Source organism: Artemia sp. Qi Xiang Cuo, chromosome 14, assembly GCF_049724085.1.
Source record: "Artemia sp. Qi Xiang Cuo chromosome 14, ASM4972408v1, whole genome shotgun sequence".
NCBI lineage: Eukaryota > Metazoa > Arthropoda > Branchiopoda > Anostraca > Artemiidae > Artemia > Artemia sp. Qi Xiang Cuo.
The window spans coordinates 19,032,166-19,288,313 of NC_142807.1; the positions used below are offsets into that span (position 1 = coordinate 19,032,166).

Here is a 256,148-nt window from a genome sequence, read left to right on the forward strand (position 1 = left end):
CCACTTTGAGGGGCCCACAGAGGTTGCTTAGCCCCCCTTAGTTCAGAATGAAATGACGCCGCTGAATGAAAGAGGATTCATTCTATTGGACGCTTAAAGATATACTGCCCTTTTCTAGTGGCAAAAACAATCCTTCCAAAGAAATCAACATAGAAACAGTTGTCTTCGGTAATTTTGAGGGACTGTCCTTACTCTCGGCTGTTTGATATAACTCTAGAACCTGGAGTAGGTGTGATTGTACTCCTACTTTTTAACAGAGAATGACAGACACACAACGAGTATACAAAGTTGAAGCCCCATTCGTGCCACACATCAGCTGCCAAAAGGATGGGTCTGTTTCCCTAAGGTTTACTTTGAATTAAGAAAAAGCCAACTGCATCATACATTTCGCATATTAATTAGGCTTTATAAAATACTTTTCCGTTAGAACAGGTTTGCTCCTCCACTCAAGGCCGTACCCAGGATATTTTTTAGGAGGGGGTTTTACTCAAAGATTTATATCCATTTTTGTTACGTTTTTACGAGTCAAACAAACATTTAGGGGGGGGTTCATACCCCCACCCCCTCTGGGTACTGCCTTGCCTCCACTGGCTTATTATGTTTTGTCAAAACAATATTATCATATTGTTTGTTTTATTCTTTTGTCATCACATGTTTTAATGAAATACTAACAAAAAAATTTCATATTCAATGAAGGTCATTGACATTAAAAAAGTTCCTATATCCAAAACCTGAAATGTATATCAGACTTATAACCGGCAGGCTAAAGCAGCAGCCTTGAAGTATAATAAGAAAAATACACACTAAAACAAAGAATTATATCAGTCCTACATAGATTAACCATGAAGTTGGTCTTGTTGCTAGCTATCATTGGATTTGCTTGTGCCCGGTAAGAAACCTGGATTTTTTTTTATTTTAGATGAATTGTTCGTTTCCACAGTACCAGTAATTACGCTCTTCTCTAGGGATGGGCAAGGCCGTACCCAGGGGGTTTGACCCCCCCCCCCCCTAAATGTTGCCTGTCTCGTAAAACCTAACAAAAATGGATATAAACAAATTTTTTATGCGTTTTTTTAAGTTTTTTTTTGTGTAAAACCTCCCCAAAAAATCTTTGAGTACCGCCCCCCGCCCGAAAAAATCCTAGGTCCGGCCTTGGGGACGAAGCATTGCAGGCCAAACTGTTCTATAATTTATAGGTTTAGTTTGACATGAGCAGAGGATTTTTGTCATTCCTGCTCGACCAAAAAATCATGTTTCTGTGAACTTCTCAGAGATAAAGCTAAAACATTCCATAGGACAAATAGCCTAATACAAAATTATAATGAGCCCTAAATTTTGAGAAAATGTCTAGAATGATAATTGTGCACCGAGATTCCTTCTATGATGGAAATGAATAAGCAAAATACTCAGCAGCTTTCTAAACTTTGATGATCACTACCTTGACAATTACACCCCCCCCCCTAATGGACCAGATATACAAATGGGTTATGTGCAAAAATTTTGATAAAAAAATTATTAACATAATTCTTTCTTTATGATATACAGATAAGGGTACTTATGTATTATAGCGACCACGCTGTTGTTCCTGATCTGTTGTAAAACCGGTACTCTGTGTGCACTGGAAGATTATTAGCTTAGCCTGAGAGAGATAAACTACTATGCAGGTATGTTTTAATTAAATATTAAATATATAAGTTTGGTCATGTTAGGTATTTAATCTCACTCAGGCTAAGCTAATTATCTCCGAGTGCATATAGAGAAACCGGTTTTACAACATATCAAGAACAACAGTGTTGTTGCTATAATACATAAGTACCCAAGTTCAACAGTTTGTAGTGAATTTAGAAATTTTAATTAAACCTGTGTTTAAAGAAAGGTGAAAATAGTGAGTGGGGTAATTACAGAGGCATTAGCTTGGTTTCTGTTGGAAGTAAGTTACTGAGCATGATGATATCTATTAGACTAAGAAATGCAGGTGTAAATACATTTTTAAGAGAAATACAGTGTGTTTTCAACACTGTATAAAAATATAATTCAGTATGATCAATCCTTATCTGAACCATTATACAAAGCCGGACCAAGATCAGAGGTTTCCAACTTTTAGGTCAATGAATATGTCCCTTGAGCATCCAAAAATGTGTCCTTTTTAGCCAAATTATGTCCATATTTTGTCTATAATATGTCCATAACAGGTCCATCTTGAAATTTCGTTTTTTTGTGACTTGAAAGCTCCTTTCAAAGTGGTCAGTAAACATCGAATATAATGAAAACGAAAAAGATTCATTTAGTACATCCATACAGAATGAACTAGTGTGAAAGCACAAAAGTCATTAAAACATGTAAACAGTAAAAAAAAAAACTAGACGCGGAAGCTTAAGGCTCATCTTCCTACGAAATGAGATACATAAAAAAGTACTTTTTTATGCATCTTCCTACAAGATGCATAAAAAAGTACATTTTAATGGACAAGCTCCTTGGTTCTGTTGAACAATGCCGAAGTGTTGGACGAATATTTTTTAACAATATCGAAAGTATTGAACTTGGTTATCAAACACCTAAATATTTAATTTAGTATTTAATTTAATTTAGACTACTCATCATTTATAAAAAGTAACGCATTATCAAAGTTTTCTGTTTCATGTAAAACATTAAAACTAAGATGAAAACAATCAAATAAAATTTTTTTATTCAATATTTTGAATTCAATTTTAAATGCCAAAAATCAAAATATTTGTAATCTCTCTACTTCATAACTGTAAAAAATTTAGTCTTTTTCAAAATGAAAACTAGATAAATACAATCACCCCTGGAAAAAAATGATAATAAAACACAAAAAAAACGCTTCCGTTCAGGGGGAAAATACAGAAATTCCCAGTAGTCCGTTCACATTTCTGATTATTTCTAATGTTCGATACATTTCTGATTATGGTGGCTTCATATATCAGCTCATGGGTACTCTTGCAATGCAAGCAAAACTTGACGGCATATTTTTTTTTTTTTACCGAAAAAGCCCTTATTAAGTTGTTTTCTATAATTATACAAACTTTCTTGTTTACTAATAACTGCACTAATTACTAATAAACAAATACATATTTAGGATCACCATAAAAAGCTGATTGCTTGATTTAATGTTATAAAAAGTTAGGCTCTTATACTTTCGTTATTGACAAAGATCGTTATTTAATTACTATTCATTGCAATGAAGGGTATGAAGAATTTGATTTTTTTTTTTTTTTTTTTTTTTTTTTTTTTTTTATTGTTGCTTCCATCAAATCATGTAGGAAAATTATGTCTGGAAAACTATAAAGGGGTCACGCAGTCATAAATGAGAACTTATGTTTTCCTTATTAAGGGTTGAAATCGATTGGCAGGCAGCCGAAAATAGGGCAACACATATTTTTTCCATGGTTATTCCCTATTCTTTTCTCTTTCCTTTGGTTTCCTTATAATTACTTTGTAGTTCCAAATTTCCAGGGGCGCTATGGCCCCCCTGTCCCTCTGGTGGCACCCATGCAGGAGTCAAGCGATGTTGCAGAGCGCTAGGTAAGTTGGGTTGCCCTTCAATCAGGGGGGGTGACATCCCCAAAGGCATAGTTACTGGACCTTTCAACAATGCTGAACAAAACAGATGTCTACAAATTTTCATTGGATGCTGGTTTTCGGAAATGATAAGTGCGGGAGGGGGGGGGGGCCCAGATTGTCCTCAAATCACTTTTGACTCTCATGAAAGGCATTAAACTTCTATCAAATGAGCCCCATCTGAAGTTTATACGAACACCCGTGCCATAAAACCTTGTATACCCCAGGGACGTAACTTACAAGCCTTTTACCAGGGGTCTTAGGGTTTGTGTCATCGCTGATGGCATTATTATATGTTCTTTGGACCATTTTTGACAAAATGACTGTCTCAAAATTTCTGCTGTATGCATCTAGGGAAAAGAATAAATGGGTGGAGGGGATAACTGGTTTGCCTCTGGCCACTTCAGACTCATAAAAATGGCACTAGAACTTCTGATTTTCAATCCAGTGAGCCCCCTCCAAAGCTCATAAAACTCTTCCATAGAGCTCTTATATGTTATTAATGGGGAACTAGTATAATTCGTAGCCCTTGCTCTGAAAGTTGTTTTTTTTTTTGGGGGGGGGGAGCGTCATCCATAAAAAACATATGTACTGGACCTTACAAATATGCTGAACAAAATTGCAATCTCAAACTTTGGATGGGACATGTTGGGGAAAATGCTGGGCGGGGGAGGGGGGCTGTTCGCCCTCGAATAAATTATGATTCTTAGAAAAGGCATTGCAGCTTTTAATCTATAATCAAGTCACTTTTGGAGTTTTAACAACAACCCTTTCTACACGATGTGCCTTGGTCAAAAGTAAAAAAATAAATTGTAACCTTATCACTCTTTTATTCATAAAATGAAAAAATTAGTTTTTCTACTTAAAGTAAGGAGCAACATTAAAGCTTAAAACAAAAAGAAATTATTCCTTATACTAGAAGAGCTGTCCCTTCCTCAATTCCCCTCTCTTCACGCTAAAATCTTTTTAAGAACTTTAAAAAAAGGTTTTAATTCAATTACAAGGCGCTTGTGTTTCAAGAATCGTTCTTAAAAAATTACACAAAAGGTGGAACATTAGCGTAGAGAGAGGGGTATTGAGGTGGAAGTAGCCCAAGTCATATACGGAATAATTTCTGTTCGTTTTATGCTTTAATGTCACTCTTTACTTTCGGTAGAAAAGCCTTGTTTTTTTATTTATTTCTGATCATTTTTCAGATAATCCCAAGAAATCCACCCCTCTGTGGAAGATTTCCCCACAAAAAATTCCACTATATAAAGTTCCTCCCATGTAAAATTCTTCAAATAGCGACGAAGACCACACTGCCTTTCCATCATAAACAAATAAGTAGAACAACAGGGAAATTTGTATACAAGACAGTGGAACGCAACTTTAAATGAATATTTCGACCCTATATCCAAGGGCCGTCCTCAGCAAAACAGACGAAGAGAATAAAAACACTATAAAATAAACTTAGATTAAAATTCAATCATTAAAACTATTAAAAAAAAGTTTTAAAAACCCTAATATCATTACTTCAAGGAAGTTCAACCAGGACTGGTACTCCAAACGAAATGGACAGAGAACAGTTCATTCAGATGGAATTAAAATATTTACAGACAAGCTTTTAAAGCTAGTCCGCCTTCTTGGCAGCCAGCCTAGAAGGTCTGTTTTCAATAGGTTGAGTGGAGTTATTGACAGGTTTTTTAATATGATTAGTTAAATACTTTATAAAAAAATTTGTGTAAAGGGCATTAAGTAAAAATTCCCTACAATCACAATTTAAAGAAATATTATGATTTATTTTGATTTTAATTTAAATTGCCTCTTGAACAACCTGTTTTATGCCTAAATCATTTCTAATAAGGCAAGTTTCTTCAAAAAGCATTTTATGGTTAGGTTTATCATATATGTTACTGCTTAAAGCAGAATCAAAGGAAATATTTTTATTATTAGGATTTAAAGCTTTAGTTACGTCATCTTTGTGTTGTTGCAGGCGTTTTTATAAATTTTGATTGGTTCTAACAAAAAAAAAATTTCCACAGTCACATGGTATTTGATAAAACCCTCTCTGGCGAGTAACTGGGGTTATATCTTTACCAGAATTTAAGAAATTCATGATTTTAAAATTATTTGTAAATACGACATAAAAATTATTTTGTGTGCAAACTTTTTTAAACTTGTAGTGAGTATTGGAAAATATGGAAGGTAAATTATATTTGAGGGCTTGGCGGGAATTTCGCATTGTAAAAGACCCTTGATTTTACGGGAGTGTCTTGCCAATCTACGGCTAATTATATTGTTAATAAAGACTATAGGATAATTGTTTCCAAAAAGTATGTCTCTAATAAAACTTAGTTCATCTGTGATGTAAAATTCAGAGCAAATGTTTAGGGCACGGTCAACAAGAGATGTAACAACACCTCTTTTAGTTTGTGGGGGGTAATTGGGTTTAAAATGAAGATATCTGTTATTTTGTGTGGGTTTTCTGTAAATTGTAAAATCCAGCTTATCAATGTTGCGAATAATTAAAATATCCAGAAACTGAAATTTATTTGCATTTTCAATTTCTAAGGTAAATTGTAAATTTCGGTAATATGTATTAAGGTGATATAGAAAGCCCCTAAGTTCATTTTCACCATAATTCCAGAGAGATATTACATCATCCATATAACGCCCCCCAATATACATGTTTTAAAAAATATGAATTTAAGGCCCAATTTTCAAGGTGTTCTACATAAATGTTCGCTAATAACCCGGATAGCGGCACCCTCAAAGGGAGACCATTTTTGTGTTGATAAAAAGAAATACGGAACTGAAAATACATTGAATACTTATTACAAATTTTGACTAGGGACATTAAAACCTCACAATCTATTCCTCTTGTTTAATCTTCAATTAAATGATAGTTTTCTTCTATTTTATTTTTTAGTAACTGCTCAGATATTGCTACATCAATATTTGTGTACATAGAAACTATGTCAAAACTACTTACTATTGTATTTTCTGAAATGCTTGCACTTTTAGGTTTTTCTACTAAATCTACCGAATTACATATGTACGATTTTTGGGAATAAAGTAACGGTTTGAAGGCCGTACATAACCACTTTCCAATATTGGAAGCAGGGGCTTTCGTACATGCTACAATTGGCTTTAAGGGAATACCTTGTTTGTGTAATTTCGGTAAACCGTAAAACTTTGGGCAAAAGCTACCTCGGGAGAGAAATTTATAATACAATTGTAGGGGGATTTTGCCATTTTGTTTTAGATTCTTTGATTTGATTATAATTTTATTCTCAAACTTATCAGTATGGTCTTGAGTCATGGAAGTATATGTATTTGTGTCATTTAAGTGTGAATAAATTTTATTGTCGTAATCTAAGGTATCCATGACTACAAGTGAATTTCCCTTGTCTGCTTTAGTTATTATAATTGAAGAGTCTTTGCGAAGATTAGACAAAATTTTCATGTCGTGCGAAATTTCTGGTGTCAAATTAGTATGAGATGTAACTTTTTTTTGGCTGCCGTAAAATGTATTAATAAAACAAGACCTTACTTCATCTGGGTTAGAAATGGATGTGTAATGTTTGTGCAAAGAAGATTCTAAGAAGGAAACAATATCTGCCACAGGAACTTATTTTGGTGAAAATTAAAATTTTGGACATTTTTCAAGAGTTTGGATTTCCTTAAGTTCAAGGGCTCTAGGGGAGAGATTAACAATAGTAAGCCCTGGAGTAAACCTTGAGGTATAAACACGATGATTCATCGAAGATTCGTACCTCGGACATTCCAATTTCTTATAAAGACGTTCTCTAGACAAACGAAAATCGTGACTAAATAAATTCTTTTCCAATCGTACAACCTGAGAATAATCAACCGTGGACAGATTTTCGCACAATTTTTTTTTTTTTTCAAGAGATTTTCTTTCTGAGGAAATACTAATTCTTCCCGTAGAAAAATTCTTCCCGTAGAAATTCTTCCCGTAGAAAATCAGTCCCCAGAAGATCTCTTTCCCCCCTTAGAAAATGTCTGTATACTTCCCTATAACAAATACTATATTTAAACAATGGCAATTTTTACAACTTGCGGCCCTTCCTCTAGTGGTTCTGTAGGGTTATTTCATCGTCAAAATCATATTTATTATACCTTTCAACTATACTGAACAAATGTCAATCTAAATATTTTGATCAGACGACACTCAGGAAAAAAGGGCGTTGGACGGGGGCTAGTTGTCTTCCAATTTTTGGTTACTTAAAAAGAACACTAGATTTTTAATTTTCGTTTAACGAGCCGTCTTGCGATATTCTGGTACCATTGGTTTTGTACGGTCACCCCTGGAAAAAGTAACAACGACAAATAAACATGAATCCGTGATGCTTCTTCTGGCAAACACCGCAAAGTTTCATATTTTTACATATAGGAGCTTGGAACCTCTACAGTGGGGGTTCTCTGATACGCTGAATCTGATGGCGTGATTTCCGTTCAGATTCTTTGACTTTTAGGGGGTATTTTTCATCTTTTTCTAATATTTAGCAAATTTTTTCAGGGCCGTAGCCTTTGATGGGTAACATTAAACTTAACGAATATTATATATTTGGAATCAGCACAATCAGCTAATTCTTTTGGTACATCTATTGATATCAAAATTAATTCCAGATCATCAAGAATCCAATTTGTTTTCTTTTGTTAACTTTTGATTTTCAGTTAGATCTTATAATTTTTGTTTGAACGAGCCCTCTTACGATGTTCTAGTACCATTGGTTCGATACGATCACCCCTAGAAAAAGTAACAGCAACAAATAAACACGAATCCGTGATGCTTCTTCTGGCAAACACCACAAAATTTCATATTTTTATAGATAGGAGCTTGGAACCTCTACAGTGGGGGTCCTCTGATACGCTGAATCTGATGGCATGATTTTTATTAAGATTCTTTGACTTTTAGAGGGTATTTTTCACCTTTTTGAAAATTTGGCTAATTTCTTCAGGCCCGTGACCTTTGATGGGTAACACTAAACTTAATGAATATTATATATTTGGAATCAGCATAATCAGCTAATTCTTTTGGTACATCTATTGACATCGACATTATTTCAAGATCATCAAGAATCCAATTTGTTTTCTTTTGTTAACTTTTGATTTTCAATTAGTAACACTTGATAAATAGATAGATGTTTTTGCCTGACTATTGGAAGCCGGAAGCGATTGTTAACTAAAAAGTGCCTGCTTGCCTATTATCTTGACTGTAGCGTAAAAGCAAGGAGAAATAAAATCGTTTATAGATGAAAGAATTCAAACTTGTAAAGAATATAAAGAGAATTTGCAGATAGTTGTCTGCGGGAAAGAGCAAGCAACTCCCGAAAATACAGTATAAAACATAAAAAAAAATATTAGAAAGTAAGCTGTTAGGTAAATTTAGTGCTAGATAAGTATTTTTAGAACTAATTTGGTGAAAAATGACATTTTTATTACAGAAATATGTATTCAACAGGGAAATATTCTATTTTATGTCATAAATTTGCAAAATATGTCTCTTTTGCGTCCCAAATTTCTAAAATATGTCCCTTTTTTGCCCTAATATGTCATTGTGTCCCGGCACATAGGAATATATCCTTTGGACATCAAATATGTCCAGTTGGCAACCCTGACCGAGATGCAAGTGCTCCGGAGAATTTATAAACATAAGTGACATTAGATTTTTTCACGGGTAGACAAGTCAGATTTCTCTTGAACGTGAAACTTGGCTTCATCTTTGTAACACTAGATTTTAAAGTATCTAATTTTAAATTAATTTATTCCAATACATATATAAAAATCGGTAATTAGTAGTGCAATGTTATTATTAGATGTTTTAGGAATTAATTAAAAAAACTTTTTCCATAAAATAAGTTTTTCAAAGAAAAGTAAAGAACTCCATTAAACAAAAAATTAGCAAAAATAAAATAAAATAATCTACCAAGCGTGAAACTATTACAAATCAGCATCAATAAATAAATGAAATCCAAAACGAACGGAAATTACAATAAATAACTGAGTCAAACTCAAAATGAGCAGAAATTAACATAAGCTGGGCTCAAAACCCCTATGCCTTCCCAAGGCCAGAACATAATTTGCACTTTACTGAAAAAATATAAATGTTTTAACTTTTACAACTTTAATAAATCAAATAATATTAATATTTCGATTACTAAATATCAGTATATGTATATTAAATTGACAGTGCACATTCATTTGTATTTTTTTCAGTAAAGTGCAAATTATGTTCTGGCCTTGGGAAGGCAAAGGGGTTTTTGAGCCCAGCTTATGTTAAATTCTGCTCGTTTTGAGTTTGACTCGGTTATTTATTGTAATTTCTGTTCGTTTTGGGTTTCATTTATTTATCGATGCTAATTTGTGCTTGTATCACTCTTGGTAGATTATTTGATTTTATTTTTGCTCATTTTTTGTTTAATGGAGGAGTTCTTTACTTTTCTTTGAAAAAATTATTTTGTGGAATAAGTTTTTTTTTAATTAATTTCTGTTCGTTTTATATTGACATAGTCTTTTCAGATAAGAAGAAAATAGTACTTTAAATATTTTCGTTTTGTTAAGAATTTATAGTTTGACCTGCTATTTGTATGCTGGAGAAAAATTTTCAGCAATTTTTAACAACATACACCCTCTTAAAAATCTGGACACAAATAGTAGTGTTTAATTTAGTTTCCTCCCTCCTCTAGTTGACCTGAAATGGAAAATTTGATAACATTCGCAAAAAAATCTGTTTACTTTCTTTGATAGCTTGGATACACTTACGCTATTATGATTTGGTTAAATTTTAGGAGCAGAAGTAGCCCCGAAAGTTTCAACATAATACCCTCAGTCGTTCTGGGGATACTGCTGAGATGCCTTATAGGGAATTAGCATTAAAACAGTACATTTTGATTTAATCTTATGGCAACATTTAGTTTTTAAAGATTAACTGAAATGGGAGGGTGGGCGTGGGAGGGGAATTAGTTTCCCTCCAATCACTTTCGACTATTAAAAAGGGCATCAGCCCTTTCTATTTTCAATCGAATGAGCCCTTTTTGAAGTTCCTACGACAACTCCATCGATACAAAGTGCCCTGGTCTAAACAACAACAATAACAAAAAATAATACATTATACCCACATCGATCTTTACAAACAAAATGTCAGGCCTTCCAATCACTTTCGACTATTAAAAAGGGCACCAGGCCTTTCGATTTCCAATCAAATGAGCCCTTTTTGAGTTTCTACGACAACACTTCCTATAAACAACTTATATGCCCCCAGGGCATAAATTACAACACTGACCCTCAGGGCTGTGAGGGTGGTTGTCATACTCTAAGACCTAATTTCAAGAAATTTCAAGTACGTTAAACAAAATGGCTATCTCACAATTTTGATTGGATGTGTCTGGGAACATGGTGGGCGTGAGAGGGGCGTTAGTCTTTCTCCAATCATTTTCAACTATTCAAAAAAGGCACTAGCCCTTTCAATTTCCTATGAAAAGAGCCCTTTTGAAGTTTCTACGACAACGCTTTCAATAAAAACCTAATGTGCCCCCAGGGAATTTACATAATTTCCAGAACTTTCAACTACGTTGATCAAAATGGCTATCTCTAAACTTTGATTGAATGTGTTTTGGAAATTGTGGGCGTGAGAGGGGGGTTAATTACTCTCCACTCACTTTCGACTATTAAAAAGGGCAATTTAAATTTCCAATCAAATGAGCCCCTTTTGAAATTTCTACAATATCTTTCTATATAAATCTTATATGCCCCAGGGCATAACCACAGTTTATAGAATTATCCAGTAGGTTTATCGCAGATCATTTCTGGTCTTCATTCTCGGTATGAACAAAAAGCTCCTCCCACTTCTTTCTGCATTAGCGGGTTAGTCTGTTTCCGTCAATCAATGAGAAATGGTTACAAAGTGCATTATTCGTAATAGCGGGTTTCCACTTGTTTCGTGTCCAAGAGAAATCTGACTTGTCTACCTGTGAAAAGATCTAATGCCGCTTATGTTTCTATCTGCAAAAACGTTCTCTGGAGCACTCGCACCTTGGTCCGGGTTTTTATAATGGGTGAGATAGAGTATGATCATACTGCTAATTCTATAAACTGTGGGCATAACTTACAACCCTTGCTCTGAGGGCTCTGATGGGGTTATCATCCTAAAAGAGCTAATTTCCAGAACTTTCGACAACGTTGAACAAAATGGATATCTCAAAATTTTGATTGGATGTGTTTGGGGAAATGGTGGACATGAGAGGGGGGTTAGTTTGCCTTCAACCACTTTCGACTATTAAAAAGGCACTAACCCTTTCAATTTTCAATTGAATGAGCCCTTTTTGATGTTTTTACAACATCGCTTTCTATAAAAACCTTATATACTCCCAGGGCATAACTTACAACCCTTGCCCTGAGAGTTGTGGGGGGGTAAATCCTTAAAAACATAATTTCCAAAACTTTCAACAACGTTGAATAAAATGGCTATCTAAAAACTTTGATTGGATGTGTTTGGGGAAAAGGTGGGCGTGAGAAGGGAGGGGGGGGGGCAGTTGCCCTCAAATTACTTTCGACTATTAAAAAGGGCACTAGCTCTTTGAATTCCAATCGAATGAGCCTTTTTTCAATTTTCTACGACAAATATTTCTATGAAAACCTAACCTGCCCCAAGAATTTAACTTGTAACCCTTGCCCTGAAGACTGTGGGGGGAGTGTCCTTCACAAAGGTATACTTTTCCGGAATATAAACTGTGTGTAACCAAATAGTTGAGTCAATATTTTAATTGGATGGGGTTGTGAAAACGGTGGACGTGGAAGGGGTGTTAGTCGCCTTCCAATCACTTTCGAATATTAAAAAGGTCACTAGCTATTTTAACATCCAATCGAATGAGCCCTTTTTGAAGTTTCTACGACGACGCGTTCTATATAAACCTTATATGCCCCCAGGGCATAACTTACAACCCTTGCCCTGAGGGCTGTGGGAGAGCGTCCTCCTCAAAAACATAATTTCTATCTGGAAATCCAAAACACTGAACAAAATGGCTATTATATACCCCCAGGGCATAACTTATAACCTTTATCCTGAGGGCTGTGGGGGAGTTTCCTCCTCAAAAATATAATTTCTATCTGGAAATCCACAAAACTAAACAAAATGGCTATTTAAAAATTTTGATTGGATGTGTTTGGGGAAAAGGCAGGCGTGATAGGGGGGCTAGTTTCCCTCCAATCCCTTTCGACTATTAAAAAGGGCACTAGCCCTTTGAACTTCCAATCGAATAAGCCTTTTTTGAAGTTTCTACGACAACGCCTTCTATAAAAACCTTATATGCCCCCAGGGCATAACTTACAACCCTTGCCCTGAAGGCTCTGGGGGAGTTTCCTCCTCAAAAAAATAGTTTCTATCAAGAAATCAACTACACTGAACAAAATGGCTATCTCAAAATTTTGATTGGATGTGCTTGGGGGAATGATGGGCCTGGGGGGACTAGTTGCCCTCCATTCTCTTTTGACTATTAAAAAGAGCACTAGCTCTTTGAATTTCCAATAGAATGAGTCTTTTTTGAAGTTTCTACAACAACGCCTTCGGTAAAAACCTTATATGCCCCTAGGGCATAACTTACAACCCTTGCCCTGAAGGCTGTGGGGGGATGTCCTCCTCAAAAACATAATTTCTATCTGGAAATCAACTACGCTGAACAAAATGGCTATCTCAAAATAACTTAAAATCCTTGCCCCGAGGGTTGTGGGGGAGTTGGCACAATGTATCATTCCTCATTTTTTTCTTTTAGAGCAGGGCACTTAGTATCGAAGAAGTTGTATCTTTCCGAAGTTTTTACGACAACTTATTCGATACGAAGTGCCCTGTTCTAAAGGGAAAAAAAAATAATAAATGAAACATTGTGCCAACATCGTTCTAATATGCCCTCAGGGCATAACTTAAAACCCTTGCCCCGAGGGTTGTGGGGGAATGTCCTTCTCAAAAATATATTTTCTATCTGGAAATCAACTACGCAGAACAAAATAGCTATCTCAAAATTTTGATTGGAGTTGTTTGGGGGAATGATGGGCGTGGGGGGCTAGTTGCCCTCCAATCACTTTCGACTATTCAAAAGGGCACTAGCCCTTTGAATTTCCAATCGAATGAGCCTTTTGTGAAGTTTCCACGACAACGCCTTCTATAGAAACCTTATATGCCCCGAGGGCATATTTAACAACCCTTGCCCTGAAGGCTTTGGGGGTGTGCCCTCCTTAAAAACTTAATTTCTATCTGGAAATCAACTACGCTGAAAAAAGTTGCTATCTTAAAACTTTAATTGCGTGTTTTTCGGGACACGATGGGCGTGAAGGGGGTGTTAGTTGCCTTACAATCGTTTTTGACTATTGAAAAGGGCACAAGCCACTCCAATTTCCAATTGAATGAGCCCTTTTCGAAGTTTCGACGATAATTTCTTCGATACGAAGTGCCCTGCTCTAAAGGAAAAAAATAATAAATAATACATTGTGCCAACATCGTTCTTATATGCCCTCAGGGCATAACTTAAAACCCTTGCCCCGAGGGTTGTGGGGGAGTGTCCTCCTCAAAAACATATTTTCTATCTGAAAATTAACTACGCTAAACAAAATGGCTATCTCAAAATTTTGATTGAATATGTTTAGGGGAGTGATGGGCGTGGAGGGGGGCTAGTTGCCCTTCAATCACTTTAGACTATTAAAAAGGGCACTAGCCACTCCAATTTTTAATCGAATGAGCCCTTTTCGAAGTTTCTACGACAACTCCTTCGATACGAAGTGCCCGCGTATGGAGAAAAAAATAAAATAAATAATACATTGTGCCCACATCGTTCTGTACTTAGGCAGCGCTAGGCAGCGCTATCGCGCTGCCTATGATTACAAGTAGGTTTCGAAGTCTCGAGTTAGCTTCAAAGGCATTTTGAGAAAGTTTCTGCGAAAATACGCGTTCCAGGGTAATATACGCTGGACCACTGATGGCAGATTAAATGAGAGGAGCTGTTCGTACGCGCCGAGGACGTAGTAGCCAAAAATCACTCAGCTGTGATCTTACTGTTATATTATTTATATACAGTGGTGCTAAAGAAGGGGAGAGGATGTGTTGACCAAATTTTCACTCTTAAAGTAATTGTGAAACTACAGAGTTGATGATCGAAGTTGTTTTCATTGCTGCTTAGTCGTAGTAATAATTGACAAATACTCGCAGCATCAGACCCCTTCAGTTTTCAGTTCCATAGATTATGAACAGACGTTTTATTCTGCCGAAAGAAAATTTCAGGGAAGGTTCTACACTTGTATGCATACTAGATAAGTACATTAAAGTAATTATCGCTATGATCAAGAACAACATCGTGTGGTAATAGTAGAAATCAAAGTTAGTAGCTGGTTTGGTCTTGAACGAAGAGTTAAGCAGGGATATGTCCTAATGCTTTTTATATGAACCATTTTGATGGAATATGCCCTAACCAGAGGAATTGCATAGGGATAGTTTTTTGTACCCGTTTGACCGACCGTATGTGAAACAACACCCTGTACGAAAGTATGGTTATAATAATCTTTCTAGGATTATTACAAAAGAATGCTTGAGATGGCTAAGAAATGTTTTCAGATGATAATTAATTCGAAAACATTGGCAAATTATTAGATTTTAATTGGCCAATCTGCAAAACAAATTAATTTGCCGATCTTTGGCAAATTAATTGGCAAAGATTGTGCTTTTCGGCCATCCATCTGGAGCCAAACGAAAAGTAAGTCGTTCCCAATTGGGTGGGTAGAGGTCATAAGAAAGGATTAAAGGAAATTGACACTTCATCAGAGGGGGTAAAGGTTGGCAGTTTGGAGAAAAAGCGTAGGTTGGAAAAGAAGCGTGCACAGCTATGTTGGCCTTAGGTGGCTAGATGATAAAGTGAGTTGTTAGTAGTAGTAATTCTAAAATAGTTCTTTGATCAAATTTCAGAATTTTTTCTATTTTAACCCATGTACCTCCAAGTCGTGTTTTTAGTCTAGGGTTTATATCTGGCCCTATTAAGGGGGGGGGGGATTGAGAGTCATAATTGTCATGATAGTGACCATTATATTTGGAAATAGTACTTAATGAGGAGTATGGTGGAACTACTCTTTTGTTATTGTAGTAAGTAAGTAAGAAAGTTTTATTGCACTAAAAGCCCTAGGGCCATGGCAATACAAAACAAAAAGGATTTTTTCTTTTGAATAACAATCATTACATAAACATAACTATCAAATAGCACAAAGAGAATTCTCACATCACAAAAAAAAGAGAAACAAAAATTGCAAAAACCTACTTCTGTGCTCCATTGCCAACCTGAGATATCGTCCCAAATTTTTAATACTTGCAAAACAGTATTCTCTCATTAAATTCACTACCCATTTCTCATAAATCCCAGACTTTCCATATACTTAATCCCTCAACTCACTCAATTCTACAGACTCATACATCACATGACCCCCAATCTCATGCATACTTCCACACATCGGACCATCTATAGTGTTTCTTTTTTTAACAAGGGGTTTATTCTTAAACCAAAACATAACAAAAAATAAAGCAAAGCTTGGAAGCTTCACAAGCGGAACCTTGGCACATATTTATCTTTAGAATTCTGAGTTTACTTTTATGCTCGTGCACGGGTTGACGAGAAGTCTCAAGATCAAATCCAAAAGAACTTGGTGTTCACAGTTGTCTGGGCTTCAGGCGGCTTGGTGGTGTAACGAATTGTTAATAGTGCAAGTATTAGTGTTCAAATCTTAAAAGAGGATGTTAGTTGGTTGTTCGAAGGCTCTTCCTTTCGCAGTCCTTCCTTTTGAAAAAAAGAAACGATGCTCTCACAGTGCCATTCAAACACCTAGTTTATCTAATCTTATTTCATCTAAATCTTATTTTATGTAACTGGTTAGTGTCTATAACACCAACCATTAGAGAAAACCGTTTATTTCTATATATAAAACACCACAAGTGAACAATTTACCCAGAGCTGCGCTAGCTTAGATGGTTAGAGTACCCTACTCCCAATCATACCTGTCTGCGAAGAATTCTCAGAATACAGCTGCGTGACCATATCTCCAGCGCGGATCTACGTCGAATGTGCAATATTCAGAGAGATGTTGCGCTCACTATTAAAGAACGCCGTTTGAAATGGTTGGGCCATGTTTTACGGAAGCCGCAAGAATACTTGCCTCGCCAAATACTTCTAGTCGAGTCTATTAGCTCCTAGAAGAGACGTCAAGGAGGACAGAGGAAAAACTGGTGGAGCCTGGCCAAATCAGACCTTGAACCTATCGGGGGATTCAGAAAGTTCGGACACAGATGGTCAACTCAGTGGCTTGCTTTTGCAGAGCAGCTGGCAGAAGATCGCTCAACATGGTCCAAGAAGGTCTCCAAGATCATCGATGCCGGGCGAGGTGGAAAGGCGTGATTCCCACCACAAGTAACAAGTAAGTAAGTAACTCCCAATCATAGAGTCAAGGGTTCGAGTTCCACAAGTAGCTCCTTTCTCCTTCAGTAAAATGTAAACGCGTATATATATGTACGTAAACGCGTAAACGTGTAAATGTAATACGCGTAAATGTAAACGCGTATATATAACAGTAAATATGGTCTCTTTAAAATAAAAGCTGCATTTGTGAAAAAATATGTGATAGAATGTGATATTTTTCCTATCGGTATGTGAAGAATGTGCTCCATAAACTGATATGTAAATAATGTTTTAAAGCTAGGGATGGGGATCTTTTCTCTTCACAAACGAGTACTTCCAAAGTTTAAGTTCTTTTTAGTTCTACTCTATTTTGTCTCCTGGCTGGGGATCGAATTGAAACTATAAATATATATATATATTTATATATATATATATATATATATATATATATATATATATATATATATATATATATATCTTTCGGCTTGAATTGTTCGTCATAATCAATAAATTTGTAATTAGTATTTGGGAATGTGGTGATACAACACTGTCTCTTCCATCCACTACCAGCCAAGCTTCTTGGGCTTAGTAACCACTTTACGTTTGTAATAGTTTTTTTTTTAGTATTAATAAAATGATTGATTGGTGATTAATTGACTGATCCCTAAAAAGCGAAAATCTTAGAGCAATCAATTGCTGTGCATATAAAAGTATGTAATCCGAACCTAAGAACTGATCAAAATTACGAGCAATGAGAATGTGACAGCGATGTAGTGTTGCAAAAAAAAAATCTGGTAAAAATATAGATTGAAAATAAAATCACAAAGAAAAATAAGTATATAAATGCATGAGCACAACTGTATACCTGGTATAAAATGCAGAAATGCCTGAAGGGCTTGTACAAAGTGAAAAAACAATCATGAAAACAATCCAGCACACTCGTATTAAAGCTTCACAAATCTAAACTTAAGACAGCTTTTGGGCTGAATACTCCAATGTCTGTCATCTAATCTCTTTTTGCGAATTCTCTACCATCTATTTTGTTGAACATTTGAGAGTCTGGCTTCATGATTGTTACTACACAATCACTTCAAAATTTTCACAGCATTAAGCCAGGCAGGACTAACAGTCAGACAGAAGATTCCTTCCCACCCTAGTCTGATTGAAGCTTCTACTTCTGTCGTCACCGAAGAATCCGCAAAGAAATTTAAGGGGGGGGGGGGTAAAACTTTTCCCTTGCTCCTTTCAGGCTATATAATTATTGCAGAGATAGTCTTTAACCATCCTGAGGACACGTATAGTTCTCCTTAGCTGCTGTTTCATAAAGGACACATTGGTTCAAAAAAGCCCTTTGTTCAAAAACTCCCTGCAGCTTCATTTCTAAGATTATCCCTAACGAATTTCTCTTTAAAGATTTATCATATTTTATTTCAAATTTATTATTCATTATTGTGTACCGCATTTGTCTATGCTCGTCACCATCACCTCGAGTGCTCTTAATTTTGACTTGGTTGGGATCCTTTCCATCCCATATAAAATTCTTTCTGATGGTCCAATCTTTAAAAAGACAACAGGTTTAGTATGAATTAATAGATAATTAACTACAAAACCGACAATCTAAAAATATTTTAGAATCAGAAATAATGTGTCTCTTCTGTACTACAACAGTGAGAAATCAGACGAAACTTGCACACCTAAAGAGTGATTTTGACGTTCTCTTTATTTCAGACCAAAACCAGACCCTGTGCCTGAAGATGCTGCAGCAGAGCCAGCATCATTGCAGCAACAGTCAGCTGTTCCAAAAGGGCCAGGAGGAAAACGAAAAATTACCAGCTTCTTGAGACCAGGAGCTGCAGCTACAGCGGTCGGAAAAGCCGAAGAGCCTCACGTGCTCGTTGCAAAACACTTGAAAACTGAAGAGCATCACAACCATGATGTGGATCACGCAACTACTTCCAATGAGGCCGTCAACCAACCAGGTTCAAGTGATGTGATAAACAAAAAGTCTACCAATGTTGAAGAAGCACAAGCAGAACCCGTATCCTTGCAACAACAGCCAGCTGTTTCTAAAGGGCCTGGAGGAAAACGAAAGGTTACTAGCTTTTTGAGACCAGGAGCTGCAGTAAAGGCTGCTGAAAAACCAGAAGAGCCTCACATTCATGACGAAAAACAACCGGAAAATGAAGAGCATCGAACCCATGATGAGAATCAAGCAGCAGCTACCAGTGTTGTTGCGATCCAAGCAGCTTCACGTGATGCAATTGAGAAAAGTTCTGCAAATGCTGAAGAGGCTCAAGCAGAGCCCGCATCACTAGTTCCACAAGCACCAGCAAAAAAAATAGGTGGAAAAAGAAAGATTACTTCGTTTGCAAGGCCATCTACTGCTTGAATCTGTTGTTAAATTTAACTGAATAAAACTATTTTGTTATCTACTTTTTATTAGACAAAATTTGGAGTAAATACAGTAGCTATTTTAGATTTTGTGTAAGGAAATACAAAATTCCCCCCTTTTAACTATTTGGGCTTGTAAAAAGATGCATTAGAAGATGTAAGCTATTTTCCGTACTGCAGCTTTGCAAACTAAATGAGTTTAAGTCACTATTTTATAGAGAATTTTTTTTATTCTTTTCAATTTTTATTACCATCCATAAATTAAGTATGTTTCTCAAATTTGAAAGGGGTTTAACTTTCATGCTTTGAAATTTTTTGAAAAAAAAAGAGAAAAGAATAGTCTCGGAGGTAAATATTACACACTGCAGCTTGTTACTTATATTCAATGTCTTTCCAAGTAAAAAATTTGTATTGAAGCATACAGATTTTGTTTGGCACAAACCTAGTATTTGTTAATTTTTTTCAATTACTTCTTGCCTTCATCTATTGTTCTTGCGGGAAATTTATTTTTTGTACAGAAAAAATGGCCATATTTTTTTCATTGTTTTAATTTAGAATATATTACCATACATCAAGGGCGCCGGCAGAAAATTTTCCAGGGGAGGGGGAGGGGGCAAAAGCCAAAATATCAATGGCGGCCTGGTGACAGGAAATACATTTCAGGATTTTTTTTTTTTACGTAGGAATAGGTTCAATTTTAAATAGTTTTAGGAAAAAACTCTCAAATAAAAAGAGCAATTAAATTGCCTGCAAAATGAAACAAAATACAGTAAATTTTAAACCGCAAGGATTCCTGGCAAAGGGATCAATTTGTTTAATCAATAATATATTTAATTATTATGCATTTAATCTTAAAAAACAATCAAACTCAAACCAAAATTACAGAAAGATTGCTTCCGTAGATTATAACAGATGTGGACTTGTCTTTATGGAATTTCTTACACCTTAAAATAGTTAACAGAAGGAGTAGAAACACTCAAAAATCATCCTGCCTGCATAGATACCATGTTTGTTTGGTATCATAGATGCCACGTTTTATTTTTATGACAGTCATGTAAAATGTACCTGTTTCATAACAGGGCAATTCTCCCCCTCGCACTTAAATCCCTCATATATTAAGAAATTAAAAAAAAATAAAAAAAATAAAAAAAAAATAGAATAGAATAGCGAAAGAAAAACAAAATATTTCAGATTTCATGATCTGTGTTTGGATTTTGATGGGTTCGTGGTAATGATCTATAAGTACGAAACGACCCGGCTCAATAGTAACCGAAACTCTAAAAAACTGAATTTTGATACCAATGGATATATCAAAAGAATTGGCTTATTACACTGATTAATCAAAAAAACTTTTTGCACAAAATAAGTTTTTCAAAAAATAAGTAAAGAACTCCATTAAACCAAAAATGAACAAAAATAGAATCAAATAATCTACGAAGCATTCAACTACCACAAATTGGTATCAATAAATAAATGAAACCCAAAACAAACAGAAATCAAATTAAGGCAAACTCAAAACGAGCAGAAATCAATCTGAGTAGGGTTCTAAACCCTATGCTTTCTAAAAGCAAAATATAATTTGTGCTTTACTAAAAAAAAATTCAAATGAATTTACTGAAAAAATATTCAATGTCAGTTTAATAGGCATATGCTAATATTTATTCCTTAAAATCTTAATTAATTTTTGTTTTCTTAAAGTTATGAGTGAAAAAATTTAAAAGAATTTTTTTCAGTAAAGTACAAATTATAATCTGGTTTTTAGGAAGCATAGGGTTGAGAATCATACTCAGATCAATTTCTGATCGATGGGTATGGGGGGGGGGGCATTCTCCCTTCAATCGTTTTTGACTATTAATAAGGGCACTAGCCCTCTCAATTCCCAATTGAATGAGTTATTTTTTAAGTTTCTACGACAACGCAGGCAAAGACCTAATTTCCAGAACTTTTAACTACGTTGAACAAAATGTCTGTCTAAAAATTGTGATTGGATATGTTTGGGGAAATGGTAGGCTTGAGAGGGGCGTTAGTTGCCCTCCAATCACCTTCGACTATTAAATAGGGCACTAACGCTTTCAATTTCCAATCGAATGAGCCCTTTTAGAAGTTTCTACAAGACTTTCTATAAAAACCTTATATGCCCCCAGGGTATAACTCACCACCCTTGCCCTGAGGGCTCTGAGGGGGGTTGTCATCCCAAAAGACCTAATTTCCAGAACTTTTAACTACGTTGAACAAAATTAATATCTCAAGATTTTTATTAGATGTGTTTGGGGAAATGGTGGGCGTGAGAGGGGGATTAGTTGCCCTCCAATTACTTTCAAATATTAAAAAAGACCACTAGCCATTTCAATTTTCAATAGAATGAGCCTTTTTTGAAATTTTACGACAACGCTTTCTATAAGAGCCTCATATGCCCCCAGGGCATAACTTACAACCCTTGCCCTGAGGGCTGTGGGGTGTTGTCATCCTCAAAGACATAATTTCCAGAACTTACAACTACGTTGAAAAAATGGCTAACTCGAAATTTTGATTTACGTGTTTCGGAAAGTGGTGGGCGTGAGAGGGGGGTTAGTTGCCCTCTAATTACTTTCGACTATTAAAGCGGCACTAGTCATTTCAATTTCCAATGGAATGAGCCCTTTTTGAAGTTTCTCCGACAACGCTTTCCATGAAAACCTTATATGCCCCCAGGGCATAACTTATAAATTATAATTTATAAGCTGGCTGACAAAATCCTCGTTTTTTCACCTTTTTAAATTTTATTTTTCATTTTTTTATTTTCTCTCCTCTCTGAATTTCATTTGTCATAACTTATAACCATTGCCCTGAGGGCTGTGGTGGGGTTGTCATCCTCAAAGACTTAATTTTCAGAACTTTCAACTACGTTGAAAAGATAGCTATCTCAAAATTTTGATTGGATGTCTTTGGGGTAAAGGTGGGCGTGAGAGGGGGGTTAGTTGCCCTCCAATCACTTTTTACTATTAAATAGGGGACTAGACCTTTGAATTTCTAATCTAACGAACCTTTATTGAAGTTGCTATGACAACACCTTCTATAAAATCTTATATTCCCACAGGGCATAACTTACAACTCTTGCCTTGAGGGCTGTGGGGGCGAGTCCTCTTTAAAAATGTAATTTCTCTCTGGAAATCAACTACGCTGAACAAAATGGCTACCTCATACTTTTTATTGGATGTGTTTGGGGAAAGGGTGGGCGTGGAAGAGGTGTTAGTTGCCTTCCAATCACTTTCGACTATTAAAAAGGGCACTATCCACTCCAATTTCCAATCGAATGAGCCCTTTTCAAAGTTTCTACGACAACTCCTTCGATACGAAGTACCCTTGTCTAAGACTAAAAAAATAAATAAATAATACATTGTGCCAACATCGTTCTTGTTCCAAATATATAAGTTCCATTAAGTTTAATTTTACAATCAAAAGCTACGAGCCTGAGGAAATTGGCCTGATTGTCTAAAACAGGGGGGAAAACCCCCTCGAAGTCATAGAATTTTAATGACAAAATCACACCATCAGATTCGGTGTAACAAAGAACCCTACTGTAGAGGTTTCATATCTGCTAAAATGTGGAATTTTGTAATTTTTGACAGAAGAAAGATCACGGATACGTGTTTATTTGTTTTTTCCCTAGGGGTGATCGTATCGACCCAGTGGGCCTTGACCGTCGAGAGAGGGTTCATTCTAATGGGAATGAAAGGTTTAAGTGCCCTCTTTAAGTGACCAAAATAATCGGAGGGCAACTAGGCCCCCTCCCACCCCACCGTTTTCCCAAAATCGTCCGATTACAATTTTAAGATATTTTTTTTCTTCAGCATAGTTAAAAGGCCCAATAACTATGTCTTTAGAGATAAAATGACCCCCTACATCCCCCGGGGAAAAAGATTTTAAGTTATAAAATTAACATATTATTTTATTTGTCACTGGGCGCATGCATACATTTTTTGGGTGGGGAGGAAGAATTTTCTGCTGGGGGGGGGGGGGGATTTTGCATGGAAAAAATTTCCTATGGAGACAGAAGTTTCCAGGGGTGAACTTTTCAGAGGAAATTTTTACACTTGGTGAATTTGCCAGAATTCCTATACAAAATTTCTTTATGTCTTGCTTTTTCTTTACCGATTCAATTTTAGGCGTGGATATGTTAAGGGTAATTGTCTGGGATAAATTTTTGCCAGGATCGAATTTCCCCGAAGATATTTCTGTGGGGAGGTATTACTTATATTTGGATTTTTTTTTTTATGAATTGTTAATTCCTAACCCAGATTTATGCAGTATTGCTTGGCGATATGCAAGTCATCTATTGTAAAAAAAAGCACACATCCACGAAAATTTAAGTTCCTTCAACCATGTTTTGGTTTGAGACATAGCTGTATCCATATCTAGTCACAGGACGAAGGGTGAGGGGAGATATTCTATTTGTTACACATTAATCCAAATGGCTTCCCTTTGAAAGCATACCATAAGGCAACTCATCCTCAGGTGTCGATCACTGGAAGGACGTCGTAGGCAGATACAGATTCTTATATGCAGTTTTAGGGGTATGGACGACGAGAATTATCATAACAACAACGTTAACCTTGCAAAGACGTTCCAACGAATGATAATGATAACACCAAAAACAAGGAAGGTGAGTTTTTCGGCTGAAATTGATTCAATGTTCTTATGGGCCCTTCAGACTAAATTGAAGGGGTCACCAATCCTTTTCCATTAAATATAGGCATATCCCAGAGTTAGCTGGAGCAAATCAGCAGTTTGCATTCTTTTTTCCCCTCGGTTGTGTGTCTACAAGCATGGACAAAAGTTTCTGTTTTAAGCGATAAGGGACTAAGATAAATCCATCCAGGCATATTTTCCCAAGATTTATCAAGAACAAAACATCGCAATCATCACCCTGTTCGCCGTTATAAACACGATAATGGCCATCGCACTCTTCACCAACGACCATCATCAAAGCCATCGCACCATCATGATCATGGTTAACGTCTTCTATGTCTTTTATGTGCTCTTAAATCCCTTTGTTGCGACAATTACCAGGATCGTCATATCCTCCCCTGCAAAGCTTAGAACACCTATTAACCCTCGAATGGGCTCCAGCACTTCCTCCATTATCTCTTATGATGGCTTGTTCCACTACCCTGGAAAACTTTCTGATAACTTCAGGGTGAGCTTAACATTTCCAGAGGCCCTGAGTCGATTTGTGATATCAATGATTTTTATACGTTTCACTGGGTTACACTAATGCCACGATTTATTAAAAATACAGCAATGACGTATTCGTATATGTTGACAAACTTTCTTCCCTATACTTAAAAATTATGTTCAAAAATTATCAAACATATGCCTAAAAGTAACCTTAGACTGAAGAAACATACTGTTATTGACCTCTCCCACAGGAGGCTTTATATGACAAAAACCACATATTTTCGAAACCTTTTTTGTTACAACTAATCATTAGACTTGTAAGAACAAAAATAGTTGGTGAAGAAGAACAAAAACTCAGTTTAAACTGTGCAATAGACTTTATATTGCATTCAAGCACATGACAAAGAACACCAAAACTATTTACACCAACACATTATTTACAGCCTAAAATTTCTTGACAGCTTTCAGTCGCACTAGCATTGTAAAAAAAAAAATACTCATTTTCAATTTCCTCCAAGTCTATTGCCTCTGCCCCAACTTCCTGATCTTTCTTGAGGAGGTCTACTAAACAGCCCAGTGCCCGGAACCCTTCCAGGGAAGTAGTTGTACCTACAAGAGGAGATTACAAATTAATATGAAGAATAATAAGAGGAAGGAAGTGAAGAGAAAGGATAATACAGTACAGCAGCACAGTATATGAAGATATGAAGCTATTAAAAAATAGCTTAAAGACATCTTGCAAGATCCGACTATGATAACAGGCAGTAGTTTCAAAGCTACCTTACCCCGGGTAGCTATGTAATTCCCCACGCGGTTACCTGATATATGGGCATATCGCAAAATTTCATCAAGTAGTCTTTCGTAAGTAGGTTCAAAGTCCCACTGAATAATACAACTTCAAAATATCTCCAGTTTTTATCACAAAGCAGTCAAAAGGAATGACTTAAAACCTTTAGAAAAAAATTAGGCGTTGAATGAAATGCAGTACTATTTTCTTTATGCTAAAATTTGTTTTCGATGCTTTTACTAAAAAATTTGAATATTTTTGCGTACTGCTCTTTCTCATAGTCAATAGAAAAAAAAAAAAAAACTGTCAAAAGCTAAAGTAAAAAGAAAAAATATCTACATACGACTGTCATAAATTTATCATTGTATTTATATTGTAGATGTCAAAATATCAAATGTAGATGTCTACATTGTTGCTTAGTAGTGAGAGCTTCCTGATTTGTTTAAACTATGATCATATTTTGTTTTTAGCCAAATCATAAATGAACCACATGAAGTGTTATGGAGATAAGGTTACGTTGAGAAGTAAAACCTCTGTGTTCATTTAAAATTTCAAAAAAGAAAGAAAACTGAAAATTTGAAGGGGGAGGGGTCAATAACTTAAGAAATTAAAAAAAAAGATTTTTATACGGAAAATACACAATAGATTGTTCCTTCTTCAGATAATAAAACTTTGTTCTACATACGAGTATCCACAAGGCAGCAGCGACAGTTTTTATAATTATTGTGGACGTTAAAGGTTTTTTTTTACTGTAGACTTCCAAATTCTAAATAGAGAGGTCTGTATTTATCGTAAACGCCTATATGCAAATGCCTAAATACAGACATCTATGCTAAATTTAAAGGTATATTTCTCGGATTAGATCTTTGAATTTAGGCGTGTAGCTTCATTTGAGAAGTCTCCATTATAATGGTGAGCAGACGGATAGTATTTTTAGACATTTGATATATCAAATGTCTAAAAATACTACCCGTCTGCTCACCATTTGAGAATTATACTCGTCTGCAAAATCTAGAGAAGAATTTGTTCTTCTTCCTCTGCTTCTGCTACAGCCCGCCTAGCCGGGTAGTTAGCGCTCCAAATTGAAATCCTGAGGTCAGGGGTTCGAGTCATGGTGTCGCTGGTGTGACTCGCAATCACGCATTGCGCTCCCGACCGAAGACATTGGATCAAGATATCGGTATCTGCGCAACGCAGACCATTGGTCTACATGCGAAAAAGTTTTTTTTTTAGTTTAGTTTCTCTGCTTCTGCTACAGCCTATGACGACCATAAGCCTTCTAAGGTTGACAAAAAAAGAAACTGCTCCACTCCAAAAATACTGGTTATAGCTATTGCTGAAATCGATGAGATCTGCAAGGATTTCAAGAATATACACACGAAAAAAAAAGCAATGTCTTTCCCTGTTCAATACAACCGAATGCAGTTTAAGAAACTTCTCTTCAAGGCCGAACCTGATTTCATCATTAATTTTTTAAAAGTTTAACATGAATAATGGTTACCATGCTTGAATCCCTTCTAATAGCGATTATTTAGTACTTTAAAATTTATTTAAAAGAGCGTTTTAATTTCCGGTAACTAGGGGCTGCGGTTCCTCTTTACTCAGCTATTGTTGCAACACCGATGTCGACTATAATTCAACACCATATTTCATCATGCATTTTTGTTTCTGACCTGATGCCCATAAGGAAAAATTCTCTGCGTCCCCCCACCAAAGGTCAGAAATATGCCCAACTGTGTTTAAATACATACTTGTGCACATGAGGACAGGAATCCCTCCTTACTCTGAGACTCAGTTTGCTATAGGCCTAATGTTTGAGGACATGCCCAGGGTTTCGACCCCCAGTGATTATCACTATTTCTGGTGATCTTTTATATTGCCTAAACAAAAAAAGCGCTAAATCAGCACATAAATCACTAGATTAATGACGAAAATCAGAAATCGACAAATAATCACTAGAATCTAGTGATTTTTATTCAGGTGGCAACCCTGGATATGCCTATGAAAAAATTGGTCTAATTTTGTACACATATAATCAGGTCTAAAAAAAATTACATAAATAAAATTTTAACAAGTTGAGCACTTACAGGAATTGTGGAGTTTGCAAAAGAGATGCTCCACCAAAATCTTGAGGGTACTTGAACGCAAGAAAGAAATATAGATGACCAACAAGAATTCCAACAATTTCACTCAAACCACTAGAAAAAAAAATATAGAACAATATCGTAAATCATCACTCAATTTACAGCAGTAAACACCAAAAAAGAAAAATAGACTCAATATAAACATAAATCATTGAGAGATATTTATTAAACCAAAAAAACAACATCAGTATTAACAGCCATTCCAAGAAGTAGAAAAACTTGTCCGAGGGGGTGGCAAAAATACATTAAAAAATAATACAGGACTAAATAAATTAGAAAACAACTAATACAAATCGCACATCCTAATCGGCATCACAAATTTTACAACAAAACAAATTCAACTTTACTGTTAAGATCATACCCAGAGAGCCATAATAAGTTATTTAATTTTTGATTGCATATAATTATTCATTACTGAATATCAAATTATTCTTAATATACATAACATTAGTTCCTATCATTTCATATATACTGATTTTTCCACAAAAATTCCATAATTCGCATGGTATCTACATCTCTGCCAATTAATATTAACAGCTCTCATATAGCCTAGTCGACACGTATTTTAGTTCTACTAGTTCTTCAGGACCTGATACTTTTCTCAAACATAGGTTAATGTTAGTTTGTTTTAGGAGAATTATTTTTCTCTGACCATGTGGCTGTTATGGAGACAGAATTTATAAAATCATTGAAAAACAAAATTAAACCCGAGAGCATTCTCTAATCCTATATATTTAGAGAGGATTCTCTATAAATATATAAGAAAAGAAATGAACATAAAATATTTGCATTAAAAAAAAAAACGAAGTGAGAAAAAGAGATAGAATAGAATTGAAATGTATAATCCAGCTACACATTCCAAATACAGTCACTGTTTAAAAAATAATGCAAACATGCAAACAAAAACATTATGCGAATAGCCTACATAAAAAAGAGACTTAACAGATGCAATTCACTAGAGAAATATAAATGGCACGTCTTCAACCCCATTGGCCGACGGGTGTTCTATTCTCTTTGCTAAACAGGACGTATGCTCCATTTAGGAACAACTTCAGTACACAGCACGGACAATCAATCGTTAACAATCGCCTTTGATGAATAGTGCGTAGAATCCATCTCCAGACCTTGCTGCTCAGCAGCACGGAAGCCTAATCTTGTGGTCCCTTTGTTGATTTACAAAACCGGAAATCAACGGAGATTGTGCAGAACTATACACGCTCCGTCTCCAATGCCCTTCGAGTAAATAGTCTGATCACTCCATTTCCGAGCCCCCTTTAACCAACGTTGCACAAGCTCTGTTTTCTAACCACACTTAGTCAACAGTGCCAGCTCCATTCCCAATAACTTTTGGTAAACGGCACCTTTCCTCTGTCTCCAAACCCCTTCAAGTAAACAGTATTGACCAATGTAGATAAGAGATACAGCGCATGTGCTGTTTCCCAAAGAGTTTTTTTTACAGGGCGCACGCACTATTGACCAAAGGGGCGTCGGAAACAGAGCCCACCCGTATGGTAGACAGTGTATACGCTTTCGCTCGCAAACTTTTTGGTCAACAGTCGATAAGCCCCGTACCGGACTTACTTTGATAAACTGTTCATAAATTCCGTCTCCGACAACCTTTATCAACGGTGGATAATTTTGGTCAGCATGACCAAAATTTCCGTTGCATGACCAAAGCCCATTTTCGTCAGCATGAGTCGGATTTATGATAATTTAATACAAAGGGGTTCAAGTCACGTCTCTTCTCATTTTAAAACAAGATCATTAGATGTCTTAATACAAATCAATTCAATAGCCAGGCAGCATTAATCATCAGAGTAAAGTTCATGTCCAATCCCATCTTTGAATGGTATCTTATTTGTGGTATATTTTTTTCGGTCATTTCCCCCTATAATACGGGCTATTTTAAAATGTTAGTTTTTTCTTCTACACTGACGATGGCTTAGCGGAAGTATTTACATAAATACCTGTTTCGTCTTTTCGTTTTATTCACTGGTTTTAAAATCTCCCTCGCTTGGTTTTGTCTTTTTCTTAATTATTTTTTTGTTCTTCTATTCTTTTTGTTGTCGTACATTTATGTAGTCACTCAGAACGTATTTACAGATATAATTAAACGAAACTCCTGCAGAATCAATATGTAAAAAAAAAATAATTACTTTGTGAGGTTTTCCATCAACCGTAAAAAAAGAAAAAAAAACTTTGTTATACACTACCATTTGTACGAACACTTACTTAATTTCATTTTTATAATAAATTAAAAATTAAAAATAAATTTATTACGCAGCAGATTTCTAATCTACGGTTCTCATCAAGCGTTCAGAAAAAATTTCCGAAAAAAAAGAAGATCGGTTGTTAGAAAATGAATTTTTACAAAAATTTGACATTTTTTATTTTTAGACTGATCAAGATATAGAATCAATGTCATACAGAATAAAAGTCGTTACATGATTCCTGTTCATAAAAACTGAACTGAAATAATGATTTAACCAAAATGCTTTGATTCTGAACTGAATTAGAATTCTGCTCTCTAAACCTGAAATACAATTGAAAAATATAATTTTTTTCTAAAGTTAAGGTAGATGAGTGATGTCTTATTTTCTAAGCCTTTTAAACAGGGGAAGAGTACATGTAGAAGCATGAAAGCATCTTCCTAGGACATGATTTAGGCTCTGAACTCATTCCAGAAAGGTTCATTCTCTGAATACAACCGTTTTCCACAATAGCAAATTGCCGTTATAGAACATTTCAGTTTTAACCAAAACTGAAATATTCACGAATTTCATGGAAGGTAAATCAAAATTTACCATCCGGAAAGATTCACATGAAAAGCCAGTAGAAACCATGGTAAGTACATAGCTCTAAGTGCATGGTAAGTACATTTCATGGAAATCAAGTCAAAACTTGCCCTCCTGAAAAAGAGGAAAGCCGTTGGAACCGATGGTAATTACATGGCTCTAAGTAAATGGTAAGTACATGGCTCTAAGTAAATGGTAAATACATTTCGTAGAAACCAAATCAAAACTTACCCTCCGGAAAGAATCATACGAAAAGCCAGTAGAACCCATGGTAAGTACATGGCCCTAAATTGTGTTCCAAACCAAAAACTAACAATCTGATCTTGATTGAGCATGCACCAAACATAAAGAACACTCAAAATCATTGGATCCATTAAAAACTATAAAAAAAATTACTGTAGAGTAAAAATATAATAGGACTGTATGGAAGGAATAGAAATAAAATATACAAAAGATATACAACAACAATGATGAAATTTTGTCAAAATCCTGGGGGGGGGGGGAAGGAACAAAGTTGCAGTCAATTTTCCCAAATCAAGTGAAAATGGCAGTAAAAACTGAAAAGTTAGCCATATAGTACAATAAAGGTAAAGATATACTAAGGAAAACCGACCCATTTCTCTGGATGCTTGAGTTATGCAGGGTTATGACAGTTTAGTTTTGACAAGATTTTTGAAGAAACTAAATTTCAGCTGGGGGGCCAAATTTGGTCGGGGGGGGGGGGGGTTAAGGTCTATGAGGGGCAGTTGCTCCCCCATGCGTCATACCAAAGTACGCCGCTTCACAGCAAATAAAAATTGTCCCAAATCCCGATAAAAAAAGTGTTTCAAATTTGAAATTTTGAAAACAAGGTACTGACAATATTATTTTAAATTATGAGGTTGGAATTTCAATTTTACAAGAAAATTATGGACCTTCTAAAAAAAAAAAAAAAAGGTCAATATTGGGAATCCGGTTCTATTCCTTACAAGATTATCCGGACGAAAAAATCCCCCTGGGGAGATAAAAACATTGCCTAAAAGCGGCGTTTATGCGGCAAACACTCGGTGACAGACATATAATGAACCTGTTTCTATGATAAAAACCATAGGAAACTTATCATACGGGTTATGCTTTGAGGCAAAGTAACGTGGCCTTAGCTTGCACATTCTGAAGACTTACAAATAAGCAGTAGGGGGACCGAGATTTGGTCGGTGAAAAGAAAGACCGAGTGATTTTTTTTTTTTTAAAGAAAATTCGATACCTTAAAGGATCACACTATTTTGGCGATTATAAACTATTTTAGTTTGTGTGATCAAACTATTAGGAATTAATTGGGCGGCCTTGCCATAACTTGTAGAGTTTGGTTAAGAGATCCGAATATATGACTGTTGGAACCCTCGGTCCCAGTTTGTTCAGATAAATGTCCTTCCCAGATTCCTTTCTTTTGGCCCCTTAATTATTTTCCTTCCCCGAGTAATAATTATTAATTCTCCTTTTATTTTGTGGCGCTATTTTATGTCCTTCTAATTGCGTAGCTGGTTAATAGACCATGAGGTATTAAATTGCGCAGTTAGGGAGGTTTGACCAGTAACTTAGTAAGCCCTCAGATTGGCTGGAAAAATTCATTACAACCCCCGCTACCCCGTCGCAGACACGTGGCTGGCGGAGTGGGCTGGAAGAAAGAGTCCTTTTTTAAATCAGTTCTTTTGTAGCATGTCTTGAATACAGTAAGAATTTTTATACTATATACTCTTTTAACTTTTCATCCTAGGTAAAGTCTAAAGAGATAGTTAGGAGTATGACCGGTAACCCTTGGCCTTAAAAGTGGCCCTGGGACTATTCGATCACGCTAGTAGACACGGAATTGTTGGAGTAACCGCGGAAATCCCAATACTTTGGGCCGACAAGGGGTTCTCCCACTCCAGTAAGTGGCATAGCAACCTCTTTGCGCCATTTTTGCCTCAAAAAGTGGTGACCCTCGTACGTTAGACCTCCAATAAGTGGTGCCAGCGATAAATACACTCCAATAGGTGGTGGCAGCGGGAAAAGGAGCTATCAACAGCACTGATAGTAAAAGAATTTTGCGTTTTCGAAGAGACGGGTTAATTTGGCCTAGAAAGTAGCCTATTGTGAGTACATATAAAAAGACAAAAGTACGCAATCAATTAATAGAATTATGATGGTCTATAATGGGCTGTGTGCCTTGTTAGACAAAAATAAAAAAGATTAACGTGAAACTAATGAGTTGACTACACAGTGCAAAAATATCCGTATTGAAAAATATTACAGCGTTAAAGGTTAGATAAGAAACGTTGAGATTTGGGCTAGTCTTTAAGTAACTTAGCGTACATAGATTTATTCATCAACGACATAGGTTATAGAAGTATTCAGGACGGCACATAAGAAAAATTCTTCCGTTGTGCCTACATTAAAAAAAAAACATGAGAGGTCTTTACTCTATTGAGTATCCTACCCAGAATGAGATTGTACTAAGAGAACAATTATCCAGAGAAGATGTGAACCTAGTAGTGCACGTCAGTTCTAATATTTGAGCTTAGTCTTTCTAATTCACTAGTGGACTAGTCGCATGGTTTTTCTTAGTATTTTCTCGTACAACCCCTGTTAATTCGTTTTTAGGAGATATATTTCACTCGCGTAAAACTGCTTGCTGTAAAAGAAGTCGTTAATCACTAATGAAGTCAAGATATTTCGGTTATTTGAAAATTTGTTGAATATTATTACACGGAGCTGATAATTGACAATAGTTATTGCGTACCATAATTTTTGCGTGACAGTTTTTGAGCTTACCAAGATTGACTAATTGAACAAGAGATAATACAATCGGAGAGAAGTATACGCGGTAAAATGAGGGGTTACGAGATAAACAAGAAAGAGATAATATGTGGAAAAACATGAAAAAGTCACCCCTCAGAGGCTGTGCCAAATGAAGGGAAATTGCGGGATGGAGATAATACAGATATAGAACATATGAACTACGAAAATGAATTCAGAAGAATTAATTATACATGGAGTATTGAAAGAATTTCACAGAGAGATAAGATGAACTCAAGACCGAGAAGGGCGAGTGAAGCCCATAGAAAAAGTAGGAAAATAGAAAGAAAGGCAAATATGGAGGCCTTTGAGAGAGAGCACCAAGAATATAAGGAAAAAATGCAGGCTGAGAAAGATGAAATTAGAAAGAATAGAAAACAGGACGAAAGGGCTAGAGTAGCCTATAAAGAAAGAGACAATACGGATAGAGAACGAACAGATTCAGAAAATGAATTAAGAAGAAATAATGACAGACAGAATCAAAGTAGTCCGAGTAGAAGGAACAGTGTTGAATCGAGATCCAGCAGGAGCTCGCGAAAAAGCACTCAAATAGACATGGCACAACGAATATTAAATTTATTGGAGGAAGGAAGAATAGCTAGAGAAAAAAAGGAAGAGTTTTAAAGAACCATGATAGGCCTAATCGAAGCCCGTTGGGGAATTCAAGAAAGTGAGAATTTATCACATCTAACTCCTAGGCTGTCAAATCGCCATAATAATTTGTCTAAGAATCAATCGCGAGAAAAAGAAAATTACCAGACATTAAACACTTTTACGGGAAAACATGATACTTTGTTGCCTGCGGGGAAAGGTGGACCGGCCCATAAAACAAATTGGGAGGCTGCGCCGCCCTATCGGAAAAAAGAAATGCTTGATAGTCCAAATGATAATAATCTGGTAAACATTGATTTCTCGGAGCCTTTTTCTAAGAATTTCCATAATAAAGAGGAGAAAATAACCTATAAAAGAACAAATTGGGCTATAGCACATAATGAAGGAAACATTGACGAGTTTGTGAAATCAAATAAAATAGAAGGAAAACTAAACGGAAAATTGACCGAAATGGTAATTGATTCAGGGAGTGAGCAAACTTTTGTGCGAATAGACCTAATTAAAAAGACAGAAATATACCATAAAAATAATATTACTACAGTATTTTATTATGGAGACAAGCACCCATGCCCGTCTGCTTGGGTTAGAACAGAAATTGCAAGGAACGACGGTACAATCCAGAGAAAAACGATAAAAGTAGGCTTAGTACCTACTGTAGCAGTGGATCTTTTACTAGGAGGAAACTTTGGAGATATCTTTCCAGAAAATAGAAAACTTGAGAACACTTTTAACGAGTGTGACCGAAAAAAAATTGCCAAAATGAAACACTGATTGTACCAGAGGAAAAGGAGAAGAAATTTATGTATGCGCTATTCCTTGTAAAGTTTGGGAAATTTTAGTACAATATGAGAAAACAAATGTCGGAATTCAGTTTCATTTGTATAACACAATATTTGCTTCTACAGTAAACATAAAGATAACAAAAAGAAAGAAAGGAGATTTGAGAAAGGGCTATAATGAAATAATGCAGTCAAAGGTGGTGGACACTGGAGTGCAAACAAGATTTAAAGATGATATTTTATTTTCGTGAATGACAGATTTAAGAAAAGTAGAGATGAAAAGAGGAGTGTAAAAAAGAGACAAAATTTGGAGATTCAGCCTGCAGTGGCGAAAAATAAAAAAATGTTGGGAAACTAAATTTCAGCTAGGAAGGAGGAGGGGCAAACTGGGGTCTGGAGGGGAAATTGCCCCCTGCCCCATAGCACATTACGCCCCTTTTTCGAACTGTTGACACATTTAAGATCCCCTATTACTTTTTTTTTTACCAAACACCAGAAACTTTTAATGCTTCATTCAAGGCCGTACCCAGGATTTTTTTCGGGGGTGGGGTGGTACAAAAACCTTAAAAAATGGAACGATAATTTGCTTACGTTTATTTTTTTTTACAATTTTCCAAAGCGTAAATAAATTTCTGGGAAAGGGTCAAACCCCTAGCCCCCCTGGATACGGCGTTGGCCTCATTTCTTTCTTTTCTATACAACATTTCGAAAAATTACCACACCTGTGTTACTGAACACGAGACCAGACAAAAAAAAGAACATACAGAAAAATGGGTCAAGATTGTCTCGTTTCCACTTCTGCACAAGAAATTCCTTAAGGAGGCTACTAAACACTAATAAAGGAAACAGAATGATAAAAACAACTATCAATGTAACGTCCCTCCTTTATACGGATCATTTTGATGGACTTTGTCTTAAGGAGCACAGGAAAGACAATGGGAGAGCACGGAATCAAATGAGGAGGAAGAACTTTCCTGGGCTTAGATTATGCTGATGATTCAAGCATCCTAGATAAAATTGTGAGCAAAATGATTTTAGAGGTATTGCGAGTTCAGGGTGCTAGAATAGATTTGAAAGTAAATGCTAATAAGACTAAGTGGCTAAGGTTAGGAATAAGTGAAGATGAAAAGGTGACGTTGGGTAACAAAAATGTTGATCAGGTGGACAGCTACACTTACCTTGGCAGTATCATAGGCTGCGCAATAGCGCTACCTCAGTAAAGAACGATGTTGGTACAATGTATTATTTATCTTGTAGACCAGGGCACTTCGTATCGAATGAGTTGTCGTAGAAACTTCAAAAGGGCTCATTTGATTAGAAATTGTAAGGGCTTGTGCCCTTTTTACTAGTAGAAAATGATTGGAGGGCAACTAACACCTCTTCCACGCCCACCATTTCCCAAAACACATCCAATCAAAATTTTGAGATAGCCATTTTGTTGAATGTTTTTGAAAGGTCTGGAAATTTTGTCTTTGAGGATAACAAATCCCCCAGCCCTCAGGGAAAGGGTTGTAATATATGCCCTGGGGGAATATAAGGTTTTTTATAGAAGGCGTGGTCATATGAACTTCGGAGGGGGATAATTGAATTTCATGGTTTTTATGGAAGGGATGGTTGTTTAACTTTAGAAGAGACTCATTTGGTTGAAATTTGGAAGTTCTAGTTCCTTTTTAAGCGTCAAAAGTGATGGACGGCATTTAGCCCCCCCCCCCTCTTCTACAACCCCCCTTTTCACCAAACGTATCTGCTTGAAATAATTAGATAGTAATTTTTTTCAAAATAGTCCAGAGAACATATAACAAGGTCTCTAGGGATGACACAATCCCCCAGCGCCCCGGGGATAGGGTTGTAAGTTATTTTATGAGGGCATATAAAGTTTTATTGAATGGGCGGTAAAAACATCAGATGGAGCTTATTTAATTTGAAATTGGAAGTTATAGTGCCCTTTTTAAGAGTCAAAGTGATTTGAGAGCAAACAACCCCCCTTCCTCCAAGCTCAGCATTTGCCTTAACACCTTCCAATCAAAATTTGGAGATAACAATTTAATTCATTGCAGTTGAAGGTTTCGGAAATTATGTCTGAGAGTAAGACAACCACCCCTCCCCCCACCCCTACAGCTCTCAGGGAAATGGTTGTAAGTTATGCATATAAGGTTCTTATAAAAAGGGCAGTCTTATATGCTTTAGAGTGGACTTATTGAATTGGTAATCATAAGTTCTAGTGCCCTTTTTAAGAGTCAAAGTGATCAGAGCACACTTGCCCCCCCCCCCCACACACACACACACAAACGTCGTTTTTTTCTTTAGATTATCCAACAGATATTTTGAGACAGTATTTTTATTCAAAATAATCCAAATATCATATAAAAAGGCTTTTGAGGTTGATACAAACAACCAGAGCCCGAGGACGACGGTTGTAAGTCATGCCCCTGGGACATTTAAGGTTATTATGGAAGGGGTAGTTGTATAAACTTTAGAGGTGGCTCATTTGGTTAAAATTGGAAGTTCTAGTTCCCTTTTAAGAGTCAATAGTGATGGAGGTCAGTAGCACCCTCTCCCCCCCCAACTACACCTCTTTTCACCAAATGTATCTGATCGAAATTGTGCGATGGCAAATTTGTTTAAAATAGTCCAAAGAACATACAAAAATGCTTTCAGGCCCCCCAGAGTCCTGGGGCAAGGGACTTAAGTTATGCCCTAGGGACAAATGAGGTTTCTATGGAATGGGTGGTCGTATTAAATTCAGATGGGTCCCATTTGATTTTAGATTGGAAGTTATAGTACTCTTTTTAAGAGTCAAAGTGATTTGGGAGAAACCTCCCCCCCCCCCCATTATTTCCCATAGCATATATCTAAACAAAGTTTTGAGAAATCAATTTTTTCAGCACTGTTGAAAGGTTCTGTATTTATGCGTATCAATAGTTGTAGTAGCAGTAGTAGCATTAAACAAATAGAACCTTTTTTTCAACATCCCCTTCAACACACGATAACTTAATACAATCAACCTGTCCTGAAACATTGCTGATAGGTCCTCTTGAAAACCTATATGGGCATAGTGTGTTTCGATTTATTTCAATAGTTACAATATTGCCCAAATTTTCGCCTTAATACCCTTAGGTTTATTAGTTGTAGTAGTAGCACCAGTAAATATAGTAGTACCAGTAGGAGTACTGTAAATAGGGGTAGTCTTAGCTTTAGTAACAGTAGTAGTATTAGCAGTAATAGTAATAATAGCAGTTGTTGTAGGAGTAGAAGCATTCGTATTGTGATGCAAATACTGTCTTTTGGTTAGTTCAACATCCTCCACAACAAGCGTTGTAAGTTTTAATTTTACGCACGAAATTGTTCCTAAGATATTGCCGATATGCCCTTTTGACAACCTTCATACGGATGACAGGTTGTCATCCCTACAACAGAAATATTCTCTGAAAACTTTACCTTCATAGGTTGTGGACTTTGAGCTAGCCAGAAGAAACTGTGTGTATTCATTTAATGGTGCTTCTACGATTACTGCAACTGACGACACTAATGGCATTAAGTTGAAACTTTTTGGAAACGCTTAGGAGTTTTAATTAAACGAAAAACCTATATGCACGCAGGTATTAAAAGGGCATATAAGCACTACAGGGCACATAAGGACATAGGCAGCGATGTTCTGTCATAGCTAGTAATATCATTAATATTTCAAAGAAGCTAATTTGGTTGAAAATTAAAAGTTCTAGTCCCTCTAAAGAGTCAAAAGTGATTAGAGGGCAATCAGCCCTCCTATTTAGCTCATAATTTTCCAGACACTTCCAATAGCTGAATGGTCTAGTAACTATATCTTTAGGGTTATTGGGTAGTTCAAACCCCCCACTGTTATGTAATTTGATCATTATACTTAAAAACTAAATGTTGCTTTAGAATTAAATCAAAACACACAGTTTTCATTCTGGTTGCCAATAAGACAACTCAGCAATATACCAAACACGACTGAGGGTATTAAGTTCAAATTTCGGGGCTACTTCAATTACTACTACTGCTCTTAAAATTCTACTAAATCAAAAGAGTGTAAGTGTATCCAGGCTGTGAAAAAGAATAAATATGATCTATTGGGAATGGTATTAACTTTTATTTATCAGGTCAACTAGAGGATGTATATGACTAAATTAAACACTACTATTTGCGTCATGATTTTCAAAAGAGTTTATGGTGTTAAAAATTGCTGAAAAAGTTTCTTCAACATATATATAGCAGGCCAAACTATAAATTTTTAAAGGAAAACCGGAAAGATCCAAACTATTATTTTCTTTTTCCCTGAAAAAGACTATCAAACAGTTCGTGGTAACGAAGTGTGACCCGGCTCAATAGTAACCAAAACTCTAAAAAACGGAATTTTGAAGCCAATAGATGCATCAAAAGAATCAGATTTTTATGCTGATTTCAAATATATAAATTTCATCAAGTTTAGTTATACCCATCAAAAGTTACGCGCCTGAAAAAAATTGCTTTATTTTCGAAAAAAAGGGAAAACACCCCCTAAAAGTGGTAGAATTTTAATTAAATTCACACCATAAGATTCGGCGTATCACAGAACCCTACTTTAGTAGTTTCAAGCTCCTATCTGCAAAAATGTGGAATTTTGTTTTTTTTCGCCAGGAGAAAGATCACGGATGCGTCTTTATTTATTTTTTTTTCCAGGGGTGATCGTATCGACCCAGTGCTCCTAGAAAATCGCAGGAGGGCTCAATCGAACGGAAATTAAACGTGCTAGTGCCCTTTTTAAAACAGCGGTGCACACTCTTCACCTACCCCGATCTATTGAAAAAAAGTATCATTATAGGTAACGAAGATTTGACAAAAAACATTTCTTTGAATGAAGAAAGAAAAAATTACGAATTTTGGAAGAGCACCGAATAATATCAGAGCCGACCGATAGAACTTATTTAGCTTCAATGAATGGGGTTCAAAGCTCAGTTCATGGGGTGCAACTATCATGCACCATCTTTTGAACTACCATGGTCGAAATATCCTACTTCAGGTTAGTAAATAAAGTAGAAATTAAGCGGTCAGATAAAGTTGAGTTTTCTTAACAGTTTCTTCATAGACAGAGGAAGAAGAGTAAAAAAAAAGCAAAGAAGAAAAACTTACTGGCATCGACATGAACACACCAAACAGAACACAGGCAAGCCAATTGAATGTCAACATGAATATATAGTCAGCTGGGCGATTGCTGAAAACACCTAGAAACAGACAAGCAATTTTAACAATGGTTTGAAACTAGAGGGCCATTAATTGCACTTTCTCTGAAAATGGGTCACTGTGTTTCCTATGAGTTTTATAATGGTTTTAATCCACTGGTCACAATTGCCGAGCCGCAATTTATTTGAATGATTATTTATTTAAGAAAATGCATGAAAATATAAATGATGGGTAATATAAGAAAATAAAATATTTGTTATTTATATAAAAGAAAGAAATGTATCTTTCCCATAAATGTAGATTACACATTTTATTTTTTGTTAAAGGCCATAATCTATTTAATAAAAAGTAGGAATGACTAGCCAGGAAGTGAACAAAATGTTTCACCTAGTCAAGGGCGTATCTAGGATTTTTGCTAGGGGGGGGGGGGGGGCAAAAAAACGCAACAAAATTTGTCTATATGCATTATATGCGATCGTCATCAGCAGAAATACAAAAGCATTAAAATCAAAACTAACATATTCATACAAAAAAAAAAATAATTACTTCCGGTTCATTCAGTAGATTTGTCTGAGTGAGTTCAATAACTAAGTTCACTGAAGTCTTTAGATTTAGAACTCATTTGAACATTAATTTAAAACGTTGACCCTTTTGCCACAAACGAATATTTTATTAATTTTTTTGTGGATTGGTCCCATTAACCCAAGAACTCAAGGACATGCTTTTCCGCTAATCGAAAAAAATGGGACTATTTTTGGAGGGCCATGCCCTATTCGTTTTTTTGTACATTAGAGTTCCCTTGGCACAGAAGCTTAAGCAGGCAAGTTTTCACAGGGTCTAACAAAATAACTACACACCCTTCTTGGGCTGCTTAAACCTTGGTTAACCAAGATTAGGTTAAACAAAACCGTTGAAAGATAATGGATGAAGCAAAAAACGAAACTGGCTACACCAAACCGATTTCACACATTCGTCAAAACACAAAATAAAATTTCAGCAAAATCATTTGCAAGCTAAGATTTTTATGTGCCATTTTTACAACCAAATGGTATTTGCATTGATCAGGATATCTTTTGTCATATCGGATTGGCTTACATCTTGCAGCTGAAATTTATTTCTGAATATAAACTATCTTTCAAATTTTTAAGCTATGCTTTTTGCGACACGCGTTTCAATAGCTGAGTTGAAAATATATGCGTGCGGTGACCCGTCATACCGAACGAGAGGTCGTCAGATGACGGATGAACTTTTACGGATCATGCAAAAGTAGCCACCAACGGTAGCGACCTCTCCCCTCACGTTAAAAAAAATTAGAGCTCCCCATTGACACAGAAAACGATCATTGAAAGTTGCCAGCCGGTCGAACAGTCAAGAAAATCATATCCCTACTATTTTTCTACTATAAAAACTATCTGTGAACATTCCACAATTTGCATATTATAGGGCCCTTACTTTGAGTGAGTGGGTCATGGTGTCACCGTAGGCATAGCTATTGAATCTTTCTCGGTTGTTTTTTTTTCGATATTTCTCAGGTGAGTCTTTTTCCAATGGTCTTATTTACTTTTCCCAGTTTGAAAATAATAAAAAAACGATAAACAGCAAAAAATAGAACTCAGGTACCATTATCATTCAACTTGTGAGTTGATTGAGTTTCTATCTACTAGTCACATTTACTTCTTTTAATCAACTTAGAAGGAGTTACAGGGTTTGTCCGGAAAGTAATAGAACTAATTTTCTTTCGCCACGACTGTAATTCGGAGTGTGCGCGCTCCGCCTGGATTCGGTATAGGATTTTTCTAGCTAACAAACGAGCTGCTGGTCAGGTGTCTCCGAGCACATGGAGAGTCAGGACAGGCATTTTTGCGTGACGTGTTTTCTGTGAATAGTGCATGCCAGAAATTCAGCGTTCGTTAGGCCAGAAGTACGCGATTAAGTTTTCTGTGAAACTCGGTAGATATGCAATAGAGACTTTCGATTTGATCAAACAGGCTGACTCAGATATTGTTTTAACGAAAAGTGGAGTGTTTTGGTGACACCAGGCCTTTTTGGAGGGCCGGGAAGAGGTTGCCGATGAAGACCGTGCTGGAAGACCTTCGACTTCGACAAAATCCGACAATGTGACTCGTGTGCTCGAAGTTTTGAACTCAGATCGTCAACTAAGTATTCGCTTAATTGCCCAAATGTTGAGTTTACTAAAATCTGTCGTTCATGACATTGTGACGGTACATTTGAGAGCGCGCAAGGTGTGCGCAAAGATGGTCCCAAAGGTGCTCACTGACGACCAGAAATTGCGGCAAATGGAAATGTGCCAAGAAAATTTGAACATGTGTGAAAATGACCCCTAATTTCTGAATAACGTAAACACAGGTGACGAGTACTGGATCTTTGAGTATGATTCCGAGACAAAAAGGCAATCTTCCGAGTGGCCCACGTCAGCGGCTCCTCACCGAAAAAAGGCAAAAATGAGCAAATACAAAGTGAAAACAATGCTCATTGTCTTTTTTGACATCAAAGGCATCGTCCACCATGAATTTGTTCCCCCTGGACAAACTGTCAACGCCAAATTTTATATGGAAGTGTTCAAGAGACTCAAACAAAGGGTCAACTGGGTCTGAAAAGACATCGCAGCCAAATGGAAGTTGCACTACGACAACGCCCCGGCTCACACCACCTTTCTCGTGAAAAGCTACCTGACCAAGACTGGCATCCCAACGCTTCCGCAGCCGCCCTACAGCCCAGATGTGGCCCCCTGGACTTCCTTTTGTTTCCTCGCCTGAAAAGACTGATGAAAGGCAACTATTTTGAGGCGACAGAGGGTATCCAAGCAGCATGCACTACGGCTCTCAAGACTATTCCGGAGAATGCGTACCGTGATGCCTTCAATGCTTGGAAATCGCGGTGGCAGCGCTGCATTGACGCAGAAGGAGCCTATTTTGAAAGTTTTAAAAGAATTGTAACGATTGACTCAATAAATGTTTTTAAATCAACTCAGTCCTATTACTTGTCACCTCTGTAAATATGTGTCCACTTCGAAGAAGCTTTATGAAAATAGCAATGATGGGGACAAAGACGTTTCAGTATTGACAATTCCTTCAAAAAATTTCCCTTAGAATTAAACCTTACACAAACAAATAGACCTTACTACTATTTATCTACTAAAACAAAACCACAGTAGTCCCCGTATGGAAGGGACAAAAACTGGAAGAAAAATACTGCAAGCGAATTACAAAAAAAAAGAAACAGAAAGAACGAAAGAACACAAAGTAGTAAGAAAAATATTGCTAAAGAAAAACCAACAAAAATAAAATAGTAAGAAAATGCTGCTACAGACTTGCGAAAAAAAAAGTAAAACAAGGCAGGTGGACAAATGCTGCTAAAGAATCACAAAAAAAAAGGACAAAAATATCCGCAATATAGTTAATGCACTATATTCCAAATAAAGCAAAATTATAGTTTCAAAACTATGATTTTTATAATCTTTTCATCAAAATTTTCAAAAAAAATGAAGAATTTTAAGATGAGGAAAAAACCCTATTTTTGTCCTTCTGATATGACAAAACGTCAGGTTTGACATTAAAATCCTTGTGATCCACTGGACCAACAAAGTGACGAATACCCAGATAGGGGTAGATACTGACCAACAACCATTCACCAACAAGATCGGAATGAGGAGATGAAGGTACTGTACGAATTTACTCTTGTTGGATTTATGACTTATTTAGGGGATTTAAATTTTGTATTGGTATAACACTGATTTTTGCCATTAATATTTGGTTGAGTTGATTCTTGTTAAAAGGGGTGTCTAACAAACAATGATATAAATGAGAAACGAAAAGGGTTTTAGAAAGGGCGTTGGTATTTTGTTGACAATAGAACTTGGCTCAGATGTGAGTAAAACTAAATTGTTCCTTATCAGGCTGAAATAAAAACAAAATGAAATGAAGTAAAACAAGTGAAATGAAATGAAAACAGGTTGAAACAAAAATTTCAGGTTGAAATGAAGTTAATAGCAACGAAGACCACACTTCCTTTCCATAACAAATAACAAAAGCACGAAGAACAACAGGGAAATCTTTTTGTAAGACAGTGGAGATAATTTGAATGAAAATTTCAGCCCTATGTCCAAGGGCCGTCCTCAGCAAGACAAAAATTTTGATTTTTGGTTTGATTGGTCGCATGTTGTTGTGAGTCTTTTTTCTTTGATATATTTTTGTCTTGCTGAGGATGGCGCTTGGACATGGGGCCGAAATATTCATTCAAATTATCTTTACTGTCTTACAAAAAGATTTCCCCGTTGCTCTTCGTGCTTTTGTTGTTTGAAATGATGTTTTAAATGAAAAACTCATAAGCTTAGACAGCAAGACATTGAGTCTCTGTGTCTCAATTTAAATACTCTGGGAACACTTGATTTTACTCACTTATTAGCAATTAGTTAGTTTGTTCCTAATATCTTCAAATTCTTATTTCAGTAACAAAGAATGAAGCAAATACTGCACTTACGTTTCAAGTTTTAAATGTCTTTCAAATTCCCATCAAAAATAAAAATAATAAAACTAAAACCGTAATTCTTAAACAAAACTTTTTTTCAAAAAAAAAAAAAAAAAACATTTTCCAAACTTTTGTGTTGTATTCATTTTGTCTTTAGTCTAAAAGAATAACATCCCAGCATGTCTCTTAACAAACATAATAAAAGACTGAAGTTTTCACTAAAGAATATTCAAAGAATTGACGTTGAGTAAACACAAACACCTCTTGCGCATAAATAAACGAGTTAAAAGAAGCACTAACCTGTTTCTAACTTCATTGAATAAGTATATAAGAAGAATAGATTCATCAAAAAATGGAATCCAGTATTTGGAGATAAAGGATAGGCAAAAAGTGAGGTAGCTGGACGCCAAATCTGGAAAACAAAACAACAAATTCATGGTTCAAATTAGGTCGTTTCAAATATTTATCCTTTATTTAATGGGGGATGGGGAGAGTTATTGTTATAGTCATCCATGAGAAAAGTTACTAATACACTTTGTACTACATCATTTGTTTGCTAATTCCTTTGCATTTACTTTTGTCTCTCAAATGCTACATTGTTTACACAGACAGATTAAACGAAGGATTTAATATCCCCTTGAAAGTTGGTGTGGAACTACGAATACTGTATATAAATCAATGGAGTGTTGGATGAATCACCTCATTCAAATGAAGATTTTAAATCAATATAAATACTGAAAAATGCTATAGGGACTTCATATATGTTTTGAGACACACTAAAATAAAAAATCCTAAAGTGAATAGTAGAAACCCTAATGAAAAATATCAGCTGCATCTTATCTTTACCTTAGATACTAAAAGATATTATTTTGAACAAATAAACTCTGGAAACAACATAGAAAAAGTAAATTTCGGGTGACATTTTGAGTTTTGGAATAATAATATATACATTGAATATTTACACTCACTGTTGATGATTTTTCTTTCACCTTGTACAGAATTGGGCTACCTAATTCCATTTCCTGAAATATCCACAATACCATAATATATATATATATATATATATATATATATATATATATATATATATATATATATATATATATATATATATATATATATATATATATATATATATATATATATATATATATATATATATATATATATATATATATATATATATATATATAACTTGTTTCTTCACTTTCCTTTTCAATGTTGAATTGGCCTATGCAAAGGCAATATAATAACTAAAGCATTGAAAGAGATCAAGTATCCTAAAGTCTTACTAGAAGCACAAAACATGAAGGAGGTACAAACAGCAGTTGCATATTTTTAACCATCCACTGATAAATAAAGTGGCACTGTTCCTCAAGCAGATGAGATTACTCATGAGGGTTGATATGAGCGTTTTTGTGTTTGGTATCTGTAGGCTTGTGTTTCAAAGGTTACACAATATATTTGTCTTTACTTCAAATTATGGAAGCAATAGCCTGCTGTGTTAGTGGAATGCTTTGCAAAATTTTTTTGGGTTATTTTTTAACTGCCCTTTTTTTGTGTATGTTAACACTCAGGCATAATTGTTTCTTTGAAAGTTGCTATAATTAAAAGTACAAATTTGAACATAAAAGGAAACAATTTCTATAACTTGGGTGATAAAATAAAATCAACACCCTAGACAAATAATCATAACTTTACACCAACCTGCAGACTTTTGAAGACAAGGTCATAGTCTAGGTATACATGCTTGAGAGGAATGATTCCAATCTTTCCCAGTAAGGTAGCACCAATAGTAATTCCAAACCAATGTCTTGTAATGAAGGGTATATTCTGAAACCAGTTACTAATTTCACTCATCTAAAAACAAACATAGCTAGTTATGAAATGAAAAACATGTAAATGGTTAATGAATGTGCTAACTGTATATTCTGCAAAAGCATATATAATATGCATCTAACATCCAACTGACAAAGATGAGGAGCTTCCAGAAGACAGTGATTGTAAAACTGTATACCATTCCAGATATATTTCTGAAATGAATTTTCTTTTTTTTTTCACAGAACATCTCCAGCTTTACAAGAGAAAAAGAGGATCCTAGACTGAACTTTTGTCAATACGGGTAGTCCTATTCCAGGAAGTTCTACTCACCTGGAATATCAAATTCTTGAATTTGCAAGAAGTGACTGTTCTGGAAAAAAAAAGTATACTGACATATGAGATAGTGCTAAAATGCTGAATTTAGGATAGGAATCAATCTTGAAACAATACCTGTGAACAATTTTGCTTTAAAAACTGTTGTATTTTTTCTATTTAGATGCAGTGTTTTTTTTTTCTAGTTAGATAAAGCTTTTGCTTGAGACTCTGCATACTTGATAATCAGACTTGAATGCCATAACACTGCTTAATTAAACCCTTTATTATGAAATAAGTAAATATTAAGGAAATTAATATTATTATTAAAGAATATTGAGGAAAAGATTTGTACTGGTGGATAATACTTTTCTTAAAACATATGATAATTTTTTTACTGGTAGAAGTCACTAGTAGTAGTATTTGATTAGAGTTATTGGGCCAAGCAGGGGAGGGGGGCAGATGCATTCCCTGTCCCTCCAATATGATTTTTGAAAAAAAACATAAGATAAGAAATCAATATAAATTTGGGGCAGTTTACATTACTGACCTACAAATAAGGTAAACATACCACTTGATGCCTTTTTCACAGGCCTTGCAAAATACTAGTCATTTTACTTGAAAATTCAATTTTAAGCCCATTATGGATCCTCAAAGATGATATGTTTTTCTCTTATTTTTGCTATAGTTAAGGATTAAAATAATGGTTAAAAAATTATTATTCCATTTTGCTAAAATTATACAATCTACAGGCATTGATTCATCATGATATAAATGAATAAACAATTTGTAAATCTTTAAAGAATTACTGTGTTTACTTTAAACTGTTAAAATCATTCTTGTTAAAATTGGTTTACCCATAGATTGAATCAACCATGACTAGATTGAGAACCAGAAAACACATGGGAAATATTTAATTTGGGCTATTATTTGCACATGAGGGGGGTGGGGGTAAAGTATAATGAATTTGCAATTGAAATATGTTAACTATAATTATTCTGCACATAATGATGAAGGAATTAATGTTTTTATCCCATTTATATAGCCAAGCCAAAAATAAGAGAAAAAGATATTACCTTTGAGGGCCCATAAAGGGCTTAAAAATAAAATATTAGTATTTTTTTTAGAGTTAATGGGCCAAGCAGGGGAGGGGGAGAGATGTATTCCCTGACCCTCCAATATGATTTTGAAAAAACATAAGATAAGAAATCAAGATAAATTTGGGGGGAGTTTACATTACTGACTTACAAATAAGGTGAACATACCACTTGATGCCTTTTTAACAGTCTTTACAAAACAATAGTCATTTTACTTGGAAGTTCAAATTTAAGCCCTTTATGGACCCTCAAAGATGATACCTCTGTCTCTTATTTTTGCTAAAGTTAAGGATTAAAATAATGGTTAAAAAATTATTATTTGATTGTCATTCCCTTTTTCTAAAATTATACAATCCATAGGCATTGATTCCCATTTATATAGCCAAGCCAAAACTGAGAGAGAAAGGTATTACCTTTGAGGGTCCATAGAGGGCTTAAAATTGAATTTCTAAGAAAAACAAAAACTGTCCTAAATTTACTGAAGTATAATGGTATTATTCTTAAGTAAAATTCTAGCTCAGGAGCTTTTTGCAATCTTGGAATATCTTCCCATTGTATAGGCTATGTTGGGCCTGAAAGGGCCAACATAGCCTATGTCAGTTTTATTCACCAACCTGAACTACTTTCCAAGATAAAAATAAGCCCCAAAACTAGACTCTACTAAATTCTTATTTAATTAAGATGTCCCCATATGAGCAGGCCCTAATCTAGAATAGGCTATTACCAGTAGGCTACTTAGCTCTATGAGTGTTTTAAGATAGTCTGGGCTGTAGCATAAGCCAAACCAATTTGTAAATGGAAACAAGGTGTCAATTCAGTATCTAGTTTGGGATTGAGCTACACATAAATTTGAAAAGGAAGTAATCAATGAATTTGCAAAGAACACAAAAAATGCATCTGGTGCTGTGGTCACCTCCTAGGTCTAGATAAGAAACAGAGAACTGCAAACTTACTAAATTCATTAATATATGCTAGCCTATTTGGATTTGATAAAGTTAGCTAAACCTAGCCTATTTCAAGAATTCTCTAAAGCTACTATTGCACTTAGGCGTATTTCATATGTGGAGTCAAATTTGACAGCTTAACAAAATTTTTAACGTAGAGAAAATTATTAAACATATATTAAATTACTATTGAAAATTGATTGTAGCGGTTTTCACAGCAAAGTTCAAAACTTTTTAAGCTTCCAAATGACACGTCATTAACAAAATCACAGATTTAATATTCAAAATCTCTGCGTTTAGTTTCCGAAAAGAGCGTAATTACTGTTTTCGCCTAAGATTGTCAAACGTCCCCAAAAATAAGCAAGTCGTGCATAGATTTTACGAAAAACGTAGCAAAAAGTCCCAGATGTAATAATAGTTCCGTTTGGATCAAGTCACCAGAAACCAAGACTATGTTTCAATCAATTACATTAGAGATTAGTGGCAAGAAATTTGAAAGGAATGGAGGGTGAGAAACTGGTACAGATATAGACTGGCATGAGTTGATTTTCTTGAAGAACTTAACTTGCATTTGGAGAGCAGAAGATTTCTCAGTGATAAGACAGAGAAAAATTAAAAGAATACTTCGATTAAGCAAAACGCATAGGAGGTGATTGGGAGGCCAATGGCTCAAAGATAACGTCTATGTCTTTATTACCTGCATTTTCAGATACCACTTGGTATGCTTGCTCAGTAAGAGTCAAAACTCCAAACAAAAACGGTAGGTCCTGTGTCTTCTCATCCATAATTTTCGACTTTCAATTCTTGCACCAAATTCATAAACCATGATTAGTCGGTCTCGTAGAATCAGGCTCAAAAAAGAACGCTCCGTGTGAACGGAGAAGCTGGGAAACTAGGCGCAACTACGCCTAATCCCGTGCAAATGGCCAGTCACAGGGAACTTACTGATTGACACGAGACGGGGAATGCACACTATTTTCTCAATAAGAGAGCTAAAAAGTGCCTACTAATGATTTATATTGTGTCACTTGTGTAATTTCTTTCAAATCCAATCTTATCACCTTTTTCCATTCCATTTGGGGCCGCTCATGCTTCTTGTTCAATCCCATTTGGAATATTTTATAGATACTTGTTTGACTGACCGAATATAAAATTATTAGATGTAAGACAATGTGATTTGATCCCATTTGCTCGAGTAATACTGAATAAAGTATTAGGACAAGGCCAAATTTTACGATTTGAAGCAAAATAAAAGCGAATCATTTCTGAATGGGCTGGGAAGAGGGGAGGCTGGGAAGGGAATACACTATCTATTGAGTTTCAAAGGTAAATAGGTTTATAAAATATGGCATGTAAAAGCAATAAGCAATTGTTTTGAAACAATATGGAACTGCATGAGAGATTTACCTTTACTTTATTTTAACGTAATACAGTAAGGGTGTCTACAAGAATTTTTTAGGTAGGTCGGGGAGTGCAATTATGAGCTTTTGTACGTAGATAGATAGATAACGATTTTATTTTCAAACGCCATAAGAACGGCCATGCCGATCAGCGGCAGTTTTTGTCATAATAAGACACTAAACATATAAAAATCACAGCCACAGCCATCGTCATGCAAAAATAAACATTGATTCAAATATCACAAATTCAAACTAAACAGAGTCAAGTTTAAAAATAATAATGAACTAAAGAAAATAAAAATATACAATTATTGACGAGTGGGTGCAGAATTAAAAATCTTGACGAACGAGGGAACAAAACTATTTGCGTACTGCATATGCCACGCTGGTACCGGCTGAATTTTTGGTACCGCTTGAGCTACATTTCGCGGGAGCCTTTGGCGCGCAGGGAGATGCTCAGGGGGGAGGAGTCCACGATGCCGGGGATTTTCCAAAATACTGACACCAAATTTAAAACACAATTCTTCACGGCGTGTCGTTGAGTTTTAAGCGAAAATTGTTTCAAAAGGGAGCAATAGGGGACTTTGGGAGATTTTGACACTACCAGAAATACTCGGTACTGGATACCTTCCAGGTGGTCCTTCCAGTCCGAACTCAGGCCGTAATGCCAAACGGGACAAGCATATTCTACCAGCGGTCTGACAAATGTAAGAAAAATACGCAATAGGCGGGGGGTTGGAACACCTTGACGAGCAAGGAGTTTTAAAGAAAGGATACCCAGGTTTGCCCGTTTGATCATATCCTGCGTCTTTCACTCAGCTCCAGTACGGATAGATCATCAACGAATTTAAAGCGATCCGACTCATCATTTGCCAACTCATTAACCATAACCAAAAAAGTAGAGGGCCTAAAATTGTTCCCTGGGTAACACCACAGTAAATTGGCTGGGGATCAGAATAGGCTGATTTATACTTAGTTTTTTGGCTTCTACCTGAAAGAAAATTTGCAACTATTCTTATCAAATATACATAAACATTAAAATTTCTCAATAGCTTGAGGATAAGCGTTCTGTGGCAAATCAGGTCAATTACTTTCGCAATGAGGTTGACCCAGCGTTCTGGTTCATCTAGATGCTTTAAAATCTTATCAAGCATACTAACTAAGTAATGGCTTGCTGAACTCTTAGAAATATTGCTGAATTACCGAGCGTCAATTTTTTGGAGAATAAAAGTTTTCAGCCACCCAGCGATGAAGATTTTATAAAACTTGCTAAAAGTCGATGTCATCACAATAGGCCGTGCACCAGTAAAATCACAGGGGGCTTCTTTTTTGGGGATAGGGGTTGTGAATCAACTTTTCCAATTTCTCGGATACTGGCCTGACATTGTAATCTTGTTAAATATTAAAGTTAAAGGAGCACTTAAAAATTCAGGAAAAGCCTTAATGAGGTCAACAGGAATATCGAGTGGTGTAATACTGGTCCTCTTCAGTTTTATCAATTTGCGGCGAACTTGAGATTCTGTGATGATTGGGAAATCGACAAGATCTGGAGAAGCAAGAGGAAAATCCTCCAAGTTTAGTGGTGGAAGTGACTGAATAATCGCTGCCAGGTGAGTGTTTAAGCGATATGCAGTTTCTTTGTCCGGCTCATCATAGCCAAAATCCAATCCAGTCTGCGTTTTACCTGTCATTTGTTTTATCCTTTTGTACCACTGTCCAGGCTTAAAATCCAATAAATGAGATACTTCCTTTTCTTAGTACAGTGCTGCTGCCTGGTGAGTCATTCCTCTGATTTTATCCTTCAGGTTAGTAGCTTCTTTATGTTTTTTGTTCCTGAAAAGTTGTCTCATTTTCCTGCTTAGTGCTTTGATTTAAGTAACAATGGGTTTATTTAAAAAAAAAAAATATATATACATCATCGATTCCCTGAAGCAATGCTTGTGCGGGAGAAAACCCACCTAATAAATCAAAAAACCAAGAAACCAAAAAAGAAAAAAAAAAGAAAAAAGAAAAAAAAAGAAATAGAAAAAAAAAAAAAAAAAAAAAATAATTAGAGCTCAACTTACCGGACCCGAAAACCAACGAACCTCCAAACAACACCCAACAAAATTATAATAATTATAATCATATTCAGCTGCAACTAAACCCTCCTCAAAAGGAGGGTTTAGTTCCTCAAAAGGAGGATTTCTTTTGTAACCTATGGACGATCTGCTGAAAAACGTTTGTTAACTTTTTCAGGAAAATAGAAATGGTACTTGCCGAGAAGTTTTTCTTGAAAAGTAGTGGCCATTTCATCAGCATTAGCCGTAGAAAAAATACCGTCCCATTTTTCAGTCGTAAGCCAATTACCGAAACCAAACAATCCGCTGTTTGTGATTGGCCAACTTACAGTTGTTTCTGTAGTGTACGTGACCCGGACTTTGCTTATGGGGTGTAGCTCAAGGGTGAAGTGGTATCTTCCTCCTATTGGGGGGCCTGGGGAGGGTTTCCTGTAGAATTGAGACATGTTAGTAGCTATGCGGTCCAGAGCCGTACCACGTTTTGTTGTTGACCTAATCCTGCTTCCAAAGACTCAAGTCGTAGTTCGTTAGCGTCACCAAGCAGGAACATACCACCCGTGGGGTATTTACCCTGTACGTAGTCAGCGCTTAATTGAAGTTTTTCCCGGAAAGCTTTTTGAGAATTGACATCTTGTCCTGGCGAATAATAAGAAAACACAAACAGCTATACCATTATAATGGGAGGGCATGCGTTTGGACTTTGCAAATACCCAAAGAATCTCATTATAATCATCGAGCACAGGTACCTCTATTTCAAAGCAGGAATTTTCTTATTAATATAAATTGCAAGACCTCGTCCCTTTTTTCCAAGCCAGTGGTCATCCTTGCGTGACTTTATCATTTTATTATAACCGGATAAACTGAGTAGATCCGGATTTTGCCTATGAACCTCTGTTACTGCTACTATTGAGGCTCGAATTACTCGAGCTAAATTCTCTAGCTCAATAATCTTATCCGTATTTAAACTTTCCGCATTACTATACAAAAAACTAGGAAAAAATGTCAGAAGAGTATTCTTTAACCTTTGTTTTCCCCTTAGTCCTTGGGCTAACAGTTTCCTGGTGTTCTAACGATTCTGCAAGATCAATTTCTTCAAATGACGAAAACCTGTTACTAAGTGGGACGGCATGGCCTTTAGTCGACACGCGGGAGGCTGATATTTTAGGAAGGATAGATCTAGGGATTGGGGGGGGGTAGGTGGGGAGGGAGGAAGGTGGAGAGCTCCAAGAGGAACCGGAGAGATATGCTGAGCCCATGTGACCCATGGTGACCGCGAAGAAGGGATCCTGTAACGCGAATGTCGGTATTGAAAAAGGTTGTCGTGGGCGCGATTGGGGGGAGGGGAACCGAAACGACGGGTTTCTTTGGCTCAGCTGTTGGTCCCCTCGTCTCGACAAGTTTTTTGACATCGGCTCGGGTCTAGGATTATTGCTTGAAGAATTGCTTCCATAAACAATCTGGCTATGGCTTGGCATACTATAATCGAATACTGGATCATGGTTAAAACGATTAAAACGAGGCAAACGGTCAAAATACTTGAAAGGCACGGATCGATTAATGTGGCATTTTAAATTACTAACACTATGAGCGAAACTGCACAACTTGTTGCCACAAGCCATCATACGGCAAAGATTAACATGGTCGAAATCGTAATCTGTTGCTTTGCATATTTTCAGTCTGTATTTTCGGCATATATGTAGAAATTTACAATTCTTTTTTTTTTGTTGCAGGAACCTCCTTCGAAATACTCGCACACTTTATTCACACGGGAATTATCTCGTTGATTTGCTGGTTTCTTCTTATCATTAACGTTTTTGCTTTCATGAATAAACGGACACTGTTCACCAAGTTTGCATGCACCAGTTGATATAAAAAAGAAACACTTTTTCTTAGTTTCTCGTCTTTCGGTGATTTCTAGTCGTTCAGCAGTTTTCACGACAACGTCACAACTTTTTTCAAATAGCTGTAAATTCAGAGCGTCGATTTCGGTCTGTTTCATCGATGGGGATCGGGCTTGAGATTCATTTTTTTCTTCATGCTGTGAATCTTTTTTTCAAGTTGCAGTATTAAATTGTCTTTTGAAAGGCAACTCTCACAACTTTTGGGACAATTATGAGGGGATGGGTTCTTCAAAGGCGGGGAAAATATATTCTTGGGGTTAACGACAGCGTATGCAGGAGTATCAGACTCAGGGTGCTCATTTACAACAGCCATAACACATGAGCTGCATTTCCAGTTGGGGTTTTCTTGCAGTAATACTGGTGTGGTTCCAGCACAGGGGGGATGGAACCATAGAAGGCATTTCGATTACTGAATCATCACACCTTTCCCACACGGCCTCTCACATTCAGGGCAAATATAAGTAGCTCTGGTTCGTGTCATATTCGTATTGAATTTTACTGGTAATTCAACTAGTTAATGAGTCCAAAGTCAATTTCCTTTCAAAATAATTGGCTGTCAAATAATTCAAGTTCTGATTCTGAAACTATTTTCAATAAAAAGTCCGTAGGGTAATCATATAACCAAATAATAAATAATCCAAGTTCAAAAATGTTGATTATGATAAGTCTGTAGGGAATCACAATTGAGTCTTACTGTATAATGAGATTATATCCAGACTTGATTATGATAAGTCCGTAGGGAATCACAATTGAGTCTTACTGTATAATGAGATTATATCCAGACTATATCCAACAGAGGTGTTTACAGTATGAACTCCCAAACAAGACTGAACTGTTCTTGCTAATCACTATCCTGGGGATGTTAGGGCATGGCATCCCCGTTTCCATAGTTATAAGACCTTTTGACTATTTTTAACAAAATAGCTTTTCCGAAATTTTGATAAGTGCTTAGGTAAAGGGGAACCTAAAAGGAGAAAGGTAGGGGAACTGATTGCCCTATGATCACTATTCAACACCTCCCTCTACATATCCTGTCAGTTTCAAATTACTACCGTTAGCCGTTCCTTGGATTTTGTTGATGCGCATTTTTGACAATCAACATGCACATAGTGTTTTTGCTAATTTCCCAATAAAAATCATTGCATGTTTACGGTGAGCAGCTAGCATGACTTTTAGACCTTACATCGGGGTCTTTGGGCGCTATGTCTGCCCCGGAGACTTAGTTATTAGATCTTTAAATTGTTTTTGAACATCGTTGCTATTTAAAATTCTATTCAGATGTCTTGGAAGAAAAAGAGCATGGGAGGGTGACTAGTTGCCCTCCGATCACTTTTGACTCTGAACAATCACAATAGATCTTTCAATTTCCAACCGAATGAGCCCACTGCAAACTTTATGCGAACACTCCTTCCATGTGAAGTGCATCTAGGGGAATAAAAAATAATACATCGAAGCTTTACGGTTTTTCCCTATAGGCAATACTAAATCGTTGTCTGACTTGATTATTATGGTGATTTTATTTCACATTTTTCGATATTTTGTTAAATAAAGAATAAACTGTTCAAAGTACGTCTCGGTTTTAATAAAAAATTGATCCACTTAGAACGTTTGGAATGAAGGGGACTAAACCACTTTTATTTGTGAGCACCGATTGTGTTTGGGGCATATTTTTTTCTTTTGTTGTTGTGATTACTAAAAAGCACACTGCCCAAAACCCATAAAGTCCCTGGTAAAGAGTACACGCCCTCTGAACTTCAGAAATTTCAAGGGTGCTAGGTCCACTTTCATTTATTGTAATCTCTGTTGGATTTGATCATGACTTTATTTTCATTTTGATTTCTGTTTGTTTTAGGATTTAATTATTGCTCTATAGCAGTATCTGTTATCTTCATGTTGATAAATAATAACTATTGTTCAATTCGAGTTTGAATTATTACACGACTCTATTTCTGCAGGTTTTAGGTCTTATTATGGATTTTTACTCTTCTTTCCGAAATATGCTTTTAGTGTTATTTTTTAATGAATCTACCACTACACAAGTAGTGTCCTATAGAAGAATGCAATGCGCAAGCCCTATTGAGTTGATTAGTTATTATACCATGTGTTTACACAAAGATGTTGTTTATAGTGTTATATATTGCATACTTATAACGGAGCGTTATTGGTTTGGTGGCATAAGCTGACATTTGCTTAAAAATGAAAAAGATCGCTGATTTTAGCTTGACCATTCATTTCAGATATTAGAAAAACAAAACGGAAAAGATCATTAAACCTATAAGAGAACAACAGAGTAAAGGTCTCCCAGCCCCTTTCACAAGAGTATGGATAACTTGTGAGCAAAACTGTCACAAGAGTTATAAAAGAAAAACAATCAATGGCATCTAGCATCTGGCAACTTTGTTTGACCCGAAATTGCCGCATACTTGTCTTTTTCAGGTACTTTAAAATACAGGGAGTTTTTGCAGGATGTATTTTTTTGCAAAATACATATTTGCAAAGTTGGGCCTCAAACCGGTCTCGAGGGAAAAAAATAAGTAAGGTTACCTGAAATGAGGTTGCTTGCCGGTTCTTACCGTTTTCGAACGGAACGGTAATAAGATATGTATATAAGGGGTTTGTTAACTAAAAATACCCTCTTTCAATTCAATTCATAACCAAAGTTTCAGTAATACTAGTTATATACTGTCTGCGTACAAAGAGGGAAGAAAACAGAACCATTATCCCAAATTTCTAGGTTTGATGTAATCACCCTTGGAAAAAACAAATTAGACTTTCTTTTATTATCCTTCTCAGAAAAAAAACCCAAAAATGTTACATTTTTGTAGATAGAAGCTTGATTACTCTACAATAGGGTTCCCCGGTAAGCTAAATTTGGTGATGTAATTTTCAGCAAGAGCACTTGGCTTTTTGAGGGTGTTGTCCCCTTTTTTCGAAAATTAGATTTCTCAGAAGTAATTTAAGCTTATTGAGTTTTATATATGAAAAAAAAAAAAAAAATCAAAACGGTAAGATGACATTCTATTGCATATTGAAAAATGGTTCTTGTGATTTATATATCGCTCAAATCTAATTATTTCTTCTGTATGAATTTTTAGCCTTATATGTGACAATACCTGGGCAAGTTTTTTCACAAATGAAAATAGTGACAGCGAAAATCATAATTATAGAGCCTGCCGAGTACAATGGACCAAGCTAAGCTCGGCATCCTGCGATCACTTCCCAGGAGAAAACAAATCTAATAAAAAAATATTATTTTGTGAGGGATAAACAGTAAGGAGGAATGGAATTCAAGCCAGATTTTTTTATTCAATTAGAATTGCTGATTTGCCACCATATGAGTTAAAACTAAAGAACAGCACTATAATTATGCTAAAGCATAATTTAGATATTGCACAGGACACGTGCAATGGAAGACACCTGGCTGTTACTGAATTATATAACACAGTAAATGAAGCTAGAACAATTACTGGGCAAAAGCTGAAAAGGAAGATCATATTAATCCACGGTTGGAAGACAAGTGACAGCGAGAATCGCAAGCGTGTCAAGTGTCAGGGAATGAGCAAAGCTTTGTCTTCTGGTATATTTTTTTTGCAAATTCAATATGATTGTCTTGCAACTAAATTCTAGTTTCAAAACGTTTCCTTTCATTTAACGAGTATTTTTCTAATATTGCCGCCTTGTGGTATTGAACTAATCAAGCTTATGAATACTTTTGTTGAGTTTCTAAATCGGATTGAGCTATTATCTCGAAGAATAGCCTCTGTAGTAGAAACCGTAAACGTCTTTGAAAGAGATCAAAACATCTCTGGCACATTATGGTATGTAACTTTTATAGTTCTGAATATTCAAAGGGTTGAAGTAATTCAAAACCAAATAAGTGAAATTTTTTGGATGAGAGCTCGATTCTCTCAAACAATTTGAATTTTTTTCTGGCTCATTTGCTCTTTGGAAGAGCAGATCGCGATTTTAGTAAGAATATTTGCTAGATTACTGCTCTACCGAATAAGGCCACACATCCTTGAAATTTCTTGAATGTTAGGAAACGACTACGTTCTAAACCACTTGGCTAATCAAAGCAGCACTTGAGGGTAGCCACACTATTGGGAAGGATGTAGGTTTATTGCTGTTTATTTTACAACTCTACCCTGATTTGCCAATTATTCCACCAAACATCTTCTGTGATCTATAAGTTTTTTCAATAATGAAAATGCTTTGCACTTGTACCGCTATTCTAAGTGAAGCTGCAATCAGTGAAGTGGGATTCATCCTTGTCGTGCGGTAGGGGGGGGGCGGGGTCATAAGATTAATGTAAGAATTATGTCTGACGTGAAGGTTAATTTCCTTCGATATGATATACATATATATACCTGTGTTATTTGACGTAAAATTCAAAATTCGGCAATAGAACTTAAAAAATTTCCATTCTATTGTATAATGTTTCTTCTATTTGAAATCTGCCTTCATTTGCGAATAACTCCACCCCATCTCTAGATTGGTGTTTAAGTATTTTTTTTTTTGGGGGGGGGATGTCCACAGAGGAATTTTCTGATGGAGGAGAAATACGCTAATAAAATACTATTTACAAACACAGCCTTTTAAATTTGAAAACATGACAGTTCTTTTACACATGGGAAAAATTTCCACGGACGAGTTTCTCACAGGGGGGAAATTCTCCACGGGGGGGGGGGATTTTAAATTTTAACTTTAAACAATACAATCGTTATTAATACGCAGGGAGGAATGTTCCTCGTAGAGGGGTAACTTTTCTTGAATTTTGATTCGTTTGAGAATACTACAAAGTACGAGGGGTAAGCTAATGAAATATGAAGTTCAATCAAAATAAGTATACAATAATGGGAAATGAAACTTTCTAAATATATCGATAAAACTAAAGTTATCAATGTAATTTCAACTATGCTCCAGGAAAAGAATTAAGTGCTTATTGTTTCCGTGTATACAAAGAGTAGCAATGCCTTGAGTGGACTCTGAGGAGCGAAAATATTCACTCCATATGGACTTATCCTTAGAAGCCCTTAGATTTTTGTAAGGGTTTTGTTAGTTTCAACCATGTGAATATGCTCTTTTAATTTCCACCGTTACATTATTTTTTTTTCAAAAACTATTTTATGATTTTAAATTAAGAACTTTAACTTAAGACCTTAAAAAAAACTTAAACATGAAAAATTGAAAAAAAAGAATTCTCAACATTTCTCTATCTTCAACAGCAACTGCGTTATTTTTCTTATCTATGCATGAGAGATAGATGAAGCCTGTTTGCTGTTTAACTAGGAATTTTTGTGTAGATGTGTATTTTCCCACAGATAGCAGCACAGGCTCCTGAAAATAGAGTGATCAAGATTCTTTTTTATGTATATTGTGCTATTAAAATGTATTTTCCTTTATGTGTTTGGTATTTAAGGGTTAAGTGTGTAAAATCAGCAAAAATGGAAATCCGTTAATGCATGTTTTGTTTCCAAACAGACGGCTTTTACAAGACAGCCCCCCCCAAGGGGCGGTTTCTTGCGGATGTGTAAAAGCGGACAAATCTGTCTAGCCTTGGTGCTTACTAATTCAAATAATCAGAGGCGTACTCCTTACGTGCTTGCACGTAAAGGTATTATGCTCTTTACCACTTATCATGCTCATTTTTTTCTTAGCTTTCGGGTGGTTCGTAGGACACAAATCCTATTAGTCGGTGTACAAACGCAAGGCTATAATGTTGGAAAACTTCAATTTCTTGCTTTAAAGCAAGAAATTATACATAATAGGTGAAGATACAGTTTCTTTCAAAATAATTAGTTTTCTAAGACACCAGATTGCCATAAATATTGAGAAAGAAAGGAGAAACCCCACACATGTAGACATTACGAAACTGGGAACGAAAAGGGTATGCACTATATTAGCAAATAATCAGAAAAACAAGTCCCAACTATTTGTTATTTTCGTCCCAGGAGGGCAAACTATTTAGTTACTTCTTATGCAACTCTGGGTTTGAATAACCCATAATAAGCTTCATAGACCTAGAACAAGTTTAAGAGTTCTTTATGATATCTTCATCGTCCCCAAGCTTTAAAGGTTTTCCAATAAAAATTGATTTTGTTTATAATTTTACGCCTGTCTTAGTTTTCAAGGACTGGCCGTTTTAACAAAAGGGCGCTGCTAGAAAATGATATCTGCCAAACGTAAAAATTGCTTTTGCCCATGGCCAAAGTGAAAAGAAAACACCCCAGAAAAAAAGAACGCGCATAAAAAGGAAAAAAAATCCTAAACGTATTGTAGAAAACAAATATATTCGCTTAATAAGCTTTATTGAAGGATGACCTGTAATTTCCAAATCACTGAAAAATCGCTACTGCGGGTACATACAAAAAGGAAAAAAAAAACAACTAAAGAGTCATAAATAAAAGACTTCAATCATAAAGGTCTCCATCTCCGTTGTCTTCGAAGTTGCCCTGTCCGGAGGCACCCGTTGGTTGCCCCGCACCTGCTCCACCACCAGCAGGAAACCTTGAAAATAAAACGCAATGATCATACAGGGAATCAATAGGTATTAAACAGGCCTTAACATTCCAAAAAGAATCCAGGGGAAAGACAAAGAACACTTTGAAATATATGTAAAAAAGTTTAAGTCATGCAGATACCAAACAACAGAGAAAATCCAAGAAGTATGTATCAGAGAAGTATCATAGAAGTATCAGAAAAAAAAAGTCCAGATATATTTGGCGTTTTTTCTCAAATGGATCTTTTTTAAGGTGGCAATTGAATGTTTTCCCTCTAAATTATCCGAGCAAAAAGAGGATATAACTAATTGAATATCTTAGAGGCTTACCTGAAAGCTAAACATTCTAAACATCTGAATTACACACAAAACGATTGTAATACGTGATTCTAACGTTTCCCGTTGAAGACATACATAAAAAAAAAAGAAGCAAATTCAATAATTCGTCAATGGAGGATTCTCTCTACTGTATATCTCTTTGTGTGAAACTCTACTTATCAACACAATCTACTGGTTAGCTTGGAAAACTTCCTAAAAACAAAACGTCTAAACAGTTGAGCAAATTCACAATTTTCCAGTAATTTTGTTCTGAATTTAAACATGGGCACAAACTATGACAGTGTCATGCACATATCAAGTCGTATTATAGGATTATTAAGGTTATACTGAAATCTACACTGTTAAGAGCAGAGGAGTACACGAATCAGATCTTTGGGCAAAAAAAAAAAAAAAAAAAAAAAAAAACTACAGTTCAAATTTATTTCCTTCCAAGGGGGAAGGGGTTCTTCTTAAAATAAAACTACAATAAATGTAAAAATTAGGGATGGATTATTTTTTTAAGTGGTCAACACAATAAATATATTGACAAATTTAATGCTGGCTTGTTGTTTCAACTTGCACCTCTCCGCCGTCCAAAACTTTTGACAAATCACAGAACTTGATTCTCCAGATTTCCAATTTAAAAAAAAAAAACATCTTTCATGATTCACGCTAGTTTCGCCATTAAAAACTACTTTCAATGTTCACATTCAGTTTAAATCTTAAATCCAAGCAGATTACCCCTTCCAAAAAAGAAGACAATTTGAAATAGGTTTACCATGCATGGTTATTCAATCTACTCTATGAATTTCATTATCTACCCGTACAGTCCCGAAGGGAGATTTTATGTGGCGCTATGGGCGGTTTTACAGGTAAATATGCCACCCTACCCCTACCACGATCTATTTCGATACTTCCCTGGGCAACACCAACTTTAGGAAACATCTTGTGGGAGTCCCAAGTTGGGTTTAGGTTGCTTGTTCGCCTGCGGGTCCAAGTGGCATGACGTTGTACCTCCATTTGGGGTACTCTCTAATAGGGTAAATGCTATGAGGGGATAGCGAGTCGAGGAACTAAAAAGATTCAAGTAAACACGAATACCTGAGAAATAAATTTTAAAGAATTAGAATAAATTATAGAATTCACAAACGAACCAAGATATCTTCTCCAGTGTACCATTTAACACTTTTATTGTAGAAATTACAGTTTTTCATTAAAAAAACAATCACATTTTCACAAAGTCGTTTTGTCTAAACTGTTAGCAACAATTTTTTAGACTACTACTAACAACTCACTGCAGCACCAAGCCGCCTGAAGCCAACACAGCTACGCACGGTCCTTTTCCGTCCCAATCCATTCAAAGCCTCCCTCTTTACACTTCCAAGAAGTTCCAATTTCCCTTTTATCTTTCCTTCTCCCACTCCATTCGAAGATGAGTTGCTTTTCGCTTGTCCCTACATGATTGACCAAAAAGGGCCAAAAGTGCGTTCGAGACTTGCATTTACCATTATTTTGGACAAAAGTGAGGACAAGTCCCCTTTTGGCACGAGGACCTTTTGGTGTTATAGGGCCTTTGCTGGGGATAAACACGAGGATAATCACTTTCATCCTCATATACAGCAATGTTGGGGTCTCAGCTATGAAACAACCATTGGTAATTCCCTTATTAGAAAGACTCACAAAAATATCAACCACACCAACATTTCACACAATTTTTTAGCACGCCTGATAACTTACACTTCTTTTTTTTTTAGCTGAAAACAAAAATTTAATGTGGGAAAACTCATTTGATTTCTTATTTTTTAGCATAAAACAAAAAATTAATATGGAGAAAACGGCATTTAATTTCTTCTTTCTTTGCTGAAAACTAAAATTTAGTATAGGGAAAATCATTTAATTTCTTCTTTTTTAGCTGAAAACTAAAATTTAGTAGGAAGAAAATTCAAAGCACGATTCCAACAGCTTTAGTTACATTGAAATGAGGAAACCAATTCGTTGTTACTTAGAAAATAAAACAACGACAAATGAAACTCAGAGAGGAAAGAAAATATCAAAATAAAAAAATAAAATAAAACAAGGTGAAAAAACAAGGATTTTTTCATCCAGTGGCGAATCATGAAGAAGAAGAAATAAGCAAATATTTCGACAAGGACTTCCGCCGAGTCGTCCTCAGTGCTACACAAAAAAGAAAGAAAAGAAAAAGAAACCAACGAAAATCAAACCTTTCGAAGTTTACTTGTCAACGACAGAACAGAAACTCAAGAATGTCTAAGAATGTATTTAAATAAAACAATTGAATATAAAACAGCCCAAAAATACTTGATTGATTCCTTTAGTTCGGAAAAAAACATCAAAATGAATAAAAGCTTACCTGAAGTTAGTTCCTATACCTCGGGATTGTTGTAAAGTTTGACTGAACATTTCATATTTCCGTATGTCAGCATCAGAGACAGAGCGGCGCGCGAACTTCATCGCTTCTTCGAAATGGTGCTTGGTTATTTCTGGCACAGGGTCCTCATCCTCTACCTACAATGAAGATCCGAAATTTAAGTACCAAGGACAGTGAAATGAAATATGATTGTTGAAATAGGTTAAGCAGACTTACACAATACTACAAATTATTAAAAATGCTTCTATAAAATTATGTATAATATATTAAGATGTAAATTGAAATCGTATGAAATACATTAATTTAATTACACAGTTTTCACGTATTGGAAACTGTGTCCAATACGTGGCTAAGCCGCCCTGGCTAAGTGGTTGGCGCACTGGGTTGGGAATCCTTTGTCCGAAGGGCAAGGGTTCGATTCCTGGGATGGCTGGTTATTTGGTATAGGATGGGGGTCAGTGGCGTGACTGTAAGCTCAGACAGAGTCGGCCCAGCTCTAAATGGGTACCTGTAGAAATCTGGGGAAAGTAAGCAGGAAGGGTGTGTAAAAGCACAGGATGGCTGGCCCCCAGCAACCCCATTACACTTCCTGGCTCAAGGGCCACGAAACGCAGATCAGTACCACCGATTTGGACCTTGAGGGTCTAGTTCCGTCATACTTACTTCCTTATTTACACGTATTGGCATTTAGCTGAATATTGATAATGCGATTACCGTTCCATCGGTTCCTATTCTCCACTTATTCATAAAATTTTTTCCGTCTCTTCTGTCTTTTTTTTCAGTGGCTGGATGTTAATATTACTACCAATTCACATTCTTTCCGTCCACAGCTAGTATCCCACTCTAAACACAAGATTAAGATTGGCCACTGAGAGATTGATGGCATTAGACGAAAATATAGCTGTAAAGCTCTGTGACGGTTATTTTTTTGTGATTATTCAATTTTACATCTTTCCAGGTTTTACCCACCTTTGAAAAAGAAAAGATCTTTCTTAAATTCGTATTCAGTATTTCCGTTTCTTAAAATTTTTTACTTTCTCTTCCACCTTGGTACCGTTACGGAAGGATATTATATAAATTTCGAATAGATGGTTTTGAAAAAACTGCTATAGAAAGCAAGACTATTCACTATTAACGTAAGTCAATTACCACCTTTTCATTCTCTTAAATCTATGTTTTTTCGTATTCATTTCTCGGTATCTCCTTTTTTGCCTTCCGCTGTGTAGCTAATTATATGTAAATTCAAATTATGTATAACATATAATTGTATATAAAATTATATAATAGATCATTACAAAACAGCTTTTAACAAAAAGACAGCAGTGACAAAAAGGTAGCAGTGACCATTGAAATATATATATATATATATATATATATATATATATATATATATATATATATATATATATATATATATATATATATATATATATATATATATATATATATATATATATATATATATATATATATATATTGATACAAAAAAGACTGAAAAATCAGTCAACATAAGCTAAGAAATATAGCATCAAACAACAAAAAAAGTTTGGGATTTTCTTTGAAGATTCGATTTTGGTATTATCATATCGTTACTGTTAAAATTTTTGCAGATGAAAAGCGTCATTAATCTTAACTAGTTAGTGTTGCTCATTTACTATCACAGTTCAACGTGCGGTTCACGATCAATAACTTTGAACGACTAAAAAAAAAAAAAAAAAAAAAAAAAAAAAAAAAAAAAAAAAAAAAAAAAAAAAAAAGTGTTAATTCTAAGTCATAGCAAAGATGGAAATTATAGAGTTGAGAAATTACTGCCAAATTAATTTATAAAAAAAATACACAATCTATAAAAAAACCAAATAGAATTAGAGAGTTTGATCTTTAGTGATTTAAATATGATGATTTAGTCTGCGATTTAAGTCAAATTTCAGTCTGCACTAAATGGGCTTAAGTTACAGGGCCGTATCCAGGATTTTTATTTTGGAGGTTTATTCTCCCCCCCCCAGCCATTATCCCCTGGATACGACCTTGTTAGGTTAGCTAGGAAAAATCTTGACAAGTTAAACAGGCTAGTAGACTTTAAGATGATAGGCGTACTAGTGACGGAATTCAGCTCTCTTTTTGCTCCTTTGCATATCAAAAACCTTAAAAGACAAGTATGGAGCATTTAGGATAGGCTAAAAAGTAGACACAGTAGATAGCGTTAAGGACCACTAGTGGACACACGGCACTAGAATGATGGCACCAATGATTTTTATTTTCGACACTTGCGCCAGTTTCCCCAAGCTTACCATGCTCTCTGTGCTTAAATATTAAAGTGAATACTACTATTACTACTAGCAACTTACTGCAGCACCAAGCCGCCTGAGGTCAATACAGCTCCGCACGCTCCTCCTTTATTCCAATATATGCAAAGCCTCCCTCATTACACCCTCCCATGAAGTTCCCATTTCCCTTAAATTTTTCTTTACGAAATCTTCCCGTCCCTAATGGGAACAACCTTCTTTTCGTTTGGCCCCAGATGGTTGGCCGAAAAGGACAATCTTTGGCAACCTGTCATCCTTCATCTGCAGAATGTGACGACACTGATGAAACTGAGGTGCTACCCTAAAACCTTAGAAAAGCATAGTTTTCACTATGAACAAACCTAAAACGAATCCAGGGGTTGCAAAATGTTTTTATTTAGATGTTCTTGATATTAAAAATAAGGATAATTACTGAAAAAATTAATTTATTTTAAAATATACAAGATCTTTTTTAGAAGGGTTATTTTCTTTGGGGGCGGGGCAAACTCGCTGGATTTCATTTGACCGAAAAGGAAAATCTTTGGCAACCTGCCATCCTTCATCCGCAGAATGTAACAACACTGATGAAAATAAGGTGCTACCCTAAAACGTTAGAAAAGCATATTTTTCACTATGAACAAACCTAAAACGAATCCAGGGGGTGCAAAATGTTTTATTTAGATGTTCTTGATATTAAATAAAAGGATAATTACTGAGAAAAATTAATTTATTTAAAAATATACGAGATTTTTTTTTTCGAACGGTTATTTTCTTTGGGGGGGGGGTCAAACTCCCTGGATTTCATTTGGTCGAACAGGAAAATCTTTGGCAACCTGTCATCCTTCATCTGCAGAATGTGACAACACTAATGAAAATGAGGTGCTACCCTAAAACCTTAGAAAAGCATAGTTTTCACTATGAACAAACCTAAAACGAATCCAGGGGGGTGCAAAATGTTTTTATTTAGATGTTCTTGATATTAAAAAAAAGGATAATTACTGAGAAAATTAATTTATTTTAAAATATACAAGATTTTTTTTCGAAGGGTTATTTTCTTTGGGGGGGGGGGGTCAAACTCCCTGAATTTCATTTGGCCGAAAAGGAAAATTCTTTGCAACCTGTCATCCTTCATCCGCAGAATGTAACAACACTGATGAAAATGAGGTGCTACCCTAAAACCTTAGAAAAGCATAGTTTTCACTTATGAACTGACCTAAAACGGATCCTGGGGGTGCAAAATGTTTTATTTAGATGTTCTTGGTATTTTAAGAAAATTCATTGTCATCTTCTTTGTCAACCTGTCATCCTTCATCCACAGAACGTGCCCATCTCGACCTTTCTCTCATTATAGCCCTAGAAAGCAGGATTGAACCACACTTTTCGTACAGCCTACTGTTTGAGATACGGTCAGTCAGTCGGGTACCCAAAAGAATAATCAAATGACACTTTAATACGTAATAATTTAAGTTTCTTTTCCATTTTTTGCTAATTCTAGCAGTTACCATAGGCACACAAATCACCAATTTCCTTTTAACAATATTTGGTTTTAGAAATTCAAAGCTTCTCTTCTCCCAAGGTTCTATTACACATATTCTAGTGGTAACAAAACCCCCCGAGAAACCACCGTTATATTTTAACTGAGATGTAAAACACCTATCTTCTGTGCCTGGTATCCAAAAGGGTTTTTCTTAGACATGTCCGCTTTGAGAAGACCAAATACACACTGGCATCTATAGTCTGGAAGTGGTACTCCAAAGAAACTATGACTCACTCTTCCATTTAAAATCCTCTGTAAGATTGCCCGATGGCTTTGCCCTCCCCCCTCCTTACTCTACGAATATACCAGGTGTAGGTATTACCTAGACAAGTTCACAAAAATTCCCTTCAAGCGAGGGGAGTTTTCTGAAAATGGTGCCCGCGTATAAACTTATTATTTTGTGAACTAGTCTTTTGAAGTCTGCTATTAATGTCAGAAAAATATGAGACATATGAGCCTCTCCAACAGAAAGGAAGAAAGAGATTACCTCCATATCCATATCTGGATTCTCCTCCCTCTCTCTAGTTCTTCTAATATCTGCCTCGATAGATTCGCGAATGGCCATTTTGACAGCTCTTTGACAGATTTCCGTCAAATCAGCACCAGAAAATCCATTAGTACTGCGAGCTAGAAAAACTATGTCAATGTCAGGGGCAACTGGTGATTTCCGAAGGTTTGCCTTTAAGATGGCCTCGCGGGATTTCTCGTCAGGGAGCGGAATATAGATAAGCTGATCGAGACGACCTGGTCGGAGGATAGCAGAGTCTATAATATCGGGTCGGTTCGTCGCACCTAAAAAAGATGAAAATACCGTGTAAAAGCGAACACGAAGTGTAATGGAACATGTGCCAGCTCTACTAGAAGGTCTCTTCAATACCAAATTTTAATGCTTCATACCGATCGAACACATAATGCCGAAAATATCTTAGTATATCATACTAGTGTTCTAACTATACTTCAGTGGAGCAAGTTTGACATAGCTGGCGCTGAACCCTTATATGGCATGTTAAACGGTAAGAATACGAGTACCACGCTTATCTGGACAATAAACGAGACCTATTATAGTTTTATTTCAGCGAGGAAGACTATAATAGATTTACCTGCTACAATAAAAGATAAAAAAGATATAGCTTTACCTCTGATTTTTTTTTTTTTTAATAGAATAGAATTTTATTTTAAAAATTACTATCACAGCATGATCACCAAATTTGAATTTTACATAAAAAAAGCACTATATATATATATATATATATATATATATATATATATATATATATATATATATATATATATATACGTCCCACTTGAAAATATATGGAGACTCGTATATATGTATACATATATATATATATATATATATATATATATATATATATATATATATATATATCATCTTCAGAACGTGACGTTCACGTCAAACATAATTCATTGTAAAAAATACATAAAAAAAAAAAAATACACTTAGGTAAAAAGTCAAAGCTGAAAATAAATAAAAAACAATCAAATTAATGAAAATACATAAAAAATATGATGGGTCAAAATTTAGAAATTTTTGTTGTACATATTTACGAAACTAGGTATAAACTTTTCGCTAACCGCTGATGGGCACAGCGTACCGGCTGAAGTTTCTCAACAGGCACTGCAACCCTTCACGGGAGTAATGTTGGTGTGAATTCAGGAGGGAAAAGGGTTCCGTGAATTGGGTGCAAAGAAAATTGTATTCCAAAATCCATGCAGAGTTTCTCCCTGCTTTTTTTCAGAGTTTGTATTTTAAACTTTTTCAGCAGCTCTTCATACAACATTTCTGCCTGTTTCGATATTAGAACTCTTTTCTGAGCTCTTTCGAACCTGGCGCTTTGCTCAGTCGTCATTCAAAATGCCATACAGGAGCTGCATATTCCAGAATTGGGCGAATAAAAGATGTAAATATTCGGAGGAGGTGATCTGGAGGAGCGCCATGTTTCGACATAAGCTTGAGCTTCTGCAGCCCAGCATTCCCCTTTTTTACTAGACTAGATGTGTTTGCTTCCATTTTAAATCACTGGTAATAATAACTCCCAAGAGTTTAATCTTCTTTACTTTAAGAGAATCAGAGATAGTTGGTAGAAAATTTGGTTCAGAAGAATTTAAAAATGAAATAGATAAGATTGAAGATTTACTATCATTTACTTTCATATTTGAACTGGAAGCTTTAGTCTTCATGTTATCAATTAAAATTTGAGCTTTGCTACATTCATTTGCTTCACAAATTTCTCCAAGGGTAATGTCATCAATATACTTCCAGCAGTCTTCACAATCATTAGCGATATCATTGATCATAACTAGAAAAAGAATAGGACGCAGAATGGTACCTTGAGGTACTACACCACAAAAACTGGCTCAGGTTCAGAGAAGGACTTCTTATATTTTAAAATTTGGAACCTATTTATTAAAAAACTTCACAACAACAACATTCTGTCATTATAAGCAAGAAATTCAGTCTTAGCAGCATTAACATTAAGTCCTAGGAGCTTATAGCCAGAAATCAAAGAATCAAGGTTTGCCTGTAAAGTAGAAAGACTCGAACTGATAAGCAGGACATCATCTGCATGGCAAATCAAACTAAAATCACTAAGGCCCCGATAAATTCTACAATTAATTGTTCTAGTTGCAGTGGTTATAAGAATTTTAAACATAGTAGGACATAGATGATAAGGTTTTCCTGGAGTACAGGAAAACAATAAGAGTTAACTCCAGTTTGTCAAAGAGGAAAAATAACTGTCGCCATCAAGTATTATTCAGCCAACTGGTAAGGTTTAATCATACAAATATGGAAAAAACTTTGATCTATTTTTATTTTTTCATTTGGCTGAAAAAGAACTATTTCTGTCAAAAAGGCACAAAAAATATATTCATTTTTTTCCTAAATAGTCTATGTTTTGCACAGCAGCATATTTCTAGCCATTTTATAGTAAAAAAAAAAAAAAAAAAAAAAAAAAAAAGAAAGTCTGAAGACAAAAGAACATAGATCCAAATAAACTTAAGACTAAGCAAAACTCAAACTTTAATGCTGATTTCATACTACCCCGCAGAACCTTTCACACTCCTGATTTAACCGGCATTTCTGCTAACGACCGGGTAATCGGATAAATTAATACTTTATGCTACGTTATGTAACTCAAGGAGAAAATTTTCTCCACAACGTAGACAGTACCAAGTAGGTACGATCTCTACACAGGAATGTACGTTATATAAGCTTGCGTTATGATATAGAAAAGTCAACATAGTAGTAACAAAATGGAATTTTCGGAAAAGTAATTAATAAATTCTGAAAATAACTTTACCAAGAAATTTGAATCTCTAACTCAATTCCAGATTTTTAGTTTTTAAATAGCTTGCTTATGATGACTATGAGGATTTTAGACGATGGTTAAAATAATATTATGGATTTTTACATTGGCCTTTTGTGAAAGGACTCATTAAAGTGTAAAAGGTTATATTTAAAGTAATATAACTTAACCACAGCATAGAAAATTACGTAGCAGATGTGAAAGCCGCTTAAGAAAATAACATCAAGTCTTGATTTTCTATATTCTGGCTAGGTAACGATGCAGTGTCAAAGGGCATCGATTCGCGAAGAATGAGGGGGAGGGGTTTTATATATTGAGTATAGGAAAAGAGTATTTTTACCGGTAGCACTGGGCACTGACCAGCCCCACCCCCAAAGAATTTTTTTTGTCCAACTCGTATAACCGTAACAAAAATGCACGTAAACAAATTCTTGTTGCGTAAAAAAAAAAAAAAATTATGAAACCCCCTTTCTTCATACACCCTTTCTGAAACCCCTCAAAAATGATGTCGGATCATAGAAAAAAAAAACACCTTAAAATCAACTTTGCTGAAAACCCAATGCAGGAAACTTAGTCCCCTGACTTGAATAACAAAAAAAAATCACCTTTATCTTCCGTGCTAGCGGGGCACTGGACACCATAGATTTTTAGAGGTCATTTCCAAAGAAATTAATACATGTACGTGCTTTTATAAGTACCAAAACATAATTAAAAAAATTAAAATACAATTTTTGGCAAAAAAATGCATCAAAACATGATAAAAACACAGTTCTTTTGACATTTGCTTTACTCTTGCTAAAGGCTTTTTCCACTATGTGATTCAGCAAAACTCCATAACACATTCTTTGCTATCATTAATGCAATAGTACCAAGATTCTGGACATGCTCACCCGAGAGCCTAACCCCGACTTAGGGCTGGGCGTCATAAGCGGTTCCCAATTTGAAGACTTTTTTTTTTAATTCAATGAAAAATTGTGAAAAATAGAAGAGAAAAAAAATCGCAAAAAAAGATTAAGGCTCTTTATAGTAGAGTAAAACTAAAATATAACTTCAAAGCACCATCAATATATCCACTTCAAAATTTTACTAAAAAGAAAAGTGAGATAACCAGTCCTATGTCTACAGACTGTTACCACAACAACTATAATTCCTGAAACGGGTAGAAATTTAAACCAAGAAAGTGCTTATGACGTTAACCGAATTTTTATTACTCGTATTTTTTTTTAATTGTACTGTTTCAAAATTTTCTACATCAGTATTAACATAATAAATTTAATAGCTTCCACCTAACTAAAGAACAATGTATCTGTTTTAGGGTAAATTTTATATCATGTTAACTACATTTTAAACCTTTTTCGTGCATTTTAACCCCCCGCCCCCCTCTCAATTGGCAAATGACGATAATAAGGATCCTTCATTGTTGGGCAATAACGTGAGGAACATAGCGTTAATAACATTTAAATCGAACACCGTTCTATCTTTCTATTCACCTTAGTATTGAACCAATACCCTGTTTAATGCAAAATACCCAAGTTTAGATTTGCAATACTATGTTGCAAATTTCTGATACACGATAGATTTCCAGTTATCGTGTATCAGATAACTATACCATAGGCTATCTTTGGTATATTTACTAGTAATAGCACTAATCAAGGAAAGAAATGTTGAATTCCTTCTAATTGTCGTCTATATCTCTTATTAATACAAAAGGTAATTTTTTATGCTTAGTATGGTGTTGTTCTTTCTAAATACTGATTAGTGAGGTATAAAAAGACCTCCCTGTACATTTCATAGAACACCCATTCTTAAGCCTTGTTTGTTTGTTCTTCAGTTTTTCTTCTTTTTTTTTTTAATTTGTAAATTGGTAAATTGATCAGCGAATTAATGTTTTGAAACAAGAGCGTTCAAGTTCCACTTAATCTTGTTTTAATTCCTGACAACTTGTTTATAAAGTTCCATGCAAACTTAGGATACTATAAACCCTATTGCTTGCTGAGTTCCACTGCGATCGAAACAGGAATTAAAATTCATTGAAAAGTAGAAAGAGTGTGGGACAAGATTATTTAAAAAAAATGAAGATACAGAAAAAGGTTTTCTTCAAAATCAGAGAAAAGGATTATCCTTTCAATAAAATACTAATACAGAGATGTTTTTCATGATATACTCCCTCATTGGCCGAAGGACAAATTTGAACCCTAAAATTTGTCCCACCCCCCTCACTGAAACTCCAACATGAAAGTTTAAGTACTAGACTAACCCTATTCATTTGGTTACTCCCAGTATTGCCATACAAACTAAAAAGATTAGAAAACACAAAACATCCAGACTTCCTCCATAAAATCATAGTACTATTTCTCAAATGATCCTAACAAACATTCTAGAGCAACCCGTGGCAACCCAAATTGCTTGTCGAGTTATAAATGCAAACTACAAACTACAGTTACAAACTACAAATGCAAATCAGAACAATCGCACAAGAGGAATAAAAGGACCCAACCGCTTTCAGGACTCATCTTTTAACTTGGAGTCCAACTTATTAAATGACGTCAATATATCAGTTGCATTAAACATTCGAATAATCTTACGGTAATTGTTAAAAAAAAGGAAAATTTAAGTAGTTGCAACTAGTTGTATTAATAAAGATTATCCTTACCCTACCTTATTTAAATAAAATGGTTATAAAAAAATAAAGGTTATAAAAAGGTTAAATAAAAATTTTATTGGATAAATCGACAAATAGTCTTTACCTTGCTACTCCTTAAAGGATCCGAAAATTGGATAGGCTTTTATACTGACCCCATCTGTAAAATCACAGAAATATTTCTCCAGCAATCCTAAAAAACATTCTAGAGCAACCCATGGCAACCCAAATTGCTTCAACATTAATCAAAGTTTATTAATAGAAATATTAAAATATTTTCTCTTATTAGAATAAGCATTAGAGTCCAATTTTTTTATCTAACTACTCATAACTTATAAGTCCCCTCCCCTTAACAAAACCCAATGCCCTAAAATTGATGAAAACAATGAGTAAAGTAACAGTTCCCTTCAAAGATTGACAAATGCTTCAAAACCCCAAAAGTCTGGGGTATAGTCTCAACCATTCCCTGGGACAACTGATGTACTAGAGAAAAATACTTACCAATAATAAACACGTTCTTCTTTGCGCCCATCCCATCCATCTCTGTAAGGATTTGGTTGATTACTCGATCAGCGGCACCTCCTGCATCGCCCTGAGAGCCGCCTCGAGCTTTTGCAATTGAGTCCAACTCATCAAAGAACAAAACACACGGCGCCGCAGAACGTGCCTAAAAAAATAACGCTGAATGAATTTAACTTAATTTAAAGCTGAAATCACTTGATACAGAACATTTACTGGCTGTAATTTCAACATTGAGGCTAGGTGATGAACAGAACAATGTATAAGAGTAATATCTCCTAACTTACGCCTAGACAAAGGTTGAAACGCAGAATGACAATAAAGCATTGCTAGAGCGCCGTCGGAACACACTTTCATAACACGTTCCCATCTGATACATTTAAAAGAATCTTTCCATTTAATGAGCTACTTAATCACCCGCCTAGGATCGTTCCAAAGAGTCACCCCTTCCCCTAAATTATCACAAATTACTGGCCTAGAAAATGTACTTTTTAAATTATATAAGCAACTTATGAAGAATGTACAGGGTTTTATAAATTAGAAGCTGATTATATAGATAAGTATTAGATCAATAAATATTCCTTCACTTTTAAAGCAATGATATCTCTGTAGAAACATAGTGTCTTATGGACTAGACACCCACCAGAAATTTATATTAATCCCCCTCCCCTCCCACCTACAATATTGAAAACTAATGACCATAAAACTTGCTTTTAGCAACCCTACTACCAGATCTCTGTGCAACACTACAACATTTATAGTCGAATCGCTCAAACTAGATTCACCATCCCTTTTATGGGTATTTCTGTTCTGGTACCTTATCACCACTGAGTTATCTGGTGCTGGGAATTAGTGGATTTATCTGGTGCTTTCGGGCAGCTGCTCTGAAGCTGAAAAATTCACAGAACACAAATTATCCTTCATGTGGTTGCCATATGCGTGTCATACGGATGTCTATATGCTTTACGTGAACGCAAAGCTGACATTATCAATCGTTTCCTCAACCTGTATTTTCAGGCTCAGAACCCCCAAGTACATTCAATATAATACTTTCTGTAATATATACTTTATATCCCCCCCCCCCCAAAGCTCTCAGGACAAGGGTTGTAAGTTATACCCCGAGGACCTATCAGGCTTTTATAGAAAGGGTGGTCGTTATATGCTTCGGAGGGAACTCGTTGGACTCGTAATCGGAAGTTCTAGTACCCTTTTTAAGAGTCAAAGTGATCAGAGCGTAGCTACCCATCTACTAGATTCACCATCCCTTTTAAGGGATATTTTGATATGGTACCTTACCATCACTGAGTTTACCTGGTGCTGGGGTTTAGTGTATTTATATTTATCTGGTGCTTTCCGGCAGCTGCTCTGATGCTGAAAATTTCACAGAACACAAATAATCGTTCATGTGGTTGCCATATGCGTATCGTACGGATGTCAAATGTTCTTTTCGTGGGCGCAAAGCTTTACGTGGACACTGGCAAATCGAATACAGTAATTCAAAGGACGTGATACAACGTAAAAATTACCAGATAAAATAGAACTAAACAATAAATGGTTGAGCAATTTTGACCATTATTAAGGTTTTTTTTTAAATTAAGGGGATATTTCTTAAGCCTTAGAGCACATAGAAAATTTACCAAAAAAACGAGAATTTTTAAATATTTATAATTATGCAGTTATATTTACCTTATCAAAGACATCCCTGACATTGGCTTCGGATTCACCAAACCACATAGTGAGCAATTCTGGGCCTTTGATGCTAATAAAATTAGCCTGACATTCATTAGCAATGGCTTTGGCTAGAAGCGTTTTACCACATCCAGGTGGACCATAGAATAATACACCTTTTGACGGTGACATGCCAAACTTCAAGAACTTCTCAGGATGTTCAACAGGATACTGGAAAATAAATACAAACAAAATTCAACTTCTCTTATTAAGTATAAATTATGGGAACACAGAACAGCGCAACTATCAGGCGGACCTGCGTTGCCTTAATGCCTACATCTAGCCAAACTGGAAGAACGTCGTAGCAGCAGCAAACTTGAGGGATGATGGGAGGCTCTTGCAAGATGCCCTGGGTGCCTCTGACGGCACAGACGAAACTGAGGTAAGGCAAAAAGCAAAACATAAAATAAGAAAATTTCCGCCTCAAAAACCAGAACCACAAAAGATAATAGTATAAAAGAGTAGATATTTCATTCACAGAGGAGAAAGAAAAATGGAACGGGTAATATAATCTAACCCCCCCCCCCAAAAAAAAAGCCAGAACGGCAGAAAAAACCAACTACACAAAGAAAAAACAAGATTAGTTATTATTATATCACAATACAGGTTAATCTCACATAACTGTATCAGCAAACAGATGCATATTTCTTTTTTAACTTGTTTTAAAAATACAATAAAAAATATTTGTTCTATCTTTTCGAGAATCTATGAATATAAGTGAAAACGAGGGCGGGGGGGGGGGGGTCAAAACGATTGAGCTTTACATGATATAGATATCAGACTGATCCAAGTTGTAAATACAAAAATGAAAAAAAGTCAGTAAGTTGAGGATAACGAGTTAAAAGATCTTTGAAGTTTAATATGGTCAGTTGATGGTTGATTATATGTTTCACTACGAACTAGATTTTACTATTTACAGAAAACCCACACAAAATAACAGATATCGTCTTTTCAATTCTATTCTAATTTTCCCTCCCCGTCAAAGAAGGTGTAATAATTTCTCTCGTGGATCGTATCCTAAATATTAGCTCGGATTCCATGTCACAACAGGGTTAAATCTTATCAGAGACATACTTTTTGGAAACAGATCTCCCATTTTGTTGATTAGTAAAACAATTAGCCTTAGGCTAGAAAGGTATTTTCTTAAAATCAAAGAACTTTTATCATGTAAAATTTCTAATAAACTTACAAATGTAACCAATCTTCCATACATACCAAAAAATACTATGAAATTAAAAGCTTGTACACAAAATAATATGTAAGTAGTTTTTACGAGTAATTTAAAAATCACAAATATCCTAAACTCGGGTAAAAATAAGACCCCAATGACTCGCCAAAGAGGAGTGTATCAAATACCATGTGACAGCGACAATTATTATATGGATAAAAATCACCAAAAATTGAGAAAACGCCTGCAACAGCATAAGGATGATATAACCAAAGCTTCAAGTTCTGACAGTATTTAGTTCTTTCAATTCTGTTCTAAGCAGCCATATTTTGGAAAACCCTAGTTATACAATACTTTCTGAAAACACCTCTCTCATTAGTAATTATCTGGGTATTAAACAAGTTGTTCCAGAGGCAATAAATTTGAACCTAAGTTAAGCAACAATACTTCTTTAAACAGAGATTTGGGGAAATATTCATTCTAAGCATTATACACAAATTTAATTAAACATGATTTAACAAATTCCATTAAAACACAAAATACCAATGAAGTTATATTAAAAACACCTTTTAGATTAGCAGCTAAAAAAATAAGAACCGCATGAAAAACATGCCCTTGATTTGTTGCTATCCGAATGAATTGCCTAATTTCCTGTGATTTCTTCAGTTCTGGTTGAACTTCCTTGAAGTAATGTTTCTGGGACTGTGTTAATTTTGAATTTGAGTTTTAATAGTTACACATTCCAAGTCTTTATTTTATATTTATCTGCACTTTACTGAAAACAATCCTTAATTCGAACTACGCGTTTTTATTTCTCAAAGCATTAAAAAAAACAAGATTCCTTAAATAAACAAATGAATGTGGATTGACAGTTTAATATACATACTGATATTAATTCCTGAAAGTCTAAATAATTTTGGAGTTCGTTAAAAAAGAGAAAATATTTCAAATGTATTTGTTTTCAGTAAAATAAAAATTATGTTCCGATCTTTAGCAGGCAAGGGGAGTGTCAGCCCTACTCCTCTTAATTTCTACTCGTTTTGAGTATGACTTGGTTAGTTATTGTAATTTCTGTTCGTTTGGCTTTCATTTATTTATTGATGGTGACGTAGGGTAGTTTTTAAAATCAATTTCTGCTCGTTTTTAATTAGTCTTATTTAATTAATCAATTTCTTAATTATTTAATTAGTATATTTAATTAGTCAATTTCTGCATAGTCTTTTTTACTGGTTAAGAAAAGAATATTTTAAACCTTTTCAGCTTTTCATAGGCAGCGCAATCGCGCTATCTAAGTAAAGAACGATGTTGGCACAATATTTTTTTTTTCCATACCAGGGCACTTCGTATCGATGGATTTGTCGTAGAAACTTTGAAAAGGGCTCATTCGATTGGAAATTGGAATGGCTAGTGCCCTTTTTAATATTCGAAAGTGATTAGAAGGCGACTAACACCCTTTGCACGCCCACCATTTATCCAAACAAATCCAATCAAAATTTTGAGATAGAAATTTTGTTCGACGTAGTTGAAAGTTCTGGAAATTAGGTCAAGGAATTATGTTACAAATGAATGTGCATTGTCAGTTTAATAAACAAATACTGATATTTAGTAATCAAAATGTTAATATTATTTGATTTATTAAAATTATAAAAGTAAAAACATTTAAATTTTTTCAGTAAAGTGCAAATTATATTCACCTTTCCCTGAAAGTTTCAACTTAATACCCAATTTAATTCCAGAGAAATTGCATATATGCCATTTTGACAGCCTAGATGCGCTTACACTTTTTTAATTTAGTTTGATTTATTTATTACTAATTGTAAAAGTAGTAGTATTAGTAGTAACAGTCGTAAAGTAGCTACAATTGCAGTCTTAAGTAGCGGCAGACGCAAGTGGCTGTTGCAGTCAAAGTCACATTTAGCCGCAATCACAGTTCCAACTCGTTATAGTCGCAGTCACAAGCAGCTGGATTAGTAGTCATAAATAGTCAAAATCACAGTCTCGGGTTTTCGCAGTCGTGAATATTCGCAGTAGTAGCATATGTAGTAGTTCTAGTAGTATTAGTTGTAGTAGCCTGAAAGGTACAATTTAATACCCTCTGCCGTTCTTAAAATTTTGAAATAAGCCCTTTTGACACATGCATGCATATACTGGATTCTGATTTGTTCAACATTCACCCCAACGTCCGTTGAAACTTTCACTTTAATACCTTAGGCCATTCCAGATATATTGCAGATACGTCCTATTTACTGTAATTAAGTTATAACAGTAATTTCAGCGCCCAGACTTCAACCATTAGTAGTTAAAACAATTCTTTCCATGGAAGCAGAGGAAGGATAAGGTAGGAAAGGGGAACGAAGACGAAACAATTGTCGAGCAGTATACATTAAATATACAAGCAAAGAGAAAAAAGGAACAATAATACACTTACAAAGGAGATATACAGAGGACGAAGGATTACTGATTGCCAGAAATTCCGTTATTTTGCCATCCTAAAACCTTATGGGAGGAATAAGGTTTTAACTGTTTTAACGGCTTTAACTTTTTTTTAACAGTTTTAACTGTCGTAACCTTTTTAACTGTTTTAACGGTTTTAACTTTTTTAACGGTTTTAACTGTTTTAACGGTTTTTTAAAGGTTTTAACCGTTAAGCGGACAGCAAATCTTTGTACTTTCATTCCCTTGGTACTTTGAATGTTAAATTAAATATTATTAAATTTTTTTATTAAAAATAGTATATTAAATATATAATATTATCAAAATTATCAAAACAATGTAAATATTATCAAAAAATATTATTAAAAATTGAATATTAATATAAGCATCTTAGAGTAAACATTAAATATTTATTTTATATTTCAGGAAGATTCACCTGTGAGCCAATCATTTTTCGAGAATAGGATATATTGGATTAGTCAAGGGAGCAACACTCTTTCCCATGTACCATTATACACTAAAGCAATTGTGAGGCAACCTCTCCCCTTTCATAATTGCATCTGGAAATTTACCATTATTGTACTTGTTAGACCTTACCCACTTTACCATGTTTACAAATTTGTAGACCTTATCGGAGGAATAAAGGTTGAAGCCTTGTATAGATTGGGTGGAAGAAGAGCTTACGCAGCTTTTGTTGTTTACACACTAGAATATTTCGGTTTTAGCCCACATTTTCTTTGTAGTTCAGATATAACTCATCAGTTATTGCCGTTCTTAGGAATTCACCCCCCCCCCGCCCATCCAGAAATAAATTTATGTGTCTGTTCCTAATTAGAGCCCTTATTAAGCTTTCACCTATCGAAGATATCCTTTCTTGACTTTTTTAATCTCTTTAAAAAGATTCAAGATTCGTTTAATAAAAACCATTTTTGTAATTCTGATCTAGGAAGAGGTTACGCAGCTGTGTTGGCCTCAGGCAGCTCGGTGCTGCAGTAAATTGTTGGCAAAATTAGTAGTGAGAAACCAAAGCAAAAGGAGAAGAGAAATGATTGCTTACTTGAACAAGCTCTTGGAGTTCTTTCTTCACGTTTTCTAATCCACCAATATCATTCCATGTAACGTTAGGTACTTCCACAACTGTCTCGCGCAATGCACTTGGAGTAGACTTGCCCATTGCATGCTATAATTAAATAACCATCATAATTAATGGTACGGCTATATCGTCTTCAGGTCGAAACCTGAGCTAGAAATCTTATATGAAATGCACATGTACATGTAATCAAAGTACTCATCTGTAGTTCTGAGGCTACATTTTTCTGCCTGACCATCTTCACCCTGACCAGTCGATAAAAAACAATAGACTTGAAAAGTATAGACCAACCCACAAAATTACACTTCCGATACATTGTTAACAAGGTAAAGAGGTAATTGATAAAATAAGAATGACTTACACATCAGGTCAACCAGTTTATCATACCCTAATACAAGAGGACAATGCACCAAATCCTATTATTAGCATACAAAAAACTATTAGCATTATCTAGAGATGTTTCCTTTTCCACACCAACTTTTTTTTATTTGCCTCTGAACTCACTATTCTCTACATACCTCTAAAAACCCCCCTCTCTCTCTCTAGCTTTCTTACATGCGCAAGTGCGTATAAAGAGTATACGTACTAAAGTATTTCGGCCTTACCTCACTTTTTTTAGTTGATATAACTCACCAGTTATTGCAGTTTTTAGGAATCTAACCCACCCTCCGGAAATAGATTTCTGTGTCTGTCCCGGATTAGAACCCTTTTTAAGCTTACACCTATTGAAGATATACTTTCCTGACTTTTTTAACCTCTTTAAAAAGATTCAAGATTCATTCAATAAAATCAGCCTTTATAATTTATCCATAATATGTTAGGGAGTCTGAATACTCCACCCCCCCCCCCCCGGATTTTGTCCAAATTGCAGAAAAAAAAGAAAATTGCATACACAAATTTTGATTTTTTTTTTGTAAAGCCCCCTGCACAAAAAATACCACCCCTCCCCCAACAAAAATCCTGGATGCGGCCCTGACTGAAACTAAATTATGCTATTTTTTACAACATCAATAAAATGCAAGGTGAACAAATTACGAATGATTAAATGCACCGACACAAAAGGAACAAAAGAGTTCGTAGAATGATTGGTACGGCCTCTCAACGGTTTGATTTTATTTCTGTTTCAATTCGTATCTGCGCTCACGGAGAGAGGACGTTTTTAGCGACTTGATAGGGGATTCATAAGACACATAATTTGCACCGAGTATGATTTTTGCAGCACGTTTCTGCACAGTTTCAATGTCGCAACTAAGATACTCTGGATTATGGGATATGCGTACTTAGGTAATGACCGTACATAACAGAGATATGTCAGTTTGAGTTGCACTGTAGTAAGACCCACAAATTCACTCACAAACAAACTTAAAAGAAACTCAAACTTCTATTACAGCAAATAACTTTTCTTTTAGGCTACAGACATAACCGGATGACACACTATTAAAAGGGGGTCAAATCCATCTTCTTGAATTCTCTAAAAATTTATGCCCCAAAAATTGGTTGTTTGAACGGTCACTTTTGTTTCAAAAGAAAATTACAAAGTTAAGTTTCGTTAATCAATGCAACTTATCCCATAGATTTTTTTTTTAATTTCCAAAAATATGACTTTTTATAATAGTCGTTTTTCCCCGTTGTCTCACTTATCTGCTGATGTAAACGTTCGATAGAAAGTGTTTAAAGAATATTTATTTCAAGACCCTTTAAAGAGACTGATGGTCATACATACGATACCGAGAGCACGTTACTACTTGAGATAAAACGGGAACATCTTATATGCATATCCTTCTTATTGACGTTTCCTCCGTCACACAAAACACGTTACTACTTGTGATAAGACGGGAACATCTTATATGCATATACTTCTTATTGGCGTTTCCTCGATCGCACAAAACACGTTACTACTTGCGATAAGACGGGAACATCTTATATGCATATCCTTCTTATTGGCGTTTCCTCCATCGCACAAAACACGTTACTACTTGCGATAAGACGGGAACACCTTATAAGCATATCCTTCTTATTGGCGTTTCCTCCATCGCACAAAACACGGTTTTTTTTTATCTCCCATGGGTAATCAGTATGTGTAAAAGAACAAGATGCCAAGATCCATGACCAATGACAACCAATATTGTTCAGTGCATTGGGTTTAATTCTTATCTTGACCCACACAGTTCAGCAGGTGCCGAATGGCCTTAAAAAAATATCTGATGCTCTAATAGCAACAGCGAACCAAATCCATTTGACGTTGCTTTGTTTATTTGTCTTCAATTGATTCTATGAGTCTATGCAACATAAATCTAAAACTTCAAAACGTCTAAAACTTCAAATCTAAAACTGCTTTGTTTATTTGTCTTCAATTGATTCTATGAGTATATGCAACATAAATATAAAACTTCAAATCTAAAACTGCTTTGTTTATTTGTCTTCAATTGATTCTATGAGTCTATGCAACATAAATCTAAAACTTCAAATCTAAAACTGCTTTGTTTATTTGTCTTCAATTGATTCTATGAGTCTATACAACATATCTAAAAACTTAAAACTTGGGCGATTAATCTAAAAACTTCATTTGACGTCAGCTTTGTTTATTTGTCTTCAATTGATTTTATGAGGCTATGCAACACATCTAAAAACTTGGGAATAAACCGGAAAAAATTGTTCAAAACTTTTTAAGTAAAAAATTTGAGTTGTCAAAAACACATTGCATTCATTTTCAGCATTTTAAGGACTAAACAACAAACAAATTTCCCACTGTTTTGATTAATTGGAACTGATTGAATTAAATTAATTATTTAAATTAATGAAATAAATTTTCCCATGTTTCGCCAAAAATTAGTTAACTGATTCTGTCATTAGGTTGTGATTTGATAAATTATCAAATTAAAAACTAGTTACCCAATACTCTCATTAGCTTGTGATTTGATAAATTGTAAATTAATCAAATTAATGAATTATTAAAATATTTAAATTAACTACTGATAAACTGAATTTTCAAATGATTAATTAAAAACCAGTTTCCTGATGCTTTGATTAGCTTATGATTTGATCCATCTCAGTTTCTAAGTATACTTATGTCAACTGGTGAGGACATAGTTTATCAATAAAATGATATAATGGAGAGCTGATAATAACGGAGAAAAAGTTGAATGGAAATTACCCTGAAATTCTCCATTGTCACAGCCAATGAATCAAGAACTTCAGCATCGATGATGTCCTCTTCTAGATCGATCAGGTCCATCTTTTCTCTAATCTGCTGCAATGCAGCTTCTGAACAGAGGGCTGCCAAGTCTGCACCAACATGGCCATGAGTTTCAGCCGCAACCTAAAATGTAAGGGATCAATTGGCACTGAAATCTCGCATTAACAAAGAACATCTTTTCCAACAAGGTTTTTTGCATTATATTACCGTATGAAAAAACATTCAGAGAAGATATCGGATCAGCGAGAAATAAAGTTATCAGTGGGACATCTGCACTACATCAGCAGCAGTGATTCAAAGGAGGAAAACACACTTTGTGCACACATTGTGACTTCTAGTAAGTTAATAACTTAGTAAGTTTAGTAGTTAGAAAAGTATAACTTTTGTGGCTCTTATAAGGGGGTGGAGGTGGTATGTCAGAGGTTATAAAATCAAAAATTGATTTTTGGGCTAAGATCCTCAAAATTTCAGTTAGCTTACAGATAAATAAAGAAACAGGTGATATTTTCTTTCTAATCTCCTATCATTCCACGGAATATCTTGGAACAAAGTCTGCAATATTGGTTCTGCAGTGATAGCTCCCTTTTTATTGGAGAAATTGAGTTAGAGAACTAGGGAAGCTTCACAAGGAACGAGAAATTACATTGAATTTATCCTCTACAAAGATGGTGGTAACTTATACGGGAGTGGGGATGACACATCATGGGTTATATCCTGAAGAATGCATCTTTAGGCCCAAATCTTCAAAATTTCCGTTAGCTTCCAGATAAATATAGAAAGAGAGGGTGGTATATTCTTCCAAATCTCCTATCATTCTAAGGAATATTTTAGGGCTAAGTCTTGATATGGGTGCTGCAATGACAACTCCCTTTTTAAAGGAGAACTAGGAAAGCTTCACAAGATAAGGAAAGAGCAATGACACTGAATTTATACTTAACAGAGAAGAAAATCTCATAAGGGTATGGAACGGGAATGTTAGAGGTAGTACTTTTGGGCCCACATCTTCAAAATTTCAGTTAACTTTCAGAGTAAATATGGAAAGAGAAGGCGATACTTTTTTACTAATCCCCAATCATTCAAGAAATATTTTGGGACTTAGTCTGTAATATCGGTGCTTTAGAATGACAGTTTCTTTTTTATTGCAAAACTACAGCTAGAGAACTAGGAAAGCTTCATAAGATAAGGAATGAGCAATGACGTTAAACTTTTTTTTCAACGAAAATTGTGGTGGCCCTAAAAAGGGTGTGGAGGGGGTGTTTTTCTTTTATTTAATTTCTTTTGAGCTGAATGAATTTATAGACTCAACTTTGTATAAAAAAATAACATAACAATAATACCTACCAACGCAGAACAGAGCTCGTAATTGATGGGGGTAACATAAAATAAAAACCAAATTAAGCAACATGATAAGACAAAAGAATAAATAAAAACATACCAGAAGAATAGAAAACAAAAGGTTAGAAGAAAGAAAAAAGAGCATTTAATACCAGACAAGAAGTGCACAGGAGGTGACAAAAAAAGAAAGAAAAAAAAAGAAGAAGATTTAACTAAGGATATTAATAAAACACTATCCAAATTCAGTCTATATCGCTCTGGCGAAACGAAAAGGAGAAGTTTTTAGCATTCGCATACTGATAGAGGCTTGAAATTACCTAAGTTTCAAAATCCATATTCTTGATAGTAGGGTAAAACATTGAAGAGGCTAGAACACCATATTCATCAGCATGCGGATCATCTTGAATTTCACTCAATAGTCGACTATTTAAATACAAAAATAATGTACATTCAAAAAAAAGAAGAAACATTTAAATTTCAACAATTTACCAGAAGATTATCAGCTTAATTTGCGCCTATAATCACTCAAATCTAAAATACTTGAATGTTTCCTATTGCTATTTAAAAGAAACCATTGGGATCTTTCAAGCAACGCCACAAAAATTCTCCAGTAGCAATTAGTAGGCCTAGTCTTCGAGATTGGGAAATAGCATATTGATGCTGCTTCTCCATAGAAAACAATTATTCCCATATTCGATGAATAACTGGGTCATTCAAGATCTTTATAATAAATACAAAATGAAAAGTCTGGGAAGAGGCCAAACTTACTGCCTTGACTTTCTTAAAAAATAAACAATCATAAAATACTAAGTATTATATTTCAATATAATTTAATGTTAAGTATATATTTATAATCATAAGCCATAAAGTATTAATTGCCAATTTCAAATCAAACCCTCTACCTTGGGTAACCTCCTGTATATAAATATATTATTCATATATAGGCTACAAAAAATTACCTGCTCCAAATCGACATCATCAGCCAGTTTCATATTCTTAGTATGAATTCGCAGAATTTCAAGACGTCCTGTTGTATCTGGAATTCCAATGTCTACTTCTCGGTGAAAACGTCCAAATCGTCTTAAAGCCGGATCGATAGAATTCGGCCTATTAGTTGCCGCCATTACAATGACATGTGCACGTTGCTTCAAACCGTCCATCAAGGTCAAAAGCTGGGAAACTATGCGACGTTCTACTTCACCATGAGTCTAAAACAAAAATCTAGTAAAATATATCCATAGTATTAAATGGTGGGGAGAGGGGATGCCTTCTGAATACAGGTAGCGTTTTCCCCTTGTTAGGAACATAAAACACTTCCTAAAATCTGATCGTTTCCCATTCGCGTTTAGGTATCCATGAGATAATAGGCTACTTATGCCCATTATCTATCCTATTACTCAAAAGCAGCTCAAGAGCAACGTCGCTTGGGCACTTAGCTTAATAGGCATCAGAACATCTCTCACTACTTTCAGAGCAATCTAGGAATAACATTAAATACAGAACAGATATGGAAATTTAGGATTCTGCCTGTACCCAGAAGGAGGGGGTCTTGGAACCAACACGCAAATTAAGGTAACTTTTTCATTTTCCTAATTTTTCACATGATCTATTTTTAACCATTTGTTTTCTTTATACAGGTTCGGGCTTTAATACAGTTGGTTTTATGTTTTATAAAGGAAAAAGACTAGAGGCAAAGTACATATGAGATATGAGTACATATGAGATTATTCGAAATATTATTGTTGTTCTTTAGCAAAAGTTCTCTTTTTTCCTTTTGCTGAAGAACATTTTTCAACTTTTTCTATTATTTTAGTTTATTTTATGCCGTTTACTCCCGTTCAAGGAACTTTTTCGTGTTCCTAATTTTTCACAGATTTCGCTAAGTTTTGAGTATTTTCTAAATTTACCAAAGGGTGCGTCCAACTGTGTTGGCCATGGATGCCTCGCTGTTGCAGTGAGTTGTAATCAGTATCAGTAACGTTTATTTTTCTAAATTATATTCATACATTATAAAATTTATATTTTCCCAAAAACTGGAAACATGATTATTACCAACCATACCAGTTATAACCGAAAATCGCAGTATATACTTTTTTCGGTTCTTAAAGCAAGAGTGTCAGTTGCAAATATTTTCTCTTTTATTTAAAAAAAAGAAAGAAAAAGAAATACCATACAAAGTAATAGGAAAAGTGAAATTTCTTTAGAACAGATGAAATTTACAATGTTTTATTGGCACAGCTGCATTTAGTAAAAAACAAAAAACGAGAAAAAAAAAATCATATTTAGGAAGAACAACCCCATTTGCGAGACCAACAATACCGAGGGGATGGTCAGAGTATTAAACCAATAAAATTATATGAATAATAACATACAAAATTAAAACAAAGTCTAAGATTAAAAACAAATATATAAAGAGAAAGAAGAGAGGATATTAGATAGGATTAATGCTTTCGATAATCTTTCATTAACGATGGTAACAATTTCCGTTCTAAAAAAATGTATCTAAGACACGCTCTTACAAATATATATATATATATATATATATATATATATATATATATATATATATATATATATATATATATATATATATATATATATATATATATATATATATATATATATATATATATATATATATATATATATATATATATATATATATATATATATATATATATATATATATATATATATATATATATATATATATATATATATATATTCTTTAAAATACAATAAATTATTTTCAAATAATGTAAATATAATTAAATAATATTTAATTATATAATCAAATAAATTATTTTAAAGAGACGAATGAGACATTCATAATGTCTGAACCATAAATAAGACATCTTCACCCTTAACAGTAGTAAGTTCCTTTAATACAACTTACATTTAATTCAATTATATAATTAAACTAATTCTTTTAAATTAAATAAAATTTAATACGTCTTTTTTACAAGGTAACCACAAAATAATTTACTGTAATTAACTTGAAGACAGACTGCTAATCTTAGCAAATATCTTTATTTCCGTGTGCAGTTGCTAAACATATTCCCGGAAATTGTAACCGTGACCTTCTTGAGATCTGGACATCGGTTTTCTCGAGGTGTTCTTTGAAGCAAATGATCACCCGAGTAAGCACATTTGAAATCCCCCTACAACTTTCCTTATAATGTCATCAAGTACAGGGAAAGTGTTTTTCTACTTACACCGCCACTGACAGACATGCCACTAGAACGTCAACAGGGAGAGGAGCAGAAGGGCAGGTAAGAAATATAATATAATCATAAGACACAAATACTCCTTACTATACTTTTATTTGAAGAAAGACTTGCATTAATTTAGTTTCTGATCCTTTTTAAGGTCATTGGGGAATATTCATGTTTGGAAAATACCCCCCCCCCCCGGGAAATTTTATCCCCCAGAAATTCCCCATGGAGAATTTCTCCTGGTGATAATTCCCCCTTGGGAATTTCTCCAGTGGAACCCCCCCCCCCCCAATTTAATTGAACATTTGACTTACCTTTTCTCGTTTAGGAGCAATAGAATCTAGCTCATCAATGAAAATAATAGCCGGTGAATTTTTCTCAGCCTCTTCAAAGGCCTTTCTTAGATTTGATTCGGATTCACCTGCCATTTTTGACATAATTTCAGGCCCATTGATCAAGTAAAAAAAGGCTCCCGTCTCGTTGGCAACAGCTCTGGCTATCAATGTTTTACCAGTACCTAGAGTATTGATGTCATTTAAATTTGTTGATTAAAAAAATAAAATAAATTCTGAGTGACTTTCATTTTTTTTGGGAGAACGGGTGGTGAGAGACAACTGTCCCTCCTTAGATACTGAAAAACACATTTTTTATGTTCATTAAAAAATATATAAAAATCTTCGTCCCTCCCCAGCCTAGACCAAGCCTCCATTTCTGAGAATTCGAGTCGCAAGAGGGTATCACTAGACCGCAAATATGGGCAGATTTCCATTGAAAAAGCAGAGATGATTTAGGCTTCTCGCGGAAAGAACGTACTTGGTTGCCAATATGGGCATTCTGCCGCAAGTATTAGCCGTCAGCTTAATATAAATGTGGACCCAAGCAGTTAAAACACCTGAGACATTGAAGTTTTATTCCCAAGTAAAATATATATTAGGATTTGAATATTATCTTAAACTACGATTACTGGCGGAGACATTAAGGACTTGGTTTCGAATCCGAGCGAATTGCCTGTCACTAAAAAATAGAGGATTACTCTTGCCCCAGATGTAACCTAGGTATTGATGATGTGGCCCATATTCTCACCGAGTGCCAGCAACTTTCTCTTTTAAGGGGAAAGTATTTTGAGGGTAGTAAATTGGAGTTCCTGGGGATCCTGCAGACGACTGTAAAAAGGACAATCAGGCAGTTATGTAAATACGTAAACGAAGCATTGACATCAACGAGTGAAACTTGATATTTTTTATTTATTTTTTTTGCTGGGGGGGGGGGGAGAAATAACATAATTATGTTATTTTTCTTGTGGAGTGTATTTAAGAATACTGTGTTGTATGGCCTAATTTTTTTTTGCATATATTAAATTTATTATTATTATATTATTATAAAAAAAGGCGGTAGATATCAATATATAGTGCAATTACAAAGCTTTGCTTAGCAATACTTGGCGTCTATAGTATTCAGAGGTCCTTCTTTTAGAATCAGCAATAAACAGTTATTTATATAGCATATGAATTTAAAACATGGATATATTATGATAAAAAGTATGAATACATTAAATATGAACAGACTTAAAGATGTCTTATATTAAAAAGGCCCTTTAGTAAGATTATTCTTAGGATAAGGCTTCTGTTTATCTAGAAGATATACCTAAGCTACTTACACCACTCTTCCATGCTATCTAATTACTGGAAAAGGATTCCAACACCCACCCCCCCCCATCAAAGAAATAATTTTTTACTAATTATATACGGGACATTAAATGAAGGCACCCGTAACGCATCTGCTGTACTCGTTGAATCTATTACTTTCTCGAGACAATCGGCCAAAATTAATATTGATAATTCAAAGTAGGGACTTTAATTACGATATTTGTACTGGTTAATTTTAATAGGCTCCACGACTGAAAAAAGCTGACTCAGTAAAATAGAAAAAACCTAATGATTCATAAAAGAGCCGGAATAATATACAATCGTAAAGAATAAAAACCAAGCGCTGTAAATTCTCAGTTTAAAATGACTTATTACCCATCGTTACTTTCACTATTTACAATACAGGTGGTTATACTTGAATTTTTAATTCAAAATATAAAAGTTTTTACCAATGCTCTTAAGAACAAATGATGATATCGGCAGAATTTTATCAATGTAACATAGCAGCTAATAAATTATAATATATTATATTTATAAATTTAAATTATAATTATAATAAATTAAATTACATTAAATTACATTACAATTAAATTAAATTGCATATTTATATTATATTGAATTATAATAAATTATATTATTACATGAGATATTACTACATATTATTACAACATCCCCTCGAAAACTACACTGTCATATTAAACTATTCCACAATATTAAAAAAAAAGTAGCAATAAATCGATCATAAATAGATTTTTCCGAGTTTGGATCAATCAATAAGGGTTTTATTCAAATTATACAAACCAATACGTCAACCACCAGAAGCGAACTTGTTTAGGCTAAACAATCAGTCAAAACAAAACCCCCTAATATTTACGTTGCAATTAATCAACAACAAAAAAAAAAAAAAGTAGTAAAAAAGAGACAGTAAACACATTAAAAACCATTAAAAACAATTAAAAATAAACTTTATCTCGGTACCATACTCTAAATGAAAAGAAAAAGTGATCATTCGATCATGTGATCGAAATAATATAGGCACTAAAACACAGATTTTACCTCACTGATAAAACATACTACATTTTCATCATTATGTTTTCATAATTATTCACTTGGAAAACTATTAAAATACATTTGCCCGAAATGACGAATGGAGAAAAATGATCTTCGAGTAACATCACAAGCGAGTCTTATCAAAGGCAGCCCAGTGCTGCCTAAATAAAGAGCGAAGGCTCTATTTATTACATAATTTTTTTTTTCATCAAGGAACATTGCGTGGAAGGAGTTGCGAAGAAACTTAGGAGACTCATTCAATCGGAAATTAAAAGTTCTTATGCCCTTTTTATGTCAAAAAATTATTGGAGAACAGGAAGCTTTCCCTTCCCCCAAAGTCACCCGATGAAAATTTTGAGATGACTCTTCATGTCAGTGTAGTAGAAAGGTCCAATAACCAGGCCTTTGGGGACGACGATCTCTCTACAACCCTTGGGGCGAATGCTGTAAGTTATGCAATTCACCCATTATTGACATTTCTTATTGGGAGAAAGGGGGGGGGGGTGACAGAGAATAGCCGTGGTAAGGTTGCCATTTTTGACCCTTGGCGTCAAAAAAGACAAAGGGTATAAAATTAAGCTAAATGAAAACACATTATTTGCCTGCAGGTTTTTAAAAGGGAGTACCTCAGGAACAGATTAGAGAATTGAGTTGGAACTTTCAGGGAATGATCAATTGACCAAAAGGCAGTAAGTGCACACTGGTACTACTGCTACTACGGCGGAAATTTCTGGTCTATAAGAATGCTTGAAATTTATTTTGCAATCCTCTAGACAAGAGAAAGGTAGACAAATATTTTTGTTTCATTTATATCTTTATCTTAAAAACCCGAAATCAGCCTATCCTGAGGTGGCTATCGATAAAAAAAAAAATCTTTTTCCAATAGTAAGAAACTCGGCAGATTGCTTGCATGCCCCCCCTCCCCCCCCAAAAAAGAAAAAATATTAAGGTATTGGATATGTGTTCAAAATCAGGAACATCTGAAATTAATATTTTAACCTTAAAAAAAAATATTCATATGAAAGTTTATCGCAAAATATTATTTGATAAAAAAAAGTTTATAGTTAGTCTAAAGAATACACCATTTAAGAACTAGCATGCCAGGGTGGTTGGTCCTCTTTGACCTTCCAAATGCTGGCCCTATCTACATTACCAAGTAGAACTAATTACCAGGTGGACCATAAAGGAGAATTCCTCTGGGTGGTTTCACGCCAATAGCCTTGAACAACTGAGGGTGGCGCAGTGGCAGCTCCACCATTTCTTTGATCTGGGCGAGTTGTTTTCTTACACCGCCAATGTCATCATAGCCAATGGCATTCAGTGCCTCTTCCTCCTCCTCACGTTTGATTGGCGTGCCTTTAAAGAAAAATTACAGTTACAAAGTAAAGACCAAACCTACAGACAAACACAACAAGGGCATGCTTTCGACAAAGGCCCTTTCTAATTGAGGGCGATGGCCGGCGTTTACCCCCCCTGAAAAATACCCCCCACCGTGGAAAATAAGGCTTTCCAAATTTGAGAATTTTATTTTGAGTTTTATTTTTTAATTTCCGTAGGGGGAATAAATTTTGGAACTTGTGTATTATGCGCCACTCACTCAAGTTTACGCTGTGTAAAATTCGAGAACACAACGGTTTTTTCTTAGTTTCTTCGTTACTATATAAATAAATTTGCGCTATAGGTTTGCACATTAGGGGGGGGGGGAGGGGGTAAACATAGCGGGTCTGCATGCAAAATGTGTTTGGTACAATTATTCTGCATATCTAAAGTAACGAAGAAACTAACAAAAAAAAAAAAAAAAAAAAAAACGGCGTGTTCACGAAATTTACACAGCGTAAACTTGAGTGGGTGGCGCATAATAAACAAGTACCAAAATTCCTTCCCCCTACGGAAATAAAAAAAAGTAAATCTTAAATAAAATTCTCAAATTTAGAAAGCCTTATTTTCGGTGGGGGGGGGGAGGGCCTTCTCATTGACTCCCGACTGCTGACTGTAGGGTATTTCACCTTTAAAGGAAATATACGATTATAAAATAAAAACTGGAGCAACTGGATAATGCAACAAGGATGTTCTTGGGACCAGACCCACGGAATTTCCAACTGAAACCTGCTTAACAGTTTTAGGGGTCTGCCACCTTAAAAAGAAAATTAAAGTTATAAATTAAAACCGAAGCTACAAGCTAATACAGCAAAGGCATGCTTTCGACAATGACCATGGGGCTTTCTAATTGAGCCCCAATTGCTGGCTGTAAGGTCTGTTAACTTTAAATGAAAATGACACTTATAAAACAAAAACCGTAGCTACAACAAGAATGTTCTTGGGAGTAGGACCCAGGGAATCTCCAACCGAGACCTGCTTACTGGATTTAGGGGTCTACCATCTTCAAAGGAAAACTGAAGTTATAAAGTAAAAACGGAAGCTGCGAGGTAATACAACAAGGGCATGCTTTCTAATCGAGCCCCGATCGCTGGCTGAAGGGTATATCACTTTTAAAGGAAAATTACGATTATAAAACAAATACTGGAATAACTGGCTAATACAATCAGGGGCATTATTTCGACTAAAACCCTGGGGCTCTCTAACTGAGCCTTGATTGCTCCCTGTAGGTTCTACAACCTTTAAAGAAAAATTACAATTATAAAGTAAAAACCGAAGCTACAAGCTAATGCAAGAGAGAGGTTCTTTGGCCTATGGCCCTGGGGCTTTCTGATCTAGCCCTTATTCCCAGTTTGAAGGGTCTATCGCCTGAAAAGAAATTATAATTATAAAAAGCAAAGGTACAACAAGGAGGTTCTTTGGACATGGTCCTAGGCTTTCTAATTGAACCCTGACTGCTAGTTTCAGGGGTATTACCACAAGGTCTTAGTTCTTGGGTTGTAGTCTGAATAAATACAAAACACAGTTTTTTCTCCTCAGACCTATTAACTCCCCCGATAAAGAAAGACGAAATACACCACTTTTCTTATGATTGTGAGGAACGCCGTCCAATAATAGATGATGTATTGCTTAAAAACCAAACAATATTTAACATGGGGAAAGATTAATAACTATATATATATATATATATATATATATATATATATATATATATATATATATATATATATATATAGTATACATGTATATATATAGTATACATGTAGCATATACATTATTATTGTAGTATATATGTAGCATGTGTATTAACTACATATTATTATGGTAACCGTCGGTTACCGGTAACCGAATACGATTACCGTGCGAATCATGATATCCAAGGAAAGCCAAGAATTCTTATTAGTCTTCTTAAATTCTTTATTTTTATTCTACATAAAAATTCTTATCTTTATCGTACACTTCTTTGGCAATTTTAATACTTTTTTGGGAGTCTCAAAATGCACAACCTCTTTATCAAAAAACGATTCTGTGAGTAACATTAACGTAGTCCATTATAAAGACAAAGTTAAGAGATCTCGAAGTCTGGTTTCTCTATGAACACATTTTGAATGGTCTAAAGGGTCCCATGATCTTTCTGCGCTACTTACACAAACGTTAGAGTGCGTTCTGCACTCTTTCAAAATCTAAGTGGCACCATCAGTCAAAAGTACAAAAGTACATATGAGCCTTTTAAAAGTACACATAAGCAATTTCATTTTTAAATTGAAATAGTTATTTTTCGAGTTTTTTTTTTTTTTTGAATAATAAAAATGTGTTCTTAAGCAATGTTTGAACTTTATCAACCCCGTAAGTTGAATAAGTAAAACCCCTCCCCCTCATTTCCTTTTTTAACTATTTATTATATAAAGTTTATCTTAAAAATTCTTTGACATACTATTTTTGTATTCTACATCTTCATATTTTTCCTTTATTTCAACATTGATCATTGTATGTATTTGACGCCTTGATGTGTAGTGACATATTACGTTTTAATTAGGTTTTACAGTTCTTTCTAGTTTCTGTTTTATGCTTAACATTCGATTAAATTCGGTTTTCTTAGAGCTTGTGATAGTCTTTCAAAATTATTTATTATCTTCATTATCTTCGTTATCTCGGTATTAATTTGAAGTGATGTTTTTAATTTTTACCTTTTTTTTGTATAAATTTCACCCCCAATGAAAAGTCTTCTGACCCCACAGATATTCCACATCACACACATGCGCACAAAAACAAAAAACAGAGGAAGCGAGAAAGAGTAAACCGAGCCTCACCTTCACAATGGATTAGCGTATCTGGAGCAACGATGCAATAGGGACTTGGGTCGGTGTCTACTACTTTAAATTCAACTGCCCTCATTCCTCCTCTAACTATAAAAATATCGCCTTTCATAACTGGTCTGTAGGCTTCCAAGAAATATGGCTTAAGGTAGACATCAAAAAGCGAACTGTAAAAAAAGTTAATGATCCGCTAAGGAATGGTGCGAATACTAGAGAAGAAAAACAGAGTGTTCAATTGCAAGCTAACAACATTCTTAGACAAACTTTTATGGACAAGTCAACTTCGTCCATAAAGCACAAGGACACTAACAATTAAATCTGATTATAAAAATTGGTTAAGTGGATACTCACGCAACCTTATGAATCTTAAAAAAGTAGAAACCCTCAGAAAATCAATTTTTAATACAAAAGACGTTCAATGCAAGTGTGCAGTTTTAACACTTGGCGGGTGTCAAGTTTGAAAAAAAAACACGAGTGAAAAATCGGCAGAAAATGAGCGAAAAAAGATATCATTATAAAGCTCTAGAAAGTTTAACTTTCCTGACTGCTGTAGCAAAAGACTAAGACTGTCGTTAATTGACAATAAGCTGGGTAAAAAAAGGTAAGCATTAATAAAAGGTAATATAAAAGGTAAGCAATATTTATTAAGATTCTTCAAGATTAAACACTTCAAATTATCAGTTAACTGACCTACCCACAGCAGAATATTTTTAAGAAGACTAATTAGGCTCTCCTATTTTGTAGCATTTATTCCTTTATTTGACTACTGAAATATAAATAGAAACCTTTTCTTTTGATTCGAAAAATTTCACCTTTACCTTTCTAACTTGATTTTGACGCAAATTTCTTCTGCTTTGTAAATTAGTTTTTTTTATCCTCTTCTTCGTCTTTTTCAAGCACTGTACTTAAGCACTGAGGACGGTTTGGCGGAGGTCCTTACCCAAATATCTGCTTTTGTCCTTTCACCTCAGTTTTCCCACTGGCTAAAATCACCCTATTTTTCTTGGTTTTGCTTTTTAATTATATTCTTTTATATTTTCTCGCTTTTTTTGTCAAATGTTAATTTTGACATATTCCCACTAGCCTGTATCTCTTCGATAGCAAACGGTTGTAGCGCCGAACTGATTGTTGAAATACTCGACTATAAGATGTAGGCAAATTGGGCGGTACAGTCCTCCAGTTCGACTTTTCTTGTAAACGGGAAGTTTTCGCTTATTTCTTTTCATGATACAGTGTACCAAGGAGGAGAAACTTTACATAATGAAAAATACTGTAATTGTATCACAACCGAAAGAAAAATCGTAAAAAATCCTGGCTCTCAGGTATGAACCGACCAAAGATTGAGCAAAGGGGTGAATTTTTTTTTCATTTTGATGTCCTTGGTATTGCAAGACTTGAAAGGGCATTTTCACAAAAGTACTCATTCTTTTCTAATTGGTTAGCATTCCGTTAAGCTGTATTATTTTAAACGTGGTGGAAGATCTTGAAATGTGGGGAACCAAAGTACATACTTTCAAAACAAATTTTGAAAGTTTGGAGCATACAATAACGTCATGCTAATAGAGTGAATATTTCAGAATAAGGGAGGGGTGAGGGTAAACCAAAAGCAACATTGAAAATGTAATTAAAAAAGTATCTTCAATGTAACAAACATAAGAGAGTAAAATATGTCATTGCAATAGAAAGAGCACATTAACTAAAACGATAAACATGTTTTTTACAGTAGGGAATAAATTGGTGTCCCCAAAATTCTAGAGCCCCGCTTTTTCAAGAAGCTAAAAAATAGCCTAATGGTGAAACTAAAGAACTAAGAAACTAAAAAATTATATATTGTGTATTCATATGGTGTTGTTTGTAAAAATTTTGGTAATATGAAGATGTATGCATTGTATAAGGATGTAATAACCTTAATCTGCCTGAGCAGTATTATTCATAATGAGCGAGTAGGAAATATGGCAAAATTAATCAATGCGTTCATAGTGAACGCAATAACAGGGGTTTGGCCCCTATTCGGCAGAAATAACTTTTGTCGATTTTTTTTCCTTATTTTTACAGGGATGTAGAACAGTCAAGGGGTGAATTGCCGCGGCCCCAATTCATTACAATACTTTTCATATGCAAAAATTTGCTCAAAATATTTAATTGTCTCTTTTTTTAATTTATAATCGAAATATATTTTTATTTTATAAAGATTTTTCGGCCATGAAGAAATTTATCCGTGGGCTTGAGTCTTGGCTCTCAAAGACCCAGTCTACTAAACAGGTAGTTTATAACGAAACATACATAACATTATAACATAACATAACATCAAAACATACATAATGTTTCCCTCTTAGTTCTTGATAAAAAATATAAAAAATATAACTTTTCTTCTTTTTGGCGTTCTCACTTTACGGACGTCGAATCAAATGACCTTGATCGCTTTTTTCATATCCTATTTATAATTATAGGATAGCCGTCTAATTTTTTAGAGTACCAATCGCAACGAAGATAGAATCTGACTTTTTGAATTCCTTATATAGAATTATATAGACTTTTTGAATAATAGAATTATATAGACTTTTTGAATTCCTTTTATAGAATTATATAGACTTTTTGAATTCCTTATATAGACTTTTTGAATTCCTTATATAGAAGCACACACAACCATGTATATATCCAAAATTAGAAAAAAATGGAATTCTATTTTTAAAGATAAGGACGTTTTTGCTAGTAAAGGGCACCAAATGTACAGAAGAAAAACCCGTGAAGGTGTTGTTACCACTGGGAATCAACACATTGCCACTGTTATCATCATCACTGTCTATTAAAAGGATTTTATCCCTATTTGAACTTTTATTTATTGCCAATGTTTGAATTTTTATGGACGAAAAGCGTTATTGAATAATTTTCACAATTCAATGTGGCGATTCAATGTGGCAACAGACAGAATTGTGGCACTGCCCTAAAAACTTTCACAATTTTAAACCAACCAGAAGAAAAATCTTCAAAATTGCAATTTTCGGGTATGAATAGACTAAAGATAGTCCAAGGAGCAAAATAACGTATATAATTTGATGTCCATGGTACTTAATATAATATTAAAAGTAGAATGGGGGGTACCAGCCCCACGAGGACAATACCCCTTCGAATCCCGATCCGGACACTTTTTTTTTAAAACTCCCACGAGGACCACGTGGTTTATGGTCCTAATATGGGCATAGAGTCCCTAGGGGAAATGGATTTCTGGGAAATTGATTGCGTAATCAAAGTGTGTCAATGACCTAAATTTCCAAAGGTGTTGTTGTTGTTGTTGTTGTAAGTGCACGCTCTCAGCGAATGTCAAGGTCAATGTTGTTGTTGTTGTAAGTGCACGCTCTCAGCGAATATTATGATCCAGAAATAGTATTTGTTGTTGTTTCCGAGGCAAATGTTGTTATTGAGTCATTAATCAAATTGTTTCCGGGCAAGGTTAATTAATGTCTGACAGATGACGTCAAGTTAATTAAAGTCTTTGATGTATTTCCAAAGAGTATGTTTCCGAGGCAAAGTTTAGATCACACATGACAGATGATGTCATGATTGATTGATTGACATGAAAGGGGAATTAATTTGTTGTTTCTAAAGAGAATTGATTTGACACGAAAGGGAATTAATTTGATGTTTCTAAAGAGAACTGTCTCCAAGCGAATGTTTGGATCTTAGCGATGAAGAAATTGATTCACGAAAGGGTTTCCAAATAATTTCAAATGTGTCAGCGCAGGGATGGCAAAAACAAAAGGAACACGCTGTAATTACGTTTAGGGATTATTTGGGCGAAACCGTTTTTGACATTTTATTGAATTATTTCGTCGAAACAGTTAGAGACATTTTAAAAGATGATTTTAGAAAAGGTTTTAGAAGAGGATTTGAGGTTGAAACTCTGGTCGTTATAATACACAAGTTCCATTTGAACAGTGTTGTGAGGTCCTCTACCCCAACCCCAAAGGGTTCCAATCCCCCTACCCCAACCCCGAAGGAAGCCCCCGGTGCTCAAAGGTCCCCCAAGCTCCCAAAGGGCCCCCGGACCCCCAAAGGCCCTCCCCCGGTCCCCAAAGGTCCCCCAGGCTCCCAAAGGGCCCCCGGACCCCCAAAGGCCCATCGGGCTCCCAAAAGACCACCGGGCTCCCAAAGGGCCCCCCGGACCCCCAAAGGTCCTCCCCCGGTCCCCAAAGGTCCACCGGGCTCCCACTGGACCAATCGGCCCTCAAGTACCCCCCAACCTTCCAAAGGCCCTCCCCCGACCCCAAAAGGCCCACCGGGCTCCCAAACGATCAGCCGGCTCCCACAGGGTCCCCCCGACCCCCCCACTCCCGCACCTCGTCCTCCCAGGCTCCCCTCGCCCCAAACGGCCCCCCCAGACCCCCCCAGGACCCCCAGCACCCCAAAGGCCCCGGAGCTCCCATTTTTTAAGACTTTTTATGGCTTTATTATATCTTTTCAGAACCAGTTCTTTTCATAATGTCCATCCTAAACCCATTTTACAAGTTGAAGTTCCCATCCTTTTCACCCACAACTTTACTTTACAGCTTTTTTGAATGCCCAACACCAAGCAATACTTTTCAAAAGGCATTTCAGAACAAGTTCTTTTCTTAGTGATCGTCCTAAACCCATTTTACAAATTGAAGTACCCATCCTTTTCACCCGCAACTTAGTTATAGGTAAGAGTTTGAAGTTTCACCTTAGAGACCTAGCTTAGAGTTTTAGTTTGGTTTAGTTTTATTTAAATGTTTAGAGTTTTTTTTAGCTTAGAGTCTTAGCTTAGAGTTTTATTCAGAGTTCTAGTTTATTTTAGTTACAGTTCAGAATTTATAGTTTTAGCTTAGAGTCATAGCTTATAATTTTACTTAAAGTTGTAGTTTGGTTAAGTTTTAGTTAAGAGTTTCGACTTTTAGCTTAGAGTCTTAGCTTAGAGTTTTAGTTAGAGTTCTAGTTTAGTTTAGTTTTAGTTAAGAGTTTAGAGTTTTACCATATAGTCTTAGCCTAGAGTTTTAGTTAGAGTTGAAGTTTAGTTGAGTTACAGTTAAGAATTTAGAGTTTTAGATTAGAGTCATAGCTTAGAGTTTCACATAAAGTTGTAGTTTGGTTAAGTTTTAGTTAAGAGTTTCGAGTTTTAGCTTAGAGTCTTAGCTTAGAGTTTTTAGTTAAGAGTTTAGAGTTTTTAGCTTAGAGTTTTAGCTTAGAGTTTTATTCAGAGTTCTAGTTTAGTTTAGTTACAGTTCAGAATTTAGAGTTTTAGCTTAGAGTCATAGCTTATAATTTTACTTAAAGTTGTAGTTTGGTTAAGATTTAGTTAAGAGTTTCGACTTTTAGCTTAGAGTCTTAGCTTAGAGTTTTTGTTAGAGATCTAGTTTAGTTTAGTTTTAGTTAAGAGTTTAGAGTTTTACCTTAGAGTCTTAGCATAGAGTTTTAGTTTAGTTTAGTTTTAGTTAAGAGTTTGGTGTTTTACCTTAGAGTCATAGCTTAGAGTTTTAGTTAGAGTTGAAGTTTAGTTTAGTAATAGTTAGGAGTTTAGAGTTTTAGCTTAGAGTCTTAGTTTAGAGTTTTTGTTAGAGTTCTAGTTTAGTTTAGATATAGTTAAGAGTTTGGAGTTTTACCTTAGAGTCTTAGCTTAGAGTTCTAGTTTAGTTTAGTTTTAGTTAAGAGTTTAGAATTTTAGCTTAGAGTCTTAGCTTAGAGTTTTTGTTAGAGTTCTAGTTTAGTTTAGTTTTAGTTAAGAGTTTATAGTTTTTATATTATATTATTAGCATATTTTTTGTATAATTTATAGTTTAGTTTAGTAATAGTTAAGAGTTTAGAGTTTTATCTTAGAGTCTTAGCTTAGAGTTTTTGTTATAGTTTAAGTTTAGTTTAGTTATAGTTACGAATTTAGAGTTTAGCTTAAGAGTCATAGCTTAGAGTTTTTGTTTGAGTTCTAGTTTAGTTTAGTTTTAGTTAAGAGTTTAGAGTTTTTTAGCTTAGAGTCATAGATTAGAGTTTTAGCTAGAGTTCTAGTTTAGTTTAGTTTTAGTTAAGAGTTTAGAATTTTACCTTAGTCTTAGCTTAGTGTTTTTGTTAGAGTTCTAGTTTAGCTTAGTTTTATTTAATAGTTTAGAGTTTTTAGCTTGGAGTCTTAGCTTAGAGTTTTTGTTGAAGTTCTAGTTTAGTTTAGTTTTAGTTAAGAGTTTATAGTTTTAGCTTAGAATATTAGCTTAGAGTTTAACTCTTAACTCTAAACTCTTAACTAAAAATAAACTAAACTAAAACTCTCATATAATACTCTAATAAAAAACTATAAACTATTAAATATTAATAAACTAAACTTCAACTTTAACAAAAAATCTAAGCTAAGACTCTAAGCTAAAACTCTAAATTCTTAACTATAACTAAACTAAACTAGAACTCTAACTAAAACTCTAAGCTATAACTATAAGCTAAAAACTCTAAACTCTTAACTAAAACTAAACTAAACTAGAACTCTAAAAAAAACTCTAAGCTAAGACTCTAAGCTAAAATTCTAAACTCATAACTAAAACTAAACTAAACTAGAACTCTAACAAAAACTATAAACTAAGACTATAAGGTAAAACACTAAACTCTTATCTAAAACTAAACAAAATTATAACTCTAACAAAAACTCTAAGCTAAGACTCTAAGCTAAAAAACTCTAAACTCTTAACTAAAACTAAACTAAAACTCTAAGCTAAGTCTCTAAGGTAAAACTCCAAACTCTTAAGTAAACTAAACTAGAACTCTAACAAAAACTCTAAACTAAGACTCTAAGCTAAAACTCTAAACTCCTAACTATTACTAAACTAAACTTCAACTCTAACAAAAACTATAAGCTAAGACTCTAAGCTAAAAAACTCTAAACTATTAACTAAAACTAAAATAAACTAAAACTTCAACAAAAAATCTAAGCTAAGACTCTAAGATAAAAACTCTAAACTCTTAACTAAAACTAAAATAAACCAGAACTCTAACAAAAACTCTAAGCTAATACTCTAAGCTAAAAACTCTAAACTCTTAACTAAAACTATACTCAACTAGAACTCTAACTGAAACTCTAAACTAAGACTCTAAGGTAAAACACCAAACTCTTAACTAAAACTAAACTAAACTAGAACTCTAACAAAAACTCTAAGCTAAGACTCTAAGCTAAAAAACTCTAAACTCTTAACTAAAACTAAACTAAACTAAAACTCTAAGCTAATTCTCTATGGTAAAACTCCAAACTCTTAAATATATATAAACTAAACTAGAAATCAAAACTAAAATAAACTAGAACTCTAACAAAAACTATAAGCTAAGACTCTAAGCTAAAATTCTAAACTCTTAACTAAAACTAAACTAAACTAGAACTCTAACTAAAACTCTAAGCTAAGACTCTAAGCTAAAAAACTCTAAACTCTAAACTAAAAGTAAACTAGACTAGAACTCTAACTGAAACTCAAAGGTAAAACATCAAATTCTTAACTAACATTAAACTAAACTTCAACTCTAACAAAAACTGTAAGCTAAGACTCTAAGCTAAAACTCTAAACTATTAACTAAAACTAAACTAAACTAGAACTTCAACAAAAACTCTAAGCTAAAAACTCTAAACTCTTAACTAAAACTTAACCAAACTATAACTTTAAGTAAAACTCTAAGCTATGACTCTAAGCTAAAACTCTAAATTCTGAACTGTAACTAAAACTAAACTAAACTACAACTCTAAGCTAAGACTCTATGGTAAACTCTAAACTCTTAACTAAAACTATACTAAACTAGAACTCTAACTGAAACTCAAAGGTAAAAAATCAAACTCTTAACTAAAATTAAACTAAACTAGAACTCTAACAAAAAAAAACTCTAAACTCTTAACTAAAACTAAACTAAACTTCAACTCTAACAAAAACTCTAAGCTAAGACTCTAAGCTAAAACTCTAAACTAAAACAAAACTATACTAGAACTTCAACATAAACTCTAAGCTAAGACTCTAAGTTAAAAACACTAAACTCTTAACTAAAACTAAAATAAACTAGAACTCTAACAAAAACTCTAAGCTGAGACTCTAAGCTAAAACTCTAAACTCTTAAGTAAAAGTAAACTAAACTAGAACTCTAAGACAAGACTCTAAGGTACAACACCAAACTCTTAACTAAAACTAAACTAAACTAAACTAGAACTCTAACTGAAACTCAAAGGTAAACTAAACTAGAACTCTAACAAAAAAAAAACTCTAAGCTAAGACTCTAAGCTAAAACTCGAAACTCTTAACTAAAACTTAGCCAAACTAAAACTTTAAGAAAAACTCTAAGGTATGACTCTAAACTAAAACTCTAAATTCTGAACTGTAACTAAACTAAACTTCAACTCTAACTAAAACTCTAATCTAAGACTCTAAGGTAAAACTCTAAACTTTTAACTAAAACTAAACCAAACTAAAACTTTAAGATATGACTCTAAGATAAAAATCTAAACTCTAAACTAAATCTTAATCAAACTATAAAATTAAGTAAAATTCTAAGTTATGACTCTAAGCTAAAACTCTAAATTCTGAACTGTAACTAAACTAAATTAGAATTCTGAATAAAACTCTAAGCTAAAACTCTAAGCTAAAAACTCTAAATTCTGAACTAAAAATAAACTAAACTACAACTCTAACAAAAACTATAAGCTAATACTCTAAGATAAAAAAAAACTAAACTTTTAAATAAAAATAAACCAAACTAAAACTTCAAGCTAAGACTCTAAGCTAAAAACTATAAACTCTTAACTAAAAGTAAACTAAACTAGAACTCTAACTGAAACTCAAAGGTAAAACATCAAATTCATAACTAAAATTAAACTAAACTTCAGCTCTAACAAAAACTCTAAGCTAAAACTCGAAACTCTTAACTAAAACTTAACCAAACTACAACTTTAAGTAAAATTATAAGCTATGACTCTAAGCTAAAACTCTAAATTCTGAACTGTAGCTAAAATAAACTAAATTAGAACTATGAATAAAACTATAAGGTACGACTCTAATATAAAAACTCTAAATTAATAAATAAAACTAAACTAAACTAGAACTCTAATAAAAACTCTAATCTAATAGTATAATCTAAAAAAAAAACTCTAAGATTCTAACTAAAACTAAACAAAACTAAAACTTTAAGCTAAGACTCTAAGCTAAAAACTCAAAACTCTTAACTAAAACTAAACTAAACTATAACTATAAAAAAAAATCTAAGCTAAGAGTCTGAGCTAAAAAAAAAAACCTCTAAACTTTTAAATAAAACTAAACCAATCTAAAACTCTAAGCTTAGTCTCTAAGGTGAAACTTCAAACTCTTACCTATAACTAAGTTGTGGATGAAAAGGATGGGTACTTCAATTTGTAAAATGGGTTTAGGACGGTCACTAAGAAAAGAACTTGTTCTGAAATGCCTTTTGAAAAGTATTGCTTGGTGTTGGGCATTCAAAAAAGCTGTAAAGTAAAGTTGTGGGTGAAAAGGATGGGAACTTCAACTTGTAAAATGGGTTTAGGATGGACATTATGAAAAGAACTTGTTCTGAAAAGATATAATAAAGCCATAAAAAGTATTAAAAAATGTTGGGCTCAGGGGTCTTTGGGGCGCCGGGGCTCCTTTGGGGGTCTGGGGGGCCCTTTAGGGCCGGGTGGTCCTTTGGGGACCGGGTGAGGGTCTTTGGGGGTCCGGGGGCCCTTTGGGAGCCCGGTGGTCTTTTGGGAGCCCGGTGGGCCTTTAGGGGCCTGGGGAGGGCCTTTGGGGGTCTGGGGGACACTTGCGCGCCGAGCGGTCGTTTGGGAGCCCGGTGGACCTTTGGGGGCCGGGTGAGAGTCTTTGGGAGCCTGGGGGCCCTTTGGGAGCCCAGTGGTCTTTTGGGAGCCCGATGGGCCTTGGGGGCGCCGGGGGCCCTTTGGGAGCCTGGGGGACCTTTGAGGGCCGGGGGAGGGCCTTTGGGGGTCCGGGGGCCCTTTGGGAGCTTGGGGGAGCTTTGAGCACCGGGGGCTTCCTTCGGGGTTGGGGTAGGGGGATTGGAACCCTTTGGGGTTGGGGTAGAGGACCTCACAACACTGTTCAAATGGAACTTGTGTATTATAACGACCACAGTTTCACCCTCAAATCCTCTTCTAAAATCTCTTCAAAAATCATCTTTTAAAATGTCTCTAACTGTTTCGCCGAAATAATTCCATAAAATGTCTAAAACGGTTTCGCCGAAATAATCCCTAAACGTAATTTCAGCGTGTTCCTTTTGTTTGGCATCTCTGCGCTGATACATTTCAAATTATTTGGAAACCCTTCCGTGAATCAATCTCTTCATCGCTAAGATCTAAACATTTGCTCGGAGACAGTTCTCTTTAGAAACAACAAATTAATTCCCTTTCGTGTCAAATCAATTCTCTTTAGAAACAACAAATTAATTCCCTTTTCATGTCAATCAATCAATCATGACATCATCTGTCATGTGTGATCTAAAATTTGCCTTGGAAACATTCTCTTTGGAAATACATCAAAGACATTAATTAACTTGACGTCATCTGTCAGACATTAATTAACATTGCCCGGAAACAATTTGATTAATGACTCAATAACAACATTTGCCTCGGAAACAACAACAATTACTATTTCTGGATCATAATATTCGCTGAGAGCGTGCACTTACAACAACAACAACATTGACCTTGACATTCGCTGACAGCGTGCACTTACAACAACAACAACAACAACACCTTTTGAAATTTATGTCATTGACACACTTTGATTACGCAATAAATGTCTCAGAAATCCATCTCCCCTAGAGACTCTATGCCCATAATAGGACCATAAACCACGTGGTCCTCGTGGGAGTTTTAAAAAAAAAGTGTCCGGATCGGGATTCGAAGGGGTATTGTCCTCGTGGGGCTGGTACCCCCCCTTCTACTATTAAAATATTACTAGTACTGGCAATATTAGGGGTTTGAACCCACCAGCCTGAAATTTTTGTCCAACTCGTGTATAATAATTGTAATATTACTAGTGTGATAATAAACAATAGTACTAAATGCTCCAGCTCGTAGTTTCAAAGCCTTACAGAAACAAGAGGAGGCACTAAACATATGCGCTTGGAATGCTCACCCTGTAAGTCCTTCAACAGTATCATCTATGGGAAGAACGTGAATTCTTTTGCCATATTTGACCTCAGGGCAGGCCTGAACTGATATCACATCTCCAAGTCGAACCCGAAGATTATTTCTGATCACTCGATTCATGCGGATCTTCTCATTCGACATTGTCTCATGATTCAAAGGATAACAATACACAATACAAATTGTCTCCTTTCTTTTCTTTCCTTTGACTAGAACTGTGTCCCCTTTGAACAGATTTAGCTCATCCATTTTGGCCTATAAAACAAACGTGCCAGGTTTCAATTATGTGGCAGCATTAACCTTCTTCTCTAGTACCAAATCATAGTATCTTTTTTCAAACAGATACCCATTGCATTATCTTTGGAAAAAGGTTTATCTCCGACCACCAAGACATGTCAGAGGCAATGGCATCAATTCACGAAAGTGTTCTAAAGGACTAATAACCTTTGTTCAAAAGGACTAATATTGACTGTCATTATATCACAAAGCACATAGAAATCATGAAGTTCTGCATTGAAAAGACATAATTTTGCATTATAGCACCTGAACCCTGCAAAACATATATGATCTGAAAATTTAGATGAGAAGGAACACATCTAGTTTCAAATTTAGCATCAAATTTAGATTATCCAATTGAAGTTAAATAGATAAATTTAACTTCAGGTTCATAATATTTACCTAATTCAATGCTAAAATAAAATTATTTAATGGTATACCAGTCCCTGCAACTACAAACATGCAACTCAATATTATTATGTAATAATTAATGGAAACAAAAATTACTAATAGAAAAGCAGGAAAAAATGTATTCTTATGTTTTCAACATATCCTTCACGCCCTAGTTTCAGACCCAACTGTAAGAGAACATAGAGTTTCACATAAAATTAACTAACGTCAAAGCAAAACAAAGTTAATTATAATAAAGAACATAACTATTAAATAGTCTTAAATGTTTAAATTTCAAATAGTCTAAATGAGAGACTTGTGACATGAACAAAGAGATGGCCAGGTACTTGCAGTTGACATTACGTGAACGCCTTACGTAAGAAACAGACTGCTTAAAATTTAATCAGTATTGTCCTCTCCTAAATTTATCCAGTATAATCTTTACTCAATAATAAAAATGACTTAGAATCGTTTGAGGTTCCTTGACATATGCCCAAACCACAAACAAGCTTAGACAATATTAGAGGGGAATTTGCTCATTAGTATGAGTGAGCACTTGATCAGTGTACATCATCCACATCATGTGTGAGCGCAATATCATTGAGCAACATCAGTTTAACGATCACTCTGAGAAGTAAAAGCTTTTTGGAGATGGTAAATTATGCACACTGCTACAAGAAACGTAAGGCAACCAAATAATTTACATTTCCCTTTGGCACTACAAATCATACAAATAAACGATCACACTGATACATATTGTAGTAATAACCAAAGAACTAACAAAATATATCCATTAGAAATAGTAAGAGTCAAAAGTAATGCTTACTAAGAAAATTCCTGAATAACTTTAGGAATATGATCAATATTTTTAGATTATAATCAAGATGGTTCCAACTTCTAACCTCTCTATGAAGCAGGGGCACCAATTCAAAAGAATCTAGGGGAGGGGTAAGATTTGTTTTTCTTTACTTTTTAAATGAAGAAACAAAAAAGTATCCTTCAAAATTTAAGGGCGGGGGGGGGGGGCAAATTTTTGAATAAAAATACTAGAAAATGTAGCAATTGGGGCAAACTTTCCCGAATTGGGCTGCTGCTATAAAAGTAGCAGTTTGTTATAGTATAAGTAGAATTCTCTGCAATCAAGAGTGATCGAGATCAGCCTTTTCTAGGCGGACAGCAAACCTCAGTTGCTTATCATTGATGAATCCATAGTTCCAGTCTATGGGTCGGAGTTGCAGGATTCTTCAGGGGAGATTTTCCCCAAAAAATGTACTCGAAGTTGCATAATACAACAGTGTATTCCCGTGGGAGGGGTGGTGTATCAAACTTACCTCTGTTGGGCAGTAATACTGGATAACAGTAGGGCTTTGTTCAAAACCTTCCCACAAGTTCCTACTTATAAAAGCAAGAAAAAAAAAGATGTCACTGGGACATACAAAAATGTCCTTGTTGCTAAAAATGATTCAACTTCAGCTAAAAAGTCTAAACTTACTAAGTACATAAGTAATTCGGTAGATTTAATGGAAAAACTTAAAAATGCAAGCATTTCAGAAAATACAATAGTAGTTTTGACATAGTTTCTATATATATATTAATATTGATGGAGCAATATCTGAACAATTATTAAAAAATAAAATAGAAGAAAACTATCATTTAATTGAAGATTCAACAACAGGAATAGATTGCGAGGTTTTGCTAACCTTAGTCAAAGTATGTTGCAAGTATTAAATCTTATTTGCAGCTTTGTACTCTTTTTATCAACAAATAAAGGGCCTCCCCATGGGGGCACCTCTATCGGGGTTATTAGCGAATATTTATGTAGAACACCTTGCAAATTGCCTTAAATTCATATTTTTTAAAACATATCTAGTGGGGGCGTTGCATGGATGATGTAATATCGCTCTGAAATTATGGGGAAAATGAACTTAGGGGTTTTCTAGATCACCTTAATACATATGTTTACCCTAGAAATAGAAATAGCAAATAAATTACTGTTTTTGGATGTATTAATTATTTGTAGCATTGATAAACTGGATTTTACAATTTACAGAAAACCCACACAGAACAAAAGATATCTACATTTTAGATCAAATCACCCCCCACAAGTTAAAAGAGATGTTGCTACCTCTCTTGTCGATGGTGCCCTAAACATTTACCCTGAATCTCATATCACAGATGAACTAACTTTATTAGAGACATACTTTTTGGAAACGGCTATCCTTATATTGTCTTTATTAATAATACAATTAGCCGAACACTGGCAAGACACTCTCGTAAAATCAAGGGGCTTTTACCGTGCGAAGCTCCCGCCCAGCCCTCAAACATAATTTACCTTTCATATATTCTGAAAGTCACTACAAATTCAAAAAAAAAAGATTGCACACAAAATAATTTTTATGTTGTATTTACCAATAATTTTAAAATCATGAGCTTTCTAAACTCTGGTAAAGATATAACCCCAGTTATACGATGGTAGAACACATCAAAATTTAGAAAAACGTCTACAACAGCACAAAGATAACTAAAGCTTTAAATTCTAATAGCACAAATATTCTTTTGATTCTGCCTTAAGCGGTCATATCTTTGAAAACCCTAGCCATAAAAAGCTTTTTGAAGAAACTTCTCTTATTAGCAATGATTTAAGCATAAAATAAATCATTAGAGAGGCAATTGAAATTAGAATAAAAATGAATAGTAATACTTCTTTAAATAGGGATTTGGGGAAATATTCCCTTAGTGCCTTATATACAAATTTAATTAAAAATGATTTAACTAATTATATTACAAAAAAGTAAACAATTCCACTCAACCTGTTATGGATAGACCTTCTAGGCTGGCTGCCAAAAAGGCAAGATTAGCTTTAAGAGCTTCTTTGTAAGTGTTTTTTATTCTATTTGAATGAATTACCATTTTCACTTCACTTGATGTACCAGTCCTGGTTGAACTTCCTTGAAATAATACTATGGCGGTTTTGAAAATATTTTAGTTTTGAAAGTTTGTATTTTAATGTGAGTTCTTTTATACTCATTTTTCTTCATTTGTTTTACTGACGACGGCCCTTGGATATAAGGTCGAAATATTCATTTAAATTTGCATTCCACTGTCTTATATATAAAAAAAAATGCCTAATGTTCTACTTGTTATTTATGATCAAGGCTGTATCAGGGACAGCGGGAGGGGGTACTGGGTTTGACCCCCCCCCCTCTGAAATTTTGTCCAACTTATAAAAACATAAGAAAACGAATACTAACAAATTTTAATCCTTTTTAAGTTTTTTTATACCCCCTCCCCCCTCTCTGACTAAAAATCCTGGATATGCCCTTGCTTTTAATTGTAATTATTTCCCTTAACACCAAAGATATTTCGTTGTTATATAGGCAAAATATTTGTTTGTTCTTTCTTCCTACTATCTATGGACCTCTTGATTCAAGCTTTACTTCTTTGATTTGGACTTTCTAATCTATCCATCTTTAATTTTGCTTAAAATAGAAGAAAAGTGACAAGATACCTGAGACAAGCCTATCACAGAGTTGTCATCATTGACTGCATCTTCAACAATAAGTCGATTTGGACGGACTTTTTTAGAATCCAAAATGGCTGTGGCCAGAACATCTCTATAAAATAATATATGATTATTATTAGCAAAATTGAAGATAACAAATCCATTTTTATTACAGATAAAATTATACTTTTGATAAAATTCCATCAGTTCACCTTTACATGCAGTATGTGGAAAAATATTAAGTTTTGTGAAGGATCAAACAGAGTTGAAACTTTTTCTGTTATCCATGAAAGCAAATAATTTACAAATAAAATTTTAAATTATTCATGACAAATTCTATAATATATAAAGCATACCTGTGAACAGGGGGAAGGGTCCCTCTAAAAAAACAATATCCCAAGGTTGACAAAGGGGCAGCCCCCTTCATATATGGAGTAATTTATGTTTATATTAAATTTTTAGTTGAAAAGAACTAGTTTTTTTCTATTTAATTTCTGACTGTTTTCCAAATAATGCCAACAAAATCCCTTCCCTCCCCCCAGGTAAGATTTTCTCCAGAAACTTTCCTTTCTATGGAACCCCCCCCTTCCCCCCCCCCCAAAAAAAATCCTTATATTTCCCATAGCAAATACTATATGTAAACAAGAGGGAAATTGCATAGTCTGCAGCCCTATCCCCAGGGACCATGGGGGCCACATCATCCCCAAAGGCATAGTTATTAGTGTTCAACTATGCTGAATCAAATAGCTATCCCAAAATTTTGATTGGATATCTTTGGGGAAAAAGAGGCATAAGAAGGGGGCTAGTTGCTCTCAAATATTTTTGTTCACTTAAAAAGGAAACCAATTTGATTTCCTTTCAAACAAGCCCTACCCAATCTTCTGAGGTTGTTGGTTCCATACAATCACTTTAAATAAAATATCCATGAACTTTCTTCTGACAAAGAATACAAAATTCCACATTTTTAAGAGAGAAGCTTTAAACCATCCCCTGGTAAATAAAAACTGTTAAGCAACTGACACAGTCCATTCCTTGGACAGAGTCTTACCCGGCTTGCAAAGTTAACTCTTTTTATCTCCTAGCAGTGAGAAGGCTACGATAACGGAACTATCTTCTGCTATGGATAGCTCCTTGAAGACTTTCAAGGAAGATCTCAAGAAGGAGTTTGTCACAACCAGTCAGTTAACCTAAACCCTTTCCCAGCTGAGAACCGACATTAAAATTGACATTTCTGCCCTGGTTAGTGATATTGCCCATAGAGTATCAAATTTTGAAAATTCCCTTCAATCAGTATGCTCTATATCAACTGTTCAGGATCCAGTTGCATTTGCAGTGTCTACTGAATTGTCAAAACTTGATGTAGTCCCCTTAACAGAAACTGATGATTAAATTGCATGTTGAGCATCAGCCTTTTGAAAGATATCTAAACATTATGGCGTATGAACCCCCCCCCCCCCTAGACGGATCATACTGTTTACATGTACAATTCTTTGTCTGACACTTAAAGAGTTGACATTGGCACCCCCCCCCCCAGTAAATATAAAAAGAACTTTTGAACAGCCAATAAACCTTAATTAAGAAATTACAGAAATCTATTGGAACTAAAGGAAGTATCTGTTAATATGGTGATGGCTCAAAGAAGGATCATAAGAAGCACAAAGCTCTAGTAGAGGAGTTGAAATGCTGACAAGCTAAAGGAGAAGTGGATTTAATAATTTGTAAACGCGCCTCTGTCCAAAAAACATGCCTGCTGGAGTCATCCCCCTGACTGCTCCAAAGTCCAGCCAATGACAGTGCCTCCTTGTCCCCCTGTAAATAGTTCAAGTGATTGTGATTCTCTAATAAATTTTGCAACCCAATTACTCATCTCTGATAATTTCTGATGCCAATGAAAATTTATGGAGAAATGATAACCTCCCTTGATCACTCTGAATCAGAAACCAGATTTATTGGATAGTTCTACATATACTTTTTTGTATCAATTACAGAGCAGGCATCTGTAAATAATTCTCCAACATCAGCTGTCTTCAGAACTTGTGAATATTAAAGCAGTAGTTGCAACACTGGCAAACTCGTCAATGACCCCAATAGAAGAAGAAGAAATTCTTCTGACAATGCCCATGGTATAATAGGCTGATGGTTCCTGGTAACAACAGCAACACTTTAAGAAATTTAAAAATAAATTTCTTGTGAATTATTGTCTCGATTTATCAGTAGTTGTACCGAACCAATCGTGCTCAAAATCCTCCTCAGGTCCATACTGTGGTGGTTCTTTTGTGGATGGTGAAGTTTTCCCCTTAGTAGAGTGCAGACGGTCATATATCATTGTATTATCCTTTCCTGTTTAGATTAAAGCTTTTTCCAATAGGCAATGCAATCATACTGTCCAACAAGCATACAATACAATCAAATGTCCCCCTAAAAAAAGTTCCTCCGGATCCCACCCTAAATACTAATGAAATTGATCCATTTTTGCCCCATCTTGGCTGGTCAAGCTCTCTATCACAAAGATCACATGAAAACTCAAATTCTGAGAATAGGACAATGATCAGTGTTGGAGCTAATGTCACCATAAATGATAATAGCTTTCAAGAGGTCCTTTCTAGGAGCTCCAAAAAAAGGAAAAAACATCCCCAATCAAAAGCATTTCCCCTCCCCCTGTCCAAGTTTCTCCTTCCCAAAACTTAGGAATTTACCTCAAAATTTCTCCTAATACCTCCTTTGAAATAACGAAGATTACTACAATAAGGGTTGCAATTTTCAAAATGTTAAAATCAATGTTTTCTCTTAACATTCACCGTGATGGATCTTTGCTAATAGCTGTCCAAGATCAGAAATCAGCAGATATAATACTTAATCTAAAATCTCTTCTGAATACCCCAACTAATTCATCTAAATGGAACCCAAAACAATCCCCAACAAAAATAATAGTATATAATGTTCCCCTCGAAATACCAATTCAGGAGTTAATAGAAGGGCTCTCAGATAGGGCTGGTAACGCAATCCCTGTAGAAGATGTCACTCAACTGGGTAAACCCAACTCTAATGGATTAAAAACAAGTAGATCTTTCTTATTTACACTGAAAGAAAAAATTAATATCCCAGAAAAGTTATTCCTATTTGGGCAAATCAAACCACACAAGGAATACAAGCCAAAGCCTATCCAGTGTCAGAAGTATCTGAAACTGGGACACACAACAAATAAATGCAATGAAATTCTCCTAGCCTGTAGTAATTGTAAAGCCTCCCATCCTAAAGAGTTGGCAACTCGCAACACTCAGCCTACATGTATCAATTGTAAAGGCCCACATAAATCCACCAATAAATCACAATGCCCTGCATATAAGAAAAGAGCAGCAACACTCCAAATAGCAACAGAGAAGGCCATTCCATACCCTTTTGCAGCTATGGAAGCAAATGCTGCCCAATCACACCAAATAAAACCCATATTGAAATCAAATAAAACTCTCAATTCAAACACCCCCAATGCATCAAGTACTCCTTACAAAACACCATCCTTTAAGCCCCCTAGCTCACATCTGTATCAGAAAGAATCACCAAGCCAACAATCCTCCTTGCCTAGTGAGATGATGTCGGCCTGGCACCCCCTCCCAACAAGAAACAAACCAGAAACACTACCAGGAATTAATCCCTTAACTGACAAACTGGATGCACAACCAAACATGCAAACCCCAAATATATGCTTATTCATTCTAAACTGCAATGCAGTTCAGGCCATGAATATACAACAACAACAGAAAACAAAAATCATTGCTGAATTGGCAAAAATCTACATCCCTAATCATATGCTCATTCAAGCAAAAAAAGATCTTGCTTTACTATTAACAAAGTTGAACATTGATGCACAGTCATACGAAAAGTAAATCAACAACACAACACATATCAATACTCCAGTGGATCGTAAGATCACTTACAGAAAATAAGTTAAATGAACTAATATCTTTTATAAATAATAATTCCATCAACATTGCGTGCCTCCAGAAAACTCATTTAACGCAAAATCAACAAATTAAGTCTCTGGGATACACTATCCTGAGAAAGGATAGATCATCAGAGAGAAAAGGAGGTGGAACAGCTTTAATACTTAAATAATTCTAATATGTTGAAAAATATCATTATTTGTGGAGACTTTAATGCCCACAGCTGAGAAATTAAAGCTGGTAAGTTCATTGAGCGTATGATTTCAAATAATAATGAATTAGCTGTTGCTACCCCTCCAAACCTGAATACATATTTCAACCCCAAAAGTGGCAGTTTCTCTACAACTGACCTACAAATTGTGTCTTTAAATATTTTGAATAAAATTTATATAAATAAAATTGATAGTCTATGTACTGACCACTTTGCCATAGTTCGCTCCCTAAAAGAACCTGCTGAAACCCTATCACATACCTCCAAATATATCAACACTAAAGCAAATTGGCCTATGTTCCAAAATAAGCTAAATTATAAAATTACAAGTTTCACCCAAAATTCATGCATTTCAAACGCAACAGCTGACACACATGCTGAAGTTTTGACATCTTTACTAATAAATACAGGTAATCATGCTATTCCCAGGACAACACCCAGGAAAACCTTCCCTAAACATATTCCCAAAGCATGGTGGACAAATGAGTGCCAAAATAAATGGAAAACAAAAAAGGCAGCTAGGAGAACATTCTTAAAAAAAACATCACTTACTACATATTTAAAAAAATTACAAGCAGAATTTAATCTAAAAAGGGCCATAATAAATGCTAAATATAACTACTGGAATAATTTTGCAAATAATCTCTCCAGAGAAATACATGAGCCAATTATACATAAAGTCATATGCCACATCTGTGGGAAAAAGACTTCCCCCAACCCACTCCTGTATGAGCTTATACATAATAATACCCATTATGACAATGATAATTAAAAAGCTAAGCTATTTGCAACTCTTTTTGTTAATAAGCTAACATCAAATAATTGTATCAAAATGTCCCCAATTCCTGTGAACCCAAATTACCAGCCCCACCCAGGATCCGAGTATATAACCAGCCCATTTTCAGTCCAGGAAATGAATAATGCAATACATCATATTACGACCAAGACTAGCGGCAGCTATGACAGTATACACCCTACATGGATAAAGAATCTCACCCCTTCATACAAACAGGAACTTCTAAATTGTTATAATTATGATTGGGCTTCATCTATGTTTCCCGATATCTGGAAATGTTCGTCCCTCCTACCAATCCTAAAGAAAAATAAACCCAAAAATAACCCTGAGTCTTATAGGCCCATAACGATCACTCCTGTGATGGGGAAAATAATGGAGAAAATGATCTATTACCGACTCCTCTGGTTTGTTGAAAAAAATAATATGATCCCTCACACTCAAACTGGATTCAGGAAACACCATTCCTCAACAGATGCTTTCATATCATTAACAAATGCAATAAATGAATCATTATCAAAAAATAATGTCCTAGTTGCAGCTTTCCTAGATTTTGAAGGGGCATATGACAATGTGAACCACCAAATACTTTTAATTAAACTTGCAAACCTTGGACTACCCCCCAAGCTAGTATCTTTTATAAAATCTTTCATAGAATTGAACTCTATGAAACTCTAACTCTAAATGGAACAACTACTCCAGAAGATAATCATATTATTTACCTAAGTCTCACGCTTTACCAAAAACTTAATTTCCACCTCCACATTCCAAACTCAATAAAAAAATGTTATAGAAAAACAAATATACTAAAAAGACTTCTTTCCACACCCTAGGGTTGTATGGAGAAAACCTTACTCCAGTTCTATGAATAACATATAAGACCCCATATTGACTATGGGCTCATCGTCTATGGTGCATGTGCAAAAACCCAGGTGCAAAAATTGAAAGAATACAAAAAGATATAATACATCTCATATTTGGTCTTAGGAAACCAACAAGCACAAACTTTCAGCCTATGGAGAGTTGACTAACAACAATAAGGGAGAGACGTAGCTTTCTCTTGATAAAACATCTTACAAAAATTGAATCAAAAGGTCACACACCCTACATAATTGGTTAAGAAATCCAGCCATGTATAGAGGCATTGCAGATGAGTATGCCAATATTCGGAAGAAGTTCCCTGTACCCGCAAAGTCTATTGCACCTACTTTCCCCCAATACCCTCCATGGAATTGGTCAATCCCCATAATAAATACTGATTTCTCAAAGTGGACTAAAGATTTAACCCCCATCGCTTTTGTCAAGAAAAAATTTGCTGAACTTAATACAATTACTTATAAAAACCATTTCCAAATCTTTGTTGATGAGTCCAAAATAAATGAGAAGGTGGCAAGTGGTGCCTTCCTTCCTCACCTGAAAATTGCAATGGGTGAGAGATTGTATAATAATGTATCTATAATGTCTGCAGAGTTAAATACCATAATCATGGCATTAGAACACCTTATGGAAAACATACCCTTGATTGCTAATTCAAACAATATTATAATTTATTCTGACACTTTATCAAGCCTTGAGTTGCTGCCATCAGCTCCTCAGTATAAGCTGGATATTGACACTTATCATTGTCTTAGTATTATAGATAATCTTGCTTCAAGTGGCATAAGAACTTATCTTCAGTATATTCCTAGCCACTCTGTCATAAGTGGTAATCATCAGGTTGATGAAATAGCAAAAAATGTTATATATATTGACCAGCCTAGTGGGAGACCAATCCCCATTAGAGATATTTACCAATGGAGACTATCAGATATTATGTTAAATAAGAAAAATCCTTCTCTTTCCCCCTTTCCCAATAAGTATTTTTCTAAATTTATCATAGAATTCGTTCTGGAACAAATGGACTAAACTTTCTTGCATTCTCGTATCAGTTTCCTAATTCAAGTGGTTCAGTTCCCCTGTCCCCTCTTTGCAGATATTGTATTATGAATAATGAAACAATTGATCACTGCCTATATGAATGTAATATGCTGACGCCTGCACAGCTAACTTTGCATTGTAAACTGTTAAAGTGCTTCAAACACCACAAAATCTCACCATCAGTCAAGAGTCTAGCCGACTATACCTGCAAACAGAGCACAGAAATCGATATCTATCATCTTGTATTTGAACTCCTTGAGTCGAAAGATCCACTGAAAGATATTTGAGAATATCTAATAAATAAGAGACAATCAAGCCAGTAGCTCTGTAGCCCACAGAGTGAAGGGAAAGGGCTAAATAGTATCAACTAAAAAGCCCACCTGCTGTGAAATAGAAGAAGAAAGAAGAACAAATTTCTTGTGAATTATTATCTCGATTTATCAGTAGTTGTACCGAACCAATCGTGCTGAAAATCCTCCTCAGGGCCATACTGTGGTGTTTCTTTTGTGGATGGTGAAGTTTTCCCCACAGTAGAGTGCAGACGGTCTGTTATCATAGTAATATCCTTTCTTGTTTTTGTTTAAAGCTTAGTCCATTAGGCAATGCATAGAACTCCTTCAAAAAAGTCCCCCCAGATCCTACCCCAAATACCAGTGAAATTGATACCCATCTTGGCTGGTCAAGCTCATAATCACTAAGTTCACATGATAGCTCCAACTCTGAGAATAGGACAATGATCAGTGTAGGGGCTAATATCACTATAAACGATGATAATGGGTTTCAAGAGGTCCTTTCTAGAAGCTCTAAAAAAAGGAAAAAAATCTCCCCAATCAATAGTATTTCCCCTCTCCCTGCCCAATATCCCCCATCCCAAAACTTAGGAATTTACCTTAAAATTTCTCCTAATACTCCCTTTGAAATAAAAATGATTACTGCAATAAGAGTTGCAATTTTCAAATTGCTAAAATCAATGTTGTCTCTTAATATTCACCATGATGGATCTCTGCTAATAGCTGTCCAAGATCAAAAATCAGCAGACACAATAATTAATCTAAAATCCCTTCTGAATATCCCAATTAATATATCTAAATGGAACCCAAAACTATCCCCAACAAAAATAGTAGTTTATAATGGTCCCCCATAAATACCCATTCAGGAGTTAAAAGAAGGGCTCTCAGATAGGGCTGGCAGCACAATCCCATTTGAAGATGTTACCCAACTTGGTAAACCTAACTCTAATGGCCTAAAAACAAATATATCCTTCTTATTTACACTGAAGAAAAAAATTAATATCCCAGAAAAGTTATTCCTATTTGGGAAAATCAAACCGCACAAGGAATACAAACCAAAGCCTATCCAGTGTCAGAAGTGTCTCAAACTGGGACACACAACAAATAAATGCAATGAAATTCTCCTAGAGTGCAGTAATTGTAAAGCATTCCATCTTAAAGAGTTAACAACTTGAAACAACATTCAGCTTACATGTATCAATTGCAAAGGCCCACATGAATCTACCAATAAATCACTATGCCCTGCATATAAGAAAAGAGCACTAACACTCCAAATAGCAACAGAGAAGGCCATTCCATACCCCTTTGCAGCAATGGAAGCAAATGCTGCCCAAACATACAACATAAAGCCCATAATGAAACCAACAAAAACCCCCAAGTCAAACGCCCCCAATGCATCAAGTACCCCTTATAAAACACCATCCTCTAAGCTCCCCAGCTCACATCCCTATCAGAAAGAATCACCAAGTCAACAAGCCTCCTTTTCCAGTGAGATGAGGTCAGCCTGGCCGCCCTCCCAAGAAGAAAAAAAAACAGAAACACTAGTAGAATGCTAACTTATACTTTGCTTACGCCCCCGTACCAAACAGGTTTTTTCTGGTAGTCCTATTCTACGGGTCATCACACTCTTTGCCAAGAGGAACGAGTATAACTTGATTGGTGATTAGGATTTGAATAAAAGGAATGGTTTTCACTACAATTCATATTAGTAAGAGAATTGAATTCAAAGATACTAGTTTTTACTTGAGAGGATATTAGTGGAGAAAAAAAATGAGTTGTGCATTTACATTATTAGAGATTAATGATGGAACTGACAGCAGCAGCAGCAACGATATACAAGTACCCAATTTAGCTGTGTAAATAACTGCTGGTTGTAAACTGGGTCTTGAATGGGACATTATGTATGCTAGATACGTGATATCATTAAGCAAATTTAAGCAGGAGGAACAGCTGTGTTTTGCTGGAAAAGTAAATATTCTCCATATAAATAAACTTCGGTCAGCATTAGATGTTCTATCGAAATATATTGATGAGAACAAACTGCATTAGTGAATATTATTATTGTAATTATGTTCAATAAAACTGTTTCTAAATCAATAGTATTTTTACTTTTTTTCTATAGTATACTAGCTTATATTATGAGTAGAAAAAGAGATTCTGATTAGTCTGAAGTTGGTTGTGAAAGAGTTAGGACTCTAAAAAATGGATAGATTCGAGAAAGATCGAATCATGAGGAATCTAATTCTTATGGAAAAACGTTTGATTCTAGATGATGATTTTCTAGAGTTGTCCATTAAAAGGAAGAGATTTTCTCGGGGGATGCTTGTCGATATAATGAAAACTGATTATCAATCATTAGACTATTGTATGAATCTTCTAAATCGTGGTCCAAATGAATTTACACAATTTATTTATATATTTATCACGACGCATCAAAATGATATTGTGTATATGCTTTTAAACATTAGTTTTTATAAATTTAGGACTTTTTTTTTTCATAAGAAAGATGGTGCTCAAGGATGATTTACTCCTCTCTCTCTCTATCTCAGGCAATTTTTTGATTTTGATAGCTGAGTTTAATTGTGGCAGTGAGAGTGTCAACACATGACAAAATGTTTCATACATGTCCACTATGTATGTACTCACTGGGCAGTTGGTCATCATGTGAGAATTGCACAATGATTGATGAGTATGATGAAAAGAGTAGATTATGCACCCCATGTACAGTGCAGATAGGATATGCTATAAAAATTGAAAGTGGTAATTCCTGACTAGAAGAGGTGTGTGACTTTCATCCTAGAGTTCATCTATATTTCAAGTGTCATTATAATCAATGCAAGCAGTGGGAGAGTACATATCCCGGCATGATTGGAAAGAATCCTAACCGTGATTTTAGTTTATTGCTACGAGATTGGTATCGTCGTGGTTTTAGATTGTTCTGGGAGGAGGAACCAGGTCAACGATTCAACTGTTGGAACAACAAGAGAATATCGTTTCTACGTCATCGTTGTGAAGGCAATGTGTGTTATGATTATAAGCCCACTGATTTTTATTTGGCTGTGACGGAATGTGATTCGACACTTGAGGACACTGTTTGTGAAATTGCTTCAAATACGCAAATTGAAACACGTGAATTCTATAGAATGAATGAGACTAGTATCATTGACTATACAAAGAGATATGACAAGAGTGAAGTCACACTCTACTGTAGAAAATGTGACCCCGACATTGCAGTACATCAGAATCAGTACACTGTGAATTCAAATAATCTACCTGCACTAGTTGTTGTTGACAAATACCTAGTAGTGGATGAAATCTAAAGATTAGAAAAGTCGTTTTTATCATGTATATAATTTTTTTTTATTAATAAACAATTTCACATACATCTTTATAACATTTTATTCTTAGGGCCCTAAAATAAATATTAAATACACTTGTAAGTATTTTCTCCACTAGAAAGTCGTTCAATTGAGGTAAGTCAACGTAGATGTTGAGAAACTGCTTGTAGGTTTAGCCACGACATCTGAACATGAAAAAGAGTAGTGCAAGAAAGCCACATGTCTTAGTCGTTAAATCCTGTAATCTTCGTTGATTTTGAATAATGGTTTTCCCACTTCTTTCAACAAAATTGCTGATGTATGGAACGTTAAATTTATATGATAGCCCAAGATGATAAAAAAATTCAATAATCTTAGCTGTTTGAAAGAAGCAGAGCCACTGGCCGGTCTGCAAAGTTGATGGACTGCTATTAAAAATGATTATAGTCTTGTTAACACTTGGAATTTTTCAATGAAGTCCGAATGTAGGCAATAGGACTTGTACTGTGACTCGTCTGGATCCATACTAAATATATTGATTGTCTTGTTTGTGGATATGGGGCTAGGGCTAGTTGAACACTGCATTTATTCGGGATTTCTCAGAATGTGATAAATTTGATCTGTAATAGGAGCATGATATTCTCAGCCAGATTATTAGCACATGTACACTCTAATCTTACATTCCCAGTTCGTACTATGCTCATATCCTGTGTGCCTGACAAGTCCAAGACAATAACCCCATGATTTTTTGAAAACATTGATTCGGTTATTCTATTTTCAAATAGTTGAGAGTCATGATCTAGGGATTGCATGGTCAACTCGTACAGAGTTCTATAGGATTTTTTGTCAAATGATAGAGTGTACAGTGGAATACCATTCACTTTGCACTCAAGGCTAGATAGACCGAAAAAATTAAAATCATGGGGGGATTCAGTCCAGGATCCAACGGCGCTACCACTCTTCACAAAGGCCAAAGCCAATTTTGATGGGATTTCTCCATTGATAAACGATGAATCGCTATAGCTACGAGAACCGGTGGCAATGTGACGTTGATAGGTGAGTGTATGGGGGACAAGAATTTTAATATTGCTACCATTGGCTCTTAGCTTTTCCACTGCCAATGCAACAGAGCTCATAACTTTTTGTTTTCGAAAGTGGAGAATTGCCGATGTGATAATAACATTTGCATCGGGTGCTGCAGGAAGTGTTTTTCTCAGAATGAAATTCGATGGGGCCATCTGTAACTTTATGTCAATCTTGACAGTGGGGGGTAGCCATTGGGATATATTGAATATCTCATGATTTAATTTTCCAACTAGATGAGACTCCTGGGTCACTGCAGTGGTCAACTCACTGTCAGTATCAACACCTGTTCGATATTCATAGCCCAATTATTGTCCTCTCATCTCCTTGTACGCCTTCGGCGTTATCATCATAAATTGTATGTAGCTTGCATAGTTGGATAAATTATTGCTAGTGCTCACCAATGTCCCATTAATAAATTCTTTAATTTGTTTGAATAGGTTACGTAGAATACAGTTTTCATAGGAGAGACCATCGCCGGCATTTGGAGTTGTATTATCTGACTTTTTCTTCACCATAACATTTAAATCAATAAATGTTGATGACAAATCAATGAAATAGTCTTCATTGGAAAATATTTGAAAGTGTATATTTTACGAGAGGGGTTGGTGAGGGTGAAATTGTTCATAGTAGCCATACTTGACACTGACATCAACATTTTCAGCATTGATTAGATTCAATGAGGTCGTGATTGATGGATATGATTCCGGGTGGGGGAGATAAGTCATCTCAAGAGACGACCTCCTTCTTTGATCGAACTATCGTTTTCTTCTGCTTCTGCCTATTGGTCTGTGTTGTTTTATTTCTCAAATTCATGGTTGATGTACTTTGCTTCCTGCCTGGGAGGAGACTGATGACTGACTGATGCGAACGCATCCTTTTCAATCCCTCCCCAATTTGTCGAGATTTTAATTCTTCGCCAACGGCTCTTGGTGAAGATCTAATATTTTCTTTAACACTCTCATTGAAATTCTTGCACGACCCCAAGTCATGTAGTGTGGAGGCAGCAAAATTTGATGAAGTAGGTACAAGATATTTTCTGGCAAGGGGTAGTGCAGAACGAAATAGCTTAGCAAACCAGCTACCAAGACCATAGCCAGACATTGTAGTACGCCCCTTGTAGTAGTCCAATCCATTGCCTATTTGACGTGGACTCAAAGCACCAAGATAACAGTCAATATCGGGACAAACAAATAGAATTCTTCTATTGTTAATTTTTTTAGGTGATTGTATCGTCTTTGTCGTTGACAATGGGTCGAAAATGACATGTAATCACTGCTCGGCCTTTTGAAATTGATATTGAATCACCTAATTCAGCTCTTAGTGTTAACTGACAGAGTTCCAAATAGGAAGTGTTTACGTGAATATACTGAAGATGCTTTATATTGTAGTGGTGAACATGTTCTTGATTGGTTTTTCGTTCAAGAACTCGTAGGAGGGCAACTTTTGAATTACCAACCCGAGATATTTCCACAAATGAAGAGTAGAGAAATATACAAGTGTCCGTGGAGAAGCTGGGTGCATAGTCTGTATAGATAGCATGGTCACCACCACTGAAATTATCTGTCTTAATAATATGTTTTTTAAAACCAAGAACCTCACGTAAAGTCTCATTGAGGAAAATTCTTTCATTCTCAAATGGATTGGTAATATAAATTTTCCTTTGTTCCGTCGAGTAATTGAAAGTGAAACCACCTTTTTTTTGACTTGCAATTTTTTTGTTGATAACTCGACACAGTACATGTATGTTATTGTATTCCCTGTATGGGATGTTAGCAATAGGGTCCTGATTAGAGTCAAAAGTTGTCATTGCACCTTCATCACCAAATTCAAACGGTCTAATTTTTATTTCATATTTACGACCATTTCTCAGAATGTCATATGTATTTTTGAGGATACAGTCGACAAGAGCCACTTCATATGCACCGTCAAATTTGATGGCGGGTGAGAGTTTTGTCCAAAAATCACTTGTCCTATTCAAGTCATTGTAGAGAGGATCGGAAACGTTGGACATGAAAGTTACATAGAAATCATTGGGCATTGTCAATATCTTCAAAACCAATCCAAGAATCAAAATCTGAGTTGTATCCTAGCCAGCGAACAAGTAACTGTTTCTTACCCCTGTGAGTACGTGTCTTTAATATCTTTTCAATTTGATAGATTTCACTAGAATTTTTAACTTTTTGCAATTCATACTCATAAAAGCCACCGAGAATCTCTTCATCTTTGGTATCACGCAGGCGATAAGTTATGGGTTTAGTGTCTAGGATTTTTGCCACTTTAAAAAGTTCTGTGGACCACAAGTAATTCCTCTTTTCAAAAACATTAGTTGTTCTATTAATTCGAACAGTATCACCAACCTTGAATATATTTCTCTTTTTAACCTTTGATTCATTGGAATATTGTTTAAGAAAGGTTTCAATTGTATTATGATCCGAATGATGAACTTCAGTCAGCAAAGAGTTGGACAACGATCGAAGAGGTCGTTGATTATAAATCAACATGATTTTATCTAGATCATGAATAAAAGCTAGTGTATTTTTCAATGTACACTATCTTGAAATTAAAAGTCAAATAGTTCTTATCAATCGTTCGGCCAATGCGGCCTTTATAGGACTGTGACTATGATAGAGCAGCATACTATATTTCTCAAGTATTTTTTCAACCTGTTAATTAACAAATTCAATACTATGATCTTTTGGAATTTTTTATATGAATTATGATAAGGAAGGAATTGAATTACCCGAGTTACTTAGATGCCTCTCTTTGATTGTTAAAATATTGCACATGCTTTGCAGCTAAAACACTGATTAAACTTAAAAAGTACTTTCCCTGCATCTTACAACATTTTTGAATCTCATCTAGATTCAAAAAATCTGCTTGTATTATATCCAGTGGGTAAATGGCTTTAGTTTGTCGATATTGATTGCCACGAAGTCTATGATTTCTATGCAGAGTGTAACTTGGTTCATTTTGTAGATAGTCTTGTACACTTTTAGTGCGAACACATGTGACTTTGGAAAGGGTTGTGAGGGAACTTAAGCTCACCACCTCGCCAATATTTTCATAAACATCTTTCAGAACTTCAGCCATTTCTAATGTAAACACGTTGTGTAACGTCCGCTACCCTTTTGTATACGGACTGCTGCTGCTGCTGGTGATGGAGACATTGACTTAATACGTCTTCACTTTTGTCTAGCTATCAGTAGTGTGCTAGTGTTTTCCAAAATTGATTTAAAATCTTCTTCTTCTTCAAGTTCATCTTTTAATGTTGATGATGATACACGTTCATTTAATTTTTTTAGAATTTGTCTATTGCCAATAAGACTTTTGGGGAAGTTTAATGTATTTAGAAAGTTGTATAGACGAGTGTCAAATGATAATAGTCCTTTACGATTTGTAACCATGTCATAGATTAAATCAAGTAGATTATAGCTCTTGCCCTGAATTATAATCCTTTCCCCGTTGATCTCAACTTGAATTTGATCACTTTCCAAGAGATAAATTAGGAGTCGTGTTATTTTTTCAAGATATTTTTTGGGGCTCATATTTACAAATTTAAATAAAAATTAATACAATTACTCCTTCTTTAAGTTCGTTCCAACAGCAGCAGGTGACTCTTGAGAAAATGATTATTTTTTAAGGTCAGCAGTGGGCTTTGATAGATAGTGTTTGTCCACTCGGCGAAGTGCATCTTGAAGTAAAATCAGTTTTTTATCATCATCAATAGTTTCATTGTCGAGATATTTACTCAGATTGTCCTCAAAGTGTTCGACGGGTGAGAGAGCGAGTTCTATTGGAGTCAATTTATAGGGTTTTGCCATTCTCTAGAGAAAACTGTTAACAAGTCCTGCAATTATTGGCAGTAAAAGGGTGAAAAAGCTACCGCCCGCCTGAAGAAGTCGTTTCCTTTTAAAATTCTTTCCTTTCTTTTTAGAGGCCCATGTACGTACAAGGGAACGATGGTGCTTTGCCTGTTGCTTAACTACTCCTGGCAGTTGAAAATTACCCTCGGTCAAATTTAAAAAAAGTTCAGATATTAGATTAATAAAATCGTTGTCAATAACAGATTTGAGCATTACTTTTCTAAGATGATTTTTTGTAGTTCTTAGATCTGAGAACAAATGTCTATTTTCATACAGTTTCTTCAGTGTCATGATAGCGAATAATAGGTCTTTTTAGTGTTCACCGGGAGATATGCAGTACTTTGATTGTCGAAAATATCTGTGACTACACGCAGATCCTCGGGTGTATTTTGATTAAGATCCAATAGGATATAGCCGTGGGGTTTATTAGTTGCCTGATTGTATGCCGAGAGCAGGAATTTAGGGGCTCCTGGATAGATTTGTTTATTGAGGGTTATTAGCGAGCTAGAATCACGAACAACTCTGTAGATGATATAGTAGGTACAGTTCAAAGCAAGTGTTTGCATACATTTGCTCTGATGAAAGAGATTGTGTACAACCAGAGTAACGGAAATCCGTTCATGATGAGAGCGAAAAGTGAACAATTGCAACATTTGCTGGGACCATTGTTCAATGGATTCAGCCAGATTGTCAATGATCAGCCAAGAGTTTGGTTCGATAATGTTGAAAACATCAAGTCCTTGTATGAACTGTATCTGCATCGATCCCATGGCAGCAATTGATTCTATCTTATTGTACGACTCCTGCCAAATACTATAGCAATAGTAGATTTTTTTCGGCTTTTCCGCAAACATTTTATCGCAATTATTAATTATTTTAATTATGAGTGTTGTTTTTTCAGACATTGAAGGCCCACACAGAAACGGTCTTAACGGCGTTTTAAATTAATAAATTTTACATTCAGCAGTTAACCTGAAAAGCTAACTGAAAACCTTAATTTTCTAATGAATTAACAATTTTTTTTCCCTACTACTCTGTTCTTCCAGAAGACAATGACAAAGACAAAGAATCATATTTTTTTCTTTTATTATATGCACATAAAAATGTAACAATACATTGAAAAAAAAAATACACTTTTTTAAATTTATTCATAATAAAAAATACAACAACAACATTTACATAGGTACACACACACACACAGATAAAAAACACTTTGTTTATAGAGAAAAAAAAACGTTAAATTAGAGAGAGCACTTGAAAAAAAAATACATTTTTTTTTTTTTTAATTTATTTATAAAAAAAAATACAAAAACCGCATTTACATGGGATGCACACAGAGAGAAAAAACATTTTTTTTTTATAGATAAAAAAATATTAAATTAGAGATGACACTTGAAAAAAAAAATCTGCTCCAAGTCCAAAAAAAAAAGATAACTTTGGTGACGGTGCGCCCCCCGCGCTGGTGGCGGCCGGCCCCCCCCCCAGGCCGCGAGGCCCCCCCCCCCCAAAGGGTTTTAGGTAATTAGTTACAGGCCTTTTTTTAAACCGAGACTTTCACGGGGGGCAATACATTCGGCCCGGTCTGGAGTTAAATAGTGTCCAAGGGGGAGGGTGGTCAGACCATCTTGACAAACATAGACCTTGTCGGAAATGGTACTCATGGCTATTTTTTCTACATTTACAGTATAGTTCTTGTACTTCAATGAACGAATTGCCAACAATTTGGCTCGTGGAATTGCATTTTGAACAATACAATTCCTATAAATGTCCATATTGAAATTCTTGTCCACATAGCGCGTGGGTACTCCTTTGCAACGTTTCTTGATTTCCTCATCGTATGTCTGTATAAAGTACGCCTTCGGACCTACAAACATACCACGGGAAATCAAGTCGCTACCCGTTTCAGATGTTAAAAATAAAAGTTGATTGGGAGCCCGACGTTTTACTAGCTCAGGGTAAGGACCAACATTCCAAATGGTGTAGTCCATCCATGAACTGATAATTTCACCGTGCGCAAAATCATCAATTAGATTTGATGTTTTTATTTTGAGCAGTAGAGAATCCGTGTCACCGGAGCAGACCTCTACTTGCCCCTTTTCCGGCCACTGTACCCAAGCCAAATTGTAGTAGAACTCCAACATGAGCTTTTTTGAGATCTCCAAGATAGCACTGCCTGCAGCAATATTTTTATTTAGGACAATGCGTCTTTTTTTCCTATTCAAAAGTACCATGTCCGGGCGACTGATTGTACAGGAAGTGTAATTGGGATCGGCAATAATTCGAGAACAGTGTTCTGGATCGGTCAAAACGTAGCATCGCTTCCTATTGCTAACACTCTCCCACAGAGTGCAGAAAGCTGAATTCAAAATGAGTTTATAAATTTCTTTTTCGGCTTTTGTCTGTGCTGCAGAGTGTTTGCTGACAAAATTGTCAACAAACGTTTTTAAATAAGGTTTTTGACTAAACTCGAGTGCTCGGTGAACCTTTGTGACGTTGAAACCGTTTTTACACATACATTTTAACTATAAATGATGTACAACTATGTTTTTTTTTGGTAGAAGGTCTGAAATAATTTTTTGTTTTGAAGGTGCCCAATGCAATCCGTCCACCTTGACTAAACGCATATTGCGAGGTATCAAAGAGTCTATAGTCACAGGTATATTGATACACGGGAAAACAAAATACTATAGTGAATCATGAAGCTCTACTGGTCTCTCTCCATCACTTTCAAAAAACCATCCCACCGGTTCATTTTCATCAACAGAGTTGCCAATGTTGGGGAAATGGGGAGCTTGAGGGTCACTGAGCCATTTATAGTTGCCTCACGTGATTTCATAATGGCAAATGTCAGTGTTATCGAGAATCGTCTGATCAATGACCAATTCATTCTAAACGGTCCCAGTCTTAGCTCCCGTTTTCGGGTCGACCAAGTGACGGTCCACTTTACAATAGAAACCCCCCCTCATTTATCGTGTAAGTCCACTAGGTTGAGACCGGGAAATAAGTATACAAATTTTTTCCCCACTGCTGGTCTGTAGGATGTCTAGGAATCTAGTATTGGAAGACAAATAATAGACCACCTCAAGATTAAACTCCTCGTAGATTTTATCCGTATTTTTACGCATAATGTCTAACAAAGTTAACACGTCACTCGACAAATACAGCTTGCAGTAGTCAAATCCATTTTTACACCCTCCCGCTGCCCAACCTTTTTTAGCAAAACTGTATTCCTCGGGGGTGCAACTACGGTCATGAAGACTGTAGTAAAACGATTCAATTGGAGGAATAGCTTCCTCGGCGAATCTCGACATGGACCAATAATGATCAGAAGGATAGATGCCCTTAACCGTTAACAAATCATATAAATCATTTGGTCATTGTTGCTTGAGAAGGGGGAAAGCGTTGCAGCCGTCATCGTTTTTCTGCACTTGAATTAATTCACTCAATGATTTGGTAAAAAAACTGTAGGAATCTAAAAAGCAAATTTCATTCGTGTACTCAACACCGGCTTCAACAAATTTCCACATAAATTCAAAAACAAGCAACTTTTCCGCAGATATAGATATGATTTTGTACGTAAAGCTGCCTATCACCCCTGCATAATCATTCACTGTTCGATTTCTTTGAAGATGTGCCAATGCGTGTAGCACAAACTGCAGATCTGAGTTAGAGTTATGTATAAAAACCGGCAGAAAAATTTGTTGTTTAATTTTTAAATTACACTAATTGTGAGCCCATCCCCTACCGTTACTTGTTCCCGTTGAATTGGGGTCAATAAGGTGATTGTGGTCATTCACCGCGTCTTGTTGGACAAGGGCACCCCTACAAACCCAACACATTTGCCCCCTTTCCAGCGCCAATTGCTCTTTATCCGACAATTTCATCGGATAATTAGTAGGACGTAATCGTGAAATTGCCCTGTTTGCTGTTTTTATTAAAGAAACCAATAGCTTTTCCATACTATCCTCCTCATCCATAGTCAAAAAAAACTCTTCCAATCGCATTTTCTTGTTGACGTCGCGACGAGCATGTGCATAGGAGCACGCAACTAGTTTCTGTTCCTTGACTATATTTGGCCATGATGGATCCGATACCTCAACCAGTCTTGTTTCACAATCAAAAGACATTTTATCAGATTGTAGAAGAGAATTTTGAAAATTTTTAAATTGTAAAATGTCTTTGCCTTCTGCCGGCAGTTCAATTCACTGATTTCCATGAATTTTGCAAGGTCCCATGTGATCTGAAAAAGTTCGCTCAGATGTGAATGGGGAGAGGCACATGGGGCAATAGAAGCATTCTCCTTTGTTCGCACCTTGACATAAGAGTCGACTTATCGCCATAACGGGGAAAAAATGACCATAAGAATTTACATCTTTGGGAGGCTGGTAAATAACCCATACAAAATTTTTAACATTTTCCACACTCAGTGTCCTCACTGAGTACAAAACTCCTTTTTTATTTGTTTTTTCCCCCCATCTACAAATTCAGTGTCATACTGGAGAACAACTACCCACACCCCAAGATTTTCATTTGCTTTCTCGAATATGCTTATTTCTTTAAAGGACACCGGATATTTTCCCTCTAAACAATCAAAATTTACTTTAGGGAAATTTTTCCCGCCGTTACGTGCAAGTTTGTCAAGATTTTTCATTGATGATTCATCTTTTAATGTCTTATGGGCTGCTGCTAAAAATGCGTATTTAAAACATTGCAGTCCAGTGTCAAAATTGAAACCCTGAACTCCTTTGGTAGCCGACAAATCTGGGTGGCATTTTATTCCTTTACCCCTCCCACCCCTTAAAATAAAGTTTTTTTTAAATCTACTGAGATTCAGATCCATGTATTCAATCTATAAAATTGTGGACCCGCTCCCTCTGTCGCTAAATGTATCCAAACTTGAAATTAGTTTATTTACCCAGTTAAAAAAAATGTCTTCAAAATCGTTTAGATCTGTGTAAAAAGTCTCTTTACCCGTCAAAAAGTGAAAATAAAAAATATCCCCTGATGTTCCCTTTTGCAGGTAAACTTTTTGGTTCACTGATGCTTTAATTCCCCCCTGACCTTCCCAATTCTGGATCTGAATATCAATAAGTGCTCGAATTTTGTCGATATATCTATGGAGATTTTTCACGGGGTCAGTTAAAATAATGCCAGCGTTTTCCTCGGGAAGGCTAAAATCTACCCTGTATGTTTGCAAATGACCTAGAGCAGATTCTAACAGATAAAAATCAGGCAAGTCTGAGGACGTAGTACTGTTTTGAGGTCCTGACCCTGTTTGTTCAATCACATTGGAGGGATTTGACACGAGATCCCCTAGTACATATTCTAAGGTGTTTTGGGACAATTGGTCAAGCCAGCCTGTATTGTCCTCTGATGGAATTTCGTTATGAGGACCCAGTTCAGATTTACTTGTAGCATCATCATCTAAATATTCACGCATGAAACTATCTGCCCACTCTGGGTCCTCAAGCATGTCAATATCACAAGTTAAGTCCTCCAGGCTGGCCAAGTCCCCAAAAACATCATTAAGGAACCCCTCATGCCACTCCAAATTCTCTAGAACCAGTGTAGGTTCATCCCTGAGCTCTGGTGGTGGTGACAGACTTGGTTCTGTAAATATGCTTGCATCATCATCACTCCCTGGCGTTACTGGGGGTGCTATATTTTCAATCTGTAGAAAAAAAAAAGTTTTTTTTTTTTTATGTAAAATAATCATTATTTTTTTTATAGTTAATAAAATTTTGTCAATTTCTCATAGTCATTGTCCCACCACCTGAACAATTAAAAGAAGAAAAAAAGTTACATTGCCTTATGTCATTCATAATGTCAACTTAACATGTTAAAAAAAAATATTTTTTTTTTGTAGGGAAAATGTAGTCTTATTATTAGAATGGGTAAGTTCTAACAAGAGAATTATATAAAAAATTAATGTTTTTATTACAAATTTTTTTTAAAAATAAAAACGCAAAATATGAGTCAAATTCGATTCTTTGAGCCTCTTCATTTTAACCGTCGATGAAATTTGACCATTGTTCGACTGATGCAGTATGTTGTACGAGCAGTTGCTCCTAGGCTTCAGTTAAAGGAAACGAACTCCATATGTCGGAGCTTGGTGTTGTTGTTGTTACTTTCTCAATAATCCGTATTTTCTTCTGTGTTTTGCCAACGGATTTTTTCGACCTGGGCTAAATAAATACTGGTAAGAGAGAAGAACTTTTTTCTCCGTCCATATCAACAATTAAAATGTTGGATGGCCCCCTTTTAGAGCCCCCCCCCCCCCTCCAAACCCCTCCCAGGGAGAACCCTTGGGAACCGGGGGCTTCCTTCGAGGTAGGAGGATCGATACCCTTTCCGAGTTGGAGGGGGTATCGGCCTTCACAACACTTCAAATAGAACAGTCTCAAATTCTTTTTCTTGAACCTTTCAAAAAGGCAATTATTTGCCTGAGTTGTTTCAAAAATAATAATATTTTCTTTTGCATGTGAAAGGCATAATAGGTGATTATTCAAAGGATTCTTCTTCTTATCGTAAAAACATATCCTGTTTCAAGAAGCTCATTTAGAATTCAAAGTAGATTAAAAGCAATGGGGTTTTTGATAAAGCGAAAATGGTTTTAGCTCAATTATACCCGTTTAAGTCATTTAGAATTCAAAGTAGATTAAAAGCGATGGGGTCTCTGATAAAGCGACAATGGTTTCTGCAACTATATCAGTTTAAGGCTGGCTCGTCGATCGTGAAATAGAACAACGTTTAAAAGGAATTATTACATTAAATGCATCTCGGATAGAAGTTACGAGGTAAGTTTTTTTTTATTATTTAGAAATGCATGATAAGCACTCCTTTATATATATATTGCTAATTTGGATAATGAAAGAAAATTAAATAACTTATAAACAAATTTTAAGTTTTTAAAAAGCTATGCACTTGAGAAAATTTTGTCTTATTTTTTGAAAATAGAGATAGAAAAAATTATGTATATACTTACAAATTCTGAGTGGACCTCTATATCTGAACTCCTTTGTAATACGTGAGGGGGGTTTGCCATGGAGTCAACTCGGGAGTCAGAGGGCTCTGTCACTATAAGTTGAGTGTTTGATGGATGGTCAGGATCGTGTGTAAATGTTCTAGAGAATTTGATAACAGACGCTCTTGTGGGCTGTATTAATGAAGGTTCGCCATATTTTGCTTTTTTATCAGAAGGGGGATTATTGCATGTCTCTTCTTCTTCCTTTAAAAAAAAGACAAAAAAATTTAGCATGTAGCAAAAATGCATTTTGAGTTTTTGGAAAATAATTCAGTTTATGTTAGACATTTAAAGTAGTGTAAAAAAAACATCTTGATTTCAAAATCAGGGGTTTTTTTTGTGGGTTGGAGGACCTTTTCTCCCCGGTTCCTTCGCCCCCCTCCCCCCCCTCACTCTCACACTCTTTGTAACACGCAAGATTTTCATTCAAAGCAGAAAAATACATCATGTTATGAAAAAGCTTTTTTTCTGAATGATAAAGAACTGTTTTTCAAAACAATTAAAACTTGTAAACATACCTATGATGGATAGATTTTATTTACATAATAGAAAAAAAGCGTAAATTTTAGTGTAAAGAGCGAATCCTTATGATTTCAAATATATCAGTTTCATCAAGTTTAGCTATAGCGGTCAAAAGTTACGCGCCTGAGAAAAATTTGCCTTGTTTTCGAAAAAAGGGGGAAAACACCCTCTAAAACTCATAGAACTTTAAAGAAAATCACATCATCAGAGAACCCTACTCTAGAAGTTAAAAGCTCCTATCTTGAGCCCCATTCGAACGGAAATTAAAAGTTCAAATGTCCTTTTTAATTAACCCCAAAAAAAAAAATGGAGGGCCTCTAGGCCCCCCTCCCACACTCGTTTTTTGCCCACGTCCTCTGCCGTGCCCTCGGCCGTAGACCAGCCCTGTGTATAGCACGAGCCTGTGAAATTTAACCCCCCCCCAAAACTCTCACACTCTTTGTAACACGCAAGCTTTTCATTCAAAGCAGAAAAATACATCATGTTAGGAAAAAGCTTTATTTCTGAATGATAATGAACTGTTTTTCAAAACAATTAAAACTTGTAAACATACCTATGATGGATAGATTTTATTTACATAATAGAAAAAAAGCGTAAACTTTAGCGTAAAGAGCGAATCCTTATGATTTCAAATATATCAGTTTGATCAAGTTTAGCTATAGCGGTCAAAAGTTACGCGCCTGAGAAAAATTTGCCTTGTTTTCGAAAAAAGGGGGAAAACACCCTCTAAAACTCATAGAACTTTAATGAAAATCACATCATCAGAGAACCCTACTATATAAGTTAAAAGCTCCTATCTGGAGTCCCATTCGAACATAAATTAAAATTTATAATGTCATTTTTAAGTAAGCCAAAAAAAAAAAATAGCCGACCTCTCGGTCCCCCTCCCCCCCTCATGTTTTCCCCAAGGCCTCCACCGGGACCTCGGTCTTAGACAAACCCCGTGTATAGCACGAGCCTGTGAAATTTACCCCCCCCCCCAAAACTCTCACACTCTTTGTAACACTCAAGCTTTTAATTCAAAGCAGAACAATACCTCATGTTAGGAAAAAGCTTGATTTCTGAATGAGAATGAACTGTGTTTAAAAACAATTAAAACTTGTAAAAATACCGATGATGGATAGGTTTTATTTACATAATAGAAAAAAAAGCGTGATTTGACAATTAAATCTCATAAAGTCTTAATTTTATTAATATTTGTTATTTTGGTAGGGGAGGGGGGCTTTCAATATGAAATTTTAATTTCATTTTAAATCGTTTTTCTTTATTTTTTTTTTTGGAGGAAATAAAATAATGAAAAGTGTACTAATATTGAAAATAGACAAATACATTGTTTTAAAAAGTTAAAAATATATGGTGTACTATAAAAAAAGTCTTAATGCGTAATTAAAATTGGAATGCAGTGTCAGGACATTATATCGGTTTTTTTTTTTTAATTAATTAAATTGTAGCATTACAAGTTTTTTTTTTTTTTTTAGAAAACTGACTAATCAAGTTATTATATTGGACAAACCGCCAAACTTTCTCTAATCGACTGACACACAAAAAATCGATGTCATAATAAAAAAAAAACATGTATATTCCTTGAAAGAGTGTGATGACCTGTTTACCTACTAGAAGAACCTGTTTGGTACAGGGGCCCAAGCAAAGTATAAGTTAGCATTCTACTAACACTACCAGGAATTAATCCCTTAACTGACAAACAGGATACACAACTAAACATGCAATCCCAAAATATATGCTTATTCATTCTAAACTGTAATGCAGTTCAGACGATGAATATACATCAACTACAGAAAACAAAAATCAGTGCAGAATTGGCAAAAATCTACATCCCTGATGATATGCTCATTCAAGCAAAAAAAAAGATCTTGCTTTACTATTAACAAAGCTGAACATTGATACACAGTCATATGAAAATTAAAACAACAACACATCACATATCAATACTCCAGTGGAACATAAGATCACTCACAGAAAATAAGCTAAATGAACTAATATCTTTTAATGAATAATAAATCCATCAATATTGCTTGCCTCCAGGAAACTCATTTAACCCAAAATCAACAAATTAAGTCTCTGGGATATATTATCCTGAGAAAGGATAGATCATCAGAGAGAAAAGGAGGTGGAGTAGCTTTAATAGTTAAAAATAAAATAGAATTCTGTGGCATCAACTTTCCAGATTTTGTAAATGATGTTGATGCAATTTGTATCTGCGTTTGGCTGAATAATAAAAAAACTTACATAATAAGCTTTTATAACCCTAATGGCCAAACTACAGATGCAATGGATTTCTTCAACTATCTATATAATTATAATATGTTGAATAATATCATTATTTGTGGAGACTTTAATGCCCACAGCCTTTTGTGGGGAAATAAACCAGCAAATCAAGCTGGTAAGTTCATTGAGCGTATGATTTTAAATAATATTGATTTAGCTGTTGCTACCCCTCCAAACCTGAATACATATTTCAACCCCAAAAGTGGCAGCTTCTCTACAATTGACCTACAAATTGTGTCATTAAATATTTTGAATAAAATTTATATAAATAAAATTGATAGTCTATGTACTGACCACTTTGCCATAGTTTGCTCTCTAAACGAACCTGCTGAAACCCTATCACATACCTCCGAATATATCAACACTAAAGCAAATTGGTCTATGTTCCAAAATAAGCTAAATGATGAAGTTACAAGCTTCACCCAAAATTCATGCATTTAAAACACAATAGCTGACACACATGCTGAAGTCTTTACATCTTTACTAATAAATACAGCTATTCATGCTATCCCCAGGACAACACCCATGAAAACCATCCCTAAACACATTCCCAAAGCATGGTGGACAAATGAGGGCCAAAATAAATGGAGAACAAATAAGGCAGCTAGGAGAGCATTCATAAAAAATACCATCACCTACTAAATATTTAAAAAATTACAAGCAGAATCTAATCTAAAAAGGACTATAATAAATGCTAAATATAACTACTGGAATAATTTATCAAATAATCTCTCCAGAGAAACACATGGGCCAATTATACATAAAGTCATAGGCCACATCTGTGGGAAAAAGACTTCCCCCAACCCACTCCTGTATGAGCTTATACATAATAATACCCATGATGAAAAAAACCCATTACCCATTATGATAATGAAAAAGCTAAGCTATTTGCCACTCTTTTTGTTAATAAGCTAACACCAAAAAATCTGTGGGAAAAAGACTTCCCCAAACCCACTCCTGTATGAGCTTAAACATAATAATACCCATGATGAAAAATACCCGTTACTCATTATGATAATGAAAAAGCTAAGCTATTTGCCACTCTTTTTGTTAATAAGCTAACATCAAATAATTGCAGCAAAATGTCCCCAATTCCTATGAACCCAAGTTACCAACCACGCCCAGGATCCGAGTATATAACCAGCCCATTTTCAATCCAGGAAAGGAATAATGCAATACATCATATTAGGACCAAGACTAGCGGCAGCTATGACAATATACACCCTACATGGATAAAGAATCTCACCCCTTCATACAAACAGGAACTTCTAAATAGTTATAATCATGCTATGTTCCCCAATATCTGGAAATGTTTGTCCCTCCTACCAATCCTAAAGAAAAATAAACCCAAAAATAACCTTGAGTCTTATAGGCTCATAATCATTACTCATCTGATGGGAAAAATAATGAAGAAAATTATATATTATCGACTCTTTTGGTTTGTTGAAAAAAATAATATGAACCCTCACACTCAAAATGGTTTCAGGAAGCACCATTCCCCGGCAAACGCTTTCATATTATTAACAAATGCAATAAATGAATCATTCTCAAAAAATAATGTCATAGTTGCAGCTTTCCTAGATTTTGAAGGGGCATATGACAATGTGAACCACCAAATACTTTTAATTAAACTTGCAAACCTTGGACTACCCCCCAAGCTAGTATCTTTTATAAAATCTTTCATAGAATTGAACTCTATGAAACTCTAACTCTAAATGGAACAACTATTCCAGAAGATAATCATATTAATTACCTAGGTCTCATGCTTGACCAAAAACTTAATTTCCACCTCCACATTTCAAACACAATAAAAAAATGCTATAGAAAAACAATTATACTAAAAAGACTTCTTTCCACACCCTGGGGTTGTAAGGAGAAAACCTTACTCCAGTTTTATAAATCACATATAAGACCCCATATTGACTATGGGCTCATCATCTATGGTGCATGTGCAAAGAACCAGATACAAAAATTGAAACAATACAAAACGATAAAATACGTCTCATATTTGGTCTTAGGAAACCCACAAACACCAAGTTTCTGCTTATGGAGAGTGAATTATCAACAATAAGGGAGAGACGTAGCTTTCTATTGACGAAACATCTTACGAAAATTGAATCAAAAGCTCACACACCCTACATAATTAGTTAAGAAATCCAGCCATGTATAGAGGCATTGCAGATGAGTATGTCAATATTCAGAAGAAGTTTCCTGTACCCGCAAAGTCTATTGCACCTACTTTCCCCCAATTCCCTCTATGGAATTGGTCAATCTCCATAATAAATACTGATTTCTCAAAGTGGACTGAAGATTTAACCCCCATCGCTTTTGTCAAGAAAAAATTTGCTGAACTTAATACAATTACTTATAAAAACCATTTCCAAATCTTTGTTGATGAGTCCAAAATAAATGAGAAGGTGGCAAGTGGTGCCTTCCTTCCTCACCTGAAAATTGCAATGGGTGAGAGATTGTATAATAATGTATCTATAATGTCTGCAGAGTTAAATGCCATAATCATGGCATTAGAACACCTTATGTAAAATAAAACCTTGATTGCTAATTCAAATAATATTATAATTTATTCTGACTCTTTATCAAGCCTTGAGTTTTTGTCTTCAGCTCCCCAGTATAAGCTGGATATTGACACTTATCATTGTCTTAGTATTATAGATAATCTTGCTTCAAGTGGCATAAGAACTTATCTTCAGTATATTCCTAGCCACTCTGGCATAAGTAGTAATCATCAGGTTGATGAAATAGCAAAAAATGCTATAAATATTGACCAGCCAATTGGGAGGCCAATCTCCATTAGAGATATTTACCAATGGAGACTGTCAGATATTATGTTTAATGAGAAAAATCCTAATCTTTCCCCCTTTCCCAATAAGCATTTTTCTGAAATTTATAATAGAATTAATTCTGGAATAAATGGACTAAATTTTCTTGCATTCTTATATCAGTTTCCTAATTCAAGTGGTTCAGTTCCCCTGTCCCCTCTTTGCAGGTATTGTATTATAAATAACGAAACAATTGACCACTGCCTATTTGAATGTAATATGCTGACGCCTGCACAGCAAACTTTGCATTGTAAACTGTTAAAGTGCTTCAAACACCACAAAATCTCACCATCAGTCGAGAGCCTAGCCGACTATACCTGCACACAGAGCACAGAAACCGATATCTACCAAGTCGAAAGATCCACTGAAAGATATCTGAGAATATCTACTAAATAAGAGACAACCAAGCCAGTAGCTCTGTAGCCCACAGAGTGAAGGAAAAGGGCTAAATAGTATCAACTAAAAAGCCCGCCTGCTGTGAAATAGAAGAAGAAAGAAGAATAAATTTCTTGTGAATTATTATCTCGATTTATCAGTAGTTGTACTGAACCAATCGTGCTCAAAATCCTGCTCAGGGCCATTCTGTGGTGTTTCTTTTGTGGATGGTGAAGTTTTCCCCACAGTAGAGTGCAGACGGTCTGTTATCATAGTAATATCCTTTCTTGTTTTTGTTTAAAGCTTATTCCAATAGGCAATGCATATAACTCCTTCAAAAAAGTCCCCCCAGATCCTACCCCAAATACCAGTGAAATTGATACCCATCTTGGCTGGTCAAGCTCATTATCACGAAGTTCACATGATAGCTCCAACTCTGAGAATAGGACATGATCAGTGTAGGAGCTAATATCACTATAAACGATGATAATGGGTTTCAAGAGGTCCTTTCTAGAAGCTCTAAAAAAAGGAAAAAAATCTCCCAAATCAATAGTATTTCCCCTCTCCCTGCCCAATATCCCCCTTCCCAAAACTTATGAATTTACCTTAAAATTTCTCCTATTACCCCCTTTGAAATAAAACAGATTACTGCAATAAGAGTTACAATTATCGAATTGCTAAAATCAAAGTTTTCTCTTAAGATTCACCATGACGGATCTCTGCTATTAGCTGTCAAAGATCAGAAATCAGTAGACACAATAATTAATCTAACATCCCTTCTGAATATCCCAATTAATACATCTAAATGGAACCCAAAACTATCCCCAACAAAAATAGTAGTTTATAATGTTCCCCCAGAAATACCCATTCAGGAGTTAAAAGAAGGGCTCTCAGATAGGGCTGGCAACACAATCCCAGTTGAGGATGTTACCCAACTTGGTAAACCTAACCCTAATGTCCTAAAAAAAGTAGATCCTTCTTATTTACACTGAAGGAAAAAATTAATATCCAAGAAAAGTTATTCCTATTTGGGCAAATCAAACCGCAAAAGGAATACAAACCAAAGCCTATCCAGTGTCATAACTGTCTCAAACTGGGACACACAACAAACAAATGCAATGAAATTCTCCTAGAGTGTAGTACTTGTAAAGCATCCCATCCTAAAGAGTTGACAACTTGCAACAACACTCAGCCTACATGTATCAATTGCAAAAGCCCACATGAATCTACCAATAAATCACTATGCCCTGCATATAAGAAAAGAGCACTAACACTCCAAATAGCAACAGAGAAGGCCATTCCATAACCCTTTGCCGCTATGGAAGCAAATGCTGCCCAAACATACCACTTAAAGCCCATAATGAAACCAACCAAAACCCCCAAGTCAAACGCCCCCAATGCATCAAGTACCCCTTATAAAACACCAACCTCTAAGCCCCCTAGCTCACATCCCTATCAGAAAGAATCACCAAGTCAACAAGCCTCCTTTTCCAGTGAGATGAGGTCAGCCTGGCCCCCCTCCCAAGAAGAAAAAACCAGAAACACTACCAGGAATTAATCCCTTAACTGACAAACAGGATACACAACTAAACATGCAATCCCAAAATATATGCTTATTCATTCTAAACTGTAATGCAGTTCAGACCATGAATATACATCAACTACAGAAAACAAAAATCATTGCAGAATCGGCAAAAATCTACATCCCTGATGATATGCTCATTCAAGCAAAAAAAAGATCTTGATTTACTATTAACAAATCTGAACATTGATACACAGTCATATGAAAAATAAATCAACAACACAACACATATCAATACTCCAGTGGAACATAAGATCACTCACAAAAAATAATCTAAATTAACTATTATCTTTTATGAATAATAAACACATCAATATTGCTTGCCTCGAGGAAACTCGTCTAACCCAAAATCAACAATATAAGTCACTGGGATTTACTATCCTGAGAAAGGATAGATCATCAAAGGGAAAAGGAGATGGAGTAGCTTTATTAATTAATAATAAAATAGAATTCTGTGGCATCAACTTTCCTGATTTTGTAAATTATGTTGATACAATTGGTATCTGCGTTTGGCTGAATAATACAAAAACTTACATAATAAGCTTTTATAACCCTAATGGCCAAACTTCAGATGCCATGGATTTCTTCAGCTATATAAATAATTCTAATATGTTAAAAAATATCATTATTTGTGGAGACTTCAATGCCCACAGCCCTTTGTGGGGGAATAAACCAGCAAATACAGCTGGTAAGTTCATTGAGCGTATAACTTAAATTAATATTGAATTAGCTGTTGCTACCTCTCCAAACCTGAATACATATTTCAACCCTAAAAGTGGCAGCTTCTCTACAATTGACCTACAAATTGTGTCATTAAATATTTTGAATAAAATTTATATAAATAAAATTGATAGTCTATGTACTGACCACTTTGCCATAGTTTGCTCTCTAAACGAACCTGCTGAAACCCTATCACATACCTCCAAATATATCAACACTAAAGCAAATTGGCCTATGTTCCAAAATAAGCTAAATGATGAAATTACAAGTTTCACCCAAAATTCATGCATTTCAAACGCAACAGCTGACACACATGCTGAATTCTTGGCATCTTTACTAATAAATACAGCTAATCATGCTATCCCCAGGACAACACCCAAGAAAACCTTCCCTAAACACATTCCTAAAGTATGGTGGACAAACAAGTGTCAAAATATATGTATAACAAAAAAGGCAGCTAGCAGAGCATTCCTAAAAAAAACATCTCCTACTACATATTTAAAAAAAATACAACCAGAATCTAATCTAAAAAGGACTATAATAAATGCTAAATATAACTACTGGAATAATTTTGCAAATAATCTCTCCAGAGAAACACATGGGCCAATTATACATAAAGTCATAGGCCACATCTGTGGGAAAAAGACTTCCCCCAACCCACTCCTGTATGAGCTTATACATAATAATACCCATTATGAAAAAAACCCATTACCCATTATGATAATGAAAAGGCTAAGCTATTTGCCACTCTTTTTGTTAATAAGCTAACACCAAAAAATCTGTGGGAAAAAGACTTCCCCCAACCCACTCCTGTATGAGCTTATACATAATAATACCCATGATGAAAAATACCCATTACCCATTATGATAATGAAAAAGCTAAGCTATTTGCCTCTCTTTTTGTTAATAAGCTAACATCAAATAATTGCAGCAAAATGTCCCCAATTCCTATGAACCCAAGTTACCAAACACGCCCAGGATCCGAGTATATAACCAGCCCATTTTCAATCCAGGAAATGAATAATGCAATACATCATATTAGGACCAAGAATAGCGGCAGCTATGACAATATACACCCTACATGGATAAAGAATGTCACCCCTTCATACAAACAGGAACTTCTAAATAGTTATAATCATGCTATGTTCCCCAATATATGGAAATGTTTGTCCCTCCTACCAATCCTAAAGAAAAATAAACCCAAAAATAACCCTGAGTCTTATAGGCCCATAATGATTACTCCTGTGATGGGGAAAATAATGGAGAAAATGATATATTACCAACTCCTCTGGTTTGTTGAAAATAATAATATGATCCCTCACACACAAATTGGATTCAGGAAACACCACTCCGCAACGGATGCTTTCCTTTTGTTAACAAATGCAATAAATAAATCATTCTCAAAAAATAATGTCCTAGTTGCAGCTTTCCTAGATTTAGAAGAGGCATATGACAATGTGAACCACCAAATCCTTTTTACAATACTTGCAAACCTTGGACTACCCACCACGCTAGCATCTTTTATAAAATATTTCATAGAATAGCAAAGTTTCATTGTTTGTGTAGGTTCAGCCTCTTTGCCCCAAAAAACAATAATCAAAGGCCTTCCTCAGGGAGCAGTCCTGAGCTGCCTCCTCTTTGCCCTATATCTCTGGGACATAAACCTTCCCCACACGAATCTACAATATACTGACGATCTGGTGATATGGTCATCTGGCAACACCTTTGAGATAGCACAGTCAAATCTGCAAAAGTCACTTCCAATTTGAAAAATTCTCAAAACATTCTCATTTATCCTTTGCACCTACCAAGTCAAAAATAATCCAATTTCACCGAAAGCGAAATCATGTTAATGCAAGGCTAACTCTAAATGGAACAACTATTCCAGAAGATAATCATATTAATTATCTAGGTCTCATGCTCGACCAAAAACTTAATTTCCACCTCCATATTTCAAACACAATAAAAAAAATGCTATAAAAAAACAAGTATACCAAAAAGACTTTTTCCACACCCTGGGCCTGTAAGGAGAAAACCTTATTCCAGTTTTATAAGTCACATATAAGACCCCATATTGACTATGGGCTCATCGTCTATGGTGCATGTGCAAAGACCCAGATACAAAAAATTGAAACAATACAAAACGATATAATACATCTCATATTTGGTCTTAGGAAACCCACAAGCACCAAGTTTCTGCTTATGGAAAGTGGATTAACAACAATAAGGGGGAGACGTAGCTTTCTTTTGACAAAACAAATACAAAAATTGAATCAAATAGCTCACACACCCTACATAATTGGTTAAGAAATCCAGCCATGTATAGAGGCATTGCAGATGAGTATGCCAATATTCAGAAGAAATTCCTTGTACCTGCAAAGTCTATTGCACCTATTTTCCCCCAATCCCCTCCATGGAATTGGTCAATCCCCATAATAAATACTGATTTCTCAAAGTGGAATACCCCCATTCCTTTTGTCCAGAAAAAAATTGCTGAACTTAATACAATTACTTATAAAAACCACTTCCAAATATTTGTTGATGGGTCCAAAATAAATGAGAAGGTAGCAAGTGGTGCCTTCCTTCCTCACCTGAAAATTGCAATGGGTGAGAGATTGTATAATAATGTATCTATAATGTCTGCTGAGTTAAATACCATAATCATGGCATTAGAACACCTTATGGAAAACCAACCTTTGATTGCTAATTCAAATAATATTATAGTTTATTCTGACTCTTTATCAAGCCTTGAGCTGCTGGCCTCAGCTCCTCAGTATAAGTTGGACACTTACACTTATCATTGTCTCAGTGTTGCAAACTAACCGGCGCCAAGTAGTAGTAGAGCTTATTCTCTTTATTTCCTTTGCTACTCTAGTATAAGTAGTAATCATCAGGCAGGCGAAACGACAACAAATGTTATATGGATCGATCAGCTAATTAATACACCAATTTCCAATAGGAATATTTTCTACCGGAGACTATCAGGTACTATGTTTAATAAAAATAATCCTAGCCTTTTCCCATTTCCCAATAGGTATTTTTCTAAAATTTATCATAGAATTCGTTCTGGAACAAATGGACTAAACTTTCTTGCATTCTCGTACCAGTTTCCTAATTCAAGTTGTTCTATTCCTAATTCTAATATGAATAATGAAACAATTGATCACTGCCTATTTGAATGTAATATGCTGACGTCTGCACAACATACCTTGCTTTGTAAACTGTTAAAATGCTTCAAACACCACAAAATCTCACTATCAGCCAAGAGCCTAGCCAACTATACCTGCACAAGGAGCATAGAAATCGACATCTATCATCTCATAATTGAACTCCTTGAGTCGAAAGATCTACTGAAAGATATCTAAAAATATATAATAAATATGAGGCAATTAAGCCAGTAGCTCTGTAGCCCACAGAGTGAAGCAAAAAGAAAAGGGCTGAATAGTAAATACTGAAAAGCCCGCCTGCTGTTAAATAGAAGAAGAAGGAAGAAGAAATTAAAACTTGAAGTAGAAAAAAGTCAATTTGAAGTCATTTATCTTTGTGAGATATGTCCAGAAAGTTTTAGTATCCCATTAGAAAACAGACACATTGAAGTAAGTGAGTATATATTCTTCTCAAATTTGGAGAGGTAGGAAAGATGATGCAAAATGACATTGATGTTACTTGTGTCCAGCTCCAGTGTGATTATGAACCATGGATTGAAAATTTGTTTGTGAAACTGACTTTTCAGGATGGAATTTTTCTAATTGGCTGTGTATACTCTGTGTATACCTCTGCCCCTGATAGAAACAATGTGATATTGCCCTTGCTAATCTATAGGAGCTGATTCATTTTTGTTATTTTTGCTCCTCATTTTTGTCATCCCTAATTGATAATTTCCTTTTAAAGTCTGTTAACACCCCAACTCTGAGCATTCATAATCAACTAACATAACAGCAATATTTTAAAGAACCATTGACAGACCTATAAAGGAAACACCCCTACGTTAGTATCATAAAAATCCAAAAACATTACTGCATACCCCCCAAAAGAGCAAGAAATAAAAATAAATGGGCTAAATACAAGAAAACTTAACACAAGAGGTTTTCAGCAAGTATAAACTAGGAAAAAATTCGGTGGAAACATTGGTCAGATCTACCTTCACTGAGTATGAAGAGAAACTAACTAATAATAGCAAAGACAATTTAAAAGCCTTCTAGAGATATGTGTGTTACAGAAAACCAGCCAGGCACCTCATACTAGGGTGGTCCTTATTTTTTCACTTCAGAATTATAAACCTCCCACCCTGCAATTTTTGTCTACATCAAAAGTTAACAACATGGGCAAAAATTTTTCCAAATTGGTCAATATTTAGGGTATGCTTAATTCAAGTGAAGTTTAGCAGACAATCGCTATACCTCTGCTTGGACAATGTTTAACGTAATTTCGGATGCACTTAGGAAATTCATTCAGCAAACAAAATTTAATGAGGACATATTAGATATAATCAATACTAAACTCATCGAATCATTAGTTTGTTAAAACAATCATAATGACTGGTTAAAATATGACACTGGCATAGCAAATATCAAACGTATCTTTCGGTAATTGATAAAAAAATAAAACACTACAAAGTCATGCTGGGCCTGGGCTGTCAGAGGTTGTGGCTAGCCCTTGAAGGATTGTTGACTTGTTAGAATCAGGAAAACGTTTGCGATGCTCTTTAACTACTTGCAGAGCAAATTGCATCTGGTCTTCATTTTTTGTTAGCCACAAATTGTAGTCCTGCATAAGGACAACTCCACGTTCGGCTGTGTCATTCACTACTCGTAGTTCTCTGACGATTGCTTCAGCCTTCACATAGGATTCATTATCCACCCAGGTCTCAGGATCTGTAGACAAGAAACTATCTGGAATGGAAAGGATATGGAAGAAGTTCCTTGTATTGTGTGTAACAAAGTCCTGTAGATTCTTGTTGGTGACTGTAGTTTTGTCCACGGTGATGCGCTTTGGTGGGCCCTCTGTTCCTTCATGGCAGAGTGCTTCGACCATTGCTCTTTTTTCAGTTGTATCAACACCCCTGTCAAAAAATGCCAATTCTATCAGTTCTTTGCTAAGATACCACAACTGCCCACACAGTTTCTTCAGTGCACCAGTTGCTGCTGGCGATCCACAAGTGAGGAGACTCTTCAGAAGCATTAAATCATTAGCTGGTGCTGCTGTTGGCAAAGGAGAAAGGAACCACGATTTAACATAACTTCCTACACCAAAAGCACAGAAGTTGCCCAGACCAGTGATTTCACAACCTGTCAGCTTGAAGCCAGAATCTCTCAGAATGTATATTTTCAATGCATAAATCAGTCGTGCCACGAAACAAGCACGATGAAGGGCTCCTGGTTTCCTGAACATCACACCACGAACCGGAAGGCCACCAATGAACAGCAGGGAAAGCTTGAGGAGCTCACGGTAGTCTTCACGCTGGTGACAAATACCCAGCTGATCAGTCAGAAAGGTCTACATATCATCCAGGGCATCAACCAGAGCTGCAGCAATGACCGGAACCTCAACACCAGGCTTGTAATCAGCATATACAATGTTTGGCAAAAAGGCTTTGAACTGTTTGAACAGCTGGATGTCTGGGCCACTTGAAGGTCCCATTGTGATGCTGAATGCCTCTTCCAGCATTAATTCATAACACTTCTACCAAGATGCTGTTCAAACAGAGTACAGGCACCGTTCATTTGGCCGGTGTCGCTTGATGTTGTATCAAAGCTGAGAGCCTTGATGCTGTCTACAATGCCCCAGTCAGACACTGTGTCCATCATTGCATCTGCCATGGCTTTACCAGTACCTGAAGCCAGCTTTGGGATACGAAGCAGTTGTTCTGTTCCAGATCCAGAAACAATTATCGGCATTCAGTCAACTTTTTCATCTCCAGTGAGGTCTTCCATAAGCTTTCCATCCCAGTGAAGAACCATTGGCTTCTGGGGATTGAAATCAGACTTCAACTGAGATGAAAATATGACACAATGCTTCTGACGGTAACGTCTTATAGATGATCTGTTGTTACTGAAATCCGGAACGTTGTGACCTGTCACTTGAATTATTGGGGCAATGATCTGAACTACTTGCCTGTCACTTGTCTTTGTGCGGTCTAGGGATGACAGGAGTGCAGGAGTTAAAATGTTAGTTCTTCCACGTCTTCGTTTTGGTGTACATGATTGTTTGATGGCTTCACTGCCAATTCTTTGTATTAATTCCATGTCTGCATCATCTTTACTAGAAGACAAATCGGAAGACTCCGATAACACAGTTCAATTCAGATTTGCTATGTCAAGTTGCTGTTTCGTCTTCAAGTGAAACTGGCTTTTTTGTTTATTTTCCTGTACTTTCTCCTGTTTTGTAAGTGACATGTAAACCCCTGCCATAACCCCTTGCCTTCCTTTTTTCCGCTGGGCCAACAAGAATTGCTTGTCTTCCTCAATTTTGATGAGCTGTAAAGCTTCCTGGTGAGCTACGTCAAAGAGATCATTGAAAGTTTCCTTGAATTCTTCCTCATTGGCTATCTGAGTTGCTGTCCTTCTTGCTTTGTTTTTCTTCAACCCTTCCCATCTCTGCACTAAAACTTCGTTGGGCAACTGCATGATCACTCCGGCGCATGGGTATTCTGGCTTTCTCCCAGAACATTTGAACATCCTTAATTACTGATACTGCTGCCTCATGTTTAGTCCTGGCTACTTTCAGCTTTGTAGCATAGAGCCTGAGAACATCACCAATTGATGGCAATTTTGAACCATATAGATCTTCCAAAGCTGAACCAAGCAGGTACACTTCCTGTTTACTGCGTGTGGATGTGGAAATCGCCATGACCGACTGTAAAACAAAACATTTTATGTGTACTTTAACAATTGTCCAATCTGTCAGAAAATTACATAGCAGACAACATTGAATCAAAAATAGTATTGTTCTAATAGCAAATTAATAACAAGTCAATTTCAAATATGAATTTATTATATCTGACAAATGACAAAATTTCAGCTATAACAACAAACATTAAATGTAAATTGATATATTCAGTAATTCACCTGATATTGTCTTATCAGCTTGGTATCCTATGTATTTAAAATCAATCTTTATCTGAGAAAATCAAATGTAATAATAAACCATTGATTGATTCAGTAAGTAAATGTTGAAGTTAATTTTAAATAGTGACATAAACTTCTGTAGTTTTACACAAATATATCTGCTAGATTTGCAAGAAAATGCACAGACACCTAATTGATTATTAATATATTACCCTGAATCCCTTCAGTTATCTCTTTATATAACACATAACACCTGTTTTATGTTAGAATTCACAATAAATACAGAATTAACTAATAAATATATGCCCTGAACCAATGATTTTCTTTATATACACCCGATTTCTATAACATTCGAGTATAATCAAAATTCGGGTGCCTTGAGCATACCCCAAACATGAAGTTATCCTAAAACTAAATGACACTTTTTTTTCTATGATAGAAGAATAGTTTAGGATGGTGGGAGGCAGGAAAAAAAAATTTTTTTTTTGATACATACATAAGGACCACCCTACCTCATACCAGAGATGACCTTACCAAGTGGGGATAATATAACACTCCCAACTGAACTAGCAAAAGAACTTAGCCAATCTTTTTCAATAAAATTTTGTGAGGAAGACCCCTATGGATAACTTCCAAATCTACCAGCTAAACATGTCACTACCCCCATGCCCAAGATGATATTCACAACTGAAGAAGGCAAAAATGGTTATCTAAGATTGATATAACTAAAGCAAGAGGTCCTGATGGAATCCATCCTAGGGTCCTGAAAGAAATGGCAAACCAGATAACCTCCCTATTGGCCAACATCTTTAAATACAAGTGAAGTCACCAAAGATCAGAGATCTGCTAGTGTGCTTCATGTATTCAAAAATGGAAAGCATAAAGATGCCAACAACTACAGACCTATCAGTCTGACATCTGTATCCTCTAAATGTAAGGCATGGCAATGATGCCATCATAAATCACGTGAAAGCCAATAGCCTTTAGCCCAACTGCCAACATGGTTTTAGAAAAGGCATGTCAATAGATACAAACCAACTTGATGCCTATGATGACATTACTAAGCTTATTGATAAAAGGATAACAGTTGATTTTTTTCTACTTGATCAGGCTAAGGCATTTTAGAAGATTCTTTATCATAGACTGAAGCTAAACCTAGAATATCACTAATTAATTAAAGAAGTTGTTGACTGAGTTACAGCATTTCTGACAGACAGAATACACGTGGTTGCTCTCTCAGCTTTTGATGGCTCACTAGTTTACTGCAACCAGTGAAGAGTAGAGTACCTCAAGGCACTTGGCTTGGCCCAACTTTATTCAACATTTATATTAGCAATATCCCTGATTGCACAAAAAGAAACATGACCTTTTATGTGGTTGACTCCAAGCTTGTGGGGGTGGCAAATACTGCTGAAGCAAGAGCCTCTCAGTAGGAAGACCTGGATAACCTAGCAATCTGGTTAGAAAAATGGTTACTAGAGTACAATGCAAAAAAAATACAAAGTGCTCTACCTAGGACCCAATAACTGTCAGTAACATTACACACTAAATAACCAGTCTTTACAGCCACTCCAATCTAACACCAGTAAGTGAAGAGTGTGATCTTGGTGCTATAGACAACTGCCAGCTGAAGTTCCATCAGCATACCCTCTTAGCTGCTGCAAATGCAGGGAGATGTCTTGGCATTATCAAAAGAAAACATAAGCTGCAACAAACATGTTATAAAAAAAACCTGTACACCTCTATGGTTTAACCAGCACTAGGCCTGGGGTTTGGTATGATACTCATCTTTCCTCAAATAAAGGGAGAAAAATAACTCCTTGAAAGTGTGTGCAACCAAAATACTTTACCATGAGAGGTTTGCAGCATTGAAAATTCCAATGCTTGTTTACTGAAGGAAAAGGGGTGATATCACAGCTTTAAAGCATCTGGAAGTCAACCCTAGCTCAAGCCTTCTTCTTATCAACCCCAACCAGAAAACCTGGGGAAACTCCAAGAAAATTACCCAACAAACTATTAACCAGAGAAAATGCTACTACTTCTTTTTCACCTGTGTTGCTCCACTTTGGAAGTTCTTAAGCAATCAAACCATCCAATCTCAAACCATGGAGTCATTTAAGCATGTTGTGGACAGGGACTTGAGCAGAGGGGATGGCATCTACACTGAGACACCCTAGAGTCCTCAGCCAAACTTTGAAATCATCACTGGCAGGTATATCACAAGGAACCTTCCTTTTACACCTGCATAATAGAATTTAAGGTGATTTAAGATGTTGTTGCAAAGTAGGTTTCATTTTTCTTCAATTGTCCTCTTTAATACTATGTTTAGTGTGACCAGCTTTGTAAATCTTATAATGCTTCTGGTATACATAAATAAACAAATGTTAAGTTTGATAGAGATTAAATTAAAAAAAACAACATTAAATTAAAGAGCAACATCAAAACTTAAAATGAACAGAAACTATTATGTATGCAAAGGGGTCGCCCCCTCCCCAACACCTTGCTCCTTGCACTAAAATTTGAATTTTGACCTAATTCTTTAAGAATTACTCCTGAAACACAACTGTTGTTTAATTAAAACAATAAGAAGTTTTTTTTTAAGTACTAAAAAACTTCAACATAAAGAGTGAGGTGTTGAGGAGGAGGCAACCCTCTTCATATACATAATAATTTCTGTTTGTTTTAAGTTTTAATGTTGCTCCTTACTTTCAGTTGAAATTTTCAGTTTCATTTTTTTTATTTAATTTCTGATCATTTTTTTAAATAATCCCGGGGAATCTGGCCCCACCTCCTCAGAGAAATCCCCCTCCCTATGGAAATACCCTCTAGACAATTCAATCCCTGCAAAAACTTAACCCAAACAATTACCCTTAGTAACACCATGTGTAAAATTGAGACAGAAAAGAGAAAGCAAGACATATAAAACGAGTTGTGTATAGCAATTTGGGAAACTCCCCCAATGTATAGTTTCCCCTGACAAGTTCACCCCCTGGAAACTTCCCTTCCATGGAAAAACCCCCAGCAGAAAATTTGTCCCTGCTCCACCCAAAAATGTATACATACTTTCCAATAACAAATTGACTGTGAGTGTGGTTGTCATCCTCAAAGACCTAATTTCCAGAACTTTCAACTATGTTAGACAAAATTGCTATCTCAAAATTTTGATTGGATGTGTTTGGGGAAATGGTGGGCGTGAGAGGGGCGTTAGTCCCCTCCAACCACTTTCAACTATCTAAAAAGGCACTAGCCCTTTCAATTTCCAATCAAATGAGCCCTTTTGAAGTTTCTACAACAACACATTCACTAAAAACCTTATACCCCCCAGGGAAAAACTTACAATCCGTTCCCTGAGGGTTGTGGGGTTGTCATCCTCAGGGACATAATCTCTAGAACTTGCAAGAAAGTTTAACAAAATTGCTATCTAAAAATTTTGATTGGATGTTCTTGGAGGAATGGTTGGCATGCGAGGGGGGTTAGTTACCCTCCAATCATGTTCAACTAATAAAAAGGGCATTAACCCTCTCAATTTCCAATTGAATGGATCTCAAAGCCCCTTTTAAAGTTTTTACAACAACTCTATCTATAAAAACCTTATATGTCCCCAGGGCATAACTTACATCCTTTGCCCTGGGGGCTCTGTCATCCTTCAAAACATAATTTCCAGAACTTTCAACCATGCTGAACAAAATGGCTATCTTGAAACTTTGATTGAATGTCTTTGGGGAAATGGTGGGCAGGAGAGGGAGGTTAATTTCTCTCCACTCACTTTTGACTGTTAAAAAGGGCAATTTCAATTTCCAGTCAGATGAGAACTTTTTGAAATTTCTACAACAGCTTTCTATATAAACCTTATATGCCCCCAGGGCATAACTTACAACCCTTGCACTGAAGGGGATATCATCCTAAAAGACCTAATTCCCAGATTTCTCAACTATGTTGAGCAAAATGGATATCTCAAAATTTTGATTGGATGTGTTTGGGGAAATGGTGCACATGAGAGGGGGGTTAGTTGCCCTTCAATCACTTTTGACTATTAAAAAGGGCACAAGCCTTTTCAATTTCCAATTGAATGAGCCCTTTTCTACAACATTGCTTTCTAAAAAACCTTATATGCCCCCAGGACATAACGTACAACCCTTGCCCTGAGGGCTGTGGGGGAGGGGGAAAAGGTGGACGTAAGCAGGGGGTTAGTTGCCCTCAAATCACTTTTGACTATTAAAAAGAGCACTAGGCCTTTGAATTTCCTACTGAATGTGCTCTTTTTCAAGTTTCTACAACAAAGATTTCAATAAAAACCTTATATGCCCCAGGGCATAACTTATAACCCTTGCCCTGAAAACTGTGGGGGGAGTGTCCTGCTCAAAGGTATAATTTCCAGAAGTTTCAACTGCATGGAACAAAATGGCTATCTCAAAATTTTGATTGGATGTGTTTGGGGAAATGGTGGGCATGGAAGGTGTGTTAGTTGCCTCCCAGTCACTTTTGACTATTAAAATGGCACTAACCATTTCAATTTCCAATTGGATGAGCCCTTCTTTAAGTTTTTATGACAGCGCTTTCTATAAAACCCTTATATGCCCCCAGGGCATAACTTACAACCCGCCCTAAGGGCTGTTGGGGGGGGGGGGGGGGTTCATCATCAAAGAATTAATTTCCAGAACTTTCAACTACATTGAACAAAATGGTTATCTCAAAATATTGATTGGATCTGTTTAGGGAAAAGGTTGGTGTGAGAGGGGGGTTAGTTGTCCTCCATTTACTTCTGACTATTAAAAAGGGCACTAGCCCTTTGAATTTCCAATTGAATGAACCTTTTTTGAAGTTTCTATGACAATACTTTCTATAAGAACCTTATATGCCCCTAGGGTATTACTTACAACCCTTGCCCTGAGTGATGTGGGGGAGTGTCCTTCTCAGAAACATAATTTCTATCTGGAAATCAACTACACTGAACAAAATAGTTATCTAAAATTTTGATTGGATGTGTTTTGGGAAATGGTGGGCATGGCAGGGGCATTAGTTACCTTCCAATCACTTTCAACTATTAAAAAGGGCACAAGCCACTCCAATTTTCAATTGAATGAGCCCTTTTTGAAGTTTCTATGACAACTTCTTTAATACAAAGTGCCCTGGTCTAAAGGAACAAAATAATAAATAATACATTGTGCCAACATTGTTCTTATATGCCCCCAGGGCATAACTTAAAACCCTTGCCCTGAGGGTTGTAGGGAAGTGTCCTCCTCACTGAAACATAATTTCTATCAGGAAATCAACTATGCTGAACAAAATGGCTATCTCAAAATTTTGATTGGATGTGTTTGGGGAAACGGTGGGCCTGGGAGGGGTGTTAGTTGCCTTTCAATCCCTTTCAACTATTAAAAGGGCACAAGTCACTCCAATTTCCAATTGAATGAGCCCTTTTCGAAGTTTCTACAACATTTCCTTTGATAAAAAGTGCCCTGGTATGGAAAACAAAATACATTGTGCCAACACTGTTCTTTACTTAGGTAGCACAATTGTGCTACCCATGATTTTTTGGTGTTAGACCAGGGCTCTTTGTATCAAAGAAGTTTGGGGAAACAGGGGAAAGGGAGGGGTGCCAAAAACCACATGGAAAAGCAGTATGAAACAGCCAAAAACCTCAATGCCCAAAAAAGGCTCCAATAAGTGCATAGTGGAAGGGTGTGCTTTGGATGAAAGGTCAAATGCAGTTTAATGTGACGAATGTAATTCCTGGCTTTGTGCTGGGTGCCTCTTGATGTCTGATACAGAGTACAACATATTCAACAAAATGAACCAAAGACTTAGAAGTGTTTGGGTCTGCCTCTTGTGTAAAACTGATAGTAGCAAACAAACTGTCTTGAACATTGTAACAGCCACATTACAAGAACACAGGAATGAAATAAGGGGTATGTTTGACTCACTCAAAAAGAATATGAGTAATTCTCTGGACTCTGTCAAAGCCAAAATTAATGATATTGAAGAGAGTATGAAAACGTTTCTGTTGTGGAAGTCAAGGACATTGTAATCTGTGTTGTTGCTGATAAACTAGAAACTAACATTTGCAAAAAACAAAGTTTCTGTTGTGGAAGTCAAGGACATTGTAATCTGTGTTGTTGCTGATAAACTAGAAACTAACATTTGCAAAATAGTCAGGCAAGAACAAGACTGGTTTAACAGATGTCTGAACCTCATTGCTTATGGTGTACCACCTCAGAAAGATAATGCCAAATTCATACATGCATTCCTGAAGCAGAGTTCAAAATAGACATGGGTGTCATTTCAAATGTTTGGCACCTGCCAGGAGGGTAAAACTATAGTGCACCTGTATCATCAGCCACCACAAGGCCTATCTTATTCTCCATCAATTTGGGTAAACAGAGAGCAGAAATCTTGAAACTTTCCCAAACAAAAAACGGCACTATTGCCTTTTATGCAGATACCTCTCAAGAAGACCATCAGAAAAGAAAAGAATTGGTTGAAAAGATTAAAAAAGAAATGCTGTCAGTGAGCAGAACCTGGGAATAAGAAACAGGGTCATTGTGGCCAAAAACAGGCTGCCCTTGGGACACCCAGTACCAAAACAGATGGAGCACTTGATGTGGCACAAAGTGATGTAAATAGGGAGCAAGAGGTCATTTGCAGTGAAACGAACTCAAGCTTTGTCAGCACTGAGTCACTGGTCTCAATGGACAAAGTTTTTGAAACCACCTGTTTGGGTAGTGAGAGCAAGAGTGACAACACTGGCAGTGAGAGCAGTGGCAAAAGTGAAATAAAAATCAGTCGCTCTTGTGCTAGCAGTAATACTGCTAAAATAATAAACACAAATTTTTTCAAACTTAGTCATTACTCAGTCACACGACAAAACTCGTATAAACTGTATCAGCCACAAGTGCACAAGAAAATAGGTCAATGTAGCTTCGTTAACCGTGCAACTAAACTTTAGAATAGTTTATCCGATACCATAGTTTCTACGCCAACAGTGCAATCATTTAAGAGTGCTCTTGTTGAAACTGAGTTCTATGAAAAACAGTTTCTGTAATATAGTTGTTTTTTTATTTATGAATATTTTTTGTTTTATTTCTTTTTGTGTTTTGCAGTGTTGCTGTTTGAGCTGTTATTTTTTTGTGTTGTTATGTGACAAGCCTATGGCTTCTTCCTTTATTGAATAAATAAATAAAAAAAAACTTCTAGAAAAGTCCATGTTTTTTACAAAAATTCTGATACTCTTGTTCCAAAATTTAATGAACTGCAAGCAGTGAGTTTTGATCTTGATATAGACATTGTTTGTGTTACCCGTCTGTCCCTGGATTCAGTTTGTGTAGCAATTTAGATAACCCTGAGTGTTGGAGAGGAGCAGCAATATATTGCAGAACTGGACTAAGAGCTGAAACTGTGAGTTACTCTTTTATTTATTCTGATAGTAGATGGGTTGAGTATGTCTGTTTGAAACTCCACATTGAATCTGAATCATTTAGAATAGATGTTGTTTACCAGAGTCCACCTGCCCCTGATGAATTTATTTCACACCTAGCTGCATCTGATCTCATATCTAAGATGAATGCCCAAGAGCATTCAACAATCTTTTTGTTAGATTTGAATATACCTGATTTTAAGTGGGATGAAGGTATAGGATTCCCCCCTGAAAGTAGCCCCTCCTGTGTCACTACTAAATCCCTCACTGACATAGATTATTGACCAACCAGCACAATTCAGGCACCAGCAACAACCGTCCTTACTAGACTTAGTTGTGACAAATGACCCTGAGCAAATCATTTCTACTTCCTATCACCCTGCAATTGGAAACAATGACTATATTTGTATCTTGACTGAGATACAGATGAACTTCAAGAAGGAAAATAAAGTAAAAAAATCCTTTACAAATTATGAATTGATACAGCAGGTGACAAAGGTAAAATGGGAGTGTAGTTGACAGTGGTAACATAGAAAACAGCTGCAATGCACTTAAGACAGTAGTTCTAGCTACAGAAAACAAACATACCTGAGTATAGTGGTCATCCTTGTCAAAAACACTCCCCTTCCTACCCAAAGAAGCTAAAAGGGATAGAAGGAAGAAGAAAAGAGCATGGACCAGATATATAAACTGCAGATGTGATAATCACTATGAAACATTCAAGAAATGCAGAAACAGGCTAAGAAATTTGACTCAAAAGACTGTAGAAATCTACAAGGAGGCAATTGCAGCTGATACAAAGCAGAATCCAAATGGGTTCTGGCAACATGCTTTGGCAGCTAATCCCTCTAGACGTGATATCCTAAACGTCATGAAAGAGGATGACACAAAGGCCCCAGAGGCTAAAGAAAAAGCATATTTGCTCAACTCTAGCTTTGGTACAAATTTCTCCACTCAACCCATAGCAAACCCTCCACCCACTTTACCAGAGTAATCAATCCGAGAACCAGTGTACATTACAACTGTAAGTATGAGGATGTTCTGAAAAGGTTTAAAAGACTGGATGCAAATATAGCTGCTGGGCCAGATAACCTATGACCCAGACTACTAAAAGAAGCAGCTGAACAAATTGCCTAGCCAGAAGCAGTGATGTTTGTAATGTCACTCACTTCCAAAGTGCTCCTAAATGTTCCCAAGTGACTGTAAGTAGGCCAACATCAAGCCCTTCTTCAAGAAAGGGAGAAAGGACAAAGCCAGTAATTATTGCCCTATAAGTCTTACTTCTGCTGTATGCAATATTCTTGAGAGCATCATAAATGACACACTGGTCTCTCACCTTGAAAGAAATCAGTCACTTTCAAAAAGTCAGCATGGTTTCTGTAAAGGTTGCTCAATTGACACAAACCTCATTGAATCATATGACTTTGTGACCAGACTCTTGGATGATGACCTTCTGGTGGATGTCATCAAACAAAAGCCTTTGACAAAGTACAGCATCAACTTCTTCTCCTGAAACTGGAAGCATACAGGGTGCATAAGGATATAGTTGCCTGGATTGAAGCCTTTCTTTCTGGAAGAACTTGGAGGGTAGTAGTTTATGATGCCACTGGTAAAATTGGTTATTCTGATGAAATTCCTGTCATTAGTGGAGTTCCACAGGGGACAATCCTGGGGCCCATGTGTTCAGACTATATATAAACAACTGTACAAGTCACCTGAAAAACCCACTGACACTATATGCTGACAATTGCAAGCTCTTAGGACAGGCCCAAATTAGCCCAAATCACTCAACAATGTAAGAAGATTTAGATGAACTATCTAGTTGGTCATCTGACTGTGGTTTGCAGTTCAGTGTATCAAAATGCAAAGTCCTGCATCTTGGACACAACAACCCCAGACAACCATACCATATTGGACATGACCTACTTGAAGCTGTAAGTGAGAAGGACCTGAGGGTTATTGTTGACAACAGCCTCAAGTTCCACAGACACACACAAGCTCAAGGTCCTAAAGCAAACCAAGCCATATGGCTCATAAAACAAACACTTACCACCAGGAAGCTGTGTGAGGCCAAGAAGCTGTAAAAAGCTATTCTACATCCACACCTGGAATTTGGAATGACCCTAGCATCTCCCCATTATAAAATGGACATTAAAGCACTCAAGTGTCCAAAGGCAAGCAACAAAGCTCATACCAGCTTTACAAGACAAGCAGTATGAGGAACATCTTGTATCCCTCAAACTCCTTACCCTAGTCTATTCAAGGAAGAGAGGAGATGCAATTACTACTGGCAAACTGCTAGAAAATGACCACTCAAGTCATGTTTCTCTTCATCCCTTCCAAGTATAACAAGAAATCACACAAAGAAGCTGCAAGTCCCTTCTTCTTCTTCTTCTAATTCACAGCAGGCGGGCTATTCAGTTGATACTATTTAGCCCTTTTCTTCTTGCTTCACTCTGTGGGTTACAGAGCTACTGTCTTGGTTGTCTCTTATTTATTAGATATTCTCAGATATCTTTCAATAGAGATCATATAAGATATCATATAAGATGATAGATATCGATTTCTGTGCTCTGTGTGCAGGTATAGTTGGCTAGACTCTTGGCTTATAATGCGATTTTCTGCTGTTTGAAGCACTTTAACAGTTTACTAAGCAACGTATTTTGTGTAGACTTTAGCATATTACATTCAAATTGGCACTGGTCATTAGTTTCATTATTAATATTACAATGCCTGCAAACAGGAGACAGGGGAATTGAACCACTTGAATAAGAAAACTTATACGAGAATGCAAGGAAATTTAGTCCATTTGTTCAAGAAAGAGTTCTATGATAAATTTTAGAAAGATACTTATTGGAAAAGGGGGAAAGGATAGGATTAATCTTATTAAAATTATTATCTGATAGCCTCCATTGGTAGACATTTCTAATTGGAATTGGTCTCCCACTCGGCTGGTCAATATTTATAGAAGTTTTTGCTATTTCATCAACCTGATGATTACCACTTATGCCAGAGTGGCTAGAAATGTACTGAAAATAAGTTTTTATGCCACTTGAAGCAAGATTATCAATAATACTGAGACAATGATAAGTGTCAATGTCCAACTTATATTGAGGAGCTGAGGCCAGTAACTCAAGGCTTGATAGAGAGTCAGAATATATGATAATATTATTTGAATTTGCAATCAAAGGTTGGTTTTCTTTAAGGTGTTCTAATGCCATGATTATGGCATTTAACTCAGCAGACATTATAGATAAATTATTATATAATCTCCCACCCATTGCAATTTTCAGGTGAGGAAGGAAAACACCACTGGCAACCTTCTCATTCATTTTTGACCCATCAACAAATATTTGTAAGTGATTTTTATCACTTCCTTTTTATCACTGATTTTTATTGTAATTGTATTAAGTTCTGCAAATTTTTTTCTGGACAAAAGCAATGGGGGTTAAATCTTTATTCCACTTTGAGAACTCTTTATTTATTATGGGACTTCACCAATTCCATGGGGGGGATCGGGGGAAATTGGGTGCAATAGACTTTGCTGGTATGGGGAATTTCAACTGAATATTGGCATACTCATCTGCAATGCCTCTATACATGGCTGGATTTCTTAACCAATCATGTAGTGTGTGTGAGCTATTTGATTCAATTTTTGTAAGATGTTTTGTCAAGAGAAAGCTGCATCTCTCCCTTATTGTTGTTAATCCACTCTCCATAAGCAGAAACTTGGTGCTTGTGGGCTTCCTAAGACCAAATATGAGACGTTTTATATCATTTTGTGTCGTTTCAATTTTTTGCATCTGGGTCTTTGCACATGCACCATAGACGATGAGCCCATAGTCAATATGGGGTTTTATATGTGATTTATAAAACTGGAGCAAGGTTTTCTCCTTACATCCCCAGGGTGTGGAAAGAAGTCTTTTTAGTATATTTGCTTTTCTATAGCATTTTTTTATTCTGTTTGAAATGTCGAGGTAGAAATTAAGTTTTTGTTCAAGCATTAGACCTAGGTAATTAATATTATTATCTTCTGGAATAGTTGTTATATTTAGAGTTATTTTTGCATTAACATGGTTTCGCTTCCGGTGAAATTGGATTATTTTTGACTTGGTGGGTGCAATGGGTAAATCTGAATGTTGAGAAAATTTTTCAAATTCAAAAAGTGACTTTTGCAGATTTGACTGTGCTATCTGAAAGGTGTTGCCAGATGACCATAGCACCAGATCATCAGCATATTGTAGATTCGTGTGGGGTAGGTTCATGTCCCAGAGATATAGGGCAAATAGGAGGCAACTGAGGACTGCTCCCTGAGGTAGGTCTTTGGTTATTGTCTTTCGGGGTGAAGAGGCTGAACCAACACAAACGATGAAACTTTGCACTTCTATGAAGGATTTAATAAAAGATACTAGTTTAGGGGGTACCCCAAGGTTCGAAAGTTTGTTTAAAAGGACTTGGTGGTTCACATTGTCATATGCCCCTTCAAAATCTAGGAAAGCTGCAACTAGAACATTATTTTTTGAGAAAGATTCATTTATTGCATTTGTTAGCAAAATGAAAGCATCTGTTGAGGAGCGGTGTTTCCTGAATCCAGTTTGAATGTGAGGGATCATATTATTTTTTTCAACAAACCAGAGGAGTCTGTGATAGATCATTTTCTCCATTATTTTCCCCATCACAGGAGTAATCATTATGGGCCTATAAGACTCAGGGTTATCTTTTGGTTTATTTTTCTTTAGGATTGGTAGGAGGGACGAACATTTCCATATATTGGGGAACCTAGAAGATGCCCAAGCATGATTATTAACAATTTAGCAATTCTTGTTTGTATGAAGGTGTGAGATTCTTTATCCATGTAGGGTGTATATTGTCATAGCTGCCGCTAGTTTTGGTTCTAATATGATGTATTGCATTATTCAATTCCTGGATTGAAAATGGATTAGTTATGTACTTGGATCCTGGACGTGGTTGGTAGGAACTTGGGCTCATAGGAATTGTGGACAGTTTGCTTTGATTATTTGATGTTAGCTTATTAACAAAAAGAGTTGCAAACATTTCCAAACATTTCCATATATTGGGGAACCTAGAAGATGCCCAAGCATGATTATAACAATTTAGCAATTCTTGTTTGTATGAAGGTGTGAGATTCTTTATCCATGTAGGGTGTATATTGTCATAGCTGCTGCTAGTTTTGGTTCTAATATGATGTATTGCATTATTCAATTCCTGGATTGAAAATGGATTAGTTATGCACTCGGATCCTGGGCGTGGTTGGTAGGAACTTGGGTTCATAGGAATTGTGGACAGTTTGCTTTGATTATTTGATGTTATTAACAAAAAGAGGTGCAAATAGGTTAGCTTTTCCATTATTATTGTTATAATGGGTATTATTATGTATAAGCTCGTACAGGAGTGGGTTGGGGGAAGTCTTTTCCCCAAAGATGTGGCTTATGACTTGATGTATAATTGGCTCATGTGTTTCTCTGGAGAGATTATTTGCAAAATTATTCCAGTATTTATATTTAGCATCTATTATAGTCCTTTTTAGATTAGATTCTGCTTCTAATTTTTTTAAATATGTAGAAGGTGATGGTTTTCTTATTGAATTTGTCCTAGCTGCCTTTTTTATCCTCCATTTGTTTAGGCGCTCATTGGTCCACAATGCTTTAGAAATTTTTTTAGGGAATATTTTCTTAGATGCTGTCCTGAGGATAGCACGATTAGCTGCATTTATTAGTAAAGATGTCAAGATTTCAGCATGTGTGTCAACTGTTGTGTTAGAAATGCATGAACTTTGGGTGAAACTTGTAATTTCATCATTTAGCTTATTTTGGAACATAGACGAATTTGCTTTAGTGTTGATATACTTGGAGGTATGAGATAAAGTTTCAGCAGGTTCATTTAGGGAGCAAACTATAGCAAAGTGGTCAGTACATAGACTATCAATTTTATTTATGTAAATTTTGTTCAAAAAATTTAATGACACGATTTGTAGGTCAATTGTGGAGAATCTGCCACTTTTAGGGTTGAAATATGTATTCAGGTTTGGAGGGGTAGCAACAGCTAATTCACTATTATTTGAAGTCATATGCTCAATGAATTTATCAGCTTTATTTGCTGGTTTATTCCCCCACAAAAGGCTGTGGGCATTGAAATCACCACAAATAATGATATTTTTTAACATATTAGAATTATTTATATCATTAAAGAAATCCTTGGCATCTGTAGTTTGGCCATTAGGGTTATAAAAGCTTATTATGTAGGTTTTTAAATTATTCAGCCAAACACTGATACCAATTACATCAACATCATTTGCAAAATCTGGAAAATTGATGCCACAAAATTTTATTTTATTATTAACTAATAAAGCTACCCCACCTCCTTTTCTCTCTGAAGATCTATCCTTTCTCAGGATAGTATATCCCAGAGACTTAATTTGTTGATTTTGGGTTAAATGAGTTTCCTGGAGGCAAGCAATATTAATGGAATTATTATTCATAAATGATATTAGTTCATTTAGCTTATTTTCTGTGAGTGATCTTACATTCCATTGGAGTATTGATAAATGTTGTGTTGTTGATTTATTCTTCATATGACTGTGTTTCAATGTTCAGCTTTGTTAAGAGTAAAGCAAGATCTTTTTTTGCTTTAATGAGCATATCATCTGGGATTTAGATTTTTGACAATTATGCAATAATTTTTGTTTTATGTAGTTGATTCTGTTCATGGCCTGAACTGCATTACAGTTTAGAATGAATAAGCATATATTTGGGGATTGCATTTTTGGTTGTGCATCCTGTTTGTTGGTTAAGGGATTGATTCCTGATAGTGTTTCTGGTTTGTTTCTTCTTGGGAGGGGGGCCAGGCTGACCTCATCTCACCGGACAAGGAGGCTTGTTGGCTTGGTCATTCCTTCTGATAGGGATTTGAGCTAGGGGCTTAGAAGATGGTGTTTTATATGGGGTGCTTGATGCATTGGGGGCATTTGACTTGGAGGTTTTGGTTGGTTTCATTACAGGCTTTATTTGGTATTGTTCGGCAGCATTTGCTTTCATTGCTTCAAACGGGTATGGGATGGCCTATTCTGTTGATATTTGGAGTGTTAGAGCTCTTTTCTTGTATGCAGGGCATAATGATTTATTTGTAGATTCATGTGGGCCTTTGCAATTGATGCATGTAGGCTGAGTGTTGTTGCAAGTTGTCAGCTCTTTAGGATGGAAAGCTTTACAATTACTACACTCTTGGAGAATTTCATTACATTTGTTTGTTGTGTGTCCCAGTTTGAAACACTTCTGACACTGGATAGGCTTAGGTTTGTATTCCTTGTGAAGTTTGATTTGCCCAAATAGGAATAATTTTTCTGGGATATCAATTTTATCCTTCAGTGTGAATAAGAAGGATCTACTAGTTTTTAGGCCATTGGAGTTAGGTTTTCCAAGTTGGATAACATCCTCAACTGGGATTGTGTTTCCAGCCCTATCTGAGAGCCCTTCTTTTAACTCCTGAGTAGATATCTCTGGGGGAACATTATAAACTACTATTTTTGTTGGTGATTGTTTTGGGTTCCAATTAGATGCAATAATTGGGGTATTCAGAAGGGATTTTAGGTTAATTATTGTATCTGCTGATTTCTGATCTTCTACAGCTATTAGCAGAGATCCATCATGGTTAATATTAAGAGAGAACATTGATTTTAGCAATTTAAAAATTGCAACTCTTATTTCAGTGATCATTTTTATTTCAAAGGGGGTAGTGGGAGTAATTTTAAGGTAAATTCCTAAGTTTTTGGAGGGAGGATCTTGGGCAAAGAGAGGGGAAATGCTTTTGATTGGGGATGTTTTTTTCCTTTTTTTAGAGCTTCTAGAGAGGACCTTTTGAAACCCATTATCATCATTTATGGTTACATTAGCCCCTACACTTATCATTGTCCTATTCTCCAAATTGGAGCTATCATTTGAACTTTGAGATAGTGTGCTTTACTAGCCAGAATGGGTATCTTTTCAATATGACACTTTCACTGGAAATTGATTTGGGATCTGGGGGGACTTTTTTTTGGAGGACTTCTAAACATTGCTTATTGGACAAAGCTTGAAACAAATAAAAGACAAAACTAAAACAAAAAGGGGAAAATAGAAAGATATCAAACCCTCTGCACTATACTATGGGGATGAGAAATACCACAGTATAGCCCTGAGGATGAGTTGAGCAGGATTGGTTTAGTACAACTGCTGATTAGAAGCAATAATATTTCACAAGAAAATATATTTCAATTTTCTTATAAGGTTGCTGCTGAGTTGCTTTCTTATCAATGCCCCCATTAAATCAACATGAGCACCAGCACTTCTTCTCTGTACATGCCATCATTCACTTGAACAGTCTCTCCAAAGCCACCATCAGGTCCCAAACCATAGATGCATTCAAGAAAGGAGTTGATAAGGACCAAGCCAATGCAGAGTGTAGGCTAACCTGGGATGCCAAACCACAATCATGTCACACCACCAGCAAGATCTTCCACAGGAGGCTCATCACCACCTTATCTTGCTGGACATGCCATTTAAGGTAATAAACATGCATCTGAGATCTTTCTTCAGGCAAATTTTTACAAAATTCCACATTTTTGAAGATAGGAGCTTGAGACCTCTGAGGAGCTTGAGGGTTTTCTGATACACTGAATCTGATGGTGTGATTTTCATTAAGATTATATGACTTTTAGTGGGTGTTTCCCCCTTTTATGAAAATGAGGCAAATTTTCTGAGACTTGTAGCCTTTAATGGGTAAAACTAAACTTAATGAAACTTATCCATTTTCTAGTTTTGGTTACTATTGAGCCAAGTCACTCCTTACTTACCACAAACTGTTTTATAAAGAAAAAAAATTGTAGAGTTGCAAAAACAGACTTAAAAAAGTCATTAAATGAGGTCTGAAGTAAATTGCCATTACATTTAGTAATGGCAATTTTTTCTCCTTAGCCTTTTTTTTACAAAACATCTTTTAAATTTTTGGGTTACTATGAGCTGTTTTGAGCCTTTATGGGGCTTTAAGGGTTCAAAATGTATTCCCCCTAGAAGTAATTAATAAATTATGAAAGAGTATAAAAAGGCATCAAGTGATATATCTAATTTTGTCCCAGCCAAATTATGTTGTAAACTACAAATTTACTGGATAATCTAAAATCCAGTTTATACATAAGTGGGATCTTAATAGCCAACTAGTAAGGGTAAAAGATAAATTTTTGTTATTCATATTATTGACTTACAAATAAAATAAACATACTATTCAATGCCTTTTTTATGCTCTTTCTAAATATAATAATCATTTTTGTTGGGAATGAATTTTAACCCACCCCTATATATACCAATTCAGGGTATATATTTGCATATTAAGGAGGTGGGGGTAAATTTTATTTCTAATCTAAATGAGAGGTAAGTTTAAAATTCCCCCACCTCCTTAATGTACAAATATATACCATGAATTGGTATATATAGGGGTGGGGGTACAATACATTTTTGACAAAAACGATTTTTATATTTGGAAAGAGCATAAAAAGGCATTGAATGGTATGTTTACTTTATTTGTAAGTCAATAACATGAATAACAAAAAATTTGCTGGGTAAAAAACCAGTATGCAATTGAGCAAAATTATGTAACCATCACATCTTGTTACCCAATATGCATTGAGAAGAATTATATACATCAATGAATAGCTGAAAACCTAAGCTATGGATCAAGTTATTATTAAAATTATTTAAGATCAAACACTTGAAATTAAGTTTATTGGCTTACCTAGAAGGACCTCTTTTTGAAAATAGGCTACTAATATCCTTTTTTTATGTATATATCCTTTCAGTGTTTCAATTTTATTCAAATATTAGCAGAAAGCTGATTTTCACCAGTATGCAATTGAGCAAAATTATGTAACCATCACATCTTGTTACCCAATATGCATTGAGAAGAATTAAATACATCAATGAATAGCTGAAAACCTAAGCTATGGATCAAGTTATTATTAAAATTATTTAAGATCAAACACTTGAAATTAAGTTTATTGGCTTACCTAGAAGGACCTCTTTTTGAAAATAGGCTACTAATATCCTTTTTTGATGTATATATCCTTTCAGTGTTTCAATTTTATTCAAATATTAGCAGAAAGCTGATTTTCTTCAGATTCTAAAAATACAACTTTTATAGCTTGATAAATAGGCTAGATCACAAATATTAAATATAATTTTTTCTTTTCAATTTCTAGTCAAAACAGAACTGCATTTTTAATTTATGCTGTAAAATTATTGGTGAAAATTTCCCCAAGAAGGCAGGGCTCTTGTTACTGCACTCACATTGCATCATGCTGTAGTAAAATAGGGATGGTCCAAAAATTGGTCAATATGTACCAAATCATATTATTGAGTTAGGAATAAAGTGAATACACATCAATGCCTTTTTTTATGCTGATTACGAATATAATAAGCATTTATATCGTAAATAAATTACAGCCCCCCCCCCACCTATATAGGCTAGGCTTGACCTAACCCAACCGAACCCGGAAAGGACCTAGATAGGGGGGGGGCTGAAATTAATTTTCAATAGAGATGCTTATTAGCCTATATTCGTAATCCGCATTAAAAAAGACATCGAATGATGTATTCACTTTATTCCTAACTCAATAATATGATTTGGTTGATATTGACCCAAAAATCCATCTCTATATTTCCAATTTGGCAAAGAAAAGTGGTCTTCTGAAAAAGAGGTCTTTTAACTTAAGTGGGATCTTAATAGCCCACTAATTAGCTAAATCTATGGTGTATACAGAACCCTAGCCTATTAATTGCCAATTTAAACTAAAGTTTAGGCTACATATAGGTGGGCTCTTGATAGGCCAGCTAACTTGTTAGTTAATCCTATAATTTATTTGGGATTATATTGATAGCTGAATAGTTGGCTAATTTGGACTGAAGGGAATATAGCCTATAGGCCTAGCTATCCTACTGTAGTAGCTAACCACTCCTTCAGTTTATGACTATGTAGAAACCCCAACAAAATCCAGGTAGTTCTTGCCCCACTTCTTTCTGGGATAATACTAGTCTAAAATATAGGCTCCACTTTATTCAAATCCAGCCAGTAGCCTAATTGCAGCACAATCTTGACAAACCTGCAGTTCAGTTGGAATCACCATCCAGCTGACAACCAACAAAGTCCATTTAGGTAAAAAAAAATACTTACCCTTTCTTATCACCCATTGTCAGTGGATGTATCTTTGTAAAAATCTAAAAACAGGTATTGTATGCTAGTTCTACCCTTCTAACAATCCAAAACGCAATGATTCAGCAGATTATGCTTTTCTTCTTTAATTGCACAAACGGACTTGCATTCTCGTGCTCACAGTGCCACGTAGATTAAACATTGCAGGGCCATCTCTACATACAAAACGTTTCTTTTCCGTGGTTCCAAATTTTTTTTATCAAAACTATTGGCATAAGCATAACTATTGGCATAATAAACTTGACCCCCTGAAAAATCATAAAGGAACTAGAAAACAGCAAACACAAATTACTTTTGCAAAACCTGTGGTTCGGCCCGTTTCCCCTACTTACCTCCCAGGTTCCACGCTCCGTTGATCAGCAATAAGCATAAAAGGGCCGGTCACACGAAGCTGATTTCGCAAACTGATTTCCAAATCATCGCCGATTTTAACAGAAATCGACGTCGATTTGAGCTTAAAAAATTTTCTAGTTTTTGGCGCTGGTTTTCATCATGATCATTACAAAAAAAAAAAATAGGGATAAAAATAAATATTCAGCTAGAGATGTCTGTGCTGAAAGACCCCGCTACTGAGTTTGAGAACTAAGCTGAGATCAATCATGCAACTATTCCTATGCCTTCCCAAGGCCAGAAGAGAATTTGCACTTTACTGAAAAAATATAAATGCTTTTACTTTTATAACTTTAATAAATCAAATGATATTAGCAATTTGATTATTAAATATCAGTAAATACGTATATTGAACTGACAATGCCCATTAATTTGTATTTTTTTTTGTAAAGTGGAAATTATGTTCTGGCCTTGGAAAGGCATAGGGACTTTGAGCCCAACTTATGTTAATTTCTGCTCGTTTTGGGTTTCATTTATTTATCGATGCTGATTTGTGGTAGTTTCACATTTGGTAGATTATTTGATTTTTTTTTTGTTATTTATGCTTTAATGGAGTTCTTTACTTTTCTTTGAAAAACTTACTTTTTTAAAACTTTTTTTAAATTAATTTTTGTTCTTTGTATATTGACATAGTCTTTTCAGGAAAAAAGAAAATATTACTTTAAATCTTTTCGTTTTTTTAAGACTTTATAGTTTGGCCTACTATTTGTTATACTGGAGAATAATTTCAGCAATTTTTAACAAAATACACCCTTTTAAAAATCTAGACACAAATAGTAGTGTTTAATTTAGTTTCATACCTTCTCTAGTTGACCTGAAATAGAAAAACTTGATACAATTTTCAAAAAAATCTGTTTACTTTCTTTGATAGCTTGGATACACTTACGCTATTTTGATTTGGTTAAATTTTGAAACTTAATGGAAAAATGGGAGGGTGGGCGTGGGAGGGGGATCAATTGCCCTCCAATCACTTTCGACCATTAAAAAGGACATTATCCCTTTCTATTTTCAATCGAATTAGCCTTTTTCAAAGTTCCTACGACAATTCCTTCGACACGAATTGTCCTGGTCTAAAAAAAATAATAATAATAATTAAAAAAAAAAAATAATACATTGTACCCACTTCGGTCGTTACTAGAAAAAAGTCAAGCCTTCAAATCACTTTCGACTATTAAAAAGGGCACTAGCCCTTTCAAATTCCAATCAAATAAGCCCTTTTTGAGTTTCTACGACAACGCTTTCTATAAACACCTTATATGCCCTCAAGGCATAACTTACAACCCTTTCCCTGTGGGCTGTTGGGGGTGGGAGGGGGGGGGTTGTCATCCTCAAAGATCTAATTTCCAGAGATTTCAACTACGTTTAACAAAATAGCTATCTCAAAATTTAGATTGGAGGTGTTTGGGGAAAAGGTGGGTCTGAGAGGGGGGATAGTTGCCCGCCAATCACTTTCGAATATTCAAAAAGGGAACTAGCCCTTTTAATTTCCAATCGAATGAGCCCTTTTTGAAGTTTCTACGACGCAGCTTTCTATAAAAACCTTATATACCCCCAGGGCATAACTTACAACTCTTGCCCTGAGGGCTGTGGGGGAGTGTCCTCCTCAAAAAATAATTTCTATTTGGATATCAACTACGCTGAGCAAAATGGCTATTTCAAAATTTTCATTAGGATGTGTATGGGGAAATGTTTGGCTTGGAATGTGTGTTAGTTGCCTTCCAATAACTTTCGAGCATTAAAAACGGCACAAGCCACTCCAATTTCTCTGAAGTCTCTGAAGAAAGAGATCTTGGAGTCATCATTGATCATCAACTAAAGTTCAACACCCATGCAAAATCTGTATCAAAGTCTGCCCTCCAATCTCTCGGAATGATCAAAAGAACTATTTCTAACAGACATCCAAGCGTGTTTATGAAGCTCTACAAGGTACTAATTCGCCCATGCCTAGAGGTTGAAATATCCCTGACCTCACCCAATTTCAAGAAGGCCAAATAAATTCTAAAAAGTGTTGAATGAAGAGCAACCAAAATGGTCAAAAGCCTCAAACAAATGCCATACAACGAGCGTTTAGGTCACTTGAAACTTTCTACTCTTGCATACAGGAGGAAACGTGGTGACGTGATAATGACCCACAAAATTATTTCCAAAAATGTTCTCCCTCGTCTCCTTTTCCCTCCCCCAGAACATTTTGTCACTAGAGGTCATTCCAAAATGATCTTCAAGCAACGCTCCTTAGTCCAAGAAAGAAGCCATTTTTTCAACCAACGAGTAACGAACTTGTGGAATCTACTCTCTGAAAATACAGTGGCTGCTGATTCAACAGGTACATTCAAAAAAATTTGGACAAAGAATGGCTACAGCAAGGGTTCTTGTACGACTGGGAAGCTGTTGAGTCCTCAACCAAAATTAAGTCCTCAACCTCAAACCCATTAAAGTCATAACGAAGCATTACAAGGAAGAAAATCCTTAATTTCGCTCCAAGCTGCGATTTAAGGCAATTTAAGGTAATATTTAGTTTTTAAACATAATGATCAAATGGGAGGGTGGGCGTGGGAGGGGATTAGTTTCCCTCCAATCACTTTCGGCTATTAAAAAGGACATTAGCCCTTTCCATTTTCAATTGAATTAGCCCTTTTCAAAGTTCCTACGACAATTCCTTCGATACGAAGTTTCCTGGTCTAAAAAAAAAAAATAATAATATATTGTACCAACATCGGTCTTTACTAGAAAAATGTCAAGCCTTCCAATCACTTTCGACTATTAAAAAGGGCACTAGCCCTTTCAAATTCTAATCGAAGTTTCTACGACAACTCCTTCGATACGAAGAGCCCTGGTCTAAAACCAAAAAATCATAGGCAGCACAATTAAGCTGCCTAAGTAATGAACGATGTTGGCACAATGTATTATTTATTTTTTTGTTTTTTTTCATACCAGGGCACTGCGTATCAAAGGAAGTGTCCTAGAAACTTTGAAAAGGGCTCATTCGATTAGACATTGGTGTGACTTGTGCCCTTTTTAACGGTCGAAAGTGATTGGAAGGCAACTAACACTTCTTCCATGCCCACTTTTTCCCCAAACACATCCAATCAAAATTTTGAGATATTCATTTTGTTCAGCGTAGTTGATTTCGAGATAGAAATAATGTTTTTGAGGAGGACACTCCCCCACAACCCTCAGGGCAAGGGTTTTAAGTTATGTCCTAGGGGCATATAAGAACAATGTTGGCACAATGTATTATTTATTGTTTTTTCCTTTAGACCAGGGCACTTCGTATCAAAGAATTTGTCGCAGGAACTTCGAAAGGGCTCATTCAATTGGAAATTGGAGTGGCTTGTGCCCTTTTTAATAGTCGAAAGTGATTGGAAGGCAACTAACACCCCTTCCACGCCCACAATTTCCCAAAACACATCCAATCAAAATTTTGAGATATCCATTTTGTTCGGCGTAGTTGATTTCCAGATAGAGATTATGTTTTTGAGAAGGAAACTCCCTCACAGCCTTCAGGGCAAGGGTTGTAAGTTGTACCCTGGGGCATATAAGGTTCTTATAGAAAGCGTTGTAGTAGAAACTTCAAAAAAGGCTTATTCGATTGGAAATTAAAATGGCTAGTGCCCTTTTTAATAGTCGGAAGTGATTGGAGGACAACTAACCCCCCTCTACCGTCAACCTTTTCATCAAACAGATCCAATCAATATTTTGAGAAAACTTACTTTTCTTTGAAAAACTTACTTTCTTTATTTTTCTTTGAAAAACCCAACTTATGTTAATTTCTGCCCGTTTTGAGTTTGACTCGGATATTTATTGTAATTTCTGCTCGTTTTGGGTTTCATTTATTTATCGATGATGATTTGGGGTAGTTTCACACTTGGTAGATTATTTGATTTTTTTTGTTCATTTTTGCTTTAGTGGAGTTCTTTACTTTTCTTTGAAAAACTTACTTTGTTAAAACATTTTTTTAAATTAATTTCTGTTCTTTTTATATTGACATAGTCTTTTTAAAGAAAAAGAAAATATTACTTTAAATCTGTTCTTTTTTTAAGACTTTATAGTTTGGCCTGCTATTTGTATGCTGGAGAAAAAATTTCAGCAATTTTTAACAACATACACCCTTTTAAAAATCTTCACACAAATACTAGTGTTTAATTTTGTTTCATACCTTCTCTAGTTGACATGAAACAGAAAACTTGATACCATTAAAAAAAAAATCTGTTTACTTTCTTTGATAGCTTGGATACACTTACGCCATTTTTGATTTGGTTAAATTTTAAGAGCAGAAGTAGCCCCGAAAGTTTGAACATAAGACCTTCAGTCGTTCTTGGGATGCTGCTGAGATGCCTTATTAGCATTAACAGAGTGCATTTTGGTTTATCTCTTCTCAAACCTCCTCACTCTTTATGCTGATGATTCAAAACTTGTTGGTAAAACAGCCACAACCTCTGACTGGCAATCTATTCAAATTGAGCTTAATATTCTTGGGACTTGGGCTGATACTTGGCTCCTCTCGTTCAATATTCACAAATGCCATGTAATCCCCTTTGGTAATCATAACACACATCAGCAATACCATCTCAAAGGTAACCCCCTTTCTGCAGTCTCTGAAGAAAGAGATCTTGGAGTAATTGTTGATCATCAACTAAATTTCAGCACCCATGCAAAATCTGTATCGTCGTCTGCCCTCCAATCTCTCGGAATGGTCAAGAGAACTATCTCTAGCAGACGCCCAAGTGTATTTATGAAGCTCTAAAAGGCATTAGTTCGCCCACGCCTAGAGGTTGGAATGTCTTTGGCATCACCCTATTTCAAGAAGGACAAATAAATTCTAGAAAGAGTTCAACGAAGAGCAACCAAAATGGTCGAAGGCTTCAAACAAATGCCATACAAAGAGCGTTTATGTCACTTTCTACTCTTGCATACAGGAGGAAACATGGTGACATGATAATGACCCACAAAAATTATTTCCAAAAATGTTCTCCCTCGTCTTCTTACCCCTCCCCCAGAATATTCTGTCACTAGAGGTCATTACAGAAAGATCTTCAAGCAATGCTCCGTAGTCCGAGAAAGAAGCCATTTTTTCAACCAACGAGTAACGAACTTGTGGAATCTACTCTCTGAAAATACAGTGACTGCTGATTCAACAGGTGGATTCCAGAAAAATTTGGACAAAGAATGGCTACAGCAAGTGTTCCTGTACGACTGGGAAGCTGCTGAGTCCTCATCCAAAATTTAGTCCTCAACGTCAAACCCATTGAAGTCATAACGGAGCATTACAAGGATGAAAATCCTTAATTTCGCTCCAAGCTGCGATTTAAGGCAATTTAAGGTAATATTTAGTTTTTAAACATATTGGGCAAATGGGAGGGGGGGCGTGGGAGGGGGATTAGTTGCCCTCCAATCGCATTTGACTATTAAAAAGGACATTAGTCCTTTCTATTTTCAATTGAATTAGCCCTTTTTAAAGTTCCTACGACAATTCCTTCGAAACGAAGCGTCCTGGTCTAAAAAAAAAAGTACCATGTAGTACCATTGTACCCACATCGATCTTTACTAGAAAAATGTCAGACCTTGCAATCACTTTTGACTATTAAAAAGGGTACTGGCCCTTTCAAATTCCAATCAAATAAGCCCTTTTTGAGTTTCTACGACAACGCTTTCTATAAGCACCTTATATGCTCCCAGGGCATAAGTTATAAACCTTGCCCTGAGGGCAGTGAGGGGTTTGTCATCCTCAAAGACCAAATTTGCGGACCTTTCAACTACGTTGAACAATATGGTTATATCAAATTTTTTATTGGATGTGTTTGGGGAAATGGTTGGCGTGAGAGGGGCGCTAGTTGCTCTCCAATCACTTTCAACTATTAAAAAAGGCACTAGCCCTTTCAATTTCCAATCGATTGAGCCCTTTTGAAGTTTCTACAACAACACTTTCAATAAAAAAACCTTACATGCCCCCAGGACATAACGTACAACCCTTGCCCTGACGGCTGGGGAGTATGTCATCCTCAAAGACCTAATTTCAAGAACTTTCAACTACTTTGAGAAAAATTGCTGTCTCAAAATTTTGATTGGAAGTGCTTGGGGAAATAATGGGCGTGAGAGGGGGTTACTTGCCCTCCAATCACTTCCGACTATTAAAAGGGGCACTAGCCGTTTCAAGTTCCAATCGAATGAGCCCTTTTTGAAGTTTCTATGACAACACTTTCTATAAAAAACATTATATGCCCAAGGGCATAGCTTACAACCCTTGCCCTGAGGACTGTGAGGGGGTTGTCATCCTCAAAAACATAGTTTCTGGACTTTTTAACTACGTCGAACAAAATGGCTATCTTGAAATTTTGATTGGATATGTTTGGCAAAATGGTGGGTGTTAGAGGGGTGTTAGTTATCCTAAAATCATTTTCGACTAATAAAAAGGGCAAAATTTCTCATAATTTTCATTCGAGTAGATTCAACTTAAAGTTCTTAAAGTACCATTATCTATAAAAACCTTCTATTCTCCCTTGGCATAGCTTACAACCCTTACACAGAGGACAGTGACGGGGTTATGATCCTTGAAGACCTAATTTATAAGAACTTTTACTACGTTGAACAAAATGGCTATCTAAAAATTTTGATTGGATGTGTTTGGGGGAAAGGTCGGCGTGAGAGGGGGGTTAATTTTAGTTGCCCTCCAGTCACTCTTGACAGTTAAAAAGGACATTAGCCCTTTGAATTTCCAATCGAATGAGCCCTTTTCCAATTTTCTACGACAAAGCTTTCAAAAAAACATTATATGGCCCCAGGGTTCAACTTACAGCCCTTAACCTCAGGGCTGTGGGGGGTGTGTCATCCTCAAAAATATAATTTTTGGACCTTTCAACTATTTTGAACAAAATGACTATCTCAAAATTTTGATTGGATGTGTTTGGATAAATGGTGGCCGTTGAAAAGGTGTTAGTTGCCTTCCAATCACTTTCGATTATTAAAAAGGGCACTAGCCATTTTAATTTCCAATCGAATGAGCCCTTTTTGATGTTTCTATGACAACACTTTCTATAAAAAACCTTATATGCCCTCAGGGCATAACTTATAACCCTTGCTCTGAGGGCTGTGGGGGTAGGAGAGGGGGGCTTGTCATCCTCAAAGACCTAATTTCCAGAACTTTCATCTACGTTTAACAAAATAGCTATCTCAAAATTTAGATTGGATGTGTTTGGGGAAAATGTGGGTCTGAGAGGGGGGTTAGTTGCCTGCCAATCACTTTCGACTGTTAAAAAAGGGCACTAGCCCTTTGAATTTCCAATCAAATGAGCTCTTTTTGAAGTTTCTACGACACAGCTTTCTATAAAAACTTTATATGCTCCCAGGGCATAACTTACAACTCTTGCGTTGAGGGCGGTGGGGGAGTGTCCTCCTCAAAAAACATAATTTCTATCTGAAAATCAACTACGCTGAACAAAATGGCTATCTCAAAATTCTGATTAGGATGTCTTTGGGGAAATGGTGGGCGTAGAGTGGGTGTTAGTTGCCTTCCAATCACTTTCGACTATTAAAAAGGGCTTAAGCCACTCCAATTTCCAATCGAATGAGCCCTTTTGAAGTTTCTACGACAACTCCTTCGATACGAAGAGCCCTGGTCTAAAACCAAAAAATCATAGGCAGCGCAATCGCGCTGCCTAAGTAAAGAACGATGTTGGCACAACGTATTATTTATTTTTTTGTTTATTTCCATACCAGGGCACTCCGTATCGAAGGAAATGTCGTAGAAACTTCGAAAAGGGCTCATTCGATTGGAAATTAGGTCTTTAATTTTAATTTCCAGTTTATGAAATTAGGTCTTTAATTTTAATTTCCAGTTTTGGAAATTAGGTCTTTAAGGATGACCACCCCTCCCCCATAGCCCTCAGGGCAAGGGTTGTAAGTTATGCCCTGGGGGCATATAAGGCAGTACAAGGGTTGTAAGTTATGACCTGGGGGCACATAAGGTTTATATAGAAAGTTGTTGTAGAAATTTCAATAAGTTCTCATCTGATTGGAAATTGAAATTGCCCTTTTTAACAGTCGAAAGTGAGTGGAGAGAAATTAACCTCCGTCTCACGCCCAACATTTCCCCAAACACATTCAGTCAAGGTTTCGAGATAGCCATTTTGTTCAACGTTGTTGAAAGTTCTGAAAATTATTTATTTAAGGATGGCAAACCCCCCAGAGCCCCCAGGGCAAAGGAATTAAAAAAACTTTTCCACAAAATAAATTTTTCAAAGCAAAGTAAAGAACTCAATTAAACCAAAAATGAGCAAAAATAAGATCGAATAATCTACCAATCCTGAAACTACCACAAATCAGCATCGATAAATAAATGAAACCCAAAACGAATAGAAATTACAATAAATAACCGAGTCAAACTCAAAACGAGCAGAAATTAACATAAGTTGGGCTAACCCCTGTGCCTTCCCAAGGCCAGAACATAATTTGCACTTTACTGAAAAAAATACAAATGAATGTACATTGTCAGTTTAATATACATACACTGATATTTAGCAATCAAAATACAAATATTATTTGATTTATTAAAGTCATAAAAGTAAAAACATTTCTTTTTTTTTCAGTAAAGTGCAAATTATGTTCTGGCCTTGGGAAGGTATAGGGGTTTTGAGCCCAACTTATGTTAATTTCTGCTCGTTTTGAGTTTGACTCTCTTATTTATTGTAATTTCTGTTCGTTTTGGGGTTCATTTATTTATCGGTGCTGATTTGTGGTAGTTTCACGCTTGGTAGATTATTCGATTTTATATTTACTCATTTTTGGTTTAATGGAGTTCTTTACTTTTCTTTGAAAAACTTATTTTTTGGAAAAAGTTTTTTTAATTAATAAATAATAAATAATACATTGTGCCAATATCGTTCTTTACTTAGGCAATGCTATTGTGCTGCCTATGAAACAAAAGGGGCAGAGTTAACATCTCCCTTGTAAAATAAATGGCCAACCACGCGCCATGCTGGTCCACCCTTACAAACATAAACACTAAACTTCAACTTTACAATCTACATTTGCTTTCTTTCTTCCATCTCTGACCAATCCCTGTGCTGCTGCTTCCACGGCTTGGGTCCAGATCAGTCCCTGCCCACATGTTTCCACTGCATAACAACTAGGGTAAAGATTATATGGGCATTTGCAAGAGGTTTTGAGATTTAGAAAAAGTGTAGTTCACAAGATTAGAAGAAAAAAAAATCGTGCCAATCTGATCAATCAGTCTTCTGGCCTAGCCAGAGTGAATTCACCCCCCCCCCTCCCAAACCACTAGCATAATGCAAACGTTCCAAGCGGGATAATAATCTTCTAGGTTTTGGTCAACCTCCAATCAGTGGTTTGCAGCACGATAAGTTAGAATATTCTTGTTCTCACAAAATTTGCGTTTTGAAAAAGTGGAGAATCGGGTTCTGACCCATTCGATGATGCCAGCCATCAAGAAAAATGGGATGAACTACCCTCTTAACCTCCAACGATGAAAAAAAATGAATATCTTGATTAAAAAACGAATTTTCCCTTGGCATTATTTGACGTCTTCTGTGGCCGAAAATACAAAGACCGTTGAAAACAATAATGATACAGAGAAATCAGCTAAAATCGGAACGAATCATTAATTAGTTTATTTTTGGTTTCATCCCCAGGGATAATCAAATGAAGAATACTTTTTGATGCCAACTGAAGATAAAATTTGGATATCTAGCTCAAGGAATATGGTTTATAGGAAATAGTTGTTGATTTGAATCCATGCTAGTAAATTGGTTTACTGGGCAAAGAATTGGGTGAAGTATGAAGTGACTAAGAGAGAGTAACTCCCAAAGATTCTAGATCAGAGATGCAAAATTTCGGTAACAGGACACTCCAGACTGACCAGAATAAAGATTGTATGGGTATTTGTAAGAGGTTTGAGATATTGAAAAAGTGAAATCCACAAGATTAGAAGAAAAAAATAGTACCAATCTCATCAAACAATCTTCTGGCTTAGCCATGGTGAATTCAACTCCCCACCCCCAAACCAGTAGCATAACGGAAATATCCCAAGCGGGATAATAATCTTTTAGGTTTTGGTCAACCTTCAAGCAGTGGGTTACAGCACGAAAAACGAGAATATTCTTGCTCTCACAAAATTTGCATTTTGGAAAAGTGGAGAATCAGGCTCTGGGATATTTGATGATGTCAGTTATCAAGAAAAACTGGATGAACTAGCCTCTTAACTTCCATCGATGAAAAAAATGAATATCTTAATTGAAAAATGAAATTTCCCTTGGTTGTCTGTGGCCGAAAATACAAAGAACGATGAAAATAGTAAGGATACAGGGAAATCAGCTAAAATCGATGCGAATCATTAATCAGTTTATTTTTGGTCTCATCTCCTGGGATAAAAAAAAATGAAGAATGCTTTTTGATGCCAACTGAAGATAAAATTTGGATATCTAGCTCAAGGAATAAGGTTTATAGGAAATAATTGTTGATTTCAATCCATATTAGTAAATTGGTTTACTGGGCAAAGAATTGGGTGAAGTTTGAAGTGACCGAGAGAGAGTATCTCCCAAGGATTCTAGATCAGAGAGGCAAAATCTCGGTAACAGGACACTGCAGAACAACCAGGATAAAGATTGTATGGGGTTTTGCAACAGGCTCGAGATTTTGAAAAAGTTAAGTCCACAATATTAGAAGAAAAATCATACCAATCTCGTCAAACAATCTTCTGGCTTAGCCAGAGTCATTTCAACTCCCCATAACCAAATCACTAGCGTAATGGAAAAATTCCAAGCGGGATAATAATCTTCTAGGTTTTGGTCAACCTTCAATCAGTGGGATACAGCACGAAAAACGAGAATATTCTTGCTCTCACGAAATTTGCATTTTAGAAAAGTGGAGAATCTGGCTCTGGCACATTCGATGATGCCAGTTATCACGAAAAACTGGATGAACTAGCCTCTTAACCTCCAACAATGAAAACAAATGAATATCTTAATTGAAAATGAATTTTCCCTTGGCATTATTTGAAGTCCTCTGAGGCTGAAAATTCAAAGTCCGGTGAAAATAATAAGGATACAGAGAAATCAGCTAAAAATTGGAGTGAATCATTAATCAGTTTATTTTGTGTCTCATCCTTTGAGATAATCAAATGAAGAATGCTTTTTGATACCAACTGAAGATAAAATTTACATATGTAGCTCAAGGAATAAGGTTTTCAGGATATAATTATTGATTTCAATTTATATTAGTAAATTGGTTTACTGGGCAAAGAATTCAGTGAAGTATGAAGTGACTGAGAGAGAGTATCCCCCAAGGAGTCCAGATCAGAGAGGCGAAATCTCGGTAACAGGATCACAGCTGACCCAGCAATTGTACGCTGAGGGAACTGGCACTCTTTTACGACTTCCCGCAGGGGATCATCCACAAGGGACTACTTCCTCTCATCAAAGGCCAAAAACTCATTAAAACTGATAGGAATATTCTCATATTCCTCTCTAATTTTTTCCAGTCTCACCCGAAATTCAATATTTCCCAATTTTATTTCCACTTTACTGAAAAAAAAAACAACAAAAAACAAAAGAAATGAATGTGCATTGCCAGTTTAGTATATATATACTGATATTTATTCCTTAAAATGTTAATAATATTTGATTTATTGAAGTTATAAAAGTGAAAACGTTTAAATTTATTTTTTTTCAGTTAAGTGCAAATGAAGTCCTGGCCTAGGGAAGGCATAGAAATTTATAGCCTCAGGTTTGACTCTGTTTGACTGTTATTTATTGTAATTTCTGTTCGCTTTGGGTTTCATTTATTTATCGATGCTGATTTGTGGTAGTTTTACGCTTGGTAGATTATTTGATTCTATTTTAACTGTGGGGGGGGGGGGCTGGCCTACGCATAGCCCTAGAGATACAGTTACAAGACCGTTCAGCAATGCTTAACAAAATGACTATCTTAACTTTTGATTAGAAGTGTTGGCCATTTGCCCTCCGATCACTTTTGACTATTAAAAAGGGCACTAACCCTTTGAATTTCCAATCGAATGAGCCCCTTTTAAAGTTTCTACTACAGTGCTTTCTATAACAACCTTATATACTCCCAATGCATAACCTACAATCCTTATCCTGAGAGCTGGGGCGTTATCATCCTCAAAGACTTAATTCCCAGACTTTTTAACTACGCTGAACGAAATGGCTATCTAAAAATTTTAATTGGATGTGTTAGGGGAAATGGTGGGCGTGGGAGGAGGGTAAGTTGCCCTCCAATAATTTTCAACTATTAAAAAGGGCACTACTCCTTTGAATTTCCGATTCAATGGGCTCTTTTTGAAGTTCCTACGATAACTTCAACGATACGAGGTGCCCTGGTCTAAAACAAACCAAGAAAAAAATAAATAAATTATACATTGTGCCCACATCGTTCTTTACTTACGTAGCGCTATTGCGCTGCCAATGATTCCCTGTTCAATTTTTCAATATATTTTATGGGACTCTGCAAACTCAGGCTGTCTCTTTATAGGGGTTTTGTCGAATTATCTTCACTGGGGCAGTTTCTAGCAAAATTTCCTGTAGTACCAGTTATAGCAAGTTAATTCTTCTTGTTTTCACTTAAATGCACTTTTTTCTTATTTCGACCCATTTATCCACCAACTCCGCCATTTATTCGCTTGTTTTTGGGTTTTTTTATTTTAAATATATTTTCAATTCTGTGTTGGTATCTTCTGAAAACTGTTCCATCGTAATTTTTTGGTACATTTTTCTGGCCTTTTTTCAGTTCTTCGGACCCTTCAAGCATGGTACATTCACCTGATTCTAGCCGTTTTCTTGCAAATCTGTCAGTCTGTATTCAAATTCTCTCCGAGTTTCTGATTTATTTTCGTTTCATTTCTTAAATTTTGGCGTAAGTGTGTTGGAAATAATTCAAACCACCTAAAAATCGCTTCTTTTAATGTTTGATTGTCGTTCCTGTAACGATTCGGCAACGCCATGGCATACCGGGTGTCCTTTTTCCTGATTGCATTATCTCTATCTCTTTTATTTCTCTCTGAGTCTATGTCCGACATTCCCTCTGCCAGATATTAATTCAAAATTCACCTAGCCATTATTATTTCAATGCACATCAAAGTACTACTTCGAATGGTCAAATTCAGTTCCGGTAGTATATCGTAAAAAATTTTTACGTCTCAATTAGCCGATTGTTTCTCGCAAGCTAATTAGTTGCGTATTTTATTCGTAATTAATTCGATTTTATTTTATTCGTAATAATGCGTATTAATTCGTAAAACTTTATTTTTTCTGGCTAAGCTAAGCCCATCGAGATTTTAGTTCGCAATATTTTAACTTATTCCATCTTTTTTCCGCGCAATTTTTTACAGTTCACTACAGTAGGCTACTGTATAGGTTAAGAAAACTCGGTTCTTCGGAAAGCTCGGATTATTTTCACTAGCGGTATCCCAGGAGTGGTCCTAGTTTGTAGATACCGCCACTGTTCGTTCTGATGCCTTGGGGGTACCGGATATTTAATCTATAACGCCACAGTGCCACCACTGGTGCTGCTTCTAAAGTCTAGTAACGCGATTGAGCAATTACAAGGGTTCTACAGTTTCTTCGTGCACTGATATTGCAACTAGTGTGTTTAAGAAACATATAGTATCTTTTCAAAGGCCAAAGAAGATACATTAATGACGGTACTTATCGAAATCTCTTTTCCCACTCTAACTGGTTTCGGGGAAAATTATTTCTCACAGCTGCAGAAAATAACTCATGTTTAATCTGCAACTGTCAGTTCGGACAAAACCTGTATCTACGAACTTTATAAGCGAACCCTCGTAGCAGACTCTGAAAATGGACTTTTTAGTCTAAAAACGAACTAAAAACAAAATCACTGTCTTAGCACAAAGAAAGTTAAACTTCAAACCCCTCGCTTCTTTTGAATAATATTATCTAGCAATGGCCTAGATCAGAAAGACATAAATAGAATTTAGCCCGAAAGTTTACTCCTTATGGAATTACTGGCTAGTCAACGAGTATTTAGCTTGTCCTTTAAATTAGATTATAAGCTGATGTAATAAAAAAAAATATAAGTGGGTCATTAATCAGAAAAGAAAAGGGACAGAGCCCCAACAATAACCAAGTCAAACTCAAAAAGAAGCAAAAATTAATATGAGTAGGGCTGACAACCCTCTTGCTTTCTCAAGACCGGAACATAATTTTAACTGTACTGAAAACAGAATACATTTAAAATGTTTTAATTTTTTTTTACTTAAATAGATATAAAATTAAAAACTTGAAGGAATAAATATCAGTATATGTATATTAAATAAATGAGCGTGGATTGTTAGATTAATATGCATATACTGATATTTATTCCTTAAAGTTTTGATAATTCTTTATATAATAAAGTAAGAAAAAAATGAAAATACTCAAAATGTATTTTGTTTTCAGCAAGTGGAAAATCATGTTTTTAGTCTTGAGAAGGCATAGGTTTTCAGCCTTACTCATGTTTATTTTTACTCATTTTGAGCTTGACTCGGTTATATATTATTATTTCTGTTTGTTTTGAGTATGTGTGTTTTGGGAATTTGTGGTAGTTTGGAAGATTATTTGAATTTAGTTTTGTTCTTTTTTAGCTTAATGGAGCTCTTTACTTTCTTTAAAAAACCTGTGCTGTGGAAAAAAGTTTTTGAATTAGTGTCTAGTAGTTTTTATTGATGTAGTCTTTTTCATACAGGAAAAGTATTTTATATCTTTTCGGTTTTCTTCTATAAGAATCAATAGTTTATCTCTATTTGTACTCTTTGACAACCTGGATACAGTTACACTCTTTCGATTTATTTAAATTGCAAGAGAAAAGGTAGTAATAGTAGTAGCCCCGCAAATTTCAACTTATTACTTCAAGTCGTTCAAGAGATATTCCTGAGTTGTCTAATTGGCAACTATACACACAGTGCATTTTGATTTAGTTTTAAAGGAACATTTAGTTTTAAGCATAATGTGTCAATTGGATGATTCTGGGGGATTGACATACCAAATATCCCTAAAGACATAGTTGCTGGATCATTCTAATATGCTGAACAAAAAGTCAAAATTTTGAATAGATGTGTTTAGAAAATGAACGGGCTTGGGAGAAGGGCTGCTTGTCCTCCAATCTATTTTCCCTCTTAAAAAGGGAACTAGAGCCAAATGAATCGAATTATCTCCTTTAAAAGTCTTAAAAACCTGTATTCATTTAGATTTTTCGTCTAATTGAAACTCCTAATCTTTTCCCAAAAGTTTCACCTTAATACTCATAGTTTAAAAATTGTGAAAAATCGTGCAAAATTGTGGCTTAGAATTTGGGTAGCGTGTGGCCGCCCTTTAAGGGGTCACCTTTTTGACATTAAACAGAAAACGAAGTTGGAGTTTAAACGTTATCTTCGTAAAGTAAGGTACAATGGTGTGGAATTTCCGAAAACCTCTAGTCAGTGGAACAAGTGATTAATGTTGCAAAATTTGATTCACCTCCTAATGCCGATCGGATCCCTAATGCCTCTTAGATTAACCATTATAATAAGATTTTTAATATTATGAATTATGCGACTCACTCTCAGTTTGTTAGCCTCTGTTCTTATGTATTACCTGAGAAAACTTACCAAGGTCATGTGCCTCCCGTTTCTGCTGACCGTGTAATTCGTTGTGATACGTTTAAAATCTAAATCATGTTATATTGATGGTATTAGTGTTTTCACCTTCATATTGATTCGAAAGAATTGAATTTATCATTTGCAGTTATTATTTCAAATATGTCTATGTACGTCTTTGGTGCCTGATTCTTTTTTTGTGCGGGAGTGTCACTTCGATTCTTAAACGTGGGAAAGATCCGACTAATTGCGCATCATATAGACCTATTGCGGTAGCCTGTTCGCTGAGCAAAGTTTTTGAATGTCCTGCTTCCTGAAATTCTTCCAAAAGTTGATTATTTGTCCAATCAATTTGGGTTTAAACCAAATATAGGATGCCAACAAGCGCATCGAATTCTTACCCCTTTTTTAATTCAAGCACAAAAAGATGGATCTGAAGTTCATTTATGTGCGTAAGATATTTAAAAAGCTTTTGACTCGGTTTGTCACAGCCAACTATGGTATTCTCTTACCCAGCTTGGAGTGATTTCATCTGTTATATGTGTCCTACGTTTTTGGTATGCAAATTCATATGTTCGACTTTGGTCAGGACAGATCCTTTTTGGTAATATTCCTATTCGGTGTGGACTTAGGCAGGGAGGGGTTCTGTCACCATACCTTTTTGATGCTTGTTTATACCCTGTGCCTTCTCGTATTTTTCCGTTGTGTTTTACGGGTCTAACTAATATATTTTATATTGCTTATGCAGATGATTTATTACTTATTAGCCGTTCAAAATTCACCCTAGCTAAGTCTGACCAGTTTGTTTCTAAGCTTTTGGAAAAAATTGGCCTCGTGCTTAATGCTGAAAAATTTGAGTATTTAGTCTCCAATGCTAAAAACCCAAGTAGTGATTTGAGTTGTAGTTCTTTTTCAGTTAAGCTGGCTCCTCCGTTGCGTTGGCTTGGGATTAGCATCTGCTCTTCTATTTCAGCTATCCGTGCTAGTGCACTTGCAGATATTAAGAATAAGCTTAAAGCAGGTTATGTTAAAATTGTCCCAAATCGCGGCCGACATTCTCGTAAGGCATTAGCTAAACTCTATTCTACATTATTGCGACCATTCCATTCTTTTTCTATCAGGTTTGCACCCATTTTTTAATACTAGTGATATGCAGGATATTAGAATTTTGTATTTCCGTTATTGTAAATATCTTTTGTATTTGCCTCGTTGGTATAGAAACCGTAAGATTATTCAAATGCTTAATGCAACTCATATTTTGACGTCATATAATAAGTTGGACTCCAAGTTAAAAGATGAGGCCTGCAAGCGGTTGGGTCCTTTTCATCCTCTTGTGCGATTGTTCTGATTTGCATTTGTAGTTCTTTTTGCATGTGTTTTGTTTTGTATGTCTTTACCTTTCATTTTCTTTTGTTACTCCACTTTTTTATAATGTTAGTGGGTCAAAAATAAATTATTATTTTTATTATAGTGTCATGAGTTACAAAAACTGTAGTGGTAGAATTAATATATACACATAGTGCCCATGGGTGCCCATAAGGAGGGGGGCAAGGGGGTGCCAGCCCCCCTGGCTTAATGACGGTGTCATATATTTGTATTAATTAAAAAAACACTTTTTCCACAGAATAATTTTTCAAAGAAAAGTAGACCTCTATTAAGTCAAAAATGGGGAGACATTAAGTCAAATAATCTTCCAAAAACAGATCTAGCCAAAATCACCATCAGAGATTAACTGAAATCTCACGCGAACCGTACTTATAGTATATAATCGAGCCGCGCTAGAGATGGTAAACGATAGGCTTAACTATAAACGACAATCTACTGACCTTTTCATGATTGAAGTGTAACTCAGAGATTAAAGAAAAAAATACAAAAAACAAATGACTGTGGATTGTCAGTTTGATATACCTATAAGCTCAAAACGAAGTGCCGATTATACCAGGTAAGCCCCCCCCTAAAATTCAGCCTATGGGTGCCCATGATAGCGCCTTCTGGTTAGTATAAAATCTGCCAAAATTACTCTTGTAGGTCTAACTTAATGATGTAGGCCGTTCTTGAGATATTGCTTTGTCACTTTTCGAAAATAAACATACTCAAAGCTTGTTTGTGAATTAGGTTAACATCCGCCTAATGCGTGGGCATAGTAAGCTTTAATTTAGCTCCATAGAGTTTCAGTATATTCCAAATTTTTCACCTTTATACTCTTATTTTTAATAGCAGTAGTAGTAGTAATAGCAGTAAAATTAATAGTAGTATACCTAGCTTTAGTGGTAGTAGTAGCAGTAGAAGAAGTAATACTAGTAGAACTAGTAATAGTATGAGTAGAAGCAGTAGAATTAAGACAGAAATATTTCTTTTGGTTAGTTCAACATCTCCCACAACAAGCCCTGCTAGTTTCTACTTCACACACCAAACCGTTTCTAAGGTAGTGCTGTTACGGCCAGGTGACAAACTGAATACAGATGGCGTGTTGTGATTCAGTTCATGTTCCTCCCTCAAAATTCCATGAAAATTTAACCTTCATACCAATAAGACATAGTTGTAATAGTAGCTACAGTAGTAGTATTGACATTACTAGTAGTAGTATTAATAGTAATATCAGTAGTACCAGTAGCAGCAGTAGTACTAACGTATCACCTTTTGGTCAGTAAAACATCTCTCTCATCAAGTCCTGGAAGTTTCAACTTAATACAATTAGCCATTGCTATGACATTGCTGATATGTCCTTTTGATAATTTACATGTTCACACATTTCTTGTAATTTTTATCTTGATACTCTTAACTTTACAAGTAGTTGCAAGTAGTAGTAATAAGGGCACTAGAACTTATGACTTCTAATCAAATAAGCCGATTACCCATTCCGTGAAAAGCTTATATGCCCTTGGGCATAACTGACAGCCCTTGCCCATGGGCTCTGGGGGTTTATGTCCACCCTGAAGACATTGTTATATGTTCTTTGGACTATGGTGAACATAATAATTATCTCACAATTTAGATCGGATACGTTTGGGGGAAAGGGGATGTCGGGGTAGGGAAAAATTAGTTGCCCTCCATTATTTTTGACTCTTAAAAGGGAAGTAGAACTAAAATTTCCAATCAAATGAGCGTCCTATATAGTTCATAGATCACTCCTTCAATAAAAACTTCTTATGCCCCCGGGTCATGACTTAAAACACTTGCCCCCAGACTCTGAGGAGCTATCTCAACCCTAAAGGGCTTTTTAATTGATCTTTGGGCTATTTTTTGAACAAATGGCTATCTCAAAATTTCTTTCAGATGCATTTGGGGAAAATAGCACGTGTGGAGGGGGCTACCCTCCGATCACTTTGACTTGTAAAAAGGGCACTATAACTTCTGATTACTAATCAAATGAACCCCTTCCGAAGTTTATGTGACAGCCCTCTCCATAAAAACCTGATATGCCCCCTTTGGTAAATTTGTGTTACTAATTACCAAAAGAATCAGTAAATTTCTAGGTGACACTATAATTTAGCTAGGATGAAAGTGAAAACACCATTTGCTGCTATTTTATGGTCTTTCGTAATACAATTATCGCTTCTGTCTCAAATTGCATCTTGAGCCCTTAAAGGGGCCCCAAAGGTATTGTATATGTTTTATGAAAGATCATAAAAAACATTAAATGATGTTTTCACTTTCGTCCTAGCTAAATTACATTGCCCACTGCGAATTAGACTGGCGGCGCGCCACGGCGCGCCGATTTTTCTGATTAAAAATAATAATAAAAATTCCACTTCACCAAGCACGTTCAACCTCGATTTTAGTAAGGATTTTTAAATGGTTGGCTAAAAACATACAAGAATAATATGACAAAACAGGAATTTTTTGGGCCGTGTGGAAAGTGTTTATGTTCACCGTCGATCAGACCAAATAGAATTCTCATTTTTAGCCACTTGACCCAAAGAAACCTATGTTGTGTTTATGTTTAACATCGCATTGTTCCTATAAAATCCCGTGTTTAGTCATTTCCTTCTTGTTAATGATTTGGGCTAATGTATGTATAACTTTCAAAGTTTTAAGTTCAAACCTCTCCTGTTCATCAAATACATACGAAAAGGAAGTGAATAAAACAAATAACAACATCGAAAAAACACTGTATACAAGTCAGATACCATGGCTTAACGACACCAACAATTTTAAATCAGCGGTTGCATCACTTCAGTTACAATTAATGTAACAAAAGTGAGTTTGTTCACTCTGCCTGGAGCCATTGATCTTTTTGCAGTCACTATCAGTCCTGTCGTGCTAAAAATCCGTTTAGCTGGGGCACTTGTGGCCGGTACAGCTAGAACTTGACGAGCGTAAACTGCCACTCGTGGGATTTGATACTAGCATTGGACCTTGGGGTCCCACAGAATGCCGCAAATGGGCTTCTTCTTTGTATCTACTGAAATAAGTTGTTTTTATAAAGGAGAACAAACCTGCACCTTTACCATAAGGCTCCTGCGCCCTACACTACAGGAGGAACTAAACTGCACCTTTGCCCTCTTTTCTTATCAACACGGAATAACCCTCCAAAATTCTTTTCTGAAAGAAGTGGCCAAGTTATGACGTTTCAAGTCCAAGTTTAAGACTACTTCAACTTCAGTGTGCTCTGATAACTGTGCAAAAAAAAAATGTAATTCATTTCTATAGGTATATTTCTATACTAGCTCTAGATAATCTACCAAGCGGGAAACTACCACAAATCAGCATCGATAAATAAATGAAACCAAAAACGAACGGAAATTACAATAAATAACCGAGTGACACTCAAAACCAGCAGAAACTAATATAAGTTGGGCTCAAAAACCCTATGCCTTCCCAAGGCCAGAACATAGTCTGCACTTTACTGAAAAAATATAAATGTTTTTACTTTTATAACTTTAATAATATCAAAGATAATATTATAAGAAAATATTAACATTTTGATTACTAAATATCAGTATATGTTTATTAAACTGACAATGCATATTCATTTGTATTTTTTTTTTCAGTAAAGTGCAAATTATGTTCTGGCCTTGGGAAGGCATAAAGGTTGTGAGCCCAACTTATGTTAATTTCTGCTCGTTTTGAGTTTGACTCGGTTATTTATTGTAATTTCTGTTCGTTTTGGGTTTCATTTATTTATCGATGCTGATTTGTGGTAGTTTCACACTTGGAAGATTATTTGATTTTATTTTTGCTCATTTTTTGTTTAATGGAGTTCTTTACTTTTCTTTGAAAAAACTTATTTTTTGAAAACAGTTTTTTTAATTAATTTCTATTCGTTTTATATTGACAAAGTCTTTTCGGGGAAAAAGAAAACAATACTTTAAATCTTTTCGTTTTTTTATGAATTTATAGTTTGGCCTGCTATTTGTATGCTGGAATAAAAATTTCAGAAATTTTTAACAACATAAGACCCTTTTAAAATCTGGACACAAATAGTAGTGTTTAATTTAGTTGCATACCTCCTCTAGTTGATCTGAAATGGAAAACTTGATAACATTTGCAAAAAAATTTGTTTACTTTCTTTGATAGCTTGGATACACTTACGCTATTTTGATTTGATGAAATTTTAAGAGCGGAAGAAGCCCCGAGAGTTTGAACATAATACCCTCAGTCATTATTGGTATACGGCTTGTTTCCCTTTTTGGGATTTAGAAATACCAAATTGCTTTTTGTTTAATTCTAAAGCCAACTTTATCTTTCAAACCTATAAAGCAAAGTGTTGGTGGGGGTGGGGAGGGGTGTTAGTTGTCCTTCAATCACTTTTAACTTTTAAAAAGGGCATTAGCCCTTTCTATTTTCAATTGAGTGAGCCCTTTTTGAAGTTCCTACATCAACTCCTTCGATACGAAGTGACCTGGTCTAAACAACAACAACAACAAAAATGATACATTATACCCACATCGATCTCTACGATAAGATGTTAAAATGGCTATCTCAAAATTTTGATTGGATGTGTTTCGGGAAATGGTGGGCGTGTAAGGGGTGTTAGTTGTCTTCCAATCATGTTCAACTATTAAAAAGGGCACAAGCCACTCCAATCTTTAATTGAATGAGTCCTTTCGAAGTTTCTACAATAACTTCTTTGATATGAAGTGCCCTGGTCTAAAGGAAAAAATAATAAATAATACACTGTGCCAACATCATTCTTATGCACCCCCAGGGCATAACTTAAAACCCTTGCCCTAAGGGTTGTGGGTGAGTAACCTCCTCAAAAAACATATTTTCTCTCTGGTAATCAGTTACTCTGAACAAAATGGCTATCTTAAAATTTTGATTGGATGTGTTTGGGGAAATGGTGGGCGTGGAAGGGGTAATAGCTGCCTTCCAATCACTTTTGACTATTAAAAGAAGGACTAGCTACTCCAATTTCCAATCGAATGAGCCCTTTTCGAAGCTTCTATGACAACTCCTGCGATACGAATTGCCCTGGTATGGAAAAAAAAATAATACATTGTGCCAACATTGTTCTTTACTTAGTCAGCTCGATTGCGCTACCTGTGATAACATCCTGAATTGTCTAATGCTCTTTTACCTACTTCTTTTCATCTGAAAAATCAGAAAATAATGAACAGAATTTTAAAGTGGAAGGTAGAATTTTTGTTTCAAGAAAAATTTCTTCTTCTCCTTTCTATGAACTGATATACATGGCGAGCTCAAGATGACAGTATTTATCTTTAAGAAACAGATTAGCCGGGATGACGGTTGAAGCCCAGAGGTAGTTATCGATAACCATAAAAAAGAGAAAAAAAGAAAAAAAAAAAAACACGGCGGCGTATTAGTGACACCGCCGACGATAGAATCAGCGGCGGCGTCAGCACGCTGATGCAAGTTCGGCGGCGCGCCACCGTTTTTTTCGATTGCGCTTCGCCGACTTTTCGGCGTGGCTTCAGGGTCTAACTTTACCCCCCCCCCCCTCCCTCACCCCCCTAATGTGCAAATATGTACCCTGAATTGGAATATACCCTAAATTGTTGACGGCAAAGTTTCGAATCGAAAAATTCGGTGCTATTTTTGTCGACGGCATTTGAAAAACTTGAAACAGTAGGAAAACAGTTTAAATTGAAAATCAAGTATTTTTTAGGTAAGGTTATAAATTCTTTGTGTGGTTATAAAAATGAAATACTTTTGGGGCTCCTTCAAGGGCTTAAGATACAATTTGAGACAGAAGAGATTATTGTATTATGAAAGAGCATAAAAATAGGCATCAAATGATGTTTTCACTTTCACCCTAGGTAAATTGCAAAATATAAGCACATACTGACCAAGTACTGACAAAACTCTCTAAAAGTGACCCCGCGTACCTCAGCGCCTCTTAGAGGGTAAATGTTGTACTACTTAATCACTCCGAGCCAATAAATCAAATTTAATACAGGTTTTACGGAACGAGTATAATCACCTACGGAACTTGTGATTTACTCGCCAGGTTCGCATTGGTATGGAATCGTCTCCGGAGACGCGGACAAAGGGTCACTTTTTTTGTGTGGAGAGGATAGGTTTTGTCAGTACTTGTTGTATGTATTTATACTTTGGTAAATTGTAATGAAACCTAGAAATTTATCAGATTCTCTGGAAATTTATCAGATTCTCTGGACCGAATCTGGCATATTCGGTTATAATAAAAGATTTGGAAAGATAAACTACTGAACAAAGATTTTTTATTAACTTTTACAAGGCAACACTGCCTTTCTGTCAATCTATTTGAAAATCCTACATATTGCCATATTGGAATCCCCCATAAACATTGAAAGTGTTTTGTTGATTAAAGGTATTTTGTATGGGCCTTTAGGCTATGGGTTAATAGCAGCTCTGAATAAAGAGATGAATGATTACTTCAGGCTGGTCTATTGAATTATTCTGAGATGATCCTGGTGTGAAAACACTAGTTTTAAAATCCACTGATTTGTTTTTTTTTTGTAGTCTAGTAGCAAATTCTAAATTTTTTATAATACATTATTCGGTAAAATTCTACTTTAGTTACTTTTGACTATCTTGGAAAGGGGTTAGGTTAAGAAAATGAAACTTTCAGGGATGGGTCTACAGGCTAAAGTATGTCCTGGGAAGATATTTTGAAGTACTCACCTCCACTCCTTCTCCCTCTAGAGGGTCCTGACCTTTGATGACCTTTAAAAATATGTGAGGCATAAAAGTGGAACCTTGTAAAATAAATCTACTGCTTAAGAGAAGTACAATAAAAGTATTTTCTGCTTCACAACTTTGCTAAATCCTAATTTATAAGTTGTTAAAGATATGCAAAAATATGTTCTAAATTGAGGAAAAAAACTATTTATATGTCTTAAAATTCTGCTCAAATAACTGAAATTGCATTTTCAGAGCTAAAACCAGAGAAAAAGAAACTAATAACTGAAAATTAAGGTAAAATGTTGTTTTGTCAAAATTTCAATGGGTATAGACCTGTCATGTAGGCAAATTTCATGACCCTTTAGAGGGAGAAGGAGTGGAGGTAGGTACTTCAAAATACCTTCCCGGGACATACTTTAGCCTGTAGACCCATCCCTGAAAGTCTCATTGTCCTAACCTAACCCCTTCCCAAGATAGCCAAAAGTAGCTAAAGTAGAATTTTACCCATTATTCTACTTTAGTTACTTTTGGCTATCTTGGAAAGGGGTTAGATTAGGGAAATGAAACATTCAGGGATGGGACTACAGGCTAAAGTATGTCCTGGGAAAGTATTTTGAAGTAGCCTACCTACCTTGGTAAAGTTCTACCAAATTACATTACTGACTTGCGCATAAAGTGAATATACCACTCAATGCCTTTTTTTATGCTGATTATGAATATAGTGACGATTTCTATCAAAAATGAATTTCAGCCCCCCTCCCCCCTATATATGCCAATTCAGGGTATATAGGCTATTTCTATAACCTAAACCTGAATTGACAAATATAGGGGGGGGGGGCTGAAATTCATTTCCGATAGAAATGATTATTAGCCTATATTTGTAATCAGCATAAAAAAAAGCATCAAATGGTGTATTCACTTTATTTCTAACTCAATAGGCCTAATATGATTTGGTAGAAATTTACCCCTACCTCCACTCGTTCTCCCTCTAGAGCATCCTGAAATTTGCCTACATGATAGGTCTATACCTATAGAAATTTTGATAAAACAACATTTTACCTTACTTTTCAGTTATCAGTTTCTTTTTCTCTAGGTTTAGTTCTGAAAATGCAATTTTTGTTATTTGAGTAGAATTTTAAGCCATATGAGTAATAGAGCAGTAAACCATATGAGCAGTAGATCTCCAGCAGTGATTACTAAGCTCCTAAAGGGCCTGATCAAACCAAAATTAGAATTTGGAATGTCCATTGCCACACCAGTTAACAAGCTTGACCAATCAATTCTGGAATCAGTGTAGCAGTGAGCAATGAAATGCATAAGGGGTTTTCAAAATTTGCCATATTCTACCAGACTCCAGAGGCTCAATATACCATCTCTCACATACCAACGTAAGCAAGGGGATGTATTGATGACATAAAAATTGATCTGCAACCACGATATCATCCCTGATTTATTCCAGTTAGATAGTTTGTCAAGAACAAGAGGGCACCCCCTGAAGCTCTACCAGAAATGTACTAATACCAGGCTGCGAAAAAAATTTTTCTCCAACCGTGTGGTTGGCCTATGGAATTCCCTTAGCCAGAATGCAGTCACGTCCCCTAATACTGAAGCCTTGAAGTCAGCTGTTGACAGAGATTGGTGCAGCAAGCCATGGCGCACAGTTTGGGATGCACTGGTGACCAGAGTCACCATCATCATCATTGACTGGTGTCTACAGGATTTGTCCTTATTGCTTGCAAGTGTGATTTAAAGTGATGAGTGCTTTTTTCAAAATTTAGGAAATGCATTAGTATATCTTTAAAACCTTATAAATTGGGATTAAGCACAGTTATGAAGCTGAAAACAATTTTGTTGTACTTCATTCAAGCAGAAGATCTATTTTGCAACGTTTCACTTTTATAACGCAGAGATTGTTAAAGGTCATCAAAGGTCAGGACCCTCTAGAGGGAGAAGGAGTGAAGGTGGGTAGCCTACTTCAAAATAACTTCCCAGGACATACTTTAGCCTGTAGACCCATCCCTGAAAGTTTCATTTTCCTAACCTAACCCCTTTCCAAGATAGCCAAAAGTAGTTAAAGTAGAATTTTACCCATTAATCAAGCTGTTTTTTCTTTTATGTATATACCAATGGTCCTGGCACATTGAAACAATTTCCCTCTATTGGGGTCAGATACCTAGGCTAGAGCCATTGGCTAGGCCTAAGCTGTATATGGGCAACAAAGCTTTTCTGGTTTGGTTGGTTTGAATTATTTTTTTCTGGTAAATTTTTACCAAATCATATTATTGACTGATGAATAAAGTGAATATGCCTCTCAATGCCTTTTTTTAAGCTCTTTCCAAATATAATAATGATTTTTGTCAGAAATGAATTTTACCCCCACCCCTATATATCAATTCAGGGTATATATTTGCACATTAGCTGGGTGTGGGTAAAGTTTAAACTTACCTCCAATTTACATCAGAAATAAAATTCCCCCCCCCCCTAATGTGCAAATATATACCCTGAATTGGTATATATGGGGGTGGGGCGAAAATTCATTTCCAACAAAAATGATTATTATATTTGTAAAGAGCATAAAAAAAAGGCATCAAGTTGTATAATCACTTTATTCGTAAGTCAATAATATGATTTGGTAAAAATTTACCTTTTCTCTTAGTAACAGTTGGTTTAAAATACCAGATTGTATGAGTTCACTACTCCCACTGCCTAGGCTAGCCTATAAGGAAACACTACAAAATTCTGGGAACTACTTTAAAATATTTTAAACTGCTTAGCCTAGACCTACTTTGATTATTCCTAAATGCAGACCATTAAACTTTAACCCTCCTGTCCCATCATAGATAAATATGGAGCCCAAAGTATATATACTGGATAAATTTTCTGCAGAATTACTCCTTTCTTCCTGCTGCTTGTTTTTCATTTGCTGCTACATTAATAAAAGAAAGAGTTATGGTGTTAGAAATTCATTAAATAGCCTACATATAATTTGAGCTGTATTTTTGCCCAATTCAGGAGGGAGAGGCAAAGTAGAGTAGTATACATTCAGGGGTGACATAGCCTAACTAGCAGCAGATCCAAAATTTTTTTAGAGGAGGGGGTGCAGAATAGTTTGATCCAATAAACTTGCATTAGGAGCAATTTTAATTGATGCAAACTCGCATTAATTAGGTAAATTACACTACTTCAGACTATGTTAGGGGGGGGGGGGTACATGCCCCCCTGGATCTGCCACTGAGTGTAACTAAGTATTTCAAAACATTTTAAAGTAGCTTCCCAAATTCTATAGTGTCTCCTTCTAGTGAGTAGAAGTATTAAATTAATATCTACAAAATAAAGCCAATTTGAAAATAAGTGAATCAATAAGGTATTGTATACAAGCTTTGCCCAGCACTCTATCTTGCCCCTTTAGAAGAGAAAAAGCTTATATCCTATGTAATTGTAACAGTGGCAGCTCATTTTTTAAAAATGATATTGAATAGAAAATTAAATGGTACTACTGTTTTGTTATTATAGTATTTAGTTCAGAAGAGGTAATTCACCACTGGTTAAATTTTTAGCATTTTGCCTCTTCTGAAGGAAACATGCTAAACAAATAAAAGTTTTACTTAAACTTAACTAAGTTCCCTATTTTATGCTATTTTCAAATATCATGGTCAGTTTTCTGGCAATACACCCCTCCCACCTGGTGGTCCCAGATATTTCTAAGAAGAAAGCTGAAAAGAAAAACTAAAACAATGAAATTCTTACTTTATAATATTTAGCATGTTTCTGTTAAGCAGATTATCATGTCTCTTTCAGTTCTTATTGACATTTAAAAATTATTTCAAATAATGTATGCATTCATGACTTTGTTGCTCTTACTCAGGCATAATTAAATTTTTTGATGTTGGGAGCACAGAAACTCATGTTAGCAAAAAAGAATGATGTCATCATGGGATTCAATACAACAATGGAATATGTCATTAGGGCTATATCTGGGACCATCAGAGAAAAAGGAGGTGCATTGTCAGAAAAGCAACTATGATATTTAGAAATGGCATAAAATAAGGAATCTATTGGTACTACTATTATTTTATTAGTATCTTTCCTTCAAAAGAGGCCACCCATTAGATATTTACCTGTCACTACACTAGTCTTGTGGTTAACCATGTACTGTGGAAACTAAAGTTGCCTTGTAAAAATGAACTAAATGATGTGGGTATTACTTAATGATTTAGCATGGCAGACCAAAAAAAGAGGGAAGAAACAAAAAAAATCTAAAACAAATAAAACAAAACCCACTAAAAAAAATATTTATTGGATTCCTAAGAATCAACAAATGAACAAATTTGAGCACTTGAAACGTTTTTTTAATGAATATATATGAAGGAATTGGTGAGTGATAAACATATAAAAGCACTGAATTCAAATTATTGACAGTTTTTTTTACCTAATAAACTGGCCCCAGTAACACTATATATTTATACTACTTCTGAAGGAAACACTAATAACAAAAAAATAAAGCTGTTTCATTTCCCAATTGTGGTCTTTCCAAATTTACCACTCCAACAATGAACCCAGATATAGCCCTAGGCTGTATTCAAAACTAAAGAAACACTGCTAATGAAATTTTTACTTTATTATATACAGCAACTTTCTATTTACAGCAATATAGTATACAGTACCTTACCTTAAGTTCCATTGTGAAAGCATAGAAGCATGGCTGTTTGTGGTAAACCTGCCAGTTATTTCTTCACAATTTGGTTGAGGACTCAGGGCCATCCCTTTGTAGATGCCACTGCTGTTGCTCATACTCACTGTATACACCATGCTTAAATAATGCCAGGGTTTGAGGTTGGATAGTTTTATTGCTTAGGGAGTTCATTGTGGAGTAGAGCAACATGGTTGGAGGAGAAATGGTTGCATTCACCATGGTTGGTAGTTTTCCCAGGTTTTGGTTGGGGAATAAGCTTGAAGTGGGATTTGTTTTTAGATAGTTTAATACTGTAATAGCATCATCTCTTTTTGTACAGTTGGTAAGGGTTGGGATTTTTAATGCTTAAAGCCTCTCATGGTAAGGGAAGTCTCAGATTCTATGGCATTTTGTTGGCATACCATTAGACACTCTTAAGGAATTGTTTATCTCCCTTGAGTTGAGGGGAGACAGCTTTTTTTATGATGTTTTGGTTATGCTGTATTTGAAAACATTCTTTTGATGGTGCCAAAACGTGCTTTTGCACTTGAAACAGCTGAGAGAATATGCTGATGGAACTTCAGCTGAGAATTGGCCCTGGCACCCTCCTCCATTGCTGTCAAAGAGTTGCTGGCAGATCTTGGGTTGAGCCCTGAGTACTGTTGTTTACAGTTATTTGTCCCAAGGTGCAGAATCTTGCATTTTTCAGCATTGTAATCTAACAGCTGCCTTTCTAACCAGTGTGCTAAGCTATCCAGATCTTCTTGCAGGAGGGTTCTTGCTTCAGCAGTATCAGTTGCCCTTGCAAGCTTGGAGTTGTCCACTTAAAATGGAATTTTTTTTTGTGCAATCAGGGGCTTTGTTAATATAAATGTTGAAAAGAATCAGGCCAAGTCAAGTCCCTTGGTATACTTTGTTCTTTACTATTTGAGGATTGGAATAAACAAGTGAGCCATCTGAGGTATAAACAGCTACAACCTGCTTTTCATCTGCCAGGAAGGCTGTGACCCTATCAATAACTTTTTCATTTAATTGCTGGCTACCCAGTTTAAGCTTCAGTCTCTAGCATGGGATCTTCTTAAATGCCTTACCCTATTCAAGACTATTTTTGGCTTTTCAAAATCAGCAACATTTCAATGTTTTCCCCCAAGAATCGGTTCTGCCTTTGAGCTATTAAATTAAAAAAAACAGGTTTTTTCAACTATTAGATGCAATCCAACATTTTAATTCTTATGCTGAAAAGCTGAAAAAGGTTGCCAAAAGCTAACATGCTTAAAAACATGGGCATTTAACAGGCCACAGTATCCCACATCATATAATGGTTAGGCCTTGGCTTGACTTGAAAAACAATCAAACTAGAAAAGTTTTTTTTTCAACTGAAAGTAATGAGCAATTTTAAAACTTAAAATAAACAAGAATTCTGCTTTATACAAGGGGTACCTCCCCTCCTCAACTGCTTGCTCTTTACCCTAAAGTTTAACTTTTTGTCCAAATTTCTCTAAGAAAATTTGCTGAAACACAAGTGCTGTTGAATTCGAAAAATAAGCTTTCAAAGCACTAAAAAACTTAGCTATTCCGGAGTTAAAAGGAGAAAAACACCCTTTATATATGGAATAATTCCTGTTTGTTTTAAGTTTTAAAGTTGCTCCTTACTTGAACACAGGCAGGACATTAACAGACCACCAATCATTAGGATATGTACTTTATTCATAGATGTCTGGAAGATGTCTTTCTTTTCATAATCTGTGTCAAATCATATGATTTTATACAAATATTGTTGGCAAGATCTATAAAATGGCAGATCATATGACATGTTTTAGAGTTTCTTTCAAAAGTATTACCTCAAAGTGGCAAGTCTGTTCTTGGTGCAATTCTCAATGTTTTCTAAAAATGGGAGATGAAATCCATGGTCATAACAATTTTTTGTGATTCTGTCCCCTAAGTGACAATTATCACAGCCATTGCTTACTCTATTTTGGCCTGTAAGTCCATTGATTGATTTCTTTGTTAGATTAATGAGAGTTGTACATTACAATCTGAATTTTTCAGATTATAAGGTTTCATATGTTCTTACAAACTGCATGGCAACAGTTAAAGAAGCAAAATCTTTTGGGATTATCAAGGTTGTTACTGATGATTATGAGCCTGGTTTGCTTGTTTGCTATGATGTTGTTCCAAAAGCCTAGTATATTGGAAAATTGTTTGCCAATGATCTCACCTTTTTTGATGCTATCTGTCTTTACAATGCTGTATGTCTTGAGAAAAAAGTAGATAAGGAGATCCTCAGTGTAGTGGAATTTCTCCACCTCTCATGCTGCTTTCACAACTGCCAGTCTGTAAGTCATCTAAAATTAAATTGCAATAGACAAACTTGATGTTTGTATTGTGCTGGTGATCACATATTCATCAAAGACCATCTACTATAGGTGGTGTCACCAAAATGTGTACAGCAGTGATTGTTTTTTACAGTTTCAAGTACTGTTTACTCCAAAATGCTAAGACCAAAAAAAGTTTAATTAATCTACTTAGTTATGGGGATCTTAAAAGTTTCAGTTTAATTTTCTAACATGGGTACTTTTGACTACAACATTTCATTTTTGGCTGTTATGTTTAACACTACTGAATTCAAGAAAATCTCAGTAAACCAAAAAGTCTTGTGGCTTAACATCTTGTACTTAGATAGCTTTATTTAATTCTATCCCAAACATATTGTAAGCCAACTGATAATTTTGTTGCTGTTAAGCTTGGATACACTGTTTTGACAATGTGTATATAAAAAAATAAAGATCCTTTTGAGACATTGCTGGCATATAGGGTGCCAAATCAACGTTTTAATTTCTGAGTCTTTTGGTTGGGCAACAAAGCCTGTTGCCCAACCTTGCTGCAGCAGGGATTGATTCCTGGGCTGCGTATTGTCAAGCAGAGCATCAATTCACTCTCCTATTACAGGGTTAGTGTATTTGCTTTGTGACAAAAAGGCTGTTTCTTTAACTAAGCTGTCTGAAGCTGTTTCTTCTTTGTAGAATTTACTAACAATGATTTTACTAGTGGAGAGTCATTCCTGACTTCAGTTGTAATCTAAATAGTCAGTTTATACAATCTGAAACACTTTGGATGTTCTTCCTGATGGTTTTCATCTTACCTTAACCAAAAATAAAAATGTCACAGCTGTCATAGTCATAATGTCTAGAAAATTTTGTAAATCATTTGCATAGGTTGCATCACATTCTAGCTTTGCTCTGCCCTTGCATCACTGGTTAATGCTAAGTTTGCAAAGAGGATGCAGAGGCAATATGACTGCCTATGGGCAATCAGCCCACGCAATTATAGTGCACCTTTGTTTAGCTTCAAGTCCAGTACTAGATGATTTGGTCTTATGATCAGAGGTTTTGCTTATATATAATCACTTAGGTGTTTTATCGATCAGATTATCAGCTGTTTTGCTTATATATATAGATATATCAATATTTTTACTTCCAATATTTGATACATGGATTTCAATATTTCTGATCAGTTTTTGGCTCAAACTAATTTTACTCTTCGTTTTGACAAAGTTCAATAACAAAAATTGTAATCAAAGAGTGTTTTGTACAATTTTATCCGAACTTTGAAAAGTATAAAACAAACTTCGATGACATAAATATATATCACAGAAACCTAGATTACTCTGGCTCAGGATAAAGAAAAATAAACTATTGGCTATTGTTGGCTATTCAAAATAAGCAACAGTTCAATGTTTTCCCCCAAGAATTGGTTCTGCCTATCAGCTATTAATTAAAAAAAAACAACAACAGGTTTTTTCAACTGTTGGATTACAATCCAACATTTTAATTCTTATGCCAAAAAGCTGAAAAAGTTTGCCAAAAGCTAATGGGCTTAAGAACACAGGTGTTTAACAGGCCATGGTATCCCACATCATATAATGGTTAGGCCTTGGCCTGATTTGAAAACCAATCAAAGATCAAACTAAAAAAAAAAGTTTTTTTTCAACTGAAAGTAAGGAGCAACTTTAAAACTTAAAATGAACAAGAATTAGGCTTTATATGAGGGGTACTTCCCCTCCTCAACTGCTCACTCTTTACTCTAAAGTTTAACTTTTTGTCCAAATTTCTTTATGAAAATTTGCTGAAACACAACTGCCATTGGATTGGAAAAATAAGCTTTCAAAGCACTAACAAACTTTAGCTTAGCAATTCAGGAGTTAAAGAGGGGACAGCACCCTTTATATATAGAATAATTTCTGTCTGTTTTAAGTTTTAAAGTTGATCCTTACTGTCAGTTTATTTTTTTTTTTAATTTAATTACAAAACAATTTTGTTACAACAATAAGAGAAAAATAATAAAAGCATCATCAACTAGATGCTAAAGAAATCTATCCAATAACAGGCTATATTATCTGGTACTAGCAACATGATTTAAACAAAAGAACAGTTTTACACAATTGGCTTGGCACAACAAACTAATTGACAAATTGTGTGGACGTAAGGCTATATAGCCCTAATAGGTTGTTTTAATACATAAATACATTCTTTCAAAGAAGAATTTTGGAATACTATTGTGGAGACCAATTTGAATACTGTCAAGACATGTTGTTGTAATGGATGTTGTAGTACTCAAAAGAAGAAGAAGACTATACTTGTTTGTTCTGATATAAGTATGTAAAATGTTAGCCCAAGTGTACCTATGCCCCCGCAGATGTGGACGTTTCTAATAGACAACCATCTCAATGAGAATGATCAAACGGTTTTCCTTTTGGAAGACCACCAGAATCCTAGCCTGTTGGTAAAATGGGCTCTAACTGTAACTGAAAGAAAAGTAGAGCTACATTAAACTAAAAAGAGCAGAAAGATGCCATGTAATAATTCCTGCTTAAAACAAACACAAGATTTAACAGTGAAAAACATAGAGAGATTCTACGACCAGTTATGAGGAATAAAATAAACACAAGGTCAGCTAACAAACTGAGACTGCAATTGCCTACTCCAAGAACAAACCGTTTCGCCAATTTGTTTGTTCCTTTCTACATGTCAGTGTTTAATAAGTTATAGTCTCGTGTTTTTCTTGTTTTCGTTGTAAGTACTAGCGCAATTTAGTTGAAATTTTGATTCTAAACTATGACTGCTTGTATGAATAAAACTATTCTATTCTTTATTAAGTTGAAACTTTCAGCATGTGCTGACGGGGATATTGAATAAAACTAAATGTACTATGTGCATGCTACTATGAATACTACAACTATTACTACTATGCAAGCTAAGTGTATTATGGTGAAACTTTCAAGCAATATTTAGGTAGATGTTGAAATAAATCAATACGAACTTAGAGCACATAGATTTACTATGTTCATACTCTTAACACTACTACTACGATTGCTGTAACTAATGATGCTAAGAGTGTTCAGATGAAACTTTTATGGAACGTTAAGCGTGAGTGTTGATTAAATGAAAAAAGTGTATGCATGTATGTTTTAAAAGAACATATAAGCAATATAATATGAAGCATAGCGCTATCATCGATAACAATAAAATAGAAAATCTCAAAGGAGCTATTCCGATTGGAAGCTCAAAATTCTAGTGCCTTTTTTAAGAGTCAAAAGTGATTGGAGGGCAAGCAGCCCTCCTCCCAAGCCGCTTTATCTTCCAAACCCATCCAATCAAAATTTTGAGATAGCCATTGTATTGAGGATAGTTGAATGGTCTAGTAACTATGTCTCTAGAGATATTTGATATAGCCACCCCCTACAGTTATGCAATTCGTACATTATGCTTTAAAACTACATGTTGCATCAAAGACTACATTAAAATGAATAATCAAGTCAGACTTAAAACAAACAAAAATTACCACTGAATATTCCTTCAAAGGTTCAACTGGGTCCTCTAAATGGTTAATTTATGTCCCAAAGATATTACAGCCCCACTCCCCCCCCCAAGGAACTTCATGGAGTCCCCTGAAACTCTCCTAAAAGTTTCCACTGAATATTCTAAACTGCTTCAGAGACGTTGCTCACATGCCTTTTTGACAACCTTGCTGCACAAAGTGATAGTAGCTTTTAATTTATCTAGCTACTTAACCTTAAAAAGTTCAAATAGATGGCATTCAATTGCAGCTTGTATATAAATACAAACTGGCATGACAGAAGGGCAGTACATAATGCACTTTTTATGATATTTTTGGAATTTTTGTCATGTTGCTAAGTGTCTGTAATTGACTGTCCAGATCAACCCTAGGTCAAGGTTAACTCTAGTCTGCCCTATTATAGGAATCTATTTTGCCTAAACAGATTTATGTAAGGATTTGAGACTCTAAAGGATTGCAATTCTCAAAAGACTTGCTTCTACAAATTGGGGAAACTCACCAACTGTATTAGGAATTTTTTTTTACAAACAATTTATAAGGCCAAAAATATAGTATGGATAGTTGCATACAGCCATCCCAATAAAAAAAAGATGTATACATTGGAAATAATCCAGAACAGGGCACTCAGAATGGCTCTTGGCCTTTTACACACACGCTTCTAGCAGAAAATCTAGGCAGCGGAATCAAATCGGGATTGCATCTTGGCAAGCTTTTTCAGTACTCTATCTAAACTTTTCACTGGATAAATGCAGGTTGATTCTTTTGAGTTGTCTCCTCCATGGAAGTTTTGTCCGCCAAATGTCAGCCTCGAGCTCATACAGGACAAAAAGGAAAATATCCCACATCATCTAATAAACGCCGAATTTTTAAGAAAAAAAAGCTACAGGGTTCAAAGATCATCTACATGTTTATACTGTTGAATACCTAGTAGGGAATAAACCCACCACAGCAGCAATAATCCCACACACCTCTCTGACTATTCAAAAGCCTCTTCCACTGGACTCTTTAGTTCTGATGGCTGAATTGGCAGCAATAGTTAAATCGCTGAAGGCGGTCAAAAATATACCTTCCCCTTTGCGTAAGGTAGCAATCTTCTCGGATTCTCAGATTGCTCTTAAACTAATAAAAACTTTAACCTGGAATTCAAAGGACTCTGAAATGCAGGAGATAAGAGAACTACTTGATTTTTTATCCAAGATTGACATTGCAGTGGCTTTCCACCATACTCCTAGCCATGTAGGCGTCAACTATAGCGAAAAAGTGGACAGTCTAGTTGTAGTGAGAGCAAAGTCTATCAACCCACAACTTGCTCGAAAGTACTCATTTGCACTTAGAGATGCAATTAGAAACTGCCATCCTTATAGAAAGCCCCCTCCTGCTCAGGTTTCAATTTTCAAAGAGCCTGAAAACAATCAGGTCGACTTCAAAATAAAATGCTTAGTAGTAATACCAAGACAAGAAGAATACAGACAGAAGCAAAATAGTGACCCAAATTGTAGACTCTGCAACATGACTGGAGAAACCTAGCAACACCTTATCTTTGAATGCATGGTAAGTACTCCTGGAATTTATAAACTGTATACCCAATTTCAAAAATATAAACTTCTACTAGACATTAACCTGATTGTGGATGCACCTTTACCAGCTTTCATTGAAAAAGTGTTTTACAGAGAGTCAATTACTATCTCAGAAAAATTAGATGTGCTCTGAGAGAAATAAATTGTGTATGTGAAAAATAAACCATGTTTGAGAGAAATGTGCTATGAGAGAAATATATTGTGTTTATTTAGTCTATTGTTAACTTGTGCAGAGGAGAGCTAGAGCAAGCAGGAAGAGCTGTATTGGTACCAGCCGGCCTGTATACTTTAAACTGCGGGGAATAGGCAGCTTCGGTACTTGCTTTTTCTGCAAGCCAATCAAATTTTGTATTATTTCTTGGAATGTATTTAAATCTTGTTTTATGTGTTTTGTGCAATGTAATATGAATGTGAAAATGTGCTATTGAAAACCAAAAGGAGCCCGTTTAGGATTTCAGGTGCTTTTTTTATGAAGAAGAAAAAGAGACAAAATTGGGTCAGCCATTTCTCTCTTCTCCTGAGACCAAATTTGAATTTCTCCTGCCCAATTATCCTCCATACACAGTGTCTTCTGATTAGTCTCTTCCCCGTCCCTTTTTCAATTCAAAATTATAAATTCACTTGACCAACGAATGCTCCCTCAATGTTTCGACTCAATCCTTTTTGTGATTCCCAAGATATTTTAAAAAATAAAAAAGTTGCACTTGGTGTATTTGAGTTACTGAGGTGTGTGTTTGTTTCCAAAATAACCTGGACTTGCAGAGTGCCTTTTGACTTTTTTCAACACCCCTTTCAACTTCCTGAAATTTTCAACTTAGTACCCTTAGTTGTTCCTGAGATGCTGCTGATATGCCTTTTTGACAACCTGAATACCCATAATGGCTTTGATTAAGGTCAACATCCAACCGCAACATTTCCGGAAAGTTTCTATTTAGTGCTCCTTACTGTTCCTGAAAATTACAGATATACCCTTTCTTTGGACAACCTGTATGCACATAGTGTCTTTAATTTATTTTCAACACGGAGAGATATTGCATAAATTCCCTTTTTGGCAACCTGGACGGGCATATTGTCTTTTGATGTAGTTCAACCTACCCTGAAAGTTCTAACTTAATAATGTTTGCTGTTCCTGAGATATTGCATATATACCGTTGCGAAAACTAGGATACACATAGAGTTTTGTGATTTAATTCAACATCCTCTCAACAAGCGCTTGAAATTTCCCCTTAATGCCCTTAGCCTTCTTTGACACCCAGGCCTTCTTGGACATACATACCTGCCTTTCGCAATAATAAAGCCTATATTTAAACAATGGGGAACTTGCACAACTTACAGCCATTGCCACATGAGCTGTCAGAACTACGACATCCCTGTAGAAATCTTCTTCAGTGAATTGGGGTAGGTAGGAGGAGAGGGGGATTTAACTCTCGCATAGACCAGCCTCCCTTGGCTGCTTAACTGCTGCCTTGTTTAGATATTTTTCTTGGAAGTTTTCCTGTCTACTCATATTTGTGTTTACTTGCATAGCAATTTTTTTTGTCTAATGCTCTGTTTGCAAATATGTGTCTAAAAATGGGCATTATCTGAATTTCTGAGCGTTTTTAGCACTTACAGGAGAAGTGCTTGGAAGTTTTCCCGTCTCTTCATAAATGTATTTACTTGCATTGTATTTTTTTTGCGCAATGGTCTCTTTGCAAGTATGTGGCTAATAATTAACGGTATCTGAATTTATAAGTGCTTTCATTACTTACAGGAAACATAATTTCTAATTATGAATCCCATATTTTTCTGTTTTTATGGTGAGGTGAAGCTGGTTATAACCACTAGATGTAGTGAAGTGACTTGGTAGGGGTGAGACTAGCAACCTAAGTTAGGGTCCTAATGACTATGGGTAATGTCTTAATCTATAGGTAGCCGAATCTAAATATAAGGAGACGTTCCTGCTAAGCTTTGCCAGAAGAAAGATATTAATTATTGATAAATTTTAATTGACTCTAGACAATGACGATAAAAGTTAATTGGCTCTGAACAAAAAAGGCAAATGTTAAATGACTCTGGACAACAACAGTACAATGTTCTTTACTCTAGACAACAGGATATAGTGTCCCAACAGATTAAAGATACAATACACAGCTTAAAACCATAATAATTAAGTACACTTACGTTAATTCAAAGCAATCCAAGTTCTGGCAAGGACCAGAGGTCAAAGATATCTCAGAGCAAAAAAGTAAAGGGCAACAGGCAACTGTTACTTAAATTCAATATGCATAACCACGTACAAAGGGAAATGAGTATTCCTCAATTCCAAATTTCAAGCCACACGTCCTCTAGGTCTGGTTAGTGTGGTTATTTCAAAACTTAGTAACTTGCATTTTTTGTCTTTTAATTTATTTTCTTAAAATCAAATTATGACTAGAAATGTCGGCTTACCACATTTTCTTTTAATGAGATTTTTAACTGTAAAATCTTTGGTTTTACTTACCATAACCTTTATTTTTGAAAGTATTTGGCTACTCGTAACATTATCTTGATTTTTTTTTTCAATGCATAAAGGTATTTGCTGCTTACAAGTCTTGGTTTGTTTTATCTCCCTATGTATAAGATTGTTAGCTGTAAAATATTCTTTTGTAATTCTTTTTAGGTTGATAAATGTCATATAATGATAAATAGTGTCTTTATTTTTACATCTTTTCAGTACTTGGAAGATAATACATTTGGCAAGTATGAGTACTGGATTTGTTTCTGAGAAAGAGATTGAAGAAAATCGCAAAAAAAGGCAAGAAGAGTGGGAAAAAGTAAGAAAGCCAGATCAGCCCCTTGGTAAGTGTTCATGCATCCCATAAAAAACTGTGGAAGGGGGGGGGGGAGGGTTCCAGCCCTTTTAAAAAGGTGAGGGCGTAATCTTAATTACTAGATTATAAACATACTAGTATACTATCACAGAGTTTTCAATGATATAGGTGAGGTGCTCTCTTTTACACTTATTTGTGATTGTAGGGAAATATTCAACTTCCATTCCATTCCTTTCTGCTTGTTTTATCTTTCTTTTGTTTTGTTATTTGTCTTCAATTTTTCTCCTTTATGTTGTTTAAGCTGCCTGTATACCAGTGTACCGTTGAAGAGCAATGCTAGATAACAAAAAACATATTTTTAGAAACACCAATCATTGTCTTTTTGATGTGCTCTTTTTCTTTTTTTAACTTATTTCATCTTTTTTGTTTTTTTTAGCTCTTGCTGTTGTTTGTCAATTCTGTTTTCCTCTACTTGAATCTCTAATCACCGTCTTTTTTTTATTGTTTTTTTTTTCCTATTTTACTTCTTTCATCTCTCTTGGGTTCTGTTATTTATGTTTAATTTTTTTTCAAATTTTCTCTTCTATCATGCCCAAGTTGCTTGTGTACGAGTCTACCGTTTAAGAGCAATGCTAGATAAAAAAAAATGTGTATTTTCAAAAACACTGATTATTGTTTTTTTACTTTATTTTTTCACTTGTTTCATCTTTCTTGTATCTTTTATTCCCTTGCTACTTTTTGTAAATTATGTTTTCCTCTATTTGAATATCTAATCACCGTCTTATTTTAATTCGCCCTTTTTTCATTTTTTCACTTGTTTCATTTTTCTTGTGCTTTGTTATTCTCTTGCTGTTGTTTGTGAATCCTGTTTTGCTCTTTACTTGAACGTTTGTTCACCGTCTTTTTTGATTTACCCTTTTTCTTTTGTTTCAGCTTTCTTGTGTTTTGTTACTCTCTTGCTGTTGTTTGTGAATTCTGTTTTCCTCTTTACTTGAATGTCCAATCACCGGTTTTTTTTGTTTGCTTTCTTTCTTTCTTTTACTTCTTTGATTTTTCTTGTATTTTGTTATTTCTCTTCAATTTTTTTTTCAATTTTTCTCTTTCATGGTGGCTAAGTTGCTTTTGTACCGGTTTACCGTTGAAGCGCAATGCTAGATAACAAAATATATATTTTATTTTTTAATTTTGAGATTTAGTTTCAAATATAATTACGTGCAATTTCTTATCATAAGTTTTAAAGTAGTTTGAATATCTTGTTATCTCTAATTAAGCCTGACTTTTCATTATCCTTTTCAGAGGCTCCTGAACCAATTTCCGATAACCGATCACTTTATGATAGACTGAAAGAGCAGAAAGATAAGAAAGAACTAGAATGGGAAGAAGCACATAAGTTAAGTACGTACTGTTTTGCTGCTCACTCACCCAAAGGGAGGGGGGGGGCTCCTTAAGACGGGACTGAGAGCTTGCCCATGGAAAACTTCTGAAAAATGTTTGAGAGTCAGGATAGAATTCTCTAAAAACGTAAGGCTTTGGTCTACACTTTTAGTATTAATACTGGGGGGCGGGATAGTAGTATCATTCTCATTGCTACAATCTTTTTTTATATGTATACTAATAAATATTGATTTGCCCCTTGAAAAGTTTATTCGACCACGTTTTCAATAAAAATCTCATATCTTAACAATGGGGAACTTGCATAGCTTACAGCCCTTAACCCTGGGGACTGGAAGGGGGGTTGTCCAACCCGGATGCATTGTATGGAAGCTTTGGACTATTTTGAAAAAAATGGCTATATTAAAATTCCGATCGGATGCGTTTGGGGAAAAACGGTGTGGGGGTGGCTTGTTGCACTCTAATCACTTTTGACTCTTAAAAATAACTCTAGAACTTTTAATTTGTAATCGAATGAGCCCCTCTGGAGTTTATGAGACCCCTTCTTCAGTATGATGTGCTTTTTGTCAGTTTTTACATCTCCACCCAAACTCTTTCATAAACCTGGCGCGTTCAAGCTGCATACTTTTACGTTTTAAACCAAAATGATGCGAAAATATGCAAAGAGAATAACTTCTTAAAAAAAGCTTTTACTGAGACAGAATAAAGACTTAATATGCCTCAGATGTGTAAAATATCCTAAATTATTCTGTGTAATAGCCAGGTTCTGATTTTGGGCTGAGGTTTCCGATTAGGCACCGAAGAAAACTGATTTTTTTCCCTTGGCTAGGTGTCACCTCCTTCAGGTAATAAGAAAAGGTGTGTGCATAGGTATTTCCCTCGTCACCTTAACAAACGCAGACAGAAGGAGAGAAAGCACATCAGAAGGAGGTGAGTGGGTACAGAGAATGTAAATGAACAGAACAAGCGAATGAGGGAAAATAGAGAGAGTCAGAAGGAGGTTAATAATCGATAGATATTGAAGCCACATGATGACTTGCCCCTAAAGGATATTTTTGATTTCTCTTGGTGCAATAGCCTTTTCAACTAACATTCTGGATCCTCTGGAGGTTGCAAAGTGGGTTTTAAGAGCCTCTGTGTCAAGCAGGCGTCTATATTCGGCAACATGTGCCATGTTGCCGAAAGCGTCGATTTTTTTTTTGTCTGGTTTCTAGCTCTTGGCAAAATCAGAAACTGGCCTATTTTGTTCATATAATTCGTTATTGGCTTTCACCACCAGAAGATAAGCTGGCTAAAAATCAGAAACTGACGAGTTAGAACATATAATTAGTTAGAAATTTTACCACCAAAAGATAAGCTAGCCTAGAAAACAGAAACTGGCAAATTTCGTTCACATCACTAGTCGGTGGATTTCACTACCTGCATATAACCTGGCTAAAAATAAAAAAAACTGGTTATTTTTTTTTTCATATAATTAGTCAGTGGATTTCACCACCAGAAGATAAGATGGAAAAAAAAAAACAACAAAAAAAAAAAAACCAACAGAAACCATCTAATTTTGCTCATATAATTAGTCATTGGTTTTTACCACCAGAAGATAAGCTGGCTAAAAATCAGAAACTGACGAGTTAGAACATATAATTAGTTAGAAATTTTACAACCAAAAGATAAGCAAGCCTAGAAAACAGAAACTGGCAAATTTCGTTCACATCACTAGTCGGTGGATTTCACTACCTGCAGATAACCTGGCTAAAAATAAAAATAAAAAGATGATTTTTTTTCATATAATTAGTCTGTGGATTGCACCACCAGAAGATAAGATGGCAAAAAAAACAACAACAAAAAAAATAACAGAAACCATCTAATTTTGCTCATATAATTAGTCATTGGTTTTTACCACCAGAAGATAAGCTGGCTAAAAATCAGAAACTGACGAGTTAGAACATATATATAGTTAGAAATTTTACCACCAAAAGATAAGCTAGCCTAGAAAACAGAAACTGGCAAATTTCGTTCACATCACTAGTCGGTGGATTTCACTACCTGCAGATAACCTGGCTAAAAATAAAAAAAACTGGTGTTTTTTTTTTTTTTTCATATAATTAGTCAGTGGATTTCACCACCAGAAGATAAGATGGCAAAAAAAAACAACAAAGAAAAAAAAAACAAAAACAACAGAAACCAGCTAATTTTGCTCATATAATTAGTCATTGGTTTTTACCACCAGAACATAAGCTGGCTAAAAATCAGTAACTGACTAGTTAGAACATATAATTAGTTAGAAATTTTACCACCAAAAGATAAGCAAGCCTAGAAAACAGAAACTGGCAAATTTCGTTCACATCACTAGTCAGTGGATTTCACTACCTGAAGATAACATGGCTAAAGAAAAAAATGATGATTTTTTCATACAATTAGTCGGTGGATTTCACCACCTGAAGATAAGATGGCAAAAAAAACTATGGAAACCAGCTAATTTTGCTCATATAATTAGTCATTGATTTTTACCCCTAGAAGATAAGCTGGCTAGCAGATAATCAGAAAGAGGCGAATTAGTACATATAATTAGTTAGAAATTTCAGCACCAGAAGACAAGCAGGCCTAAAAACCCAAACTTGCCAATTTTGTTTCTATAATTAGTCATCTAATTTCACCATCAGAGGAAAAGAAGATAAGGCAAAAAAAAAAAACAGGAACTGGCTAATTGTGCTCATATAAAAATCAGTGGATTTTACCACTAATAAAAGCAACATTTAAAAAGAAACGGAAAGACAGTGTGATTGCTGTATGTGTGCCCCATAATCTGGATAATATATCCTTCGGATGTGATTTGACTGGAACTCGAAGTACATATTTGTTGTTTCAAATGATTAAATAGTTATATTTGTAAAGTAGCTGCAGGTTGAAAACAGTATTTGAGCACAAAGAATAACATTTTGTGCTAAAAAAAAAGGTCGCCTAAAATGCTCACTTTCAGCTTAAAATAAAGGAAAGACAGTCGACGTGTGTTCTGGATTGTCTATATATATAAAATTAAGTAGAATTTTTCATATGGACCGGCAAATACACCAAGCATATAAAACTAGAAATGTGAAACTCTCTGCAGAACAATTTTGGACCCTTGAAATGGAAATAAAGTATAAAACTGAGGTTTATAGGTTGAACAGCTCTGAAATTTCAAAAGTCTGGATTCGGCACATAAATTCTGAAGTCTGCTATGAATTTCAAAGAAGTTCGAGTTCTTCTACTGGAGCCCGTATTTTTATCATAATAGCTCCGAATTCGTGGTATATACTCTTCGCTATATACCCTTTGGTATATACCTAATCCAGTCAGGCGGCTGTAAAATGCTAGAAATGATAAAAAGGTTAAAAAACCATTGCGCCATATCCTACTTTTCGGTAAGCAAAATCACCTGTTGTGTACCCAAGAATTTTCAGTTCATTAGTGAGTTATTGTTTAATCTTTTCTTAATTACTTATTTTACAGAATTTTTCCCTAGATGAATTTCATTTTGTTTTTCTTCTTTTTGTGTTTTGATAGTGTTTTAATCTTTAGAAAATCAAGTGAAGGGACTAGACGTAGATGAACTGGGGTTTTTGGATTACGTAGACACTGTTAAACGTCAAGAAGAAAAGATAAGAATTGATGAAGAAAAGAAGCTTCTGGAGGAGTACAGATCTGCTGTAACTTCAATGAATGAAAAAGTGAGCAACATTTTCCCTTCTTTTTTCTCTTTTTTTAGCAATGTATTGAACTTTTCCTTTTTGGAAAAATTTTCTTATTTGGATGCTTAGGTCCAATTTTAATTGGACCTTTTTTAAAAAAAAGAAAGAGAATTGAAACACATTTAAAACCACACAAGATTCATACTTCGCCTTTGCGCACGCGCGATTCCGATGTACACATCACGAGAATCATATGGAAAAGCCTGTTTTTTTTTTTTGTCTGGCCACTAGCAACTAAACTAAGGTTGTGACGTATATTGCCAGGGACGATACGCGCGGTATCAAATGTGTATCATTTTTGAACAAAGAAGACGCTATAGTTCTACAATGAAGAACAAAAGTGTAGTTTTAGGAAGGGAAGATGATGCTTCGACAAATTTTCAGAAAATAAGGTTAGTTGGTCGTTTCGTCTTGAATCAGGAGATGAGTAGAGTTGCATTTTAACTCATTTATATGGATGGTTGTGATGGACTGTGTTCTAAGGAACGTGGCAAGGCTATAAGAGAGTATGAAAGCAAATGAGAAAGTAAAACTATCCTACCTTACATTATGCTTATGATTTACTGTCCTAGGTAAATATGTTAGCCAAGTGAATTATTTTGTAGAGGATTTGAGAGCTCAGGGTGCAATAATAGGATTGAAAATTAATATTAAGAAAACTTAGTCGCTTAAACTGGGAAGAAGTGAAGGTGAAGAGGTGATGTTGGGTAACGAGAAGATCTATCAAGAGGATAACTTCACTTACATAGGTAGTGCTATTAGGTGGGCTCAGTTAGGTGTTAAAAGTAGAATGGTCAAGGCCCAAGGTGTATTTTCACAGTTGGAAAAAGTTTGGAAGAATAAGAAGAAAATTCTGTGAACCAGGAATAGAATATTAGAAGCTACAGTTATGACAGTGTTCAAGTATGGTTCTGAAACGTGGGTGCTCAAGGATTTATTAGATATTTTCTAGAGGAATTGTCTGTGTTTGGTTTGGGCGATTGGTCGTCTGAATGATCGTATTTCAAACAGTAAGCTCTATGAGAAATGTGGCTCTATCCGGTTTTCTAGGGTTATAATGAGGGAACGGTTAAGACGGATAGGACACGTTCTGCGGATGAAGGATGACAGATTCCCAAAGATCTTCTTTTTCGGCTAACCATCTAGGGCTAAAGGCAATGTAGGTTGTCCCTGAATTGAATGAGAGGAGGTCTTAAGGAAGATTTTAGGGGAATCAGAACTTCTTGGGAGGGTGTAAAAAGGGGCCTTAAATAGATTGGGATGGAGAAAAAGTGTGCGTAACTTAATTAGGTTGTTGGCCAACACAGTTTGGGCCAACTGTGTTGGCCCCTAGCAGTTTGGTGCTGCAACAAGTTTTTAGTAGTAGCAGTTGTGATATAATTACGTATTGCAATGAAAATTATACGATTGAATTATACGAACATATAAATTCGTTTTCAATTTACCCGCTGGCTAAGAACTACGATATTTCCCTCTTCGGCTGATCTTCCCGACAATAAACAAAATTTTACCAAACAACCAATAATAAATAAAGATAATAGAAGGGAGAAATAAAAGAAAAACATGCAAAAATGTGGCATAATATACACAAACAGCAGGAAAGAGAAAGAAAATATCAAAACACAACTTAAATTCGCTTTAGGAATTATACGTTAATCCACATCAATATCTGTTATTATTTCTGTTTGATTAGGTTTTTATTTTATTTCTGTTCGATTTGGGTTTCATTTATAATTAGATAGTTAATTTCTGAGCGTTTAGTTTGAATTATTATCTTACTTTATTTCTCCTCGTCGCGTCCTATTTTCGCCCAGCTCTTCTCCCTGCAGTATATTTGATTCTGAACTTCAAACCCAAAGCCGTTCTAAAATATTGCAGATTTATAATTCGAGTAGCCTAGACACAAACACATTCTTTGATTTACCTCTTTTCTTTCCACCGTCATCACCTGTAGTACAACTAAACTAATTTTAGCACCGTTTTGTTTTTTTCAAAACTGGTGTCTTGACAGTATACCTAAAAAAAGGATTTTTACAATACTTTTTTTGAAAAATAAAAATAGTACTTTTTGTATTAATTATTATATCATTAATGAAAAAAGGTATATTACGACGGACAGACACAAAGCAAAACAGAGATTATTTCAAGATTTGTGGACAGAGAATTAAGGATGTATCGAAAGTGGTGACATATTGATATGTACTTTTTTTTTACATATGTAGTTATCACCAGGACTTGCAAAATTGAGGAATATTTTTTTTTATTTTTCTATATTTTCTATATTTTTCTATATCTTTATTTTTCTATATTTTTTTTTATTTTATTTTATTTATTTTATTTTTATTTTATTATATCATATCTTTAAGTTTTTATTTAAAACTTAAAGATATGAGTGAAATAATTCAGATTCAAATCTACTATCTCCACCCTAAGACTCCCTGAAATCTTCAACTTTATCCCTAAAGTTATTCTCAAAATACTGCAGATAATTTGAAAATTTTGTTATATATAGTGTCTTTTGATTTACTTAGGCACGCGTTTCGTCTTCAGGGTATACCCTTTGGAAACTTTAGGAATTTGGTCTAGCAAATAACTAGTAAGATCTCCTAGCTGACCGGAAGACTAAGACCACGTGTGACCCCTTTTCTACTAGTAAGCTTAAAAATTTTTCCACAAAAGAAGTTTTTCAAAGCAAAAAAAAGAGTTACATTAAACCGAAGACAAGTAGAAATAAAGTCAAGTAATAAATCAAGAGTAAAAAGGACTTAAATCATTATCAATAAATAATTAAAACTTAAAACGAACAGTAACTGCAATAAAGCATCCAATGGAATTTAAAACGAGCAGAAACAATAGCAAACAGAAATAGGGTTAACGCCCGTTATGCTTTGTAAAGACCATAACGTCACAGTGCAAGTGAACAGTTAAACTGCAATTTAGTAAAGTGGAAATTTAGTTTGGCTTGCTTTATTTTCTGCACATTTTAATTTTAGTTAATTATATATTGTAATTTCTGTTCGTTTTTGGTTTGAATTACTATTTGACGTTATTTCTGCTCTTTTTGGGCTTAATATACCCTTTTACTTCTCTTTGAAAAAGTCCTTTTGTGTTTAAAATGTATTTTGTTTTCAGTAAAGTACAAATGACGATTTGATCTTTTACAAGGCATAGGGATGTTAGCGCTACTCCTCTTTGCTGTAGTTTCTCTTCGTTTTAAGTTGATTGTTTATTGTAATTTCTGCTGGTTTTGGGTTTCACTTATTTATTGATAGTGATTTTTGTATTCCTAATATATCCAGAACTACTTAGCGCACTAAGTTAAAACTTTCTGCGCAGGTTGAGTGGGTGTTGAACTAACACTTAGGCACTATGCACATACTAATACTGCTGCTAAGGCTTAGGTGCTACTACTGACTGCTAACATGTTAGTAATTTCATAGGGATAGCTTAGGACGTTAAGTTCAAGCTTTCAGGGCATGTTAAGAGGGATGTTGAACAAACCAAAAGGCACCAAAAAAATACTAATGCCAAGACGGAGGGTATAAGGGTAAAATTTTCATAAAATTTGAAGAGGATGTTGAATTTAAATCAGAACATTATTTGTATGCAGATTGCCAAAAGGATCTAACAGCATTACCTCAGGAACATTTTAGGGCATAAAGTTGGAACTTTCAACATGTATGTTAAGGGGGGTGTAGAAATAGGGGAAAAGGACTATGTGTACAACACTTCTGCTGCTGCTACTACTTGCTAAGGCTGAGGCTATAAGGGTGAAACTTTCAGGGAACAGTGAGGGTGATTTTGAACTGAATCAAATCACTATGTATGTGCATGTTGTCAAAAATGCATATCAGCAATACCTCAGGAACGGCTTATGGCATTAAGTTAAACTTTCAGTGCATGTTCAGGGGGTGTCGAACTAACCAGAAGTCAACAAGTGCACACTAATGCTGCTGCTGCTATTACTACTACTGCTGCTATGCCTACTACTACTATTACAACAATTGCTAATGCTACTACTACCTCTTATGCGAAGCTGTTTAAAATGCAACTTTCAGAAAATATTTAGGGAGATGTTAAACCAAAATAAAATACAATATTTGCTTGCAAGTTGTCAAAAGGACGTATCAACAATAACTCAAGAATAGCTTACAATATTAAGTGGAAACTTTCAGGGTATGCTGAGGGGGATGTTGAACTAACCTTTAGGCAATATTTGCATATTGCTACTACTGCTACTACTTTTGCTGCTATACTACTACTAAGGGTAAGGTTATAAGGATGAAACTTTCAGCGAATGTTGAGGGGTGATGCTGAACTTGGTCAAAACACACTATTAGCATGCAGGTTGTCAAAAAAGCACATCAGCAATATATCAGAAACTTCTTAGGGTATTAAGTTGAAACTTTCAGGGAAAATCGGGGGAATTTTGAACTCCAAAGTTAAGGTTATAAGGGTGGAATTTTCAAGGAATGTTGAGGGGGATGTTGAACGAAATAAAATACACTATGTATATGTGGGTTGTCAAAAGGGAGTATCAGCAATATGTCAGGAACGGCTAAGGGTATTAATTTGAAACTTTCAAGATATGTTCAGATGTATGTTGAACTAACCAAATAACCCTTTGTGTAGATTAATAGTACTACCACTGCTACTATTAATGCTCCTGCTATTGATACTAGTGTTTTTGCTGCTACTAGTACAACTGTGAGCTCTTGAGACCACGAATACTTGTGACTACGACTGCAAGTACTTAAGACTGTAAATACTTCTGAGCTTGTGACTGTGACGGCTTGAGACTCTGACTACTTGTGATTGCAATTACAACTACCTGCGACTGTAGCATCTTAAGAATGCAACTGCTTGTGCGAAAACTTGTGACCGCGACTGTGACTACGTGCCCTTATGTCTGTTTGTGACTGAAACTTCTTGTGAGTGTAACTGCAGACTGCAACTACTTGCGACTGCAAGTGCAACTACTTGGAACTACTAATTGACTAATTGGGATTGTGACTGCTGCTGCTACTTCTACTGCTACGTATACTGTAGATACATTAAAAGGACGTGTCTGCAATATCTCAGGAACGGTTCATAGTTTTAAATTAAGACTTTCATAATATAGTGAGGGGATGTTGGACTAAGCAAAAAGACACTCTGGGCATACAAGACTATAAAAAGCGGCTATTTGTGATATCTCAGGAGCATATTAGAAAATTAATTTGGAAATGTTAATATATGTTGATATAAATGTTAATGATGTATGGGATAGTCGATTAAGATCTTTCTTTATTCAGATTTGTAGCAAGGTAGTGGTCGGCTACACTAGGACTACTGGGGCTGCTACTACTATAACACCGATTTCTACTACTAATACCACAACTAATACTACTGCTACTATTGTTGTTGCTGCTGTTGCTACAACTATCAAATTAAATCGAAAGAGTTAAAACGCATTCAGAGTGTCAAAATGACATATAGATGTTGCATCTCAGTAACGGAATAAGATATTAAGTAGGAACTTTCAGGGAAAGTTAAGTGGGATATCAAAATAGCCCAAAAGACACTATGTGTGTCCAGATTGTCAAAGAGCGTTTGTGCAATATCGCAGGAACAGCTAAGAGTGTAACTTTGGAACTTTTAGGGCATGTTGTTGGGTATGTTTAACTAAATTAAAAGACAATACCGTGCATCCAAGGTTGTCCAATGGCGTATTTGCGATGTTTTAAGAATGTCTAAGGGTATTAAGTTGACACTTTCAGGGCATGTCGAGGAGAATGTTGAGCCAAATCAGAAGACATTATATGCACGCAGATAATCAAAAGGACGTATCCACAATATTTCAGGTTGCGGATTCTGAGGATGTTCGACTAAACAGAAAGACACTCTAGGCGTTCAAGGTTGTCAAAAGCGATTACTTACGACATCTCAGGAATGTCTAAGAAAATTAAGCTGGAAATATTAAGGCATATCGATTAAGATTTGTCTATATTCAGGGTTTTAGCGTGATAGTGGTCAGAATGGCTTCAACCATATCGAAACCTAAGGATTACGCAGATTTTCAATCTATTTATTTGAATAATATTCCTCGTACCCATCCACCCGAAATTCTATAGTAGAATATCCGAAATTTGTTGCAGAATTAAGTTTATCGTACAAATCTTCATTCTTAATCGAATTCGTATTCGTAATTCGTCATCAGCCAAACTCGCAAGGAGAAAAACGGAAAAATGTTTTTACAAATATTCCTTTTATTAACCAATAAAAGAAATATGAAAATAAAAACGAACAGAAATTAATGAAAAAAATGTTTTCCCCAATGAAGTTTTTCAATGAAAAATCAAGAGCTAAATTAAACCTAAAATGATCAGAAATCAAGTCAAACAGTACTCCAAGTATAAAAGAAACAAAAAAAATCCCTATCTATATGTAATTGAAACCCAAAACGAGCAGAAATTACAATAAATAACCAAGGTAAACTTAAAACGAGCAGAAATTAAACCAAACATCCCAATTGATGTTCATCTTTAGATATGTAGCCTAACTGGGTTGGATGATAAAGTATGCCTGCATAGGCCCTTATGACTTCAAAAGACCAGAACGTCATTTACACTTTACTAACACTTTGAAGGATCCGAAATTATAATCTTATTATAAATGAAACCCAAAGCGAACAGAAATAAAAATGAATAATTCTGTCAAACTTAAAATGGGCAGAAATTATCGCAAACATGAGTTTTCTTGCTTCCGTGGAAACCATCTATAAACTATAACCTCATTTGAACATTGCTGACAACAACGTATATTCTAAACATTTCTTTTTCTATAGTTGTAACTTGTAATTGAGTAAATTGATCTTACTCTACAGTTACATCAAAACAATTTAATTTTATTTCAAAGGCTCATTCAAAATAAGCACAATAAGTAGGTAGAGAAATGAAAATTATCATATTTTGTTTCTTTTAAAATTTTGCCTGAATCATTATCAGTATCAGTCTCCACTCCAAGAATGCAAATTGCATAATAGCTCTTTGTTCCCTTAAAAGAGTTGGTGACGATCTATATGATTTGACAGTTGCCATAACTAGAAAAAAGAATTGAATATTAACCGTAAGAAAAGAATTGGAAATCGGCATAAAATTAGTAAGAACGTATGGCGCAAAACAGCTTAAAAATGTCTAGCCACAAATTATTGATGCTTACACAGATTTCTCACTCCCAGCAAAAAACATGGGCCGAAGTGGTTCTCAAATACATTGGCTGTCTAGGAAAACTCGCCCACCCGGGCAATTTTGCGCTATGTTATTGGATTGGATAACAGTACGTCCGTGCAATGTCATTAGATATCGTCAACCTTTAGGAAGGCAACTCATATGATCAATCATTGAGATTTGTAATAATGTTGAAGTGAGATTTCTGGTGAAACCTAACACATAATCTGTGGTCTACCTTTCCTCTGTAGGTGTAGTTTTCGTTGGGAATCTACAGATCTTTAATGTTTGAATTGCTATGGACAAACAGCATTGTCAATCTTATTAATCAAACAGTTCGTGGTAACGAACTGTAAGTAAGGAGCGACCCGGCTCAATGGTAACCGAAACTCTAGAAAACGGGTTTTTGATACCAATAGATATATCAAAAGAATAAGATTTCAATGCTGATTTCAAATATATAACTTTCATCAAGTTTAGTGCGACCCATCAAAAGTTACGCGCCTGAGAAAATTTGGCTGATTTTCAAAAAAAGGGGGAAAGACCCCCTAAAAGTTGTAGAACCTTAATGAAAATCACACCATCATATTCACCGTATCAGAGAACCATACTACAGAGGTTTCAAGCTCCTATCTGTAAAAATGTGGAATTTCCCATTTTTTGCCAGAAGAAACATCACGGGTGCGTGTTTATTTGTTTTTTTTGTTTTTTTTCCCAGGGGTGATCGTATTGACCCAGTGGTCCTAGAATATCGTGGGAGGGCTCATTGGAACAAAAATTAAAAGTTCTAGTGCCCTTTTTAAGTGACCGAAAAAAATGGAGGGCAACTAGGCCCCCTCCCACGCTTATTTTTTTCCTAAAGTCACCCGATCAAAATTTTGAGATAGCCATTTTGTTCAGCATGGTCGAAAATATGATAAATATGTCTTTTAGGATGACTTAGTCCCCGAAGTTCCCAGAGGGTGGGCTAAAAGTTATGAAATTTACCAATTTTTAAAATATAGTTTTGGTTTTGGGTAAGTATACAGAAGTTTTCTGGTGTTTTTTTTTGTGGTTGTGGGGGGGAAGGGTGGGTCGGTGGTTATGTTGGAGGATCTGTTCATGAAGGAATTTTTCATGGGGGAAGAGAAATTGCCATGAAGGGTGCGCCAGACTTGCCAGCATTATTTATTGGTTATTGAAAAGTATACAACCATTTTCAGGAAGGATTTTTTCTGGAGGGGCGGGGGTCTAGAGGAGGGGTTACTCTGGAGAATATTTACGTGGAGGATGTTTCTTTGGGGTAAGGGACATTTCTATGAAGGGGGCGCCAGATTTCCAAGCATTATTTAAAAAACGATCAGAAATTAAATAAAAAAAAACAAGTTTTTTCAACTGAAATGTAAGAAGGAATATTAGGACTTAAAACGAACAGAAATTATAACGTATGTGAGGGGGTTCTCTCCCAAGTCAATACCTCGCTCTTTACGCTACAGTTTTATTTTTAGTGCTTTCAAAAGAGCTATCTATTCTAATTAAACGGCCTTTGTGATTCAGGGGTTTGTGAATCAAATTTTTTTTTAGCTTTTAACGTAAAGAGCGTGGTATTAACTAAAGGGAGAACCCACTCATATACGTAATAACATATACGTAATGAAAAAAAACACACAAAAAAACAAGTGATACGGCTCAATAGTAATCGAAAATTTTAAAAACGGAATTTTGATGTCGATAAATATATCAAAAGAATGTGTTTATAATGCTGATTCTAAATATATAAATTTTATTAAGTTTAGTATTACTCATCAAAGGCTACGAGCCTGAGAAAATTTACTCGATTTTTTAAAGAGGGGGAAACATCCCCTACAAGTGAAAGAATTTTAATGAAAATCACACCGTCAGATTCAGCGTATCAGAAAACCCTATTACATAGGTTTCAAGCTCATATCTGCAAAAATCTTCAAATTTTTATTTTTTGCCAGAATAAAAATATACGAATAGAAGTTAGTTACGTAATTTAATTTTTAAAGAAATCAATTTAGCAAAAGAAAAGTAAAATTTTTATGCAAATAAAAGCTGCATTAACTAAAAAACGATCAGAAATTAAATTAAAAAAAAACAAGTTTTGTCAACTGAAAGTAAGGAGCGACGTCAAAAATTAAAACGAACAGAAATTATTCTGTATACGAAAGGGGCTCTCCCCTCCTCAACGCCTCGCTCTCTACATTGAAGTTCTACTTTGTCCCAGAACTTAATTTCTTAAAACAATAAAAACCTTCAGTATAAAGAGCGAGGCGTTCAGGAGGAGAGAGCTCCTTTCATATACGAAATAATTTCTGTTCGTTTTAAGTTTTAATGTCGCTCCTTACTTTCAGTTTAAAAAACTTGTTTTTTTTAATTTAATTCGTTTGTAAAAGTCAATTTGTAACTGAAAAATCAAAAGTGCTGGTATTTCCAGACATTAGTATTATTATATATTATACAGTCAAGTCAACTTTCTCTACTTCTTTCCGGTCATCTCAAATTTGCTTCTATACACTTGACAGCAAGTAGTTTGATGATTTTTATATAGGTATAAACCACACTGTTCAAAATATATGTCGTTTTCCGGTCATCTCGAATTTGCTTCTATACACTTGACAGCAAGTAGTTTGATGATATTTAGATGGGTATAAACCACATTGTTCAAAATACGTGTCGTTTTCCGGTCATCTCGAATTTGCTTCTATACACTTGACAGCAAGTAGTTTGATGATATTTAGGTGGGTATAAACCACACTGTTCAAAATACGTGTCGTTTTCCGGTCATCTCGAATTTGCTTCTATACGCTTGACAGCAAGTAGTTTGATGATATTTAGATGGGTATAAACCACACTGTTCAAAATACGTGTCGTTTTCCGGTCATCTCGAATTTGCTTCTATACACTTGCAGCAAGTAGTTTGATAATATTTAGATGGGTATAAACCACACTTTACAAAATACATGTAGTTTTCCGGTCATCTCGAATAGGCTTCTATACACTTGACAGCAAGTAGTTTGATGATATTTAGATGGGTATAAACCACACTGTTCAAAATACATGTCGTTTTCCGGTCATCCCGAATTTGCTTCTATACACTTGACAGCAAGTAGTTTGATGATATTTATATAGGTATAAACCACACTGTTCAAAATACTTGTCGTTTTCCGGTCATCTCGAATTTGCTTCTATACACTTGACAGCAAGTAGTTTGATGATATTTATATAGGTATAAACCACACTGTTCAAAATACATGTCGTTTTCCGGTCATCTCGAATTTGCTTCTATACACTTGACAGCAAGTAGTTTGATGATATTTAGATGGGTATAAACCACACTGTTCAAAATACATGTCGTTTTCCGGTCATCCCGAATTTGCTTCTATACACTTGACAGCAAGTAGTTTGATGATATTTATATAGGTATAAACCACACTGTTCAAAATACTTGTCGTTTTCCGGTCATCTCGAATTTGCTTCTATACACTTGACAGCAAGTAGTATGATGATATTTATATAGGTATAAACCACACTGTTCAAAATACTTGTCGTTTTCCGGTCATCTCGAATTTGCTTCTATACACTTGACAGCAAGTAGTTTGATGATATTTATATAGGTATAAACCACACTGTTCAAAATACGTGTCGTTTTCCGGTCATCTCGAATTTGCTTCTATACACTTGACAGCAAGTAGTATAATGATATTTTGATAGGTATAAACGACACTGTTCAAAATACACATTGTTTTTGATAAATCGCAAGCACCCTCTTTAGACCGTATGGGATGGAGGGGGAGTAGCACCAGTTTCATTTGTAAACCGTGATTAGCTCTGATTTATTATACTAATATTACAACAAACAAAAACACGCTGCTCGAAACACAGATCTTTCAGTAAGATCCAAATTACGATATGGCTTTTATAAGGCCTAGGGGCGGCAGCCCTCCTGTTTTTGCTTAATTCTTGTTCATTTAAAGTTATACTGGACTATTTATTTCGGTTTCTGGTCGATTTACGATCCGTTTATTCTTCTATAAAGGTGACTTGTGATTATTAAATGTGATTCTTGTTATTGTGATTATTTTTATTATTATTGATATTGCTAAAATGTAATTTTTGTCTTTTTTCTGTTCTTTTTGGGCTTCATTTATTCGTTGATAGTAATTGTTGTCTGTTTAAAGTTTCAACTATTATCGGAATTTACTTCCGCTCGTCTTAGGTTTTAATATTTGATATACTGTTCTTTGAAAAACCTTTTTTTTTAAAAATTAACGTCTAGAAAATCAAAATTTTTGTGTGAATAGCTCTTAGCTCCGGCTGTTTCTGTATTTTTGAACGGAAATATAGCACATTTTGGGGAAAACACTAACTTCTAATTATTTCATAACCAAATAAAACATAAGAAAGTAATTTGGACCAGTCAAACAAGGGTATTTGATCGGGAATTTATTTCATCAATATAACTTTTCTGGGGGGGGGGACGGAAAAAATTTGTCCTCTCCCTCCCTCCTGCCTCGCTTTTTTTCTCAGTTCAGGTGAAAATACGAACACAATCTTCTTCTTTTTTCATACTTAAAATATTACAATAAGAGAAAGGTTGTCGCCCTCCTCATAATCCATAATGGTTTTTGGTGTCTGTATTATTTTTTAAAAATTTAGTTAAAGTTATTCTTGCTTTGGATTTGATTTTTAAGATTCATTTAGTGTCTAAAATAGATATTAGACAGTTTTGGAAACTAATATCCGCCAAACGTATCTTGTTGGATTTTGACCAATCTAAGGGTAATGAAAGTTCGAATGATTCGAACTTATCTGTGTTTAACGCGTTGGCAAATTTTTTCTATTTAAATTTGAAATAAAATGAATTATGCTTTCAAGGCCCTCAAAGATCGAATGAAAGAAGACTTGAAAAAACCTACAACGTTTAATCTTAAATTTGGAATTCAGAAGCAAGCATTGGCTGGTGTTAAAATAAAAAAACCGACAGACACAGATGATAGCATCAAACAATCTAACAATACGAATGGTGAGATTTTATATAATTTTCTATTTTAGTCAAGGCCGTAAATGCCGTAAATAACACTTCAAATAAGAATAAATCTTTTATTAGACAGGAAAAAAAAAAAAAAAACCGGATATTTTGATCACATGTACGGTGAACATAATCAGCAGATATACTAAAGTAAAGCAAACAAAACTATATATATATATATATATATATATATATATATATATATATATATATATATATATATATATATATATATATATATATATATATATATATATATATATATATAAATATATATATATATATATATATATATATATATATATATATATATATATATATATATATATATATATATATATATATATATATATATATATATATATTTATATACGCTCATTTTTTCCCAAAGTCACCCAATCAAAATTTTGAGATAGCCATTTTGTTCAGCATAGTTGAAAATTTAATGAGTATGTCTTTGAGGATGACTTAATCCCCCACAGTTCCCGGGGGAAGGGCTGTAAGTTATGAACTTTGCCCATTGTTCACATATAGTATTGGTTAATGGGAAGTATAAAGACGTTTCAGGAGGGATTTTTTCCTGATGGGAGGGGGTTACGGGGGAGGACCCTTCCTTGGAGGATGTTTCCTTGGGGGAAGGGACATTTCTGTGAAGGGGGCACCGGATTTCCCAGAATTATTTAAAAAAAGATCAGAAATTAAATATAAAAAAACTAGTTTATTCAACTGAAAGTAAGGAGCAACTTTAAAACTTAGAACGAACAGAAATTATTACGTAAATGAGGGGTTCGCCCCCTAGTCAATACCTTGCCCTTTTCCCTAAAGTTTTTTTTAGTAGTTTCAAAAGAGCTATCTATTCTAATTAACCGGCCTTTGTGATTCAGGGGTTCGTGATTCGAACAAAATTCGGACTTAAGCGTAAGGATCAAGGTATCGAGTAGGGAGCAAACTCCCTAATATACGTAATAAAACATACGAATATAGAAATTCGTTACGTAAGTTAATTCGTAAGTTACGTCTGAACAAAATTTCGAGAAAGCCATTTAGCCAAAAAAAGGAAAATTAATATGCGAATTTCTTTTTAATTATTCATGTACGGTGAGCCAAAATCAAAACTGCATTAATTCAAAAACGTTCAGAAATAAAATAAAAAAAAGTTTCTTTAACTGAAAGTAAGGACGACATTAAAACCTAAAACGAACAGAAATTATTCCGTATATGAATGGGGTTGTTCCCTCCTCAATACCTCGCTCTTTATGCTAAAGTTTGAATCTGTCACACAACTTTATTTTTTAAAACAATAAATCTGTATTCAAAGCTAGGTTCTTGAATGATTTTTTTTTTTAGTTTCAATTGTATCCTTGAAAATTTGCTTTAGACTTCGATACCTAGAAATCCAAGACATTATCGAACAAGATAGAACGGTCCGGAAAATTGAAAATATGTTCCAATAGAGCCAAAGTGAAATCTTCTGGTTTAGAATCTTGCGTTAAGGCCGACGAAATTGAATTCTGATGCTGAAGTAATCTCATTTTTAAATTCTGGTTAGTGTGTCCCACATAAGAAGTTCCGCAAGTATATGGGATCTGACAGACCCTACTTTGTTATTTATCCCTATTTGAACTGTTATTTGTCGTCACGAAAAGGTAGTATGGTATTCAAAAACACCTCAATCCAGGCCATATACAGGATTTGTGTTTGGGGGGGGGCATTACAAAAAAAAAGACTTAAAAAAACACATAAAAAATCTGTCTACATGCATTTTTGTTACGTTTTTACGAGCCGGGCCTAAATTTCAGGGGAGTTCAAACCCCATACTCCCCCTTTATACGGCCTTGTTTGTCATCGAAAAGACTCATAGCCTTATAAATGGTTAAAAAGTGACTCCGAATTAAAGCTCTAGTTATTTTCTAGTGGAACTAGAAAAGCCCGAAGTTCGCGGGAAATATCCCCATACTGGGAAACAAGCTCATGCTTGCTGGGTGAAACTGGCGATCCTAGCCACTAGGTCACAAGATACTGTTTTAGTAATTGAATAGTAGTCATGTCATCATCAAGTTTATGGAGCGGCTTTCAGAAGTAATCCGTGAAAGGGAGAGAACTCAAGTTTCAATCTTACATGGTAAATTTAGGAATTTCTCGGACTTTTAGGAATTTATAGGAATTCGCTTGGTGGAAGAGGAAATCAAAAAGCCATACTTTCCTAAATTTTCTAGTTTTTACGATACTTTGCTAGGATGAAGATGAACTAATAAAGTGAAACCTTGCTCCTATTTGCCTATAGATAAAGTTGTAAACTTCCTATTTGGTTAAAAGTCAGATGCTAAGTTGATATTTTACAGTAATATATTCCTCCTGTATGTATTTATTACGTATCAAACCTTAGAAACTTGCAGTTTATTAGTCTAATAATTCCGCCAGTTTAGTAAACAGTTTCCTCAGTTTTTGCGGTAAAATTGAGATAGCAAGTAGGAAAAGCTGTTACGAAAACAAAACACTCAATAAAAATTCAGAACTCTGAATTTGGATTTTGGATCATTGCAAAAACCAAGGCCGTATTCCAGGGGGGGGGGGGGGGTTAAGGGGGTTTAACCCCCCCCCCCAAGAAATGTTTGTCCGACTCGTAAAAAATGTAACAAAAATGAACATAAACATATTTTTTATGCGTTTTAAGGTTATTTTGTAACCTCCCCCCCCCTCTAAAAAAATCCTTTTGTTTGAATTCAAAATTCAGGATTTTGAAGTCCTTAAGTTTATCGCAACTGATTTTAATAAGTCTGTGCCTCAGGAATATAGACAGTGAAATATCAACTTAGCCTTTGATTGTGAATTGAATAGAGTGATCTTGTCTTAATTAATCGAGCCAAAAAGAAAGAAAAAAAAATGGAAAAAGATCAAGGTGTAACTTTAAGGGTCCAACTAAGGACAAAAAAAAAATCGCAATCGTTGCGTTTATCATACGCAGCGCAATAGCGCTGCCTAAGTAAAGAACGATGTTGGTACAACGTATTATTTATTTATTTATTTTTAGACCAGGGTACTTTGTATCGAAGGAGTTGTCGTAGAAACGTCAAAAAGGGCCCATTCGTTTGGAAATTGAGAGTGCTAGTGCCCTTTTTAACAGTCTAAAGTGATCGGAGGGCCAATGGTCCCCCCCCACCTCATCATTTCCTCAAACACTTCCTATCAAAATTTTGAGATAGCCATTTTGTTTGACGTAATTGAAAGGCCTGGAAATTATGTCTCTGAGGATAACCCCCCCCCCCCCACAGCCCTCAGGGCAAGGGTTGTAAGTTGTGTCCTGGGGGCAGATAAGGTTTTATAGAAAGCGTTGTCGTAGAGACTTCAAAATGGGCTCATTCGATTGGAAATTGAGGGGTCTAGTTCCCTTTTTAGTATTTGAAAGTGATTGGAGGGGAAATGACCCCCCACGCCCATCTTTTCCTCAAACACTACCCATAAAAATTTTGATAGAGCCATTTTGTTCAACGTAGTTGAAAGGTCTGGAAATTATATCTTTGAGGATGACACCCCCCCTATCCAGAGCCCTCAGGGCAAGGGTTGTAAGTTATCCCCTTCGAGCATATAAGGTTTTTATAGAAACCGTTGTCGTAGAAACTTCAAAAAGGGCTCATTCAATTGGGAATTTAGAGGGCTATTGCCCTTTTTAATAGTCGAAAGTTATCGGAGGGCGATTGCCCCTCCCCCTCGTCCATCGTTTCCCCAAACACTTCGAATCAAACTTTTGAGATAGCCGTTTTGTTCAACGTAGTTGAAAGGTCCGTAAATTATGTCTTTGAGGAGGACAATTCCAGCCCTCAGGGCAAAGGTTGTAAGTTATGCTCCGGGGGGATTTACGGTTTTTATGGAAGGGATGGTTGTATAAAGTTTAGTGGAAGATCGTTTGGTTGAAATTCTAGTTCTCTTTTAAGAGTCAAAAGTGATGGAGGGTAGCTAGCCGCCCTCTCCCACTACCCCTCTTCACCATACGGATCTGATTTAAATTGTGAAATTAAGATTTTGCTCAAAATAGTCCAAAGAACATATAACAATGACTCTAGGGTTGAAAAAAACCCCAGTTCCCTGGGAATAGGGTTGCAAGTCATGTCCTGGTGGCATATAAGGTTTTTATGGAATGGGTGGTCGTACAAACTTCAGATGGGGCTCGTTTGATTTGAAATTGGAAGTTACAGTGCCCTTCTTAAGAGTCAAAAGTGATTTGAGGGCAACCAGTCCCCCCACCTCATCATTTCCCAAAGACATCCAATCAAAATTCTGGAGATAGCAATTTTGTTCATTGTAGTTGAAGGGTTCGGAAATTATGTCTTTGGGGAAGACATCCTCGCCCCCACAGCTCTCAGGGCAAGGGTTGTAAGTTAAGCCCTGGGGTATATAAGGGTTGTAAGTTGAGCCCTGGGGCATATAAGGGTTTTATAGAAAGGGTGGCCCTATATACTTCTGAGGGGACTCATTGGAGTGGTAATCAGAATTTTTAGTGCCCTTTTTAAGAGTCAAAGTGATCAGAGGGCAGCTACCTCGTCTGGGGTGGGAGGACGTGATAAAGAAAGATTTAAAGGAAATGGGAACTTCGTGGGCGGGTGTAAAAAGGGAGGCTTTGAATAGATTGGGGCGGAGGAGGAGCGTGCGTAGCTGTGTTGGCCTCAGGTGGCTTGGTGCTGCGGTGAGTTGTTAGTAGTAGTAGTAGTCGTATATACTTTGGAGGGCACCCATTGGAGTGGTAATCAAAAGTTCTAGTGCCCTTTTTAAGAGTCAAAGTGATCAGAGCGCAGCTACCCATAGATACCCAGCTACATCATAAATGAGATGGGTCTCACTTGATTTTAAATTGGAGTGATTTGAGAGACTCCCCCCCCCCCCACGTCCATTATTTCCCAAAACAAACATCCAAACAAAGTTTTGAGACATCAATTTTTTCAGCATTGTTGAAAAGTTTAGTAAATATGCTTTTGGGGATGATAACCCCCCTCCCCCTCTGAGGCCTGAGGGCAAGGCCTGCAACTTATGCAATTTGTTCATTTTTTACATATAGTATATGTTATTGAGAAAAGATTCGCAGGTTTGACTTCTACTTTCCCAAAATACAAAGGGCATTAAGATGAGTCTTTCAGGGAATGTTGAGGGGAGTGTTGAACTAAATCAAAATATGTTATGTATACATGGGTTGTCAAAAAGGTGTAACTCAGAAGTGACTGAGTATAATAATTTGGAATTTTCAGGAAATGATAAGGGAGGTGACCAATTGACCAAAAAGGCAATATTTGCACACTACTACTACTGTAAGTACTGCTGCTTCTACTGCTACCACAAGTACTTTTGCTACTACCACTACTATCACTAAAACTACTACTTCTGTAGCGAGTACTACTAAGGCTGGGGATATTGAAAACATACGTCTGAGGAAACGTGGAGGGGAAAGTTGAACTAAATCAAAATAATCCATGTGTATACAGATTGCTCATGCGAGTGAATCAGCAATATTTTTGAAACGGCTTATCATATCAAGAGAATACTTTAGGGGCACCATGAGTGGGATGTTCAGTTGACCAAAAGACTAAATGTACCTGCTACTACTGCTATTAATACTGCTGCTAATGCTGTTACTACTAATAATAATACACTATTACTGTTGCTGCTGTTCCTACTACTACCATTACTACTATGATACTAGTACAATTAAGGTTACACGTATAAACGTGAAAATTTGACAGCATATTGAGGAGGAATTTGAACTAAATCAAAACACACTATGCGCATGCAGATTATCAAAAGGGTGTATCTCAAGAATTCATTTAGATATTGAGCTGAAACTTTCGGAGAATACTTAAAGGGGTAGATCAATTGACGAAAAGGTAATATATGATTGTCAATACTAACACTGTATACCACTGCTACTTTTCTTTATGCTACTACTGCTACTATACTTCTCCAACTGCTACTTTAAGTGCAACAATTTGTAAGGCTTAGAGTGTTAAGGTGAAAAGGGTGTCAAAAGCACACATCGACAATATTTTTGGAATGGATTAACGTGTCAAGGTGAAACTTCCGGGGCATCATGAAAGCGATGTTCAACTGACCAAAAGGCAATATGAGCATGCTACTACCGCTATTAATACTGCTGCTACTACTAATACAACACTAAAACTGCAACTACTTCCACTACCACTGAAACTACTGTGATAATAGTACCATTAAGGCTAAGCCTATGAAAGTAAGATTTGAGTGAATACTGATGGTAAATTGGAACTAACAAAAGACATTGTTTGCATTTAATTTGTCAAAATTGTGTATCTTAAGAATCGGTTTATGTATTAAGTTGGAACTCTCAGAGAATGCTTCAATAGGAAGATTATTTGATCAAAAGGCAATTTATCCATGCTACTATTGCTGTAGCTACCACTGCTACGTCTGCTAGTTCTACTATTACGAATACAAGTGCTCCAATAGTTAGTTATATCGCAACTACTTGTAAGGTTAAGACCATTAAGAGGAAAATTTCAAGAAGTATATGAATATACAGGTTATCAAAAGAGCAAATCAACAATATCATAGCAATGGCTAGTTGTATTAAGTTGACTAGTTATACAACTGCTGTGACTACTATTATCTCTATACCTAAGGGAATGAAGGTGAAATTTTCAGAGAATATTTCTAAAGATTTATCTTGTACTGATGACAGCCTGTCATTTGTATGCAGGATGTCAAAAGGGCATGTCAGTCATATCATAGGAACATTCTCGTGTGTGAAATTAAAACTTACAACGATTGTTGAGGGGGATGTTGAACTAACCAAAATACAGTATTTGCATCATAATACTACTGCTTTACTCCAACAACTACTACTACTGCTACGGTTATTATTACTGCTACTACTACTACTACTAAAGCTAAAACTACTACTATTGAGAGATTGTCTTTAATTGTGATTGGTACATGCCCTATTTGTTAGCACAGGCCATTTGGATTTTTAATAGATAGTGGTTAGAGATCTTGTTCTACCCCTGGGGGCTTGTAGTATAATTGATTTAGAAAATCAGAAGGTAAATTTTTAGAATTATTTTAATGAATGTATTAATAGAAATTTGGACTTTGTGGTTCCAGCTTCTGACCCCCCTGAGGTTTCCAAATTTGTTTTTAGTTATTATTTTCAAGGATGTCGGGTTTCGGCATGGTGGATCGGGATGTTCAGGATTTTTCATTTGAATTTCCTGGGCCTTAATACAACATTTGATTTTTAGTGAATTTAGTTAAAATTAATCTTTTCCATGTGCTTGCTTTGACGGAGACCTGGTTGAGGGACCAAAATTCTGCTCTTTTAGATATACCTGGATATACTTTATTTACTCAGAACCGGGAGTTACGTCAACACGGGGGTCTTGCAGCTTATGTTTGTGAAGATCTCCATGCAAGAGTCCAAGACAATCTAAGTAAATAAAAGGAAATGTTGTGTGAAACACTAGTATTACAAGGTAAATTGAATAATGTTGATACACATTTAGTAACTGTATACAGGCCTCCTTCTGGTTCTATTCAAGATTTTCTTGAGAATTTTCCCGAACAGCTGGCATAAGTAAAATTAGTAATAAGCCCTGTATTGTCTTAGGTGACTTCACAATCAACATGTTGGACATGGAGTCCTTAGTGATATCTCAGTTATTACATTTGTATATGTTTTATGGCCTTTTTCGAACAATTAAAATCCCAACTAGAGTTTCTAGGACGTTTGCAAAGCTTTTGGATAATATTTTTTCCAATGCACCTTTTAGATCGCCAGCAGTTCTTGTAAATCTGGAATCTGACTACTTTGGTGTTTTTGCAGGATTTGAGATATCTATCCCTAAGCGAGAAACTCCTGAACAGAGTAAAAGAGTTGTAGTTTTTGATCGTAGTGCCCTATTGAAACTAAAAATAATATGGATCATATTGATTGAATATCTCTGTTTGGAAATGAGAGTGATGTAAATACTAAATTTTCACTCTTTTATAGTAAATTTTTAGAAATGGTGAAGGAAGTGGGAGCAGTGAACAATGCCAATAGTCAAAAAGCATTATGGGAGGAAGCCACGGATAACACATGAAATTCTTCCAAAAATAAATGTAAGAGATAGACTGTTTAAGTTACAAGCTTTAAAACCTGCGGATGAGAATAAAGAGCGATACCGTGCTTTTCGTAATGGTTTGAATAATCTCCTCCGTGATGCTAAAAAAATATTTTAGTATGAAGTTTAAGGATGTTGAAGGTAATCTGTTGAAAACTTGGCAAATAATCCGTAATGTTATAGGTCAGCAGTCTAATATTTTACCAACTGAAGTGACTGTTAATGAGGTTATAATTGCAGATGGTACTGGGATATGTAATGAGTTTCTAAATAATTTTTCTTCAATAGGCCTACAAATAGCCGAGATGATTCCCTCGTCTCCAGAAGACCCACCCTTTGGATCTACTCTGCCATCTCTTGCAAATGTATCACTACATCTAAAGATGATTACATTAGATGATTTAAGGGATATTATCTATAGTATGAAAAATAGTTCGTCCAGTAGTGACCTGGTGAGCCTAAAAATTTTAAAATGTATTTTTCCTTGTATATCTGGTGTTTTGACATCACTGATTAATGATTGCTTCTGTCAAGGAAGGTTTCCAGATCATAGGCTGCTCTCTAGCGCTGCCTAAGTAAAGAACGATGTGGGCACAATGTGTTTTTTTTTTTCTCCACCCGGGCACTTCGTATCGAAGGAGTTGTCGTAGAAACTTCGAAAAGGGCTCATTCGATTGGAAATAGGAAAAGCGGTTGCCCTTTTAGACAGCGAAAAAGTGTTTAAGGGCAACTGGCCGGGCCCCCCCCCACGCCCTTCAGTTCCCCAAACTTACCCAACAGAAATTTTGACATTCCCTTTATATTCGATGTAGTTGATCTTAAGACAGATATAAAGTTTGAAATGAGGTCACTTCCCAACTGGACTTGGGGCACGGACGTTAAGCTATGCTCTGGGGGTATTCAGGGTTATATAAGAGAATGTTGTCGTGGAAATTTCAATAAAGATAAATTTGAATGAAAATTCAAAGAACCTGTGTCATTTTTAATAGTCAAAAGTGATCGGAGGGCAACTAGCCCCCCCACACAACCAACAATCCCTCAAACACGAGCAATCAAAATTGTTAAATAACCATTTTGTTCACCCTAGCTGTTTTCCCGGTATAAAATATGTTTTTGAGAAGGACACTCCCTCACAACCCTCAGGGCAAGATTTTTAAGTTATGGCCTGGGGGCATATAAGGTTTTTATAGAAGGCTTAGTTGTAGAAACTTCAAAACAGGCTCATTCGATTGGAAATTCAAAGGGCTAGTACTTTTTTTAATAGCTGAAAGTGGTTGGAGGGAAACTAGCCCCCCCCACGCCCATCATTCCCCCGAACACATCCAATCAAAATTTTGAGATAGCCATTTTGTTCAACGTAGTTTTAGTATAAAGTCTTTATAGAACGCGTTATCGTAGAAACTTCAAAAAGGGCTCATTTGATTAGAAATTGAAATGGCTTGTGCCCTTTTTAATAGTCAAAAAAGTAATTGGAAGGCAACTAACACCCCTTCCACGCCCACCATTTCCCTAAACACATCCAATCAAAATTTTGAGATAGCCATTTTGTTCCACGCAGTTAAAGTTTAGGAAATTATACCTTTGAGCAGGATAATCCCCCCACAGTCTTCTGGGCAAGGGTTATAAGTTATGCCCTGGGGGTATATAACTTTTTATTGAAATCTTTGTTGTAGAAACTTGAAAAAGGGCTCATTCGATTGGAAATTCAAAGGTCTAGTGCCCTTATTAATAGTCGAAAGTGATTTTAGGGCAACTACTTGTACTTTGTACTAGTGGCGGGAATCAGGCGTTTCCACCTCGCCCGGCATCGATGATCTTGGAGACCTTCTTGGACCATGTTGAGCGATCTTCTGCCAGCTGCTCTGCAAAAGCGAGCCACTAAGTTGACCATCTGTGTCCGAATTGTTTTAATCCTCCAATAGATTCAAGGTCTGATGTTGCCAGGGTCCGCCAGTTCTCACTGTCTATACACCTTGGTGTATCCTCCAGGACCTAACAGGCTCGACAAAAAGTATTTGATAAAGCAAGTATTCTGGTCGCTTCCGCAATACATGGCCCAGCCATTTCAATCGGTGTTCTTTCCTAGTGAGCGCAACATCTCTCTGAATATTGCACATTTGACGTAGATCCGCGCTGGAGATACGGTCACGCAGCTGTATTCTGAGAATTCTTCGCAGACAGGTATGCTCAAACACCTTCAGTGTATTCTCATGCTGTAGTTTTACCGACCATGTTTCGCATCCGTAAAGGAGAACGGTGTGGACTAGTGCCATGTAGATTCAAACTTTTATTCGGACACTGATTTTGTGGCGATTCCACAAGATTTTCCGAAGGGAGGCAAAGATTGTCAGCGCTTTCTGTATTCTGTGTTGGATATCAGCGTCGGAAGATCCGTCAATACATATTTGGGAGCCTAAGTATGTAAAACAGTTGACTTTTTCCAGCTGAACTTGATTGACAGTTAGTGTGAATGGTCCTGTGTCGTGGTTAATAGCCATGAATTTCGTTTTCTCTGTGCTGACTTTCAAGCCGATCAGGTCTGCCCAGGCCACCACGTTGTCAAACATGTTTTGAGCTTCTACGGGGTCTGACAGGAGGCCAACATCATCCGCATAATCGAGGTCAGTCAGTGAAAGATGTTGTCCGATCTGAACTCCTGGATAGGACGACAGTGCATTTTCAAATTCAAATTTCAAATTCATTTAATTAAAAAACAAGACATAGCTCTCGTGGGCAAAGCCCAAATATGATGTCTCTTAGTCATAATTAACAAAATAAAGTTGTCTGATAAAACTTCGTCAGGATAAATAAACTAGAGGATAAAAACACTTGAGATTGAGAATAAAATTATCTGGTAAAACTTCGTCAGGATAAAAATAAACTAAACAATAAAAACACTAGAGATCATTGTAATATTTGACAAAGCTTGGCAGAAAGCTTTTACTGTAGCGAATGGTATTACAGTGGACTGAGGTTATTTTCGGAACTGTCTCGGCTACTTCCCTGGGGGGACGAGATCTTATAGGGACAAAAGGTGGGGGAAGGAATGATCGGTAGATGGGATGTTGAAGGAGGGTGGAGCCAAATCTTTGGCATAATTTTCCTCGGCGGGAAGAAAGGGATTCAAGTTTAAATTCATTGAGGTAAAAGGAGTAAGGTAGAGGGGATCCGCCATAAATGATTTGCAGTGATCTCTTCTGAACTCGTTCTATTTTATCAATTTCATCCTGGGTAAGGGCAAAGTGCCAAACCAGACAAGCATACTCCACTAAGGGGCGGATGAAAGAGTGAAATATTAGTTTCAGCTTGTCCTTAGTAAATCAAAATTTTTTCAGGGTTCTTAGAATGTGGAATATGCTGTTAGCTTTTTTTACAATTGTCTTTGCATTCTCCCGCCATGAGAGATCAGAAGAAATCACCACACCAAGTAAAGTTATTTTATAGCTTATTAGCTCGGAAGCGATAGGAGGTTCGAAAGACGGTTGAGTATTCTGAAGAAAAGAAAATGTCGTGACCGAGCATTTGTCTTTATTCACGACCATGTTTAGTTCAGCCGCCTCTAAGGTAACTTGGTCAATGAAACCAGCAGCATTGCTCTTCGAATCCTTAGATACGATTTCCGTTAAGGACAAGTCGTCAACGTATTTCCATCTGTCCCCCAGCTCAGCAGCAATTTCATTTATCATGAGGAGGAAGCCCAAGCACCCAATCGACGCACCCAATCGACGCAATAATTGAACAGAGTCGGAGAGAGGACACACCCTTGTTTTACTCCGAACTCAACCAGGAATTCTTCAGTTTCTTCACCATAGACTTGAACTCGGCTCACTGACGCGTCATAGTATGCCTTCATCAGTTCAACAAACTTCAGCGGCAATCCGTCATTCTCTAGGATCTTCCAAAGTTTCTGGCGAGTGACAGAGTCGAAGGCGGCAATGAAGTCCAGGAACATCAAGATCAGGGGGTAGATTGTACCTTTCAAACTGCTGGATAATGAGGCGAAAAAAAATGAAGATATTATCAGTACAGCCTCTACCTGGCCGAAAGCCGGCTTGATTTCCTCGGGTTCTTTCTTCCCTTGCCCCTTTGAAGCGGTTCAAGAGTATGATCCCGAATATTTTGACCACAATGTCGATAAGACTTATTCTGCGGTAACTTTTGCATTCGGTTTTATCTCCTTTCTTATAAAAAGGGAGAATGACTGATGTCTTCCAATCTTTTGGGAAAGAATTGGTCCTCAACACTTCTTCGAGAATGCCATGGAGCTGTTCAGCAGTGACCTCAGGACATTGTTTGTACACTTCTGGGGGAAGGCCGTCTTCACCTGGGGCTTTGTGGTTCTTCAGGGTCTTGATCGCTTTTAGTATTTCGGCTCTGGTCGGTGTATCCAGCTCGACGTCGTAGGATTCTTTAGAAACGGCAGGTGGGAAAGCATCAGGAGCGGATGATGGGGATGGGTTTAGGAGGATCTGAAAGTGATCCTTCCATCTTCCTAAGCGCTCCTTCTGACAACCGATGATTTTTCCTGATCTGTCTTTGACTATTTCTGAGACAGCAGCTTTCTTACCAACGGACTCTTTCAGGATCTGGTAAAGCTTGCGGGTATCATGTGAGCGTGCTGCTTTCTGTAACGACACGGTAGCATCTTCCCACATTTGGCGGCGGTCCAGACGAACAGAGCGTTTTACCTGTCTGCGCAGCTCTTTTGTTTCTTCTTTAGGGCCGCTCATCTTTTGTTTTCGCTCACCGACTATTGACAAGGTCCTAGCGGTAATCCAGTGCTGTCGTTTGATTTTTGCTCGGCCTAAGATCTCATCAGCAGTCTCTGTCATCACTGTTTTAAATGTCTCCCATCTCTTCTCGGGGGTTGGGTTTTAATCAGAACTGAGGGCGTCAAATCGGTTAGTCAGTTCCAAATTGAGGGCCTGTCGAACTTCTTTGTCTTGGAGCTTACCAATGTCGAATCCGGCCTTGGGCTTGTTTTTTCTCCGAGTTGCAAGAAGTAGCAAAATTTTTGCAGCAACAAGCCTGTGGTCAGACCCAGACTGCGAGCCTGTGTCCGCGCCGTTGTAAGAGCGAGAGTCCTGTACGGAGCTTCTCCAGTGCTGGCGTACGAGAATGAAGTCTATTTGAGCCTTAGTGACACCGTCATTTGAATGCCAAGTTAAAAGGTGGCTAGGTTTGTGCTGAAAGATGGTATTGGTGACAACAAGGTGGTTCATCAAGGCGTAGTTTAACAACCTTTGCCCATTCTCGCATCTGTGACCTTGTCCAAATTTTCTCAGGACTTGTCTTGTGGTTTGGTCAGACGGACCAACTCTTGCGTTGAAGTCTCCAGCAACAAACAAGTAATCACGTGCGGCATCAGAAGAAGACAGCTGCTGCAGCTCGCTGTAGAAATGACCCTTGGTCATATCAGCAGTGTCACGGGTGGGGGCATAGGTAGAAATTATCGACACATTTGCGGGGTTTCCTTTTAGTCTGATTCTGGCAAGTCTACAGGAGACCGGTTCCCATTCTAGGAGAGCATTTCTGGTTCTTTGGTTCATGATGAAACCAAATCCGTGGAGTCCCGAATTATCCTCTACTCCGGAGTAGAAAAAATGGAATTGATGTAGCGTTTCAGGAGCTGTAATAACTATGGAGCCAGAAGCTGAAATTCTGGTCTCGGATATGCAAAGTATATCTATGTTGTACTTCTCCATCTCATGGACAAGAAAAACTTGCGTGGCTTCTTGTTTGACGGATCTTACATTCCAGCATCCCACATTTATTCTAGATTTTGCCTGTTTAATGACTGTAGTGGGTTTTCATAGATTTATGGCATGAAAAGGATTTTCCGACTTCGCCACCGTATTTGATGTCGCGTCGCCTGCTGGGAACGCCGTAGTATGGCTGGCTTGTTTACTCCTCGAGACCTGCACCAATAAGGGGGCCGCGTCACTTGCCAGGGACGCTGTGGCCGTTAAAACTTTTCTTAGGTCTCAGATTCAACAATGTTTCTTCGGAATAGAGGTGACCGCAAGGTCCCCAGTCTTGCGGTTCACCCGGAGCGCGTTGGCCACCAAATCGCTCGGCGTGGAGCTCAGTGGTGTTTACACCCTTCCACCGCTCTGAGGTGCGCTGACGGATTTCCTCTGCTGCCCAGGGACGGAAGATCGAGCCTCATTACCTGTAACTACCATCACTGCCATGGAGGTATACAAGCTTAGCTTGACCTTTGATTCCCACCTGGAATCAGCATGGGCTTCATTTGAGGGCAACTAGCCCCCCTCTCTCGCCCACCTTTTCCCCAAACACATCCAATCAAAATTTTTAGATAGCCATTTAATACAGTGTTTTGGATTTCCAGATAGGAATTATGTTTTTGAGGAGAAGACTCCCCCACAGTCCTCAGGGCTAGGGTTGTAAGTTATGCCCTGGGGGTATATAAGGCTTTTACTGAACGCGTCGTCTTAGAAACTTAAAAAATGACTCATTCGATTGGAAATTGAAATTGCTAGTGCCCTTTTTAATAGTCGAAAGTGATTGGAAGGCAACAAACACCCCTTCCACGCCCACCATTTCCCCAAACATATCCGATCAAAATTTCTTGATAGCCATTTTGTTCTACGAAGTTTAAAGTTCCGGAAATTATACCTTTGAGCAGGACACTCTCCCCATAGTCTTCAGGGCAAAGGTTATAAGTTTTGCCCAGGGGGCATATAAGGTTTTTTATTGAAATGGGCCAATAACCTCCCTCTCCTGCCCATGACTTCTCCAAACACATCCAATCAAAATTTTGAGATATCCATTTTGTTCAACGTAGTAAAAAGTTCTGGAAATTAGGCCTTTTAGGATGAAAACTCCATCAGAGCTTTCAGTGCAAGGGTTGTAGTTTGTGCCCTGGGGGCATATAAAGTTTATAGAAAGTTGTTGTAGAAATTCCAAAGGGGCTCATTTGATTGGAAAGTGAAATTACTCTTTTTAATAGTCGAAAGTGAGTGGAAAGTAATTAGCCCCCCTCTCACTTCCACCATTTCACCGAAAGCATTCAATCAAATCTTAGAGACTGACATTTTTTTCAACATAGTTGATAGTTCTGGAAATTATGTATTATAAGTGAAAAATTCTGGAGAGTCCCCAGGGTACCGGTTATAAGTTGGGTATGCCCAGGGGCATATAACGTTTTTAATGATATAGTTTTCGTGAAAACTTCAATAGGGGCTCATTCAATTTGAAATTGAGAGAGGTATTGACCTGGTGAGCCTAAAATTCTAAAATGTATTTTCCCTTGTCTATCTGGTGTTTTGACATCACTGATTAATGATTTCTTCCGTCAAGGAAGGTTTCCAGATTGTTTAAAAAAAGCAAGAGTGACACCGGTTTATAAAGGTGGTGATAGAAATGATTCGGGTAATTATCGCCCAATATCAGTCTTGCCAGTTATTTCTTGTCTTATTGAAAAATGTTTTAGTAATCGGTTGACCCATTTTTTAGAGAAGTTTTTTAATTTGTTGAATAATAATCAGTTCGGTTTCAAAAAAAGATAAGAAGACAGGATGCATTGATATTTTTGACTAGTATAATTAACATAGCTTTAGATGAAGAATTTAAGGTTGGTGCAGTGTTTCTAGACCTACAGAAAGCTTTTGATACAGTTGACCGTGGCCTACTCCTGGAAAAATGCGAGGTCTATGGGATCCGAGGTAAAGCTCTTGACCTTAAACGAAGTTTCCTTAGTAACCGGTACCAGTTTGTAGAGACGACTTGTATACAATCAGTACCCCGCCCAGTAGCTAGTGGTGTCCCGCAGGGGTCAGTTCTTGGTCCGATTCTTTTTTTATTCTATATTAATGATATGCCTAAATGTATCCCAAGTTGTTGTTTTAATGTTAGTGATATGGCTAAAAATCCCAGGAATGAGACAGTATCATTATTTGCTGATGACACAGTTGCTGTTAGTACCGCGAAGACAGAAGAATTACTTCAGACATCGATGAACGGTACTGTTGAAAGGTTAAATTCCTGGTTGGGGGTAAATATGTTAAAGATTAATCTGGGTAAGACTAATTTTGTTATTTTTTCCTGTTCACCAGATTTGTATCCATGGATTCGGGATATTGTAACACAGTATGGATCTTTAAAGCAGTTGTGTTCTTATAAGTACCTGGGGGTTTATATTGATGATGTTTAATCATTCAAGCGCCATGTACAGTAGGTTTGTAAAATTGTGTTTCGCAACCTGGGTATAATTAGAAAACTTAATCATTTTTTCCTCCTTTTGTTATGCGCCTTCTTTATTTTTTCATTATCCATCCGTATATATTGTATTGTATTGGTGTTTGGCTTAGAACATTTTCTTCTATTGTTCGGCCAGTACGAGTTCTGCAAAACAACGCTGTTCGGCTGTTAGATGGCCTACAACCCTGAGATTCGGTACGAAACGCGCATGAGCGTGTAAAGATACTGCCAGCCTCGGGATAACAGGAGCTGTATACAATTCTATTCATTTTTTGGATTCAAAAGGGTATAAACCTTACATGTTTTTATATCTTAGCAAACCTGAAATCTTCCTTCCATGACTATTATACTAGGTCATTTGTAGAGATTAATATTCCGCTGGTTGTTTCGGCCCGATCGATGTTTTCTTTGCTTCACAGGGAGATCAGAAGTTGGAACCATCTTGATCAAAATATAAAAAAATATAGGTGATATTTCTTCTTTTAAGATAGTAATTAAAGGGATGCTTTTTAGTAAGTATGAATTTTTTTTTTTATTAATAAAGATATTGATAAATATTTATGGCTGCTGGGGGTGATGAGTATGAATATGATAGTAAATTTAATGAAAATGTTAAGGTGTAACGTTTGTGGTGCTGTTTGGGGACTGTGATATAGATAGGTTATTTTTTTGTTTTTTTTATTGTTTTGTGATGTAACTGTATTTTTGCCATCCCCTTGGTCAAGTTTTTACTTCTTGGGGTGGCCGTTAAACTCATGTTAAATTGTTTGTTTGTTTAGAATAAATCTCTCTCTCTCTCTCTCTCTCTCTCTCTCCCTCTCTCTCTCTCTCTCTCTCTCTCTCTCTCTCTCTCTCTCTCTCTCTCTCTATTAACTCTACTCCTCCTACTGCTACTACTATAACTGCTGGTGCTACTACTACTACTACTAATAAACCTAAGGCTATGAAGGCCAAAAATTTGGGCAATATTGTAACTGTACTGAATTAATTTGAAACACACTATGCCCATATAGGTTGTCAAGAGGACGTATCAGCAAGGCTTCAGGACCGGTTAATGGTATTAAATTAAAAACTTCATCGTGTGTTGAAGGGGATGTTGAAAAAAAAAGTGCTATGTTCACACTGCTTCTACTGATGCTAAAACTATTGCTACTACACGAGCTAAGGGTATTAAGGTGAATATTTAGGTGTATGCTGGACTAGTGTGTAACTAAAACTAAAGTAGACTTTTGAAAAAAAGGGGCAGATTCAGCAGTTTTGTCGATAAAAGCTTAAAACCTTTATAGTAGATTTTTCTGATGTACCGAATTAGATTCTTATCAAGTTCATTTGCCCCTTGGGAATGTTTTTCACCTTTTTTGAAAATCAGAACCATATATTCGGTATAATTTTAAAATTAGATTCTTTTGATGTACATGTTGTTACCAAAACTCGTTTTTTTGGAGTGTCGTTCATTATTGTTATGTTGTTGTTATGTTGTTATGATGTTGTTGTTATGTTGTTATCAAAACTCATTTTTTTGGAGTGTCGGTCAGTATTGTTATGTTGTTGTTATGTTGTTATGATGTTGTTATGTTGTTATCAAAACTCATTTTTTTGGAGTGCCGGTCAGTATTAGTCCAGGTTGTTCATTTATTTCAGTTCGTTACCAAAAACTGTTTTATAGCAGAATCATGTTCCATGTAAATTAAATCATGGTCTTTTTCCTCATGATGCTACTGTCTATGATTCAATTGACGTAAGGATTAAATTATCTTGATCCTTCACCTTGCTGCTAATTTTCCCTACTTGTCTCTTCAGTTGATTGTTCCCTAGTTGATTGCTAGACAAGACGCAACTCGTTCTGCCAAATGAATTTAGGAATCAACTGAACCTATCCAGAAACTTTATTATTTTTACCCAGCCATCTTCGAATGAATTATCATGTTCATGTTTGATTTACGGGTATTACCACGAGGGATAGAATTTGAAAGTAACGTTTTTGCTGACGGATTTATTTTTTTGTAGGTAAAGCTGAAAATCAGAGTTCAGAAAAAGGCAGTGTTTCCAATAAGAATCAGGTACCAGTAGCAATAGTTCTTTTGCCTGGCATTGGGTATTATGCGAACTCGAGTGACAGTGAACTTGATAGTTCTGGCAGCGAGATAGATTCCCCACCTCCTAGGAAACGGCTAAATCTATTGGGACAGCCTATTGAAAGTGAAAAATAGTACATTTTCATGGGTTTATTGTTTCTTCTTTTTGTAATGGCTTTGAAAGTAATTTAAAAATTTACGAATTTGTATGTTTTTATCTTTGATTTGATTGTTATCTATTTTCCTTCGCTACATCAAGTGTAGTTAAATCTGTGTAAATCAGCTTGTATTCTTATTATCAGTGACAGAAACAGGGTTGGGGTGTGTGGAGTTCTTAGTAGACTTAGTGGACCATACTAGCTCGTAATTATGATTTAGATTTAATTATGCTGAAAAGAGCCAAGTCGGCAACTTTATTTTTTTTTTTTATATAAGTTTTATTAACTTTAGCTCTGTGTCTTCATTTTGAAACTTTCTCAAAATGAGTGGTTTAATCCAGCAAATTTTGCGATTCAATAGTAAATAATTAGTCATAGAAAAGCAGTTTGAATCCAAGAAGTGCACCAATGCAATGGCGGCAATTGGGGAGCCTTTACCCCTCCCCCCATTCTTAGACCTTAAATGGATATATATAGGGTATATTTCATTGAAAAAAAAACGACAGCTTTGCCCCCGCCCCCTTAAAAATTGGAAAATACGTTTTGTCCCACCGTTCCAAGTTTTCATGAATTGATTTGGGTCAATAGGAGATTCAGGAAATAGCCTTTTCGTGGTTGCAGCGTTACCTGCAACCCAGTAACCTTTGGTTTCCACTGGTGTGATTTTTTTTTAACGAAAAACGGCTCACGGATAGTGGATGCGGGAAACTCGCAAAAATGTTGACACAGAAACGGTTCACTACTGCTGTTGAAGCGCGAAGATCCAAGTTTATATTTAAAAAGCATATACATAAGAATAGGCTAAATCAAATTCTAGAAGCCAAGACAAATATTCAATGGGCTAACCTATAATAGCTTTGGCTAGCTATGCCTAATGAAAAATATAAGTCTTATCTATCGTATGTTTAGTTTCTCAGTTGCCTGCATTTATGGTTCTACATTGCTTTTAATTTAAAATAACGGATACGATTTTTAATGGCTTATTAGAAATATTTCTACGGAGCCGTTGAACCGTTGTGACGCAGAAATTTGCAGCAAAAAAAGGAGGAAATTTGACGGATTTCGAAAAAACGGCCGTTTTTGCGTGAAATCGTATCAGTGGGAACCCAGGGTAAGAGACGAAGACGTTACTATCAAGACTAGTCCAGATAATATTTATCATCTCGAATCAGCCACAAAGAGCAATTTTTTCTCTTCGGCCAGTTTTGCTTAAACGCCTTTTTTAATTTTTGGTTAATTTGGGCCGTGATTTGTTCTTTACTAGGTGGCAAATACCGCTGCTATCATGATCCAAGGAAAAAAAATTCGAAGACTTTTCTTGCGTGTGATACATGATGTTTGTGTTAAGATGGCAAACTGATCTTGTCTTATAATGAGAACGAGTGCAATGTTATCTTGCTGTTTATTAAATTATCTCAAATTTGGTTTTTAAAAATATCTCCAATGTCTCGGTTTAAAGCAAGAAGTTTATGTAAGTATTTTCTCATTTTAATTGCAATTTAAAGGAGTCGAGGACATTAAAATTTTCCTCCCCTACACCTCGCTCTTTACGCTAAAGTTTTTAGTGCTTATAAAAAAGCTTCTAATTGTTCTAATTAAACGAACCTTGCGTTTCAGAAGTTGTTCTTAAAGAATTGTGACACAATTCCAACTTTAGCGTAAAGAGCGGCCTGTTGAGAAGGAGCAACCCCCCTCAAATATGTAATAATTTCTGTTCGTTATAAGTTTCAATGCTGCTCCTTACTTTCAGTTGAAAAAATCCATTTTTTTTTATATTTAATTTCTGATCGTTTTTCTAAATAACTCCAGGAAATCTGGCTCCACCTCCACGGAAAAATCTCTCATCCCCACGGATATATTCTTTAGAGAATTAAATTCTGGTGAAAATTTACCCCGGGTAATTGCCCTTAACATCTGTATGCGTATTAATGAGTTGATAAAGAGTAAGCAAGGCACAAGAGGAATTTCGTATAGAAATTCTGACGAATTCCTCCAGCGTAAAATTTCCCCTGAAGAGTTCACCTGGATGAAACTTCCCTCCCCATGGAAAATTTTACCTTTGGAAAACCTCCCCAGTAGAAAATTTGCCGTGAATAAGGGGCAAAAAATATGGCTTTGAAACCTTTCCCAGGGGCAGTGAGGGGTCATCAAGCAGTTCGTGGTAACGCACTGTATGTAAGGAGCGACCCGGCTCAATAGTAACTGAAACTCTAAAAAATGGAATTTTGATACCAATAGATACATCAGAAGAACCAGATTTTAATGGTGATTTCAAATATACGAGTATCGCCAAGTTTAGTTTTACCCATCAAAAGTTACGAGCCTAAAAAAATTGCCTTATTTTCGATAAAAGGGAGAAACACCTTCAAAAGTCATGTAATTCTAATGAAAACCACACCATCAGATTCAGCGTATTAAAGAGCCCTACTTTAGATGTTCCAAGTTCCTATATGCAACAATGTGGAGTTATGTATTTTTTGCCAGAAGAAAGATTACGGTCCTAGAATATCGCGATAGGTCTCTTTCGATCGGAAATTAAAAATTCTAGTACCCTTTATAAATGAACAAAACAATTGGAGGGCAACTAGGCCCCCTCCCGCGCTCATTTTCCCCTCAAAGTCACCCAATCAAAATTTTGAGATAGCCATTTTGTTCAGCATAGTCTAAAAATCTAATAACTATGTCTTTGAGGATAATAATCCCCCACAGCCCCCGGGGGAAGGGCTGCAAGTTATGAACTTTGCCCATAGTTTACATATAGTGTTGGTTATTAAGAAATATACAGATGTTTTCAGGGGGGATTTTTTCTGGAGAGGGGGGGGGGTTGAGGGGAGGAGATTACATGGGAGGATATTTCCATGGAGGAATTTTTCATGGGGGAAGGGAATTTTCCTTGAAGGGTGCGCTGGATTTCCCAGCAATATTAAAAAAACGATCAGGAATTAAATAAAAAAAGCAAACAAGGTTTTTCAATTGAAAGTAAGGAGCAACATTAAAACTTAAAACGAACAGAAATTATTACGTATATAAGGTGGTTCGCCCCCTCGTCAATACTTCGCTCTTTACGCTAGAGTTTTTAGTACTTTCAAAAGAACTATTTATTCTAATTAAAAGGTCTTTGTGGTTCAGGTGTCATTCTTGAAGAATTGGAACAAAATTCAAACTTTAGCGCAAAGAGCGAGGTATTGACGAGGGGGAACCCCATCATATATGGAATAATTTCTGTTCGTTTTAAGTTTTAATGTTGCTACTTACTTTCAGTTGGAAAAATAGTTTTTTATTTAATAATATCTCCAAATGCATAGTTATTCGGCGTTTCAACTATGCTGAACAAAATGACAATCTCAAACTTTTGATTGAACAATTTTGAGAAAAAAGGGGCGTGGGAAGGGATCTAGTTGCCCTCAAATTTTTTGGTCACTTAAAAAGGGCACTAGAAATTTTAATTTCAGTTCGAACGAGCCCTTTCCCTATATTACAGGACCATTGGGTCGATAAGATCATCCCTGGAAAACAAAAACACGCATCCGTGACCTTTCTTCTGACAAAAAATACAAAATCCCACGTTTTTGGAGATAAGAGCTTGAAACCACTACAATAAGGTTCTCTGATACGTTGATTCTGATGGTACCATTTTCATTAAGATTGTATGAATTTTAGGGGGGAGGGGCTCCCTGTTTTTTTTTGACGATCCAGCAAATTTTCTCAGGACTTTGATGGGTAAGAACTTAATGAAACTTTTATGTTTGAAATAAGCAACATAAGCCAATTCTTTTGATATATCTATTGGTATCGAAATTCCGTTTCTTAGAGTTTCGGTTACTGTTGAGCCGGATCGCTCCTTGCTTACAGTTCGTTACCACGAGCTGTTTGATCTCTGGATACAATTTTGTTTACAAGTGTTTTTCTTTACTAATTAGACGACCTGACTGCATGCATCCTTTGATCACAGGGAACGCAATTTTTCAATGGTATTTTTTTAAAAACTTGTCAATGAAAAACTTTATCAATGGCAATTTTTTCTCTCAACCCTGTTCTTATTAAAAGACGTTTTTTTTTACTATGCACCGTGGTTTATCTTGCTGTTAAACATGCATTTCCGAAGCAGTCAAATGCTGTTATAGTGCCACGAATACTTCATTAAATTTGTTTAATTTTATTTGGTTTAAAATAGTATCCTTTTTATGTCACGTAGCATAAAAATTGCATTGTATGTTAAACCCGGAAGAAAGATCCATTTTCCAACGGAAATCTGATTTTGCGGGCACTGAAAGGAAGCAGAATAAAAAATTTAGCTGACTTGCTGTCTAATTAATTTGAGATGGTCTGTTAAACGTGTCCCTTTTGATTTTACCGAGAAATTTCAAAAGAGTACAAAAATTTCCTCTGGTAACTATAGAGCAGACAGAGGTCTGAAAAAAATATTTTCTCAATTACGTTTTCTTTCGAAATGTTTCAATGTTTCGATATTCTTGGTCTACAATTGTGGAGAAAAAATTCTCGTTCAGTCGCTCGTCCTGCAAGCTATGACGTTTTTCTATAAGAGATCCTGGACTGATCATCTTTGATTTTCTTTAATATTTTAATTTAATTTCTTACAAATGGAAGTAAGCTGTGATTTAGGCAAAAGCCTGAGACTGCCTTTTGTTTTTATACATATTCAAAAATCAAAACGGCCTAAGATGGTGAAAAGGAAAGAACAAAAGATGATAGAAGTAAAACAAAAACTTAAACCTAGCAAATGCAAAAGTATCTAAAGCTATAAAGAGAAATATAAAAAAAACACGCCAATTTTCAATGAATCAGAAAACCTATCACTTGACTAAAACTTCCGAGGCCCTGATAATCAAATTGATTGAAATATGAAAATAGAATTCAGATAACGTTAAAAATGCGTTTTACGTATTAAATAAAAAAAACAAGTTTTTTTAACTGAAAGAAAGGAGCGACATTAAAACTTAAAACGAACAGAAATTAGTCCGTATATGAAAGGGGCTGTCCCCTCCTCAACGCCTCGCTCTTTACGCTAAAGATTTTTATTGTTTAAAAAAATAAAGTTGTGTGACAGAATCAAACTTTAGCGTAAAGAGCGAGATATTGACTAGGGGGCGAACCCAATCATATACGTAATAGTTTCTGTTCCTTTTAAGTTTTATGTTGAAAAGTTTTCAGTTGAAAACTTGTTTTTTTTTATATTTAATTTCTGATCGTTTTTTTAAATAATGCTGGGAAATTCGGTGCCCCCTTCATAGCGATGTCCCTCCCCCATGAAAACTTCCTCCATAGAAATATCCTCCCACGTAACCCCCGACCCCCCCCCCCCCTACTAGGACCCCCCTGAAAACGTCTGTATGCTTCCCAATTACCAGTGGGAAGTATACAGTTTACTTCTATTGGGAAGTTTACTATATGTAAACATTGGACAAAGTTCATAACTTGCAGCCCTTCCCCCGGGGACTGTGAGGGATTAAGTCATCCTCAAAGACATAGTTATTCTATTTTTCGACCATGCTGAACAAAATGGCTATCTCAAAATTTTGATCGGGTGACTTTGGGAAAAAATGAGCGCGGGAGGGGGCAGTTGCCCTCCATTTTTTTGGTCACTTAAAAAGGGCTCTAGAACTTTTAATTTCCATTCGAATGAGCCCTCCGGCGATATTCTAGGACTACTGGGTCGATACGATCACCCATGGGAAAAAAAAAGCTGAATCTGATGGTGTGATTTTCATTAAGGTTTCGTGAGTTTTAGGGGGGTTCTATGACCCTTTTTTCGAAAATAAGGCAAATTTTTTCAGGCGCGCAATTTTTGATGGGTAAGACTAAACTTGATGAAACTTATGTATTTGAGATCATCATAAAAATCTGATACTTTTGATGTATCTATTGGTATCAAAATGCTCAGCCGTAAGTGACTCCAGAAGCAAAGGACGTCAAATCTTTTCCTCCATCATTATCAAGAAAATGCGGACGCTGTAGCCTTGAAATTACACTGCAGTCTTTAGGACACTAAAGGGCACTAAAACATTATAAAGAGTTCTTGGCTTAAGTATTGAAATGACTTAACCTTGCAAAAGGGACTTTTAAGGAGTCGAGAGATGTTATAGGGACTTTCAGGGACCTTTCCCTGTTTTAGAGACCAAGTGGCAGCCCTGATAGGATGATAAAGGGTGATTCTTGCAAGGATTCAATCCTTAGGGAATCAGCGATGAGATTTATGTGAGGAATTAAAAAAAATATACTTTTAAGCCTATATGTTTCAAATCCTTGCAGGGGGAGCGCTTTCGTTCAATCATTAGTACGAAAAGATTCTCCTTGTACCCTGAAACCCGAAAACAGGTATGTGGCATGGCTTATTCTTACAAATTTTTGTAAAGAAGGGGCAATTATCTTGGGACTACGGAGTCCCAAGATAATTCTCTGAATTCTCTGATGTCAGTTTATAGTGATTTTAATGTATTGCTTGCTGGTGGGTTCCATGGTTTTTACAGCCGGATTTTAATGTAAAAGTATAGCAGTTGCAGTGTTTCCGTTCTTGGGATTTCCCCCCTAAAATTGGGATTTTTAAGGTCTTTTAAGTCCATACTCTTTCATTCAGGGATTTGGCGATTTTTAGGGATTTTTACAAGTCTTTTGAATTTTTTAAGGAACTTCTAGGTTTTGGCCTAAATTCTGCCACTACTAATCATTTGAAGAAAACCTGGCAAAGGTGAAGATTAGGGACCCCTGCAGTCAAAGTTGCAAAGGTAGTGCTCTATTAAACCAAGACTCGAAGAAGGACTATTTGAAGTCAACGAATGCATTCGAACTTAATTGAATGACCCAATTTTTACTAGAGTCCCTGGCTATCCTTTTTCTCGCTCCTCTGGCAGACCGAAAAGTTCCCCAAAGATTGGAGAACAGAAACCTTAGTCAAACTCTTCAAGAAATGAGACGCGAAAGAATGTGGCAACTATAGAGGAATCAATATTCTCTTGATCCCTGCGAAGCTCTTCACGACGATAATATTAGGTAGACTCCAAACAGCCCTTGATCACTCACGTAAAGAAGAGCATGGACTTCGGCCAAAGCGATCTTGTGCCGACCTTGTTTTTACTCTATGCACCATGCTGGAGGAATCTAATGAATTGAGACAGCGCTTGTATATACTCTTCGTGGACTTCGAAATGGCCATTGATTCAGTAGATCGTCAAATCCTATGGAGAGTATTGTGGTTTTACGGTATTCCGGAGAAGCTAATCTGTCTAATGGTTGTCATGTAAGAAGAGACGGAATGCTGTGTTAAAACATCGAACGGCAACACGCGCTACTTCAAGGTGATGCCTACTTCAAGGTGATGCCAAGCAAGTTTCCTGTCTCCTCTTCGTCCTAGTTGTAGACTACATCTTTAGACAGATAAATGGGCATTGAATTCAGATTGCAGGAAAACTTCTTCAGGACGCTGACTTCGCCGACGATGTTGGGCTCATAGAAACCGACAAGTAGAAGCTTCGGGAATTTTTGAACAAACTCGCGGAGAAAGTTGAACAATTCGGACTACTCATCAACGCCCCAAAGACAAAAGCTATGTCAATCAATAATTCACCCATGGGAATCCAACTAGGACGAGAGGACATCAAACAGGTGAATGACTTCAAGTACTTAGGGAGTACAGTCACTTCCAGTGTTGACTCTGAAAAAGAATTGCGTACCAGAATAGCATCGGCCAACACATTATTTCAGAGACTTCTACCAGTCTGGAAATCCACCGTATACTCGCTGAAGTTGAAACCCAGGTTGTTCCAGAGTAATGTAGTAATATTGAATAGCTTAAGCTAACTGCCGAACAGGAGAAACGCCTTACCGCATTCGAGAACAACTGTCTTCGCCGAATCCTTAGAATCAGTTGGAGAAACCGTGTCAGCAACAACGAGATCCATACCCACACAGGTCAGTCAGACCGTTGATCGCAACCGTTGTACGACAACGTAGATACCTTTGACACATCCTCTGCATGCCAGATCACTGACATCCAAAAATGCTCCTCCACTGGCAACCGGAAGGCACCCGTCACCGAGGAAAACCAAAGAACACGCTCCGTAGGACGTGAATTTAGAAGTTCGTTACGTGTGTTAATTCGTAAGTTACGTATACCTATTACTAATAAAAACGTTCTTAAATAAAATTAAACAACTTTTGAGAAAGCCATTTAACCAAATAAAAGTAAAATTAATATGCAAATTTCGTTTTAATTATTCATGTACAGTGAGCCAAAATCAAAACCTGCATTAATTCAAAAACGTTCAAAAATTAAATAAAAAAAAAAAAAATTTAACTGAAAGTAAGGAGCGACATTATAACTTAAAACGAACAGAAATTATTCCGCATATGAAACGGGGTTGTCCCCTTCTCAACGTCTCGCTCTTTACGCTAAAGTTCGACTCTTTCTCACAACTCTATCTTTTTAAACAATAAAAAACTTTAGCGTAAAGAGCGAGACGTTGAGGAGGGGACAGCCCCTTTCACATACGGAATAATTTCTGTTCGTTTTAAGTTTTAATGGCGCTCCTTACTTTCAGTCTAAAGAACTTGTTTTTTTATTTAATAAATAAGAGTCAAACTCAAAACCAGCAAGAATTCACATGAGTAGGGTTCAGAATCCGATGCTTTCTTAAAGCCAGAATATAATTTGTACTTTACCGAAAAAAATTTCTTTTAAATGTTTTCACTTTTATACCTTTAAGAAATCAAAAATTAATCAAGATTTTAAGGAATAAATGTCACCATATTCATATTAAACTGACAATTCACATTCACTTGAATTTTTTCAGTAAAGTATAAATTATATTCTGGCTTTTAGAAAGCATAGGGGTTTTGAACCCTACTCATATTAATTTCTGCTCGTTTTTGAGTTTGAATCTGTTATTTATTTTAATTTATGTTTGCTTTGGGATTATTTGATTCTATTTTTGTTCCTTTTTGGTTTAATGGAGCTCTTTACTTTTTTTTAAAAAGCTTAGTTGTGGAAATTTTTTTTTAATTAATTTCAGTAAAGGACGAAATCGGGCCTTTACTAACTGGATTACATAAGGGATCTATATAGTTCGTTATGAATGTGGACTATGTAAGTTTCATCGGATATAGCTGAAGCCTAGTAAAAACAATTTGCGGCACATAGTAATTATAGTAACGAAGTAAAGAGTGATGTTGGCACAATATACTATTGATTTACTTTTTTCTGGCCAACGCTCTTCGTATAGAAGTGTCTACGACAAATTCTCGTAGAAATTTCGGAAAGGACTTACTCGATTGGACATCAAAAGTTCCAGAGCCCTTTTTAAGTGACAAACGTTAGGGCAACCAGTCTGCTTCCCAAGCCCATTATTTCCCCAATTTATAATAAATTACAAACTCTCGCCTATACTAACTCAAATGTTTAATATAATCCGGATTGCAGCGGTAGCTAGCACCCTAGTAAGAGACGATCACGCCCCATTGTGAAAACTACAGTAGCCCATAACTCCTAAAAATAGAGCTAGATCAAAACAAAAAATACACCATTAGAACTCCCTTGTTTGAAACCCCTATATAGTAAACTTACTGTCTCTTGGCTTGAACAACAAGGAAAATATATTGGCTTGAAAATCAAGAAAAGTGGCTGAAACCACGAAATTTGGTATATAAGGCATCTTTTTTTTCTTTTGCTCCTCAGATAGGTTGGCACTGGAACATCGTAGAGAGCCGTTTAATGGGTCACTTTAAAGGAAATTGCTATATCTAGTGTCTTTTGTAATTAAAAATAAAATAGTTTTTAAGATACAATTAATTTTTCAACAATGCTGCACTTCGTGTACATGCTTGATGAATGATCCCGGTTGCAGCTGTAGCTTGCAACCTAGTAAAAGACGTTCACCTCACATACTAAGAAATACAATAGCGTATAACTCATAAAAATAGTGTCAGATCGAAATACAAAGTACACTATTAGAACCACCATGTCCAAAACTACTATATAGGAAAGTTGTAATCTCTTGGCGTGAGCAACAAAGAACATTTGTTGGCTTGAGAAACAAGAAAAGTGGCTTGAACTACAATATTCTGTATCGACGGCTTTTTTTTCATCGTTTTTCTCCTCAGCTAGCTGGGAATTGGGATATCATAGAGAGCTGTTTAATGTCTCATTTCGAAGGTTTTCACATAGAAGACTCTCAAGACCGAGTCACATTGATAGGGTAGCCAGGTAAAAAAAAAAGTTAAATCGGGAGAGTTCTTGATAGGGGGAAGAGGAGGGAAGGAAAGGCATATTTGGCTGGAAAAGGAAAGTAGGGTGGAAAGTGCCACGAAGGAGAGGGGCTGCGTGTATTTTGATAAATAATGGATGGACTCCCGAACCAGTTGGCAACTTCTTCGACGCACGGAGAAGATCGAAGTCACTAGGGCATATCAGATTTGGATGAATATGAATAAGGGGGTTGGGGAGGATCTGGGTGGAGCAAAGCGATCTGCGAGGGTGGGTTTACTGGACATGAGCAAATTTCTGGAACAGAGGGATGTTTCGAGGAACAGAATCATGGAGTAGCCTGCTTAGTATCGCATATGGAGGGGGACGTGACTGCGGGTCGAATTGAATATGACGAAGAGGAGGAGAGGGACACGGATTTTTTCTGCGTCATCCTGAAAAAGGTCGGGTCTTAAGACAAAAACAGGGAAGCGTCTTAACACGAGCGTCAGTGCAACCAAAATAATGACCGCTAGAAAGAAACTGTGTAAATACTTATACGGTTAAAATCGTACTCATTGCCTATCATTTTCCTGATAGGCAAAATTTACATAACTTAAAAAAACTACAACGACCAGATCTTAGGACTCTACAACTTTTTGTTATCAGCAGCAAGGTTTTTTGTTGTGGGTTCTTTTCTTTCATAAATAATTGATTTTTGGTCAAAACTATGACTTTGACAAGACTAGTCAGTAGCCTTTTCACTTACCTGACACTGATTCAATTCTTCATTGGGCTAGGTCATTTGCTTGGCAGGATTCATTGCTGCTGAACTATTAACTTCAGCTGATGTGACGTCACAATACTTTGAATCCTTCTTTCTGGGTTGGAAGGGAAAGGGATTGCTGTAGGGATTATCAAACTTATTTGTGGTGTTCAACTGGCTAGGTTATTTTTTAAATCTGCATTCTGGTCAGTAGATCAGAAATAATTCTGGAAATTTAGGTCATAGATTCCTCTAGCTTTTGTTTCAGTTTCAAAAGCCACAAAACTGTCTCTAGTTTCCAGTTTTTAGATTTGATCCAAGGTAACTCGGTATGACATGCAGAGTTCTTAACAAGGGGAGCTGGCCCTTTAGGACAGATCTCAGTCTGACATGTTGGATAATATGCAGCAAAAATTGGGTGAAAATCCGTCTGAATTGACACTTCTCGTGAGGCAGGTTGAAAGTTGCCGTTGGGTGTTTGACAGTTAGAGACGGGAGAAGTGTAGAAAAATTGAAGTGCTGCCCTAAGTTTGACATGTCACTTCCCGAGGGGGGAAAGTTTTCTTATGATTGAGGTTGGGAGGAAGTTGAATTTGTCCTCTGGGAAGAAAATCCAAAATACTGAGGATCCTGACTCTTGAAACCGTTAGGCGGTGGGTGCAGGTTAAAAATTAAGCACGTGACTTTATAGAATTTACCTGAATGCCAGAATTATCCTAAGAGGAACAGTCGAAACACATCCAATTTTTATTCTAACTAGCAGCATCAATCCGGGCACACTTTTCAGCTTCTACATGAAAAGAAGTATTGTACCCTCAACATGTGACTGATCTAGAAAACACTCTGAATCTGCGTTCTGGACAGACTAATCTTTGTCTAAAAATTATGTATACGAAGGAGTTAACAAACTGAAACATGCATCTCATCTCTTCTAGAGCCAGCATTCTACTGCGTAAAGTATCTTGTGTAAAATTGATGACAGCTATGAAAACCTTTTTAGGTTATTAAGAATATTCCAGCAAAAGGCATGAATTCTGAAGAAACAAGATATCTTAATCAAAATTATAGACATAATCGATTTTCTTGGATGTAGATCTCGTGGAAATAAAAAAAAAAACGGCCAAATTTGGTAGATTCAGTCGTTCTTTTTGAAAAATCAAAGGGGTCCTCAACGAATATTATTAAAGTGCCAAAAACTATCTGACACTGTCAAATGTCGACACGGTTACTTATTCTAAAATGCATTTCATGGCAAAACACAGCTCTTTTCTAGTTTATGTGACAGAAATGGGCATTTAATTAATGGCTTTTTAAATAAAACGAGTCATTAAAACTACCAGAAAGTTAGTGACCCCAAACATTTTGGCTAGTGAAGCCCTGTATAAACGAGGCATATCACCAGTATAGAGTATACTGCGGTGATAATTTCTTAACTTACCCCAACTATTATGTTTCCACGAACTGTTAGCAAGCGATCTTTTTACTAGTGATTCTATTTCCGCTGTCCTAACAAAAACAGTTAGTGGAAGCCCTGGGCTTCCACTGATAGAATTCCTCGCAAAAACAGCAGGTTTTTTTATCCATCAAATTCCCTCCGTTTTTTTATGTAAGTTTATGCGTCAAAACGGTTCAAAGGCTGTATTGAAATATTTCTACTGATATGTTGAAAATCGCATCCTTTTTTCTGAATCCAAAGGCTTTTAAAAATTTACAATAAATAAGAAGTAACCGAGAAATTAATCCTATTATCAAAATTTTCCCGTTAATACTGGACCAAAAAATACCAGGGTCATATCCTTTTAAAACCAGATTTTAATCTTTCAGGCCTGGGTCGGGGGATATTTCCAACAAATGAACGTAGGAGACAAAAAATTACTTTTAGTTAGACATAGCTAGTCTAGGCTAATGCTCATTCAGTGCTAACACCCTGGCCTTGAAGAATTTACTAAATCTGAGAGGAAAAATTTATTAAATCGCATCTGTTTTTACTAAATACTCCAAAAAAAAAGTGCTATAGAAGGTTAATCAGTAGGATTTTCACGATCTTTTTTTCGTTTTTCTTCTTTTTTCTTCTCGTTTCCTCTTTTTTCTGTCTGGTTCTGTTTTCTTTCGTTTTTCTTCAAATAAAATTTTCGTTCGATTCGGGGGGGGGGGGGTCACGACAGTTGGAAAAGGAAAAACAGCAACCTATTGTGAATTTTCACCAGTCGGTAAACTACTGCCCTGTTTGTTCAAATCACTTATTGCAGACCTGACCGATTCGGACAAGAGTTGTCCGTTTGCGCCTGCAAGAAGTGAATTCAAAAGGGCAACAGTTGTCTTACTACTCCTACAGTATCTTGTTGGGAGAAAAGATCCTACCAGAAACGAATTGCGGGTGACACCGTGCCTAGTAAGCCTTGTCTGTACTTGACGGTTTTTATTTTGCTATCTCCTTACAGGATGCTATCCTGGCACCGATGAAGCCCTCAAGAACCTCGAATGCATCTATACTTCTGTTGCTTTTTGCAGCTTCGTGTATTACACAGTAATTTACTGTCTGAATTGACTGCAGTTTACTACTATTGGTAGTTTTCGGTGCCAGTTAAACAAGAAACTGCCGTCAAGACAAAACTTCAGATGGTTCTAGCATTGTTTTGGGCCGGACGCTTCTTTATGATACTTAATTTCTGGCATAAAACTATTCATTTTACTACCTAGAAATTATCATCCTTATAGATAATCATTTAAATGATTATCTCCTCGAGATCAGTTTTTAGAACGAACTACAAATCAATTTTAGCAAACATATGAAAATCTTCGAATACAGGATAGAAAAAAAAGTCATATCCTTTCCGGTAGTTTCAATGAAGACAAAAAAAATTCCGCCTTCCAGATGTTATGCCATAGGCGCATCCAGACACGCAATGAAAACAGGGGCAAAGTAGCAAATGTGGCAACCAAACCACCGTCGAATGGAAAAGTGGCTGACACTTCTACATCCAGTTGTATGCCTGGACGAACCTTAATCCACATTCGGTATTTGAAGAAGGTATTTAGCTTTGAAAGTGCTCCAAGAAACGATCGGAGGAATAAAATGATCTGAACTATTGCTCAATGTCCAGAAAATCTATAACCTCTTCCTGAACAGTTAAAAAGGTTCTTTTGGTTTCCACTTTGAGATTCTTGATACTAACTGTGGTGATATGGACCAAGTCACTACTCCCTATTTTCATTTTCTCTGTGCGCCATTTTTTCGTGTGCATCATCCCAGCAACATTTTCCCTCTTTAGCCTATTCCGAAGTTTTGTCTTCATGTTTGACGAAACTGAGGCCTGCCGTTCTGACTCAGCAGACGAATCGGGGAGGCACCACAGCTGCAACATAAATTCGCAAATATCATCAAACATCGGTTCCCCGTTCTATCTTTCACAAACCGCAATTTTTTCCAGAATATATCATGTTCAAAAAATGTCACTAAATTTTTTTCACAAAGTCTTTCCTAGACTCTAACTCTGACCACTGTACATCAAAAATGTCTTTTTTTCACTTTATTTCCTATCAGCATTCCCCAATAAATTTGGAAATTGAACCATGATTGGTACTAGTGTTCTGACTAAACTGTTCAAAGTAACGGCAGGATCGATGGACTCGAGGCTCTTTAGCGTTTCGTCTTCGCTGTCGAGCCTCTTGGCGATCTGCCTGCATAGCTTTACGTAATATGAACTGCAGTTTTATCGGAATTCTGCAAGCTTACTTTTTCGGAAACTGCTCTACTCTAAAACTTCCAGATTGGGCACATTGATCTTCTTCAGCTTGAAAGAAAAAAACATATATATATGCTTTGCAGAAGGTATCGTTCATGAAACCGTAAATCGGCCTTGCCTTCTCCCGACCAGCCCTATCAATGTCAGCGCTGTTAGATTGATCACCCTAGAACAGAACCAAGGCAATACATTGTTCTAAAATCCTTTAAACCGCTGCTTCAAGAGACAGCCATCGTGTACACTGAGTGGCCAGTAGCCTGTGTTTGGCAATATTTGTAAACTCTTGAAACTGTTCATACTCCTTGGTCCGTTCTGGATTAAAATCAGTATAATTGACTTAATCTCTAATAAAGTCTCCCACGCTTTCACGTAAGAGTTTTGAAGCGTGAGAAGAGCACAGTGCCAAGGAGATACTAGAACAACCTAAGGTAAACAGGTGACACCAACATAGCAGTCAATATCCGGAGAGACAAATGGAACTCTTCTATTGTTCATTTTAAGCAGTGAT

At 35.8% G+C, this 256,148-nt stretch overlaps 4 protein-coding genes across 4 annotated transcripts; 2 read left to right on the forward strand and 2 right to left on the reverse strand.

The window, feature by feature from the left end:
• The first annotated feature begins 765 nt into the window (after nt 1-765).
• On the forward strand, nt 766-19,438 carry LOC148944235 (uncharacterized). Its single transcript, XM_089099727.1, has 2 exons — nt 766-889; nt 18,735-19,438. Exons 1-2 carry the CDS (start codon nt 843-845, stop codon nt 19,393-19,395), a joined length of 708 nt encoding a protein of 235 aa, XP_088955853.1. The 5' UTR covers nt 766-842; the 3' UTR covers nt 19,396-19,438.
• A 5,455-nt stretch (nt 19,439-24,893) lies between these two features.
• On the reverse strand, nt 24,894-48,614 carry Der-1 (derlin 1). The gene is made up of 7 exons (XM_089099799.1): nt 48,516-48,614; nt 45,862-46,014; nt 44,455-44,566; nt 39,616-39,707; nt 30,512-30,660; nt 27,429-27,539; nt 24,894-25,163 (listed from the first exon to the last, which is right to left on the reverse strand). The coding sequence occupies exons 2-7, from the start codon at nt 46,012-46,014 to the stop codon at nt 25,058-25,060; spliced, it is 723 nt and encodes a 240-aa protein (XP_088955925.1). The 5' UTR covers nt 48,516-48,614; the 3' UTR covers nt 24,894-25,057.
• Nucleotides 48,615-59,980: 11,366 nt separating this feature from the next.
• On the reverse strand, nt 59,981-166,133 carry LOC148944237 (transitional endoplasmic reticulum ATPase-like). The gene is made up of 14 exons (XM_089100506.1): nt 166,004-166,133; nt 109,548-109,653; nt 105,363-105,628; nt 94,252-94,424; nt 91,235-91,420; nt 87,683-87,885; nt 85,113-85,361; nt 82,777-82,941; nt 79,590-79,712; nt 74,890-75,102; nt 73,186-73,351; nt 67,202-67,506; nt 62,878-63,032; nt 59,981-60,196 (listed from the first exon to the last, which is right to left on the reverse strand). The coding sequence occupies exons 1-14, from the start codon at nt 166,018-166,020 to the stop codon at nt 60,100-60,102; spliced, it is 2,424 nt and encodes an 807-aa protein (XP_088956632.1). The 5' UTR covers nt 166,021-166,133; the 3' UTR covers nt 59,981-60,099.
• Nucleotides 166,134-189,656: 23,523 nt separating this feature from the next.
• LOC148944238 (PSME3-interacting protein) lies at nt 189,657-241,124 on the forward strand. The gene is made up of 6 exons (XM_089100234.1): nt 189,657-189,789; nt 204,904-205,028; nt 206,297-206,395; nt 209,951-210,099; nt 222,207-222,354; nt 240,708-241,124. Exons 2-6 carry the CDS (start codon nt 204,932-204,934, stop codon nt 240,908-240,910), a joined length of 696 nt encoding a protein of 231 aa, XP_088956360.1. The 5' UTR covers nt 189,657-189,789; nt 204,904-204,931; the 3' UTR covers nt 240,911-241,124.
• The last annotated feature ends 15,024 nt before the right edge of the window (nt 241,125-256,148 follow it).

Bases quoted from the DNA above. Each gene is read 5' to 3' on its own strand.
- LOC148944237 (XM_089100506.1), bottom strand. The intron at 73,352-74,889 runs GTAAATATAACT...TTATTTTTTTAG, and splicing joins TCAGGGATGTCTTTGATAAG to GCACGTTCTGCGGCGCCGTG. The intron at 60,197-62,877 runs GTAAGCTTTTAT...TTTATTTTCAAG, and splicing joins GGTATAGGAACTAACTTCAG to GTTTCCTGCTGGTGGTGGAG.
- LOC148944238 (XM_089100234.1), top strand. From the start codon at position 204,932: ATGAGTACTGGATTTGTTTCTGAGAAAGAGATTGAAGAAAATCGCAAA. The intron at 206,396-209,950 runs GTACGTACTGTT...TTTAATCTTTAG, and splicing joins GGAAGAAGCACATAAGTTAA to AAAATCAAGTGAAGGGACTA. The intron at 210,100-222,206 runs GTGAGCAACATT...TATGCTTTCAAG, and splicing joins TAACTTCAATGAATGAAAAA to GCCCTCAAAGATCGAATGAA.
- LOC148944235 (XM_089099727.1), top strand. From the start codon at position 843: ATGAAGTTGGTCTTGTTGCTAGCTATCATTGGATTTGCTTGTGCCCG. The intron at 890-18,734 runs GTAAGAAACCTG...TCTTTATTTCAG, and splicing joins ATTGGATTTGCTTGTGCCCG to ACCAAAACCAGACCCTGTGC.
- Der-1 (XM_089099799.1), bottom strand. From the start codon at position 46,014: ATGAGTGAAATTAGTAACTGGTTTCAGAATATACCCTTCATTACAAGA. The intron at 44,567-45,861 runs GTTGGTGTAAAG...TTTGTTTTCCAG, and splicing joins TTGTCTTCAAAAGTCTGCAG to ATTTGGCGTCCAGCTACCTC. The intron at 25,164-27,428 runs GTAAGTGCTCAA...CTCCTCTTGTAG, and splicing joins TTGCAAACTCCACAATTCCT to GTACAACTACTTCCCTGGAA.